Source organism: Odocoileus virginianus, chromosome 1 (assembly GCF_023699985.2).
Source record: "Odocoileus virginianus isolate 20LAN1187 ecotype Illinois chromosome 1, Ovbor_1.2, whole genome shotgun sequence".
Classification (NCBI taxonomy): Eukaryota; Metazoa; Chordata; class Mammalia; order Artiodactyla; family Cervidae; genus Odocoileus; species Odocoileus virginianus.
Window position 1 is genome coordinate 86,242,660 of NC_069674.1, and position 288,358 is coordinate 86,531,017.

General features: G+C 38.0%; 1 protein-coding gene, 1 long non-coding RNA gene, 1 other non-coding gene and 1 pseudogene across 6 annotated transcripts; 3 read left to right on the forward strand and 1 right to left on the reverse strand.

Moving 5' to 3' along the window:
- Positions 1-49,106: 49,106 nt before the first annotated feature.
- Positions 49,107-188,871, forward strand: SNX13 (sorting nexin 13). Of its 4 annotated transcripts, none has more exons than XM_020901465.2 (26): positions 49,107-49,329; positions 94,643-94,755; positions 97,103-97,205; positions 100,124-100,213; positions 101,273-101,394; positions 117,435-117,556; positions 117,650-117,751; positions 118,978-119,066; positions 125,932-126,015; positions 130,808-130,946; positions 131,340-131,428; positions 138,597-138,696; positions 139,582-139,775; positions 146,098-146,202; positions 146,810-146,942; positions 156,656-156,693; positions 160,781-160,850; positions 164,435-164,607; positions 169,203-169,310; positions 170,867-170,977; positions 175,661-175,822; positions 177,276-177,347; positions 179,888-180,033; positions 180,298-180,366; positions 181,954-182,066; positions 185,369-188,871. In XM_020901465.2, exons 1-26 carry the CDS (start codon positions 49,318-49,320, stop codon positions 185,614-185,616), a joined length of 2,907 nt encoding a protein of 968 aa, XP_020757124.1. In that variant the 5' UTR covers positions 49,107-49,317; the 3' UTR covers positions 185,617-188,871. The 4 variants fall into 4 exon arrangements, with proteins under 4 accessions (XP_020757124.1, XP_070326638.1, XP_020757123.2 ...); XM_070470537.1 differs by lacking the exons at positions 49,107-49,329; positions 185,369-188,871 and adding exons at positions 77,996-78,070; positions 182,382-184,058; XM_020901464.2 differs by lacking the exon at positions 49,107-49,329 and adding an exon at positions 78,050-78,070.
- TRNAW-CCA (transfer RNA tryptophan (anticodon CCA)) lies at positions 69,968-70,039 on the reverse strand. The gene has a single exon. It is a non-coding gene; the product is annotated as a tRNA-Trp (tRNA).
- Positions 90,079-91,012, forward strand: LOC110142329 (mesoderm-specific transcript homolog protein pseudogene; annotated as a pseudogene).
- Positions 188,872-250,335: 61,464 nt separating the features above from the next.
- On the forward strand, positions 250,336-252,243 carry LOC110146458 (uncharacterized). Its single transcript, XR_002316563.2, has 3 exons — positions 250,336-250,469; positions 251,414-251,478; positions 251,963-252,243. It is a non-coding gene; the product is annotated as an uncharacterized lncRNA (long non-coding RNA).
- Positions 252,244-288,358: the final 36,115 nt, after the last annotated feature.

Genomic DNA, 288,358 nt, shown 5'->3' on the forward strand with positions numbered 1-288,358 from the left:
CATGTCCTGGCTATTATAAACAGTGCTGCGATGAACATTGGGGTGCACGTGTCTCTTTCAGATCTGGTTTCCTTGGTGTGTATGCCCAGAAGTGGGATTCCTGGGTCATATGGCAGTTCTATTTCCAGTTTTTTAAGAAATCTCCACACTGTTCTCCATAGCCGCTGTACTAGTTTGCATTCCCACCAACAGTGTAAGAGGGTTCCCTTTTCTACACACCCTCTCCAGCATTTAGCTTGTAGACTTTTGGATAGCAGCCATCCTGACTGGCATGTAATGGTACCTCATTGTGGTTTCGATTTGCATTTCTCTGATAATGAGTGATGTTGAGCATCTTTTCATGTGTTTGTTAGCCATCTGTATGTCTTCCTTGGAGAAATGTCTGTTTAGTTCTTTGGCCCATTTTTTGATTGGGTCATTTATTTTTCTGGAATTGAGCTTCAGGAGTTGCTTGTATATTTTTGAGATTAATCCTTTATCTGTTGTTTCATTTGCTATTATTTTCTCCCAGTCTGAGAGCTGTCTTTTCACCTTGCTTATAGTTTCCTTTGTTGTGCAAATGCTTTTAAGTTTCATTAGGTCCCATTTATTTTTGCTTTTATTTCTAATATTCTGGGAGGTGGGTCATAGAGGATCCTGCTGTAATTTATGTCGGAGAGTGTTTTGCCTATGTTCTCCTCTAGGAGTTTTATAGTTTCTGGTCTTACATTTAGATCTTTAATCCATTTTGAGTTTATTTTTGTGTATGGTGTTAGAAAGTGTTCTAGTTTCATTCTTTTACAAGTGGTTGACCAGTTTTCCCAGCACCACTTGTTAAATAGGTTGTCTTTTTTCCATTGTATATCCTTGCCTCCTTTGTCAAAGATAAGGTGTCCATAGGTTCGTGGATTTATCTCTGGGCTTTCTATTCTGTTCCATTGATCTATATTTCTGTCTTTGTGCCAGTACCATACTGTCTTGATGACTGTGGCTTTGTAGTATAGTCTGAAGTCAGGCAGGTTGATTCCTCCAGTTCCATTCTTCTTTCTCAAGATTACTTTGGCTATTCGAGGTTTTTTGTATTTCCATACAAGTTGTGAAATTATTTGTTCTAGTTCTGTGAAAAATACTGTTGGTAGCTTGATAGGGATTGCATTGAATCTATAGATTGCTTCAGGGAGTATAGCCATTTTGACAATATTGATTCTTCCAATCCATGAACACGGTATATTTCTCCATCTGTTTGTGTCCTCTTTGATTTCTTTCATCAGTGTTTTATAGTTTTCTATGTATAGGTCTTTTGTTTCTTTAGGTAGATATACTCCTAAGTATTTTATTCTTTTTGTTGCAATGGTGAATGGTATTGTTTCCTTAATTTCTTTTTCTGTTTTCTCATTGTTAGTGTATAGGAATGCAAGGGATTTCTGTGTTAATTTTATATCCTGCAACTTTACTATATTCGTTGATTAGCTCTAGTAATTTTCTGGTAGAGTCTTTAGGGTTTTCTATGTAGAGGATCATGTCATCTGCAAACAGCGAGAGTTTCACTTCTTCTTTTCCTGTCTGGATTCCTTTTACTTCTTTTTCTGCTCTGATTGCTGTGGCCAAAACTTCCAAAACTATGTTGAATAGTAGTGGTGAGAGTGGGCACCCTTATCTTGTTCCTGATTTTAGGGGAAATGCTTTCAATTTTTCACCATAGAGGGTAATGCTTGCTGTGGGTTTGTCATATATAGCTTTTATTATGTTGAGGTATGTTCCTTCTATTCCTGCTTTCTGGAGAGTTTTAATCATAAATGGATGTTGAATTTTGTCAAAGGCTTTCTCTGCATCTATTGAGATAATCATATGGTTTTTATCTTTCAATTTGTTAATGTGGTGTATTACATTGATTGATTTGTGGATATTAAAGAATCCTTGCAATCCTGGGATAAAGCCCACTTGGTCATGGTGTATGATTTTTTTTAATATGTTGTTGGATTCTGTTTGCTAGAATTTTGTTAAGGATTTTCACATCTATGTTCATCAGTGATATTGGCCTATAGTTTTCTTTTTGTGTGGCATCTTTGTCTGGTTTTGGAATTAGGGTGATGGTGGCCTTATAGAATGAGTTTGGAAGTTTACCTTCTTCTGCAATTTTCTGGAAGAGTTTGAGTAAGATAGGTGTTAGCTCTTCTCTAAATTTTGGTAGAATTCAGCTGTGAAGCCATCTGGTCCTGGACTTTTGTTTGCTGGAAGATTTCTGATTACAGTTTCGATTTCCTTGCTTGTGATGGGTCTATTAAGATCTTCTATTTCTTCCTGGTTCAGTTTTGGAAAGTTATACTTTTCAAGGAATTTGTCCATTTCTTCCAAGTTGTCCATTTTATTGGCATAGAGTTGCTGGTAGTAGTCTCTTATGATCCTTTGTATTTCAGTGTTTTCTGTTGTGATCTCTCCATTTTCATTTCTAATTTTGTTAATTTGGTTCTTCTCCCTTTCTTTCTTAATGAGTCTTGCTAATGGTTTGTCAATTTTGTTTATTTTTTAAAAAACCCAGCTTTTAGCTTTGTTGATTTTTGCTATGGTCTCTTTAGTTTCTTTAGCATTTATTTCTGCCCTAATTTTTAAGATTTCTTTCCTTCTACTAACCCTGGGGTTCTTCATTTCTTCCTTCTCTAGTTGCTTTAGGTGTAGAGTTAGGTTATTTATTTGACTTTTTCTTGTTTCTTGAGGTAAGCCTGTAATGCTATGAACCTTCCCCTTAGCACTGCTTTTACAGTGTCCCATAGGTTTTGGGTTGTTGTGTTTTCATTGTCATTCATTTCTATGCATATTTTTATTTCTTTTTTGGTTTCTTCTATGATTTGTTGGTTATTCAGAAGCATGTTATTTAGCCTCCATATGTTTGAATTTTTAATAATTTTTTTCCTGTAATTGAGATCTAATCTTACTGCACTGTGGTCAGAAAAGATGACTGGAATGATTTCAATTTTTTTGAATTTACCAAGACTAGATTTATGGCCCAGGATGTGATCTATTCTGGAGAAGGTTCCGTGTGCACTTGAGAAAAAGGTGAAGTTGATTATTTGGGGGTGAAATGTTCTATAGATATCAATTAGGTCTAGCTGGTCCATTGTGTTATTTAAAGTTTGTCTTTCCTTGTTAATTTTCTGTTTAGTTGATCTATCCATAGTTGTGGGTGGGGTATTAAAGTCTCCCACTATTATTGTTACTATTAATTTCCTCTTTCATACTTGTTAGCGTTTGCCTTACATATTGCAGTGCTCCTATATTGGGTGCATATATATTTATAATTGTTATATCTTCTTCTTGGATTGATCCTTTGATCATTATGTAATGTCCTTCTTTGTCTCTTTTCACAGCCTTTATTTGAAAGTCTATTTTATCTGATATGAGTATTGTGACTCCTTTTTCTTTTGGTCTCCGTTTGTGTGAAATATTTTTTCCAGCCCTTCACTTTTAGTCTGTATGTGTCCCTTGTTTTGAGGTGGGTCTTTTGTAGACAGCATATATAGGGGTCTTGTTTTTGTATCCATTCAGCCAGGCTTTGTCTTCTGGTTGGGGCATTCAACCCATTTAAATTTAAGGTAATTATTGATAGGTATGGTCCTGTTGCCATTTACTTTGTTGTTTTGGGTTCACGTTTACACCACCTTTCTGTGTTTCCTGTCTAGAGAAGATCCTTTAGTATTTGTTGAAGAGCTGGTTTGGTGGTGCTGAATTCTCTCAGCTTTTGCTTGTCTGTAAAGCTTTTGAGTTCTCCTTCATATCTGAATGAGATCCTTGCTGGGTAGAGTAATCTAGGTTGTAGGTTATTCTCTTTCATTACTTTAAGTATGTCCTGCCATTCCCTTCTGGCCTGCAGGGTTTCTATTGACAGATCAGCTGTTATCCTTATGGGAATCCCTTTGTGTGTTATTTGTTGTTTCTCCCTTGCTGCTTTTAATATTTGTTCTTTGTGTTTGATCTTTGTTAATTTGATTAATATGTGTCTTGGGGTGTTTCACCTTGTGTTTATCCTGTTTGGGACTCTCTGGGTTTCTTGAATCTGTGTAACTATTTCCTTCCCCATTTTAGGTAAGTTTTCAGCTATTATCTCCTCAAGTATTTTCTCATGGTCTTTCTTTTTGTCTTCTTCTTCTGGGACCCCTATGATTTGAATGTTGGGGCATTTCACATTGTCCCAGAGGTCCCTGAGGTTGTCCTCATTTCTTTTGATTCTTTTTCTTTTTTCCTCTCTGCTTCATTTATTTCCACCATTTTATCTTCTACCTCACTTATCCTATCTTCTGTCTCCATTATTCTACTCTTGGTTCCCTCCAAAGTGTTTTTGATCTCATTTATTGCATTATTCATTTTTAATTGACTCTTTTTATTTCTTCTAGGTCCTTATTAAATATTTCTTGCATCTTCTCAGTCTTTGTCTCCAGGCTATTTATCTGTAACTCCATTTTGTTTTCAAGATTTTGGATCATTTTTATTATCATTATTCTATATTCTTTTTCAGGTAGATTCCCTGTCTCCTCCTCTTTCATTTGACTTGGTGGGCATTTTTCATGTTCCTTCACCTGTTGGGTATTTCTCTGCCTTTTCATCTTGTTTAGATTGCTGTGTCTGGAGTGGGCTTTCTGTATTCTGGTGGTCTGTGGTTCCCTTTTACTGTGGAGGTTTCACCCAGTGAGTGGGGTTGGACGATTGGCTTGTCAAGGTTTCCTGGTTAGGGAAGCTTGCATAGGTGTTCTGGTGCATGAAACTGGATTTCTTCTCTCTCGAGTGCAAGGGAGTGTCCAGTAATGACTTTTGAGATGGGTCTATGTGTTAGGTGTGATTTTGGGCAGCCTGTATGTTGATGCCCAGGGCTATCTTCCTGCGTTGCTGGAGACTTTGTGTGGTATGTCTTGCTCTGGAAATTATTGGCTGTTCGGTGGTGGTTGGTTTCAGTGTAGGTATGGAGGCTTTTCGATGGTCTCTTATTACTTAATGTTCCATGTAGTCAGGTGTTTTCTGGTGTTCTCAGGTTTTGGGCTTAAGTCTCCTGCCCCTGGATTTCAGTTTTATTCTTCCAGTAGTCTCAAGACTTCTCCAACTATACAGCACTGATAATAAAACTTCTAGGTTAATGGTGAAAAGATTCTCCACCGTGAGGGACACCCAGAGAGGTTCACAGAGTTAAATGAAAAAGAGGAGAGGGAGGAGGGAGATAGAGATGAGCAGGAGGAGAAAAAGGGGGACTCAAGAGGAGAGAGACAGATCCACTCAGTTCTCTGTTCCCAAAGTGTTCTCCGAAGCCCAGACACCCACAAAGATTTACAGAATTGGATTGGGAAGAGAAGGCGAAAGGAGGAAATAGAGGTGTTCTGAGGTAGAAAACGGAGAGTCAAAAGTGGGAGAGAGTAATCAACACACTCCTGAATAAAAATGGGAACTGAATATTGGATTCTTAAATATCCAAAATTTATATCACATACTGAAAAACAAAGATTAAAAATCTAGAGTAGAGGTTAGACTCTTAAAAATACAATATTAAAAACAAAAACACACGAAAAATTAGAAATATATATGAAGTTCGGTTTAAAAATAGGGCTTCTCTTTTTTTTTGCAAGGTTATAGTGAAATGAAAATGAAAATTAAAGACTAGTAGAGGAGTAATAGAGGACTTTAAAAGAAAATAAGAGAAAAAAAAGAAAAAAATTTTTTTCCTAATTAAAAAAAAATCATAAAAGTCTATGAAAATGAAAGTTAAGGCGTAATGGGGGAGTAATAAGGACTTTTAAAAGAAAATAATAGAAAAAATAGAAAAGAAAAGAAAAAAATTTTTTTAATTAAAAAAAAAGGTAAAAATATATCTAGGAATTTCCTTGGAGCTGTTGCGGTCAGTGTGGGTTCGGTTCAGTTCCAGATAGCTCCTCATTTCAGCTTACACTTCTCGATATCTATAGGCCCCTTCCGGTGTAGTCGGTGTTACCTACAGGGATTTTGATCTGTTGTACCGGTCCCTTCTGAAGTGGTTCCCTTTGTTTATTTGGCTTCTGTTTGCCGGTCTCTTCAGTGTCTAATTTCTGCCCTGACACAGGCGGGCGGAGGTGGTCTCTTGTTCAGGTTCGCTAGTTCAGTCCTGCTGCGGGGAGGGAGGGGCGCTGCAGGCAGATATCACTGTGTGTGGGGAGCACTCACAGTGTTCCGGCCACACTGGGTTTGCCCCGCTCACGGGTGTGTGTGCTTTCCCCGCCTACGCTGCTCAGGCTCCCGGCTGCTCCATATGGAGCGTGCCCTGCATGGTGTGCGGTTCCAGTTTTCAGGTACTCCACAAAAGCGCAGACTTGGTTGAGCCTGCGTTTTGTGCCTTCCCTGGCCTGAGCAGCTCAGGCAGCCAGGAGCTTGACGGGTGCACTCTCCCCGGGTGCGGTGCGCCTTCTCCCCTCCGTGGCCCCAGCCTCAGTTTCCGCCCGCGCCAGTCGGGTGCATGCACCTTGTGTTTAGCCGCAACCCTCCTGGCGGATGTTGACCATCCAGAATCTCAGGAAGTTTTTGGTTAGAAACTGGAGGCCTGTTTGCAGTTTGGTAGGGGATGCCGTCTCCGGGGCTGAATTTGCCCCTTTCCCCTTCCCCCTGCCTCCTGCCTCCGGCGGGGATGGGCCGGTCCGCCGCCGGCTAGCGCTTCTCTGGACTTGCTCAGTCCCTTTTTTCTGCAAACGGCCGGCAGTGTGTTCGGGCCAGTTAATTTTCCCTCTTTCTCTTGCTATCCCACAGTTTAAGTTGCTATCTCACGAAAGGTCCCTCCGATTGCTCTCAGGGCCTTCGGCCCGGTCCTTACCCTAAGCAATGCCGCCCGCTCCTCTCCGTTCCGCCCCCACTTGCTGGTGGCGGATGCGGGCATCTGGGGTACTTTTCTGCTGGGAGTTGCTTTTAGGCACGTAATCTGTGGGTTTTATTTATTTTTCCTCCCAGTTAGGTTGCCCTCCGAGATTCGAAAACTTCCCCCAGACCTGCCAGCGCAAGGGTTTCCTGGTGTTTGGAAACTTCCTCTATTAAGACTCCCTTCCCGGGATGGGTCTCCGTCCCTAGCTCTTTTGTCTCTCTTTTTATCTTTTATATTTTGTCCTACCTCCCTTCGAAGACAATGGGCTGCTTTTCTGGGCGCCTGATGTCCTCTGCTAGCGATCAGAAGTTGTTTTGTGAAGCTTGCTCAGCGTTCAAGTGTTCTTTCGATGAATTTGTAGGGGAGAAAGTAGTCTCCCCGTCCTATTCCTCCGTCATCTTGGCTCCTCCCTCCGGTTGGTAACTTTCTGATAGCCAATAATTAATTAAATAAGTTATGCTCCATGTTCCTTAAGGAAAGTTTCTGTCTCTCCTAATCACTTCCTCATATGAGTTTGTGTATCATTTCAACCAATTTTCAATGTACAACATGTAGCAAATGCAAGATTCTTCTTTAAGCTGAAGCATTCTGCTCTGGGGTACAAGAGAACTTCAGGACAGCAGGAAAAAGAATCTCTAGTCAAGCAAAGGAAGACATAAGAAGAAATAATTTTGAATTGACCAGTTCAGTTCAGTTCAGTTGCTCAGGCATGTCCAACTCTTTGAGACCTCATGGACTGCAGCACGCCAGGCCTCCCTGTCCATCACCAACTCCTGGACTTTACTCAAACTCATGTCCATTGAGTCGGTGATGCCATCCAACCATCTCATCCTCTGTCATCCCATTCTACTCCCACCTTCAATCTTTCCCAGCATGAGGGTCTTTTCCAGTGAGTCAGTTCTTTACATCAGGTGGCCAAAGTATTGGAGTTTCAGCTTCAGCATCAGTCTTTCCAATGAACACCCAGGACTGATCTCCTTTAGGATGGACTGGTTGGATCTCCTTGCAGTCCAAGGGACTCTCAAGAGTCTTCTCCTTGCAGTCCAAGGGGCTCTCAAGAGTCTTCTCCAACACCACAGTTCAAAAGCATCAATTCTTCTGCACTCAGCTTTCTTTAAGTCCAACTCTCACATCCATACATAACCACTGGGAAAACCATAGCCTTGACTAGACAGACCTTTGTTGGCAAAGTCATGTCTCTGTTTTTCAATATGCTATCTAGGTTGGTCATAACTTTCCTTCCAAGGAGTAAGTGTCTTTTAATTTCATGGCTGCAATCACCATCTGCAGTGATTTTGGAGCCCAGAAAAATAAAGTCAGCTGCTGTTTCCACTATTTCCCCATTTGCCATGAAGTGATGGGACCGGATGCCATGATCTTAGTTTTCTGAATGTTGAGCTTTAAGCCAACTTTTTTACTCGCCTCTTTCACTGTCATCAAGAGGCTTTTTAGTTCTTCTTCACTTTCTGCCATAAGGGTGGTGTCATCTGCATATCTGAGGTTATTGATATTTCTCCCGGCAATCTTGATTCCAGCTTGTGCTTCCTCCAGCCCAGCGTTTCTCATGATGTACTCTTCTGCTGTTGCTGCTGCTAAGTTGCTTCAGTCATGTCTGACCCTCTGCGACACCATAGACAGCAGCCCACCAGGCTCCTCTGTCCCCGAGATTCTCCAGGCAAGAACACCGGGGTGGGTTGCCATTTCCTTCTCCAATGCATGAAAGTGCAAAGTGAAAGTGAAGTCCTCAGTCATGTTTGACTCTTCGCTACCGCATGGACTGTAGCCTACCAGGCTCCTCCTTCCATGGGATTTCCCAGGCAAAAGCACTGGAGTGGGGTGCCATTGCCTTCTCTAAGAGCCGCCTGGGAAGCCCCCAGATGCATTACTGGTTCATAAAAAAAAAAAAAAAAAAAAGCAAGCAACCAAACAAAAGTCTCACATAATCTTTGTGAGAATGTCCAAATTTGACTGAAACTTTTAACAAGAGAAAATTCTAAGATTTTCTTTGATTACAAGATTACAAGAGCAATGTGTTTAGTCAATAAGCTTATGAATGCTTAGATACTTACTTGTATCTTGAAGGGCTTTATTTTTCCCACTTTATAAACCAAGATCCACTGCCCAGAACTTTGAGTATCAAGCTGTTTGCTGACTGAGTCTCAGAAATATCTCTTCATCTAATTTGGTTCATTTTAAACCCTAAGACTTTACTCATCTATCTTTCTCAACCCAATAGCAAATGGTTCTGATTTGACTAAGTATATAGTTGATATCTCTTTACAAAAAGAGACACTTTATTGCCACCAAATTATAGGTCTGTGAATTTTAACAGATTTTTCTTCTCAAACATGAACTGATTTCTTTCTTGATTAAAAATCAAGTCTGTGAGTTCTCAGACTTTACTAGGAACTTGAGTTAAAGCATAGAAAAGCAACTGTGAGTGGAGTCGAAGAGGCTCTTGTAGTCACACTAAGCCTCACAAACTCTCTAGGAAAATGTGGCCGTTATGGAATTGGTTGTGTACCAACTTCCTAGCAGGGCTTTTATAGTTCCTTCTTTATAAGACGTAATTACTGTTTAAAATTTTTATAACTCATACACGTCTAACTTAGAATAACATTAGTCCAAATGGACTAGCATGTCATACTAACCCATAGCATTTCTAAATAGTTTTTATTAGAACAATATCATTTTTCCTTGTGTTTATTAATGGAACTCCTGCTTCTTAACTTAGTACATCATCACCCAGAATAAAGACTACATTTCTCAGCTGCCCAGGTAGCTATGTATGGGTACTAAATAAGTTCTATTAAATAGGATAGAAGTGGAAGTGACAAGAACAACTTTTAAGAAGCTCTCTTAAAGTGAGAGGAGTTAGTGGGTTAAATCATAACTTGCTGAAAGATATAGCTACCTGAAAACTCTAAATGTGAGCTTAATTGGTAAAAGGGTCTTTGCATATGTAATTAAGTGAAGGATCATGAGACACGATCATCCTGGATTTAGTATGGGCCCTGAATCCCATGACAGTGTCCTTAGACAAGAAAGGCGAGGGATATTTGAAACCCTGAGACATCCAAGGCAGATGGCAATTTGAGGACAGAGCAGAACATAGAGCTATGCAGCCCCAAATCAAGGAATATCTAGAGCAATCAGATGCTAGAAGAGGCAAGGAAGTGTTCTCCAGTAAGAACTTTGGAGGGAGTACAGCCCTGTCTACACCTTGATTTCAAATTTCTGACCTCCAAAACTATAAGGGAATATTTCTTTTGTTTTAGACCACCACTTTTATAGCCATGTATTGCAGCAGCCTTAGGAAACTAATGCAAAAGCTATGCATTCTTCTTTCCCTTCCCCTTTCCCGCTGACTGGTAATGAAAGATGCAACCCCCAAAGCAGCATGGGACCATGAAGGAGGCTTGGTAATGCAAGGAGGGCACAGCAGAGTAACCCTGCCACCACTGTTTATTGTTGGAATTGACCACCTTGAGAGTTCTTAAAATGGATAAGGAATATATTCTTTAAACCACTGTTGTTTTGAGTTTTCCTATTTCTCACATCTAAACCATGAAATTAAAAGACGCTTACTCCTTGAAGGAAAGTTATGACCAACCTAGATAGCATACTCAAAAGCAGAGACATTACTTTGCCAACAAAGTTCTGTCTAGTCAAGGCTATGGTTTTTCCAGCGGTCATGTATGGATGTGAGAGTTGGACTGTGAAGAAAGCTGAGTGCCGAAGAATTGATGCTTTTGAACTGTGGTGTTGGAGAAGACTGTTGAGAGTCCCTTGGACTGCAAGGAGATCCAACCAGTCCATCCTAAAGGAGATCAGTCCTGTGTGTTCATTGGAAGGACTGATGCTGAAGCTGAAACTCCAATACTTTGGCCACCTCATGTGAATAGTTGGCTCATTGGAAAAGACCCTGGTGCTGGGAGGGATTGGGGGCAGGAGGAGAAGGGGACAACAGAGGATGAGATGGCTGGATGGCGTCACCGACTCAATGAACATGAGTTTGAGTAAACTCCGGGAGTTGGTGACGGACAGGGAGGCCTGGTGTGCTGCAGCTCATGGGGTCGCAAAGAGTCGGACACGACTGAGCGACTGAACTGAACTGAAACCTAATGCTGACCAAAACCTCTTACATGATGCTTACTTTCCGTGGTTAGTTTGTCATCTTTCTGAGAGCCAACCTGATATAGGATTCATCTCTGTATTTATTTTAGATGTTGATATTTGCACCTTACATAGTATGGCAAATACTTATTGAATGGATGGACGAATTGGATTTTAAATCTTTCTGTCTGCTTACAAAAGATTAAGTTTCTGAACTTAATCAAAACCCAATAAATCCTGAATTTTAACAATAAAGTCTACTCCGTGGTGACAGGCACAAAAAAAGAAGTCAAAGGAAATTAGGAGATTTTAGCTATTTTTAAGAGAATGTAAGACAGAGGTACAAATTATTTTTAAGTTCCTGTAGTTTTTAGTTTCTACTCCCCTATTCTTCCTGTTCTTGACCAAATGAATGGTCCTTTTGTCACAATAATGTGTGTGTGTGTGTTGTTAAGGAAATGTTGTAAAACTTCATGTAAAACATGATGGAGAGTTCCAGAGTCTAATAATGACACATAGAAAAAGAACTAGAAAGTGAACTTCAACAGTCTTCTACCAAAATCATGATCTAAGAAAGAAGCTATGGACATTAAATTATAAAGTACAATATGGGGGGGGGACTTTTATAGGGACTTTTATACTTTAACTTCTCCAAAGCCAATATCTTCCACTGATGAAGGTGGGGAGGGGTAAATTTAAGAAAACTTCTTCAAATCTGAGTAGCTACTAGTGATAGAGTGACACAACTTGTCAATGGCCTCAGAGAGAAAGGGACAAGGGGAGTGAATCACAGTTCTTCTTTTAATGTGTAATGTGACAATCCCAATGTTTCCAATAATCAGGAAAGGGGCTTGATTTGTCATTTTACCTGTGTTCATGCAGGTAGTTGGAGTAGAGCAATGACAATAGGCTTGCCAATAGTGATATTCACATTTGGTGTTAACACTAGTCTAAGCCACATGATTTCCAGATTCCCATTATACACATGTCCAGAGTGATCTCTTCATTTTGCTTCCCTACATTTAAATATCACTTGGTTCTCAATGTCCCATAGTCATGCATGTATATTAAAATAAAATCAACTCCATATATTCAAATTCAGTATTCAATACCACTTGAAGTAATGGAGTCAATAAAAGAATAGATGACTAATATCCCCATGTCTTACTCTTATGTACACATGTATTCATTCAATATTTAGTGTGTGTGTGTGTGTATATATATATAAAGATACTCTTCCTGATTCCAGGATTACAAGGTTAAATCAAATACAGGTCTGTCTTTCAAAAAGTTTATACTTCTCATAGATGAATGAAGCAGAAATTAGTAGCTTTCCCTATATCATCTTCTCTTTTTCATCTAGTAATATAACCGCGATTGAAAAAAAATTAGGAATATGGCCAGTGGAATAAAGACTGCCTTTTCAGCTGACCTGGTTGCTAGATGTGTACGTGTGATTCAACCCCAGATAACAAAATACAGGTATAAGTGGGGTACATAACTTTCAGAAAGAGTCTTTAAAATGCAAACATAATGCTCTTCTTTTATCTTCAGCTGGTTAGATTCCTGACATAGTCAGCCCCAGCCAAGCCCCAGTTTGACCAACCATCTTGGACCAAGCAGCTGGAACCGTGTGCCAGATGAGGGCAGAGCGAAGACAGAAACGAATCTAGATTGGTGACACTGTGGAGCGCTGCAACAGCTCTCAGCTGCCTCCTTCTAGACTTCAGATGATTGAGAAAACAAAATAATCTGTCTAAGCTCTTATTATTTTGGATTATTAGGGTAATTTTTAGCTGCATGGAGCTGAGCTTAATCCTACTGAAAACTAGGGTACATGATGCATATAGAGCATGAGAACAGTCATAAAGAGAGCAAAGTAAAATGCCAAGAGTACTTGGAAAATTGAGGGATTAGTTCTAGTTTAAGAAGGCTATGTAGAGACAGTTGAATTTGAATCACATAGGGTTTAGGTATGTGGAAATGAGATGACATTCCAGTGTCAGGTATGGAAAGATATTGATGGGAAACAGACCTGGAAGGGAAGCCAGGAGCCAGACAGTGTAAAGGCTTGAATACTACCCTAAGACATTTGGGTTTTGCTCAATAAGCAATGGGACGTCATTTAAAGCTTTTGTAGATGATTAGTACTCTTTTGGGGGAAGATTATTGAGAGGTCATATAATTGTGGACCATATCCAGCCCTTGATAATGAGAATACCTGATGATGCTAGGATAGTTCTTCCCAATCTTTTCACATAAGAGCATACGTAGAAGTAATATTTGTGTAACACCCTGGGTTAAATGGATGAGGTCAACTGGCTCCATGCTGAGCTGTTTCAGGCCCCACCTGGGAGCCCTAACACCTTGGAGTATCAATATGACAGCATTCCTATTATCTATCTCTTTGGGATACTGCAGTTAGGAATGTCTGCCACAGGGATGTTTTAGGTAGACATATTTATGTGAATGATATAGAAATGGAACTTGAGTGAAATAAAAGATTCCATTCTATTATTAGAGTCAGTATCTTTGATTTCTATATAAACCCTGAAGAGTATCATTTGATAACATGAGAGTGCAGATGATGATATTACAATGCATATCTCTCCATCCACACATATTATAAATATATGTGTATATATACACATACACACACACACACACACACACACACACACACCCCTATATAGAGACATATACATATATCAAAGAGAAATGCAGAAACCCAGGTTTACCAAATATAATTTCATATTCACTTTTATGAACAATTAGACACATTTTGGAAATTGTTCACCTTCTCACTTCAGTGATTAATATTCTCACCCCCTACACCCATGCCATATGGCTTTTTCCTATGTTCCTTTTAATTGTAGGAGAGTATGGAGACAGAGATGGGCCCTGGGGAGTCAGAGTCACACAACTCTATAAATAAAAACTTTTCATGAGTTTGTCATATTGACCAGTCTCTTGAGGTTCTAGTTGATACATTTTATTAATTTTTACAAAGAGGTTAGTAAGAATAACTAATACAGAATGTTTGTTGCCAGTCACTGTACAAACATAATCTTTTTTTTCAAGCTTGCAACAATATAGATATTCAAGTAGATAATAATAAAGTAGATATTATTACTACTCCCACTTTAAAGGAAACCTAATTTGGGGACAATTTAAATCCATATCAATTTTTCTCTTGTTAGAAATAAAAAAATGAAAGAACTCTGAAGTGGCAAGTTATTTGAGTGGTAAATGAGTGGAGTTATTCTGTATAACCCATTTTAGCATCCTTATGAATGTAAGGCAAAACAAAATACCTATGCAGAGTGGCTTAGGGGAAGCATCATTTTTATTTGGGCAGTCTGATGAGGATTTTGGTCTTTGATGACCCGAAAAAACACTAGCTTTGGCTATTTCCATCAATGAGATGCAGAGAGAAACTCAGATATGAGTCATTTTCCTTTTGATGTATACTTCTCCTTCAACTAAGTTAATATCATTTTTAAAAAAAAAATTCAGAAACTTCAATGTCTTGAATTCAACATCCTTGATATTTCTGGAAATTAGTGTTTTCATGAAAAATTATTCATCCTAAATTCTATTCTGCATGATAGAAACACAACTTTGACACAGAATGGTTGCCACGATTTGAAGATTATATTCCTTAAAAAAAATGGTTAAAATGTTCATCTTTATTCTTTTTTGCTTCATTTCATCAACTTAATGAAATCAAGAATGACAAGATACATGGAAAACCTGCATCTCAAGCCATGATTTTATTCCTAAAATCAAACCTATTTTTAACAGCAACTGAGAGCCAGAGACTAATTTTTACACAAAATTATGCATTCATGGAAAAACTGTGAATGAAGCTACTGCTTGTTAAATGAACATAAGTAAGTGATGGAGTAAACTGCCACCTAGAGTTGAAATTTTACTTCAGTTCAAAATATAATATAAAAATGATCCTAACAATATGAGATGGTTTAATGCCCCAATATTTACATGAACACAGAAGTCCTTTACTTCTGAAACTTAATGGCTCTATATATTTGAAAGTTCTTCCCTAAAAAACTAATATTTTTATGAGGAAAACAAAAGAGTACTAGAAGTAAAATATGTTGATATTTATTGACAATACTTATAAAAATGACTTTGGGAAAATATATTTAATATATCAACATATGTCTGTACTCCAAAAAGATCAAAGTATTTAGGATACCTTACGTTATAAATTCCTAGGACAAAAATATATTCAGGCCGACTCTTGCAATCATAGCCTATTTGTTTTCCTGCTTCTCTTATAGCCTCACTGGGGTGGGGTGGGGGGGCGCAAAGTCTTTTATTGCCCACCAGGATCACTGTCAAAATCTGGATGAACTATTCAGAGATAAATATGACAGTTACTTGTTCTAAGATCTGAAAAGCTGAAGTTTCACTTCCTTAACTAGGTTGTTCTAAAATCACACCGTTGTCAGAAACTCTGAAATTAATATAGTAGCCACAGCAGAACCCACTCAGCTGAATACATGGTGAACAGCTCATTCTCTTGATATGTTTGCACCTACATGCAAGCGTGAAAGGATTGCTACATCTTAGCCACTCACCCGCAGCACAAATCAAGCTGTATTCTGTGTGTGTCAAACAGTGAATATGGATTTTCTGGGTCAAGCAAAGAAAGTCTATGCAGTGAAGGTTTAGGAGTGAGCCATGTAACTCTGCGTCAGCAGAATTCTCTGCTTGTATGTTTATTACCTGAAAGCCCTCGCCTTTCAACCCTGACCGTGTACCTGATTTATCTTTATGTCTCTCGGTGCGTGGAAAATAAGCTGCAGACTCCTTCCTGCCTCATATAATGTCCTAATTTCTCCTATTCCAGTATTTCCTCATTCTCATTTTCCCCACCCGCTTTTCCAGCCCCAAACCATGATCCTCACGCTTTCAGTAAAGTTCCCCGTCAACAACCCTTCTCCCGAACCCCACCCTCTCCCGGTGCCGCCGGGACCCGCGCCCCTGAGGCTGTGCTCGCGCTCAACGCTGTCTGCTTGTCGTGACCGCCTGCGCCTCCTGGCTCTCCGCGGGCGTCGTTGCCTCCCTCAATCTAACCAGCGATCAAACGCCCAACATCCGCTGGGTCACTGAAAAAGCAAGACAGTTCCAGAAAAACAGTATCTCTGCCTTATTGACTATGCCAAAGCCTTTGACTGTGTGGATCACAATAAACTGTGGAAAATTCCGAAAGAGATGGGAATACCCGACCACCTGATCTGCCTCCTGAGAAATCTGTATGCAGGTCAGGAAGCAACAGTTAGAACTGGACATGGAACACAGACTGGTTCCAAATAGGAAAAGGAGTGTGTCAAGGCTGTATATTGTCACCCTGCTTATTTAACTTATATGCAGGGTACATCTGGAGAAGGCAATGGCACCCCACTCCAGTGTTCCTGCCTGGAGAATCCCAGGGATGGTGGTGGCTGGTGGGCTGCCGTCTATGGGATCGCACAGAGTTGGACACGACTGAAGTGACTTAGCAGCAGCAGCAGCAGCAGAGTACATCATGAGAAATGCTGGGCTGGAGGAAGCATAAGCTGGAATCAAGATTGCCAGGAGAAATATCAGTAACCTCAGATATGCAGATGACACCACCCTTATGGCAGAAAGCACAGAAGAACTAAAGAGCCTCTTGATGAAAAGTGAAAGAGGAGAGTGAAAAAGTTGGTTTAAATTCAGAAAACTAAGATCATGGCATCCAGTCCCATCACTTCATGGCAAACAGATGGGGAAACAGTGGCTGACTTTATTTTTCTGGGCTCCAAAATCACTGCAGATTGTGATTGCAGCCATGAAATTAAAAGATGCTTACTCCTTGGAAGGAAAGTTATGACCAATCTAGACAGCATATTAAAAAGCAGAGACATTACTTTGCCAACAAAGGTCCATCTAGTCAAGGCTATGGTTGTTCCAGTGGTCACGTATGGATGTGAGAGTTGGACTATAAAGAAAGCTGAGTGCAGAATAATTGATGCTTTTGAACTGTGGTGTTGGAGAAGACTCTTGAGAGTCCCTTGGACTGCAAGGAGATCCAACAAGTCCATCCAAAAGGAGATCAGTCCCGGGTGTTCATTGGAAGGACTGATGTTGAAGCTGAAACTCCAGTCCTTTGGCCACCTGTTGCAAAGAGCTGACTCATTTGAAAAGACCCTGATGCTGGGAATGATTGAGGGCAGGAGGAGAAGGGGACAACAGAGGATGAGATGGTTGGATGGCATCACTGACACAATGGACATGGGTTTGGGTGGACTCCAGGAGTTGGTGATGGACAGGGAGGCCTGGTGTACTGCGGTTCATGGGGTCACAAAGAGTCGGACACGACTGAGGGACAGGACTGAACTGAATCTTCCCCTAGGAAGCTCTTGCCTTTGCTGCTTCTACAATCAGCCAGAAAGAAGGTTTCCTCCTCAGTTCTGTTCAGTTCAGTTCAGTCACTCAGTTGTGTCCGACTCTTTGTGACCCCATAAACCGCGGCACGCCAGGCCTCCCTGTCCATCACCAACTCCCGGAGTCTACCAAAACCCATGTCCATCGAGACAGTGATGCCACCCAGCCATCTCATCCTCTGTTGTCCCCTTCTCCTCTTGCCCCCAATCCTTCCCAGCATCAGGGTCTTTTCCAATGAGTCAACTCTTTGCATCAGGTGGCCAAAGAATTGGAGTTTCAGCCTCAACATCAGGTTTCCTCCTCACTCCCTAGCAATTTCTGTATTGTTAAATTGTATTTTACTTCTTAGTATTTGATATTTGCACCCTATTCTTTTGATTCAACTTGCTTAGAAGTCCCTCTGCGCTTTCTCTTTCCTTTCTTCTCCCACTTCCACTAAGCCATTTTTGTCTGTTCTAGGGGATTCCGATCCTTAGTCTTCATTACCTTCTTGGTTTCTACCTCCATGTCCAACCATAACATTAGTGTCTTGCTGTTTATGTTGAATATCTTGCAACATGCACTGAACACTCCTTGTGTGAAATGCATTATTTTCTGTGCTCTGCAATATTTATCACTTCATGCTTTTAAAAAGCCTCCATGAACTGCATGCTATTATTGCCTCCAATTTGCAGCTAAGGAAACTCATGCATGAACATTTTAAGTAACTGGTCAAGGAAACACAGGTAGTAAGTAGTAAAGCTGGAATTTGAACATCACAAGATTAGGCTCCAGAGTTCATAGACTAGTCACTAGGCTCCATGGCTTCCATGCTCAGCACGTCTCTAAACTTTTCTTCCTAATTAGTTCTACTGTACATGAGTGTTGAATCTCAAAAGACATCAGACCACCTAGATCTAGGTTTCTTTGAAAAGAGGCTGGGAAAGTCATCTCGCTTAGTCTATTGCAATAAAAAAGGTGGTGTTCCAGTGATTAAGACACCACCCTTCCACTGCAAGGGACACAGTTTAATCCCCATCAGGGAACTAAGATCCCACAAGCAGCATGGCAAAGGGAAAATAAAAGGGGCACCAGAGGTACCATGAGTTTAGGAAGCACTATTGTAAACAGAAAAATGGCAGCAATTATTTGGAATCAGACAAACTGGGATTTCATTCCCGGATCTACCACCTGTGTGACTTCGTGTGACTGTTTGATGTTTCTAGTTCCTCTTGTGTGAAATGGAAATTGGTATCTGTCTTTAGCCTATGTTATGATTCTAATGCAAAGTTAATGTTCTAACTTTTTTCTTCCCCTTTCTGCTCCCAGTTGTCTCTCCCAATCTAATACTGTCTTTTGGCTGCTGCTATCTGAACTGATAAAGAGCTGGAGCCCCAGACCTTTTCGTTTCCCCTCTAATCTTCCCTAATTGTTCCCTCTGGTAATTTTTGAGTCTTGTCAACATCTGGAAATGACAGCCTACTTTTTTTTTTTTTTAATCAAACCTTCTAGAAGCAATGAGTAAGCTCCTAGAGAGTAAAGGATATTTTCTATAGAAAATAAGTGACAAACAGGAAAACCATATATCAATGCAGGGTGATTAGAAGGATTTTCACAGCTGTCATAAAAATCATATCATTTAGATACCTGTTTAGTTTATGTGGGATGGGAAAGTTAGGCATATACATTTACAAGTTAGGCAAATTTACACATACATGTATCAATTAGTATACACAGTATATATAAGTCAAGGTTTTTGAGGAGATACTAGATGAGATATTGCACGTCAAATTGTTACCAACTCTCTCAAGTTGGGGCTCAATAAGGGTCTTCTTCTCTGGTGTCACTTGCATTAATGAAATGAGACCGAGTTCAGTTCAGAAGCAAAGGGAAGTTTTATTCTTTCACTAGAGAATGGAGGCTCGTGAGCTGGATCTCCAGAGAACATGTTCTCCTAGAAAGGCCATGGAGAGAGCTACTTTATAGGGTCTCTGCAATGAGGCAGGAGGGGTTTTCTCCTCAGTCTGTTGCAGCAGGGCTGGGCTGGCTCCATACTGCATTGCTGGGCACAGCAGTCTCTCAGCACATGGCCAGCAGCCGCCATCTTGAATCGAGGTGTCCTGGGCAGATCTACAGCAGGTGACCCGCAGAACTGAGGTGTCAGACAATGCAATTCTGTGGTGAGACCGCTAATCCTACATGGGATCTCTAATCCTACCACACATCCCCCAGTTGGCAAGTGAAACCAGACTGTGCACAGAAGAAAAAGGAAGACCTTATCACCTGGATTCCATCTTATTTTTCCAGAAGATTCCCATGGGCTTTGCCAGTAACAAAATGCAGGTACACAGTAAGTGCTCAATAAATATTTGTTACTGTTTTATTTTCCACTCTATGAATCTATCACGTGACTATTCAGTTCAGTTGCTCAGTCATGTCTGACTCTTTGTGACCCAACAGACTGCAGCACACCAGGTTTCCCTGTCCATCACCAACTCCTGGAGCTTGCTCAAACTCACGTCCATAGCATCGGTGATGCTGTCCAACCATCTCATCCTCTGTCACTCCTCTTCTCCTCCTGCCTGCAATCTTTCCCAGCATCAGGGTCATCTCTAATGAGTCAGCTCTTACAGAATGAAAACTATGTGACTATTCAAAATGTGACTAATGTTCCATACAAACAAAAACAACAGAACATGCCCACTTGAGAAGTAAATAGAACTTTGCTCTCATAATTGTATCTTTTCAGATTGATGTAATGAGTTATATTACTCATACATCACCAATTTTAATTTAGTTTTTATCTGTATTAGGTTTTTAAAAAATGCTGTAGAATGAATAGGGCTCTCAGGGATATCCTATAACTGGGAATTTTGTTGTTGTTTAGTCACTAAGTTGTGTGCTAAGGTGCTTCAGTTGTGTTCAACTCTTTGTGACCCCATGGGCTGTAGCCCACCAGGCTCCCTGTCCATAGGGATTCTCCAGGCAGGAATACTGGTGTGGGTTGCCATGCCCTCCTCCAGGGGATCTTCCCAACCCAGGGATCTAACCTGTGTCTCCACGTCTCCCGCATTGCAAGCAGATACTTTATCAGCTGAGCCACAAGCGAAGCCCAATGAAAGTGAAAGTCACTCAATTGTGTCTGACTCTTTGTGACTCCATGGACTCTACAGCCCATGGAATTCTCCAGGCCAGAATACTGGAGTGGGTAGCCTTCTCTTCTCCAGGGGATCTTCCCAAAGCAGGGATCAAACCCAGGTGTCCCACATTGCAGGCGCGTTTTTTACCCAGTAAGCTACCAGGGAAGCATATTTTCTTCTTTACATTTAGTCTAGTCCAAAGATTTAAAAATCATGCCTTTTTATCAACACAACTCCCAAAGAAATTATGCTAGCTTTTTACATTTGAGAAGGGCTTGGTATTTTCAAAGCAACTTCAAATATTATTTAAACAACATCCTTATGAAGCAGGTCAGTAAGCACCTTTATCTTTCAGAGTAGGCAAACAGGATACAGTGAGGTAACATAGTGATTTGCCTTAGGTCATGAACTAGCTCATCATTTGAATTGGCTTCTTATCAGTTAACCGGTCTGTGGTTCAATCTGATAGGTTAAACTACAGCAAACAAAATATCAAAATACTAATTTGTGTATCATTGTATTTTGTGAGTCATTGGTTATCCTGTCCCGTGCATCATGAATCTGAGCCTTACATCTAATATTCTCATTACCTGAAGTGACCTTCTTTCCTTAGTCTCTTTGTTTTTCCAGCTAATTTCTACTCATGCTTTATAATTTGTTTGTAACCTCCTCTTAGAAGTCTTCCCTAACTTGCTGTCTGATTTAGAATCTACTATTCATTGTTCATACAGCTGTCTGGATTCCACACTCTATCTCTATTATGGTACTGACTATATTCTATTGTGACAAAATGGGCTTTCTGAGTGGGAAAAAAACTATTCTGTCTTTATATTCTCGAACATAATACCTAGCAGATGGTATTTGCTTAAAACTATTTTTGAATGAAGAATGCATAAGTGATACACATATTAGTCAGGATAGGAGAGGGTATGCCATAATAACAAACCCAGCCTAAGTCTATTTTTCACTTAGTAAGTAGAAGTGTCCAGAGAAAATCGCCTCCAGGAAGGAGGCTCTGCTCCAATAACTTAAGGATACAGGCTGACAAGAATGTACCACCTTGTGGTGCTGGATTCCCTGAAGCAGGTGAGCTTCTAAGTTGCCAAGACAAGAGAATAAAATGCTGGAGGACTGCACATTCAAAATTAAATTCACCTGTGATAGTCATTTCCAGTGTTTCCATCATTGGTCAGAAGTACTCATGTAACACTCAAGGTTCACAGACAATGTCTTTCCTTGGTGTATCTTTTAAAATCTCTAGTCTGCGTGCATTCAATGGCCAGCAGCCGTTGGTCTTCTTCAGCAGCCTGCCTGTGAGCTACTGGGACTCCTTTGTCCAGAGAACCGGGAGGACATATACCCCCTCTTCCCAGTGGCTGTTGATTAATGACTGTCTTGTGTGGGAATAGGAGCTCAACTCTCTTTCCTTAACTTAGGACAACCCAGAGGCATCATCTACCCTCCAGAATTCTCTTGTGGGAGCATGTTAAAGCCTGCCCTCTGTGGGTGTTTAGCTTATACTCATGCTCAATTTTATTTCATTCTTGTTTTGCTTCTCTCACTTCCTTATTATTCTGTCTTGCGAACATTGTCCTAATCCATCACTTGCTCACACATTTTTATTCTAGAGGCTGCATCTGGGGAGCTCAAGCTATGAGAGTGCCACCTAACTAAAGCCTGGGCAGAGCAGTGTAATGCACAGTATTTCCAGGAAGGATAGATATAGGTGAGCATTGTAATGTCTACCATACATAATGAAAAGCAACTTGGTGATTAAGGGGCAAATGACATAGGTTTAGCCAGCTAACTCTGTCAAAGAGGACTGGGCATGGAGGAGGAAGACAAGATTGCACAGGAAAATGGTTGCTGAGAAGAGTGACTTCTCTACTGGTTAAGATGCTGGGGAAGCCAGGTCAGTAGTTCAAATTGCAAAGTTGAAAGAAGCCCTGGGCTTGGTTCTAACAGGAGTCATTATTTGAGGAGAACAATTAAGGAAGTAATCATAGAGAAGGAAATGGCAACTCACTTCAGTATTCTTGCCAGGGAAATCCCATGGACAGAGGAGCCTAGCCGGCTATAGTCCATGGGGTCGCAAAGAGTAGGCTATGACTGAGTGACTAACAATAATGATCATAGGCCATGCAAGGAGTTCATGCCACAACAAGGTAATAAATATTAATTGTATTTACAGGGAAATGCAAATACTGGAAGAAGTCAGTTTTATGGTTCTGGGTTATTACTTCACAGACTTCCCTGGTGGCTCAGATGGTAAAGCGTCTGCCTACAATGCGGGAGACCAGGGTTCAATCCCTGGGTGGGGAAGATCTCCTGGAGAAGGAAATGGCAACCCACTCCAGCATTCTTGCCTGAAAAACCCCATGGACGGAAGAGCCTGGTAGGCTAGAGTCCATGGGGTCACAAAGAGTTGGACACGACTGAGTGTCTTCAGTTCACTTCACTTCACAACTTGTCCTCAGTCTGTGACTAATGGTATGGGAATTTGGGGACTAGGATGTGGGGAGCTGGTTGTAAATTTCAATGCAGGATCACCAGGTATTAGAGAAGCAGGCTAGAGTCCCCAGTCTTAGTGGAATGTCAGATTGAAAAGCAAAGGCAGAACCCCAGGTGTCTGAAGTGAGCAGTACTGTGAGGGGTAGAGGCAGGCTGCACTGGAGACACATCTGGCCAGGGGACATACACACGTGAGGATACTGGTCCTTCAGTTGCAGGGTTCAGCCCCAAATCCTCTGACTGGTTTTCCCTGTTCTAGTGAGTATAGGCTCAACTTCCCATTGACGAGGGATTCCGTCAGCAATAAAGGCAGGGAAATCAAATACTTCCTCTTAATGCTTCTAGATTTTGAGTCATATAACCACATCTTAAAATCTCTCTTACTTTCGAATCAGACTCACAGACTTAGAGAATGAACTTGTGGTTACCAGGGGGGGAAGGTAGGGGAGAGAGATAGTCAGGGAGTTAGGGATTGACATGTACACACTGCTAAATTGAAAATAAAAAACCAACCAGGAAAAAAAAGTCCCTTGTTTTGCTTTAGTACTTATATGATTTAATATTTTACATTTAGATCTCCAATGTATTCAGAGTTTTCTCTTTTGTATGGGTGAGGTATGCATCTAATTTTGTCTTTCCAGAATTATATCTAATATTCTCATACAATTATTTGAAGTCTATCATTTCTCCCAGTGAATTAAACTGCCCCCTTTATCATTTACTAAATTCCATATGTGTTTAGTTGGAACTATTTCTGGACACAGTACTCTATTCCTTTGGCTTCTCTATTCTTGCATCCACTCCCCACATTTTTAGTCATAGAGGCTTTGTAGTATGTTTTATATCATCACATAGGTCTAGTTTTCCCTCAGATTGTCTTTAGAATTTCCCTATCTATTCTCGTATGTGAACTCTAGAGTAATCCATCTTCATCAAACACACTTCAGGGAATTTTTATTTAGACAACATTAAATTCATATACTAACTTGGAGAGAATTTACATCTTTATAATACTGAGTTTTCCTGTTAAAAAATAAAGAATGTCTTCCTATTTCTTTAGAGATACTTTCTGAGTTTGAGTATTGACGTTTTCCTTAGGTTAAACACATTTTCTGTTAAAGTTATATCCAAGTATTAATACTTTGGATTTCACTATAAATATTTTTCTTTAATTGTATGTTTTAAGTGGTTATTTTTCTGTGAAAGTTATTTATTTCATATGTTAATTTAACATTGATGTTGTTGTTCAGTTGCTAAGTTGTGTCCAACTCTTTGCGACCCCATGGACTGTGGCCCACCAGGCTCCTCTGTCCACGGGATTTCCCAGGCAAGAATACTGGAATGGGTTGCCTTTTCCTTATCCAGGGGATCTTCTCAACCCAGGGATCGAACCGGTGTCTCCTACTTGGCAGGTGGATTCTTTACCACTGAACCACCAGGGAAGCCCTAATTAGCATCTGCTATTAATACCTTATTAAAACTTTTTTTCTTACTTGTGCTAGTCTTAGCATTGATTCTCTTCTGTGTTCTAGCTATACAAATGTATTATATATCATTAGATATAGCTTCACTTTTTCTTTTTTGATTCTTATACTTCTGCTTATTCTCACTTGTATGACTGCATTGGCACCTCTGATCCAAGTTTAACACTAGTGGAGCTAAATAGGCATCCTTGCTTTGTTCCTGACTTTGGCGGGACTGCTTCTAGTGGTTCCCTGTATATTCTTCATGTTGTGGGCAGGTGTACAAATTTGTAGAGCTTTTAAAACATATCTAGGGGACATTCCACGGTGGTCCACTGGTTAGGACTCCATGCTCTCACTGTGAAGGGCATGGGTTGGGCAACTAAGTTTCCACAATCAGTGCTCCACACTCAAAAATAAACTTCATATGTCTTTATTAAAAAAAAAAAACATATCTAGGACTGTGTATGGATTAGGACCTGAGTATTTGTTTTATAAAAAGCTTTGAAAGTGACTTTAATGCAGTACAAACTTTAACTTGAGTATTTTGACTATGTATTCCATAAAGATATGTATCAGTACACAAATGAATCAAACATTTGAGTCACACTTTGTGCAGAAAGATAAAGCCTATCTTTCCTTCAAGGAGCTCAATTTAGTAGAAGAGAAAGACCTACAAACTAATGGCTGTATATAATATAATTATTACATTGTGGAAAGTGTTTCATTATTTGCATCTATGCAGAAAGTTGGCTTTATGTATGTACCCTTAACTTTTACAAAATTGTGTCCTATGATACTATCTGTTGTTCTCTGCTTTTAAAAATTATTCAAAATTGGCCTTCACTAACAGTCACTGACTGATAAAGTTATGATGACGCCCTACAGAAATTATAGTTTCCTGTCTTAATTCCCCACCGCTTCTTGTTATTTTCAAACTGCAGATGAGTTGATTATGATAAACAGTCTCATTCAAATGTCAGTTCCTGGTGTTTTCATAATTATTTTATCATCAGAGACCAGTTGTCTCTTAAAATTATGAAAATAATTGTTTTTGAAAGCAAAGGAATTCTCTTATTTTTATTAAAAGATTACACTAACATTTTAAATATTGTATACTGATCCCAAATCAACTGAGACCCATGTTTTTTCCTTTCAGAGTCTTTTGATTTCATTCTTTTAAAATTTCACAACCACTTTCAAATTTGAGGAGAAGCAATGGCACCCCACTCCAGTACTATTGCCTGGAAATTTTCATGGACGGAGGAGCCTGCTGGCTGCAGTCACTGAGAGTCGGACACAACTGAGAGACTTCACTTTCACTTTTCACTTTCATGCATTGGAGAAGGAAATGGCAACCCACTCCAGTGTTCTTGCCTGGAGAATTCCAGGGATGGGGGAGCCTGGTGGGCTGCCGTCTATGGGGTTGTACAGAGTCGGACACGACTGAAGTGACTTAGCAGCAGCAGCAGAAAAGATGGTTTAGTGAGAGTTAAAAAAGATGGTCATGATGCTTGGGGTGGGGGATAGGAATGGAACTTTTGGAAGAAAGGAAATGAAATTTTAAACTTAAAGTGAGCTGTAGGATTTTAAAAATTAGACATAGTGAAGTAAACTTTTGGTCTTCTAGGTACTTCTGCCTGAACTGTTGCACCTTTTGGAAGTCTTTCTCTTCCCTTGTGGGTGTGCGCTCTCTTGGGTCAGAGGTGCTTTCAGTTACTAGTGAATTGAAAGTGAAAGTGAAAGAGTTAGTCCCTCACTCCTGTCTGCCTCTTTGCGACCCCATGGACTGGAGCCCACCAGGCTCCTCTGACCATGGAAGTTCCCAGGCAAGAATACCGGAGTGGGTTGCTATTCCCTTCTCTAGGGGATCTTCCCTACTAGGGATTGAACCCAGCTCTCCCACATTGTGGGCAGATTCTTTACCACCTGAGTCACCAGTGAGCTAGAAAAGATAAAAAGGTTAGAGTGTGGTATAAAAGAGAGGTCACCAAGATGGCTGCCTAGATGCTATATTTCAGGAGATACTGAGTAAAGAATATTTAAATAATTTTTTCCCCTAGCTTGCCTGTTTATTAAAGTGAGGGACCTAGGGCAGAGGCTCTTTCTAGAAACAAAGGTTATTATTGATAACTTAGCTAGGCTGTTATCTTATGAGAGCAAGTTTGCAAATGAGAAATAGTTAAAAGAAGAAACCCAGTAGAAGACAATCCACCAAGCCTCTCATCGGAATCCCATCAGCTGTATTTGCCTTTCTTCTAGAAATGTCAATGTTAGTGACATCACTGATTGTTTTATTATCATTTAGTATTATCTGCTTTTTAAATGTAGGAGGAAATTTATGTAGATATCTAAGTAACTTGTATGAAATAGAAAATGGTATTTAATTATTCCTCTTCTGAAATAAAATGATAAGTTCCTAAAGGCTTGAAACGCTGTTCATATTTTTTTGATAGTTTCTCTACATTTCATGAGGTAAGTGTATTAAGCATATCAATGAACTCTGCATATCGTTGGTTTCACTCTGATGCTATCAGAGTGAAAATGCCCTAACTCTTAGAGCTATGTGCAGGTGAATGTGTGTTGCTTTTTATACACCTCAATATCTATAGAGTCTTTATTGTGAAGAGTTGCCCAATGGATCTGTTAGTTATATATTTTGCCCTTTTTGGACTCTGTTTGCATGTTACATAGGATAACAACTTAAATATGTGTCAAGCTCAGTTTTACAGTTTATTTTTAGTTGGGGTAGGTTATTTTGATGTCAGTGTAAGACATCTTATGGAAGAAACGAACAATATCAATGAGTAGATAATGAAGAGTAAAAGAACCACATGTTTCTAGTCCCAAACCGATTTTTTGCATCAGACTTCTTTGTCTTAGAGCTGAACACCTAGAGCTGTGATAACTTGCACTTCTATTATAATGAGCTATCATGAAAATCTGAGTTTTGAAGTCAGAGACATCCAGGCGTCAATGTCTTACTCTTATTGTACCAAGCCTTATTAAAGGATGGCAAAATATTGTTTCTGTTTGGTAATCAGGGCCTTCACAACATTCTGTGTCATGCTTATCTGTGAATCTATTTGTACACATTTGGGTGGACATTATAGCCAACAGCACAAGCATGACTGATGAAGACAATTACAGAATTGTCCAAGAGAATTACAGACTGTAGCCTTAGAAGTTGGATTAGCCCAACTACCCATTAAATAGGTATGACCTACTCTATAGCTTTTGAACTAAGGATAGAATTTTCTTCTGTGTGTCTATTAATCTTTCTCAACTTAATGGTTTATATGATTTAGAGAAGCAACACTAAATTTCAACTAAGAGTAAAGTTTAAATGTAGTAATTTTTTTGTTAAAATGGTCCTGTTAACTTGATAGTGTTACCTCTTAAACTCTCATTACTAGACTTACTAATTAACCTGATGTCTTAGTTTGGTTGTATTCAGTATAAGCCTGAAACTTTGCTTATTCATTGCTGCCTTGATAGGATATTTATAATGTTGTTTATTGGCTTTGATGACAAACTTTTATTATTTTTTTTAGAAATTTGAAGGTATCATATTTTAATTTTCAAACCAAATTTATTTTCAAAGGCATTTTGACTATGTTACTTTATTTGTGTTCACATATATTTTAAATTAGATTTAAATAATTTCTTTTTAGTGCAATAGGTGCAATCAATCAAAATTCTTACAAAAGCTAACAAAATATTGCTTCAGTTAGGTGAGTGGGACCTGCAGAGCCTTCTATGTCATGCTTATCCAAGCAATAAATTACTTTTTCTTAAGACAAAAATCATCCTCTGAAATTGCTTTCACTTTTTCTGAAGTGAAGATATTGGACACCTGGTATTGGGAATACTTTATTTTGCTTCTTATCGAATACAGTTATTTTCTGCTTGAGAGCTAACATCACAAGACAACGAGATGGATTTCTTACTTTTTACTGTTTTCTCATTTATAGTGAGCCCAGTTTTGCCCCAATAAAGATGCTTATTGTCCTATAGTATAATTTCATCAGCCTCTTAACCAAGAGGCCTTTCTGAAAGTAATCTTAGAACAACTGTTGTACCTTTATCAAAGTGGGATTTAATACCTGATATTATTTCCTTGGGCTTCCCAGGTGTCACAGCGGTAAAGAATCCGCCTGCCAATGCAGGAAACACAAGAGATGCTGGTTCAATTCCCAGGTCAAGAAGATCCCCTGGCGTAGGAAATGGCAACCGGCTCCAACTTCTTGCTTGAAATATTCCATGAACATAGAAGTCTGGTGGGCTATAGTCCATGGGGTCGCAAAGAGATGGACTCGACAGAGCAACTGAGCACACACACACACACACACACACACACACACACAATTTCCTTGAAAGTGGCTTCTAAAGATGGATATAAGTCATTTTTGAAGTTTTGATAGAATATAGATACTGACTTCTCCTAGATGATCATCTTCCTTGAAGTTTTGTAAGCTGAATGAATAACAAGTGCCTCCCATTTTAGTATCTCTTGAGAAATATGCTAACAATATCACACATATAGAAATAGGCTAGTATGTGAAGAAAGTAACAACAAGGGAAGGAACTAAATGAAAAATAAGTGCCTTTGGGATTTAAAACTGTTAGGAAGCCTTAAAAATCTAGGTTAAAAACATCAGGCAAAGAAAAACTCAAATTCATATTCAGGTGAATGTAACTACCTCTAGGTTGGTATAAAACATATGTTGAGCAAATTTTGACATAGAAAGCTATTAACTTAGTTTATTTTGATTCACATTAACTTAAATAAGCATTTGTGGGCTTATAGGTCTTTTTGCGAATCTAAAGGAAGCTATGAACCCTATTCTCAGAGGGGAGGAAATGTACTTACACACAAACACAGCAAATCTTGCACACAATTACAGGCAGTTTACAGACTCACTGAAGTCTGTCCATTAAATGCATGGGAGTTTGTATTAGGGCTTTAATACTGCAACTGATAGAAAATCAGCTTACGCTATCTTGAGGCAAAGATAAATGTGTATTGGTTCACATAGCTGGGAAGACATTGAAATAAAGAAATGGCTATAGGAAGAACTGGATCTGGAAACTCAACATCACCAGGACATACTCAATCTGCATTCATTTCTGTTTGTCTCTACTTCTCTTGGCATATTAATTTCATTTGCTAATGCTGTTCAAAATTCCTTCTTCATATGACTGAGAACATACCTGTCAGCAGATCCGACTTAGCAAACTGAGGAAAAACAGCAATCTTAAGCATCCAGGTCTCAAAACCAGAGAAGGACTTTATCATTCAAGTCATAACCAACTAAATGTGAGACTGGAGGAGTGGGACGTAAGCTGGCAAGTGATAACAAACTGAGGGTGATAAGAAGGAATGAATTTGAGTCACTAGAACTGGGGTGGATGAACCTAGGACCTGTCATGAAGTGAAGTGAAGTGAAAGTCCCTCAGTTGTGTCTGACTCTTTGTGAGTCCATGGACTGCAGCCTGCCAGGCTCCTCTGTCCATGGGATTCTCCAGGCAAGAATACTAGAGTGGGTAGCCGCTCCTTTCTCCAGGGGATGTTCCCAGCCCAGAGATCGAATCCAAGTCTCCTGCCTTGTAGGCAGATTCTTTACCATCTGAACCACCGGGGAAGCCCAACAACCCTGGAGTGAAATAAGTCAAAAAGAGAAAAACAAATATCGTTTAGTAATGGCATATATATATGGAATCTAAAAAAATGGTACTGATGAACCTATTTGCAAGGCAGGAATAGAGACACAGACATAGAGACATGTGAACACAGTAGGAGAAGGGGAAGGTGGGAGAAATTGAGAGAGTAGCATGGAAACATACACATTACCATGTGTGAAATAGAGAGCCAGTGGGAAGTTGCTGTATAACACACAGGGAGCTCAGCCCAGTGCTCAGTGATGACCCAGAGGGGTAGGATGGGGGTGTAGGAAGGAGTCTCAAGAGGAAGGGGATGCTTACGGCTGATTCACATGTTGTATGGCAGAAACCAACACAACACTGTAGAGCAATTATCCTCCAATTTAAAAAAAACTAAGGCTGTGTGAAAGGTGCCAGAGGGTCAGTGACAGACAGTAGTGAGCTGGTAAGCTGACTCTCTGGAAATAAAATGCATGCTGCATATATTTAAAGATGCATATATATTTATTGAATATTTTATTGATATAAAGAATGAATGACACATAGTTTTTCAGTTCAGTTCAGTCACTCAGTTGTCTCTGACTCTTTTCAATCCCATGAACCACAGCACATCAGGCCTCCCTGTCCATCACCAACTGCCGGAGTTCACACAAATTCATTTCCATTGAGTTGGTGATGTCAACCAACCATCTCATCCGCTGTCATCCCTTTTTCCTCCTGCCCTCAATCTTTCCCAGCATCAGGGTCTTTTCAAATGAGTCAGCTCTTTGCATCAGGTGGCCAAAGGACTGGAGTTTCAGCTTCAACATCAGTCCTTCCAATGAACACCCAGGACTGATCTCCTTTAGGATGGACTGGTTGGATCTCCTTGCAGTCCAAGGGACTCTCAACAGTTTTCAACACCACAGTTCAAAAGCATCAATTCTTCGGTGCTCAGCTTTCTTTATAGTCCAACTCTCACATCCATACATGACCACTGGAACAACCATAGCCTTGACTAAATGGACCTTTGCTGACAAAGTAATGTCTCTGCTTTTTAGTATTCTGTCTAGGTTGGTCATAACTTGTCTTCCAAGGAGAAAGAATCTTTTAATTTCATGGCTGCAGTCACCATCTTCAGTAATTTTGGAGCCCAGAAAAATAAAGTCAGCCACTGTTTCCACTGTTTCCCCATCTATTTCCCATAAAGTGATGGGACTGAATGCCATGATCTTCGTTTTCTGAATGTTGAGTTTTAAGCCAAATTTTTCACTTTCCTCTTTCACTTTCATCAAGAGGTTCTTTAGTTCTTCTGTGCTTTTTGCCATAAGGGTGGTGCCATCTGCGTATCTGAGGTTATTGATATTTCTCCTGGAAATCTTGAATCCAGCTTGTGCTTCATCCAGCCCAGGATTTCTCATGATGTACTCTGCATACAAGTTAAATAAGCAGGGTGACAATATACAGCCTTGACGTAGTTCTTTTCCTATTTGGAACAAGTCTGTTGTTCCATGTCGAGTTCTAACTGTTGTTTCCTGACCTGCATATAGGTTTCTCAAGAGGCAGGTCAGGTGGTCTGGTATTCCCATCTCTTTCAGAATTTTCCACAGTTTATTGCGATCCACACAGTCAAAGGCTTTGGCATAGTCAGTAAAGCAGAAATATTGTTTTTCTGGAACTCTCTTGCTTTTTTGATGATCCAGGAGATGTTGGCAGTTTGATCCCTGGTTCCTCTGCCTTTTCTAACACCAGCTTGAACATCTGGAAGTTCACAGTTCACGTATTGCTGAAGCCTGGCTTGGAGAATTTTGAGCATTACTTTACTAGCGTGTGAGATGAGTCCAGTTGTGTGCTAGTCTGAGCATTCTTTGGCATTGCCTTTCTTAGGGACTGGAATGAAAACTGATCTTTTCCAGTCCTGTGGCCACTGCTGAGTTTTTCAAATTTGCTGACATATTGAGTGCAGCACTTTTACAGCATCATCTTTTAGGATTTCAAGTAGCTCAACTGGAATTCCATCACCTCCACTAGCTTTGTTGGTAGTGAGGCTTCCTAAGGCCATCGTGATTATCTGGGTTGTGAAGATCTTTTTTATACAGTTCTTCTGTGTATTCTTGCCACCTCTTCTTAATAACTTCAAAAATGATATAATGTTCAATATTTTTATTATTTGAATATAGCCAATTGATTCTCTTTTGATGCTTTTGTTGATTTTTGCTGCCTATATCCTGGCTAAACTGTGGTTGTAACAGACAGGTGTTTGATGAGCATGAACCTTGGTTTATATTTTCTTTTTCACTAACAAGTAAAATATCGGAACTTCATTCGTTTGTCAGTGTGGGGAACAATTTCTTTGCTGAATTGGATAATAATTTTTGAATAGCAGAAGGCTCCTCTAATTTTGATGTGTTATTTACAATGTAACCACTAGTTATGACACTTTTAAAGTTTAATATGCATTATTAACATATTCTTGATCACTTCCCTAATTCTAGAAAATCAACAAAATGATAATTCAAATCATGGTTTGTTATAATTGCCAATTTCCATGATGTAATTATTCCCACCATTCCGATTTTAAATACTAATAGGACTTCAATAAACAAAAAGTTGGGAAGAAATGAGAACTAGCATGCTATTCCATAGAATTTTATACTCTAAGCATAAATAACCTCAGTAATAGATAATAAGAGAGCAGTATAATAATTTGGAAGTGAAGATTTGTTCAAGTTTATTACCTTTGTTTTATATATAATGTGTTTAATTATAAATTTATATACGCTATTTTTTAATAATTACTATATCTAAAATTGACTAGTAAATTTCCAAGAATTTTAACAGTTTCCCTAGTTCATGAGTCAGTCCAAACCAGTTCAAGCACACCACTAGTGATGGTTTGCATGAGTCCTATGAAGAAATGGTAGTAAAGAAATAATAACTTGAAGTTATTGTGAAATAGAGAGCTAACATGTGAAATTAATGTTCTGCCATGACATCTCTGTGATTTATCTAAAACAATATATTCAATAAATACAGCAAGGTGGGTATTCCACAATAGACACACTCAAATTTCAATGGCTTTACTTCGTAGTTTGACAAGTTTTAGATTATTCACTATTTTGGATTTTTCAAAACCATTTTCTCTTTTTATTAGTGCTAGTGATTGAGAAGTTATTTTATCACATTTACAAAAAAGTGTAATTTCCATAAGCTTTATATTTTAGTTAGAAAAGTAAGTGAAATCAAGATCTCTGAAAGACTTTTCTGCTCCTTCACTGATGTGTGTGATTAAAATCTGACTTCTATTTCTTCACATTATAAACGCTATCAGAATCTCTTTCACACTCTAGTAATTTTCTTAAAAAACTATACTAGACAAGTGGGGAAATGAACACTGGGAATATGCTATTTATCTCAGATATACTGCTATCTTTTACTTTGTATGCTTTGACCAAGAAATAAGAATAAAGGAAAATAACAGTGAGAAACATTTTTGATATCTAATTTAATACTCTACTTTTATGTATTTAAAATTGAATACAGAGGTGTCTGCTTGTTGGCTTTCCAACAACTCAAACCTTCATGTGCTTTAATCAGTAAAAGAAATGGACAAATGAGAGTAATTGCTGAATAAATTAAGTTAAAAACTGGGTAGTAATTGTGTCATTTAGCAATTATTCTGTCTTTGATGTTGCATATAGACCTGTTGCTTTTAAATATTGCAGAGTTGTAAAACCTTATTGGTTTTTTCAGTGTATGTTTTACATTTTAGTATCTATTTCTTAAAATGAGCAAAGCACAGAAAAACATACAATTATGTGAAATACAGCATACCAAGCGTGTTTCTGAGGAATTGGTTAAAAAGAAAAGGGACAATGAATGAGACTAATAAATAAGAAAAAGATAACCTGGAGCTTAGGAGAAAAAATCATTAGAAATGACTGAAAATAAATTTACATTAATGGCCTGTCATGTCAAAAATGGAAGATTTTGCAAATTAACTGGACTTAACTTCTTAAAAATGTCCATGGGCTGCAGCTGTCCTGCTGGTGAAGTCACAACCTGTACTCTGTGGTTTTGCTGGTTACAGACCACAGGGTCACCCCTTTCTGCTCCAGTGGGGCTCAGAGAGAACTTATGATGGTGGTTGTGAAGGATACTTTAGGGACTAGGGATTAGCCTAAGGAGAAAGAAGAGTTCATTAATGATGGATTTGTCAATGTCAGAAGCAGATGAGGAGGGGGAGATCTAATTCATCTGCATAATCACAAAATCATAAGCCTCCAAGGGAAAAAAAGTAAAGGAGAACAGAACTGGCACAGCTGAAGTCTGGCACCTCACCTGGAGAGGCAGGACAAATAAAAGAAACAGACCAAATACCCTCTGGTTACGGGACAGGTAAGGCAAAAAGCACAGGCCAGTAAATCTGGCACAGACACAAGAAAATCATATTGCTGTCAATGATAAAGTGGCCTCAAGTGGGCTTTGTGAAATTAGCTGAATATATAATGCGTGCCAACCAATCAGAAAAGTTCGATAAATATATGAGATTAGCATTTTACAATCAGGAGAGGTAAAGAGTGTTTATACCAGAGAAGAACTGTGCTTAGACTTGACAAATTAACAGAACAAATCAGAGGCTCATACCCTTATCTATTCTCATATGAGGTTGGGGGGAAGTGAGTAAACTGGAAAAACATGTTATCACTAGATAAACAATGGTTTATTCCAAGAGATCCTCAAGAGTTCTGGATTGTAAAAAGTGGGAAATATTTGGGGGAAAGAGGTGTTTTATTGGCCATTAATAGGGTATATTATCTCCTAGATCTGAGGCTGAGCTTAGGGGAGGTATAGTAAGACAAAAAAGAATTAGATTTCAAGTCAGAAACTTGAAATCCATTTGCTATTTATTAGCAGAGGACTCTTAGACAAATTAAATAACCTCTCAGCTTTAATTTCTTCATTTTAAAATGGGGCTAACAGTGCTAACCGTAAGGTTTAAAGATGAGATGTACACAATGGACCTGGCACAGAGGAAGCATTTAAAAACATTAGTTTCCTTGTCCCCAAGTGAATTGTTCAGTGTGGGAGAGTCAGAGGTAAGGAGTATCTGTAAGACATCCCCAGGGCAAAACCTTGCAAGTGACCAGGAAGTCATTCTTTGATGAAATTCCTGAGTCAAACATAGTCTGGTCTGAACCCTCTTTAGTTTCTAGTTTGGAAAGGCTCTCAAAATTTTCAGAGCAACTAGTCCTTGATTCTGGTTCATGCCTACCTCTTATTTACATTTTTATATTCCGTTAACTTCCCCGGTTTTCTTCTCTGAGAAGACAGATAGAAACAGCGTCTTCAATCCATTCCCATCTTCCAGAAATCTTCAGGAGCTATCTGTGTGTCTATGTGTGTGTGTGTGTGCCTGTGTGTGCCTCTGTCTAATCTGTAACACCCAGGCCATGACTTAAAGTGGCTCTCCTTAAAAACATGTGTAGCTATTGAGAATCTACTTAAGTAATATTACTTCAAACAGCACCCTCACTTGGGGAGGAAGGCGTATGAGATGGGGGAGGATTTCTCCGCTTAGACACTTTCTATTGTCAATAAATTGAAGTCACAGGGGGTTTTAACACTGTAACAACAACTCATGATAACATAAGAATTTGTCACTTGTGCAAAGTTCAAAGTTATTTTAATTTATTTTTTTTAAAATTTTTTTTTTTTAATCTGGTGAGCAGATTCTCCTGTCCGGTTCCTTCCACATCAAGTCTTTGTTATCTCAAGTAGTGTTCAAGGTCACCTTGGGAGGTGGAAAGAGAGGAGCATTGCTGCATTTCATTGAGCTAGCCCAATGGGGTCATTACTCGACTCCACCTAGATAGGCAGGATTTGTAATCTACCTAAATGCTCAGGAGGAAAATGAAATGACTAAGCCAACACAACATCATTATACCACAGAATGATTTAGAAAGCTACAATGAAATATTCCCCCATCCCAAAAACCAGTGGCTCACAGATTAACAATTTACTTATAAAGAATAAAAAGTGAAATTTGGAAGATGGTAACTTAATTACACTTTTCACAGTATAGAGTTTCAGTGTAATCAAAATTTCTGATATAACTATAAAGTATAAACTTGATGAACTACTCAGAGACACAGCTTCAAACAAAAGTTTTTGTTTAGGAAATCAACAGTTTTTCACAGAGTACTACAATATCATTAAGATGGTGATAATACAGAACTTAATTTCAAGTTAAGAAAATTACATTTTAAAAATAATTCTCTAACTCTTATCTTAAGCTTAGGATTGCCAGAATGGCCATTTTTTTCATTCAGTTTTAAGCATAATATATACCAAAGTAATATTTTGCTCAGATTTGCTTGCCTGTGATATTTCCCCCCTCAGTTTCCTTCCCTAAACAGTGCAAACAGTGATATACAAAGATGAAGGGCAAGATGCCTTGTATTTTAATTATATGATCATAAGATTTGAAGGGAAAGCCAGATCTCATCTGTTTCTAATCCTCCTTCCCACTTTGAGGCTAAACTATATCAGCCAAAAATGCAAAGATGATAAATCATCTCTTTATACCTTCTAACTATTAGAAATTGAGTGATAATGGATATTTTATTAAGAATTCTATAGCCCTGTGATCTTTAAAAATTGAATAATGAGCTCACTTAAGGTTTAGTGAATAAAATAATGTGTAAACAAATGAGCAAATTCATGATTCTATTAAAGGCTACTCTGGTAAACAGCCAATCATGTGCTTTGACCCAGAAGGCAGACATCTCACTTAAACACAGTTTTAACAAAAGGGATTCCTTCATTCATTCTTCTGCCACGCCTACTGATAAAAACAAACATGTCCCATTCATAGCAGAACACTTAGCTCTCTGTTAGCAACAGAAAGAACACTTCCCCAACAACAGGAAAACTCGAAAAGGACATCTATTTTTAAAAATAAAATGTGAAGCCCTCAGCACTTTGCTGATTTAGTGAACAAGATAAATCTTATCCATCCAAATTTGGTGGATTATAGGTTTCAAGAACAATATGCTTTTTATATTTGATTATTTGCTTTGTATTTTATACACCAGCACTCTTCTTGGCATTTCTGCTGATTTCTCTGTTCATGGATGTGTACATGGTCATTATAAGGTAGGAAGTGTCTCATTTTAAGTGGAAAGGTGATAGATAGTTCAAGGAGTTCACAGCAACAGTTCACAGCAGCCTCTACTCAATAGCAAGGTTTTTGAGAAAGGTAATGATGAACATGCTTGTTGAAGGAAAGAGATAAGACAATGAACTGCAAGAAATACTTACTATCATAAGTAGCACAGTTTTAAAACTGAAAGAAACCTTAGAGGGCATTTGATCTTGAGCTGCAATGCACTGCCCAATTCTTCAAATAACAACTGACTATTCATGTACACAGTACATTAGTGTTAATATAATTATATGTTTCAACCTCCTAACTTGACAGAAAAAGACACTGAAGCTCAAAAAATGATGAATTTTCACTTCCAAGGTTTACTCCTATTTAATAGTGAAGACAGCAGAACACTTTCACAGGACTGGGGAAACAGACTCTTGGAGGGCACAAACAGAACCTTGCACACACCAGGACCCAGGAGAAAGGAGCAGTGACCCCACAAGAGACTGACCCAGACTTGCCCAGGAGTGTCCAGGAGCCCCAGGCGGAGGTGTAGGTTGGTGGTGGACTGTTGCAGGGTTGAGGGAACTGAGTGTAGCAGTACATGCATGGGACCTTTTGAAAGCAGGTCATTACCCCACCAGTTTGGCCTCAGGTAAGTAACAGGGAGGGAAAACATCAACAGAAAATTGGAATAAAGATTTACTGAGCATGGCCTGGCCCATCAGAATAAGACCCAGTTTCCCTCTCAGTCAGTCTCTCCCATCAGGAAGCTTCCATAATCCTCTTATCCTTCTCCATCACAGGGCAGACAGACTGACAACCACAATCACAGAAAACTAACCAATCTGATCACACGGACTACAGCCTTGTCTAACTCAATGAAACTATGCAGGGCCACCCAAGACAGATGGTGGAGAGTTATGACAAAACGTGGTCCACTGGAGAAGGGAATGGCAAACCACTTCAGTATTGTTGCCTTGAGAACCCTATGAACAGTATGAAAAGGCAAAAAGATAGGACACTGAAAGATGAACTCCCCAGGTCGGTAGGTGCCCAATATGCTACCAGAGATCAGTAGAGATATAACTCCAGAAAGAATGAAGAGACAGAGCCAAAGCCAAAACAACACCCAGTTGTGGATGTGACTGGTGATGGAAGCAAGGTCCAAACTGTAAAGAGCAAAATTGCATAGGAACCCAGAATGTTGGTCCATGAATCAAGGCAAATTGGAAATGGTCTAACAAGAGATGACAAGAGTGAACATTGACATTTTAGGAATCAGTGAACTAAAATGGACTGGAATGGGTGAATTTAACTCAGATGACCATTATATCTACTACTGTGGGCAAGAATCCCTTAGAAGAAATCGAGTAGCCATCACAGTAAAAAAAGATTCTGAAATGCAGTATTTGGATGCAATCTCAAAAATGACAGAATGATCTCTGTTTGTCTTCAAGGCAAACCATTCAATATCATGGTAACCAAATCTATGCCCCAACCAGTAATGCTGTAGAAGCTGAAGTTGAATGGTTCTATGAAGACCTACAAGCCCTTCTAGAGCTAACACCCAAAAAAGATGTCCTTTTCATTATAGGGCACTGGAATGCAAAAGTAGGAAGTTAAGAAATACCTGGAGTAACAGGAAAATCTGGCCTTGGATTATGGAATGAAACACGGCAAAGGCTAATAGAGTTTTGCCAAGAGAATGCACTGGTCACAGCAAACACCCTCTTCCAACAACACAAGAGAAGACTCTACATGCGGACATCACCAGAGGGTCAATACTGATATCAGATTGACTATATTCTTTGCAGCCAAAGATGGAGAAGCGCTATATAGTCAGCAAAAACCAGACCAGGAGCTGACTGTGGCTCAGAACAAGAACTCCTTATTGCCAAATTCAGACTTAAATTGAAGAAAGTAGGGAAAACCACTAGCCCATTCAGGTATGACCTAAATCAAATCCCTTATGATTATACAGTGGAAGTGAGAAATAGATTCAAGGGATTAGATCTGATAGAGTGCCTGAAGAACTATGGACAGAGGTTTGTGACATTGTACAGGAGGTAGGGGTCAAGACCATCCCCATGAAAAAGAAATGCAAAACGGCAAAATGGTTGTCTGAGGAGGCCTTTCAAATAGCTGTGTAAAGGAGAGAAGTGAAAGGCAAAGGAGAAAAGTAAAGATATACCCATTTGAATGCAGAGTTTCAAAGAATAGCAAGGAGAGATAAGAAAGCCTTCCTCAGTGAGCAATGCAAAGAAATAGTGGAAAACAGTAGAATGGGAAAGACTAGAGTTTTCTTCAAGAAAACTAGAGATACCAAGGGAATATTTCATGCAAAGATGGGCCCAATAATGAAAGAAATGGTATGGACCTAACAAAAGCAGAAGATATTAAGAAGAGGTGGCAAGAATACACAGAAGAACTGTGCAAAAAAGATCTTCATGACCCAGATAATCACAATGGTGTGATCACTCACCTAGAGCCAGACATCCTGGAATGTGAAGTCAAGTGGGTCTTAGGAATTGTCACTATGAACAAAGCTAGTTGACATGATGGAATTCCAGCTGAGCTATTTCAAATCCTAAAAGATGATGCTGTGAAAGTACTGCACTCAATATGTCAGCAAATTTGGAAAACACAATAGTCACCACAGGACTGGAAAAGGTCAGTTTTCATTCCAATCCCAAAGAAAGGCAATGCAAAAGAATGCACAAACTACCACACAATTGCACTCATCTCACACAGTAGCCAAGTAATTCTCAAAATTCTCCAAGCCAGGCTTCAGCAACACGTGAATGGTGAACTTCCAGATGTTCAAGCTGGATTTAGAAAAGGCAGAAGAAGCAGAGATCAAATTGCCAACATCCACTGGATCACAGATAAAGCAAGAGAATTCCAGGAAAACATCTACTTCTGCTTCATTGACTACACCAAAGCCTTTGACGGTATGGATCTTGACAAACTGTGGAAAATTCTTCGAGAGATAGGAATATCAGACTACCTTACCTGCCTCTTGAGAAATCTGTATGCAGGTCAAGAAGGAACAGTTAGAACCAGATATGGATCAACAGACTGGTTCCAAATAGGAAAAGGAGTACATCAAAGCTGTATTTAACTTATATGCAGGGTACATCATGAGAAATGCTGGGCTGGATGAAGCACAAGCTGGAATCAAGATTTCCAGGAGAAATATCAATAACCTCAGATATGCAGATGGCACCACCCTTATGGCAAAAAGCACAGAAGAACTAAAGAACCTCTTGATGAAAGTGAAAGAGGAAAGTGAAAAAGTTGGCTTAAAACTCAACATTCAGAAAATGAAGATCATAGAATTCAGTCCCATCACTTTATGGGAAATAGATGGGGAAACAGTGGCTGACTTTATTTTTCTGGGCTCCAAAATTACTGAAGATGGTGATTGCAGCCATGAAATTAAAAGACGCTTACTCCTTGGAAGGAAAGTTATGACCAACCTTGATAGCATCTTAAAAAGCAGAGACATTACTTTATCAGCAAAGGTCCACCTAGTCAAGGCTATGGTTTTTCCAGTAGTCATGTATGGATGTGAAAGTTGGACTATAAAGAGAGCTGAGCACCGAAGAATTGATGCTTTTGAACTGTGGTGTTGGAGAATACTGTTGAGAGTCCCTTGGACTGCAAGGAGATCCAACCAGTCCATCCGAAAGGAGATCATTCCTGAACATTCATTGGAAGGACTGATGTTGAAGCTTAAACTCCAATACTTGGCCACGTGATTCGAAGAACTGACCTACTGGAAAAGATCCTGATGCTGGGAATGATTGAAGGTGGGAGGAGAATGGGACGACAGAGGATGAGATGGTTGCTTGGCATCACCGACCCAATGGACGTGAGTTTGAGTAAACTTGGGAGTTGGTGATGGACAGGGAGACATGTCGTGCTGCAGTCCACAGGGTCTCAAGGAGTCAGACAAGACTGAGCGACTGAACTGAACTGAATAGCGAAGACAGGACCACAGTGCAAATCTTTTCAGGCATCTATTCTCATTCCACTGACATTATGTGGCATGTGTCTAATCCCATTCCATTTCATGTACATCTACACACTTAAGGCTTCATTGTTGGCTCAGATGGTAAAGAACTTGCCTGCCAATGCAGGAGATCAGGCCTGATATTGAGTTGGGAGATCCCCTGGAGAGGGAAATGGCACCGACTCCAAGATTCTTGCCTGGGAAATCCCATGAACAGAGGAGCCTGGCAGGCTACAGTCTGTGGAGTAGCAAAGCAGTTGGATATGACTTAGTGAGTCCTTCCCTGTGGCTCAGATTGTAAAGCTTCAGCCTGCAATGTGGGTGACCTCGGTTTGATCCTTGGGTTGGGAAGAGCCCTTGGAGGAGGGCATGGAAACACACTCCAGTATTCTTGCCTGGAGAATTCCCATGGACAGAGGAGCCTAGCATCCTGTGGTCCATAGGGTCACAAAGAGTCGGACATGACTAAGCACACATACACATAGTGACTAAACAACAAAAAACCCCAAAAACTATTACAGTTATTTTCAAATTCAAAATTTTTATTGAAAATAGAAAGATTACCATGTAAGGAAGGGTGAAGGCAGGTCTTATTAACTTTGTACTAATTAATGTAATATGTGACCATTTAAAAACACTAGTGAGTCTTAGAACAATTTTATTTTTTACTTTTGTTGTTAAGCTAGTAAATTAGGAAGCGATATAAATGCAGGCTTTGATTTTGCCCTTACTCTGTAAAAATGGAACTAGCTGAGGTAAGCCTTAAATAAGTAGATATATTCGGTTCTGCCTATGAGTACTGATTCCTCTTCTCATTTCCTTCTTTGCCTGAAGGCAGATACAGGAGGTCAAATGTCAATCACTATTCTTAGGATTCACATAAGAAATAGGGGACAAGATCATTAAAAAATTTTAGTTTTTAAACTTAACTAACTTTAGTTTTTAAAAAGCTGATTCGTTGGAAAAGATCTTGATGCTGGGAAAGATTGAAGGCAAAAGAAGAAGGGAGCACAGAGGCTGTGATGGTTAGATCGCATTACTGACTCAATGGACATGAATTTGAGCAAATTCTGGGAGATAGTGAAGGACAGGGAAGACTGGCATGTTGCACATATAAATAGATAGACAGATAGATAGATAGGTAGATATATATCCAAGTGAAGTTTCTTTTATAAAATCATTAGTTTTTGGGTCTGAAAAAAAGTAAAGTGTAAAAGTAATTTCACTATGCACTTCTCTTTATGTTTAGGGCTGTGAAACTATTCTCTATGATGTGACATTATACATTTGTCAAAAGTCAGCACAAAGAGTGAAACTTAAGGTGTGCGAACTTAAAAATTCACAGTATTGAGGAGGTTGGGAGAATCTCAAGAAAGAAAGTAGACTGCAACAAGAGACTCTAAATGACCTCACTGAAGGGGGTGGAGGAAAAGGTGCTGAACTAAGCAACTTTGGAAATGACTGAAGCTTGTAAGACTAAAGATAAAAGAAACTGCACCTAGACACTGTACTCAATTTCACAAGGGGTTATGGTTAATGATTCCGATACTATTATACATGCATACTGAAATTTAACAATTGAAATGGAAGGCTGATAGTAGGAATCAGGTTTCTCACTGTTGGAGTGAAAATTTATAGATAAGCAAAGAAAGCAGGATAGAATCATCCATTTGGTAATGGGTTAGAGTTGGAGACATTCCTATGAATTCATGCCTAGTTTACTATGGGAATAGATGGTTCTAAACAGAAATACATACAATGGATGTATATCTATGGCTTAATATACATGCATACATTTCCTTGCTTTCTCAGCCACAAGAGCTGAAAAGAAAGGATACCATGAGTAGCGAAGAATACCTCTAGCTTCTAGATGTGTTTCCAGAAACCAAGAACAGATCTCGGTTTCTAATACAATTCTCCAAAAAAAGAACCAGATTTCCTTAGAGAAATGACTGATTCTAGAACTGAGGTATGATGAGCCTGGAGAATCTTACAGTATGAGAAATTAAGGAAGTATTTAAAAACAAGAACAAAAAAAATCCTACACTGATGGGATTATATTAAAAGGACATAGGACAAATGAAAGAACTCCCAATGGCCAAAGCTGAGACAATTTGAGCAAACAAATAAGACAATATCAGATTTATCCCAAAGTATAAAATAAATATCTGTGAGTACATACTCATATAAATGATTGAATCAGTAAAAAATGGAGGAAACAAGTGTCTTATGCAAGCAATTTGAAATAATTTATGTAGATCTATACTTAAAGAAGGCCTTCTTCAATGAACCAAGCAAAGAAATGCAGGAAAACAATAGAATGGGAAAGACTAGAGAGCTCTTCAAGAAAACTGGAGATACCAAGGGAACACTTCATGGAAGGATGGGCATGATAAAGGACAGAGACCTTAAGGACCTAACACAAGCCAGAGGAGATTAAGAAGAAGTGGCAAGAATATACAGACCTATACAAAAAGGTCGTAATGACCTGGATAACTACAATGGTGTGATCACTTACCTACAGCCAGACATCCTAGAGTGGGAAGACAAGTGGGCCTCAAGAAGCATTAGTATGAATAAAGCTAGCAGAGGTGACAGAATTCCAGCTGAGATATTTAAAATCCTAAAAGATGATGCTGTCAAACTGCTACACTCAACATGTCAGCAAATTTGGAAAACTCAGCAACGGCCACAGGATTGAAAAAGATCAGTTTCATACCAATCCCTAAGAAGAGCAATGCCAAAGAATGTTCAATCTCCTGTACAATTGTGCTCATTTCACATACTTCCCAGTTTATGCTCAAATATCCTTCAAGCCAGGCTTTAGCAGTATGTGAACTGAGAACTTCCAGATGTACAAGCTGGGTTTCAAAGAGGCAGAGGAACCAGAGGTTAAATTGCCATTATTCACTGGATCATGGAGAAAACAAGGGAACTCCAGAAAAACATCTACTCCTGGTTCTTTGACTACATTAAAGCTTTTGACTGTGTGGATTACAATAAACTGAAAAATTCTTACAGAGATGGGAGTGCCAGACCACCTTACCTGCCTTCTGAGAAACCTGTTATGCAGGTCAAGAAGCAACAGTTGGAAAACCAGACATGGAACAACAGACTGGTTCCAAATTGGGAAAGGAGTACATCAAGGTTATATATTGCCACCCTGATTAACTTCTATGTTGAGTACATCATGTGAAATACTGGGCTGGATGAAGCACAGGCTGGAATCAAGATTGCCAGGAGAAATATCAGCAGCCTCAGACATGCAGATGATACCACTCTAATGTCAGAAAGCAAAGGGGAACTAAAGAGCCTCTTGATGAAGGTGAAAGAGGAGAGTGAAAATCCTGACTTAAAACTCAACATTCAAAAAACTAAGATCGTGGCATCCGGTCCTACGACTTCATTGCAAATAGAAGGGGGAAATGTGGAAACAGTGACAGATCTTATTTTCTTGAGCTCCAATATCACTCAGATGGTGACAGCAGCCATGAAATGAAAAGACACTTGCTCCTTGGAAGAAAAGCTATGAAAAACCTAGACAGCGTTTTAAAAAGCAGAGACATCACTTTGCCAAGAAAGTCAAACCTATGGTTTTTCCAGTAGTCATGTATGGATGTGAGAGTTGAACCATGAAGAAGGCCGAGTGCCGAAGAATTGATGCTTTTGAACTGTGGTGTTGAAGACTCTTTAGAGTCCCTTGGATTGCAAGGAGATCAAACCAGTCAATCCTAAAGGAAATCAGTCCTGAATATTCATTGGAAGGACTGATAATTAAGCTCCAGTATTTTGACCACCTGATGTAAAGAGCTGACTCATTGGAAAAGGCTCTCATGTTGGGGAAGATTTGAAGGCAAAAGGAGAAAGCATAGGTTGAGATGGTTAGAAAGCATCACTGACTCAATGGATATGAATTTGAGCAAACTGGGAGATAGTGGAGGAGAGGGGAGCCTGGGGTCCTGCAATCCATGGGGTTGCAAAGACTGGGACATGACTTAGGGACTGAACGACATACTCAAAGAGGAGGTGGTGGCTGAGGTCAACATCAGGATCATGTTGATAGAATGTATCCTTGATAGGTGATCTGAGTTAAGTTACTAAACCTCTCACAGCCTGGAGGTTATTAAGATCTACTGGAATAGTCATTTTCAGTTGTTAAATGTATGTGAAATGCCATCCTCAGCACCTGGCCCATACACTGAAAAACAGTATCGACAATTGAGAGTAACTCTTTGAAAAGTGCTCAAGGCCTAATTTTTATGGTGTACGAATATTTGTTTTAAAAATTACTGAGGTTGTCAGTGATCTAGCAAAACCTCTGAAATATACTACAGACCTCTACATATTCATAAGGTCCTTTCTATCAAGATCTTGGTACCATTGTGGAGCTATTATTGAAGAGACTTGTGAATATTATTTTATGGCTCTATCTGATGTTAGAGAAACTTCATATTATATCTGCCTCTCTTAGTCTTGAGTTGCCTCAGTATTTCTTCAAAAAATACCATTTTAAGAAAAAAAGCACATGCTGAGCTATTTGAACTTAGACTTCAGATCACTCTTAAATACTTTGAAATTTCTGTCTTACTGGTGTCAAACTAAAGCTATAAAAAAGAATCAGGATATCCTGCTGTTGTCTGTTTTATAATGTGTCTCCTGTTGGCAATGTATTATTTCAATACTGATATACTGACTCTCATACTGGATCTTACTAGTGAACATATGGTACTATTTAACGTTCAGCAGAGGTGACAGGTGACACTGATGATGCTGCATCATGAATAAACTGAAGCTAATAAAATGGCTTAAGAAACCAAAGGACTAAATGCGCCAACTGTTCGATAGATGGAATTTGCTTGGAAGATTGACATTACACTTTCCCAGTTTCTCAAAAAGGATTACAGCTGATATGTGACAACCTGAATATGTAGAATAATTTTTTTTTCTTTGCTTTAAAATTAAGATGCCAACTGGATATTCTGAATTTTTGCTCTAAGGTTTAGAAATCACCAGTAATGGCCTGTTTAAAAGCATCACACACTTGATTTCTGCCTCTGACCTTTTTGTCATCCTTTCTGTGTTAACTGGACAAACTGGCTGCTGAGGAATTAAACCTTTTGCAATAACAACCACAGATGTATCCTTATCATGTTTCTTAAGATGGATTGTTTTGTTTTGTTTTAAATTTCTGATGGATAGCCAAAGAACCTGGCATCTTAGGTCAGCTTGTCCCAAGTTTCCTTTACAAGAGATAGGATGTTTTTAAGACCACATGGAATGAAACTGAAATCTGTGCCAAATTAGATGTTTACTTTTTATGTTTTTTAAAGCTAGCTGCTTCTGTAAGCATTCTCTTTCCCAACTTCCATAAGTCTCTGAAATGGCATACCTTACTCTGTTGCTTCCCTTGCTAACAAAATAATTTTAACTCATGCTCAAGGTACATATAACTAAGAAAAAAAAATTTTTTTAACATATTTTATCTTTTTATTCCCCTTATCCTATTACCACCATTGAAAACACCAGCAGTAACATAAGGCTAAGGGAAAGTCTCAGCTTACAATCCTGTCATAAACTTCTCCCCTGCATTCTATTGACAGTAAAGGTAATTCCCCCCACTAACAGGAAGATAAGAAAACACAGTGGTCAATTAAAAAAAAATTCAACACCAGGGATTTTTTTAAAATTCAGTTTTAATTAGGCCTTTTCCTCTCAGGGTCTTTTAGGAGGATGCTGGGGGAGGGGTAACATTTTAAATGTAGGTTTCCTTAGAAAAAAATGACATCTGAGCAAAGATGGAACAGAAGTGAGAGATCTAGCCATGCCGGTATCTGGTGGAAAGATGATTCCAGATAAATAGTCAGTGCAAAGGCCCCAGAGCTAGGATACTATGCTGTTATAGGAGCAATGCTTAGAAGAAATGAGGTCAGAGAGGTGGATGTGGGGTGGGACTGGGAGAGGAGATAGCACAAGGGCTTTTTTAGGTCACAGAAAGAAGTCTGGGTAAGAAAACTTGGAGCTAATGATTTTGACTTGCTCTTAGGTCTACAAACTCCTAAATGTTAAAAGTATACCCATGTCATATTACAGGCTGGTACAAACCTCAAGTAGTGTCTACACTTAATTTACCACCTTTAAAATAAGTGAAAATGCCTTGCTTCTGGAATGGGAAAAATACGTGAAATTACTCAGGTGTGGTAATTTCGGTGTAAATTACACCTAAATTACAGTTTTAATTTACTAGTTGGTATCTTAAATATTAATGAGCCTCCTGTTTTATTTATACATTGGAACAGTTGTCTTTTTCCAGGTTCTTCCTTGTCTCTAGTACCTCTTCATTTCCCTTAGTATCTTAGACCAGATAGTATTTTCCAATCTTATGTCCTATTCATGGCTTATGCTGTCAATACCAGTAACACATTTTATTCTGTTGCAGAGGTCAGAATTTTGCTGGCCCTTTAATATGGAAATTATGTATCAGATGTAGATCAAAACAACACAAAATTACTTGCCTCAATTAGTTGAATGGAGTAAAATCAGGATTTATCTTGAATTTCTGACTACCAAAATGAACCATCCTGTTTTCTTGATGAGGAGGACACGAGATAACAGAAGGTCCGTAACGCCTTGAGAATTTAAGAGTAATGTATTAAGTAAATTTCATTTTACACAATAGTACTACCTTTAAGGGAGAGGGGACGGGGGACTCCACTAGAGAGGAACTTCTACTGGTCTTAGTTTTCCGAAATGCCTTCGTATCCCCTTAAGAGATGGAAGGATTCTGCAGGTCAAATTTGAAAACTTGTCAATTTCCTTGGAAACTGGTTTCTTACAACAGGGCAACACACTTTGGGAGCAGATTCAGGTAAACTACTTTCATTACAGATCAGGTAGAAGTGACTGCCTTGTTTCCTACACCGTAACTCATCCAGCTGCAGGTTTAGAACGGTGTCTGTCTCAGGGGCTTCTACACATGCTGGGTTCCAGAACTCCAACCCATTTAAATTACGACTATTTACAATGATACCTGCTGAAATTTACTATGATATACACACATACACACATTGCATCAAGAAACCAGTAGAGCTGTACAGACCTCAGTTAAAAAGCAAAACTGGCTTTGATTTTTTAAAGAAATTTCTCACAAGGGGCAAAACCAAGCCCTCACTGTTATACAGGTGCTGGCCAATCATCGAATCAGCGGCAGTCTTAACTGCTACGATATGGGTAAAGCTGATATGCCTGTATCGCTTCCACTACCCGTCGCGCACCCCAGTAAAGAACTCGCTGAGGATTGGTAAGGACAAAAGAAAGTTTCTGTCAAAGTTTAGGAGAGGGACTGAGCAAGGAGCAGTTTCAGATCATATTTAAGCCACAGACAGTGGAGAAAGACGAACATCCCCCGGCTGCTCTTAGATCGCCGCAGGGCCAGAGAAATGCGAGAGGGAAGTTTTTCTTCTGGACATCTGCCTCCTTATCCCCGAGACACGCGAGGTCCGCCGCGCCATCAGTCGAAGCCTCGGCCTCCGTGGCTCCACCCCAGGGCCGACCGACCCCGGCTTGCGGCCGAAGATAAGCGGTCGCCTCGGGCGCTCGCGCCAGCTCCCGGGCCGGACCCTCCCTGGGGCCTGTCTGCCCTCCGGACGGTCCCAAGTCAGCCAGTGGGCCCTGCCACGGGCCCCTGGCCGCTAGCGCCGACCTGGTCTCCAGCCGCCCGCCTCCGTTTCCCCGCGCGCCGGCGCTATGGCGACAGTCACGAGACGCCGGCGGCCCCTGCGCCCGCCAATGGGAGCGCACGTCGCAGGGAGACGCGGACGTCGCTCTTCCAAGATGGCGGCGCGTCCGTCGCGAGCAGCCGGGCCGGGGGGAAGCCAGCGAAGCCGAGTAAAGCCGCCGCCCGGGAGAGGACTGAAGGAGCTGTTGCCGCCGTTGGCGGCGGCTCAGGCAGTTTTCGCTGCTGCTACGGCTGTTGCCATGCGGCGAGGCTAGGGAGGAGCTCACTTCCCCGGGGTGTAATAATGTTAACAGAGGTAAGCGGCGACGGCGGCCAGTGTTTACCTGTGAAATGGGGAAGGGGCCGGCGCTGGCCGGTCAGATAGCATCATTTCAGCCGCTGGCGGGCCCGACCTTTGGTAGCGGGCCCCCGGGACCGAGCAGCAGCGGGGATCCTACAAGTGCCCCTTGAATAGGAGCAGTGCTGACTCAACAGTCCCACCACCTCCAGCTTGCCTCTGGTTTCGCGGTTGCCACTTGCCCGTCGCCCCTGGCACTGGTCTCCCTCCTGCTGTCGCTGTGCCTCCTAACGCGCCGCTCCCTTCGTGGCGTCCCCCTACGCGTTGCTCTGTGGCAGCGTCGGTCTCTTTGCTGTTTCTTGTTCCCCTACGGTTTGCTCGAGGTGTCTCCCTTCTCGGGTCCCTGGCCTCAGGGCCCTCCGCTTCCCAACTCGGTCAGCATCCTGGGTTTGTCACTCGGCCAGTCTGGCTTCTTTCCCCCCTCCACCTTGACTACTTCGTGAAGAGGACCTCTTTGTCTGAGGGGACACTTGGGTAGTCCGGTTACATTAACCCCCTATCGCACGCCCCTCACCTTTCGCTTAAATCGTGGGAATCAGAAGTTGAGTTTAGCATCTGTCCTCTTGATTTGCTTAAGGCTCCCGTGGTACTTTCAGTGGAACAGTTCCCCCCTCACCCCACCTTGGTCCTGAAATGGAAGTAGGGCAACTGTGACTAGCCAATCAGTTTCCCTCTTCTGTTGTCTGATGTCCATTGCAAAAAGCAGACTTTTTGAGAAGCAGAGTTTGCCTTCTGTAGCAGTACTTTAAGGGGAAGAACAAAATTGATGTAACTAGGTACTTGACCTCACACAGTTAGGTATTGTGGTGTATGCTCTTGGGTGTCATTGAAGATAAATTCTGAGGCGTGTGGATTTGAGGAAGTGTCTTAGAAGCTACTCACTTGAAGTCCTGTGAAGATTCCAGTGTCAGCTGTCAGGGACTAGTTTGGGCATCTTTGTGGGCTGAACTAAGGATAGGAGGAAATTTTAATGGGCGATGGGAAGTATTCCTACTCGGACTGATAGAGAGAGATGTTTGTAGATGAGTGGCTTTTGTTGTGTGAAAACGTGGTAATAGAGGACTTACCTGTCCTATTTTATTGACTCTGAGGAACTTCATGCTTTGTACTTGATAATGTGTACAGAGCCTGGCATATGATGTGCCTGGTAAATCCTTATTGGTTGATTTTAGCTCGTGAACTACTTATTTCTAGTAGTTTGTAGTTCATTCTGTATTTCTATATACCGCAGTTTTGTTTTTTTTTTTTCAGTCCAGTAGTTAATTTTATTCCCAGAGATTATGGTACATCATAAGCTTCTGTTGTCATTAGCAGTATTAGGTTAGGAAAAAAAGATAAGTATCAGAAGTTTCATTTTTACCTTTAGTGTGATATTTTGTGGGAAAGATTATTAGCCTTATAATTTTTCAGTGCTGTTGATAATATACAGTATTTTATGAGATGATCTTTTGGTTAAATTTGGCTTAGGTTAGCAGCCACTGAAGAGTTGTAATGCTTTCACATGAATTCAGTGCCTACTAGTAAAATGGGGAAGACTGAACTTCCTAAGCGTCTGTGTTTTATTGTTTAAATTATTTTTTGGCCACGCTACATGGCTTGTAGGATCTCAGTTCTCTGACCTGGGATTGAACCTGGTCCGTGGGCAGTGAAAGCCTGAAATCCTAACCACGAGGCCACCTGGGAATTCCCCTTAACTTCTCTGTTTTAAAATAATTTCATGTTTCAGTGAGATATTTTCAATAGTAAGTCAGTCATTGTAGTTAGATGTGCTTTAGTGCTGTGTGTGTGTATGTACGTACGGGTGTGTGCTGCACTTAGCTTTTAAGAGTCAGAGCCAGGGTTCCGACCTCGGCTATCTCTGCTGAGTCCATTGTTAACAACTACCCTGGATTGCCTGTCTAAAGTAAGGCCCAGATTAAATGCTACTTGGATCTTAATCTATGTTCGTGAGTAATCATTTTATAGATTAGAAAACTGAAGCCCAGATACTTGTCCAAGGCCAAACAACTATTAGTGGCAGAGGTGAAACTGGAATCCCATCTCCTGAGTAGGTACAGAACTCTGACCATTTTGCTCCCTCTGAGTAATTTTCAGCTCTCTTCATAGGTTTTAAACCATACTGCTTCTTTGTCTGAATATTGTAGTAGATAAACTGAAAATTATTATTACTCGAGAAAGACTTTTTGCTTGACCTTAGGTTTTTTTGGACCACATTCAGAAATAGTCCTGTTTTGAAATATTTTGGATGTAAAATGATATTCAGTATTGATTTACTAAAATTGTAGTGTGGGATTTCTTCTTACTGCTTCTCTTTGTGCTAACTTAGATATCAGCATGTTTGGGGGCTGTGACTTGTTTTATGTGAGATCTCAAAGTGTGTAATGATGAGCTCTGTTCAGTGAGTGTATACTGTGCTCAGAAAGTGGAGAATCGTACAGTCTGCTCAGTTCTTTCATATCACAACACTGGGGCAGGTGACAGCCCCATTAGCCAGATAAGAAGACTGAGGTTGAGAATCAAAATAGCTTGCTTAAAACAACTGGTTGAGTCAGTAATCACACCTAGGAACTCATTCCAAATTGTTTGTTGTTTCTGTGGCTCAGTATGGAATGCATCATTAATCTTTTTTCTGTAGCTCATAATCATCAGTACACTGTTTTTAGTTTGGTTTTTTTTTTAAACTGAAGTGGGGATGTAAAAAATACAGCTACTTAATGTAACATTCATATCAAATGAGAATAATAAACATTCATGTGAAACTTTTCACTTTTGCATTTTGTCAGACTAGGTCTTGGAAACCTTTGCAGAAGTGAGAAACCATGCAAGTGATCAATTAAGGGCTACATTAAATTAAGCTGAAAGGAAAATTTTCTCCAGTTGAGCAAATTCATTTGTATACACTGAACTTAAAAACTTGTGAGAAGAGGGAGGTGGGAGGGGGGATCGGGATGGGGAATACATGTAAATCCGTGGCTGATTCATGTCAATGTATGACAAAAACCACTACAATATTGTAAAGTAATTAGCCTCCAACTAATAAAAATAAATGAAAAAAAAAAAAAACCAAGAAAAAAAAAGAAACCTGTGAGATATGATAGATTAGTGTGAATTGAAAGTAGATCATCATGCTGTTTTTTCTTTTTTTAATGTAAAGAGAAGTTATTAACATAGTTCTCAATTTAAGTTTTTTGACTTTGTTTTGTTTTCATTCTAAATACTATTGAAGTATTTAGAAGACTCAATAGGTGTATTTGTGTCCTTTGCATTTCCGTATATGGATGAGAGGATTTTTTTTTCCCACTTAATGTCCATTTAACCTTTTTTTCAGGACTTCTTAATTTTATTGTTCTTCCTAGAACATTTGTCCCAATAATTTGTAAATACTATACTTGAAAATTATTTGTTTAATGCTCACTTACTTATCCTCTGTGTGCCTGCTAAGTCGCTCCAGTCGTGACTCTGCGACCCTATGGACTGTAGCCCGTTGGGGTCCTCTGTCCATGGGGATTCTCCAGGCAGGAATCCTGGAGTGGGTTGCCATGCCCTCCTCCAGGGGATTTTCCCTAACCAGAAATTGAACTCCCATTTCTTCTGTCTACCTGCATTGTTAGCGCCACCTGGGAAGTGCCACTCTTTTTAAAATAGGAGTGAATTCCAACATATCAGACTTAGGGTATGGGTAAGTGAGTAGTTTACCTGAGAATTTTTTTCAGTTAATCTGACTTTTCACAACACTTGCATGAAATATTTATTAGTGAATTTTCATTAAACACACTTTTAAAAGCGATTGGGGATATTATTACTGAGAACTAAAGGTATAGAAGATGTAGGAAAATATGCTGAATTTGGTCCAGTGCCATGGCATACTCTGGAGGTTGTCTTTGAATAAGAACCAATCAGCAGTCTTGACCTGCATGCTTTTAAAAATAGTGAGTAAAAATTGTAGTTATTTAAACTTAGTAGTTGTTTGGGTTGTGTGTAAATATGGGACATTAGTAAATGTTACTTACAGGTGTACTAAGTAAGTCCATACAGATTTATTGATTTTTTTTTTGTATATTAATGCTAATTTTTGATATTGTGGTTAATATGTACGAATGGGTAAGGCATAAGCTGCTGCCCCTTTAGAAGTCCCAGGTTAATAGTTGTTAAGGGAGTACAATTTTGTGGTTCAAATATGTTTGGAAGATTTGCCTACGGGAAATTAAATAGGACTTCTTATAGCTTTTGATAAGTGATTTACTCTCAGAGAAGGTGTTAGAATTTGTCATATTGCATACAGACTGTGATAGTTAGTTTTATGTGTCGACCAGCCCTGGAGTGTCACATTAAACATTATTTCCAGGTATAGTGGTGAGGGTGTAACTGGATGAGGACAAGTTTAGCATTTGTTTTTTTTTTCAAGATTAGCATTTGAAGTGGTGGACTCCTTACAGTAGATTGCTCTCCCCAATGTGGGTGGGCACTGTCCAGTCTGTTGAGGGCCTGAGGAAGACAATGGGAAGAAGGAATTTGCCCCTTTTTTCTGCTTCATTGTTTGAGTGTCATTTCATCTTTTACCCTTGGGCCATGATTTATACCATCAGCTTCCTTGATTCTCAGGCCTGTAGGCTGAATTACACCACTGGCTCTCCTGTTCTTCAAGCTTGCAGACGGCAGATGGTGGGACTTCTCAGCTTCCGTAAGCTTGTGAGCCAGTCCCTCATAATAAATCTCTTTAAAAAAAATTTCTGTTGGTTCTGTTTCTCTGGAGAACCCTGACTTAATATAAAGACTTAAAAGAATTTGTTGTATTTTGCTTTGGGAAACCCTGAGATGTGATGAGTTGTGCATCAGGGCAGATCTTTGGACTTTCAGAGCTCTTTTTGAAACACACACACACACACATACATGCCTGCACATAGTAAGTGCTTAAGAAAAAATTATGACTTGATTTTGTTGATTAATATATTTGTTCAGAGACATACACTTGGGTTGGATTATTCCTTAAGCGATGTGATCTGTTTCTTTAATTATTAATTAATGACTTTTAAAGGCTACTAACCAGAACAAGGCCCATTGACATTCAAAGGATGTTAAGAGGTGGGAAAGAGATTTTACAAGGGAAGTATAAGGACATCACTGTCTAGAATGAGGTCACCTTGTCACTCTACGTACGAGTTTGTTTAGGATCTTCTGACAAACCAAGTTGAATATTGTCAGCCATTTCTCAAGAATTCTTGAGAATTCTAAAGGACCTGTGTTTCACTTTTTTGCCCCATTGATTCCAGATTTTCAGAGAGTTTATACATAAATTATTCTTACTTCATATTTATTTTCATTATTTTTTTTATTATTGTAGCACACATATGCCCATTTTTCATCACTTCTGATTAGCAGATAGCTAACTCATTGATAGAACTGCAAACTAAGGCAAATACGTTTGAATTTTTTTAGTTAAACCCTATAACTTTATATTAGGTAAGTTTCGCTTTTCCACTTGGCATTTCAGAATATTAAGAGGTTTTAGATTTCCATAACCATCCGTGGATGTCCTGGGTTTGGAGATACTAATGTTCAGATGGATTGTTCCAAAGTTTTTTTTGACCACTGTTTCACAAAAATGGGCTTCCCTGGTGGTTCAAATGGTTAAGAATCTGCCTGCAGTGTGGGAAATCTGGGTTTGATCCGTGGGTCGGAAAGATCCCTTGGAGAAGGGAATAGCAACCCACTCCAACCATCTTGCCTGGAGAATACCATGGACAGAGAGAAGCCTGGCGGGCTATAGTCTATGGGGTCGCAAGAATCGGACACAACTGAGTGACTAACACTTTCACTTTCACAAAAATTGATATAAAATAGTTTCTTAACTAGTCCATTGTGTTTAAAAGTTTTGCACTAATTGCCACAAGTTTATAAAATTATTTTGAGGAAACATGGAATTAAATTTGGAAGAACTGAGTACAAATGTTTGTAGTTTAAAAGATAACAAGGTATTGGTTTGTGAATAGTAAAGCCACTTCAGAAATGGCTCTTCATTTCTGTGTGCAGTAACTAGCAGCACATACATAGAGTTTTGCAGATCGTAAAAGGTGCTTTATCTCTTAATCATCACATTGTTAGATGTGCTTATGTTTATGTTCAGTGTCTTTTCTAGTTTATCTATGGAATAGAGTATGCTTAAAGAGAGGAAAAAAGGCTATGAGAGGATGTTTGAAATAGATTGTTTCAGGTGGGATCACTTAAGCTCTGTTAGCTGACTAATAGTGGAAAAGGAGAGAGAGTGAGCTTCTGGAAGAGGAAGAATATGGGTTCTATCACGGTTGAGAGTTTCTGATGCTGGCCACTCACTCACTAGCTGTTTAATGGCAAAGCTGTGACTTTATGGCATTCCTGTGTGAGGTTCAAGACTGTAACTTTTTTAACTGTGTTTTGAAATTTTGTGGTTTCAGAGACCAAGTGCCCCCTCAATTGGTGGTACTTTAACATTGACTTTACATTTTTGAATTAAGTGGACAGCTCTGTTTTATCATGTTAAAAATGATTAAAATTTGAATAATAGATTGGAGTCATGGTGTTGCATGCTTTGTCCATTAGCTACCTCAATAAGTGAGGCTACCCAAATATGACCTATATGTTAAGCATTACAGGGATAAGTCTTAACTTCACGATTTATTTATGATGTGACACTAGGGAAGTTGTTTGAACTTTCTGAGTCTTAGTTTCCTTCTGTGTAAAACAGAGATGATATCACCTTCTTACTCTCATATTGTTGTGAAAATTGAATAAATGGTAGAGTAGAACTCTTTGTAAACTGTCAATTGTTATACAAATATTAGTGGTTAATATATAATTTTTTTCTCTTTATGCTTTGCGCTTACATGAATTCAAACCCTAGGCGCCATCTAGCTTTATGGCTCACTAGCTTCTCAGTGGGTGGGTGGATCCCAGGAGCAAAGAGGGTGTCCTCTGGCTATTGGTACAATTACAGGGGAGTCAGGGATTAGACTGAAAGAAGGGAAAGAAAAAAAAAAAGACTGACAGCATGTCTTGGCAGCTAGTGATGAGGATAATTCTTGTGTGGTTGGTAAACTGATTCCAAAGAATTCTGAAAGGGAAGTTCTGAAAAATATTTTGGAAAAGGTTGCTTATTTGGGGGTTCATAGACATTTGTGTGTACATATTATGAAATATTTGTGGCAAAAGAAATCTTTTATTTTTAACCAACCCATGGTAAATTCTGAAAAGGAAAACCTCTTGTTTAGTACAGGGTTTAAAAAGCTTTGATAGTACCTTGTACTGAAGATTACTTTTTGTGGGTCACTTTGGTTACCAAACGTACATACCCCTACTGTGTGGAAGGCACATGCTAGTTCTGGTGCTGAAGTTGCATCTGACCTGAAACCTCCCCTCAGAAAATTCATCATCAGAGCTAAATGTTGGCAGTTTGGCCATCATTCAGCTGAAGCCTTGAGGGCTTTTTTTTTTTTTTTTTTTTTTGGTCAGAATAAAACAAATAATATAATTAAAAGGTGAAAAATTAAGAGGAATAAGAGTTTGGAGAATTTGTAATTAATAGGTGATTACTTGTTTTTTTTTTTTTTTAATAACTCCAGGTGAAACTACCCGTTTGGATGAGATGGCAGTTCTAAATGAATTGCTTCTTACAAGTGAAGAGTTAGCCCTCTTCCACTGTCTGTTTGCGCCAGTTCACAGAAGTAAAAAAAATCAGTGAATTTGTCTTTTTTTGTTTGCTTTGTTTTTCTGAAAAAAACTCTTTATTGCTCCATAAGAGGTCTACCAAATTTTACTGAAAGACCTAGCTGAATTCCATTACCTTGGTAAAAGTAATACTTGGTCCCTACCCTCATATATTACATATTCATGTAAACTCCCGAATACGCGGTTTACCATTGTGTTCCCAGTGTCTGGAACAGAGCTTAACACTCAGTCCTCACTAAATAGCTGTCGAGTAAAAGAATGTTGAATATTCCCTTCAATAAAATGAAAGTAAATTGAAAAATTACTAGGACAAAAATTGTCTTTGATAGATTTAAACTGTCACATTAATTACCCTTTAAAGACTGGTTGGTATCTAACTCCATAAGGGTTTTTAAAATAGTACACTGTGGTTGAAAATTATGTTTGGGATCTCAAAACACACAAAAGTTTGACCAAAAAAAAAGCTAACATCAGGCATTTAGTTAGAATGTAATTCTCTTTTAATTTTTCCTACAGGGAGAAATATGATTAGGTTGGTATTGCTTTTATGTAATAAATTATAAATGCAAGAACAACTTGGATTGTATTTTGTATCTCTTACTGCTGTATTTTTATGATTTCATTTGTATTCCAGAACTAGATAGCTTAAAGCTTTGTTTATAGTAGTACAGTAACGCAGATTTTTCTGTGCTTTGTGGGGTGTGTCGTGTTTGTATGACCTTTAATGCTGTCTTGAAATTTGCAGGAGTAAAAATTTGGTCATGAATTTCAAAAATTTGGAAATTTGAGGAGTACATTTTCTAGGAGGGCAGCTGCTACCATGATCTCTCACCTAAAATATCTTTCCATGTCACTCTTACTGTTTGCTCATTTCACTCATCTCTGTTTCCACTGTATATTCGGAAATAACATGTACCAGAAAAGAAAATTAAACTGGTTTAATAATCTTCCAGTTAGTACCAGAGGCTCATATACAATCTGGAATAATTCAGCATTGTTAGATTATTGCACTATTTTCTCCAGTTTCCTGAGGGACTTTTAATTCTGATGCAGCTAAGAGACTCCTAAGGTGAATTCTGTTTTGCTTTTGACTTTAGCCTGGCATTATTGGAGAGTCTTTGAGTGTTAACTCCTATTTAAATCTGACTTGCTTTTGCTCCTGGAACCCTGGAGTTATTTTTAGCCTGGCTGTGGTTTGGCACGTGAGAGAGTATGTGATTCTTTGTATTGTGACATCTTTTATTTTCAGGCTAACGTTGTGTGACAGCAGGACATGTATGGAGAATGGCTCTTGGATTCACTGTCATTTGAGGCTTGGAATTTATAAAACTGGTTGAAGTTGTACAGTTTTCATGGAAGAGTTGAGTCTGAAATAAAATTTCACCTCAGTTTAATTTCACCTCAGTTTGGGGAAATAATGGTCTGATTTTAAGATACTCTGATACTATGTATTACCAGTGTTTCTCCAAGTCATAATGTATCTTAGAATTTGTTGTTGATTTCTCTTCCTGAGATTATTTGAGGTGGCATTTTTTTTTCCCCTCAGAATTTTCCTCAGGGTGTTAATTAGATTGCAACTATTAATATAACCAGCTACTTTAATATCCAGCAATTAACATTGCTAATATCTGATGCTTTTTTCTTGTGTACTACCTGAGTGCTCAACACTTAAACTGCTGCAGTGGTCTAATCCTGGTAAGAGTTAGCAGAATAAGGGGAAATGGGCTAGAGGGAGGTAGGAGACAACCTGAAATGTATAACACAACAAAAGTACAGAAAAACTGAAATGATAGGCTATACAAATAATGGGTATATTAACTATATACAAATTTTAGAAAAGTTGATTACGCTTAAGAATATTTTATATAAAAAATATTTTTTGAACCAAGTTCTACAAGTTAATGTCTGATAGCTCATAATATTCAGTCACATACTAAGCACTAATGCAAAATTTATAGGACTGCAGAAGTTAGTGAGGTTATCTCTCTGCTGGAACTTGAGTGTTATCATCTATGTCTTTATCTTTTCTAATCATAGATTGAACATTCTTACATTCTTGATTTCTGAAGAAGAGTATATGCTTTTGGTTAAGACTGACAATTGGTGTCACATTATTTGGATATGAATCTGTATGTTTTGTCAGTTTGGAGTATTTTGACCTTAGAAAGTTATTAACCTTTATGAACCTCAGTTTTCTCATTGGTGTAACTTTTAAATTAATGATCCTTAGCCCATAGGGTTGTTCTCAGTATTAAGTGAAATAGCATGTTAAGTACTGCACACAGTATTTCCCATAGTAACACCCAAATATTATCTAGATTTTATTATTATTTCCTCAGAAGTAAGTAATAAGTCGTTAATTTTTTTAAACCACTTGTTTAATATCTGTTTGAAGTTTTTTGTGTTTTGTCTTTGTTTCATTGGATAAGTTTTAAAATGTCAAATCAAATAAAGTAATTCTCTTTTGACCCAGATGATCTAGTTCTTCCCTTACTTTCTCAGTTTTTATTAACTTTCTACTTTATGTATTGCACTAGGGCTAAATTTAGACTAAATATCAGGAGGACATCAAGAGAGGTGACACTTGTATACCATGACCATATCTGGAACTTTTGACTGACTGATAATTTCTTCTGGCCATTAAAGCTTTTACTATAGATGAAGTGAAAGAAAAAGTTGTAGTATTCTCATGTTATACTTTAAAACGAGTCAGCGTTGTGTAGTTTTCTGCTATGGGAAATACTGTGGTTCTTGTCAGTTTAATCAAGTTTTATATAAAGTAGCTCAGAATTTATATAAGCTTTTCTCTTGAATTGTTCCTTTATAGGGAATAGAAAGATGAGAAATGTTAAAATCCTTTGTTTAAAAGAAAATATGTAGTTAACTTGGTTGGTATTAGTAGTACTGTATAGTAGGTTAAGGAAAGGACTTTCATTTGTAAGTTATTAGTTGTACTCTACATGTAAATATGGGTATTAAGAACATAAATAATTGCAATTCCTTTATTCAGCATCTCCTTATCTGCATTCCTGTAATAGCAATAAATTGTTATATTCAAGGAGTGGAGTGTTCATGTGATAACAATGTTTACTTAGCTGAAGATTGTGCCATCAAGGTCTTCTGTGGGTGAATCTGTGTCTGTCTCTGTTTTCCTTAATATAGTTGTTTTTTCCTCCTTGTCGTTTTGCTTTGTGGATATGTTGATTTTTTCTCCCTCATCTCTGTCTTTTATTATTCTCTTCTTTCCGTTGCCTCCTCAGCACAGTAGGCAGCTCATCAGTCTCATATTATTCTCTTCTCTGTCTGTAGTTCTGCAGGTTCCTTTCTCAGTTTTTCCCCTTGACCTTCACCCTTTTCTCTCCCTCTGAAGTAAATTTAACAGGCCACAGTAAAGAGTTTAACTTTTATTTTTTTAAGTTATATTCCACTTAATGGGTTTAAAAATATTTTCCATTTCTAATTCAAAAGGCAAATGTATACACAGTTTATGTATATATTTTAAATAATACAACTCAGTATAACTTCCTTTTGTGTTGTATGCCTTCTTGTCTGAATTTATTGATTAAAAAGCTTCATAATATCAGAGTTAATAAATGATGTTGAGCTTTATTTTTTATGTGAATCAAGAGTATCTTGTAGTACTTTCAGGATTGTTGTTTGGTTGAGTTGTTACTGTACAGCCTTTAGGAACATGAAGGAAATTTTTCTGAACCTGTATCAACTCTAGAATATACCTTGGAAAGTTATCTGAATAGTAATACCTACAAAATCTACATCAGATTCTTAAGGAGTACCAAGGACTTTAAGATATGTCAGTTTAGTCACTTCAGGTTTTTCTGATAAATAGAATTTTTAAATCTTAATAAATCCCTTTTATTTGATTCCTTAAATACGTGTGCAGAATTTTGCCCATCACCTCCACATCATTTAAAAAAAACAAAAATCTACTCGAGAGCCAGTGTGAAATCATGATTCAGGACATGCTTGAATTTTAAACCAAGCTTAGTTCATGGTCCACTTCTGTGTCTTAAGCTGTTCTTCGTCTATAGATTGGAGTTAGTAATATAACATGTCATAGAGTTGTTGTGAGAATTAGAAATATATGTAAAGTGGTTAGCAGAGCACTAAGCAGTTAATACTAAGCACTCCTTTAAAATAGGATGCTTCTTTTCATAAGAAGGAAAAGGAGAAGTAGGAGATTGGTGACAGTTCAGTATTAGGCTGTGCTTTGAACATCTAACTACTGGGACTTTCCTTTTGTTATCTATTATGGGGAAAAGCAGAAGTTGAATTGTTGACATTGGGACTTTTATTTTTTTTATTGTTAAAGTCTTATATGAATGAGGCAAAGTGTCCCTTTGCCTCATTGGCAAATGAACGTGGCCTGTTTTATCTTATATTGTGCTAGTTATCTGCCGTGGTAAAAGTTTTGTGTACTTTAGTAGAGAACAGTTTGGGAGTCTTCTGTTGTTTTAGCTAAATTCATTCTTTCTAACTTACTTTTGTAAGAGGAGCTTAAGGTAATTTGCTGTGTGATTGAGTTTATTTTCCCACAAGCCACATGGGAGGATTCTAGTCTCTTTACATTCTCAAGAATATTTATTATTATCTGTATCTCAGTAGTGGTTTTGATTTGCATTTCCCTCATGTCTAATAGTGTTTTCCCGGTGGCTCAGTGGTAAAGAATCCACCTACCAAAGCAGGAGACGTGGGTTTGATCCTTCGGTCATGAAGATCTCTGGAGAAGGAAATGGCAACCCACTCAAGTATCCTTGCCTGGAGAATCCCATGGACAGAGGAGCCTTGTGGGCTACAGTCCATGTGGTCGCGAAACAGTTTAATATGACTTAGTGACTAAACAACAACAAGCATGTTCTGAGTCTCTGGGTCTTGACTGTGCAGATCCCTAACTAGGCTGGCTTATTCTTTGAGCAGTGCTCCATGTCCAGGAGTCACAGCTCAGTCATGATTGTCTTGAGGATCGTTTCTAACTGTGGTCCAGCTGCCTCTTCACAGTTGCTTGCAGCAATGTGTCTGCCCTAATCACCTCCACCTTGTTACTATTATACTTATTAATGTTTAAAAATTTTTATTTACTACTTAAGTAAACCTTGACAATATACAAATTAATTTAGTTCAGTCACTCAGTCGTGTCTGACTCTGTGACCCCATGGACTACGGCACGCTAGCCTTCCCTGTCCTTCTGTATCTTCCAGAGCTTGCTCAGATTCATGTCCATTGAGTCAGTGATGCCATCCCACCATCCCATCCTCTGTCATCCCCTTCTTCTCCTGTCTTCTGTCTTTCCCAGTATCAGGGTCTTTTCCAGTGAGTTGGATCTTCCCATCCGGTGGCCAAAGTATTGGAGTTTCAGCTTCAGCATCAGTCCTTCCAATGAATATTCAGGATTGATTTCCTTTAGGATTGACTGGTTTGATCTCCTTGCAGTCCAAGGGACTCTCAAGAGTCTTCTCCAACACCATAGTTCAAAAGCATCAATTCTTCGGCACTCAACTTTCTTTATAGTCCAACTTTCACATCCATTCATGACTACTGGAAAAACCATAGCCTTGACTAGATGGACCTTTGTTGGCAAAATAATATATCTGTTTTTTTAATATGCTGTCTAGCATATTAAAGGAAGGTCATAACTTTCCTTCCAAGGAGTAAGCGTCTTTTAATTTCATGGCTGCAGTTACCATCTGCAATGACTTTGGAGCCCAAGAAAATAAAGTTTATTCCTGTTTCCACTGTTTCCCCATTTATTTGCCATGAAGTGATGGGACCAGATGCCATGATCTTAGTTTTCTGAATGTTGAGTTTTAAGCCAACTTTTTCCTCTCTCCTCTTTCATTTTCATCAAGAGACTCTTTTAATTCCTCTTTGCTTTCTGCCATAAGAGTGGTGTTATCTGTGTATCTGAGATTATTGACATTTCTCCCAGCAATCTTGATTCCAGCCTGTGATTCATCCAGCCTGGCATTTCACATGATGTACTCTACATATGAGTTAAATGCCTTGATGTACTCCTTTCCCAGTTTTGAACCAGCCTGTTGTTCCATGTCCAGTTCTAACTGTTGCTTCTTGACCTGCGTCCAGACTTCTCAGGAGGCAGGTCAGGTGATCTGCTGTCCTCATCTCTTGAAGAATTTTCCAAAGCTTGTTGTGATCCTCACAGTCAAAGGCTTTAGCATAGTCAGTAAAGCAGAAGTAGATGTTTTTCTGGAACTCTCTTGCTTTTTCTGTGATCCAGCGGATGTTGGCCAATTGATTTCTGGTTCTTCTGCTTTTCTAAATCCATCTTGAACATCTGGAAGTTCTCTTTTCATGTACTATTGAAGCCTAGCTTGGAGAATTTTGATCATTACTTTGCTAGCGTATGAGATGAATGCAGTTGTGCGGTAGTTGGAGCATTCTTTGGCATTGCCTTTCTTTGAGATTTGAATGAAAACTGACCTTTTCCAGTTCTGTGGCCACTGCTGAGTTTTTCAAATATGCTGGCATATTGAGGGAAGCACACTTACAGCATCATCTTTTAGGATTTTAAATAGCTCAGCTGGAATTTCATCATCTCCACTATCTTTGTTTATAGTAATGCTTCCTAAGGCCCACTTGACTTAGCAGTCCAGGATGTCTGGCTCTAGGTGAGTGATCATACCGTTGTGGTTATCTAGGTCATTAAGTATCCATTTTTTAAGATTTTTTCCATAGCAAATTCATTTTAAAGGTTATGTATTGAGCTATTCCCTTATTATCACCATAGTTTGACTAACTGTTTCGCCCTGCTTTCTTCAGCAAGGTGTTAGTTTCATGTTTTTCACGTGGTGGAATACAAGTTTTACGATCATGATCATTGCTTGATAGAAACAAACACCCATAATAGTGTTGTCACTTAAATATTGAAATATTAAATATTGACTTGTTGATTGACTGTAAATATAGTGAGTTAAGGATATGGTGTGCCTTTTGTAGGAAGAGTGATATGTGTAGTTTAAAAATAATAAAGTATTATTTGCAATATATATATTTAGGGGCTTCCCTGGTGGTTCAGACGGTTAAAGTGTCTGCCTACAATTCGGAAGACTCGAGTTCAATCCCTGGGTCGGGAAGATTCCCCTGGAGAAGGCAATGGCAACCCACTCCAGTACTCTTGCCTGGAAAATCCCATGGACGGAGAGCCTGGTGGACTGCAGTCCATGGGGTCGCAAAGAGTCGGATGCGACTGAGCAACTTCTATTAAAAAAGTTCATGCAACTTGGAAAGTAAACGAGTTTAGAAGACTGTTTAGTAAAAAGTGAAAGTATTATTTGCTTTCTCTGTTTTAAAAACAGTCTGGGTACTTACTTCCATACCTTTCCCTATGTTTAATACACATGAGAGAATATTTTCATTAAATTAAAAATTTACTCTTAAAGGTGGCAATGGAAATTATCTTTTCCTGCTTTTATAAGCTTCTGAAGTGTTTGTCTGTCTACTTTTTCCGGTAGAATTTGTTTGTTGTTGCGCTTTGTACTCCTGTCTTCTCTTCCCTCTCCCTGTAGAGAGCTGCTCACTGAATTGATTTGACACAGAAAACAAGGGCAAGTTACAGCTAAGTGTTAAGCTGCCAGTTAATGATAAGAAGGTAGTCTGGTGAAGATTATCACTAGGAAAAAAATACTGATGTGTTATAACACTGATTTAGATGATTAGTGAGAAGATCTGTGTATTCTGGATATACTTATTCAGGGTAGACTGGATGTGCCAGATGTTATTCTTGGCACCAAGAATACATCAGTGAACAAAACATACACAGTTTATGTCCTCATGAGACTTAGAGCATATGGTATAAACAGGAAAATAAGCAGACAATTCCAACTTAATGTGATAAATGGAAATAGTGGCTAGAGAGTGGTTGAAATGGTGAACTGTGGAGTCTGATCTGGATAGGCAAATGAATGGAGAAGTAGGCTAAGTAAGGATAAAGTAGAAGAATTAGGCATCTGCAATTCTGAATAATAATGAAAAGTAGATTTAACAGGTTTAAATAGTGTAGAACTGGAAGATTGTGAACAGAGGGTAAGATAGTCACATTTCCCATTCAGAGAAGACAGACTGATGAAGTTTGATGTGTGATCTTACAGTGGGAAAAGTGGACTTGCAATGAAAGTTGGTGGAGGTGAAACGCTTATGATGTTAACAGTAGAGTTGGGAGTTCCCTGGTGGTCTGGTGGTTAGAGTTTAGCACTTTAACTGCTGTGGCCCGGGTTCAATCCCTGGTTGGGGAACTGATACCCCACAAGCTGTGCAGCGTGTTCAAAAAAACAAAGCAAAACAAAGAGTGTTGAATGGATATATGTTGAAATAATTCAAGGTTATATAGTACTTAGGATAGAGAAGCTTGTCATGTGCTACGTGTCAAGAGTTTTGAGTGAATGATTAGGAATGCCTTGGGGATCAGTGGTTTGTACCTGTGACTGCATATTGCAAAATCACCTGGGGAACTTTGCAAACTGCCAATGTTACTTATCCTAACTTTGCTGCACATTAGATCATCCAATGGCCAGTTCCCAGCCTCAGCTGTTCTGATTTAATTTGTATGGGGGTATAATCTGGGCAGTGGGACTTTAAAAAGCTTCTAGGTAATTCTGATGTGCAGCAATTGCACTATGATAGGTTTGTTTGTTTTTTTTATTCCTTTTACCGGAGACTGGCTGAGAGTTATGGTTAGGACTGTGACCCTTCATTGTGAAGTTGGGGTACTTGATAAATGAAAGAATAAGCAACCTTTGCGAGTGCTGCAGGGGAAGCAGCTTTTACGTAAAGCAAACAGTGAAATTGTTGATGATATAGATGCATTTATTTTTATCATAGAGCAGAATAAACCCAGAGGGAGATTTTGGGAGGAAGGGAAGCAATGGGAAGTTGGATAAAGGAGGAAGTAACAAGAACAGTTCAGTGGGTAGAGTACAGGAGAGGACTGACAACTAATAAATTTATCTTTTGGTAATGACAGGGCAACGTCAACAGGGCATCATGGGTTCAGGATTGGTCTGGAAAATATATTCAGTGGTCCCATGGTCGATGAGAGTTGGGAATTGAGTGAATGGCTCTCAGGAGTCAGTTTAAGACCTGGATGGGCTGAACTTCATAGAAAGTCCCAGCTCTGTATTCTTTCCTCTGTTAAGGGATGTGGATTGGTTGTGTAAGATCCACGGAGAAGCCCAGCATTTCACAGTGCTGTCCCACACGCTCCGAGGGGAGTGTTGAGAGGCCTGGTCTTTGTGGTTACCACAGGAGCAGGAGGCAGCTCTGGGGTGTCGGGGTCTGGTCAGCTCTGCCCAGCACAGCTCTTCTCACGCCCGCGTGCTGGCCTGTGCGAGCGGACCCCCTGCTGCACCTGATGATGGCAGAGCCTTTGCTTTTGCTTTAGTTTTACACTTGATGCTTCTCAGGAACAGTTTTAATTGCACAACTCCAGACTTTTTTCAGTGGTGAGGAAATGGTGTAGACTTAGAAACCATGAAAAGGGACTTTGTATATTACCTAAGGAAACTTTATTTGTCCATTGGAATTTTATGCATAGAGGATTGAGATGAGTTTCATAAAGAAACCATTCAGTCTGGATTAACTAAAGTATAAACTGTATATGGAACTAGAAATTTATAATTGTTTCACTGATTCAAATTTGTCAGAATAAATTACTGCAATTCATTTGTTTAATTTGATACATAACTTGACCTTTTTGCATTGTTGAACTTGAGAGATGTCAACGGAGTGTAGCAAATTTATTTTTCTTTTAAATTAAAACTTTTTAAAGTATTATACTAGTAGACTTCAAGAGCTACTTTAGTTATACAAATGAACTATGGAATTACTTTTGAAAGACGAGTTCATTCAAAAGCATCAAAAATTTTAATGTATTTTTGGTCACAATAAAGTAGTAAAGTGTTCAATTTGGTAGTAGCTGGATATATAAATAAGAAAATTGTATGCTAAGTAGAAAGTGTACTTTTGCATAAATACAGTATATTATGTCAGCTAGTAATTAAAACCCATGTGCCCTTACTAAGCAGAACATATGTCCATGATTAAAAGCTGTTATACTTTTTAAAATTGATTGATTTTGTATTCAGTGATCTTATTTCACATTTGAATTATGAAGGGAAAATTAACTTTTTGATGTTGTGACACCAAGCATACGATACCTGTGATGGGTCATAGGGGTTTAGGTTACATCGAAAGGATGCTTTTAACAGCCGGTTGTGACATGCGTCTTTTTTTATATGTATCTTTTGTATTCATGATTTTCAGATATGCTTAGCAAGATGACTGAAGAGCAATTATTGGTAAATGATGCTTGTTTTACTTTTCTCTTTTTTGGTTTGCATTCTTTGATTTACCTATGTTTAGGTGGGTATGAATGGTACCCATTTTTCTAAAGCTCAATTGGTATTTTTTAAAAAAAGCTGTACAACTAGTCAGTTGTCTCAGTCATTTGTGGGCACATCTCATGGTTTAGTTTGCCAGTACAGATTGAGACAATTCATAGGAGTGTTATTAAGATATTTCTTTGGCTGTGGCAGCTGACATCGTTTGGCTTAAATTTTCTAGACCAAAATTATTTCTGCTATACTGTATGGTGGGAGATTCCCATAAGTCAGGTCAACATTTGTTATGTTAGCATATAGCCAAAGCTGCTTCCTGAGGAAAATTTTGGCTTGCTTATGCGGCTTTTGTCTGCCAACTTACAAGAGTTGTGAGAACAATAGTTAGGCTCTTTAGTATTTATGGTTTACCTTATTTTTAGCTGTATATATTAATAGATTAAGGCTTCCCTGGTGGCTCAGAAGGTAAAGAATCTGCCTGCAATGCGGGAGATCTGGGTTTGATCCCTGGGTTGTGAAGATCTCCTGGAGGAGGAACTAGCATGGCAACCCACTCTAGTATTCTTGCTTGCAGAAACAATCCCATGAACCTGGCAGGCTGCAGTGCATGGGGTCCCAAAGAGCAGGACACGACTGAGAACTAAGCTCAGCACAGCATAGCACATTAATAGATTAACTCTGAACCTGAAATACAGACTGCCAGGACTCAATGACTGCGGTTACATAATACTCAGCACCTCTTAAAGCCTGAAAGGATTGATGTTAAGGGAAAATGCTTGAGAGTTATATAATCCAGTCTTTCTTCTAGATTTGCAAATTTCATTTATTTATTTATAACTGTGGTTAGATTCTCTAACTTCTGTCCTTGGATATAGCATGACTACTAGAAAATTACAATCTTAGAACACATTAGTTTTACTTCTACAGAATTGCCTTATTGACTTGCCTTTTAATGTTTATGTCCACCTAATTTAAGGTCATCGTGAGAGGCAGTTTTGTTAAACTTTCTAATGACTTTCATGTAAAACTGTCTGAGAACATTAACCAGTACTTCATGCTTTTTTTTCCCCAGATAAATTCCTATCTGATACAATTCTTTAAAAATTCAGAGCTGCAGATACAGAGCAACTGTTAATGAGAGGAAGCTTGAATATCATCTGTTCCCAGCCTGTTTACAGATGAAGAAATTGAGGCTCAGGAGGTCAGCTATAAGTGGCTGGCCTAGAACCCGGTTCTAGAAATTGTGTCTTCTAACAGCTGACCCAGTTTTTTTTTTCTTAAAGTTTTAAAAAAGTTGAGGTGAAAGTGAAATTGACATAAGATAGTTACCATTTTAAAGTGAACTATTCACTGGCATCTAGTATAATCACAAAGATGTGTGGTCACCTCTATCTAGTTCTAAAATATTTTCATCACCCTGAAAGGAAGATTGTATCCACTACAGCTGCTTCCCATTTTCTTCTCCCAGCAGTTGGCAGCCATCATTCTACATTCTGTCTTACGGATTTTTCTAGTCTGGGTATTTCATATAAATGGAATCACATAATATCTACCATTTGAGCCTGGCTCCTTTCACTTAGCATAATGTCCTATCCCTGTTGTAGCATTTATCACCACTGCCTCATTCCTTCTTATGGTTGAATAATAAATACTTTTCTGTAAGGAGAGACCACAATTTGTTTATCCTTTTATTCAATAGTGGACATTTAGGGTATTTCCATTTTTTGGCTGTGAACGTATATGTATATGTATTTGAGTTTTCAGTCTAGATATATACCTAGGAGTATAATTTCTCAGTCATATGGTAGTTGTATGTTTAAAGTTTTGAGTAACTGTCCATTTTACACAATGGCTACACGATTTTATTAATACATACTTATTAATACATATCCCCAGTTTCCCTTCTACTTCTCTTTGTAAAATCATGGTGACTTGAAAAGGAAAATGAACCAAAGATCAATTTTTTTTTTAAGGTGTCAACTTTTATTTGGTACATTTTATAAAATAGATTTTTCAAACAGGTTTATGGTTTTTCTAGTGGTTCATTGAATATGATCTTGCTTTGTTCCTTTCATTCAAACTGAAGTGAAGTTGTGCTCCTTCATTTCTTTTCTCTCAACTTTATTTGTTGTTAGAATCCATAAGAATGGTTTTAGAGATCTGTGCGTGCATGCTAAGTTGTGTCTGACTCTTGCGACTCCATGGACTATAGGCCGCCAGGCTCCTCTGTCCATGGGATTCTCCAGGCAAGACTACTGGAGTGGGTTGCATTTCCTCCTCCAGGGGATCTTCCAGACCCAGGGATCAAACCCGAGTCTCTTACATCTGCGTTGGTAGGTGGATTCTTTACGACCAGCGCCACCTGGGAAGCCCTTTAGAGCTCTAGAAAGAAAGAAAGAAAGTCAAGTCGCTCAGTCGTCTCCGACTCTTTGTGACCCCGTGGACTGTAGCCTACCAGGCTCCTCCGTCCATGGGATTCTCCAGGCAAGAACACTGGAGTGGGTTACCATTTCCTTCTCCAGGGGATCTTCCCGACCCAGGGATCGAACCTGGGTCTCCCGCATTGGAGGCAGATGCTTTAACCTCTGAGCCACTAGGGAAGCCCAGAGGTCTAAGTAAATGTAAATCTGTTTATTGCACGAAATGAAAATGATAAAAGAGAAAAAATAGTAGCGAAAATAGTCTTGGGTACCTTCAGGGTTATTTATAGGCTTTAATTGACTTTAGTGTGGGTCAGATTGCCTTGTCTTCTACTTTTGCAAAGAGCTTGGCAGTCTTTTGTCTCTTTACATTGGGACCATCCTGTCACTATAACTTGCTTACGAAAACAATGCTTTGTATTATGATTGATAAATGGGTAATGTAGAAATTTCAAAGTAAATGGTTTAAGATAGGGTAAATAGTCATTAGATACCTTAGGTTTTTGAGTAAGGTTGATTTTAATTTAGTTTGGAGTAAGTAATGACCTTCTGACATTATTAAAGTCTGCCTATTTCTTTCAAAATTTCATTTTTTAATTTTATTTTTGTCATAAAATGACTCTAAGTTATATTTACCGGGAAAAAAAAGTTAAGATGCTAATGTTGACTCTGAAATATCTAATTGAGTTTTTCTGTTAATAGAGAATATATTAATAGAATATAAACTTACATCCGTAGTACTGAGGAAAGAATCTGAAGGTCATTGTTTTTATGTCTTAGTTTTAAAGGTAGGGACCTACTAAAAAGGTCGTTAGCTTTTTGAAAAGTATTAGCTATGTTAGACTTTTTTTTTTTTTTTTTAAGTATATAAGGCACAGAGATTCTGGAATTATCTTCAGTGATGAGAATTTTATATTATAAGGTACTGGAGAAATTTGTGAGAAAAGAGCCTTATTAGATAGCCAGACTTTACAGTATACCAGAAATGGTTGCTTTTCCTGATTTCAAATAGATTGAGATGTAGACTGGAGTTGAACACATATCTGACCACCAGAAGGTCACACACACACGTAAATCAGATGTAGCTACATGGTTACGTGTGACCCTCCCTAGCATTGGGCTCTCATCACTGCCGATGCCGGGCTGTGCCGTCATGATTGACTCTGTTACTCTCTCGCTGCTACTTTTGTTCTCCTCACCCTCAGCTGACAGTCGCAAGAGATTTCATTGGCTAGACGACAGTCATCACTTACTCTTGATTACCTGTATTATTTGATGGAGCTATTCTGTTTGGCTGTCTCATAGACCATTAAACCAGCTATAGAAACTTACCCTTGTAACTATGGCCCAGTGGGATGGGGGTCATTCTTGTAACTCAGAGCATGGTGATCTACCCTTAGGTATCCCTCAGAAGATGGTTTAAGCCATAGTCGGGAGGCATTTTTAAGAAGCCCAAGAAGGGAGGCAGTGTATCAGATGAGTGCTTTGTCCTCAGTGGCAGTTTCATTTTTTCACATAGATAACTATATTTGCTTCAGGTACTGTTTTTTTTTTTTTAATTTCTGGTGGTCTTAATGATGATCTCAATGGCAAAATAATTTATTATGTATAACCCAGTTAAGGGTTTTAGGAAAGAGCCTTTTTATTCTCCCAAGTTTACATTCTCCTTGCATTTACAGAAATTCACAAGAGACTTCCAAGGAGTTGCCTTGAGTATATCTGTAAATTTGTTACGTATACACTTACACACACCCCTCACTATCATCTCAAGTTAATTTTTAAGCCATTTAAGTATAAGAAGTATGTAATTCAGTTCCTTTTAGAAGTGAGTAAACAAATGTTGACAGACATTTTGATTGCCCAGGGTCACATGATCTGTGAGCAGAGCTCAGATTAGAAAGCGTAGCTACTTGTGTATTACAGTGTGTGGTATCTATTTATACTTGAAACAAAATGACTTTCATACTGTTGGCATTTATCTAATCTTGTGTAGGAATTTTTCTGGTTATGACTTGATTGTCATTGTAAAGAATAGACATACCACCCGAGTTATGTCACATAAAACGGAGAATCCAGGGTAGTACAGTGGAATATAGCTGGTCCTGTGGGAACTAAAATGCTGACCTAAAATCTCAGTTCTCTCTCTTTCAGGAATCACAGGGTCTCTTGTCTTGTCTTTTTAGAGTGTTACCTGCCTCATTTCCGTTTTTCTCAGTTGGCTTCCTTGCTTACTGTGTGGCCTGTATGTCCCTTTAAAATGGCTACTCCAGTCCCAGAATATACATACCCCTTTTCCAGGTTCAGTGCCCATCATCGACAGGCAGCAATTTTTAACTTTTCAGATTACTGAGAAAGAGTACCTCAGTTCGCTGATGGAGCCTGGTCTCACCAAGTATATACACTGTCTGCCTTGGTACACAGCCATGGTATTCACTGGCTGTCTTTGCATCAGGTGTATATTCCTGGTACAGTCAAGGTTGGAGATGAGGCAGAGAAGTATGAATAGGACAGTGTGATTCTCAGGGCTGTGGATAAGAAGATGGGATTGGCACATGCCTTTTACAGTATGTAAGAATTACTGAGTTCATTTATAGTTGTTTGTTTAGTAAACTGCTAAATAGATCTTATTTTGAATGGCAAAGACTGAATAGACATTAATGGATTATCTCTAGATCCCATACATTTCCTGTATTTTTAAGTTTATTAAATGTAAATAAATCTCAAAAGTAGTAGCTCTCACGGGTGGAGATACATGCTTCTAGGGAATGTTTCTTTTAAGGATCCCCCTCTTTGGTCAGATTATTTATTTTAATGCTTGTTTTTAATATTTTATGGTCCATTTTTTGTGTGTGTGTGTGAATGAGTGTTTAGTCTAATAGAAAGGGAGATTCCTCCTGAATTCATGCATGCATTCATACATAGAGTCTTTGTATTGTGTTCCAGGAATTTTGCTAGCTGTGGGCACATTAAGTTGAATATGGTATTTTCTCTGCTCTTAAAGAATTCTGTGCTTTGGAAGCTGAACTGTCTCTTAAGGAAAGAAGTCAGACTCTCTTTGTACCTTTGATTCTTTCACCTACTGCTCTGTGCGTCATCCCTTATCTCACTTCTGCTTTTTACTGGATCCTTCCCTAGAGCCTGCGTGCGTGCTCAGTCGTGTCCAATTCTTTTGTGACCCCACAGACTGTACCTGCCAGGCTCCTCTGTCCTTGGAATTTACTAGGCAAGAGTACTGGAGTGGGTAGCCATTTCTTCCCATCCTAAAACCTGAAATATATTCAGATCTGTGCCCACTCGCCTCGGAACTACTGCAGTCTCTTTTTGTGTTTACTGCTCTTCAGATGTCACTCTCGGTTACCTTCTAGTTGTCAGATCCTCTGGACATTGACTGCCCTTTACCTACTGAGCTCTTCTCCTTTAGACCTGTTGATCAAGCTTTCTAAGATTGTAGGACTCCATTCGTTACTGGTTCTTTTTATACCTTTCTGAGCTTACCTTCTCAGTCATCTTCATGAGCTTCATTTTTCCTCTTCTGCTTCTTAAAATGTTGATGTTACCAGTATTTCATCCTTGACTTTCTGCTCTCTTCATAATCTGCTTCATTCTCATTTCTTTTTTTTAGATGACTGTGTGGTGCTAAGTTCTGATTCTGTCAGTCCTGAATATTCCCTTGAAAATAACTTGTAGTACTATATCCATTTGCTTGCTGGCTGTCTTCGCTTGAGCTCTGCATATATCTTTACTCTGAACATGTCCCATACTGAACTTCACTTCATCCACAAAACAAAACAGCAAACATACCACCCCCCAGTCTTCTTTCTTGTATGTTGTTTAGGGTGACTAGTTGTTCAGCCAGCTTAAGAAGCTGTGATGACGGCTCTTTCTCAAGCGCCATGCAGTCTATTGATTTGTTGATCAGATCTTCTAGATATTTCTCCAGTATGCAGATTTCTGTTCATCACACCTGCTTCTGCCATATTTCTGGCTTTTAGGTAATATGACTAAAATTGCTCTTTATAGATTTTCCTATTTCCAATTTTGCACATAATTGATAGAATGATTTAAACTAGAACATTACATATGCCTCTCACAATCTATCTTTTAAAAACAACTTCCAGTGGCTTCCCTATGGGACACTCTTTTTTGCTTCAGTGGCTGCTCCTCTTGTCTTCTCATCGTCAGTTGCCCTCTTCTTCACTTGGCTGTGTCCTGTGAGCCTCTGGGATTAAGCTTACATAGCGCCTTTCTCAGGATGTGTCCGCTGATTTGTCGCCCCCCCTCCTCTTCAGGCTGGGTTGGAGTACCTGCTCCTTCTTACTAGTGCTGATGCTGATGCATGCTTGTCATTTTCTTACTGTATTATTTTATATGTAATTTTCTTCCTCCACAAGATTGTGAGCTTATTGAGACCCAGAACAATCGTTTACTTGCAGAACCTGCCGATAGGGAGCACCTGCTAGACTTTAATAAATGTTTGATCAATGAGTGAAAGACATTTCTGGTCTAGAAAAGGTAGATATACATAAATAATTGCTATAGAACTTTAAATAGTGCAGTGGAGACAGGGAATGCAAGGACTGAACCGTCTAGCTGGGAAGGGAGAGAGCTGCTCCTGAGGGAAGACTCACTATAGATAGAAGTTTGAGCTGGTTCTTGAAGGGAAGAGGTTTTGCTGGAAAGGGGAGAGAATCCATCCTAGAGAACAAAAGCAAGAGAACAGGTCCTACTCATGAAAAAGCCAGGTATTTTTAATTCAAAGGTCATTTTGGCCTTTGAAAAAAAGGAGGATATAATAGAGGAAAGGAAGATGGAAGATGGAATAGAGGAGAAGCAGGAATTGTAGTCTTGCAGGCCTGAGCAAAGGTCTTATCTAAAGCTTTGGTGGTGAGGAGAGGGAGGGCCACGAGAGATACTTAAACTGTAAAATATAACTAATTAGTTGAGTGTGAGAGTTCTGAAGAGGGCAGTTCAAGGTAACTGTTAAGATTTCTCTTTTCAGTGATTGATTAGGCTCTGGTGTCTCTTTTTAATTTAAATAAGGGGATATAGGAAATTTGGGGTATGGTATAAATTTAATTTTAGACACAATGAGTTTGAGGTACCCACGAGAAATTCAGGCAAAATCATTCAGCATGCTGTTGCATATAAGTGTTAGAAACTCAGGAGGTGTATCTGGATTGGAGACATAGCTTTGTAAGTCACGATACATCTGAGGTAGTTAAAAGTGGTGGCTAAGAAAACAAGATTACTTAAGGATTGCATATATAGCACGACTGTAGGAGAGTGAAAACAGAATCCTGGGACTTGCAGGTTTTCTTCTGCTAAAAGATAATCCGGAATACTTGCAAAGCAGTATCAATTTCTCTTTGTTCTTTCCAACTTTAACAGATTTCAGAAACTTCCTCTTTTTAGCCCCTGTTTGTTCCTTTCATTCTTTGTTGTTGTTCAGTTGCTCAGTCGTGTCCAACTCTTTGTGACCCCATGGACTGCAGCACACCAGACTTCCCTGTCCTTCACCATCTCCTGGAGTTTGCTCAAACTCACGTCCTTTGAGTGATGCCATTCAACCAACCTGACCTCTCTCACCCCTGTCTCCTTCTGCCTTCAATCTTTCCCAGCATCAGGATCTCTTCCAATGAGTTAGTTCTTTGCATCAGGTGGCTGAAGTATTAGAGGTTCAGCATCAGTCCTTCCAATGAATATTCAGGGTTGATTTCCTTTCGGATTGACTAGTTTGATCTCCTTGTTGTCCAGGGGATCCTCAAGAGTCTTCTCCAGCACCACAGTTCTAAGGCATCGGTTCTTTGATGCTCAGCCTTTTTTATTGTCCAACTCTCACATCACAAAGTTATAGCCATAACTTTGACTATACAGACCTTTATTGGCAAAGTAATGTCTCTGCTTTTTAGTATGCTGTCTAGGTTTGTCATCGGTTTTCTTCCAAGGAGCAATTGTCTTTTAATTTATGGCTGCGGTCATCGTCTGCAGCGAATTTGGAACCCAAGAAGATAAAGTCTGTCATTGTTTTCATTGTTTTCCCATCTATTTGCCATGAAGTAATGGGACTGGATCCCGTGAACTTGTTTTTTTGAATGTTGAATTTTAAGCCACCTTTTTCACTCTCCTCTTTCACCTTCATTAAAAGGCTCCTTAGTTTCTCTTCCCTTTCTGCCATAAGGGTGGTGTCATCTGCATATCTGAGGTACTGATATTTCTCTAGCAGTCTTGATTCTAGCTTGTGCTTCATCCAGCCCGGTATTTCACATGGTGTACTCTACATATAAGTTAAATAAGCAGGGTGACAATATACAGCCTTGATGTACTTTCCCAATTTGGAACCAGTCTGTTGTTCCATGTCCGGTTCTAACCGTTGCTTCTTGACCTGCATACAGGTTTCTCGGGAGGCAGGTAAGGTGGTCTGATACTCCCACCTCTTGAAGATTGTTCCAATTTGTTGTAATCCACACAGTCAAAGACTTTAGCATAGTCAATGAAGCAGAAGTAGATGCTTTCCTGGAATTCTCTTGCTTTTTCTATGATCCAGTAGATGCTGGCAATTTGATCTCTGGTTCCTCTACCTTTTCCAAATCCAGCTTGAAGATCTAGAAGTTCTCGGTTCATGTACTGTTGAAGCCTGGCTTGGAGAATTTTGAGCATTACTTTACTAGCGTGTGAGATGAGTGCAATTGTGTGGTAGTTTGAGCATTCTTTGGCATTGCCTTTCTTTAGGACTGGAATGAAAACTGACCTTTTCCAGTCCTGTGGCCACTGCTGAGTTTTCCATATTTGCTGGCATATTGAGCTCAGCACTGTCACAGCAGCATCTTTCAGGATTTGAAGTAGCTCCCCTGGAGTTCTGTCACCTCCTCTACTTTGCTCACAGCGATGCTTCCTGAGGCCCGCTTGTCTTCACACTCTCACATGTCTGGCTGTAGGTGAGTGATCACACCACTGTGGTTATTTGGGTCATGAAGATCTTTTTTGTATAGTTTCTGTGCATTCTTGCCATCTCTTAACATCTGCTTTTGTTATGTCCATAATGTGTCTGTCCTTTATTTAGCCCATCTTTGCATGAAGTGTTCCCTTGGTATCTCCAGTTTTCTTGAAGAGATCTCTCTTTCCTATTCTGTTTTTCCTCTGTTTCTTTGCTTTGTTCACTTAAAGAGGCTTTCTTATCTCTCCTTACTGTTTTTTGGGAACTCTTGATTTAGATGGGTATATCTTTCCTTTTCTCTTTTGCTTTTCGCTTCTCTTTTTTTTCTCAGCTATTTGTAAGGCCTCCTCAGATAGCCATTTTGCCTTTTTCTATTTCTTTTCCTTGGAGATGGTTTTGATCACCACATCCTGTACAGTATTACGAACTTCTTTCCATACATAGTTCTTCAGGCACTCTATCAGATCTAATCTCTTGAATACATTTGTCACTTCCACTGTATAATCATAAGGGGTATGATTTCATTTCAGTTCATTCTTTATGCAGCTGGATTCTTCTTGAGGCTGTTAGTTTATTCCTCTTTGAAGTGTCTGTTGTCAAACTAAACTAGAGAAAAGGAAATGCTTAAATCATTTATGTGGATTCACATCCCTTCATGAAATGGGCATAGGTATTCTAACTTTACTTCTACTAAGAAACAGACTGCCATTTATAAAACATATTATGCTCTTGGTTTATCTTTTGTTTTTCCTTTTTTGACAGTGATATAGATACAGATAAATATTTTGCTTCTTTCTTTAAAATAACTATAAACTGATAAATCACAATGGACTCGCATCAGGTACACCTTGTAGCGTATGTGGGGACCGTGGCAATCCTGAAGCCTTTGTGGCTCATTTTCATGGAGATTGTTGCGACACAGCTTTATTCCATTATTGCCTTGCAGAGGTGATTCCCAATTTTTCTGTTTTTCGAGAAAAGTTATTTTATTATTCTTAGGTGACTTTAAAAAATTTTATTCAGAATTTAACAAAATAATGTGCTGTCAATTTTTGATCTCTTTCTTAAACCTTAAATTCTTTGTATCAAAGACCAACCTGCATGACCTACTGAAACGTCAGAGATATGTTTGATTCTGTTACCTATTAGGGTAGAAGAGGAAACTTGACTTGAAAGCCTTGGCTGACTAGTGGAAAATCAAATCAAATCCTTTGATTTTGAAGATTGAGTAATAATGAGCCATGAAGTCAAATGGTCTGAGACCTATCCCATTTTCAGTAAGTATTCTGGTAGTGAATCCTTGCCACCTCAGTTCCTTACTTGCTGAGGTTTTGATCCTAGGTACCATGGTCAGTGACTTGAAACTAGAGTGTTTAGTTAGGGAGGATATTTTTCTGTTATTTTATCATGCATATTTAAGTACAAAATTAAACACACACACATACAAATGCAACTTTGGTATTTTGCCACCAGAATGTAAACCACATGAATATTAATGTTTCTGTCACTTGATGGTTTTCAAGTTCTGAGCACTTGATGTACTGAATGTACTTAAAGTATAATATGTTAGGGCTTACTGTATTATCTTTATTTGTTTTGGTTGAGTCAAAGTAAAAGCTTTTTATAGAAAAATCTCCTCCTCATTCCGTAGGAAAATTAGGGGGATATGTTGGAACTGGCCTTTAGCTTTTCTGTTTGTTCTCCGTGGGAGGGAGAAGGAATGATTCCAGCAAGTGGAACTTTCATAGTTTTGAGTGTACATGTTCCCTTTTAGCAGCAACTCTCCTTTGTAAATAAATCCCATTTGTATAAAAGTTAGATCTCATAATTAAAAATTATATTTAAAAAACTGTCCCACAAAATGTTAGGATTTGATTGTTGATTTTGATTTAGCTGGCTTTTGACCACACCAGATTACATTATGAGAGGACTTTACACACCAGGTATCCGGAGTAAAGACAGTGTGATTTTCTTTGGGAGGAGTTGCGTTTCGGTGGAGCTGGTTGAAGTGTGTGCTAATGTGTTATGTCAACTAAAATTCTGATCGCCTAACAATTTTCTTTAAATATGTGACACATATTTTGTGTATGTTCTCTTAGGTTTTCCTGTATCAGAGATGTTGATCTCTTATTTCCTATATTAAGATGAGAGATTATGAAATCTGTGAAATCAATCTCAATAATTGATTTTAATATAATGTAAAATAGGTTTCTTTATATTTTATTTAAAGTTGAATGAATTTTGAGCAGTTTTACAGTTGAGTTTTGTACTTTTGGGCATTGATAAGGCTGGCTATGACTGTTTACCAGTTTTTTATAATTAATAACTGGTAGTGTCTTGTAACCATTGTCTCCTTTTGTAAAACTATCTTGTGCTTGTGATTATTTAAATGTAGTTTTTTAAAGACTTTTTAAAAGAGCAGTTTTAGATTTGTAACAAAATTAAAAGGCAGGTGCAGAGATTTCACATGTACTCCCTGGTCTCACACATAGTCTCTTCTCATTATCAACCTCTCTCACCAAAATGGTACTTTTTTTTTTTTTAAACCAAAGATGAACCTACATAGACATGATAATCCATAATTTACTTTGGGGTTCAAAACTCTCGGTATTGTGTGTTCTGTTGGCTTGGATAAAAATATAATAATTCATATCCATCATTATAATAACATGCAGGATATTTTCACTGTCCTAAAAATTGTCTGTGCTCTGGCAGTTCATCACTTGGTCTTACACTGCCCCCCGTCTTTTTATTGTCTCCATAATGCTGTCTTTCAGAATATGGTTGAAATCATACAGTAAGTAGCCTTTTTGCGTCAGCTTCTTTCACTCTGTAGTGTGCATTTAAAGTTCCTCAGTGTCTTTTCATGGTTTGATAGCTCACTTCTTTTTAGTGCTGAACAATACTCCATTGTCTGGGTGTACCACAGTTTATATATCCATTCACTTACTTTAGGATGTCTTGGTTGCTTCCATGTTTTGACAGTTATGAATAAGTTGATTTAAGTTTTTGTGTGGACATGAGTTTTCAGTTCTGCTGGGTAAATACCAAGGAGTATGATTGCTGGACTGTATGGTAAAGAGTGTGTTTAGTTTTGTAAGGAATTGCCAAACTTATCTTCCAGTGTGGCTGTATGATTTTGCCTTGCTGCCAGTGAGTTTCTGTTGCTCCACATTCTTGCTAGCATTTAGTTATTCTGGATTTTAGCCATTCTGATTGGTGTGTAGTGGTATCTTCTTCTGGTTTTAATTTGTGTCTCCCTGGGACGTACGACGTGGAGCATCTTCTCATGTGCTCATTTGCCATCTGTATATCTTTCTTTGGGGCTTCCCTGGTGGCTCAGATGGTAAAGAATCTGCCTCCAGTTTAGGAGACCTGGGTTCAGTCCCTGGGTTGGGAAGATCCCCTGGAGAAGGAAGTGGCAATCCACTCTAGTATTCTTGCCTGGAGAATTTCACAGAGAAGCCTAGTGGGCTGCAGTCCATGGGGTTGCAAAGAGTTGAACACAACTGAGCGACTTTCACTTTCACTTTCATATCTTCTTTAGTGAGATGTCTGTTAAAATCTATGGCCCATTTTTTAACCAGAATTTATTTTCTTACTGTTGAGTTTTAAGAGTTATTTGTACTTTTGGATAAAAAGTCCTTTATTAGATACGTCATTTGCAAATATTTTTTCCGAGTCTGTGGTTTGTCTTTTGCAGACCCAGACAGTTTTAATTTTAATGATATCTAGCTTATCAATTAATTTTTTTCATAGATTATGTCTGGTGTTACATCTAAAAAGGCATCACCATACTCAAAGTCATCTATGTTATCTTCTGGAACTTTATAGTTTTATGTTTCATGTTTAGGTATATGATCATATACCTTTGTGAAAGGTATATGATCTGTGTCTTAGATTAATTTTTTTTTTGCTTGTGGATGTCTGATTTTGATAACACCATTCGTTGAAAAGACTGTCTTTTAGTTTTGTGTTGTTTTGGAAACTGTTTAATACTGCGTTTATCCCTCACAACTTACTTTGTTGCCTTTTATAGATGGAATCTTAAATATACTTAGACATAAAAGTATAAATAGCCTTGAGCATTGGGCTTAAGTTCAGTAAACAAATGATATTCTCTGTCCTACTTTTGAGTCAAAGAGTACTTCCCCTGTGGCACAGTCTTCTGTAGTGCTGGCATTTTTGAATCTTTGTTCACTTGGAATTTTACTAATTAGTTTTCAGTAATACCATTTTGATGGAAAGAAGTGGGTAACTGTAAAGAAAAGAGATTGATTTTTCTTGTTCACCTGCAAAACTGCTTTTGGAAGACAAAGCGACTTTGTCACTATTGTTTAAGCTCTGGAGGACTTCTCTTTTTTGTATTCCCAAACACTTTGTTAACTTTTCATTATGGCACTTACTACAATTGTTTATCATTCCATGTGTATTTTACCTTCCTAGTTTGTGAGCATTTTGAGGGCAGAAACTGCTTGATTCATCTTTGTATGATTAAGGCCCTAGCTATCCAGTTATTAAGGATCAGTGTAATCTCTCGAAACAATTATTTTAGAAGACAGTAGTTCCTATTTAAAATGAATACATAACCCACACATGAGATAGGATGTTAAAACTCATTACTTAAAGTAGTTCCAGATTTAAAAGAATCTTTGTCTTAATTGAATAGCCAAGTGTATATTGCTTTACTGTCAACTAATCAATTTTTTAACCCCAATTTAAGTCTCTGGGCTGTGAACATTTAGCATGTTTATGGACTGTTTATTTCTGGTATTGATTCCTTAAGAAATACAAGTGCATTTACTATGTAAGTGAATTTTGTGATTATTGTGTATTTTAAAAAATGTTTTTAATGAAAAATTTCAAACCTTAAAAGTAGAAAGATGAGTTTAATGAACTTCCCTCTGTCACACCCAGCTTAAACATTTATCACCTCATGGCTATTTATATTTTGTGTTGATCCTTTTTCACTTTTCCCTTGCTGTCTACTTCCAGGATTATTTTGAAGCATATTCTAGATCATATGATTTCATCTTTAAATATTTCATCATGCATCTCTAAAACATTAAGGGTTCTTTTTGTTAAAGCATAATAGCTGTTACCATTCATTATATCAGCCAAAAAATAAACAGCAACTTGTTAATGTCATTAAAAAATGTTTAGAATTGCCCAGTTTCTTGTCCTTTCCCTCCTCATCTTCCTCCTTCTCTTTCCACTGTATTTTTGTTTTTAATCAAGTTGAATAAGTTTGCATGTTGCAGTGTTAACCCACAGATTCTCCTTAACCTTCCTCTCCCCTCCTTCTCTTTTTTCCCCCTTGCCCTGTATTTGTTGAAGGAATTGGGTCTTCTGCCCTTTACTGTTTCTCATAGTCTGAATTTTGCTTAGTTCATCTCCATGATATATTGTAACATTTTCTCAGTCTTTGTGCCTTTCCTCAATCAGATTCAGGTTTGATTTCCCCCCACACCACCCCCACAAAACTTTGATTGATGGTGATGTTGAAGCTGAAACTCCAGTACTTTGGCCACCTGATGCGAAGAACTGACTCACTGGAAAAGATCCTGATGCTGGGAAAGATTGAAGGCGGGAGGAGAAGGGGACGACAGAGGATGAGATGATTGGATGACATCACCAACTCAATGGACATAAGTTTGAGTAAACTCTGGGAGTTGGTGATGGACAGGGAGGCCTGATGTGCTGCAGTCCATGGGGTCACAAAGAGTCGGACACGACTGAGTGACTGAATTGAATTGATGTGTATTTTTATTTCAAGAGGCATGTATGTTTGGTTCATATTCTCTCTTTCTCTTTTCCGTCTTCCTCCCTCCCCTACTCCCATGCCCTACCTAGATTGCTAGATCCCTAATATGTTAGGGATTGCAATATGGCAATATTCTGTCATTCCTTATTATATGAATTTTTCTCCTTAAAGAGAAACTGATTTTTTTAATCAACTCTCTGATCACCCTGTAAATGGCTATTTCTGTAACACTTTTCAAAAATAGTTGGTTTTTTAGAACCCTTCAAAGATGATCAGTGAAATTTAAAAGTATCTACAATTTCATGAACTCAGATATTTGAAGTACTCCAATCCATTGCAGTTGTTATTGTTACTAATTCCATTTTTAGCCAGGTGAAGCCTCTTCAGGTTGTCTGCCGAGTTTGACATTTTTTCAGTAATCTTTGGTAGTTTTCTGGTATGATAAAGTGTTCCGGCCCATCTTAAACTCATTTCCTGCTCTAGACTTGGAATTAGCCACTCCTCCATAGCCTGAGTTCATTTTGTTGGAACTGTCAACACTATTTGTTATTGATGGAATGATTCACAGTAAAATTACTGTATTTTAAAGTCACTTGAAATACTTCCTCTATGTGGTTTTTCCACATTGTCATTATATACAGTTAGACTTTCAAATTTCACTTTGCTTTTTAGAGATTGCTTTTGAAATTCTTTTTATATGTAAGATGTTTATACCAATACAAAATCAGATCTGCAAAGCAAAGTAGTTTCAATGTGCCTAGTTCTCATAGCTATCCTCTTTTACCCCATTTTCTCCATTCCTTGTAGATCATTTAAAAAAATTTCTATATACCTTACATTTAAAAGAATAAGCAAATGTTTCTATATTTATAACTCTTACCCTCCCTTTCTTAGATGAATGATAGCTATACATATTTTTCTTTCTTGGTATGTAATTGAATTAAAAAAATAATCTCAGTACATATGCTAATACAAAAACATTTGTTCAAAATGCACAGAATTGGCATTTTCTAATATATTGATGGATTAGATCAGCTTGCATAATTAGATATTCAGCTGTCTTATTCTTTAGTAGCTTTAAAACTTGCTTTGATCAGTTATTTTTAAGGGAATATTTTTGGTTTTTGCATGTCATTTATATGTACATAATACATATATACACACACATACATATTTGTTTAGGAATGAAACTGATATATATATAAATTAAAAATAGACATTTATCTGTCAAATGGAAACATAAGGAAAGTAATTTTCTTTTCGATAAAGATTAAAAGTTCATTTAAAAACTTTACTATTTTTTAAATTATTTATTATTAAGGCACAAAGATACTGTGTGTAGTTAGAAAAATATCGCTTCTGAAAGGCACCTTTGGTTAATTTATTTCAGCTTTGTGTATCTTCTGGGCCTTTTATCAGAAATTCAGGAAAGCTTGTTAATGTGGTTTTGCAGTTGGAGGCTTTGAGTCTGCTAGAAGCCTGTCAGGACTGTTCTTTGCTATACTGCTCCATCCACATTTTAAATACTTTTATTATTCTTTCTGTATAAGGGAAAGCATTCAGTAAATACAGTCTTTTGTTTTTTCAATACTGTAGTTTCTTTTAGACTCTAATTCCAGTGATTCCCAATGTATGGGCTGTGGGGGTGGGGAGAGGTTCTGCAGCCTAACTTAGTTTGTATTCTGAATAAGCAAATGCCTATGAATGTACCTGTTATTTATTCAAACCACGTATATAGTTATTTTGTAATTGAGGGAATCGCATTTAAAAAAAACACTGAATTAATTGTATCATTTTTTGTTATCTTGTGTTTTCTTTGTCATTGGATGCTAGGTGTAATAATTATATAACAGTATGTGACCTTTTATAACTACTGCTCTAATAAAAAATTAAAGGGTTTGTTAAAGTAGTTACCTACATATGTGTACATAATTAATTTTTGAAAATATGTAAAAATTGAACTGTAGACCTCCATTTTAAGGGAGAGAGTTCTGTTACTAGAGAACTAAGTACATGGGGCTGGTGTATATGTGTGTATATAACACATATATACATATATACATATTCTGGGCACCCCTGGTTGGGGGTGGGAGGAGAAAGTCCACAGGTACCCAGTGGCCATAACCTTTGCCAGCTTGGCAGTTGGCTGTCTTAGAGACAAGGCCCTCTGGTCCTTCCCGGCCCAGCAGCTGGATTGAAAACATGCACCATATCACGCTGGTGTTTAATCATCCCCACAAGGATATACTAGTTTTGAGTGGAAGAGGGTCTTTATTTACACGTCCCCAGAGTATCAAAAGAGGGGTTTGGGACCAACTTAGCTAAATGTACTGATGGTCCCTGTGTGGCAGCCTCTCGGTGCTGCCTCCCTGAATGGGAAGTCGTGATGTAGGCTTGTGTAGGGTATGTTGAAACCTTTTTTTTCAAACTTTTCCTTTTTTATTTTATTTTTTTCTGAGATTGGGGCCTTGGTGTGGGTTATGCTGGTAGGAATGTGTAACTCTGCATACAGTCCTAAGGTGGGAGTGGGGAGGAGGACTTCAGTTAAGGGTCCTTTTATTTTTCACTTTCCTTTCCGTTTTTCCTCCCTTTTGCCCTTCTCCCTTCTCTTTCTGTTGCTTCCCTCATTTTACTTCTCTCATTAGTAAATGAATTAATTAGTTCCATATTTACTGAGCAGCTTCTTTGTAGCAGGCCTTGGTTAAATTACTGTATATTGTTGAATGAGCCAAAGTTCAGTGTCAGGAGTGCATTCTGTTGCAGTTACTTACAGACGGAATAAGGTGGAAGGAAAACAGTCTATAGTTTAAATAAGGCCATTCTTCTTGTGGGTACTTACTTTTGTTGTTGAGCTCCTGTATGTAGTTTCTGTGACCCAGGTTGGCACTGAAGTAATATCAGCTTTATGAGTCTCAGCCCTGTCTGGCTGGCTGCCCTATGCCATGTAATGTGTTGAGACATACCAGGTGAATATAACTGAGAGTGGCTGACTCACTGTATTGAAACTCTTCAGTTCAGTAGCTCAGTCGTGTCCAACTGTTGTGTGACCCCATGGACTGCATCATGCCAGGCTTGTCCATCACCAACTCCCATAGCTTACTCAGACTCATGTCCATTGAGTCGGTGGTGCCATCCAACCATCTCATCCTCTGTCATTCCCTTCTCCTCCTGCCTTCAGTCTTTCCCAGCATCAGGATCTTTTCCAGTGAGTCAGTTCTTCACATCAGATGGTCAAAGGATTGGAGCTTCAGCTTCAGCATCAGTCCTTCCAATGAATATCCAGGACTGATTTCCTTTAGGATGAACTGGTTGGATCTCCTTGCAGTCCAAGGGAATCTCAAGAGTCTGCTCCAACACCACAGTTCAAAAGCATCAATCTTCGGCACTCAGCTTTCTTTATAGTCCAACTCTCACATCCATACATGAGTACTGGAACCATAGCTTTGACTAGACGGACCTTTGTTGGCAAAGTAACGTCTCTGCTTTTTAATATGCTATCTAGGTTGGTCATAACTTTCCTTCCAAGGAGAAAGCATCTTTTAATTTCATGGCTGCCATCACCATCTGCAGTGATTTTGAAGCCCCAAAACAAAGTCTGTCACTATTTCATTGTTTCCCCATCTATATGCCATGAAGTGATGGGACCGGATGCCATGATCTTAGTTTTCTGAATGTTGAGCTTTAAGCCAACTTTTTCACACTGCTGTTTGACTTTCATCAAAAGGCTCTTTAGTTCTTCGCTCTCTGCCGTAAGGGTGGTGTCATCTGTATATCTGAGGTTATTGATATTTCTTCCAGTAATCTTGGTTCCAGCTTGTGCTTCCTCCACCCCAGCGTTTCTCATGATGTACTTTGCATATAAGTTAAATAAGCAGGCTGACAGTATACAGCTTTGATGTACTCCTTTCCTGATTTGGAACCAGTGTGTTGTTCCATGTCCAGTTCTAACTGTTGCTTCTTGACCTGCATACAGGTTTCTCAGGAGACAGGTCAGATGGTCTCGTATTCCTACCTCTTGAAGAATTTTCCAGTTTGTTGTAATCCACAGAGTCAGAGGCTTTGACATAGTTAATAAAGCAGAAGTAGATGGTTTTCTGGAACTCTCTTGCTTTTTCGATGATCCAACAGATGTTGGCAATTTGATTTCTGGTTCCTTAGGAGAGTCCAAAGTCCATTCTCTGGAAACTCTGACAGTCTGTTCTTCCTGTGATCGAAAATAGCTGTTTCCACTTGGCTCCACTCTCCACATGTGACCAGGAGAGTTTACTCCTGGCTCTACATCAAAGTTACTTAATCAGTGTGCCTTCGATGGACTTGACTTGAGAGATGATTTCACAACTCAGCTCCTTGATTGTGCTAGTGTGAATTCTGAATCAAAGAGAGGTTAGTGATTTTGCAGAGGTTACACAAAACTTCAGTGGCAAACTGGAACCTGTAATTTCTGATTCTGTTTTTAGTACTGTATTATGCTACCTTTCCTATCATAGAAGTCTGTGATGAGGATCAAATGAGATAAATGGTAGTATGAATTAATAGACATGAAATACTACAATGTAAGTTACTTCCGATTGCTTTCTACTATCAGGAGGCATATAAGACTTTTTACATTGTCACTTCTTGATTCTTAAGCATCTTGGCAGCAGGGGTCATTTTTTATGTCTTTGTGTGTCTCTCTGCTCAAGGCCAAACTGATATGTATAACTGATATATGCATGCTAGTAAACTGATACCCTTGAAACCAAAATTATTTCCATTATTTATATAAGGACTATGTGGATGAACTGATTGTCTAATAAAACTTATACTTTATATTTAGGTACTTTATACTCAAATCAGGAATTTATTACATTCATTACAAGTAGTTTTCTGACTAATTTCTTGGGAAGCATATTAAGCTGATTAATTAAATAAAAGAAACCGCTCACTTATGATTTTAATTTTTTTTTTCTTACTGTGACTTTTAACTTCAGGCAGTTGTCAACTGACAAATTTTAAGGTTCCTTAGGAGTCAGGATTTGAATAGAATCAAATCTCACCCTTACTCTTAATAGCTGTGTGACCTTGGATCATTTTTAAAAAATCTTCTCTGTACTTTAGTTTCTCTGTTGTTAAACTAGAAATAATAATAGTGATTAAGCTAAAATTGATCACTAGACTAGTGGTCTCCAACCTTTTTGGCACCAGGGACCCATTTCATGGATTATGATTTTTCATGGACCAGGGAGAAGGGGGATGGGTTTGGGATGATTCAAGTGCATTACCTCTATTGTGTATTTTTATTATTGTTACATTAGTTCCACCTCAGATCATTAGGCATTAGATCCCAGAGGTTAGGGATGCCTGTGCTAGAGCATAGACTCATTTACTACCCAGAAAAATCACACAACATAGATGAAGAAATGAAGGCATGGAGTGGTTATAAATAATGAAAGTTAGATTTTTATTCAGTTTAACTCCAGAGTTCATGTTTTTTGAGCACTGTGCTATATTACCTTCTTGATTATTACTTTTTTTTTTGTAAAACTAGTGTACTTCCATTTGTTTTATTTTTTTTTCATTTATTTTTATTAGTTGGAGGCTTACTACTTTACAGTATTGTAGTGGTTTTTGTCATACATTGACATGAATCAGCCATGGATTTACATGTATTCCCCATCCGATCCCCCCTCCTACCTCCCTCTCTACCCGAGGACATGAGGTACATAAGTAGAATGCTTGGTACAATTTGTTTTTCAGAGGTTCCGGAATTGTGAGTAAGGTTTTGTGGACTTAGGGATTAATTTCAGTAGCATTTAAATATATAATTGTTCTTAGTTCTGAACAGTTCTGGTAAATTATTAGAAATGAAACTATCAAAAACCCTATCCCAGACATAATGGACCAGAATTTGCATTTTAAGAACCTGCATTTTAGATCCTTAAAGTTTGAGAAGTACTGTAGGAGATGATCTTGGAGGTTTCTTCCATCTCACAGTTGGTATGTTGATTATCTTAGGGAAGCAGACATATGGATATTTCAGTGTTGTTATTGTGTTTGGAGAAGAAAATAGTAATTTTAATGAAAAGTATTATGTTAATAAAAATCACTGTTATGTGGATTTATTTCTGTTCTTTGGCTTCCATTCTGAATTTGTAAAAAATTTCTGATGTAGTACAGAGCTGTCCTAAATTGTATCATCCTGTGTCATGTAAGAAAATAATCAGAACTCAAAAATTTTGAATGGTTTTAGATGAAATATTTTTCTTAATCTCACTGGATAATAAGATTATAATATTAGCCAAACATATGAATGGGAACCCTAAATGTATCGTAAAACTTCCTTGAAAAAAAAAAACTTCCTTAATTTTGGACAGTTCTCTATACTCATGTTTAATTGAATCATATAATATTTGAAGTTAAATATAAGATTAACCACAAAACAAGTGTGCACTTGACTTACTTGATTTGAAATGTTTAATTTTATTAGTCCCTGGAATATAGAAATTTCTCTCAAACTTAATTGAGGAAAGGGTCTTCTGTAGATTTTTTTTTTTCATGTGACAATAATGTCTGTTTTGTTTACTGTTAACTCACTAGCGTTTGGCACACTGTAGGTATTCACAAATATTTGTCAAATCAATGAATTAAGAGTTTGTCTTTTGATGACTTTTGCTAACCATTTTCCAATAAGTAGGAAGAGACTTGTAAGATTCTGAAAATTTGAGTTTTTAGACAGTTGAGCATCTCTTCATGTTAAATAATTGAGTTAATAATCTTTCCCAGATTATATAATTATGTTTCTTTTTTGAAAATCTCTTTAATTTTTAAACTTCTTGAATTGATATTCAAACAGATGGAAAACATGTTTATACTGTTTAAAGCAAATGCCTCGTTAAAAACCAGAACATTTGAGTACTGTTTGAGAAGCCCCTTGCGTATTGTCCTCCAGTTGCCTGCTGCCTTCCTTCCTTCATCTCCAGAGACAGCCATTTTGCTTGGTTTCATTTTTAAGACCTCTGAATAGTAAGTTGTTAACTTACTTAAGTTGTGAGTTGTTAATCGGTAAGTTGTTTAGCTTTGAAAACTGGCTAGCAAGCATAAATATAACTTTGTAAAGAAGGAGTAGTATTGCTAATATTGGGTCAAATCTCATTGAAGAAGGTAGATTGGATAAATTATCTGGCTCATGGTCTGGTTTGGCTTTCCTGAGAGTTCATAAGAACTCTTTTCAGGAAAGTCAGTGGAAAGTTTTATTTGAGTGGATCTGGGTTGAAATAGCATCTGTTTCTTGTAGTTGGCCATCTCGCAGTGCTGTAGTATGGATCAGGTAACCGGGTGTCCTGCGGAAGCATTGTCAGAGGAACTGAAACGCTCTGTACTTTCTTCTAAGCCACCATGGCCTACTTTTAGCTCTCACGCAGAAGTTGGGGGAGGCACAGCCTGGGTCCCCAAACATGGAGTCTTGTAGCCTAGGTCTTACCTTAACAGGATGAAGTAGCGCTAGGTCCAGTGGGGCTGTTGGCTGTTGGCCCTGCTTGTGGCATGTCTGCAGTCCCTTCCCTCCACCACCAGCTTTCACCTGCTCTTTACTCATGGACGTCATCAGGCAAATTTTTTACTCTCAAGGGACTTCGAATCTTCTACCATGGGATCTTCTTCTCCATGGGATGTGGTTGGGGGTCCAGAGATAGCCGTGGTTTTTACATGGCTTTCCAACATCCAGCTATGATTGGTACAAAATTTCAGAAGGTCTGACCCTCAGGTTTCATTGAGTGATTGCCCTCAATTTCCTAGCCTTTGGCCTCAGCAGCAAACCAAGACCACATCACTATTCCATATTCGAGCAGGCCAGCATCGTGACAGTGCTATGAGGCATCTGGGACTTCAGAACCATCGGATCAACCTGTTGTCTCACGACTGTTAGGGATATTGTTGCTCAGGAGCTGCTGTGTAAGTTCAAGCAGAATTGATCTGGTCTGCTTACCACCTAGAGTTTCTTTTTTTCAAATGGAGGTTTATTTCCTAAGACTGTCCTCTCCTTCTCCAAAGACTTCTCACAGATGGAGGCATGCTGTCACCCTTGCTCACATAGCTGATGAACTACTTCATATTCTCTCGAGATCTCACCCAGTCTTCAGGCTGTACACCCACCCCTCTGGGAGTGAGCCTTGGGACATGTGGGCAGGGATATGTGACAATGATGGGGTTGTGGTTATTGACAGTCTCTTGGAGTACATCAGTCAGAGGAAGAAAGAAGTTCAGAAAATGCTGGTGGGAGCTCTGTCTGTTTCCATTCCCATGCATTTTATCTATGGGCCATTGGATCCAGTGAATCTCCAGGGTTTTTGGAGCTGTATAGGAAAACACTGCTGTGGTCCACAGTGTCGATTCTGGATGACCACATCAGCCGCTGTCCACAGCTAGAGGATCCATGGTCTTCTTGAATGCATATATGGGCTTAATTAACTCATTTTGAGCTGGACAGAGTAGCTTCCATATATTACCTCCCCTGTTCCTTATGCTGTGCTTGCTTCAGTCGTATCTGACTCTTTGCAGCGCTATGTTCTGTAGCCCTCGCGGTTCCTCTGTCTGTGCGATTTTACAGGCAAGAATACTGGAGTGGATTACCGTTTCCTCCTCCAGAGGATCTTCCTGACCCAGTGATGGAACCTGTTTCTCTTTTGACTCTTGCTTTGGGCAGGTGTGTTCTTTACTACTAGTGTTACCTGAGAATACCTCTTCCTTATCTGTTGTGTATTCCAGTTAGGAAGAAATGCTCAAAAGAGGTCCTGGCCACCAAACACTTCTCCTACAGAAGTCCACCTGACTCACACTGGTGAACAGCATATAGTAAAAAGCCAGCAGAAGCTGTAAGGGTGACCTGATAGTCCACCTTCCATTCCTTTGACATCTGATCAAGTTGGACTTGCCTTTGTCTTTGAGTTATTAGAAAGTTCTGATGGACACTACTGCTCACTGATGCAGAAAAGTTTGGCATTCTTTTGCATAAGAGTCTTTGGAACACTTCTGTGGACTATTCTGAAAAGTGCTGATTTCTGGTCCTGATTGAAATTATCTAAAGGTGCTGCCTTCACCACCCTTGAATGGCTTTGAGTTTTCTAAGTGATACAGCTTCAAGTGAAAGAGTCTCCTTCGTCATAACTTTGGTTTTGGTTTCATTAGCTGCTTCTATTTGTAGACATTTTGTTAGACTTTGGTTTAAATAATGCAGTATTCTGAGTATACTTTAAGACTATGACTTACCTACATGGATTATGTTTTTATATTCTGTAAGGACACCAAACCAGCAGATACTTACCTAGCAGAGTAGCTTAACCTTATTAAGTGTGTTTCATTTCAGGAAAAATTGAACTAAATCCAAGCTGTGTATAGAATTTACTAAAATCATAGGATATTAAAGACAGTAGTCTCTGTGCCAGAGATTTACTCTTACTTGCTGTTAAAACTGGTCTTTCCAGCTCCTAACGATGGGGCTCTTCATACCTCAGTGTGTGGAGGCAGGTCCCTCCTGAGCTGGAGTGGAGAGGGTGGATCTTGGACAGTCCACGTCACCAGGCTGAATGTTTATTGACCGCTCTACCTTCTCGTTGGTGGTTCCAGAGAGGGTTCCTCATGTAGCTTAGCAGTTCCTGTACTTTACAGACAGGAAAGTTCAGAAACTTTAAGAACAAAGTCTGAAAGGCCTATAAGCAAATGGTGCTAAATACTTTTTTTTATTAGCTAGTGATTAAAAATTGTTTATTAGCAACTTCAAGTATAACAACTGGAATAAGTTTTTATTTTCTATATATAAAAATGAATTTTGACAGGAAAAAAAAAGGTCAGGGAAGACCACTTCTATGGGTGCAGTAGTATCCCCAGCTGATCCAAGGAGCTGATCAGGAAGGCAGAGTAGAAACTTCATCAACAGGCACTGTCGTCTGGTTAAAAAGACGAGTGGCCGGGGTGAGGAAAAAAGATAATAAAAGTATGAATGAAGTAGAGTTGTGTAGGCCTTATGTAGAAGAAAAAATAAAAAAGCCCTTTACTGAGGGCTATAAAAGAAGATATGAATAAATGGAAAAGTACTGTTTAGGGATAGGAAGACTAGTATAAATTCTCCTTAAATCTTATCCAAGATTCTGTTCATGTGTTAGTTGATCATTGAAAGCTTCTTAGACCAGTCATAATTGCTTTATTTTCCTCTATAGCCTTCATCCTCATCTGATACTAATTTTGTTGTTGTTTAGTCACTGAGTTGTGTCTGACTCTTTGCAACCCTATGGACTGCAGTTAACCAGGCTTCCCTGTCCATCATCAACTCCAGAAGCTTGCTCAAATTCATGTTCATTGAGTCAGTGATGCCATCCAACCATCTCATCCTCTGTCGCCTCCTTTTCCTCCTGCCCTCAATCTTTCCCAGCATTGGGGTCTTTTCCTGCGAATCAGCTCTTTGCATCAGGTGACCAAGGTATTGGAGCTTCAACATCAGTCCTTTCAATGAATATTCAGGGTTGATTTCCTTTAGGGTTGCCTGGTTTAATCTCCTTGAATTCCAAGGACTCTCAAGAGTCTTCTCCAGCACCAGAATTTGAAAATATCAATTCTTTGGCCCTCAGCCTTCTTTATATTTCAACTCTCATTTGTACACTACTGGAAAAACCATAGCTTTGACTATATAGACCTTTGTCAGCCAAGTGATGTCTCTGCTTTTTAATACGCTGTCTAGGTTTGTCATCGCTTTCCTTCCAGGGAGCCAGCGTCTTTTAATTCCATGGCTGCAGTCACTGTCTGCAGTGATTTTGGAGCCCAAGAAAATAAAATCTATCACTGTTTCCTCTTTTCCCCCTTCTGTTTGCCATGAAGTGATGGGACCGGATGCCATGATCTTAATTTTTTGAATGCTGAGTTTTAAGCTAGCTTTTTCACTCTCCTCTTTCACTAAATATATTTATTTCTTTGTCTTTTTTTATTCTGGAATGTAAACTTATGAAGGTATGTAAATTCATGAGAGTGTGCTTGTTTTTCTTCCCTTATTAGAATGTCTTATTCCTTGTGATATCCCCAGCACTTTGAACTTAGAGCACAGAGGAAGCGATCAATGACTGGTGAATGAATAAATAAGTAAAACTTTCTTTCATAATCCATAGTACTTATTGTCTGTTCATTGTCTACTCATTGTCTTACCAGTTTTTTGGTCATTAATTTTGTTCAGTTTAGCATATTTTCTATTATTCTCTTTTGGTTTCTATTGCTTTCTATTATTTTCTTTTGGTTCAATGTCTAATTGTTTCATTCCTGTAAGACATTCTTCTCTGTGCTCCTTGATGGCAGGAGTGGGACAAATACATCCTTTGTATACCTCACAGTACAAGGCAAATGGATGTAGGAACTTATTGAACTGAATACATTTATTTTACTCATAATAAATTGCTAGAATCCAGTTTGCCATCAACAAAATGAATGTTTTTAATAGACAATACAGTGTATTTCTAAACGAAATAGGATTTGTTTATAAAGATGGAGAATTTTTAGAAATGATTTGTTGTATTTATGGTAAATTTTGGTAACTGTAAGTTGTGTAATTATAATTTTACAAATCTCTACACACAATTTGAGCAAAAGAAAAATATGATAATTTTCAGTGAGAGATGGATTTCTTACCTTGAAATTTTAATTTTTAAAGTCTCATGCTATTGTTTAAAAAAGAGTATTCTAAACAAGTAAAATCTGTACCTTTTATACATGCTATTGCATATATAAGTATATAAATGTTTTTATTATAAGTACTTTATCATTTGTCATGCAAGTATATCATTCAATTGTTTATGTAACTTTTTCTTTCTCATTTATTTTCCCAGTGGATTTTTAAGAACACTGCTGATATACTATAAATTTATTTCTACTTACAGATTTGATATATTGTTGGAGATAAATTTCTAGTAATGTATTTTCAAAAGTAAATATTTTTAAAATTACTGAAACAGTACTGTGAAATGCTTAAAAGGAAAAAATATAAACTATGAAAAAGTTTTGTTGGGTCTTTTCTAGTTCCTATGAAAAGTTACTTATTTATTAAAAAGATTTTTTTCCTGCTTTATTTCAGACCAGTCTATCCATATGGGGATGGGGAAGCCTTGGCATTGTCCTTTCTCTAATAACATTTGGACCCTTTGTAATATTTTATTTGGCATTTTATATCCTCTGCTTTGTGGGTGGGTAAGTATTCTCAATGATAATTTTATAGTTATGTCATGTTCAGTTGTTCAGAATGGAAACATGACTGTGAGACCTCAATAAGAAAAGAAGAATGACCATGAGAAATGGCAGTATGCTTTGTGAATGCTGTTTTTTCTAATTATTTTTACCAGAGTTAAAAATAGTAAAATTAAGATACCTATAGAAATAAAAGTATTAGGAGTGATGATTGTACCAGCAGTAAGGGTAGTTATATTCAAAAATAAATTTCAGTTTATGGTGATATAAACTTTTTTGTGTAATTTGAAAAGTTAAGAATTTTTTATTTTTTTGGTGTTCTGTAAAATTTTCAAGTACTTTTGTTGAAGTTCTGTGAAATATTTTAGATAAGGCGAGATATAGATAGGCTGTGGAAGAACCACTAAAAACTCTGGATTAAACATTAAGGCACATGAAAGGATCTGAAATTCCAAGTTCATTTAATGTCATAAATTGATCTGTTACTCTGTTCCAAATTATTGATCTCACTGAAACTTGCTGCCACAGTAAGGGGACTTCAATGTACTAACAAGCATCCCCAAAGCATCTCAGGATCAGTTAATTGAGTATTCCCAGGTTACTCAGTTACAGTCAATAAGTATTATAACTCCTGAGTCAAAAATCTTTCTTATTTTGGCTCTTATTGTGAAGAACAATGGTCCTTTCTTTAATGTAGCTTTATATAGTTTAATGCCTTATGAATTTTAAAAGCAAAAGCAGACTTTTGTATTTATTAAGGAAAACAATTACTGTAGTATATAAAATAATATAAATAAAAGTATATAAGTAAAATAATATAACTGAAAGTCATCTTAGTTTTAATGTTTTTTTTCCTTGTGTAAATTTAAAAAATATGTTTTTGTTCTTTTGTCTATTTAACATGCAAGTCAGAGAATTAATACATTTTCTTATGGAAGCTGCCAGCTGTTTTTTTTTATTGGGGATGGTTTTGGCTAGTCAGACTTTAAAGTTTTTGAGTTCTGCAATTTACCTGTATACAGTGTTGATAATGTATACATTCTGCTTATAGTCAAAGCTAATCACTTATTTTGTAACGTAAAGAAAACCTTTGGAAAGAAAACCACTCAAAGTTTTGATGTTTTTTCTTTTTTCCTTTTGGATTGTTATTTTAGGATACTTTAAATAACAATGTGGGTTATTTAATAGCAGTCCATTATGTTTAGTCATGCAGTTTTCTACAGCACCTGTTTTTTCTTAAACCTCAAGGCTGAAGCTATGAATTAGGTTCTAAGATCAGACTGTTGTTAGCTTTCTTTCCTACTGTCACACTGTGGGCAAAGGTGCACATTTTATCAGTCTGTTTTATGATAATGTTTTTAGAAATACATTGTTAACGCATTTTATTGTGTCTAGGTAAAACTGAAATACAAGACCAACTTGATTCTTGGTAATGTTTGATACAACACAGATATGTGAAATTTACTTATAATTCTGTGGCCAGCCTTTTAAAAAAAAGAAACAGAATTGAGGCTATAAGTTGACTTGGGTGTATATGTTTCTTCACCCGCCTCCCTGTGCTGAAGAGCAGTGATGGAGCAGATAGCCACAAAAAGCAGAGGACCTTGAAAATCTTCCTTTCAGTAGCTGAGTCTGACTATGTTTAATTTTTCACTGTTCTCTTCTTGTCACTATACTCTTTGAATCATTGTAAGATTACTATCAATCATTATAAAATTAAAATTTAATTTTCTTTTATGGATTTCCTGTCTATTCAGTAGTGCTTCTATTTATTTGGTCAATTTTAAATGTAGGAAATACTGATAGCATTTAACCAACACTTAAAATAGTTCTAAACCAGTATTTATCTTAGTTTGACTCCATAATAGTTTTAAAAATAGCTTTTTGGGATATATTTATGTTTCTTTTTAAATTCCAGACTTATTTCAAATGCATTATAAATTGGATCATCTTTTTCCTGCATAGCCTTTGTTTATTTTCCTAGTGGCAAGTTACCTCTCTCTCTAATTAGTTAACAGACCTATAGAAATACATCTCATTTGTCTTTATCCTTGGTTATTAGCTTGCCTGCTTAATTAATGAAGGCTTATTATCCTAAAGTTTGAAAATGTTGCCTGAGATTCTCATGAAATAATATTTAATGAAAACTTGGAAAGGCATTATTGTATAAAGTCACAAAATGTTTATGGTTTTTTTTAACTTCAAAACTTAACAAAATCCATCAATTCCTTGCCTTGCCAAAGTCACAAACTGACTTTTTAGTGCATGATCAGCCATCTATTAAATCAGAAGAATATGTGTTAAATTGTAGTGAAATTTTGTTTTGTATCTGTAATTAAATTTCTTTCAGGGGTTTTGTTGTTACTCTCCTGTTTGGAAAAACAAACTCAGAAAAATACCTAGAGCAGTGTGAACATTCATTTCTCCCTCCAACATCAACTGGGATTCCTAAGGTAAGGAGGGTAAAGGGATGTAAAACCTTAAAGTCCTGCTGTGTGTAGTGTGGATAATGTGATTGCCTTTATATGGCTTGGCACATTTCCCTATAGTTCACTAATGCTCACTATAAATTTATGAGAAATCACTCAGAAAATGCATGTTGGATGTTAAAAGTGAGCATGCAAATTTGAGGAAAACATAAAAATTTGGAATCTTTTCCTGCTGTCTTAACATAGAATTTTGATGCATCACAGCATCATGTCTTTGTCAGTTATTGAAATGTCAGTGAATGTACTGTTTTGAATGAAGTAAATGCATAGAAACCAGAGTGGGGAAAATGGGCACTTTTTCTTAAACTCACTTGAAAAGTAGAACTTGCAGTTAGGCTATGCTGTTTCTATAATTTTATTAACTCAAGCTCGATTTTAATATCTTTCACGTTGCAATTTTTCTTTCTTTTCAAATATTGTACTATATAAATAAAATTGGAATTCCATACTAGATGTAGGCTTCAGATTCACATTGCCTCCAGTTGTCATTGTGGAATTGTAATGATTTTTCTTGTATGAAGAGAAGAAAATGGTCTGGAGTCAGTGCCAGTAACGGAATTTTATAATTATTAACATGTCCATTATGTGCTAATAAGACTTTCATATTGAAAAGTAAATATAGTTTTTCTAATACTTAGTGTAACCTTTAAAATAATCTCTGAAACTTACCTCTGCCCCCTTTAAAACTCCTGTTAATGTTTTTTCTCTGAATTTGCTCACAAATCTTTTTGAGGTAATGACTTTTCTTTTTTAATTGAAGTATAGTTGTCTTAGTGTTGTATTAATTTCTGCGGTACAGCAAAGTGACTCAGTTATACACAGACATGCATTCTTTTTTAAATGTTCTTTTCCATTATGGTTTATCCCAGATTTGATACAGTTCCCTGTGCTATACAGTAGGACCTTGTTGTTTATCCATTCTAAGTGTAATAGTTTGCATCGTCTAACCCAGAACTCCCAGTCGTTCCCTCTCCTTCCCCTCTTCCCTCTTGGCAGCCACAGATCTGTTCTCTGTGTCTATCATTCTGGTTCATAAATAGGTTCATTTGTGCCATATATTAGATTCCACATATAAGTGATACCATATGATATATGTCTTTCTCTTTCTGACTTACTTCACTTAGTATGATAATCTCTAGTCACATCCATGTTGCTGCAAATGAAGTAGTCTGTACACACACACACACACCCTTTTGTTTAGTTGTTGGTGGAACACACACACACACACACACACACACCCCTTTTGTTTAGTTGTTGATGGACATTTAGTTTGTTTCCATGTCTTGGCTATTGTGAATAGTACTGCTGTGAACATAGAGATGCGTGTATCTTTTTGAATTATAGTTTTGTCCAGGTATATGCCCAGGGATGGGATTGCTGGATCATATGGTAGCTCTAATTTTAGTTTTCTGAGGAACCTCCATATTGTTTTCTATAGTGGCAACATCAACTTACATTCCTACTAACAGTGTAGGAGGGTTCCCCTTTCCCCACACCCTCTCCAGGATTTGTTATTTGTAGACTTTAATGATGGTCATTCTGACTGGTTTAAGGTGGGTGGTACCTCATTGTAGTTTTTATTTGCATTTCTTTGATAATGAGTGATGTTGAGCATCCTTTCATGTGCCTGCTGGCCATTTGTATGTCTTCTTGAAGAAACGTCTATTAAGGTCTTCTGTCCATTTTTCATTTGGATTGTTTGATTTGTTTGCCTTTTTTCTTTTTGAAACATTTCTTAGCCATCCATAGTTTCTATTCATTTGAATGGTACATAGAGAGGATGATGCAAAATATTTTAAGAATTATGATTTTAAACAGCAATAAATAAAAAAAACAGCAATAAATCATAATCAAGATGGGTTAAATCTTTATGATCTATTTTTTGGTATATGGTACAAAGAGTGATTTTGATTTGCTTTTTCTAAAATGATTTATAAGTATGTCTTATGAAAAAATCTTAGCGGTTGCATGGGATAACTTGAGACATATGTTTTTGATATGCATTTGTGCCTTGTAAAAAAGTTTTTCCTCTGTTTATGCCTCTGCTGGCTCTTGGCGCTGCGTAGGCTTTTCTCCAGTCGTGGCACGTGGGGGCTGCTTCCCGGCTGTTACGTGCGGGCTTCTCAGTGTACAGCTTCTCTTGCTGCACAGCCCATGGGCTCTGGAGTGCTGGAGCGTCAGTGACTGCAGCGTTTCGCCTCAGTAGTTGCGGCTCTCCGGCTCCAGAGCACAGGCTCAGCAGTTACGGCGCATGGGCTTAGCTGCTCCGCGTCATGTGGAACCCTCTCAGGTCAGGGATCAAACCTGTCTCCTGCATTGGCAGCTGTATTCTTTACCACTGAGCCACCAGGGAAGCCCTGGTTTGTATTAATTAAAGAGTACCCTACTACTTTTTACCATATTTCCAGGTCACTGATCTTTCTGAAAACTACGGACAAAAAGAAATTAATTTTTTTAGTTGCTGAGAACCATCCCTCAGTAAAAATTAATTTAAAATATGTTAATTTGGCAGCTGGTATACTCCTTTGGGCTGGGAGGGAGGAGGAGGAAATGGGGGTGTGTTTAATAAACACCATTATTTATTTGCTCACATGAAAAACTAATTTATGGTTTTAAATTTTCATTGAAATATGACAACAGTATACCTGATATTTTCAGTTTCTCACATTCTAACTAATGTTTGCTGATTATTGTTTCTGAGGATATCTAGTTTTGTTAATTTGAGACATAGTGTTTGCTTGCTACCTGAGTCTCAAGAAATAAGGTTATTTATTAGCTTGAAGATAATGACAGGGATGTTACAGTGAATATTTAGTTAGAAATAAACTCTAGAGATTTTGAATCAAGAAACTATGCAATAAAACATTATGATTTCCTTTCAGTGCTTAGAAGAAATGAAACGGGAAGCCAGAACTATAAAGATTGATAGAAGATTGACAGGTGCCAATATAATTGATGAACCTCTCCAGCAAGTGAGTTTCAGTATGTGGTATTTGAATTCCATACATTGTGTGCTGGGTGCATTTCTCTTGAAATACTAAGAAATAATTTTGCTGTTTATGTAATATGCTGGAAATTCATTATAATGCTGTTCTTGGATTCTCTGTGTAAACTTGCTGCCTTATTTATGAGCTTATTTATATGTGTTTGCTTTATATTAAAGCCTTTTGGTTGAATTTGCATTGAGAAAAAAAAATTTACTGACATCTGATAGTGTTCCTAATTGTTTTAAGTGTTAAAATATTGCTCTTCAAAAATTTTTGCTCTTCACCTGATGACGAAGCTAGTGGTTTGATAGTCAGACGTTTTTCCTACTAATTTTGTTACTTTTTAAAATGGATATTACTGGCTTCATTCAAAAATATTTTAAGAATTGTAATTATTCTTTCCCAAAATATTTTCATTGATGTTCAATTATATGACTATTGCAAATAGTGTGTACCTTAAAATTCTAAATATTATTTTATAGATAAACCCTTATTTAGTTTATCTGATTTGCAGAAAAATTATACATTATGTTGTATTATTTGCCATTTAATGGGTAACAATGCTGTTGGCACTATCACTGGTATTAGAATTAAGTGAATTATGTCATTTTTGTCATTTGACTGCAATGAATCTGATTATACTCTCAAAACATTTTTTTCAAGATTATTAGGATCTCTTGATGTTATTTTGCATCTCATTCCATCAAACTAACTAAAACTCTTCATTGTATTTTAGCATTGGAAATTAATGTTTCTGCAAGCTCCATCTTTAACCTGAATTTGGGTAGGGCTTCACCATGGATAATTCTTTAATTTAAAAAAAAAATTGAGCAGTGGATGAATTGGGCTACCACAATAACTTAAAATTTTTTGAAATGCTTTTTAGCATATTGATGCTCTTGTAATGAAGACAGTTGTTTACTACCACAATTTATTAGGTAGAGAATAAATGAAAATTTCAAATAATCCTTTTAGGTTTTAGTTTGCCACTGTTACTTTTTAAATCCTTAAACACTGTATTTTTTTCCTGTATTTTTGTTTTAGGTTATCCAGTTTTCCTTGAGGGATTATGTCCAGTATTGGTATTATACACTAAGTGATGATGAATCTTTTCTTCTTGAAATTAGGCAGACTCTTCAGAATGCACTCATTCAGTTTGCTACTAGGTAAGGTCACTGCATTGTATTTATGCAGGAAAATTTAAATATTGTTTGTATCAATAGGGAAAATACCTTTTAAATGGAAGGAGAAAATTGGTTACTCCAAGGTAAGTAGAGCAGTAGATTGTTATTGTGGGATAACTCTTAGTTTATGGAACTAGAGCCCTGAAAAACCTTTATTCTTTTATAACTGCAGAATGTTTATCTCGACTAATCCCTGTTTTCTAAGTCTGTATGTCAGTTTCTTCCTCAGGACCCAATTGTCCAATCATGTGACAGTTCAGAGTCTTTCATCCCACTTATTGATAATACTTTTCCCCCCTCTTACCCAGATACTCCTTTTTTTTTTTTAAATTGCAATATCATTCTTTATTATATTGTTCTGGAAATAAGATTTAGTATAGTTAAACTCAAAGTAAATACTGAACCAGGGTGGCAGGGCCAGACTGTTGGAACATGATTCAGAAATCTGGCGGTTAAAGACACTCTTGGACATGATTAGGCGGTGTCTCATTGTCATAAAATAGTAAGGCAGGATCAGGTCCTGCCCCTTAGACGTTAAGGAGCTTGTCTCAGGTTGGTGTAAGGAATGATTTGTATTCTGATGCCAACCGACACTAGAAACCTCAGAGGGTTTTTGTTATTGTTGGCATTTCTAATATTAATATGTATATAAATAATACATGAAATATATAAATATGTGCAAATACAGATGTGGTGTATGTGGGGGGTGCGTGTGTGTGTGTATATATATATTTGTATGTCTGTGTGTGTGGTAAAAGTAAATGTGAACACATAAACAGGATGGATCTCAATATTCTAGAGTCATTTCCTCTGGAGTAACAGAGGAAAGTAACAGGGAATATTTGTTTGAACCCCATGCAGTCTACTTTTGTCTTCTATGGAATAACTAGAGTCTCTTTGACAGTTACCTGGCCACAGAATAGTATAGGACTAGCTTCTGGCAACACAAATAAGCTAGTTTATTCCTTCTTATTGGTTACACCTTAGCATGGTTCCTGCCAATCTCCTACTCAAGCAGGGCTTTAGTAATAAACAAAGCACTAGCAAAAAAATCCCAGAGTTACTGCGTTTCTACCCTCTTGAATAAGTCTTTCTTTGGCTTGGACTGAGAACCCATGCCCCATAGGTGCTGTTCTGACTAGACTGTATGAAATGAGTGGGAGCAAGAGATGAAATGGCTATAGTAAAATTAGGAGCCACTAATCCACATCTGGAGATACAACTTAAGATGCCCACAGACTTGCAGGGAAGAGGTGCAGAGGAATGGAGTGGCAGGGCGCATGTCCTGGGGAAAGCAAGGTGTCCTTGCTTGGCTCCACTTAATTGGCCTTGCCCTGGGCAGCCACAGCCTCCATGACGCCACACATGGGCTCTTCATTTCTCAGGAACTGCATGGGCTTGATGGGCGGCAAGTTCTTGTCCAGTGGGAATACCAGGAGGCAGGTGCAACTCCACGATAGCCTCTTCAGAGAGCCCCTCCAGAGGGCTGACCATGTCCTGAAGCCTGATGCTAAGGGATGTATTCACTACCCTCTCCCCCTCCTCCCTCTGGGGAACTATTTTTTCATTCCAAAGGGGCAGTACTCTGGCAGTAGTGTCCTTCAGACTTTCACAGGAGGGTAGCTGATGGTTATGAGGTCTGCATACCTGCAGTCTTACTAACGGGTGTTGCTGTTGAAGGGATGGTCAGGCTACACTGGAGATGATAGAACATCACAGCACCTCCAGATCTTTACTTGGCTTCATCCTGCTTGGCAGCAACATCTGCCTTGTTGAGGCTAAGTCTGCACTCCTGGCAGCCACAGTAGTGGCATCCAGTGTTGTATAGAGAGTCCCAGTTGCTTGCTTCTGCATGTGGTGAAGCAGATGTCAGGCTCATAACCAGTATCTTGTAGCACCTGCCTGTTGTGCTTCACCTCCTGATGCCCACAGTGCTCATGTTGGCTTCTCACCAGCCAGTGAAGCCATCCTCCAGGTCCGTGTACTCATCCTCTGTGGGATCAGCACCACCTTGTAGCCGTCCATGGCGTGGTTCTGGGGGCAGTGTACATTGGGGCTCCCTGAGGTTCCAGAGTTACCCGTGATAGTCTGCTTTATTTGAGTGCTGTGAGAAGAGCTGAGTGTAACTGCCCACCTATCTTAGGCACATACCTAATGAAGTCCTCTTAGAAGAACTGAGGAGAATATTCAGTTTATTTATTTACTTTCAGAAGAGAAGTATATTTGCATGAGATTCCTTTAAGAAACTTTTCTGAGATATACTAAAATTCTCACTTTACAAACGCCCTCTTATATACTGCCTAAATATTTTGGTCTGTATCCTTGTTATTTAAACGACTTGATTTTTAGAGAGGCCATTTCATTTTCAGAAATTATTTATGTTTGAAACAAAGGATTTTATCTTTGGGTAAGTTTGCTATCTTCTTCTTTTTTTTTTTTTTTTTAATAAAAGAATTTTCTACCCAGTACATGCAGTGATTTTCCTACAAGCCTGTGGCCTCAAGGCAGGAGGCTACATTGCTGTGTCACAAGTAGGTTCTCAAGTCTGAAGGTGTTATTCTCGAGCCAGCCCATCTTCTTCCCCACTTAGGTTCTTGAAATGCACTTTTGTGCTTCTGAGAGTCTTGGAGAGTAGAGCTTTGCCCTAGGGCTCTTATTTTGTTTCTGTTTCTGTCTGAATAGATATTTCCAGCTCATGCTGCCCTGTCAAGACTTTTCTTTTATAATTCAGTTGATCTTAAGGTTTAGAGTGGGAGATGAATTCCTCTGCCTCCGGTCACTGAGGCAGGCTGCAGTAGGTTTCATAGTTTGAATTTCAACCTTACTTAGATAGATTGGAGCCCCTTCTCTTTTATGATTAATAGCCAACATTTGAAAAGTAGCCAACCATAATTATGAGTGTAGACTCACTGTGGAATATAGAAAATATACTAACATATAATCAAAGAAGTCAGAAATTGGATTTTATGTCCTTTAGTTCATATATGTAACATTATTGCATGTTAGGTATTGTTTAAGATCATCACTCTGAATCCGTTGGTCACTGCTTTTTATAGTAACACCTTTCTAATGGCTTTTTTCCCCCTCTCTGCAAAGATGGGAATAAGAAGAGTTCATTATTCTTTTGTGTGACTGCTTGAGATTATATTAAAATATAAAAAATGTTAGAGCTGGAAATAATTTTTGAACTAGTAATTGGAAGACTTGAGGGAGTTTGTATCCTCTTCTCTCATCTAGCTGTGGGACTGTGAGCAAGTATTCTAAATTTTTTGGATTTTGGTTTTTCTCATGTGTGAAATAAGCATAATAAATACCTGTCCTATACTTCATTCCTCACAGGAATGGAGCAAATTCATGTGTTCTATTAACTCATATTTTGTGTCTACTTTGCCTCAGCCAGAAACTGCGGATATAGCAGTGAATGAAGCAAAAATCCCTGGTCGGTAGAGTGTAATGGAAATAGTTCATGTGAAAATGTTTTTAAAATTGTGAAGAAATTTAGAAATTTAAGTTTTTATGTCACCCATCATCCATAATTTCACAGATGAGGAAGCTAAATTCCAGAAAGATTAAACAGTTAGTCCAAGATTATCTGTTCAGTTGGGGGCAGAGTAAGAATCATTCTTAACAGTCACTATTCTGTCCCCCAGTCCCTACCAGATATATTGTGATCTAGATGATTCATCTTCGTTCCCCCCACCTTTTTGTCATATCACTGCAGTGTTTTGCCTGGTCTTTGATCTTCTAACTACCTGTTCTTTAAACTTCCTGTCATAGTTTTTTTTTCCCTGCTTCTCTAACATTCTATTATTGTTCAGTTGCTCAGTCATATCCAACTCTTTTGCGACCCCATGGACTGTAGTCCACCAGGCCCCTCTGTCCATGGGATTCTCTAGGCAAGAATACTAGAGTGGGTTGCTGTTTCCTTCTCTACTAACATTCTGTGCTTTCAAGCTAAATGTTGGGTGATTATAGGAAGAACCAAGTTTCTTCCATCCTAGACTGATCTGAATTATGTCTTTGCTTGGTTGTTGGCCTTAAGTTTTGGGGCAAGTTAATCAGCCTCTCGAGCTTTCGTTTCCTTATTCATAAAAAGCTGATAATGTTACTTTTGAGACTGCTTTCAGGCTAAAAAGGATATGATATAAAGTCTGTAGCATATAGTGAAGCTCAGTTAATGTTTGTGCCTTCTCAATGAATGACTTTATTTTTGTCTTTCATTGGATTTTTCTAGTAAAGCCATACTAAAATATATGTCTTCACAGGGGCTCCTTGAGTATTTCCAATGAGAATATCAAGAAAATTAAGTGCTTATAATCATTACTTGAATACTTCTTAAATTCTTGTCAGCTGTGCACTGTGAAGCATATGTTATATCTCTTCTCTCCTTCAAATTTCAATCTTGTATAGAGTTTTTAACCAGGGGCCCACGAAGCCCCAAAATTTTCTGTGCTTTTTTTTTTTTTTCCTTTTGAGTGGTTCCACAGATTTTATTTTCAAAAAGGGCCTGTGAACCCCAGAAAGATTTAGAACCACCAAATTCTAGTGTTCATATTATTTTGGTGCCTTGAGGAAACAATCACAGAATATCAGCATCAAACAAAATGCTAATTTTGTTATAACAGGAGGGGAAGGATCTGTGTAGAGTCTGAAGTTCTGGTTTTGAGCTTGAGTTCTGTTATTTCTTAAGCTTTGTGGCATTGGTGGTGCAGCAGTAAAGAACCCACCAGCCAGTGTGGGAGATGGGGTCAATCCCTGGGTCGGGAAGGTCCTCTGGAGAAGGAAATGGCACCCCACTCCAGTGTTCTTGCCTGGAGAATCCCATGGACAGAGGAGCCTGGCGAGCTATAGTCCATGGGTCATAAGAAGTCAGAGGTGACTTAGTGACTAAAAAACATGACCTTGAATGGATAAGAAACATAAGTTCTTTGCATCTAGTGATAACCTGTATCTGCTTATCAGGTTGTTGTTAAGATTAAATGGCATCAGATATGAGAGAGTACATTGTAATGATAACACATCATCCTAACCTTACTTAGTACCTGTTTCTAGTAGCAGTTTGGGGAAGGAAACCTTCTCAGGGAGCTCATTAGTTCTCTGTGGAACCTGGGCATTAGGCTGGAGCTTTAGGGGATGAATCTGTCGTAACCCACATGTTTTTATTTTTCTCTCTTCAAATAAGATAGCATGACATTGGAGAGAAAGCCCTACAAGATCAGTATTGTAATTCTACCTGCACCATTAAGTTACAGTATACTTAGAATATTTCCTAACATATCTGTAAAATAGCGATACTGATAGGTGTTTATCGCAAACTTGTGAGTTGTGAGGGGCAAATGAGATGCATGAAATATTTCATAAAATATTTGTCAACCAATAAATGATTTTTTGAGCAAGTTATTTAGCTTTCTGTGCCTCAATCTCAGCATCAGTAAAATGAGGTAATTTTCTCATAGGGTTGTTGTAATAATTATATGAGAGAGAAGAACATGTAAAACACCATAGGAATCTGGCACATAGTATGTATTCAGTGAATGTTAACTTCTTTCTTGTTGTTTTTGTTATTTCTTACATTCCTGGGAATATATGCACACAGATTGTCTTGTCTTCTTAGCTTCATTGTTTCTTGAGGGGGAAGGGCAGAGGAAACAAAATTAAAACACATGAAATGGAGAGAAAGTGATTATTTGGGTGGTATTTAAAGGATTTGATCTAGAGATAGAATGGACCAGAGTACCTGATCAAAACCTGATGTGGATTGAGGCCAAAACTGGACTTCAGGAATGGGTGTATGGAGGTGGAGGTTAGTGGTTAATTGTATATTTTTATATTCATATACCATACTGCTCACCCACTTCAAGGTGTTGGCTCTCAGTGTACTCAGAGTTGTGCAGCCTTTATCACAGTTAGTTTAAGAATGTTTTAATGGCCCGACCAAGAAACCTGATATCCACTCATCAGTCTCTTCCCATATCCCCCACAAGGTTTCTACCTCTAGGTAGTCAACTATATATTTTTTCTCTCTATGTCTTTATCGACATTTTATGTGAATGAAATAATATAATATATGATCTTTTGTGACTAGCTTCTTTCACTTGTAATGTTTTCAAGGTTCATCCTTATTGTTGAGTTCAGTTCAGTCGCTCAGTTGTGTCCAGCTCTTTGCGACCCCATGGACCACAGCATGCCAGGCCTCCCTGTCTATCACCAACTCCCGGAGTTTACTTAAACTCATCTCCACTGAGTCAGTGATGCCGTCCAGCCATCTCATCCTCTGTCATCCCCTTCTCCTCCTGCCCTCAATCTTCATCCTTGTTGTAGCATATATTATTACTCATTCCTTTTCATTGCTGAATAATTTTCCATTGTATGGACACACCATGTTTTGTTTATCCATTCATCAGTTGGTAAACATTGGGGTTGTGTCTTTTTTTTGGTTTTTATAAAGCATCCTCCTATGAGCATTCATGTACATGTTTGTGTAGACTTGATGTTTTCGTTTCTCTTAGATGTATACCTTGGAATGAAATTTCTGGGTCTTATGGTAACTGTTTAATCTTTTGAGGAACTGCAAACTTTTAAGAAGTGGCTGCCCATTCCTGCCAACAATGTATGAGTGTTCCAATTTCTCCACCTCTTTGCCTGTACTTGTTATTGTCTGGCTTTTGGTTAAAGTCATTCTCGTTGGTCTGAAGTGTATTTCATTATGGTTTTGACTTACCTTTTCCTGATGGCTAATGATATTAAGCATCTTTTCTTGTGCTAATTAATTATTTGTATATCTTGCACAGAGACTGTCTTTCAGAGCTTTTTGCTGTGTTAAAACTAGGCTATTGTTGACTATACTGTATTGCTTCCTGGTTTTAAATACAGTTTTATTGTTTTATTGGACAGTCATGCTTATTTGTTTGTATTTTGTCCATGGCTGCTTTTGTGCTATAGTGGCAGAACTGACTGAGATGATGTGGCCTGCAAAGCCTGAAACCGTTGCTCTTTGGCTCTTTAGAAAAGGAGTTTGCATCCTTTAAAATACGCAACTGTATTATTCAAGAAATAGGAAAAATATTGGAATAAAACTCATACAAAGAAGTTGTATGATTTTAGGTGTGTTAAAAGTTGTAAATATGTGAGCATAGCAAACAGAGAAAAAAAATAGTAAAATATTAACAGTGACTTTTGGATTGTGGATTTATGGCTAATTTATAGCTGATATAGAAAAATCTAAAGAAAGAAATGACATTTTACAAAATAGGCATGCATTATTCTTGTAGCCCAAGACAGGAACATTTGGTGCTCAGCACTAAAAAAAAATATATCTAGGATGACTTTTTTCAACTAAATTTATTTTCCTGTTTTTCTGTTTTTTATATTATTATGAGCACATAAATTTAAAAAATCCTTTTTTTCAGCTATATATGACATGTTTTGTACAGACAACCATTGTATCCTTACTTCCTTGGGAAGTTATCTTGAAATTAGTGCTTAAATATAGTTGTTTTTGTACATAATGGTGTAGTCAATGCTCAATAGATTATTGTTAACCGAGTTTCCATTTATGACTTCTTGGTAAATTTTTCCCACAGAATTTAATGTATTTCACTGTTGGGTCTACGAATGTTTCATTTATCAGATAAATTTTACTGAAAAGCTTCTTTGTTAAAATACTTAATAACATGAATTTAATTTTTAGTACTTAACATTATACTTAAGATGCACACTTAGCCCCAGGTTATTTTTTTTTTTTCATGTAGCTTAAGGCGCCCAGCTCTGTGCTCTTTATACTCAGCCTCTAAAATAGGTGAGTGAGCTTTATGTGTGTTCTTCTATCTAAGTTTTTCTTTATATTTGGAGATTGAAGTTCTTTAGAACTTCCGCATTGTTGACCTCTTTGAAGCATTGGCTCCCGAGATGTACAACTGGATGGGTTTCTTACGTGGGGTTGTAGTTCACTGAGCACCATTTCCATCCTGTGGCTGTGTAAAACTGCAGGCCCGGGTTTTTCTCCATCTCTACCAATTCGTTTATAACTTTTATGAGTCAGAAGATTTCGTGTAGTTCAAGGTGTAGCAGATAAACTGAATTGAAACTCAGGAATCCTGTTTTTGTTTTAATGAAACCTTTATATCAGTAACTAATCTGGAATAAGTAATTTACATTTTTGGCCCTGTGATTATAAGGGTTTGTGGTAATTCTTTCAGATCTCTTTCAGTTCTGAATTACTGAGATTCTCTGATATGGTTGGTACTAATCTTGGTTTGTTTGCCTTCACTCATATCTCCTCTTTAAAACACTCATATTCTCTATCACACCCCACATTTTGAATACCATTTGGAGAGTTATTTTTTTAGATTTAATTTACTTTGGGATTAAAGTACTTCTCTGGTCTGCTGTTTTACTGGTAGTAAATCTTAGACCAGGACGATGATAAACTATATTTAAACCTCTTATTACATTTCTGCATGGTCAGAAAGGATGCAAGACTTCAAACATTAAGATATTAACTAGACCAGTCTTTTCCCTATAGTTAAGCAGTTTTGTATCAATGAAACTTGACAGTTTTTTACTTGATTATCTAAACTACTGCTCTTCTCTGTAGAATACTAAAAACAATACATTTGTAGTTTTGTACTTTAAGTTCCCACCGTGGTTGATTTTAAGCTGTGAGCTTAAAATAAAGTCACTGCATGTGGGTTAGGAGAGAGATGTGCTCATTTGGCTCTCCCCCTGTAGCACATGGGGCTTCCCAGGTGGAGCTAGAGGTAAAGAGTCCACCTGCTAATGCAGGAGGTGCCAGAGACATGAATTCAGTCCCTTGGTCAGGAAGATCCCCTAGGGAAGCGAATCCCACGTACAGAAGAGCCTGGCGGGCTACAGTCCATAGGATAACAAAGAGTCGGACTTGACTGAAGCGACTTAGCACGCACGCCTGCTGCAGCACACGGGGGTAGGAGGTGCAGCTGAGGGAAGGGAGCAGACTAGTAACCACAGAGCCGTGAAACTGTGTCCTCGTCATTGCTGGTTTAGCTCCTGTGAAAGAGTAATTTTCCATGTGTTTTTGAGGATTATGGTAGAGAGTGATCATGAGTTTAATGTAAATTTAGTAATGTTGTGAAAAAAGTCAGTTTAATTATTTTATACTCAGTCCTTATAACTAAATTCTTGAAGTAGTTTTTAAAAGGGAAGCAAAGATGCTCTAGGGAAGTGGTTATGGTAACTTGAAATATTTATGAGCAAATTGAGACTGGAAGAAGGGAGAGTCTTTAAATGGATTTAGAAGCAAGTTTACAATTCTTTGCTTTTAAAATATTGCTCAAATTCAATTTTAGTCTGAAGCTTTTGACGCTAACAAAGTACACCCTCAAGAACTCTTAAGGATGGAAACATGTAAAAGTTTATGTATTTTAAAGAGTATATCCTTTATGATAGTGAATTCTGAGAGGGTTAACTCTGATTCAGTGACTCAAGGAAGGAATTTTTTTCTTTTACAGATAGGTCACTCACTTTCGGCAAAAGATGGCTGTGAGTCAGGTGATCAAAAAATCTAGTGGAATAGAACTTCTCAAAATGTCTTCAAAGATGCTTGTCAAAATCTACCCAGTAAAACTAGGAATTTTGCTAGTGATTAAAAAAAAAAAAATCTGATATTTCTTCTTTAGAAGGTAAAAGACCTCATTTAGGAGATTAATGCATGTTATTGTATTTTATGCAGTTGATTATTATATTACCCTTATTGATTAATATACATTTAAAAAGCCTTTATATGTGATAAGTGTGTATGACTTTTGATATATATTCACACATATACAAACATGAATACTATGCAGTGTATATTCTATGCAATATACTGTGTTATTCTTAATGTTTTAAAATAATATCTTAGTAATCATTCCTGTGAAAAAGTAATACAGCATCAGGAATGAAACATTAATCATAGGATTGTTTCTGTGGGAAGATCAGTTTTGACTGTTTTCATTTTGATATAAAGGACCTTTTCCAGGACAGTGTTCTGCCAAGTGTGCGAAGATTGCTTCTACTGCCCAGCAGTCACCCACTTCTTTAGTGAGGCAAGTCTACCTGATGACTCTGGGGTTGATCATTCCCTTCTTTCGCTTGTTCCTATATCCTTACTTTCCCTGTTAAATGGTACTCATTCATCAGTGATAGTCCTCATTCGTCAAATTTTTTCAATCTTTTTTGACTTATGACATAGCACTTAACTTCTGCTTATTTCTGTGTGTGTGAGTATTGTCAAAAAATTGTAAACTCTTTTTGGAATGGTACCAGTTCTGGACTACTATAGTAGAAATTCTCTTTAGTTAGCCAGTCCATTCCCTTTGTATGACATACTGACTCAAGCCCATTGCATTAAAGCTAGGCTAATAGACTACTTTCTTGTACTTCTGCCCTTTTCTGTTCCCACTTTTTGAGATTTAAACTTATCAAAAGTCACTTGTATTAATAGATTCTTGGGCAAAGAAAGTCTGTGGTGTAAGCTGAACATGGATGCTTTAGAGGAGCAAGACAATTGAGTGTATTAAAAAAGGAAGTTGTATTTGTTTCTGAACCTGTGTACCCTGGTTATACTTTTTATTGTAATCATATAATTTAATTTACTCCTACCTATTTTGAAGAAATGAGTATGACAGGGTAGTTCCTGTGAAAATGAGGTCACTTGCTTTGGAATTTACTCAGAGCAAGTTGCTAAATAGATTGCAATTAAATTAGGTGTGCAAAAGACAACTACAAAATACTGGTGAAGAGCCTTGAAAGACTCTTACTCTGCGTTCAGATTTGTTTACAAATGTCCTTAGTTGTTATGTCATTTAAAAGAAACTGGAAACCATAACTTCTTTGTGAGAATGATTTATTCAAGACAGTTCAGTTCAATTGCTCAGTTGTGTCCAACTCTTTGCGACCCCATGAACCGCAGCACGCTAGGTCTCCCTGTCCATCACCAACTCCTGGAGCCCACCCAAACCCATGTCTGTCGAGTCGATGATACCATCTAGTCATCTCATCCTCTGTCCTGCCCTTCTCCTCCTGCCCTCAATCTTTCCCAGCATCAGGGTCTTTTCCAGTGAGTCAGCTCTTCACATCAGGTGGCCAAAGTATTGGAGTTTCAGTTTCAACATCAATCCTTCCAATGAACACCCAGGACTGATTTCCTTTAGGATGGACTGGTTGGATCTCCTTGCAGTCCAAGGGACTCTCAAGAGTCTTCTCCAACACCACAGTTCAACAGCATCAATTCTTTGGTGCTCAGCTTTCTTTATAGTCCAACTCTCACATCCATGCATGACCACTGGAAAAACCTTGACTAGACAGACTTTTGTTGGCAAAGTATTGTCTCTGCTTTTTAATATGCTGTCTAGGTTGGTCATAACTTTTCTTCCAAGGAGTAAGCGTCTTTTAATTTCATGGCTGCAATCACCATCTGCAGTGATTTTGGAGCCCGAGAAATAAAGTCAGTCACTGTTTCCCCATCTCTTTGCCATGAAGTGATGGGACCGGATGCCATGATTTTAGTTTTCTGAATGTTGAGTTTTAAGCCAACTTTTTCACTCTCCTCTTTCACTTTCATCAAGAGGCTCTTTTAGTTCTTCTTCACTTTCTGCCTTAAAGGTGGTGTCATCTGCATATCTGAGGTTGTTGTTATTTCTCCCAGCAATCTTGATTCCAGCTTGTGCTTTCTCCAGCTTGGCATTTCTCATAATGTACTCTGCATATAAGTTAAATAAGCAGGGTGACAATATTCAGCCTTGAAGTATTCCTTTTCCTATTTGGAACCAGTCTGTTGTTCCATGTCCAGTTCTAACTGTTGCTCCCTGACCTGCATATAGGTTCCTCAAGAGGCAGGTCAGGTGGTCTGGTATTCCCATCTCTTTCAGAATTTTCCACAGTTTATTGTGATCCACACAGTCAAAGGCTTTGGCATAGTTAATAAAGCAGAAATAGGTGTTTTTCTGGAACTCTCTTGCTTTTTCGATGATCCAGCGGATGTTGGCAATTTGAGCTCTGGTTCGTCTGCCTTTTCTAAAACCAGTTTGAACATCTGGAAGTTCACAGTTCATGTATTGCTGAAGCCTGGCATGGATAATTTTGAGCATTACTTTACTAGCATGTGAGATGAGTGCAATTGTGTCGTAGCTTGAGCATTCTTTGTTATTGCCTTTCTCTGTAATTGGAATGAAAACTGACCTTTTCCAGTCCTGTTGCCACTGCTGAGTTTTCCATGTTTGCTGACATATTGAGTGCAGCACTTTCACAGCATCATCTTTCAGGATTCGAAATAGCTCAGTTGGACAAAGGCTACATTAATAACTCTTAGCAAAACCTTAATCAAAAGGTCTTCCCTTGGTCTTATATTGAATGATTTATATGATTGAAGTTGAAATGCCATACATTCATGATTGCTTCCTTTGATCAGATATTTTATTTACCCATTATCACTTTTCCATGTACTGTGTTCCTCTGTGCCTGTGTATGTGTGTGTTGTATTTGGTTAATCATAGATTCTTAAAGCTGTGAGTGTCCCTAGAGAAAAACCGTGGGATGTGATATGACTTGCTGAATTTCCCAACTAATGAAATGGTGTATCTTTTACTTGAATCAAGGACAGGTATGCCAGTTCAGGGCCTCTTTACAGAAACTTTAATTGATTTTGATGTGTGTTTTGTGTTACTGATAATAAGCTGTTTACTGCTCAGAATAGATGGAAACAGTGAAGGAATTTGTATAATCTTAGTCTCAGCCCCATATTTGGGACGTTCATTGCCTTTTTTAGGCTTTAGCATTAAGTAGTTTTAGGTTTTCGAGAGGCAAAAAGAGCTTCTCAATCAATGTGTGTCCTACTTCAGAACTTTAAGGAGTAAAGAATCAGCTATTCTAGGTGGTTCATGTGGCCATTCTCCAGACACCTGTTAACAGTGCTCTGACCCTGAAAGAGAAATCAATAAATCAGTATGTATTGAGTGCCTCCAGTGTTTAACATATTATTTAGCCATTGGGAACAGCACTGTGAATAAAACAAACACAGTGGAATAAAACAGATGAAATCCCTGATTTATCTCAGCAATTGAATTATTTAACTGCAGATTCTAAGTGCTATAGAACTAAACGCTGTAACCAGATATCTCCAGACCTAGTGTGAAGGAGTAGGGCAGAGGGTGAGGGTCAATGCAGGGTGCTGTGTGTGGAACCAACATTTTAGATAAACTCAAAAGTATACATGGGAATTGTCAGGGGAATGTGGAGGAGAGAAGGTAAATTTGTAGGGAGTAGACAGGGTGAGCAAATTTGGCAGAGGAAATAGTCTGTCCAGAGGCACTGAGATAAGAACAGAACCAAAGAGGAAGGAAGAGATCGAAACAGATGATGAGGAAGTAAGCAGGGACCCAGATATGCGTGATCAGGAGTCATTCAAGTGTTTTTAAAGCTCTTGTTTTGTATTATCATATTTGTATTTTTATAAAGATCACTCTGGCTGCTCTATGGAAAATAGAATGAAGGGAGAGACAAGAAAGGACATGGGAGACCAATTAAAAGGCCAGGAATAAGATGCTGGTATTAGAGATGAAGATAAGGCATGCCTAATATATATTCAGAGAGGTACACTTTATAGTTTGACTGTAGCTTTTGTTCTTTGAGACTTCATTTCTTATTTGCATTCCTAGTTAACCGTTGTAATTCATGCAATCATTCTATCAAGATATATAAGCTACAGGAACCTACTGTAAATTTTATTTTTTGGGGGTAGGGTTGAATATATTCCTTATTCTCTTGGTCATATAGGAAGTATGCTCTCATTTTTTAATTCAAGAAATGAAAGCTTAGTAGTAATAAAATGAAAGTGTAGATAATAGGATTCATTGTACAATAATGTAGATGTTTTTACTGGAAGACATGTGGGGAAATATTTTAAACAAAGTGAAAAAGAGCCTTGACTGCAGTCATGATTTAAGAATAATAGTATTAAGAACTCAAATAGAAAGCTATTTGTAGATCAATAGAAGGAAATGTGGTTATTACATAAATTGAATGATTTTTAAATTTATATTTACATTGCACTTTTTATATATTAGTCATATACCATAATTTTAGGAAGTACTTCGCTATCAACAAAATGTTTTCAAATTATAAGGTAAATACTACTAGAAATTATTAGTAGTTATTTTCCTAATTTATAAGTGGGCAGTCAGGTACTACTGTTGTTCCTATCTTCCTTACCTGGAATAGTTCCTTTGAATTGAGATTTACATTAAATTTGCATGTATTCAGTGAAAATGAGTCAAGCAGAGGGAAAATAATTACCTTGGACAGGGAATATGAACTATTCTGTTTCCTGTTTTCCTCACCTCGGTGTATTTGTATATTGAAAATAGAAATCTGTGTTTAATAATTAAAATAATTTTTTATATTTGCATTACTTATTAACTTCCAGTCATGTTAAATATTACTTTTACATCCTTTTATATCCTCTTCAGATGTCTCATTTACATCTTCTAAGATGAATTGAGATAGGTTTTAGAATGCCTTCTAAAATTAATGAATTTATTTCGTTTGAATTTTAGTAAATTCTATAACAGCACTATACATGAAACAGAACACATACAATTTGAAAGATTCTGCTTCTAAAGTTGTTAGAATGAACCTTTTATGGATTAAATGAATTTATGGTCTATACCAAGTAAATTTTGTTCTTATACAAATTTTCAAGTTTGGATGATTTTGTACAGATATTCATGTAAGGATTTTTGAAAGATGCTTACACAGATAGTGCTTTTCTCTTTAAAATAAGAAACAAAGATTCTATAGACCTCCAAGTTTAAGTATTTAAGTTTTATGTTGAGACTGAATATTGCTATTTAGTGTATACTTATATACATGGCTCATGTAGTTGAATGGTAACCCCTCTGCAAATCTCAGAACTCAGGTTACCTATATTTTTATTAAGTTGATTTGTATTTCATGTACTTACAATTTACTTTTACTTTCCATGTGTATAATAGATTATAATTGCACATTAAAAAGTATATTAATGTTAATAATTTCTTATTTGAAAACAACCATCTGTGATATTCCTCAATGCTGTTAACATTTATAAGGTTTTTCTCCAAAAACAGTAATGAAATTAGCTAACTCACTTGCTTTTTTATGAATTAGCATGATGACTTATGGTATACTTTTTTGTTGTTGTTCCTTTATTGCTCAGCATTGTTACGAATAGACTCTTTGTCTTCTATTTGGTAGGTTCCTAAAGGGATAAATTAATTTCAGTGTTAATATAAGGAGAACAGCATTGAAAAAAATGCTTGTTTAAAAATATCACTTAATCAAAAGAGATGTGCAATCTGTTTTGTATTTATCTATTTGTTATGTTTCACTGGTGTGCTAAATTAGCAGTGTTTATTGAAGTCTTCTTTTATGAGAGTACTAGGTAGCTTAATAAAATTAGTTACCACCTTTTTCGTGGGTAAGTGTGGTATTTTATACATTATTCTTTAAACCATTTCCAAGTGACTATAGTTATTTTGAATAGTCGAGTTTTTAAGTGTTTATATATGCAAACAGAAACCAATCAGGCTCACACCAAAGGTATTTGGTTCAAAACTTGAACTGTATAACTAAATGGAAGAATGTGGAGAATTCAGAAGGGGTTCAGAAAGAATAAAAAATCCCAAGTGCTCTTCTAAAAACAAGCAAAAGCATTCTCAGCTCTTAATGTGTTGTTACGTCTGGGATGAGAAATTGCCTGTTGTCTTTCCTTTTTTTAATTTTAAGCACTTAGTACTTTTAAGCTTCGATACGTAAAATACTTCAAAGAATACTGTTCAAGAGTTTAAATAGATTTGATAAACTATGGGTCTTTTGAAAAGGCTAAGGTGTAATACTAATTAAATGAACAAAATCTCAGTATAAATAAATTCAGTCTGTGATGATCATGTTGTTTTTCAGTAGTCACTGAATAAATTTATTTTTTGATTTAAAAAAGTCATCCTTCTATGTAATGTGTTTGTTATAAGGTCTAAAGAAATAGACTGGCAACCTTATTTTACTACACGCCTTGTAGATGATTTTGGCACACACCTACGAGTATTCAGAAAGGCCCAACAAAAGATAACAGAGAAGGATGATCAAGTGAAAGGTAATAATATCTTTATCCCATTTGAAAATTAGGATTTTAGAATCTGTTTTTCTTTATTATTCTGTAATCTTGAATTGTTCCTTTTCTGTCCAGGTACAGCAGAAGATCTTGTAGATACCTTCTTTGAAGTTGAAGTTGAAATGGAAAAGGACGTTTGCCGTGACTTAGTGTGCACTTCTCCCAAAGATGAAGAAGGTTTTCTTTTTAATATAACTTTTTAAGCATATTAACTGTTCACATTAGTAGAGGCAAGTTAGCAGAACCATTTAACAAATACCAGGGTAAAATCTAAGAGTGAAGTTATTCTTATGGGACAGGAAGCTTAGTAAAAACACTACTGCTCATTTTATCTTTTAACTCTTAAATTTCCAGATTCTTTTTTCTTTTAAAGAGAGCCTTTTCAATTAAAGAGAACTTCTTTTGTCGTCTTTTAAAATATAGCAAACACAAACATTTTATCCTTATGACTTTACTTTTTTTGATCTTCACCTTGAATTTACTATTTCTAACTCAAGGGTACACCTATTATCGTAAATATTTTCTAAGGGAATGATGATAATGTTTCAAATGAAATTTATAGAGTTGAATTGATGTTTCTTTTTGAGATATTAGACCAGATAAGTTTTAACTGAGGATGTTGTCTTTTCCTAGTTTTACAATGACCTAGTCTGTGCTACTTGGCATGTTGTTTTGATTATCAGGATCAGCTATATAATTACCTTCCCAGGAAGTGTCAGCATATGAACAACTCAGAAAAGCATTGCTAGTTGTGGAAATTGTTTTCTTAGATTTTTAAAATGTGCTCAGCTTTTCTCTTTGCCTTCTTTTCTGCTTTTTTCCTTTTTTCTTCTTTCCTTTTTATATTTATTATGCAGTTCAGTTTTTAATTGCTACTTCATTAGCAGCAGCAGCATTAATAAAATAACTAAATGTAAGAAATAGTTAGAATGATGTATAGTTCTTTTATGTAAATCAAGCCCTCTTCAATCAGTAAAATAGAAGAGCATATTCTTCTTCTTATTACCTGCAAAGTTAGTGGAGGTTCTTTCTTGAAAAAGAATTGTAAGTATATTTTTAAATGTGCAGATAACTTAAGTATGTAGAGATGTGTGGTAGAAGAGTAGAATACTTGGTGCAACTAAAACTTTGGGGGAAAACACTTTTGTAATTGAAGTTTCTCAACAACTCAAGATGTAGGGTAGAACTAGGCAAAGTAAAAAAGTGTATATTACTTTGATTAATGAAGATTGGCTATTGGGAGAATAACAAAGGTTTTTATTGAATACTGATTAATTATTAAGATAATAAGCTTGTATAATCAGCAAACTGCTTAATCCTGTTACTTTATTTGTGTTTTATATCAAGAGTAGGTGGAGATTTTGTATTTTCTGTTATTATAGCTCCTTTTTTTTTATTTCTAGGATTCCTAAGGGATTTGTGTGAGGTCTTATTATATTTATTGCTACCTCCTGGAGATTTCCAGAACAAGATCATGCGATACTTTGTCAGGGTAAGCTTAAACTCATACCAAATACATGGCTGTAAAGAAACTTAGAGTTGTAATTACCAAATTTTTGGTCCCAGGACCCTGTTACACACTTAAAAATTATTAAGGACTCCAGATAGCTTCTGTTTATGTGAACTTTGTCTATCAATATTTATTGTATTGTAAATATTAAAACTAAGGAATTTTGGAACACAGAAATACACAAGCACATTCCATTAACTGTCATGCTCCATTCTGAAAATACCACTGTTTGCTTCCCTTTCCCTACACCCCAGAGGTTCCTGAACAATACCTCAAGAACTGCCTGAGTTAGAGTTAGGTTATGTTTTAAATTTTCTTAAACATTGTTGTTCAGTTGCTTAGTCGTGTCCGACTCTTTGCTACCCCATGGACTGCAGCACGCCAGACTTCCCTGTCCTTCACCATCTCTCCAAGCTTGCTCAAACTCATGTTCATTGAGTCGGTGATGTTATCCAGTCATCTCATCCTCTGTCCATCCCCTTCTCCTCCTGCCTTCAATCTTTCCCAGCATCTGGGTCTTTTCTAATGAGTCAGCTCTTTGCATCAGGTGGCCAAAGTATTGGAGCTTCAGCATCAGTCCTTCCAGTGAATCCTATAAATTTGCCTAAATTAGGCTAATTAAAGTAACACTTCTGGATAGAAACTTTCAAAAAAAACCTGGGCAGCTAAGATTCTACTTCTTGGCATTGAAAAATAAATGTCAGATGAAAACAATAATCTTGGACTCATTCATTCCCTGGGTATAATCCTTTGGAATAAAATTCTGTGTGCAAATGTAAAGGAATAACATTTTGACTTTGGTTACTGGTTATGACTGAAAAATGCTAGCTATGTTAGTCCTTACCCTGGCTGAATGGGTAAAATTAAAAGTTTCTGACTATACTGAAAATGAAAGTTTATGATCTTTTTCATCTGCCATTCTGCAAAACAGATACACCAGTTCCTAAACTGTTTTTTTGCTTATTATTATTTAAGCAGTATCAATTTAGCAGTATCCTAATAGCTCTCTAACTTTAGTTCAGTGCACTTTCAGGTAGGGTAATGATACTGTGAAATGAATAGAAAATGCTTGATTTTGATGGGGAGAGTCTGATAGATTATATACATTGAAGACTTGGGCTGGTCATTATCAACATCTGGCATGTCTGTGTCTAGATTCACATCTACCACTGAAGGAATATACTGCTCATCAGTCATCATATTCATTCATGCTGATTATTTGGAGCAGTCTTTGCCTGCCTGATACTCTGCTTAACTTTTAAATATCCAGATTGTGCAATTCTCTGCCTTCTTGCTCATCCATCCCTGTGATTTGAAACACCATCCAAATGCTAATAACTTTCAGATCTATATCTTTCTCTTCTGAACTGTCCACCAGCTGCCTACTAAAATCACTATTTCATTGATGCAAAGCCCTATTAAACTTTGCATGCACAAGATGGAAGTCTTACTCTTGCCTCCAAATCCTGTCTGCCTTTTATAAGTCTTTTCTTCAACCCAGTAATGACCACCCAGCAAATGTTTTAAGTCTTAAGTCCTTTTAAAAGGCTTATAATAAGACTGTGGGTGACGTGGCTTTGTTTAACCTCTCTGGCCTTCATTCCATGCTGTCACTGTATTCCAACCACACAGGCTTTTCCAGAGTGCCATTTCTGTCCACTATAGGATTATCTCATACTCTTTCTTTCATCTGCTTAGAATGATTTGCCTTATTCTCTTGGCTAAATTATATTTGTCCCTCATTTCTCACCTCCTCAGAAATGCCTCCTTCTCTAAAAGCCCCCTCATAATTCCCTATTAGTGTAGGTAGGTACTGTATTCCTTCTTAACATTTACCATATTTTAACATGAAAGTTTGATCGTTGGATTAACTTGCTTGATGCCTCTTTCCCCTAATGGAATCCCAAGTCTTAGAGGACAGGGGCCATTTCTTCATTTCTGTATTCTGTATCACTGTGTACTTACTGGTTTTCACAGTGCCTGCCACATAGCATATACCAATCAGATAATCAATTTTAATGCATAGTTCAGTTGAGTTCAGTCGTTAAGCCGTGTGTGACTCTTTGCGACCTCATGGACTGCAGCACGCCAGGGCTCCCTGTCCATCACCAACTCCTGGGGTTTGCTCAGACTCATGTCCATTGAGTTGGTGATGCCATCCAGCCATCTTATCCTCTGTTGTCCCCTTCTCCTCCTGCCTTCAATCTTTCCCAGCATCACAGTCTTTTCCAGTGAGTCAGTTCTTCACATCAGGTGGCCAAAACATTGGAGTTTCAGCTTCAGGATCTGTCCTGCCAATGAATATTCAGGACTGATTTCCTTTAGGATGGACTGGTTTGATCTCCTTGCAGTCCAAGGAACTCTCAAGAGTCTTCTCCAGCACCACAGTTCAAAAGCATCAGTTCTTTAGTGCTCAGCTTTCTTTATAGTCCAACTCTCACATCCATACATGACTATTGGAAAAACCATAGCTTTGAATAGATGGACCTTTGTTGGCAAAGTAATGTCTCTGCTTTTTAATATGCTGTCTAGGTTGGTCATAACTTTCCTTCCAAGGAGTAAGCATCTTTTAATTTCATGGCTGCAGTCACCATCAGCAGTGATTTTGGAGCCCCCAAAAGGGAAGTCTGCCACTATTTCCACAGTTTCCTCATCTTTTTGCCATGAAGTGATGGGACCAGATGCCCTGATCTTCGTTTTCTGAATGTTGAGTTTTAAGCCAAATTTTTCACTTTCCTCTTTCACTTTCATCAAGAGGCTCTTTAATTCTTCACTTTCTGCCTTAAGGGTGGTGTCATCTGCAAATCTGAGGTTATTGACACTTCTCTCGGCAATCTTGATTCCAGCTTGTGCTTCATCCAGCCCAGTGTTTCTCATGGTGTAATCTGCATATAAGTTAAATAAGCAGGGTGACAATATACAGCCTTGACGTACTCCTTTCCCTATTTGGAACAACTCTGTTGTTCCATGTCCAGTTCTAACTTGCTTCCGGACCTGCATACAGATTTCTCAAGACGCAGGTCAGATGGTCTGATATTCCTATCTTTAAGAATTTTCGACAGTTTGTCATGAACCACACAGTCAGATGCTTTGGCATAGTGAATAAAGCAGAAATGTTTTTCTGGAACTCTCTTGCTTTATCGATGGTCCAGTGGATGTTGGCAATTTGATCTCTGATTCCTCTGCCTTTTCTAAATCCAGCCTGAACATCTGGAAGTTCACGGTTCTCATACTGTTGAAGCCTGGCTTGGAGAATTTTAAGCATTACTTGACTAGCATGTAAGATGAGTGCCATTGTGCATTAGTTTGAGCATTCTTTGGCATTGCCTTTCTTTGGAATTGGAAAGAAAAGTGACCTTTTCCAGTCCTATGGCCACTGCTGAGTTTTCCAAATTTGCTGGCATATTGAATGCAGCACTTTCACAGCATCATCTTTTAGGATTTGAAATAGCTCAACTGGAATTCCATCACCTCCACTAGCTTTGTTTGTAGAGATGCTTCCTAAGGCCCACTTGAGTTCACATTTGAGGATGTCTGACTCGAGGTGAGTGATCACACCATCGTGATTATCTGGGTCATGAAGATCTTTTTTGTATAGTTCTTCTGTGTATTCTTGCCACCTCTTCTTAATATCTTCTGCTTCTGTTAGGTCCCTACCATTTCTGTCCTTTATTGTGCTCATCTTTGCATGAAATGTCCCTTGGTATCTCTAATTTTCTTAAAGAGAATTCTAGTCTTTCCTATTCTGTTTTCCTCTATTTCTTTGCACTGATCACTGAAGAAGGCTTTCTTATCTCTCCTTGCTATTCTTTGGAACTCTGCATTCAAGTGGGTATGCCTTTGCTTTTCTCCTTTGCTTTTCACTTGTCTTCTTTTCACAGCTATTTGTAAGGCCTCCTCAGACAGCCATTTTCCTTTTTTACGTTTCTTTTTCTTGGGGATAGTCTTGATCCCTGTCTCCTATACAATGTCTTAAACCTCCATCTAGATTTCTTCAGACACTCTTTCAGATCTAATCCCTTGAATCTTTTTGTCACTTCCACTGTATAATCATAAGGGATTTGATTTAGGTCATAGCTGAATGGTCTAGTGGTTTTCCCTACTTCAATTTAAGTCTGATTTTGATGATAAGGAGTTCATGATCTGAGCGGAAACCTATTTGACCTTCTTGCTGGCTATGGGGCACATGCAACTGCTACTCTTTAAAGATTAAAGTGACTTTTAGGAGATGGGAATGACGATCAGTCTCGTTACATGGGTTTAAAATACGTTTAAAATAAGTAGGGTTGTTTAAAGAAAGAACAAATATGTTTGCCATAGATTGCTCTTTTAGACCAATATTTCATTTCTTTTTGCTTGAGTCTAATTGAGTGAGTGTAACTGTAGAGCTTTGTGGTCACTTTGTTTTTCTATTAACTTAATAGTTCTTTATCAGCTTTCCTTTGTTGATAATTAAATCTAGGTTCCCCCAAAAGGCACTTTGTTCAGATTAAATAACAGATTAGAGAGTTCTTAATTCTTTCCTTTATATGAATCCTTTGTATGAGTTGTACAAATCACAGCATTTGACTGAGATATTGCTATTTAATTGCCTCTGCTTTTTCCCATTACCATGTTTTATTGATAAAGATTCATGGCCTCAGTGACTCTGTAACTTTTAAATCTTCATATTTGACAGCTGATGCTTGTCTTAAAGTGTATGAAAATTATATGAAAATTGTAGCATATTTTATAATATTTGCAATATTTTGCTCTCACTAAAATTGTATAGGAATTATTGAGTCATTTGACTAACCAGGGACTTCCCTGGTGGTTCAGATGGTAAAGAATCTGCCTGCAATGCAGGAGACCTGGGTTCGATCCCTGGGTCAGGAAGATCCCCTGTAGTAGAAGGACATGGCTGCCCGCTCCAGTGTTCTTGCCTGGAGAATCCCATGGACGGAGGAGCCTGGTGGCTGTAGTCATTGAGGTTGCAGAGTCCATGACTGAGCAACTAAACACACAGACACACACACATACACATGACTAACCAAACTCTTTCATGAGGCAAATTAGGAGATCAAAGTAGTTTTCAGAGACATAATGACTGTTTGCCTTAACTAATATGAAGCAGTAAACTTATTCAAAAAGGTTACCCTTATGTGTTTTACTCACTTTGAAAATAAACTTTGAATAAAGCACTTTTTTGTTTGTGAATTTTATCATTACAGAATACATTTAAAATTTGAGCATGTGTGGTCAGATACATAATTTGAGGGGAGAAATTAGATAAATAAATATAATTTTTAAAAGGTTAAAAATTAAAGCTAATCCAGAATAAGCAATTTTCTAATTTGAGACTGGAGGATGTCTTAAAAGACATTTCAGAAAGTTATTGGAGCCTTTTAGAAATATTAATTGATCATGGGGTAAAAGTTGTCAAAGACTTGTAAAACTTATAGAAGTAGAATTTATATAAAATATTTCTCCAAAGGAAAACAAAGTGAAGGCTCTCTTCTGTGAACTTACACCAGAAAATGGCACAGATAAATTAGAAATCTGGAAAGGAATAAATAAATTGATCCTTTACTTAGAGAAGGGAAACATCCTATTAAACTTGTGGCTATTTAGCCTTTCTCGTATTCATAAGAAATGCTATTTCATAAATTTGACATCACAAGCATAGAGGACTGAAGAGTAAACAGGTCCACTATTGTCTCAGTTTGAAAGTGAAAGTGAAGTCAGTCAGTCATGACCCACTGTTTGCGACCCCGTGGACCATAGCCTGCCAGGCTCCTCTGTCCATGGGATTCTCCAGGCAAGAACACTGGGAGTGGGTTGCCATTTCCTTCTCCAGGAGATCTTCCCAACCCAGGGATTGAACCCAGGTCTCCTGCATTGTAGGCAGATGCTTTATCATCTGAGCCACTTAGTTTCTCGATTTGCATCCTTTAATGTTTATCAAAGTCATACCATATTTAGGACACTGACCTTGAGAAGATAAGAGTATTTTTGAAGAGAGAGAAATCTTTTATCTCTTTTAACTAATCTCACTCACATACAAAAAGTTCCTAGAGAGCTGTAGTGTATTAAGAGAAGTGGAAGACACAGAATTACTTAAAGAATGGTATGTGATAAATGCCGTAAATACAAACAAAGCATGAGTGTATTTTAAACATATAAGTGAATAGTGTTCATCAGGACAGTCAGGGTTTATTTCATTGGAAAATTAATTCTGTAGTCAGTCCTAGGAGGAGAGCCAGAATCTTGATAGAAGTGTAAACAGCTGCAGAGAATGGGAAGGTATAGTCAAAGAATATTAACTAATTGTGTTACCATAAATGTTACTTTATTATCTTGTATTAGATAAATTTCAGACCGACAGGGATAGAGTTAATGCAATAGACATTTATGCACCAACAAACCAGATTTAAGCAGTGTTAACATTTTGCTGTATTTGCTCTATCCCTCCCTTGAAGGCATTCACTGTTCTGATTGGTATCTTATCTTTTTTTGTTTTTATACTTTTAATATAGAAGTAGGAGTCCATAAATACATATAGTGCCATGTTTTGCCTTTTAAAAATGGATATAAATGCTAACTTATTAGAGGTATCCTTTTGCTTTTTTTCACTCAACTGTACTTACTATTGTGGCCATGTATCTAAGTTGATATAGATGGCTTCATCTTATTCAACTTATGTATGCTAGCTCATCTTTTTGTAAATCATGTCATTTACTAAGTTTACTTTTACCTATACCTTACTTTTCTTCAGTAACAGCATTGAGTTAGGAAATTTACACTGTGCTATTGATTTGAAAAGTGTATGAGATTAAATCTGTTTTTGTGTTTTAAAATTTTTGTCCAGGAAATCCTTGCACGTGGAGTTCTTCTTCCATTGATAAATCAACTCAGTGATCCTGATTATATTAATCAATATATCATATGGATGGTATGTACTTTCTAAAATGCAGCTCTTGTTTTTAAAACAGTTTTTTAAAAGGTATAAATATGATTTGAAAGTCAGGATGATTAAGCAATAATTTATAAAAGAAATTAAGTAAAAATATATCTCAAGGTAATCTTTTATATTTTCAATATTTCTGTTTGCTTATGTGTGAATGCACTAGCCAGATTTTCCTTAAGGAAGTAGGTTGATAAGATAATCTTCCTTACAGTGTTCCTGCTGTTTCTACTTATTTAAATTTAAAAAAGAATGTTTTCTTATCTGTGTGTATAGATGATAAGTACTTCTTAAAACTGCTATTTGATTTTAAATTAATCTGAACTACTTAAATAGCATGCAATTTAAATTTTGTGCTAAATAGTAGAGAGAAATCTGGAGGGAAGAACATTAGATTGAGAAGATCTAAGTTCTAGATAACGTTTCTGTAAGTTGCGTAGTGTGTCGGTGAGTTAGATAACTCACAGTTTTCTCATTCATCGGATGTATCAAAGGGTTAGTGGTTATTAAGTTTGCTAGTTCTAATTTTTTTTCTGATTGTATATGCTTCTCCTCAGCAAATTAATGGTTGAGGCAGAGTGTGTAATTGGGCTATTGCTGGGAATTACTTTGATGGTTACCTAAGTCTTTGATTCCTTTTTGTGAATCTGAAATTCCTCTCCCACATTGTCTTCTTTTACTCAGTCTAGCTTTTCTAGGAAGGAAGTATTTGATTGTTCTTTGTTTAATCATACCCATTATCAAACTTGCCATTTTTCATTGTTGTTGCTATTACAATGTTTGTCTCTCCCATCAGCTTATGGGTTACCTGTAGGCAGAAATTGTCTTCCTAGCTTTGTGTTCCTAGAATCTTTCATGGAGTTCACAGAACTTAATTTTTCATTTCCTTTGTCAGCTTATTTAGAGTCCTGCTAGACTGTACCTAGAGCTTTAAAAATTTACATGTCCCCATAGCTAAAAAAAAAACCTTTGGTTAGGAATTCTGCTCCTGAAATTTATCCTAAAGTGCTAATAAACAAGGTTATAACAATCTGATTTAAGACTAGTAATGGCAATCTAGCTAATAATACTAAAAAAAAGAAAGCAATTTAAGTATTCAGCATAGAGGCACAAATGCACTCATTTCACATGCTAGCAAGGTAATGCTCAAAATCCTTCAGGCTAGGCCTTAACAGTACATGAACCGAGAACCTCCAGATGTACAAGGAGGATTTAGAACAGGCAGAAGAACCAGAGATCAAATTGCCAACTTCCGTTGGATCATAGAAAAAGCAAGGGAATTCTAGAAAAACATCTACTTCTGCTTCATTGACTATGCTGAAACCTCTGACTGTGGATCACAACAAACTGTTGAAAATTGTTCCCGAGTTGGGAATACCAAACCACCTTACCTGCCTCCTGAGAGACCTGTATGCAGGTCAAGAAGCAATGGTTAGAACCAATCATGGAACAACAGACTGGTTCATAATTGGGAAAGGAGTATATCAAGGCTGTACATTGTCACCTTGCTTATTTAATGTACATGCAAAGTACATCATGCAAAGTGCTGGGCTGGATGAAGCTCAAGCTGGAATCTAGATTGCCTGAAGAAATATCAGTAACCTCAGATATGCAGATGACACCACCCTTATGGCAGAAAGTGAAGAGGAACTGAAGAGTTTCTTGATGAAAGTGAAAGAGGAGAGTGCAAAAGCTGGCTTGAAACTCAACATTCAAAAAACTAAGATCATGGCATCCAGTCCCATCACTTCATGGCAGATAGATGGGGAAACAATGGAAACAGTGACAGACTTTATTTTCTTGGGCTCCAAAAATCACTGTGGATGGTGACTGCAACCATGAAATTAAAAGACACTTGCTCCTTGGAAGAAAAGCTGTGACAAATCTAGACAGCATATTAAAAAGTAGAAATATCAATTTGCTAACAAAGGTCTGTCTACTCAAAGCTGGTTTTTCCAGTAGTCATGTACAGATGTGCGAATTGGACTGTAAAGAAAGCTGAGAGCCAAATAATTCACACTTTTGAACTGTGGTGTAGGAGAAGACTTGAGAGTCCCCTTGGACAGCAAGGAGATCCAACCAGTCAATCCTAAAGGATATCAGTCCTGAATATTCATTAGAAGGACTGATGCTGAAGCTGAAGCTCCAATACTTTGGCCACCTGCGAAGACCTGACTCACTGGAAAAGACCCCGATGCTGGAAAAGATTGAGGGCAGGAGGATAAGGGGGTGACAGAGGATGAGATGGTTGGATGGTGTCACCAACTCAGTGGACATGAGTTTGAGCAAACTCTGGGAGATAGTAACGGACATGGAAGCCTGTTGTGCTACAGTCCATGGGGTCGCAGAGTCAGACAGGACTGAACAACTGAACAACAAAATAGAGGAATAGTTTAGGAATATTGATGCAATAAATACTATTTATACTATGATGATAGTATGTCTTTATGAATATGAAAAGATGTGTTTATTTTTTATGTGAAAAGGACAACTAAAAATGATGTGTGTAGATATCTATTCCTTTAAAAATAAATATATAAGTAATTATATGTTTATGAATGACTGTGATTCTGATAAGTTGTATACTGACTGAAATGTTAATAGAGAGGTCAGTCAGTTCAGTTGCTGAGTCCTGTCTGACTCTTTGCGACCCCATGAACTGCAGCACACCAGGCTTCCCTGTCCATTACCAACTCGCAGAGCTTGCCCAAACTCATGTACATTGAATTGATGATGCCATCCAACCATCTCATCCTCTGTTGTAATAGAGAGGTAGTATCCTGAAAATTTTAAGTTTTCTCTTTTGTTTGTTTCACTTTACTACAAGTATTGGTTATGTCTTAAGTGATTTTTTAAGAAGTAGGAAAAAGGTAAAATTTTAAAATGTTTAAGTAGTAAAGTAAGAGTAAATATCTTAAAAAAAATTTTTTTGTAACACAAAAATGAATATCATATACTAACCTTAAAAATCAGTTTATAGTACTGTATAACCTTACCTATAGTACAGAGCAGGATGCAAGTTTACGAGAATATTACGGTTATCTCTCACTCATGGGGTTAGGAATTATTTTTATTTCTATTTTTCTTTAGTTTTCAATTTTTATTTTGCTGAGCTTATATTAAGTGTATAATTAGTTACATGGTAAAAACATTTTTGAGGGACTTAACACATACTCAGAACAGAATTCAAGCCACCAGATTTTTACTTGTTCTCTGCATAGTTGGACTGGTACTATTATTATGTATGATGGTTGGGATCTTTTTTATTTAAAACAGTGATTGATCACTATTGTGCTTTGCTGTAAAATATCAGAAAATATATTTAAAAGTGAAAAATATATCAATAAAGGATCTTTAGCTTGCTTTGTTGTCTGGTTTATTCTCTTGACATTATTTATGTGGAAAACCCTTTGCACATAGGTCTTATAAAATTGGCTCAGTTCTTACTCTTTCTGCCAGGTAAATTTCATATTAATGATACCTAATTGTATAGTTTATTTTTATTTGAAAGGAAAATTTTAGAGCAGTGTAGTAGTAACATATATCCTCCAAATAGAAATGTTCATATTACCTAACAGAAGTTTTAAGTTTTTAAGTCGTTTCTAAAGATAGTATGGGCCAATTTGCATTATTTATCTCAAAATATATATTTTATATCTTTTGGGGACAAACTAGTTAATGGTAAACTGTTCTCTCTGACTGTGGAATAGTTTACTTAATTGGTTTATATTGTTATCCCCTACTAGAGCAGATTAGTGAACAGCTATTTACTTGTTTCTTAATGTATTAGAAAAATCAGGTCTTTAATAACTTACTTCTTTTATTATTGAAGTAAAATTTATACAAAGTGAGAGACATCGCCAAGTAGTTATCTGAAGTTGTGTTATAATTTTGTACTTCTACTTGCACTATTTGAGAATGTGAAGACCAAATTTGGTCTCTGCACATTCTGATAGATATTTGGCATTTTCATTTTGTTATGGCTAACTTGCACATCCTTGATGATGAATGATTTTGAACATTTTTTCATGTGCTTATTGCCCACCCACCCCCCCACCCCCCAACTTCTTTTCGCCACAGTTCTCAACTTTGGCAATCACCAGTACTTGGACTGCTGTTTAGAATGGACAACCAAGTTGGCTACCTTTTCATAGTTCCCTTTACTGTTTTATTTGGCTTAAATTTATTGACAGTCATAGTCATTAGTTCCTTTACAACATTCTCAACTACCTTTCCTCTCTCTCTCAGTTTATTATTTGCTTGGTGAAACCACATTCTGGTTAAATCCAGCTTAATGTTCTACTCCATTCTTAATCTTAAATAGCAAGTGGCTGGAGAAGAAGGATGAAATAACAGTTATTCATGTCGTTACAGTGGTTCTGTTAAATTTATGTCAGAGAATGCCATCTTAATGTTTAAAATCCTCCAATAACTTTTCATTCCATTCACAGCGAAAGCCAAACCATTTACTAAACCCTGTCCTGCCTGCTTTTCCATTAGCACTCATCTCCCTTGCTCTTCTGCATTTCTTTGGTTTAGCTCTAGTCACCATGGCCACCTTGCTGTCATCAGACATTCTGAGTGTGCTCTTTACTTCACAGTGTGCTAAATATCTTACTTACTTTGTTAATAGTCTGTGACCCAGGAGAATGTAAGTACCATGAGTAGAGATTTTCATTTTGTTTGAGGACAGTTGTGCCTGGCCCACGGTAGGTATTCAAGATTATGTTTTCACTTATGTGAATCTCCCTCCCATCTATGTTTTAAATTTTATTTTCAGATCCGTGATTCTAATTGCAACTATGAGGCCTTTATGAACATTATTAAATTGAGTGACAATATTGGAGAGCTCGAAGCAGTCAGAGATAAAGCAGCAGAAGAATTACAGTATCTTCGATCTCTAGATACAGCTGGTGATGGTAAGTAATTTATTTAAGAATAAGAATGTTTTACTTCTTTAACAATTACTATATATTCAAACAAAACTTTAATTTACCTAAATGTCATTTTATGTTATTAGTTGTTTTCACCTTAACTGAATCTGACTTTTATTATGCTAATATATTCCGAGAATAAAGCACAATAGTTTTCTGAATGTGAGACTCTTATTATTGCAGTTATTGCTAAAGATAATTGACATAGTTTAATTTTAATTAAATAATTCTCACTATAAAATTTCCAGTTATTTCTTTTTTAAATAAAATGATTGCTGTATTCATTGGTTGTTATGTTAAATTACAGTAAGTGTATGTTTAAAGTATTTCACAAGTAACACTGTCACTTTACCTCATAATCAATTTGTTTATTTTTAGATATCAACACCATCAAAAATCAAATAAATAGCTTATTATTTGTGAAGAAAGTATGTGACTCAAGAATACAACGGTTGCAGTCAGGCAAAGTGAGTAAAATACTCTTGAATTAATATTTAACTATAGATAATTTCTGTTCACTAAAATATCCAGAAAATAACAAAAGGTCGAGTATTAACCAGTGTGGCATTTTACAGAAGAACTAAAAATTTAGAGAAAATTTATATTATACAGTGTAGTAAGTATTTATTAAAACAAGCTAATGGGATTAAAATACTGCATGAAAAGTAAATTCTTTTTCTTGATTTATGCATTTATCTACTCATGTGTCATTTATTCAAAATTCAGCATTTATTGAATTTTGTACATTGGACACCATTTTAGATGGATCTAACAGATGGAAATCTCTCTCATGAAGCTTACGTTTAGTTGCAGAATCAGAAAATAAACCAATATATAAATTGATATATTATGTAAAAAATGTAAGTGAAATGTGAAAAAATAAAATGTAAAAAAAAAAAAAACCTAAAATGTGAAAGAAAATAAGTAAAGCAAAGTAGGGTGGTAGAGAATGTCAGAGTGGTTTAGATAGGTGCTGAGAGATCTGGTGACATTTGAGCATAGATCTGAATAATATGAGAGACTCCTGTGAATTTTTTTTTCCCTTTTTTAAACCTTTCATGCAAAGGTGAGAGCAAATGTGAAGTCCCTGGAATAGGATCGTGCCTGGTCTTCCCTGGTAGCTCAGATGGTAAAGCGTCTGCCTACAATGTGGGAGACCCGGGTTCAACCCCTGGGTCGGGAAGATCCCCTGGAGAAGGAAATGGCAACCCACTCCAGTATACTTGCCTGGAGAATCCCTTGGACTGAGAAGCCTGGTAGGCTACAGTCCATGGGGTCCCGAAGAGTCGGACACAACTGAGTGACTTCACTCATTGTGACTGGTATGGAATGTATGATAGGATTTGTAGTAGGAATGAATTTAGAGAGGAACCTTAGGGGTTAGATCATACATGGTTTTACCTTCCATAGTAAGATTTTTAAAAATCTGACTGTGATAGAAATCCATTGGACATTCGCCCTGGCAAGTGACATAATCAGACTTATGAGGTAAAATGATTACTTGGGCTCTTTGTGATGAGTAGATTGTGGTGGAGTGGTGGAGACAAGAATGGAAACTAACAGATCATTTACACGACTCTTGTTTTTGTTTAGTAAGAGATGTCTGGGGGGGTTCATGTGAGAAGTTAATTGGAGATAGTATTTGCTAATGTGTTAAATGTGGGTTTAGAGAGAAAAAAGAATTCAAGGATGATTCCAAAGTTTTTTGGACTGAGCACCTGCATGAATAGTGTTGTTATTCACTAAAATGAATAAAACTGAGGGAGGAGGAAGTTTGGAAGAGAGAATCAAGTTTTGAATGTTTTAGCTTGAGATCCCTGTTTGATGTTAAAGTAGACATTCTAATTGGTAAATTCAACTTCAAGGGAAATTTTGTGAATGAAATAAACTTTGAGAATCCTCAGGATTATCAGCTGCTTGTTTAAAGTTGAGAGATTGGATGAGATTACTTAAAAGAATGAATTTAAGAAAAGATATCAAAGACTTTGTCCTGAGGCACTTCAGTTACTAGTGTTTAAGACAAAGTGAAAGATCTAGTCAAACAAACTGTAAGTGACTGTTGAGATTGAAGGAAAGGAGTGTGATATCCTAGAAGCAAAATATAGAAAATGCTGAAAAAAGTCAGAGATCAGGTGTATCACAGACTACTAATAAGTTGAATAAAATGAAGATTTAGAATTGACTGTTGGGTTTGCCACAGGGGTATTATTGGTGATCCACGAGAGCATTTTGGTTGAATAGTGGAGAAAAACCCTGATGGGAGTCAGGAGAAAATGGGAAGAAATGAATTAGAAACAGTTATTATAGGTAGCTGTTTGGATGAGTTTCATTGTAAAAGAGAGCAGAGATTTGGGGCTTTGAAACAAATTTTTTACTACCTTTGGTTTTTAGTGTAATCACCTTTTTTATGCCTGTTTTCTATTGGAAATTGATTTGTGACTCTTTGGTCTTGTAATTTTGCAGTGTACTTAAATTCCTTAAGGAATAGAAGACTTATTTTTAAATTTTGAATTTAGTTTGCTAGTTTAATTATAACTTACACATTATTTGAGGCCTATATTTGTCATAAATGTGTGTGCAGGTGTATGTATGTCTGTGTTCAGTTAAGTATATTTTAAAATGAATTTATATACGCATGTAAATTCAGAATAGAAGAATAATATGGTTTTACTTGTAATTGTTGTCTCTTTATCTAGTTACCCTACCTAGATCTTAAAGTTAGCGATGCTTGTGTTCAACTCTTTGCGAGACTGTGGACCGTAACCTGTCGGGCTCCTCCGTCCATGGGATTCTCCAGGCAAGAGTACTGGAGTGGGTTCCATGCCGTCCTCCGGGGCATCTCCCCACCCAGGACTGAACCCGCCTCTCTCATGTCTCTTGCACTGGCAGGCAGGCCCCTCACTGCCGAGCCACCAGGGACGCCCTTGGTGATCCTTAATGTCGTTATTTAAGTCTGTTTGCCTAAATACTTTCTGATACTGAATTCCTTTTAAAATTTAGAAATCTTGTTTGGGAGCTTGTCAATTCTGATTTGAATATGAAGCTTTACCTTTTTTAATAGCTCAAGATGTAGCATGTATTCCTTTGGATGAAAATTCAGAATCTTCAGAGATAGAGGTTTTTTAACCATACTGCTCATCTTAAAGTCTTAGAGATGCTTTATTCTTTTTATTACAAATAAAGTGATAGTGAATACTCTTCTCCATCCCATATCTATAGAGCTACTGCTGGACAGAATCAAGAAGTGATAAAATCTGAGGAAGGAAGACTGAGATAGGGGAAGTCATGTGCTGGTGCTAGATTGCTTTGTTGTTGTTCAGTCGCTCAGTCGTGTCCAACTCTGTGACTCCATGGCCTGCAGCACTCCAGGTTTCCCTGTCCTTCACCATCTCCTGGAGTTTACTCAAACTCATGTCCATCGAGTCAGTGATGCCATCCAGCCATCTCATCCTCTGTTGTCCCCTTCCCTTTCTGCCTTGTATCTTTCCCAGCACCAGGATCTTTTCCAGTTAGTTGACTCTTCCCATCAGATGGTCAAAGTATTGGAGCTTCAGCTTCAACATCAGTCCTTCTAATGAATATTCAGGATTGATTTCCTTTAGGATTGACTGATTTGATCTCCTTGCAGTCCAAGGGACTTTCAAGAGTCTTCTCCAACACCACAGTTTGAAAGCATCAGTTTTTTGGTGTTCAGCCTTTTTTATAATCCACCTTTCACTACTGGAAAAACCATAGCTTTGACAATGTGGACCTTTGTCGACAAGGTGATGTCTCCGCTTTTTAATGGGCTGTCTAGGTTTTTTTTTTTTTTTTTTTTTTTGGGCTGGAACTCTCTCTTTATTTATTTATTTTTTTTTTTAATTTTTATTAGTTGGAGGCTAATTACTTTACATCATTACAGTAGTTTTTGTTATACATTGATATGAATTAGCCATGGATTTACATGTACTCCCCATCCCAGTCCCCCCTCCCACCTCCCTCTCCACCCGATCCCTCTAGGTCTTCCCAGTGCACCAGGCCCGAGCACTTGTCTCATGTACCCAACCTGAGCTGGTTATCCGTTTCACCCTAGATAATATACATGTTTCAATGCTGTTCTCCTGAAACATCCCACCCTCTCCTTCTCCCAGAGTCCACAAGTCTGTTCCATACATCTCAGTCTCTTTTTCTGTTTTGCATATAGGGTTATCGTTACCATCTTTCTAAAGTCCATATATATGTGTTAGTATACTGTAATGGTCTTTATCTTTCTGGCTTACTTCACTCTGTATAATGGGCTCCAGTTTCATCCATCTCATTAGAACTGATTCAAATGAATTCTTTTTAATGGCTGAGTAATATTCCATGGTGTATATGTACCACAGCTTCCTCATCCATTCGTCTGCTGATGGGCATCTGGGTTGCTTCCATGTCCTGGCTATTATAAACAGTGCTGCGATGAACATTGGGGTGCATGTGTCTCTTTCAGATCTGGTTTCCTTGGTGTGTATGCCCAGAAGTGGGATTGCTGGGTCATACGGCAGTTCTATTTCCAGCTTTTTAAGAAATCTCCACACTGTTTTCCATAGTGGCTGTACTAATTTGCATTCCCACCAACAGTGTAAGAGGGTTCCCTTTTCTCCACACCCTCTCCAGCATTTATTGCTTGTAGACTTTTGGATAGCAGCCATCCTGACTGGCGTATAATGGTACCTCATTGTGGTTTTGATTTGCATTTCTCTGATAATGAGTGATGTTGAGCATCTTTTCATGTGTTTGTTAGCCATCTGTATGTCTTCCTTGGAGAAATGTCTGTTGAGTTCTTTGGCCCATTTTTGGATTGGGTCATTTATTTTTCTGGAGTTGAGCTGGAGGAGTTGCTTGTATATTTTTGAGATTAATCCTTTGTCTGTTGCTTCGTTTGCTATTATTTTCTCCCAATCTGAGGGCTGTCTTTTCACCTTGCTTATAGTTTCCTTTGTTGTGCAAAAGCTTTTAAGTTTCATTAGGTCCCATTTGTTTATTTTTGCTTTTATTTCTGAAATTCTGGGATGTGGGTCATAGAGGATCCTGCTGTGATTTATGTCGGAGAGTGTTTTGCCTATGTTGTCCTCTAGGAGTTTGATAGTTTCTGGTCTTACATTTAGATCTTTAATCCATTTTGAGTTTATTTTTGTGTATGGTGTTAGAAAGTGTTCTAGTTTCATTCTTTTACAGGTGGTTGACCAGTTTTCCCAGCACCACTTGTTAAAGAGGTTATCTTTTTTCCATTGTATATCCTTGCCTCCTTTGTCGAAGATAAGGTGATCATAGGTTCGTGGACTTATCTCTGGGCTTTCTATTCTGTTCCATTGATCTATATTTCTGTCTTTGTGCCAGTACCATACTGTCTTGATGACTGTGGCTTTGTAGTAGAGTCTGAAGTCAGGCAGATTGATTCCTCCAGTTCCATTCTTCTTTCTCAGGATTACTTTGGCTATTCGAGGTTTTTTGTATTTCCATACAAATTGTGAAATTATTTGTTCTAGTTCTGTGAAAAATACTGTTGGTAGTTTGATAGGGATTGCATTGAATCTATAGATTACTTTGGGTAGTATAGCCATTTTGACAATATTGATTCTTCCAATCCATGAACATGGTATATTTCTCCATCTGCTTGTGTCCTCTTTGATTTCTTTCATCAGTGTTTTATAGTTTTCTATGTATAGGTCTTTTGTTTCTTTAGGTAGATATACTCCTAAGTATTTTATTCTTTTTGTTGCAATGGTGAATGGTATTGTTTCCTTAATTTCTCTTTCTGTTTTCTCATTGTTAGTGTATAGGAATGCAAGAGATTTCTGTGTGTTTAATGGGCTGTCTAGGTTTATCATACCTTTTCTTTCAAAAAAATTAAATTCTTTTAACTTCATGGCTGCAGTTACCTTCCACGGCGATTTTGGAGCACAAGAAAATAGTCTGTCAGTTTCCATTGCTTTCCCTTCTACTTGCCATAAAATGATAGGACCAGATGCCATGATGTTAGTTTTTTGAATGTTGAGTTTTAAGCCAGTTTTTTTACTCTCTTTCACCTTCATCAAGAGGCTCTGTAGTTCCTCTTCATTTTCTGACATTAGGGTGGTGTCATCTGCATGTCTGAGATTACTGATATTTCTCCAGGAAGTCTTGATTTCAGCTTGAGCTTCATCCAGCCTAGCATTTTACATGATGTCATCTGCATATAAGTTAAATAAGCAAGGTGACGGTGTACAGCCTTGATAGACTCCTTTCCCAACTTTGAACCAGTCTGTTGTCCCATGACTGATGCTCACTGTTACTTCTTGACTACATACAGGTTTCTCAGGAGACAGGTAGGTGGTCTGATATTCCCATCTCTTGAAGAATTTTCCAGTTTGTTGTGATCCACACAGTCAGAGGCTTTAGCATAGTCGGTGAAGCAGAAGTAGATGTTTTTCTGGAATTCACTCTTTTTCGATGATCCAGTGGATGTTGGCCATTTGATCTGCTTCCTCTGCCTTTTCTAAATCCAGCTTATACATCTGGAAATTCTTGTTTCACATACTGTTGAAGTCCAGCTTGAAGGATTTTAGCATTACCTTGCTAGTATGTGAAATGAGTGCAATTTGCAGTAGATTGCTTTACCCCAATAATTTCAAATCAGTAATCTATTGTTGTTCTTATGTTCTTATATGAAGAGGAGATACTAATTACAAGAGAAGTTTTTTTCTCCTCTTTTGAAATCATCTTCCTTTTCCTTTATATATCACCTACTGCCTAATTTAGTATCTGCCCCTGAATAAGGCAGCCTTATCTAACTTTCAGAAAACCTGTGCATCTTTTTTTGAAAATAGAGGTTTGTGAGTATGGATTTGGGAATGCAGAGAAGCTGGTGGAAATCATTTCCAGAAACATTGTTGGTTTTTGTGGAAAGGGCATCAGACTTTGAGGACACTGATTCATTCTAACCAGCTTTGCTATCATAGGCAACTTTTCTGATCATCAATTTTCTTATCTGTTGAGTGGGATTGGGGATGTTTATCCAATAGGATTGCTGTGGAGATTTAATGAAGTAATATGTGTAATGCATCTAGCACAGTGCTGGATGTGTAGATTCTCTAAATTTTGAACCTGTTAAAAACTTTTTTCTCTCTATATAGGTAGTTTCCTTGCTTTGAAGTTTATGTAATTTACCATTTAGGTAGACTGAAAAGAAACCCATTTTCTACAAAGATTCAGAATTTTTACCCAATTAGCAAATCTAATAGTTAGGAATATTTTATTTTTTTCTAGTAGGTAGACTTCATCCTGTACTTGAAAATATTGGGATTTGTTTATTCTTCAACATAATATCCCCTTTAGTCCCTATCATGTTCATTTATGTTTGGAATGGGTAAAAATAGAGAATACATGAAAATACATTTAGGTTTATTTTTTGTTAGAAGAAATGAGTGCTTATTGTACTTTTAATGTATATTTAATAAGCAGCTCTTAAAATAACTCTAGGAAATTCAGTGAGCTGATACTTTTTATTGGTAACCCACCTGTACAAGAAAAGAAAACTTTATTCCATTTTGACTTAATTTTTTATGTCTATGTAAGGATCTTTAATGTAGTGAGTGGATAGATGAGATGTTAATCTGCAAAAACTTTTATTTGTAGGAAATAAATACTGTGAAACTGGCAGCAAACTTTGGGAAACTTTGCACAGTTCCCCTGGACAGCATTCTTGTAGACAATGTTGCACTACAGTTTTTTATGGGTAGGTAAATCCATTTTATAAAAATAACATAACCCTCAAGTTTTTTATAATTGTATATATTGTTAAATTTTAAATACTTGATATTAGGCATGCCATATGTATCTCTCTTCCACTCCTCATTTTCCGAAATATCCCACACTTTTTTTAGAAACCATAGGGATAGAGATTTCTTTGGTTTTAAGGAAATAAATGCTTACTGTAGTTCCAGTGTGCATTTGCTAATCTGCTTTTAAATAAACCCCAAGGGATTCTAGTATGAATTTTAGTTATTTGAGAAAGAGACTTTATCAGGAAAGCATGGTATATATAACCTGCTTGTATCATTTTTGTGCATGAACAGGGGAAAGGTCTTATTTTTATACTATTTTATATATAAATGTTTACCGATTTTATTAATGTTACATCAGAATTGCTTTTATCTAGGGGATATTTCCAGCAAAGCTCCCTGAGACTTCATATTCATGAACAAAAAGAAATGCATGGCTTATTGAAGAGCCCAATCTTTATTTTTAGTACATGTGGTATAATAGTAATATTATGACTAGTAATTTTTATTGAGAATGGGAGCTGAATGTTGGTGAAGTAGTTTATTTCTGATGAAGCCTTCCCTGGCAGCTTTATTCCCAAGAGGTGTTTTCATGAAAAAATCAGATGTTTTTTAAAATGCACTTCCATTTCTTTTTTCTGCATAATTGGTCTCTTCAGCTTAACCAATTTATGATATGACATTTTTTTAACCTCCAGTATTTTCTAAACATGTTCAAAATGCAGAGTTTTAAGTATTTAAAACTTTCAAATACTATCTTTCTTAACTTGTCTTACAGCTGTATGCACTCAAAAATCTGTGACTTTAATATCTCTGTTGTTATGGATTTTATTTGGTAGACTACATGCAGCAAACTGGAGGTCAGGCACATCTCTTCTTTTGGATGACAGTGGAAGGATACCGCGTTACAGCCCAACAGCAGCTAGAAGTTTTATCAAGTCGTCAGAAAGATGGAAAACATCAAACCAACCAAACCAAAGGTCTTTTAAGAGCAGCTGCTGTTGGAATTTATGAACAGTATTTATCAGAAAAGGTGAGGATATACTTTGATTTATTTGAGAATACATTTTGTTTTCTTCCTTGACAGTGTCATTAATAATGGTAGATTATTAATAATTAAAATTAATAATGATACTGCCAAAGAAGATGATAATGATTTGTAGTACTTGTAAATACCCATTGTTCATGCTGCTGTGCACAGCTGCCTTACATTGCCTTGTTTTATACTGATAATAGTTTTTGTATATTATTCTCATTGTATAGGTGAAGAAATTGATTAAATTAGAAAATTGAATTAACCTGTCCAGGGTCATGTGGATACTAAATAACAGAGTTAAGATTCAGGGTCACACAACTTTAGATAATAGGAAGTAAGAGGTAAACCTTGGAAACAGTAACTAAAACAGAGCTGGAGTGGTTATACTAATATTAGACAATAGATTTTAAGACAAAAAAACGTTACTAGAGAAACAAGGGACATTTTATAGTGGAAGGGTCAGTTGATCAGGATGATAAATCAGCAGAACCCACACATACATGAAGCACAAACTGACAGAATTGAGGGACAAATAGACAATTCAGCAGTAACAGTTGGAGACTTCAGTACTCACTCTCAAAACTGGTGAAACAGTTAGAAAATGACCAAGGAGGTACAAGAATTGAACAATACTTTAGACCAATTAGACCAAATACATCTGTAGAATACTTCTAACAACAGTGTTATTCTCAAGCATACTCATGGAGCATTCTCCAGGATAGGTCATGCTGCTGCTCCTGCTAAGTCACTTCAGTCGTGTCTGACTCTGAGGATCCTAGTGGATGGCAGCCCACCAGGCTCCTCTGTCCACAGGATTCTCCAGATGAGAATACTGGAGTGGATTGCCATTTCCTTTTCTAGGATAGGTCATAAGTTAGGCCATAAAACAACTCATTTTAGAGGCATTAAAATTACATATAAATATGTTTGTTTCTCATAGTAGAATTAATTAGAAATCAAGAACAAAAGGGATTTGAGGAAATTTATAAATACTTGAAAATCAAGCAACATATTTCTAAATAGTATCTGTGTCAAAAACTTCAGAAAGAAATTAGAAAATATTTTCAGTTGAATGAAAATGAAAAAAACAATGCATCAAAATTTATGGGATGCAGTTAAAGAAGTGTGTAGAGGGAAATGTGTAGCTTTAAATGCCTGATTAGAAAGAAAGAAAGATGTCACATCAGCAATATACATTTTCCTCTTAAAAATCTAGAAAAAGAAAAGCACGACAAAATCTAAGCAAACAGAAGGAAGGAAATAGTAAAGATCAAAATGGAAATCAGTGAAATAGAAAACAGAAAGACAATAGTGAAAAATCAGTAGTACAATCAAAAGTTGTAAAATGAACGATGAAATCTAGAAACCTTTAGCTCGGTTGGCCAATAAAAAAAGATACAGATCACCAGAATCGTAAATGAAGGAGGAAGCATCACCACTGACTATAGAAATTAAAAGGACTACAAGGAAATACTGTTGTTGCTCAGTCGCTAAGTTGTATCCAACTCTGTTATGACCCCATAGACTATAGCCGGCCAGGCTCCTCTGTTCATGGGATTTCCCAGGCAAGAATACTGGAATGAGTTGTGATTTCCTTCTCCAGGGGATCTTCCCAACCCAGGTGGCGAACCCTGTATTGACAGGTGGATTCTTCACCACTGAGCCACCCGGGATGCCCCGAAAGGAAGTATTGCAAACAACTTTATGACAACAGATTAGACGATTTAGATGAAATGGACAAATTTCTGGGGATACACTAATTGTCAGACTGACTCAAGAAGAAATAGAAAATAGAGTAAATAAATTTAATTAATAATTAAAAATGATCTTTCAAAGAAAAGCCCAGGCCTAAATGGCTTTACTAGTGAATTCTATCATATTTCAAGAAGAAATAATACCAGTATTTCACATACTCTTCCAGAAAACAGAGAAAAAGGAAACACTTTACAACTCATTTTATGAATTTAGTGTTATTCTCATGTCAAAGACAAAGACATCATTTAGAAAACTACAGACTGATGTACCTCATGAATATGGACAAAAGTCCTCAAGATTCACACTCCAGTATTTTTAATGACTATGCTATAATACCTTTTAATTCATACTTATTAGCACAGAATATATTTTAAGTATATATATTATTTGGAAACCACTCATTTGTGCATGTGCTTACATTTTTGCCTTATGAAATATATTGTATTTAGAAGAGTACACAGTTTTAAGAAGAATGGTATAACAAATGCCTTTATACCCCCCACTCAGCTTTAGAAGTAGAATGTCCGTTATATTTTAAAGTGCTTCCCTTGTGGTGCAGCTGGTAAAGAATCCACCTGCAATGCGGGACACCTGGGTTCAATCCCTGGGTTGGGAACATTACCTGGAGGCTACCCACTCTAGTATTCGGACCTGGAGAACTCCATGGACTGTATAGTCCGTGGGGTCACAAAGGGTCGGACACGACTGAACTACTTATCTGTATTTTAAAAGATCCCTATGTTATCCTTTGCCTGGCCTTACTTTCTTGCTTTCTGATGAAGCCAGTTTTCTCTAATTACTCACTTACTTTCACATACAGTTTTCCTGTACCTGTATGTTCTAAATAATACTACTGTTTCAGCTTTATGAGATGTCAGGAGAGATAGCTTTAGACATTTGCCTTCCAGATGGCTGTCATTGTTGCCAGCAGTAGAAAAGATGCCATTGTTGGCAGTAATCATATTTTTTAAAGCATGGGACAAGAATAATATCCATCTTTCATTTGAAAATATATCAAGAATGTGTGTGGCGAAAAGAATTAAGTAAACAAATTTATATGATTTTTCTCTAAAACTATTGAATGATTTTTGAAGGGACTAAAATTAACCTTGACATAGACGTATGAAACTGAGTACGTGTAGGCTATAGCAAGAACTCATGCAATGAGGAAAATAACTCATTTTTTGGAAATAAAGCTATTGAGAACTCAAATATCACCAGAAAGGAACAGCCAGCTTAAACACAGTTTTCTCACTTTCTTTAATAAAACTATAATTTCTTTGGAATGCTCCTTTATTCTCACATGTTTAAATGATCTATGCATTTTAGAACCATTTTCCTTGAAAAGGAGAGGTTGTTAACTTATGACATCCATTATCCTTTGAAGTACTTAAAAAATAGGCATTTTAGACATGGACAGCTTGTATGATGAATTCATAGATGCAGAGAACCTGATTGACAAACAGCTGGTCTACTAAACAAACCTGGAGATACGAAGTTGATAGACGCTTTTTTGGGAAAGCTGGAAACAAATCCCTGTAGGTCTAAAATTCCGTTATTCTTTGCCTAAATGATTTTATTGAAAGGATATTTCACCTGGTGTCATGACATTGTAGTGGTAAGAGAAATAAATATGATAAAGGCTCAAGAGCAGAGCCGAAAGTCATAGTGAATTTTATTTTATAGTTGATTGTATTTAGTTATACCACTGTATAAAATAAAGGGTTGTCCTGAAGGCTGCAGGCAGATCAGAAAAGTATTGTTTAAAAAGGCACACAAAAATACCCTACAAGATCATAAAATAAAAGGTAAATGTAATTGTTTATTTTCTATTAAATATAGATGTATCTATTTATTAGTCCTATTATGTGTATAATCTTTTAAAAAGTCTTAGATTTATATATTTTAAGAATTATCAATGGTACTGCCTACCAATTTTAAATTTAGATAAAAAGTTTAAAAAAATGTTAAAATAAGTTTCTGTATCAGAGAACAGGAATATTATTAAGTATATTGTTTTGTTTTCTCAAACATATTTTTTGATCAGTCCTGTTAATTTTCAATTGCCACTGTTAACTAGTCGTTTTGTTTAAATAACTACATTTGTGTAATATGGAAGTAAACAATACAGACTAATAGATAATTTTGGAAAAAGCATGCAATTTTTGTATTTGTATGTTAAAGTAATAGCATATGTGCAAATATTTCTTCTGAATTACCGTTCTTTTTTTAGGGACTTGGTTAGTTATGCCCAACGTTAGCTCTCTGAAAGTATTGCTTACCATATTCCAAGGATAAGGTTTTATCTAATTCTGTGTACCTGAGATTATAGAAAAAATTAAGCTAGATAAATTGAAAATGTTATTTTCAAATTTGTCTCTTATTTCCTAGAAACTGAGTGTAGTGAGCTCAGAGGGCACATGAAAGGACAGAAACTACCTTAAATCATGTTCCTCTCTGATCTTGTCGAATAGTTGAAGCTGTTGAGTTCTTCTGTTGTTACTTCAGGGTGAGAGGGGTGGGGGGAAGGGAACACCACACCCATACACAAACAAGTAATAGGTAAGTGTCCTTTTCTTCTTCCTCCAAAAACCCCCTCACAAGAACCAAAAAAGTACCACCACACTACCTCCCTGAGTTTACTTCTAAGAATGTTGAATTAACAAGGGGACATTAGAAGTTGTATAGCCCTTATGCTGCACATTCATACCCTCCTGTTTACTTACTTAAAAAAATTTTTTTTAAATTTTGTTCAGGAATGGTTGGTATATAGTATTGTGTTAATTTCTGCTGTACAGTGAAGTGATTCATTTACACATACACACATTCCTTTCATATTTTTCTCCATTATGGTTTTTCGCAGAGTATCGAGTGTGGTTCCTGGGCTATGCAGTAGGACCTTGTTGTTTATCATTGTATATATACTAGTGTGCATCTGCTAATCCCAAGCTTTCGTTCCATCCCTCCTGCATCCTCTCTCCCCCTTGGCAGTCTCCGGTCTGTTCTCTTTTGTGAAGTGAGGTCACTCAGTTGTGTCCAACTCTTTGCAACTCTGTAGCCTACCAGGCTCCTTCATCCATGGGATTTTCCAGGCAAGATTACTGGAGTGGTTGCCATTTCTTTCTCCAAGGGATCTTCATGACGCAGGGATCAAACCCGGACCTCCCACATTATAGGCAGACGCTTTACCATCTGAGCCACCAGGGAATAAGTTCATTTGTGTCGTGTTTTACATTGTGCGTATAAGTGATATGGTAATTTGTCTTTCTCTTTCTTACTTACTTCGCTTAGTATGATAATCTCTAGGTCTATCCATGTTGCTGCATATGACTTTATTTCATTTCCTTTTTATGGCTGAGAAATACTCCATTGTGTATGTACCATGTTTTCTTTATCCTTTCCTCTCTCGTTGAACGTGAGGTTGTTGCTATGCCTTAGGTGTTGTGAATAGTTCTACTTTGAACATGAGAGTGCATTTATCTTTAAATTACAGTTTTGTCTGGATGTATGCCCAGAATACTTACATACTTTTTCTTCTCTTGATTTATATATTCTGTTCCTTAGATAGTCTAATAGATAGCATAGAGAAATTGCTTAAACAATGCATTCTTTTGGTACTGTCTCTAAAAGTTACCATCATTTAATCACTCATTTATTCTCCATAGCCTTCAGACTTAAAAATACAAAAGTTAACATGCTGAAGAATGTCTGTAGTATCTGTCACATTATGCACCTTGAGATGAAAGTTATTGAAACAAAATAACTTTTCAAATTTTTTTCTGTCCCTTATCATGCTGATACTTTGCTGCAGTATTAAAGATAGTAAGTGCCATTCAGAAGGATTGTTTCTGGTGTTAAATGATTAGTAGCAACATGGCATACTCTTTGACATTTTATTAAGTACACATCTAAGACTACTGAGTGCTCAGCACTAATGCGTGGTGGCAGTGTTTCCTGTGTGCTGGACACATGCGCCTTACGTAACTCTCTTTTCATCCTCACAGTAATGACATGTAGTATTTATCTCCATCTTACAGATTGAGTAAGTTAAGCCTTGTGACAGGAAACTTGCTCAGCAAAAGTTAAGATTTAAATCCACGTTTGTCTAACAAGTCTACTGTGTAGTACCTCATGGCCAGAAAAATACTAGTTCTGATTTCAGCCTTTAAACATCAAGGTGTCATATACAAACCAAGGATTTTTTTTGCAGTTACTTTTAGTACTATGATTCCATTATTTAATTGTCCTACTTCGGCTCCCTGATGCAAAGAGCCAACTCAGCCGAAAAGACCCTGATGCTGGGAAAGATTTGAGGGTAGGAGGAGAAGGGAGCGACAGGATGAGATGGTTGGATGGCATCACTGACTCAGTAGACATGACTTTGAGCAAAGTCAGGGAGATAGTGAAGGACAGGGAAGCCTACCATGCTGCAGTCCATGGGGTTGCAAAGAGTCGGACATGACTGGGTGACTGAACAACAAATTATTTAATTCTCCTACTATGATGGCTTAACTTGTATTTAGAAATTTCAAAGATCAATGCTACTTGTGTTTTTCTCTGTCAGGCATCTCCAAGAGTTACTGTTGATGATTATTTGGTAGCAAAATTAGCAGATACTTTGAATCATGAAGATCCAACCCCTGAAATCTTTGATGACATTCAAAGGAAGGTATTATGTACAACATTTATCATTGTATCTTTTTTGAAAACAGTGTTTGTGTCTATATGCTTGTAATTTGTCTGTAAAAGGTTATTGAAATGTTATGAAAGTGCAGTGTGATAACTAAAAAGATGTATTATGGTAGTAATACTTCACAAAGTAGCCAGTTTTTCTTTGCTTATTTACTGTAGAAATATAGAAAATCCCTATGCTGGGTTATTTACTTTGAATCTGGCTAAAGTGACAGATACAGATTCTAGAATTTTATGAATAGATGATGTATAAATAACAGATTCATTATTTTAATGTGTGCTTTGAGCCTTTATGTATTTGGATTTGTTTCTTAGAGAACACTACTTTGTAGAGCATTATATATAACTGCTGTCCTGTGACTTGTTTTGCAGTAGGACCCTTTTCAGTATAATTTAGATTCTAGAGGAGCCAGAAAAATATCTCTAGTTGTGACATAGTCTTATTACTGACATCTTATAAATATGGAGCCTATAATTCATTGGAGTAATACCTCTGTCTAGCTTTTGATGAAATCTTTTTTTGTGTGTGGAAATTAGTACATTATTTGTATTAATGATTGAATATCTTGATTTATTTCAATAAGGTGTATGAATTGATGCTTCGAGATGAAAGATTTTATCCTTCCTTCAGACAGAATGCACTTTATGTGCGCATGTTAGCTGAATTGGATATGTTAAAAGATCCTAGTTTCAGAGGATCAGATGATGGTGATGGAGGTAAGGTAGCATACATTGTACATTTATCCATGTATATGTGTATATTCCTGTATATATTCTGCTTACCAAGGGAAATCCTTTCAAATAGCATAAAAATGTTCTTAAAGCTGAAATATAAATTGTAATATATTTTTAAGTCCATGAATAAATGATGACATTTACTTACTATACTAAATTAAAATGTTAAAATCTGATAACAAATTAGAAAATAACTGTTGAGCCTGGAATTCCTTTTTTTTAATTTATTTACTTTTCAGTCTAAGGATAATTCCTTTACAGAATTTTGTTGTTTTCCATCAGACATCAACAAGAATCAACTATAGGTACACCCGTGTCCCCTCCCTCCCAAACTCCCTCTCATCTCCTTCCTCATCCCACCCTTCCAGATTGTTACAGAGCCCCTGTTTGTGAGTTTTACAGCAGATTCCCATTGGCTGTCTTACTTTACATGTGGTATTGTAAGTTTCCATGTTACTCTCTCCATACATCTCACCCTCTCTCCTCCCCTCCTCCTGTGTTTGTAAGTCTGTTCTCTATGTCTGTTTCCCCATTGCTGCCCCGAAAATAAATTCACCGGTACCATCTTTTCTAGATTCCATATATATTTGTTAGTATATGATATTTATGTTTCTCTTTCTGACTTACTTGACTCTGTATAATAAGCTCTAGGTTTGTCCACCTCATTAGAACTGACTCAAATGCATTCTTTTCATGTCTGAGTAATATTGCATTGTATTTATGTACCACAGTGTCTATATCAGTTCATCTGTTGATGGACATCTAAGTTGCTTCCATCTTCTAGCTATTGTAAATAGTGCTCCAGTGAACCTTGAGTTCCGTGTATCTTTTTCAGTTTTGGTTTCCTCAGGGTGTATGCCTAGTAGTGGGATTGCTGGGTCATATGGTGGTTTTATTCCTAGTTTTTAAAGGAATCTCCATACCGTCTTCCATACTATACTGGCTGTGTCAGTTTACATTCCCACCAGCAGTACAAGGATTCCCTTTTCTCCACGTCCTCTACAACATTTATTGTTTGTAGACTTTTTGATGATGACCATTCTGACTGGTGTGAGGTGATATCTCATTGTAGTTTTGATTTGCATTTCTCTAATAATGAGTGATGTTGATCATCTTTTCATGTGTTTGTTAGCCATCTGTATGTCTTTGGAGAGATGTCTGTTTAGGTTTTTTCCCCACTTTTTGATTGGGTTGTTTGTTTTTCTGGTATTGAGTTGTATGAACTGCTTGTATATTTTGGAAATTAATCCATTGTCAGTTGTTTCTTTGCTATTACTTTCTCCCACTCTGAGGGTTGTCTTTTCACCTTGTTTGTCTTTTGCTGTGCAAAACCTTTTAAGTTTAATTAGGTCTCACTTGTTTATTTTTATTTTGTTTCCATTACTCTAGGAAGTGGGTCATAGAGGATCTTGCTTTGATTTATGTCATTGAATGTTCTGTTATGTTTTCCTCTAAAAGTTTTGTAGTTTCTGGTCTTACATTCAGGTCTTTAATCCATTTTGAATTTATCTTTGTGTATGGCATTAGGAAGTGTTCTAATTTCACTCTTTTGCACGTAGCTGTCCAGTTTTCCCAGCACCACTATTGAAGAGGTTATCTTTGCCCCATTGTATATTCTTGCCTTCTTAGTCAAAAATAAGGTGCCCATATGTGCATGGGTTTATCTCTGGGCTCTCTGTCATGTTCCATTGGTCTGTATTTCTCTTTTTGTGCCAGCACCATACTGTCTTGATGACTGTAGCTTTGTAGTATAGACTGAAGTCATTCCTCCAACTCCATTCTTCTTTCTCAAGACTGCTTTGGCTATTTGGGGTCTTTTGTGTTTCCATATAAATTGTGAAATTTTTTGTTCTAATTCTGTGAAAGATGTTGTTGGTAATTTGATGGGGATCTCTGTGAATCTGTAGATTGCATTTGGTACTATAGTCATTTTCACAATATTTATTCTTCCAACCCAGGAACTTGGTATATCTCTCCTTCTGTTTAGTGTTGTCTTTGATTTCTTTCATGATTATAATTTTCCATATACAGTTCTTTTGTCTCCTTAGGTAAGCTTATTCCCAGAAATTTCATTCTTTTTGTTGTAATGGTAAATGGGATTGATCACTTAATTTCTCTAATTTTTCATTGTTAGTATATAGAAATGCAAATGATTTCTGTGTATTGACCTTCCTTCCCATGACTTTGCTAAATTCACTGATTAGCTCTAGTAATTTTCTGATAGTTTCTTTTGGGTTTTCTATGTGTAGTATCATGTCATCTGTAAGTAGTGAGTTTTATTTCTTCCTTTTCCAATCTGGATTTCTTTATTTCTTTTTCTTCTCTAATTGCCATACCTAGGACTTCCAAACCTATGTTGAATAATAGTGATAAGAGAGGACACAGTTGTCTTGTTCCTAATCATAGAGGGAATGCTTTCAGTTTTTCACCATTGAGAATAATGTTTGCTGTGGGCTTATCATATATTACCTTTACTGTGTTGAGGTAGATTCCATCTGTGCCCATTTTTTGAAGCGTTTTTATCATAGATGGGTGCTGAATTTTGTCAAAGGATTTTTCTGTATCTGTTGAGTTGGTCATGGTTTTTATCTTTCAGTTTTTTAATATGATGTATTCATTGATTTTTTGTGTATATTGAAGAATTCTTGCATCCATGGAATAAACCCAACTTGACCATGGTATATGAGCTTTTTAATGTGTTGTTGAATTCTCTTTGCTAGAATTTTGTTGAGGAGTTTGGCATCTGTGTTCCTCAGTGATATTGACCTGCAATTTTCTTTTTTGTGTGTTGTCTTTGCCTGGTTTTGATATCAGAGTGATTGTGGCTTTGTAGACTGAGTTTGGAAGGGTTCCTTCCTCAGAAGGTTTTTTGAAGATTTTCAGAAAAATAGGCATTAGCTCTTCTCTAAATGTTTGATAGAATTCCCCTTTGAATCCTTCTGGCCCTGGGCTTTTGTTTTTGGGGAAATTTTGGATCACAGTTTTGATTTCATTGTTTCCAGTTGGCTTGTTCATAATTTCTTTTTTTTCCCCTGATTCCTTCTTGGGCGGTAGAACTTTTCTAAGAATCTGCCCATTTCCTCTAGGTTGTCCATTTTATTAGCCATATAGTTGTTCATAATATTCTCATATGATCCTTTATGTTGTCGTCACCTCTACTTTTTCATTTCTAATTTTGTTGATTTTTCTTCCTTTTTTTCTTGATGAGTCTGGCTCTTGGGTTGTCAATTTTATCTTCTCAAAGAACCAACTTTTAGTTTTATTAATCTTTGCTATTGTTTCCTTCACTTCTTTTTTATTTGTTTCTCCTCTGATCTTTATGATTTCTTTCCTTCAACTGACTTTGGGGTTTTTTGTTCTTTTTCCAGCTGCTCTGGATGTAGACTTAGGTGCTCTCTTCAATGCTTTTCTTTTTTCTTGAGGTAGAATTATATTGCTATAAACTTCCCTTCGTAGAACTCTTTGCTGAATCCCGTAGGTTTTGGGTTGTCGTGTCTTTGTTGTTGTTTGTTTTTAAGAATCTTTGGATTGTTTAAGAATCTTTAAGAAATCTTAATCTTTAAGAATTATTTCTTCAGTAACCTCTTTGTTATTTAGTAATGTGTTATTTAATCTCCATGAGTTTGTGTTTTTTGCAGTTGTTTTTTTTTCCTGTAGTTGATACCTAGTCTCCTAACATGGTGGTCAGAGAAGATATTTGATACGATTTCAGTTTTCTTAAATTTACTGAGGCTTGATTTGTGACCCAAGATGTGGTCTGTCCTGAAGAATGTTTCATGTGCCCTTGAGAAGAAAGTGTATTTTTTTGCATTTGATGGAAAGTCCTGAAGATATCAGTGAGGTTCATTTGGTCTAATGTTTCATTTAAGGTTTGTGTTTCCTTATTGATTCTCTGTTTTGATGATCTGTCCATCAGTGTCAGTGGGATGTTCAAGTCTCCTACTATTACTGTATTACTGTTGATTTCCCCTCTTAAGCCTGTTAGTGTTCTCCTTATGTATTGAGATGCTCCTATGTTGGGTGCGTAAATATTTGTAATTGTATGTCTTCTTCTTGGATTAATCCCTTGAACATTGTGTAGTGTCTTTCCTTATCTCTTATAATATTCTTTATTTTAAAGTCTATTTTGTCTGAAATAAGGATTGCCACTCTGGCTTTCTTTAGGTTTCCATTTGCATGGACTATCTTTTTCCATCCTTTTACTTTCAGTCTATGTTTCTGTAGGTCTGAAGTGGGTCTCTTGTGTGCAGCATATATATGGGTCTTTTTTTTGTATCCATTTAGTCAGTCTGTATCTTTTGGTTGGTGCATTTAATCTGTTTACATTTAAAGTAATTATTGAGATATATGTTCCTATTGGCATTTTCTTAAATGTTTTGGGTTTGTTTTTGTAGGTCTTTCTTTTCTCTTGTGTTTACTGGCTATGTAAGTCCATTTAGCATTTGTTGTAAGACTGGTTTGATGGTGCTAAATTCTTTTAACTTTTGCTTGTCTGTGAAGCTTTTGATTTCTCCAATTTTGAATGACATCTTTGCTGGGTGAAGTAATCTTGGTTATAGATTTTTTTCTTTCAGTACTTTAAATATATCCTGCCACTCCCTTCTGGCCTCCAGAGTTTCTGCTGAAAGATCTGCTGTTAAGCATATCGGTTTTCCTTTGCTCCTTTTAATATTCTTTCTTTGTGTTTAATCTCTGTTAGCTTTATTAATATGTGTCTTGATGTGTTTTTCCTTGGGTTTGTCCTGTAAGGGACTCTGTGCTTCTTGAACTTGATTGACTATTTCCTTTCCCATGTTGGGGAAGTTTTCAACTATAATTTCTTCAAAAGTTTTCTCAGTGCCTTTCTTTTTTTCTTACTACTCTGGGATTCCTTATAACTCCAATGTTGTTGTGTATAATATTGTCCCAAAGGCCTCTGAGACTATCCTCAATTTTTTTCATTCTTTTTCCTTTATTCTGCTCTTCAGCAGTTATTTTCACCATTCTCTTTCAGCTTACTTATCTGTTCTTCTGCCTCAGTTATTCTATTGGTCCCTTCCAGAGTATTTTTAATTTTAGTAATTGTGTTATTTATACCTGTTTGATTATTCTTTATCTTTTCTATGTCCTTGGTGATTGTATTAACTGTGTTAATTATTTCTTGCATCTTTTCCATTCTATTTCAAAGACTTTGGAGTATCTTTACTGTCATTCTGAATTCTCTCAGGTAGATTGCTTATTTCATCTTTGTTTATTTGGTCTTGTGACTTTCTGTCTTGTTCTTTCATTTGTGCTGTATTTCTCTCTCTTTTTTTTTTTCTTTTTTCTAACTTGGTCCACTTTCCCAGGCTTTAGGGTTGTATTCCTTCTTCATTTTGGTTTTGGCCCTTGGAGGGAAAGGTTGTTGGTCTGAGTGGCTTGTATTGACTCCTTATTAGGGGTGACTAGTACCTGTGTTCTAGTGGGAGGAAATCAAGCAGGTAGGTAATTACAGAAATAATGGGACATATACATTCACTTCCACACATACAGTCATAACCAAAGTATTGTAAAGAAAAGAGTATAGGAGATAGACTTGGTGAACAAGGGAAACCAAACATGATATCGATCAATTAAAAGCAGAGCTAACTAACGCTCAATCTGGAAAACTGAGCCTAAGCAGATTGCCATCTGGGGAATATAGAAAAGAGAGCACAACAATTTAACTTACATAGTGGAAAAAAAAGAGTGAAGGAAAAAAGGGAAAAAGAAAAGAAAAACAAAGAGAAGGGAGAGAAAAGAGAATTTTTCTTAAAATTCTTGAAGCATGTTTTCAAAGGGATTGTCACCCCAATATTTTTATGGTAGTTTCTTTTTTGCTTATAAGTAATAATTGTCATGATTAATGATAGGATTATTGAGAAGATTAAATGAGATAAGTGATGATTCTGAGAATGTCCCATAAACTATAAAACATTGTAAAAACATTTTTTTCTGCTTTTAATTGGACTCTGTTCCAAATCCTGTATAATATAAGCCAGGAGAAGCTACAAGGGTCATTTATTCCAATCTTTCCATTTTCTTGTGGTCACATGGTATAGTGAAGAAAACAAAACAAAAAAAAAAAGAAAGAAAACAGACTTTAAGAGTGATAACACTTTGATTTTACTCCTTTTCTACTTATTACCTGTGTGATATTGGCCAAACATGTAGTTTCTTTAGGCCTTATTTTTCTTAGTTAAAAACATAGACTAATATTCTTCTTGTAGTAATATCCTACCTCAGAGTTGTCATATTTTAATGGAATTCTGTATGTAAAAATGATGTATAAACTAAAACACAAATATCAGTTTTTCTTCACAGTAAATAATTGACTATTTAAGAATAGTGTGAGAGGCAGCCCTTAGACAGTTTGCAGACTTTAGGCCTGATGACCATTTTTACTAGTAATTCAATGCAGAAGTACTTATTAAACTCTAATGAAGTATCTAGGATTTGGTAAACTTCCTAGCAAATATGCAATGTAAATACAAAATAAATGGGAACGACTTTACTAAGTATTTAAGAGAGTCCTTTAATTATGCACATTTACTTATAAATAGAATTAATGGACAGGACCACTTAAAGTTGGAGATACAATAGATGTATTAAGTGGTTAGCACTGCTTTAGCAAATGCCTCTATTTTGGAAGCTTTCTAGCCTCCCCTCTTTTCTACCCATCCTCCCCATTCCTTATTCTATACTAGTGAGACTTTACTTTTTAAATAATATAAGAAATGTAGTTAAAAAATTTGTATGTTACACTAGCTTTTATATTGATTGTTGATCTAGTATCTTGGTTATTTGTAAAACTGGGATAGTACTCTGTTAACTATTTGAATGGAGGGAGTTTTCTATTTTTAAGAGCACTTCTCTGTGAGCTCAATAGTAAAATTCAATGTACTTAGAGTTTATTATATATTGTATCTGTTTACTATCTCTGTTGAAAAATCTTTTACAGAGCTGATATGAAATTTGTAGTAGAAACTCTCCTTCCTTAAAGGACTATTATAAATGTTTTCACTGTATATTTTAATTTTGTCTACTTTAGAAATTTGCTTAGTGCTGTGAAATGGAATTGCTATCTGACCCAGGAAGAAAGAAGATAAATCATAAGCAGCTAATTTATAAGCATTTATGTATTATATAATGATCATAGTAGCAATATATTCTGTGGGAGTAGTTTTTGATCCTATGGTGCAAAAACTCTTCCAGAATCTTCTAAACTGACTTTTAGCTTCCATTTTTGTATGTGACTGATGGAAGCAAATTATTTATGTGATCTCAAACTTCCCAAAACATCATACTTACTTAAAACACAAAGTAGATTATGAGGTGTTTTTTTTTTTTCTGCAGCTGATTTTGATCTGAATCAAATGAGTTTCTCTTTTATGTCAGTCATTGAGTAGTTCCTCACATTGGAATCATTGATTTTAGTTTGGAATTAATATATACACATACATCTTTTGTCTGTCTGGGACATTGCTTTTTAACATTCCGTGTCCTAATTAATGAGCTCTTACATGTTTTATAACTGAGAAATTACCTAATACTTTTTTGAAACCATTTTAAGAAAATATATGGAATAATGGGTATAATTTGAAACATTTTTATTAAAAATGGGTGTTATGTGTATTTGTCAGTGTTTAGGTTTTAGGCATTTGCTACAACTTTTCAAGTAGTAATGCTTATAATTTTCTTGTTTGCATAGGATTGTTTAATTAAAATAGACTATATTTTCTGGTTATAAATTCATTTCCTGATTTTTAAAAATTAACTTTCCTGATACTTTGTGTATTTTGTAAAGTCCTGAAATTCTGGCTGCTTTTTAGACATTTTGAAATAATCATCCAATCTAGTGTTCAATGTGTAGCTGTCCACGCCCCCCCCCCCTTTATTTATATAGGTTAATTGAGCACAAAATTAGAGGGTAAAGTCTTACCATGTATAATAGTATCCTTGGTAGTTTTTCTTTGTTTTGGAAGAAATTTCATTCCTGTTTAATTAAACTTCATTTTTATTTAACTAAACTTCTGTAAGTAGGTAGGTAGCTGGATGGCTTGCTTACCTATGCTCTCTCTCTTCCATTTTCCTTGTCTTTGTCAGTGAGATTGCCTTCTTTAGTTAGTTTAGCTTTAAGTTATTTTAAGGGTAGATATTTTTTCCTTTATTAAAACAAATTCACAGCCTTTTAAATATTTAAATTATGCTTTCCCTTTTAAATTTTAATTTCAATCACATTTTTCTCATCATGCCAAACAATAGCTTCTTTTGTTTTCTAATATTTGTAAGCAGTCTAAGTCTTGATTAAATATAGATCTCCATTGGCTTTAGACACTCTAAATTTCTGAATCTTATTGTTAAGCAAGAAAGTAAACCGTGCCTTGTTTTGCTCCTTTGTTCTTTTTGTTTAGTTGGTAAGTTCTGACTTTTTTGCAACTACATGGGCTGTATCCCATTAGGCTCCTCTGTCCATGGGATTTCCCAAACAAGAATACTGGAGTGGGTTGCCATTTCCTTCTCCAGGGAATCTTCCCAGTCCAGGGATCAAACCCAGGTCTCCTGCATTTCCAGGTGGGTTCTTTACCACTGAGCCACCAGGGAAGCCCCTGTTTTGCTACTAGTTTTTCTTTCAATTTGACATGTCTTTGGTGGGAAGACTTCAGAGGTGGGCAGAACAAAGAAGGTAAGAGGCATATAATTGAATAAGGAGGATAGAGAACTATTTTTTTATCCACTTTAATTATTCTAGGTGGAATTTCCTATTTTTGTGTCCAGAGGTTTGAGGAACTGAGAAATGTTCTTGGGCATTTAGAGGTGTTGAAGTTGGAAGGCAATGCCAGCTACCTGTGTCAGTAGTAATAGAAATTTCCTTTGAAGATGCATCTAGAGATCCAAACTATAAATAACATCTAATATGCTACAAGCCATATAGTAACTTTAAACTGTTTATGAATATTGCTTTACCATATTCCTTTGTGTTTTTAACAGAGTGATAACTTAATTGGTAACTTAACTTGATCAGATATATACTAAAATTCTGAGGGAAAAGATATTAATTTTAATAATTACTCTCTAACATTTTAAAAAATAATTTCTAGTTGCTTTTTAATTAAATGGCATTACTCATGGAACTTTATGTGTCTTTTGTTCTACTAATTGTAAATTGATTTAAGAATCTAGACTTCAGCATTTTTGATACAGATCAACCATGAATAAGTGGGCTTTATAGGTTTAATAAACAACTTTTTATCCTTCATATTAAAGAATAATTTTATTTGTAATATTAGTCCAGTGAGGCAGAAGTAACAAAATACCTCTGACATTTCCTGGTGTGAAATGTCATTGATTTCAAATGACAATTTCAAATGTCATTCGCAGTGTTTACCTCATGTTTACATTTATATTAGACAACTTAATATGATACTATGAGGATAAAATATGTAAAAATGCTTTTTTTTGTACATAAATGCCTTTTTGGGGGGGAGGGGAACAACTTAGGTACGTAACTGTTTGCACTGAAATAACCTGGCTTAGAAAACCATGAAAACAGGTGTTTGGGAGTAGTGTACCACCATTTTCTTTATTGTTCTTTCTTGGCTCTGTGGCTTTCATTCTTGGGGTTTGAACCTTAGATAGCTAAAGCACTGTTTGAAGAGTTTTTGACTGTATATTAAGTTGAATTTTCCTTCTCACAGAATCTTTTAATGGGTCTCCTACAGGAAGCATAAATTTGGTAAGTACTGTTATGACTACTTTAATTCTTAAACTGGTCTGAGAATAATATGAAAAACTGAGCCTTAACATATGTAAATAAATGCTGTATTAGGACCCTCAAATCATCCTTTATAAGAAGCTGTTGCACTTTTATAGAAATACTAAATTCACATATAAGGGATCTGTGGATAAGAACTTAATGAAATGAAGTTTATTTTCTTTTTAAAAAATGGGTTTAAATCACCTGCCTGATTTAGTTGCAAGTGATAAAAATTATTTCATCATTTTCAACCTCAGTATTTAATATTTCACTCTGATCAGTGCTATGATGGGCAGTAAATTTATGACACATAAATGTTTACATTGGATTTAGTTTTTTCTTCTTGTTAATTAGAAAAGAAGTATAACACTGGTTGGGATGCCTGGAAACCTAAAGATACTTCTTAAGGTCCACACTAACAAGTTCAGGTTATTAGAAAAAAAAACCAAACATTTTTTAAGCTTAGAGGGCTTTACAAGAATTAAGCAACTGTATTCTGTGATTACAGGTTTAAGAATGACACATTTTTAGCACATAAACTGTTCACTGGTGTTTCATATGTTCAAGGTGAAATGTGAAATAATGAACATTTCAGTTCTCTTATATATCCATGCTTGTCGTTGAATACCTTGTTTCATAAAATGCAACTAGAGAGAAATATTAGTGTTGTGTGCAAGTTTCAGTCCAGAATTTGTTGAGGATGGGGAGATTGCTTGCTTTGTTTTTCCTTCCACTATCTACATGACTTTTTCTTTTGAACTTTTTGTAATAGATAAGTGGTCGAGAGGTCCATTGTCTTGTGTTCCTTAGTATGACATTTATTCCTAAAATGACCTTATTGTATAAATGTTCCATTATTGTACAACGTATAACCTTTAACAAAACACTAAAGCAAATTAGCCATAGTGTTATGTCAGATATTTTGTAATGTTTTAAGTGTTTTCCTAAATTATCTGGTATCATTACTATTTGCTTCTAATTTTCCATAGAGTTATGATAAAAAGAAATAGCTCCTCGAGACTGAACAGTGTTAGCAATATAATGCCCATTAGGAAGAAAAAGTTTCCAAATATGATGAAACTTTTCCTTGGATTAAAATTTTTTAGTATTCATATTTGTAGTTCTTGTACAAGTGTTTGAACACTAGTAAAAAATATTTTTTTCTTCATTCCCTGTCTGGAATAAATGCTTTTTCTAATAAAAGAGATTCCTTTTATCATTTAGTGATACAAAGCAAAACAGTCTGTGAATTGAAAAAGGTGACACTTGACATCAGTGACTTACAGTATGTTGGTTTTTCACACAAATCTGTTAAATCCAAGCTTTTAAGTAGCTGAAGTCTTGGATTCTTTTTTTTAAATACATAGACAAATTTGAATAAATAGTTGAATTTTTACACTAGTTTAATTACAAAAAATTGTTCTTAAGACTAACAAGTTTTTTTCATATTTAATGAAGATAATATTTATTAATTGTATTAAAATTATAAACTGGATCATTATAGTTTATTCCAGCAAACTAAACAAAGAAAATATTTAATGTGTGGTGTACTCATTTTGTGATTGAGATTAGCACATAGATTATAAGCATTTTCAAAGTGCCATTGTAGTTCTGTTTGCTGAATTGATTATCATAGTAAATTTCAATTTTTGGTTTTTATCCTGGCATAATGTTACAAAAAATACTTCTTTTTTTTTGCAAGAACTTCAAGACTCTTAACCCATGGTCACTTTGCAAACTGTATTTTATTTCAGGGCAGCATTAATGTACTTGTTTTGAAATCACAGTTTTCTTTAATCAGTACTTGTACTTCTAAATCACAGTGTAGTTCCCATGGTTATAATGTTATCAATTGTAACTTTATATAGTCTAGTTGATATTTACACATGCATTATAAGTGTGACTAATGGTTAAGAGACATTTCATTGAATTTTTTCATCATACTTAATGCATATTAATTTAATATTAATATGCACATATTAATTGCATATTTTACATGTGCTAGAAAAGGCGTTTATATACAGAGTTTTTCAACAGCTCCTGGCTTTCATAGTATAAGATGCTAACATGGTTAAAGTAGTAAGAAAGCAAAATATAACTTTTTATATGTTTACCTACAAAGGAAGGTTACCGGTAATAATAATGCTTTTTTGAAAAAGGTGATTGTTTTATATTCCCTGTGCTAGCTTATAGTTAGAAGAAGATTACAGTAGATAACAATTTTAAATTCTGTAGAATATTCCATTTCCTTTGGGATTCTATCATGTAAAAATAATTCTAAAACAAAGGTTTTGCTCTTTGTCAAAATGTTTTGTTGTAGGTCAGTTAAAAAAATTAAGTGCATTCTAATTCTTTTCAAAGCATTTTCATTCACATTATATCCTGATAGAGTTGTGGAACAGATATTACACCATTACCATTGGGAAAACTGAAATACAGAAAAGAGTTACTTGATATGGCTAAAGTCTGTTAAGGTTATCAGTGGTGAAGTCTGGACTAGATCTAATTTAATTGAATGGTTCTCCCACTTGACTTGTGGATCATCTGTATGGAGTTACCAAATTTTGTTTCTTCTGATGATCAGTCTTTAGGAGATAGAATTTTGGCTTTCTTCTTAGGATGCAGTTGCTTAATTTTAAATGGCTTTATGTCATATGCATGGCTGCATTAAGGTCATTTAGATGACTCATTAATAACTGGTAATACCACATTAGGAATCCAAAGTTCATTCAGATCCCATGGTTTTTCAAGTGTAAAATATGTCTGAATCATATACTGTCTGTGTGTTATAGGTCTCTAAGACCACTTCTGTGTTCACTGATTTACTAAGAGGACTCACGGGCCCCAGCATAGTCATACCTACAGCTAAAATTTATTATAGTGGAAGGATATAAAGCAGAATCAGCAAAGGGCAAAGGTGGATGGGGCAAAGTCTATATAATACCAGGCCCAAGTTTCCTCAAATCTTCTCCCATGGAAGTCACATAGCACAGACCTAATTGCGCTGGCCGTGAATATGGCAACATGTGTGAAATGCTGCTACCAGGAAAGCTCATCTGAGACTTAAATGCCCAGGGTTTTTATTGGAGGTAGATCACACAAGGCATATATTAAACTGACTCCCAGAAAGAAAGCCAGTGTTTGGTGTAAACCACATTGTCTGTACAGATAGTTTAGGTAGAGTAAACCACTTTAGCAGTTAGGAATGATGGGAACTTTTTCTAAATCTAACTTCCCAGATATTGTCTCAGAGTGTCCTTTCTAAGGAGAGCAACTTAAGGTCTATTGTGTTAACTCTTTTCCATACAGTCTCGCCTTCATTATATACTTATGTTCCCTTCTGTATACATGTGGGTGTGTGGATATGGAGCAAAAAAGTTTTGAGCCAAAGTTTATAGTTATAAAATTTATTCTGAATCAATTAGTAATAATTTTTGTTTATGGAATTATTTTAAAAAAATAACTAAAATAACTAAATAACTAAATGAAGTGTAGATTCACTTCATTTAGTAAATAATCACAATATTAGCTAACATTTTTTGTGTTAGGCAGTCTTCTAAATGTTTTACATGTCTTCATTTAGTCCTGACATACCCTTTGATGTAGGTATGATTATTCTCACTTTGTAGATAAGGAGTCTAACTAAAATTATTTCTAAGTTAACAAAAATGTTAAGTTAATACAAAGTTGGCTGTAATATATTTCAACATTAAAAAAGTGAAATGTTGATTTAAGAATATGTCTACTTATTTTTATCCACATTTTTTCTTGCCATATGTTGAATATAATTGGGGAGAAGCAAATTATAGTATGTGGACAGGTAATGAAGGAAGAAATAATCTGATGTATTTATTAAGTTGATTATTAAATTGCTTTGTTTTACAGTTTCTTCATCTTATCTTCTCTTTCTCCTATTAGTATAAATAAAGAGAATCATTGTTTGTGAGAGGGAGGTACAGATAAGGACATAGAGCAAAAATGAGTAATATATATGATATGGAAATCTTTAACATTTTCTTTCCTACAGAATTTAAAATTTCTGTTTCCGATTTTTTTCCCTCACCAGTCTTTAGATGACCTTTCAAATGTATCTTCTGATGACTCAGTACAACTTCACGCTTACATTTCAGACACTGGTAAGAGACTTTGTGGTTTAATTATTACTTAAAAACTGTTGAGTATCATTACCCCTACCTTATCTTCCACATTTATTTTTACAAATCATTTTTCTATTCTTTAGTCATATTTTCATGTTGCATTTTTTCTGTAGTATATTCTTCATTAAATTCTACAATGTTTATTATTATATGTGTATTTCCTTTCTTTAGTGTTGTTACTGTTATCATTTGAAAAAGGGTAAATTCTGAGCATTTTGTCATTGCTGATAAACTTTGAAACCAATCTTTTCTTTGAGTCCAGCTGATAATTGTCTGCATAATTGTAATTAAATTGTTTTGGGGCAGATTTTAGTTTAGTATTTGTTTTCATACATGCAGAAGTCAGTAGATTTCTGGATAAATGAAGCTTTTGTAAAGGAGTTTATGAAAACAAGAAATGCTTGGATGAAAAAAAAAAAAGAAATGCTTGGATGAGGTGAGATTCATGACTGAATCAGCATGTGTGCAAAATGGCTAGTGAACTGAGGAAAAAAATAATTTTATCATTGGTATTGAGTTATTAGATAATGTCAGTGATGGTTTTCTTATCTGGCTTCTCGTGATTCTTGTGTGGATCTCTCTTTTGAGGATTCTGATTTTCTAGCTGTTTTGTCCATTCATTCAAGAAGTATTTATCAGCTTCTTAAAGGATATGGAAGGATAATGCTAAGCGTTTTTAATAAGTTATTATTTCTGTCAGACAAAATTATGTATAAACACTAAAGAGGCAGTATACTAGAGTGGTTAAGAGCACAACTTTTTATCCAAATTGCTTGGGTTTAAACCCCAGCTTTGCCACTTAATAGTTGGGTGAACTTGGATGATTCTTAACTTCTCTGTATCTTAATTTCCTCATCTGTGTAATGGGATAATAGTAATACTTGCCTCATAGAACGAATAAACTAATTGTATTAGTAGTTACATGGTGGGCATTATATATTAGTGTCTGTTCGATAAATATTTACTTTACTAGTTGGGCTCCAGAGTCTCTTTGAGTCTGGATCCCATGTCCTTAACCTTAATGACAGGAAGTAGAACTAGTGCAGTGCACTTATGGAATGATTCTTGGACTAATGGACTGGCCCTTCATTGAAGAATCTTGTTTTAAAAAATAAGTGGCTAGGTTAGACAATATGCTTAGTGATTAGATTTATTTATATTCTGATCCTGGTTCCTTATCTGGTTATAGATTAGTAACAAAGAGGTTGCATAGCACCTGCTGAGTAGTAACATTGTCCTAATGAAAACACAACCTATTATTTACACTGTAATATCTCACCATCATCTTAAAATGTATGTAGCCTCATTATCTTTTAAAATCAAATTACCTTTCTATCTTAAGGCTTGTTTTATAGAGTAGCCCCATATTCTTCCTTTTGTGCACCCATCCTAGTCTGGTCTCCCTGCCTATCAAATTTGTAAGAAATCTAACTATTTTTTTTTTTCTGACTGTTATTTTTTAAAATGCTTTCTGACATCCTTTCTTCTTTCCTTTTCTATTTCTTGCTAGTTTCCTTGTTCTTATTAGCTCCTAATTGGTTATGGTTTGCTGCCTAAGTGGCCCCTGATTTCTGTTATCCTTTCCCAAACCTTTCTTGAACACAACATGTAAAGCCATTCCCTTGTTGGCATGCTGACACTGTTGAGTGATGGTAGTTTTTTAATGTGATGAAAGTGTTGTATAGTTTGTTCTGCATAGGTCTCTGAGTAAAGGATAATTGAAAGAGGTGAACAGTGAATAATAAAATCTCTGACAGCAAGATGACCAGGTCTATCCCCAGTCTTATATTTTGTCAAATCAGGAATGGAAAGGGAATGAAGGACAATTCTGAATACAAAGTGAAAATCTTAGAAAAACTTTCATGAAAACCTGGGAAAGATTTCTGTCAAACTGCTTTTGCCAGTATAGATTTGTAGCTGTTTTTGTGATTAAAATAATTTACTAAGAAGCTGCTCAGACCTTTCTTTGCCTAAGTATATACAAAATACAAAATAGTTAGTCAACTCCAAAGCTTGGCCACTTTTTTTTGCAATCATGGATCAATATCATCTACTATTAGAAGAGCAATTTATACTTCTGGTCAACATGATAGTCTAAACTGCTATGCAATATTTGCTTCCTACACATAGAAAAACTGAAAACAGTAGAATAAAAAGACCTAAAAGGGGAAATCTACAGGTGGAATAGACTATAAGGAAAAGCAAATATAGGGAAATGAACAAGAGTTGAAGCCAAAGAGCTTATAGGAGTGCAAAGACTGCTCTTTTGATTTTGATAGCATTTTCATGCCCTCAGATTTAAAAGAGGCACAAATGGGCTAAGGCAGAGGAAAGCCTGGAACCACAGGCCTTTGCATAAAGCCCAGCTTCACAGAGGGTGACTTGATATGAAAGAGGAACTAGAAGAACTTAGCCTACTGTCAGAGGAAAGCACAAAGAATGTCAAGGTCATGGTTGGGAATGGCATCACTCATATGAATGAAAGGCTGTCTTATATCACATGTGGCTGATACAAGATTCAGCCATCCTCAAGTGGTTGTGTACCACAGGGAGTATGATAAAAATAATCGTAGAGATAAAACAAGGCAAGAATACCACATTCTAAAAGAGAACCACATCTGGTTATAGAAATCAAAAAGTAGTTACTGAAATTAAGGTAAGTGAATGAATTAAAAAGCAGACCAGGTACAGATGAGTGGAGACTTAATAAACTGTTGGAGACCTGGAAAGGTGATCTTGAGTAGAATACAACATGGCTTCAGAGTGGGAAGATGGAAAATGAAAAAGAATTATTCAATGTACATCTCTTCACTTAAGATCTGTACAAAATAGGAATAGGTTTTGATTTTCAAGACTGCCTGACTTGGATGGTTTGTGTCAATTCAATAGAAAAAAATGACTTCTTAGAGAAGTCTTCAGAATAAATTACATTTGTAAATTGCTGTATATTTTGAATGAGAAAGATTTGCCAAAAGATAATAGATCTCGTTTGTTTTAGTCGCTCAGTCTTGTCATTGGCTGTAGCCCACCAGGCTCATCTGTCCATGGGATTCTCCAGGAAAGAATACTGGAATGGGTTGCCATTTCCTCCTGTAGGGGATCTTCCCAACCCAGAGATCAAACCTGCATCTCCTTCATTGGCAGGCAGATTCTTTACCACAGAGCCAACTGGGAAGTCCAGATAGATCTTAGCCTGTAGCTTTTGCTTGCAGGTTAGTTTCAGAGCTATCAATATTGAGTTACAGCTGGACTGTGAAGGCTAATACAAAAGGTATTATTTTGTTTCTGTTAAAAGCTCTTTGGAAAGAGAATACAAAGTGGACATCACTGTGTAGTCGGTAGTATCATGATAGCCTTGTAGGTCATTTTGTAATGTAACCAACACATATAACACCTTATGGATCTGAGTACAGATGATAGGAATCTGTTTTATCCTGGTGATATCCTTTTGTCTTAGTCTGTCATTTCAAATTCTCCATTTCATGTTGTTCTTTTTGTTTTCGTTCTTCATCTTCCTCCTTTTTGTGTCTTTTGTTCCTCTTCATTTTGTCTTAAATGACTAGTATATGCTCACTATGACCCATATGCTGTGGCAGGCGTTTGTAATGACCATGGAAAGACATACGCGTTGTATGCCATCACCGTGCACCGGCGCAGTGTGAACACCGAGGAGATGTGGAAAACCTACCGCCGTTACAGTGACTTCCATGACTTCCACATGAGGATCACCGAACAGGTAGTGAGCTTTTTAAAGTTTGTGCTTGATGCTGTTTCGTGATTCCATGTTTGATTCTACATGGCTGTGAGTGGCGCTAAGGTACTGACCAAAGCTAAGAAAATAAGGTAACAGTTTTTTATAATCAACAATGAATGTTAGAATGATTTTGTCCATTTAACTAATAAATTTTAAACAGTCCTAGTCACTGTGGACTGGTGACAAAATACCAGTGATATACCTTGGAAAATTAGAATAAATGTGTATGGCTGAATTTAAGAGAGTGTATATATGTGTTGTCCTTTGCAGAGGTATTTGGGTTTATTTAACATATAAATAGAGATCATTGTAAGACATTTTGTGGTTATGTGTTTGGTAATATAATTTAAAGCTGTGGCTGTTTTAAATGGCATCCTTTCCCAACTACTAACAGGTAAATCCTTGATCCACTAAGTTGTATGAAGAATCAAAACCTAAATTATATTTAAAATTAACCACATAATGTTTTTAATTCTTAGCAAATATAGCTCTTGTTTCATAGAAGTATGAGGACTCTTAAATGTAACAAATGTAAACAGGTTTTTACTTTCCTCAGTTCTTTTATTAAATATTTTTTCTTCTTTTTGCTTAGAACAAAATAAATTACCAGTGGATAAATTGGAATAGGTAATCTATGAAATTTTAAGTCATGATAATCTTTCATGCAGTGTTTTAAAATATACAATTATTATTAAGCCAATAAAATAATAATAATGGTGGCATTTGATTGGGTGAACTAAAGCTTTGAAGTGACATTTTACTACATAAATAATCAGAAAAAATATCTTTCACTTAGGATGTAGGAAATGTATGGTTGGCACCATAATTATCTCATTAAAATATTTTGTAAATAGAGTGAGATAACCTAGTAATAAAGCTTAAAAGTGTTTAGAAACCAGGTTATTGTTGACTCCACAAGCCCATATTAAAAGGATTGTTTTTAATTATATTCATAAGGAAATTAATAACTCTTGGCATATCTCTTCTATTGTTCTTTTAAATAGATCTCCATGTTTAGCTTGATTTGTTTGCAGAGGTGAAAGAATTTTCTGCCCCCCAAAATTCCTGTTTGATATTTTTTTTAAATCACATAGTTCATATCTCTCTTCCTTTTCATCCCCACACTTTGACCTAACATGACAAATTTTATGACAAGTAATGTGAATTACTGAGAGTAGTTTTAGTTACTTGCAAATTTATGGGAATTTGGTATAATATGAAATTTTCTTTGTATGAATAGTTATAATTTTTTCATACTGTTCAGAGGAATAATCATTGCTTAAAGATTCTAGGATAGGACTGTAAATACTGTTTACAGATTGACAAATATAGATAAAGAACATACTTTTAAAAAACTCTATTAATAGAACAATTCATGTAGAAAATTTACTTTTCAGGACAGCAACAAAATTAAATGCAACTAACTGATAAAGGACAATTCAGTTTTGAAAGTGCTCAGTGCAGACAGATGAAGTGGATGTGTTAAAGTTAACAGTAGTATGTGTTTACTAAAGCATCTGGATTGATTTGAAGCTTAAGAAATTAAAACCTAAGCTTGTTAAGTGAAAATTTAGGTTTAAGGAAAGTACTAAGCACTTGTAAATAAGACTCATACTGTTTACCTTTTAGCTTTGCCTTATTTATATTTTTAGTTTTATTTTATATTTATATTTTTAAAAGAAATCCTATAAGAAAATGTAGTGAGCTTTTAGTTCACTGGTGGCAACAGTACAACCAGTGGACGTAAATAAGTTTTAACTCAATAGAGCTCTTTAAGTGTTAAAATTATTTTAGAACAGATTTCATTTTGTTTCTTTAATTTTGTGACATAAATTTTTTCCCATTCTAAACATATGAACTATTATTTGTTTTCTTTAATTTTTTATAATTTTTATAGTCTTAATTTGATACTTTATGGATAAAGATTTATAGGATTAAAAGAAAATAATTGAGGGATGGGATGGAGAGGGAAGTAGGAGGGGGGTCCAGGATGAAAAGATTTTTTCTTTTTTAAATTTAAAAAAAAATAATTAAAATGTTAAATGTCAAGTTATTTTAGAAATGATCCCAACTCTATCAATTCATTATTCAACGTATGACCATGAACAAGACAGACCAAGTCCTTGCCTCTAGGAGCTTGCATTCCAGTGGATAACTGTGTGCCTTTCAGTTTTATTGGATGAATTATTCCTAAATATGCAGCTTATATTTATAAATAAAATACCAATGATTTAAAAATATTAAGTATGCATTAAGATCACTGGGTAAAATGTATTTATGTGTTTGGACATAAATGAACTTTGAATCTTTCTAATAAAAAATTCTAAATGTTTTTCAAATTTTCTAGACCTGACATATTCAGTGTGGAAAGATAAAATCTTTGGGTTTGGAATGTCTGTGATTTATGTATAGTATTTGAGTTCTTTGTGAATACTGAAATACATTTTAATTTATGTTAGTTCTTTAAATAGGTTTCTTTTTTTTTTTTTTTTTTGCATTCATTTAAAAATATTTTTGTGACTTTTTGGCAGAGGAAATTCTATTACTTTGCAGGGAATGGACTACTTTGTACTTGTAAATAATCTCTTAAATATCAAACTAATTATGAATTAATATAGTGTATTAAATTTTTCCATTTTTCTCCCTTTAAAAATAACAGTATTTGAGAAAAACTGTTAGTCATAGTGCTTCTGGTACAGACAGATAATTTTAAAATCAGCTTGATAATTTAGACTTTAAGAAAATAACTGTTACATTTAATTTTTTTATTAATAAGGTTTAATGTTTCAAAATTTTGGAAATTGTTGTTTTGAGGAGTACTGTTATATTCCCTTGGTTTATTAGAACTGCCATAACAAAATACCCAGCTTAAACAACAGAAATCCATTTTCTCATAGTTCTGGAAGCTGGAAGTCCAAGATCAAGGTGTTGGCAAGTTTGATTTCTCTTGAGTCAGCTCTCCTTGGCTTTCAGATGGTGTTGAATATGGCCTCACATGACTTTTTCATTGTATGCTCCCATTCCTGATGGCTCTTTGTATCCCTCTTATAAGGGCTTTGTTTTTATTTTATTCCCTCTCTGAAGGCCTTGTCTCCAAATACAGCCACTTCTGAAGTACTGGAGGTTAAGGTTTCAACATGTGAATTATGAGAGAATAAAATATATTGGTAATGCCTAAATAAACTATGCCTTCTGTAAAATTCAGTCAATAGTTTAAGGTACCGTTGACAAGTCATATTCCAGGAAACTAAATATCTTTTAGGACACCTTGAAAAATGTAAATTTACTTCTATAAAATGTGGTTAAAAAAATTAAAACCAGGATATTATACATTCATATTCAATAATGATCCATTCTTACACTTTTGTGAACCACCAGTTTTGTGACTACAGCATAACATTTTCCCTGAAAATTACTGCCCCCACTTTTTTTTCCTTGGCTAGGGCAAAAGAACTACTTTTAACTTTCATGCATAGCATGTGATGAACTTGTCACATTATAGGTCCAAGCAACCATCTGATTTGCCATTCCATTTAATAATTTATCAGAATCTTCCAGTTTCGGGATGAAAATTATCCTACACCTTTTCGTTTCCTCTTTTCTTTAATCTCTGCACCAGGAATGAGTTTTCTTTACAGACTCATTGTTGTCTGTTGTTATTTAAACCAAGAATGGTTTTAGAAAGCTTGTTGCATCCTGGATATGTATCGCACAGGAAAAGCAATGAAGCTCCTCATTGAAGTTTTAAATACCAGATATTGTTGGCCAAGCACAATAACTTGCTAAATGACGTTGTTCTTCCACTTTGTTAGCAGCTAGTATGGTTAAAATCTGTGCTTTAACAAGGCATGGTGGATTGCTACCTATCTGGACTTTTGAAAGTGAAGTCTATAGATGCTAAACTTCAGATATGTACACTTGTTTTTGTTAGTGGCTTTACAAATATAAGATATATGCTATATAGCTCTTTTATTTTCTTAGTTATTATGAATTTATTTTTCATGTAGTTTCATGCAGGGGAAAAGTATCAGTGTTATACTATATGTCATTATGCAGAAAGAGTTATAGCTGTAATCTACATTTTGAAGTTTGCCTCTTCTACTTTTAATAGTTAGCTATTACAGTGATTAACTCATTTGAAGTTGTCAATATAAAAGTATTTCTTTGAGTTTTTTTCAAGAAACCAGAAACTCATAACTTTGATTATTAATAGTTTATTTGCTAATACTTTATTCTTGTCAAAAGGTTTTTAAACAAAATGTTTTTTAAAACCTTTTGTTATGAAAATTTTGAATGATCTTAAAATCAGGGAGATTATTAAAATGAAAAACCATGTGGTTCATCAGTTATCCATGTTTGTCATTCTTAGAAAATAACTTCTTTGTAATAACATTAGAACTGTGGTTTGAATATATTTGCACAGTACTTTATATTTTCTGATTTTGGCTTAATAAGATAAAATATATTGCAAAATCTGTTTAAGATACTTCTGATACACAGAGAAATTGTCAGTTAGAAAATAATTTTCTCTTTTTGTAAAAAAAAACTAAGATTATTGAATGTATTTTGTTTTGTAGTTTGAAAATCTGTCAAGCATATTAAAGCTTCCTGGTAAGAAGACTTTTAATAATATGGATAGAGATTTTTTAGAAAAGAGAAAAAAAGATCTAAATGCATATTTGCAGGTAAGTTCAAGTTTATTATTACTCGTAGGTTTTCATTTTAATAGAGCACAGAAATACAGCTGATTTCTTTGGTAGAGAATGTTTTTACTGTAATAGTGAGATAGCAGCCACTTTCGAGGTGCTGAGATGTGACTTGCAATCTGATCAGTAATTTATAAATATTATTTTTCTGTTTATTAATTTAGAAGTTTTCTGGACACTCAGTGCTAGAAATTTTACCTTCAGGTTTGACTGCATACATAGCAGTCAGGTTTGGATGAGTGTATACCACACCCACACCCACACCTACACACACACACAGATACACACACACACCCGGCAGATTTCTCTTCTGCAATAATAAAATGTCTCTTAAGTTATTTCCTGCATAAGGACTGTCAGAAATAACTTTGTTTTAGAAAGTAGTACCCAAATACCAGATTTTAATAATATCACTTTATGGCTTTTTATACTAATAAATGATTTATAAAGATGTCTCATCTGTTAATATTAGCTCCCCACTTCACTCTTTAGGAGTCAGCAAATTCCAGCCTGTAGACCATATCCAGCCTGCCACCTGTTTTATTAGAGTTTATTATATTATTAGAACACAGCCACCCATTTCTACTACATTGGAGTTGAATAGTTGCAGCAGACTATGGATCACAGAACGTAAAATAATTATTATATGAACTGTACATAAAAAATTTGCTGACCATGTCCTAGTATTTAGTGAAACTTAGCCAATAGTATGCTTGACATTTTGGGGGAAGTTTTCTCTCTCTTAAACATTTATAAGTTTAATTGAGTTTGCTTATAACTATTCCATAGCACTACAGTTTACTGAAAGGATAGGAAAAACATATAAATCTGCTATTATTCACCTTTGTCTTCTGGCTTAAGGCTAAATGATATTATTTATATGACTTGTCAAACATTTTGATTTTTTAGAATGTATTTACTTTAGTTGCATTAAAATCTGTATCAGCTATTTATAAAATTTAGAAAATAAGCACCTTTTTCGAAATCTGGTGCCATAAATGTATGTTTTAGTTGTGGCTGTACTGTCTGTGTCTTAGCTAATGATCTCAATATGTCAAAACATGTTTCATTGAAGGAATTTAACTAGAATATTAGACTATATCATGTTGTAAAGGCAACATTTTGTTTTGGGCCCTCTTTATAATACTTAAAAGTTTTAACTTTAATTGTTTCATGTACTTTCCATTAATGGTAACTTTAAAATTAGAATGTGAATAACATAGCAGTTTACTACTCTGGATCTTATTAGTTGTAAGCTATAAAACCTGAAAATGGAATAGTAAATAACATTTTGGGAAATTCCCTGGTAATCCAGTGGTTAGAACTTCACACTTCCACTGCAGGGGGAACTGAGAGCCCACATGCTACGTGGAGAGGCTAAAGTAAATAGATAGATAATAGATAAATGTGTTAATATTTTAAAAAATAGCAACATTTTTTACTATAGATTCTTACCTTTCTAGCATATGACATTGTAAGCAGTAGGTATTTCCAGTACCCTATCAGTATAAGCTGCCTCTTATTTTTCCTGTTAGTTACTGCTGACTCCTGAAATGATGAAGGCGTCCCCAGCCCTGGCTCACTGTGTGTGTGATTTCCTTGAGAACAAAGCCTACAGTAAAGGGAAGGGGGACTTCGCTCGCAAGGTGAGCAGACCATCGCGCTGGCTTTCCTCATGGGTCTGGTTTCTTCCTTTGTTCTCAGTAAAAGAAGATGATATATACTTATGTGTATGTTTTAAAAGTAGAAATTTTATTAACTGTTCTTTGGCATCTTTGCTTTATCAAAGAATCAGACACGTCTGAGTGACTGAGCTGATGCTTTATCACACCTACTATATCTAGGCATATCTAATAAACTCCTGTATTTACATGTAGGCTAAAATCCAGCAGTAGCTGGAAAGGGTGGGGGGGAGAAGCTTTGTTTCTGAAATGATGCTTTAAGGAAAGTTGGCCTAAGACAAGCCACAGGCTTTCATTAGTTTAAGAAGGAGCTGTTAATACTTCTTATTGGGAGGAAATGTCTTTTAATTGGAGTAAAGATAGTAAAAACGTTAAGTAGACTCTGTCCTTGAAAGTATTTATGCCTTTTGAGTGAAATAGTTATTATTTAAATTTATAAGGACACAGGCATATTCTGGAAATTATATGCTAGGTTAAGATAGTAAATTGGGTTGAGTAATAAATTGGTCAAGTTGGGTGAGAAAGCTCACTGGGTGAGAAGGCAAACAGTGGAATCAGGCAGCCTCTGGTTCAAATTCCTATTCTGCCATTTATTAGTTGTGGCCTGAAAAATGTTACTTGGCCTCTGGGCCTTTAGTTTCCTCAAGATTGAAGGTGTTAATCCTCAATTTAGAGCACGTGTGAATCAAATTAAATAATCTGTATATGACAGTGCCTGTCTGAATCAGTGTTGGCTCTTAGAAGTAGTAACAGGAGCTGCAGCATTAGTTGGGGAAACTGTAATTAGGATTTCTGTTTATTATTTTTGCAACTTTTTAAAAGTCTGAAGTTTTTTCAAAATGAAAATTAAAAGACTTCCCCACCTCTCATCCCCTATAAAAAGACTAACTTGTTTAAAAAAGATTAAGGAATTGGTACAACTAAGTAAGAATTAACAACTGTAAGAACTTCAGATGATCTCTCAAGGATACCATGGTTTAATATCCAAGTGAATGTTAACATTTCTAAATGGAATGTTTTATTTTAGTAAGAAATTCTAGGTTATGTATTTTATAATGTGGGGGGAAAATATGGTGACCTTATCTTTGTATTTCATGATTGAAGTGATGGAGTTTTAATTCCAGCTCTAAAATGGCTTTATTGTCAATAGAGATGCATGTCAATATTCCATCTTTTTTATGTTTGCCTTAGTTTATCTCTTAAGATTGCATCTATTTGAGATAAATTATAAATTAATAATAGCCTTTTGAGATAAAAGAAGCATTATATTGTTTAGTTACTAAGTTTTGTCCAACCCTGTGGCTCCATGGACTGCAGCATGCCAAGCTTCCCTGTCTCTCACTATCTCCCGGAATTTGCTCAAACTCATGTCCATTGAGTCAGTGATACCATTCAACCATTTCATTCTCTCTAGCCCTTTTTTTCCTCCTGCCCTCAACGTTCCCCAGCATCAGGGTCTTTTCCAGTCAGTCAGTTCTTCCTATCAGGTGGCCAAAGTATTGGAGCTTTGGCTTCAGCATCGGTCCTTCCAGTGATATTCAGGGTTGATTTCCTCCAGGATTGACTGGTGTGAGCATTATATTACACGTAGGCAATTTCTTTTTTACCACCCTACAGTAGCGTGTGTATGTGTTTGTATGTATGTGTTTATCTCCAAATAGTTACATGTCACTCTTTTAAAAAAATTACTACTAGAGCCTAAAAATCCTTTTGAGTCACTTCTGGGAATCCAAAGTAACATACATGTTCATAATATGATCAGTAATCATATTAATAATTACTAAGTTCATCTTGACCTCTTTCAGATTATCGGGATAATTTTCATGAATATCAAGAAGAGTTTTCAGCTACATTTCCTTTTTGGATAAATTATAGTTTAATATTTTCCTTAATTATATTTCACTGGAAATTAAATCGCTATTGGAGAAAATAATCTACAAACATTTTATCAGTGGCTAATCAGAGCTTGAGAAATAATACTTTATAACACATTATCTTGGTCACACAATTTGCCTAGCTTGGCAAAATTTATGGGCCTAGTTCCTAGGAGTCATAGACAAGTAGTCTTCCTCTATGCACACAGTATCTTTCCAGTTTTTTTTTTTTAATCATAGTGTGATGGCATTTTTAAGCTGTAAGTAAGGACCAAAATTTAAATTAAAATTCCCTTGTTTGCGTTTTTAACTGATACAAATAACTGAGGTGACAATTGAATGAATAGCTAACATCTATTTAAGTCTGGCTAAGTGTACACTTTTGCAGGCAGTCAATAATTTACTCGTCTGCTTGGTAATTTGCAATTGTCTTTTTTTTTTTGCTTTAAACATCTGTTTTTAGACAAATCTTGCTTCTGGAAATGTTATCTTGTGATAGACTGATTTTATGCTTCTAAAATTCTACTTTCTTCAGGGTTGAGAGACATAATCATGTGTAGAGGTTTTTCCATGCTCCTTTGCTCCCTCCACTCTCCATCACCAATACAGATGTTTAAGCTTTACCCTCAGAAATTGGAGGGTGAAAAAACAGGAACGAAAAGGGAAATGGATTCTGAAGGTCTAGGATTGGTGTTCAGACAACTATTTTTAATTATTATGTAACTCATGGTATAGATTTAAGTTCTCTTATTTTGAAAGAGTATTAGTGGTAGTTAGTCTCATGCCTGGGCTTCCCAGGAGGCGCTAGTGGTAAAGAACCTGCCTGTCAATGTACCAGGCATAAGAAATGTGGATTCGATCCCCGGTGGGGGAAGATCCCCTGAAGGAGAGCATGGCAACCCACTCCAGTATTCTTGCCTGGAGAATTCCATGGATGGGAAGCCTAGTGGGCTACTGTCCATGGGGTCACAAAGAGTCGGACATGACTGAAGCGAATTAGCATAACATAGCCTCATGCCTGGATAGCAATTGAGGTTGTATTCATTTAACCAACTTAAGATTGTATTAGCTGAACCCATGTTTCCACTGTGAAGTGTAAGATATATAAAATTCTAAAACACTTTTGATGGTGTTCAAACAATTTTTAATGTAAGTTATAGATTCAAGTGAAATTCATGCCTTTTATGCTTCTGAAATTCTATCTTATCTGTGAACATTAAAACTTAGTAGAATGGTGGCCATTTTTCCTAAAGTTGTACATTTTAAGTGTGGTATTCTCATGTTTATCTCTCTTAAGAATTCTTGTGTTCTAAAACATGTGGCAGTAAGTGTCAGTATAGAAGTAATGTCCTGACTAATTTGAACACAGTATTCTGGTTAACTGAAAATTACTATTGTTTATAGAATTAGAATTACACACATATATTATAGTTTTACACCCAAATATGTATATGTATATATAATTTTACACACAATGGTTAACTTCTTCTTTTTATCCTTTTTAATCTCTGTATCTCTTCATCAGTGGTAGCAGTTTTCAAGCCTTTCTTCCTCATTTCTCACCTTTGGTTCTACTGTGAATTTGTGGTACTGTGACAGTGTCCCTCCTAAAGGTTGTATTTTCCAGCAAGCATATCTGTAAGACTGTTGTCCCTGCTTAAGCCAAGGAATTATTAAAACTTTTACAGTTACCTTGAAATTCACTTTTTGTTGTTATTGTTTATTCCAGTACCTATTTCACCTTTTCTGGTTTTCTTGTTCGAAATCATGAAAGCATATTAAATAATTTTATTAATATCTATTAACATGTTTCTTAAACAGTGGGGTTCAGTGTTTTTTGCTATGATTGCTATTGTGTTTTTTTCTTCTTGCATGGAACATAATTTGTTTCTGTGGTAGTTTTTATAAGATTCAACACTTTATGGAAAATATTCTTAGTATTGTTTGACTTTGGTTTTGTGTCTGGTTTTTATTTTCTCTTTTCCTTCCTTTCCTCCTCCTCTCCCTCCCGCCTTCTCTATTTCTTTCATTTGTTTTGTTTGTTTTTATCTGTTAAAAATCAAGATCCATATGCATCTACTTTGGGTTCTTTATTAGATGGCTCTCCCTTTCTTAATTGAAACTATCTAGCATCTATTACAGTCAGAATGTCAATTTTAAAGCTTCCTATCCCTCTGAGATTATTTCTTTATATATCTCTTAGCATATTTTCTTTATGGTTTTTCTATTCTTCCTTAGTAAAATATGGCTTGCATGTCTGATTTGCAGCTTCTCTTTTTCCTAATAGATTCCAGATTCCTTCCATAGATTCTAATTGAGCGTGAAACCTATCCTAAAAATTACTTTGTTAAATAAATCTTAGTTATTTGAGCTTTCTGTTTATTGTATCTGCTCATTTACTTTTCAGTATTGCTCAGAATATCTATGTGATTGTTGCCTTGAATCATGGCAGAAGTATGTTGTGGCTGTTTATACTTGGTTAAGTTTTTGTTTGGGAAAACTCTTCATTTTTTCAAGGCTTTTCTTAGTAAGAAGGCAACCCAAGGTTTATATTCATTTTCTTCCAGTAAATATATCACTTGTATATTTGTGTCTGAAAATACATTTTAAAGACACTGAAGACAACAGTGCGGTACTTTTAAAAGGCAAAGAGTTATTATAGACTGGAAAGTTATTACACCTTTCGTGTGTTGCACTTGGTTTTCTGAGGCTTCTGAGTTGAATAATAAACCTGATACAGTGAAGTCATGATATAATATCTTTTTCCCTTTAGATGGACACATTTGTAAATCCACTTCGAAATTCTATGAGGAATGTTTCAAATGCAGTCAAATCCCTTCCTGATAGCTTGGCGGAGGGAATGACTAAAATGTCAGACAACATGGGCAAAATGTCAGAAAGATTAGGTCAAGATATAAGGCAATCATTTTTCAAGGTAAGAAGATGTTTTCTGTAATGTCTGAAAGAAATGATTTTTAGGTCAACTAAGATTTACTGAGCTCCTGCTTAGGTTTACCTTATTTCTCTTTGTAAGTCCAAAGCTCTCTAGACACATAGTCTCATAAAGAATTAAAAAGCTAAAGAGAATTAATTATCAGAAGTGGATACTGTAAAATACGCTCACTTCTCAGTCTCTACTTCAATACAATTTAAAAATTCATTTAAAGCACATTTAAAGTTAGTGAAATTAACATTCTTTGTACTGTCTTATTCCGTTATACCATATTCATTCTATAATGTTAAAATTTATAGCAAAACAGGTACGTGCTATTGTGTAAATCATACTAGTATTCATCAGCAAACATAAAATTTCTCCTGAGTCACACGATTAAGATTCATGAGATGAAAGGGATGAAGAGTCTTTCAACATCATTAGTCCTTAGTATGTAGATACCTGTGAGAGGAACAGAGGAGTTTGCTTGGAAGCATTTTCATTACGCTAGTAGTAGATACTGGTGAATCAAGTAGTTTTTTGCTTCCTAATGTACATTTTTAAAAATAATTTCAACCTAGTTGTTTAAAGTTGTAATCAAGACTGTGAAAGAAATCATGTATTAGAACTTTCTATTTGTTAGATCGTGTTTCAATGAAGAGGAAATATATACAAACACAGATAGAATTTATTTATTGTAAGAGACAATTCCTAAAATATAGTATGTGTAAATCATACTCTGCCATCAACTCTCATGTCTTCTCTGATGCTCCATCTGAATTTCTAATCGTGGGGCAGTGCCCCAACACTGAAGTGAGGGTTGTCTGGTGCCGCTTCTGCCGGTAACTACCCATATGACTTCGTACAGAAGTCACTAAACTGTTGCAGACTTCTTTTTCCTGACCAGTAATGTGCAGGGGTTATAACAGGTGATCTTGGTGGTCCTTCCTATACTGAGAAATGATTACCAGCTGGCACTGGTCTTTCTGTCCCTTTTCTCAGTAACTTACATTATGTGACAATTACTTAATTAGTTTCTTTCATCCTGTTAACATACTGCAAGGCTCTTTATGATAGAAGAAAAAAGATTGTAGTTCTGTTCTCTGACTGTGCTATTCACTTTTGTCTTGAAATCATTTAATGTTTCTTAGCTTTAAATTCTAAAAAGTATGGAGGTTTGAATGAGTTATCTCCTTCCAACTCACAATGAATCCTTTTTTTTTTTTAAGGAAAAAAAATCTGTTGATGATGAAATAATTACTCTTTTATATTTGGTCTTTAATTTTGGATTGTTAATACCTTGTTAATGCTCTATAAATTTTGTTTATATATTGTCCCCAGAATCAAATCTAGTGCTCTTTATTATATTTGACACTCATTTCACTTTATTATCTTGTGTTCTTTTATTTTCTGTGTTAGTGTGTTTACTTTGTTCTTTTTTTTTTTTTAATACTAGGTTCCTCCTTTAATTCCGAAGACTGATTCAGATCCTGAACATTGTCGAGTTTCAGCTCAACTTGATGATACTGTGAGTTAATTTTTGTTTTGGTAGCAGTCAATTGGAATTCCAATCATACTCTGCAGATCTTTTTAACTTTCTAATGAAGTATAATATGTATATGTCATTAATGTACTCATATTTTAAACATTAAGTTTGATTAATTCTTACCAACTGAACATACCCAGTAACCAGCACTATAAACAAGAAGCAGAAGGTTGCCAGTACCCCAGAGAGCCCCTGATGCTCTCCTCCTGTCACTGTCCTCTCCCCTGCCAAGGGTAGCCACTATCCTGACTTCTGCCCTGCTTTTATACTTTCCGTAGATGGAACTGTAAGGTGCGTACTCCTTTCAGTTGGCTTTTTGTTCAACATTGTGGTAGTCTTCCATTTTGTTCTGTGTGATTGTGGTTTCTTGATTCTTGTGGCCTTACAGTACCACATTTTGTAAATATAATACAATTTATTTGCTATGTTATGAACAGTACTCCTATAAACATTTGGGTACATATCTTTTGATTAAATAAATATGTACACATTTCTCTCTGTACTCAGAAATGGAATTGCTTGGTCAGAGGTTATGAATATATTCAGTTTTAATAGATACTCTCAAGTAGTTTTCCACACTGTTTTACCACTTACATTACCGTCAGCAATGCATGAGAATTTCAGTGGTTCACAGCCTGCCAAAATTCAATATGTTTATGTTACGCCTTTTGAATTTTAGCCATTCTGGTTGTCATATCTCATATGGATTTACGTTTCTCTGATGACTGTTAAGATTGTGAACCTCTTTTCATAAGTCTGTTGTCCACTTGAGTGTCCTGTCTTATATGTCTAATCCTTTCCCCATTTTTCTGTTGGCTTGGCTGTCTGTCTTTGTCTTTGATTAGTAAGAGTATGTTGTATAATCTGAGTATCGGTTATTTGTCAGATACAAGTGTTTGTATATTGTAAATATCTTCCACTTTGTGTGCTTTTATTCTCTGTGTATAATCTGTGTCTACTGCACGGTCACATAGATGTTCTCCTGTGCTTTTCTTCAAGCATCATTTTTCTTTACCATGCCAAAATTTAGGTTTGCCATTCATCTAGAATTGGTTGTTGTGTGTAGAATGATGTAGGAGTCCAGCTAACCTAAGCACTATTCACTGAGAAGGCCTGCTTTCCCAGTGTGTGTTTCTCCCTTGTTACAAGTTAGATTATTTTATGTATTTGAGTCTATGCTTTATATTCTGTCCTATTATGCAGATTTATTTTAAAGTTAATAATTATCCCCCTTCAGTTTCTCATTGGATTTCTTTACAGTAAACTATCTTAAACAAAGATAATATTTTTGTTTTTTTCAAGAATATTTTAGAATGTTTATTATGTGTTGTACTGTTACAATATCATAACATTATACCTTTTATTAAGTGTTTATAATTTATTAGAATTGTTATGTGGCACTAAACTCATGAATATACTTGATCAGAGAATAAAGCAGTATTGAGAGTAGATAAACCATGAACTTTTGATATGTAAAGAGAAGGCACACTTGATGCATGAGACAAGTGATCAGGGCTGGTGCACTGGCGAGACCCAGAGGGATGGGATGGGGAGGGAGGGGGGAGGGGGATCGGGATGGGGAACACATGTAAATCCATGGCTGATTCATGTCAGTGTATGGCAAAACCACTACAATATTGTAGAGTAACTAGCCTCCGACTAATAAAAATAAATGAAAAAAAAAAAAAAAAGAAAATGTTTACAACACAGTGAAAAATAAATGACTCATGCTGTTTTCTCAGTATTCAAATTACAACATTGATGAGGAAATAGAAAAGAGTAGCTTAGTGATCAAAGAATTATACAATTACTAGCAATTATGCAGTTTTGTTACAGTTCTAGATCTGCATCTTTCTTGTTTTATCTATATATTTCCACATCAAAGCATTCTCATTGTCTTTCTTTACTTTTTATATCTTTAATTGAATATGCCAATGATGAAAGTGTACAAATTTTTACTTGTTAAAAATTAAAAGAAAATTCTAGTAATTTAGCCGCCTTTTGTAATGTTAGCTGTGTACTGGATTTTATTTCAGGTTCTTTATTGTGAGAATACCTAATATGTACAACTCACTAACCAAGCAAAGCAAAATGTGCTGTATAGATTTTATTTTGTTCCATTGAATAAAAAGAAATGTTGAGAATATCTTGTCCTTTTGAAAAAGCTGCTCCAGAGAATGGGCAGAGGGACTAGCTAGCATATATTGTAAACTAACAGAGAGTCTACTAAAAGATCCCAAATCCTAAGGTCATCATGAGTCCACTTTGAGAAGTTTTTTTCAGTGCAGCTTTGGAGTTTACTCATCATTGTAGATTTGTCGAATTCTGTTTTCTGTCAAAACAGATGTTTAAAGTATTTTTTTGCTAAATTAGAAAAAAAGTCAGTTATAAAGGCTATAGTATAACTTGTTCTCCAACCTGTAAATAGTAGTAATCATTTGGTAAAAGCAACAAAATTAGCCATTCACAAGAGATAGATAACTCAAATAAATGTATCTTATTTTTTCCCATTATTTTCTCAGGTGGATGATAATATTCCTCTTAGGGTAATGCTGCTTCTCATGGATGAAGTGTTCGACTTAAAAGAGAGAAATCAGTGGTTGCGAAGGAATATCAAAAACCTACTTCAACAACTTATAAGAGCTACATATGGTGATACTATTAATAGGTACCACTTTTAAAAAACAAAAAACTACTTAGAGCTGATCTTACTTAGTTTTTAAAGTTTTACTTTCAGAAGTAGATTACCCAAACTTTTGTAGCAGAATTTCTTTCTGTGGGCCTTTGAAAAAGGTTATTGAAGCATTCTATTGCTCTCAGAGATAATCTACACACAAATTAAGTTGCTTACTCCATGAAAGAAGTAATGTTTCTTTATTTGATTCACCTTCTAAAATCTTGACCTTACTCATTTGAATTTCTTTACTTTCAGAAAAATAGTTGACCATGTTGATTGGATGACCTCACCGGAGCAAGTAGCCGACTTAGTGAAACGTTTCAGGTATAGCTTAAGACACAGTCACTTCCTGCAGGTAGCACAGAGTTGAGCATTGTTATCACTAACTTTTATCACGTTCCTTTTCTTTCTGGCCATAATAATGGTTTTAGTCATCACTGATGAGCAAAAAGACTTGTAAAAATTATAATAAACACTTATCCCTTGGACCTATTAATCTTTGTTTTCTTTAGAACCAGAATAGAAAAAAATTGTAAATGAAAAAGCTTTTAGATCTTAGGCTACATTTTATCACAGTAATGTGGCTTTAAAATAATTGAAATATTAGTATAGACATGGCATGGTCATATAATCAGATTACCTAGTTTTGGAGATTAATTTTTCTCAGTTGTATTTGCTAACTTTGATTTTAAGTGAGATATTTTAGAAATTTGTCTCTGACCATGGTCTAAATTTTTATTTATTTTATTTTTATTTAGAACCTCTGAAAAGGTTCAAATTAAGAGCAGTGATACTCCAGTTCATATGTCGATTCTCCAAGAATATTCTCAGCCCCTTCTCTGTGTCTAGCCCTCTTAACTGGGGACTGAGAGGTAATATTCAATCCCTTCAAGGAATTCATGGCACCGCAGAGAAATATACATCTTTTCTAACAGTGAGAGATAAGCAGAACACAAATATACCTGGCATCATGTCCTTTGAAGTAACAGAAACAAGAAGGCAACTATTGATATTGTACAATATTTATTTGGCACTGTCCAACTACTTTACTATGGCCACTTTCTGATTTTATCCTCCTTTACAAGATAGGGATTTTGGTTTCCATTTTGTTAAAAGGAAACTGAGAATTTGAGAAGTTCAGCAGCTTGCCCAAAGGCTCACGTGCTAGAAAGTTGGGGAAACAAATTTCTCTAATCTGAAGCTGAGTTTCTCATCACTGTACCATATTGTTTCTAAAAGCTGGACTGCCTTCCCAGGCATGTTCTTTCTGTTTCAGGGTGGGTAAATGTTGTTCCTCTGGAGCACTGATTCTCAACCTTGCCTTGCACTTTGGAATCACTTGAACAGCTTTAAAAAGCCCTGATCCTTAGGTCCTATTTGCAAAGAGTCTGACTTAACGCATCTGGTGGAAGGCCTGGACATTGAGTTGTTTAAAGCTCCCAGGTGTTCCTCATGTGCAGTCAGTTAAGAACTGTTCTGCACAGACTCTCTGAGACCAGATCCCCAGGTAGAAGCTTAGTTATTGTGCTTTAATTCCTCTCTTTGGCTTGAAGAACTGGGGAACAGTAATCAGCACACTGTAAAGTAAAAAAGAATGGATTATATAGGTGAGTTATATGGATTAATAGATTATATAGATGTGTTGTTGTAATCAACACAGCTATAAGATGTGGGTGCAGTTACTCCAGGGCATACTTTTGTTATTTTTTTCTTGTGTATATCCTTTTACACATAAAATTATACCCTGCACTTAGTTACTATCTGTTGAATATCACAGCTATATAGGATTTCAGAAATGTTTCCTTTTTCTGTTTGCATTTGTGTTTTCTGTAGAAAATTGGAATAATTTTACCAGCTTATATCATTAGAAAATGAAAATGTTTACAAAATTTATTTAATCTTCTTAAATAGAGATGCCTTTTGGCCAAATGGCATTTTAGCCGAGACTATCCCGTGCAGAGATAAAGGTATTCGAATGAGAACAAGAGTTGCAGGAAAAACTAAATTACTTTCAATTATGCCAGGTAAGTGAACATTTTTAGCATAAATCTCAATTTGTACTTCCGAATTTATGTCATGCATTGAGCATGCCAAATTTAGCTGCCTTTTGACTGTAATAATTTACCATTTGATGGCTTATATACTAGGAGGCATTGTGCTAGTCATTTCTCATATATGTTTAACTAATCCTAATAACAATATTGGAGAAGAAAATGGCAACCCACTCCAGTAGTCTTGCCTGGAAAATTCCATGGATGGAGGAGCCTGGTAGGCTACAGTTCATGGGGTTGCAAAGAGTCCCACACAACTGAGTGACTTCACTTTCTTTCTTTCTATAGTTCCTTTTGGAGAAGGAAATGGCGACCTATTCCAGTGTTCTTGCCTGGAGAATCCCATGGACAGAGGGGCCTGCTGTGCTGCGGTCTATGGGGTTGCAAAGAGTCAGACACGACTAGGCAACTAACACACACACATACACACACACACAATATTATAAAGTTAGGAAGCTGTTAACATCACAGCTTTAAATATGAGGGAAAAAATCAGCTCAAAGGGGTTAAGTGTAAATACCAAATAGATGGTAAAGAATCTGCCTGCAATGCAGGAGACTGGGGTTCGATCCCTGGATCGGGCAGATCCCTTGGAGAAGGCAGTGGCCACCTACTCCAGTATTCTTGCCTGGAGAATTCCATAGACAGAGGAGCCTGGTGGGCTACAGTCCACAGGGTCACAAAGAGTTGGACACGGCTGAGCAACTAAAACATACACACCGAGGTTTTAGGAGTGAGTATTGGAACTCTGACTTAGCTTTGAGTTCCTTGAAACCACTGTATTCAATAAAAATTATACTTTTAACCACTTTACTTTGCTGTCTTGAAACATTTTAAGAATAAAGTTGATGATAAAATCTGTGACAGATGAAAGTGAAAGTCACTCAGTCGTGTCTGATTCTTTGTGACCCTGTAGACTATACAGTCCCTGGAATTCTCCAGGCCAGAACACTGAAATGGGTAGCCTTTCCATTCTCCAGGGGATGTCCCCAACCCAGGGATCGAACCCAGCTCTCCTGCATTGCAGGCAAATTCTTTACCAGCTAAGCCACAAGGGAAGCCCAAGAATTATGGGAGTGGGTAGCCTCTCCCTTCTTCAGGGGATCTCCGCAACCCAGGAATCAAACAAGGGTCTCCTGACTTGCAGGCAGATTCTTTACCAACGGAGCTATCAGGGAAGCCCATGACAGATGAAAGGGCTAATAATAAGGTATAATGAAGTATGAGGTTTTCAGAAAGAATATTTGTTCTATTTAGGAGAACAAACATTTTTTCAAAGAATCCCTTTGAAACAACTGATAGGTCCATGCTTAATCTCTGCCAAAATGTGATCCTAAAAAAAGTATACATAGTGGCATTCTTTTGGTGTAATTTGAATTATTTTAGAACTCTGCTGTCTCACTAACTTAGATATTTACTTTGTCCATTTGTCGTCTCTCAGTAAGAGAAGTTTTGTTTGGTTGGGTGGTTGATTTCTCCTATGGTAATAAATGTCTTTTAAAATACCTAGATATCTCTTCTCCACGTTTTAATTATGGATGTAGGGAATACAAAAATATTTTAAGTTCTCAATATCTATTTCTTTTCCTATAATTTTGTTTTTCTTTAAACCTAATTTTCATTATAGATTTTAATCAACTTTCTCTTCTGTCCATTAAATTGGATATTTGCCACATGGATATTTATTTCACCCTATAGACTATACTGTTGCATTTGGAGATATAAAGCAAATTATAGAAATAACATTTTAGAAAAATAAAGAGAAACAGTAGCCTAGGATATTAATATACTTTTAGAATAAACCAGATGGTGCTTTAGTTATGGAGTAGAAAGAAATCTTAATGCAATTATACAATAAATATTTATTGAGAGCATTTCATGAGCCAGACACTATTCTTTACACTGATCTTTGCCTCCTTAGAGTTTACATTCTACTAGGGGGACACAGTTGACATACAAAAGAAATAGATGAAGCACAGTATATTGGATAGTGCTAAGGGGCCGAGGAGACAGACAGTGCAGGAAAATGGAAGTGGCAGGTGAGTTGCAGTTGTGAGTGGATGACAGTTAACATGAAGACTTGAAGGAAGTGAGGAAAGATATAAAAGTAGGTATTTTTATATACACAGAATTCTTCACCTGTTTTTTTAGTGAATTTAAAAACTAATTGCTTAAAATTATATTGTACCCTAGTTAGAAACATACTTTTTAGGAGTTGTATGTTTCTTTTGAAAGCAATAAAGTATTGTTTTGGGGGCCCATACTCAAGTGTCTCTAGTAAACTTCGTGTTGCCTGTGAGTAAACTCCAAATGTGCTTACCCTGCCAATTGCAGCACTGTCAGTTTTCCATTCTCTTCAGGACTTTCTCTTACAGGAATCCTAAAATTGAGCCAAACCGTACTACCCCATTTCTTGAGCCTGTCTTGTTTGTTTGTTTGTTTTCCCCACTTAATGCTCATTTCCTTATTCATGTTCTTAAATCCTTTATCTGTTTGTACCAATCAGATCCTGCCAATGCACTGTTAGTGTGTTGTGAGTTTTTTTAAATCAGAGATCAAGTTTCCACATTTCTTTGTAGTATTTCTCATTGTACATTAGATGGAGAATATTTGTATAGTGTTTTAGAGTTTATAGATCACTTTTCACTTTATCTCATCAAAGCTTTTAAATTCTCACAATAATAATGATATTGGTTATTATAAATTCCCGTTTTACAGATGAGGAAAGAAACTCAGGGTGGGTGAGTTATATAGGTATTAAGGGACAGGGCTTAATAATTAAGGGAATAATTAATAATTAAGGGACAGTGGTAAATAATCCGCCTGCCAATGCAGGAGACGCAGGAGATGTGGGTTCCATCTGTGTATCAAGAATATCCCATAGAGGTGGAAATGGCAACCCACTCAAGTATTCTTGCCTGGAAAATCCCACAGACAGAGCAGCCTGGTGGTCTACCGTCCATGGGGTCATGAAGAGTCGGACACAGCTGAGTGACATTAAGCGACAAGATTATAACACTTAATTTTGGGTTTCTGAGTCTGGGTCCTGCTTTCTCTATTGTTGTGTTGTCTCCCAATACCACACAAGTGCATGCATACTTGTGACGTATATAAGTTTTAAGTCAGTTATTAAACTTATATTAAGGTCATTCACTGAATACTGGCTATTTATCAGTTACTCACATGTGTACTTTACATGTTTTAACTTGGAATACTTTTGGTCTTGTACTTCTTTTGAATAATGAATTGTGTTTATTTCTCCTCCCCTTATTTAGATGAACTGAAGCACATTATTGGAGCTGAGACAACTCGGAAAGGTATTCTTCGTGTTTTTGAAATGTTTCAGCACAACCAGTTAAATAGGAGAATGGTTTATGTCTTTTTGGAAGGCTTTTTGGAAACCTTATTTCCACAGTATAAATTCCGTGAACTTTTCAACAAACTGCATTCACGGTCAAAGCAGATGCAAAAATATAAACAGAAACTTCAAACTACTCAAGCGCCTTCTTTACAGAAAAGGTGACACTCCAATCTCTGAAACTGGTGTTCATTTTGTCCAGGACTAATGGTATGGACCGATCTTCTGGGGCTTAACTCATATACTGTTGTGTCTGCACCAGTCTTTTAGTGTCTCAGAATAGATTATTAATACATCCATATGATTGCCATTCTTCTCATCATTGTCAGTAATCCAGCCACTTGTACCAAGAGAGATTTCTGTGTCTTAAATGATTTGGTGCATATTTTTGCAACACTGAGAGGATACTGCCTACAGCTCAAGCAAGAATGACGTTGGTTTCTTCCGTTTCAAAGTAATCAGCATTCTCCATCTATGACAAAGTGCCAGAGTGTATATATAAGAGCTAAGGAAAGCACAAAACAATGGTTCACAGATAAATTGGCTAATTTGTTTAACAGTGGGAAACTGTGCAATGTACTGTTTGGAGGGGTTTGTTTTGCATAATGGTTTTATATATCTTTGTCGGAATTTTGATATAGTGTAGATTAGCCAGGTGAATGATCTTTGAAACGTCTGTTTCAGGTCTAGGGAAAATGACAGAATGCCCTTAAAGTATGAAGTGACATATATCCAAATTACACTTTTGTTTTCATAACATAGAAACCTAGTGTAAAATAAAACCAATCACAACCAAAGTTCGATTGGATTTGTTATTCATTGGCAGAAAACAGATTTTAAGTAATTCTTCTATGTCTTAAGGGCTCTATTTTGCTCTTATGGTACTCATAATTAAGTTTTATTTTGGCATTCTGTGTGCAAAAAGAAGCATATGGTGGCTCTTAAGTTTTGAAGTTATTACAGCTTTCTTTAAGAGATTACTGATTATATAATAGGGGCTAGAATTTGTTGAAAGAACTGCCAAATACTTCTTAAAATACAGAAATTTAAAAAATAAAAAGTACTCTGTTGAAAGTTACTCTATGATAATTTTAAATTGTGTGATCTAGACATACGTTAGGTGATTGCAAAAATAGCAAATCAAAGGATTAAATGAGCTTATAAGTCATATGTAAACATACAAATTCCTAACTCTATTACAGTGTACATATATGAAAATAAATAATGAAAACAGAACTATAATATTTTTTAAAATATGCTTTTATTTATATTTTGCATAATGTAAAATTCTACTAAATAAAGCAAGTTGGCAAAACCCCTCGGTGTATACATTTAAGTCCCTAAAATAATTTTATACCAACAACAAAATACCTTTTCCGGTTTTGGAGCTTCTGCGTTTCCTATAGTTTTCTCAGTCTCCCATTTGTCCACCTTGGAAGTCTTCATATGTTTTATATGCAGGATTTCTGCATAATTTAACTTCCACTGGCTAAGTGTTTGGGTATCTCAGCTTTTTTTGTTTTAAAAATATTTAACACTAAAACCTTATAATAGTGAAGCTATTTATCAGACCACTGAGCCAAGATGCTGGTGTTAAAAGAACTTCCGGGTGCTTAAGATAAAGGGACAGAGTATTGGTATCCCAGTTGTTTGGGAGTTTTAAGATTGGAACAAGATGTTATTGTCTTGTTCTTGCTGAGATCCTACTTACGAAGCAAAGCCTGATAGAATAAAGCCTTCCTTTAAAGCTTTATGATAATAATCATATTTATTAATAATGCTGTTATGCATACTTACAGTTTGCATATATTCAGCCTGTGTTGCATGTCTTCAGGATTACATACATTAAATCCCTTTCATTTAAACTTCCAAATGAGAAAAGATCTTTATTGACTCTGGTGGAAGAAATAATATTTCTTCTCAATGTATCTTCCTGCCCCAGGCTTTAGAAGAAACATGTGAAACATGTCTGTAGGAAGCATCAGCATGGCCGTAAGTGCAATGATTTTCAGATACACCCCTGCCCATTTCCAGTATATTTTTGACATAAGTAAATATTAAGAGTAAACAGAATTCATGTTAAGAGTCTACTGTGTACATGTGAAAAAGCATTTCTAGATAATGTGAGGAACGCTGGCCATCAACCAGGGAAAAAAGGTCATGCAGGATTGCAGATTTTCATGAAGCCCTGCAAGATAACTGCAGTCATACCAAAAACTATTAGAGTAAATGGGTTTTTAAAATAATTTTTGTTTAAAAGAGTTTATATTTCAAAAGCAGAAATGTCAAATGGTAGTCTATGTAAATGGTTGTGCATCTTCTCTTTGCACATCTATGTTTTACATCAGAGAAAGCCATGGTCATGCTAAAATTAGAGATACTTTTTGAGTGATTTGGTCGAGCTGTGCGTAAAATATTTAACCCATAAGTCAAGTACAGTGTACTATGTTTAATAAAGTTACTACATTTAATGCATTTATTGCATATATGAATATATACAGGAAGAGGCTTTATGTCTTCTGATATTTGATTTTTGAATGTGTTTTTAAGTCAGTGGTGCCTTTAGGCAAGAACCTTCAAAATTAATCATTATTTGAGTTTTTCTGATTTTTCAGGTAACAAACTATTTAGAAACCATCACTACTAACTTACAGTTCATTCCTCTAAAAAATTGATTGTATGATTTAAATATAATACTTAGATGGGCATTTCCTGTGATTAGGGTTTTCTGAATAGTTGCTGAAAACAATTGTGCCATTGACCAATGGATGCACTTGGTTAGCCTTAATTTTTATTTTAAGAAACATTTAAAACTTTCTTGAATATAGTAGTTCCTTCATTTTAAGTTTGTGCTGCGGGTGTTTGGAAAAAAAACAGTTAAGCGCTACTAGAAAGTGTACCAATTTTTAGAAAATTAAGAACAATATAAAATTTCACAATCTAAAATTTTAATTTGTGCAATATTTTCATTTAATGCATGTGTATTTGAGTAATTGTAAAATAAATGAATTTTTAATGTTTTGAGATCTAGTTAAACTGTCTTCTTAACCCAACAACTTACATTCCGTTGTTGCTGCATCCTTTTATTTAAGGACTTGTTTTAAAAGTCGTTTTGTCACTCCTTGTAAAATTATTTTGTTATTAGTAAACTTTGCTTATAGGAGCATGGCTCCTGTATTACAAGGGAAAAATATAAAGAGCACATTTTAGGATTACAGTTGTTTAAAGATAACTTGTGCATATCATTGTACAATAAGTGTCAACTGTGTGCCTAACTATTCTATCAATACTTCTTTAACAAAGAAGAAACAGCAATCAGAATGTCAGTTATTTTTATTGAACTAAAAAGACTTAAAATTTTATTTGGTTTGCATTATGTTTTGTCCATTAGAAAATACTAATAAAGTATTAACAAACCTTTTTGTTGAATTTTATTTCATAGTGATGTATTTTTATTACTTTTAAAAAGCGCTTGTTCAGTTGTCTTATCTTTAGCATCTGTGTGTATTTTCCTTTCTTTTCAATTTGGAAATTAAGCAACTCAAGTTCCAGGTTGATGGATAAACTACTGGGTGATTACTGACTTACTACAACAAACTAAATTTACTTTTTCCTTTCATGGGGCAAGTAATTTACTACCTCAGCGTTAAAGAAACTTCATTCTTCCCTACATACAAAATTATAATTTTCCCATAAAGGGAAAGATCTATAAGTAATCCATTAACAATTTTTGTTTGAGCTCATTTTAAATTCATAATATGCCTGCTAGTATGAGGTTTCAGTTTTAAAGACAATAGATTCAGTACTGTGCCATGTAGCTCGGCCTCATTGGCTGTAGTATTTGCAGCCATCTTGGACCTAGATCCACAGACTTCTCAGACGTCAGTGTGATCACTCCTCTAACAGGGGCAGTCATGTTGTTTTTTGAAATACTTCCTGTAAAATATTGACCCCTTTAAGATGTTCCTAAAGAAATAGTTTTATACTCTTATGTAACTTATGCAAATCTATATATTATCCAAAACCCTGAAATCTCCCTTCACAATTCAAATGATTGTATCAAAGTTTCTAAAAAGTTATATAATAAAGAACCCTGTTTAACTTTGTTTTTCGAACTTCCCCAACTTAGTTAACTATAGAATCTTTTCTTATAACTGTCTATGAATGGATTTCCCAGGTGGCTCAGATGGTAAAGAATCTGCCTGCAATGCCGGAAACCCGAGTTCGATCCTTGGGTTGGGAAGATCCCCTGGAGAAGGGAATAGCTATCCACTCCAGTATTCTTGCCTGGAAAATTCCATGGACAGAGGAGCCTGGTGGGCAACAGTTCATGGGGTTTCAGAGAGTCGGACATGACTGGGCAACTAAGACTTCCACTTCACTTCAGGGGAGAAGAAAGCAAAGTGAAGCCTTTTTAAATTAGGAAATAGAAAGGAGACAAGAAAACCAATGGATTTAGGACACAGTGTTTTGGGGGGTTTTGTTTTCGTTTTTCTGGCTTTTTTAAAACTTATCATTCCAATGCAGAGTTCATTGTTTGAAAGAAAGGAGAATTTGAAAAATTAACAGCACATATTGAAGTTGAATTTGCCTCTGGGTACCAGAATAATGAATTCAGCGAGGGATAATAGAGTATTGTCTCATGAGGAGGAGGAAAGGTACTTGCCAAGGATCTTCCTGATATGATCAAAAAGTGAAGTGTTAGTTGCTGAGTCACATCCAACTCTTTGCAACCCAGTGGACCCTTTGTAAGCTGGCCAGGCTCCTCTGTCCATGGAATTGTCCAGGCAAAGACATTGGAGTGGGCAGCCAGAGGATCTTCCCAACCCAGGGGTTGAACCAAGGTTTCCTGCATTGCAGGCAGATTCTTTCTCATTTGAGCCACCTGGGAAGCCTGATCAAGGAGTTGTTGTTCAGTTGCTCAGTCGTGTCTGACTCTGCGACCCCATGGACTGCAGCATGCCAGGCTTCCCTGTCCTTTAGCATCTCCCAGAACTTGCTCAAACTCACGTGCATCGAGTCGGTGATGCCATCCAACCATCTCATCCTCTGCTTCCAAACTTCTCCTCCTGCTTTCAATCTTTCCCAGCATTAGGGTCTTTTCAAATGAGCTTTTTGCATCAGGTGGCCAAAGTATTGGAGCTTCAGCATCAGTCCTTTTGATGAATATTCAGGATTGATTTCCTTTAGGATTGACAGGTTTGATCTTGCAGTCCAAGGTACTAGGAAATGCAAAGAAGAGAGAAATGTAATACAGGTCGGCTTTTAAAATGTGTGCGAGACATTGACCCATGTATAATAGGGAGATGCTATGTTTGATCTAGGAACAAAGGCAGCAGCCAACAACTTGGTATTTCACATACACAAAAAATTAATGGAATGAAAATTATACTTTATCTGTTTACCAATGCACAGTGTATGAGAATTGTATGAAATGTGATATTTTAATTAAGATGGTAAACATGAACTATTACATGTCATTGAGTGGAATAAAACAATAGTTCTACTTGTTTGTTGGAAAGCTCCTAGACCACCCCTTGATGATTCACTAGGAGGGCTCACAGGACTGTGCCTTTAGTCATACAGTAAACACGTCTTGCAGCAAAGTGATACAGAAAAAGATCAACAGGAAATGATGCACATGGCTAAGTTTGAGGGAAACTGGCCACTAGCTTACAAAGTTCTCTCCTAGTGCAGTCTTGCAGGATATACTTAATTCCCCCCTAGCAATGACTTGTGACAATAGGTGTGAAACGTGGTTGGTCAAGGAAGCTCATTCAAGACTGCCTGACACATACCAAAATTCTGGAAAGTGCCTTATGTGTTCTACACATAAACCATATGTTATATACAAACAGTTTGCACATGGTGAGCCACTTTTATCAGTTTTGGGAATGGTAGGAATATTCCTAAAATCTAAGTTCTCAAATACCTGAGAACAAAGGCCAATGTCACAAGCAGACCTTTCAAAGGACAACAATCATCCTGCTATGTTGACTGTTTTCACAGCTGTATACCTTGATCCAAAGAAATGGCTAGTAGAAGGTGATGAGCTGCACTGAAGATCTTTACGATTTATCCTTGTGTAGAAGCCTAGAAGTGAAAACATGGCAGGATTTAGATTCAGGTGAAAGGGTTATGCCAATCTAATCACAAACTAGCCAATCTAATTATACAGACCACAGTCTTGTCTAACTCAATGAAATTAAGCCATGCTGTGTGGGGCCACCCAAGACGGAAGGGTCATGGTGGAGAGGTCTGACAGAATGTGGTCCACTGGAGAAGGGAATGGCAAACCACTTCAGTATTCTTGCCTTGAGAACCCCGTGAACAGTATGAAAAGGCAAAATGATAGGATACTGAAAGAGGAACTCCCCAGGTCGGTAGGTGCCCAATATGCTACTGGAGATCAGTGGAGAAATAACTCCAGAAAGAATGAAGGGATGGAGCCAAAGCAAAAACAATACCCAGTTGTGGATGTGACTGGTGATAGAAGCAAGGTCCAATGCTGTAAAGAGCAATATTGCATAGGAACCTGGAATGTTAGGTCCATGAATCAAGGCAAATTGGAAGTGGTCAAGCAGGAGATGGCAAGAGTGAATGTTGACATTCTAGGAATCAGCGAACTAAAATGGACTGGAATGGGTGAGTTTAACTCAGATGACCATTATATCTACTACTGTGGGCAGGAATCACATAGAAGAAATGGAATAGCCCTAATGGTCAACAAAAGAGTCCGAAATACAGTACTTCCATGCAGTCTCAAAAATGACAGAATGATCAAGGCAAACCATTCAATATCACAGTAATCCAAGTCTATGCCGCAACCAGTAATGCTGAAGAAGCTGAAGTTGAACAGTTCTATGAAGACCTAGACAATCCAGGTATGACCTAAATCAAATCCCTTATGACTATACAGTGGAAGTGAGAAATAGATTTAAGGGACTAGATCTGATAGACCGAGTGCCTGATGAACTATGGACGGAGGTTCATGACATTATACAGGAGACAGAAATCAAGACCATCCCATGGAAAAGAAATGCAAAAAGGCAAAATGGCTGTCTGAGGAGGCCTTACAAATAGCTGCGAAAAGAAGAGAAGCGAAAAGCAAAGGAGAAAAGGAAAGTTATTCCCATTTGAATGCAGAGTTCCAAAGAACAGCAAGGAGAGATAAGAAAGCCTTCCTCAGTGATCAATGCAAAGAAATAAAGGAAAACAACAGAATGGGAAAGACTAGAGATCTCTTCAAGAAAATTAGAGATACCCAGGGAACATTTCATACAAAGATGAGTTCGATAAAGGACCGAAATGGTATGGACCTAACAGAAGCAGAAGATATTAAGAAGAGGTGGCAAGAATACACAAAAGAACTGTACAAAAAAGATCTTCATGACCCAGATAATCACGAGGTGTGATCACTCACCTAGGGCCAGACATCCTGGAATGTGAAGTCAAGTGGGCCTTAGAAAGCATCACTATGAACAAAGCGAGTGGAGGTGATAAATTCCAGTTGAGCTACTTCAAATCCTGAAAGATGATGGTGTGAAAGTGCTGCACTCAATATGCCAGCAAATTTGGAAAACTCAGCAGTGGCCACAGGACTGGAAAAGGTCAGTTTTCATTCCAATCCCAAAGAAAGACAATCCCAAAGAATGCTCAAACTACTGCACAATTGCACTCATCTCACACGCTAGTAAAGTAATGCTCAAAATTCTCCAAGCCAGGCTTCAGCAATAAGTGAACCGTGAACTTCCAGATGTTCAAGCTGGTTTTAGAAAAGGCAGAGGAACCAGAGATCAAATTGCCAACATCCGCTGGATCATCGAAAAAGCGAGAGAGTTCCAGAAAAACATCTATTTCTGCCTTATTGACTATGCCAAAGCCTTTGACTGTGTGGATCACAATAAACTGTGGAAAATTCTGAAAAAGTTGGGAATACCAGACAACCTGACCTGTTTCTTGAGAAACCTATATGCAGGTCAGGAAGCAACAGTTAGAACTGGACATGGACCAACAGACTGGTTCCAAATAGGAAAAGGACTAAGTCAAGGCTGTATATTGTCACCCTGCTTATTTAACTTATATTCAGAGTACATCATGAGAAACGCTGGGCTGGAAGAAGCACAAGCTTGAATCAAGATTGCTGGGAGAAATATCAATAACCTCAGATATGCAGATGACACCACCCTTATGGCAGAAAGTGAAGAAAAACGAAAGAGCCTCTTGATGAAAGTGAAAGAGGAGAGTTAAAAAGTTGGCTTAAAGCTCAACATTCAGAAAACTAAGATCATGGCATCTGGTCCCATCACCTCATGGGAAATAAATGGGGAGACAGTGGAAACAGTGTCAGACTATTTTAGGGGGCTCCAAAATCACTGCAGATGGTGATTGCAGCAATGAAATTAAAAGACACTTACTCCTTGGAAGGAAAGTTATGACCAACCTAGACAGCATTATTAAAAAGCAGAGACATTACTTTGCCAACAAAGGTCCGTCTAGTCAAGGCTATGGTTTTTCCAGTGGTCATGTATGGATGTGAGAGTTGGACTATAAAGAAAGCTGAGTGCCAAAAAATTGATGCTTTTGAACCTGTGGTGTTGGAGAAGACTCTTGAGAGTCCCTTGGACTGCAAGGAGATCCAACCAGTCCTAGGTGTTCATTCCTAGTCCTAGAGGAAATCAATCCTGGGTGTTCATTGGAAGGACTGATGTTGAAGCTGAAACTCCAATACTTTGGCCACCTCATGTGAATAGTTGGCTCATTGGAAAAGACCCTGATGCTGGGAGGGATTGGGGGCAGAAGGAGAAGGGGACGACAGAGGATGAGATGGCTGGATGGCATCACCAAGTCAATGGACATGAGTTTGAGTAATCTCTGGGAGTTGGTGATGGACAGGGAGACCTGGCGTGCTGTGATTCATGGTTTGCGAAGATTCGGACACGACTGAGCGACTGAACTGTACTGAAAGTGTTATACAGGTGAAATAAAATGACTGTGATAATGTTATATGTTGCAATCCTAGAAGCTGCAGGAACCTATTTGCGTATTTCCAATAAGATTGCAACAGCAAACAGTTTTATAGCACTTACTAATCACAGTTTTTTGAGTTGTAGATACTAGTGATACTTTTCAATTTATAAATGGGGAAACTGAAGCATACCAAATTTTTAGACCTTACAAGTGATCAGGCTGAAATTTCAACTCAGATGATCTACTCTTTAACAGCATTATCTTTTGAATCTGAAATTGGCTCAACTGGAATTCCATCACCTCCACTAGCTTTGTAGTGATGCTTCATAAGGTCCCCTTGACTTCACATTCCAGGATGTCTGGCTCTAGGTGAATGATCACACCTTCGTGGTTGTCTGGGTCATGAAAATCTTTTTTGTATAGTTCTGTGTATTCTTGCCACCTCCTCTTAATATCTTTTATTCTGTTGTTAGGTCCATACCATTTCTGTCCTTTATTGTGCCCATCTTTGTATGAAATGTCTCTTATTTTTTTGAGATCTCTAGTCTTTCCCATTCTGTTATTTCCCTCTATTTCTTTGCATTGATCACTGAGGAATGCTTTTTTTAAAAAAATTTTTATTGAAGGATAATTGCTTTACAGAATTTTGTTGTTTTCTGTCAAACCTCAATGTGAATCAGCCATAGGTATACATATATCTCCTCCCTTTTGAAGCTCCCTCCCAGCTCCCTCCCCATCCCACCACTCTAGGTTGATATAGAGCCCCTGTTTGAGATTCCTGAGCCATACAGCAAATTCCCATTGGCTATCTAATTTACAATATGGTAATGAAAGAGTAGTTTCCATGCTACTCTTCCCATACATCTCACCCTCTCCTCCCCTCTCCCCATGTCAGTAAGTCTACTCCGTGTCTGTTTCTCCATTGCTGCCCTGTAAATAAATTCTTAAGAACCATTTTTCTATATTCTGTATATGTGCATTAGAATATGATATTTATCTTTCTCTTTCTGACTCACTTCACTCTGTATTATAGGTTCTAGGTTCGTCCACCTCATCAGAACTGACTCAAATGCATTCCTTTTTATGGCTGAGTAATATTCCATTGTGTATATGTACCACTACTTCTTTATCTATTCCTCTGTTGATGGACATCTACATTGCTTCCATGTTCTAGCTATTGTAAATAGTGCTTCAATGAACAGTGGGATACATGTGTCTTTTTCAATTTTGGTTTCCTTTGGGTATATGTGTAGGAGCAGGATTGCTGGGTCATGTGGTGGTTTTATTGCTAGTTTTTTAAGGAATCACCATACTGTCTTCCATAGTGGCTATATCAATTTACATTCCCACTAACAGTGCAAGAGCATTCCCTTTTCTCCACACCCTCTCCAGCATTTATAGACTTCTTGATGGTGGCCATTCTGACCTGTCTGAGGTGATATCTTATTGTGGTTTTGATGTGCATTTCTCTAATAATGAGCAGTGTTGAGCATCTTTTCATGTGTTTGTTAGACATCTGTATGTCTTCTTTGGAGAAATGTCTGTTTAGGTCTTTTTTCCACTTTTTGATTGGGTTGTTTGTCTTCCTGGTATTGAGTTGTATGAGCTGCTTGTATATTTTGAAAATTAATCCTTTGTCGGTTGTTTCATTTTCTATTATTTTCTCCCTTTCCAAGGGTTGTCTTTTTACCTTGTTTATAGTTTCCTTTGCTGTGCAAAAACTTTTAAGTTTAATCAGATCCCGCTTGTTTACTTTTGTTTTTATTTGCTTAGTCTAGGAGGTGGGTCATAGAGGATCTTGCTTTGATTTATGTCATTGACTGTTCTGCCTATGTTTTTCTCTAAAAGTTTTATAGTTTCTGGTCTTACATTTAGGTCTTTAATCCATTTTGAATTTATCTTTGTGTATCACATTAGGGGGTGTTCTAATTTCATTCTTTTACATGTAGCTGTCCAGTTTTCCCAGCATCATTTATTGAAGAGGCTATCTTTGCCTCATTGTATATTCTTGCTTCCTTTGTCAGAAATAAGTTACCCATAGGTACATGGGTTTATTTCTGGGCTTTCTATCTTGTTCCATTGGTCTATATTTCTGTTTTTGTGCCAGCACTATACTGTTTTGATGACTGTAGCTTTGTAGTATAATCTGAGTCAGGAAGGTTGATTCCTCCAGCTCCATTCTTCTTTCTCAAGACTGCTTTGGCTCTTTGGGGTCTTTTGTGTTTCCATATGAATTGCGAAAATTTTTGTTCTAGTTCTGTGAAAACTGCCATTGGTAATTTGATAGGGATCACATTGAATCTGTAGATTATGAGGAATGCTTTCTTAACTCTTCTTGCTATTCTTTGGAACTCTGCATTCAAATGAGTATATCATTCCTTTTCTCCTTTGCTTTTAGCTTCTCTTCTTTTCTCAGCTATTTGTAAGGCCTCCTCAGACAACCATTTATTCTTCTTGGGGATGGTCTTGATCACTGCCTCCTGTACAGTGTCACGAACCTCCGTTCATAGTTCTTCAGACACACTGTGTCTATCAAATCTAATCCCTTGAATCTATTTGTCACTTCCTCTGCTGTTAAAGTGCTGCACTTAATATACCAGAAAATTTGGAAAACTCAGCAGTGGCCACAAAACTGGAAAAGGTCAGTTTTCATTCTAAGCCCAAAAAGTCAATGCCAAAAAATGTTCAAACTACCACACCATTGCACTCATCTCACATGCTAGCAAAGTTATGCTCAAAATTCTCCAAGCCAGGCTTCAATCATAGGTGAACTCTGAACATCCAGATGTTCAAGCTGGATCTATAAAAGGTAGAGAAACCAGAGATCAAATGGCCAGCATCCATTGGATCATTGAAAAAAGCAAGAGAGTTCCAGAAAAATATCTGCTTTATTGACTACACCAAAACTTTGACTGTGTGGATCACAACAAACTGTGGAAAATTCTTCAAGAGATGGGAATATCAGACCACCTTACCTGCCTCCTGAGAAATCTGTATGCAGGTCAAGAAGCAACAGTTAGAACTGGGTATGGAACAACAGACTGGTTCCAAGTCAGGAAAGGAGTATGTCAAGGTTGTATATGTCACTCTGCTTATTTAACTTATATGCAGCGTACATCATGCGAAATGCCAGCATGATGAAGCACATGGATGCTTCATCCATGGATGAAGCACAAGCTGGGATCAAGATTGCTGGGAGAAATATCAATAACATCAGATATGCAGATGACACCACCCTTATGGTAGAAAGCGAAGAAGAACTAAAGAACCTCTTGATGAAAGTGAAAGAGGAGAGTGAAAAAGTTGGCTTAAAACTCAACATTCATAAAAGTAAGATCATGGCATCTGGTCCCATCACTTCATGACAAATAGATGGGGAAACAGTGGAAACAGTGACAGACTTAATTTTGGGGACTGCAGCCGTGAAATTAAAAGATGCCTGCTCCTTGGAGGAAAAGTTATGACCAACCTAGACAGCATATTAAAAAGCAGAGACATTACTTTGCCAACAAAGGTCCATGTAGTCAAAGCTATGGTTTTTCCAGTAGTCATGCATGGATGTTAGAGTTGGACTATAAAGAAACCTGGGCGCTGAAGAATGAATGCTTTTGAACTGTGGTGTTGGAGAAGACTCTTGAGAGTTCCTTGAACTGCAAGGCAATCCAACCTGTCCATCCTAAAGGAAATCAGTCCTGAATATTCATTGGAAGGACTGATGCTGAAGGTCCAATACTTTGGTCACCTGATAGGAAGAGCCAACTCATTTGAAAAGACCCTGATGCTGGGAAAGATTGAAGGTGGGAGGAGAAGGGGACAACAGAGGATGAGATGGTAGGATGGCATCACTGACTCGATGGACATGAGTTTGAGTAAGCTTTGGGAGTTGGTGATGGACAGGGAAGCCCAGCATGCTGCAGTCCTTGGGGTTGCAAAGAGTTGGACATGACTGAGCGACTGAATGAACTGATCTGAGTCTAGAGTCTGTGCCACAGTTTCTCAACAGTAGTGTTATTGATAGTAATACTTTGGGCCGCCTAATCCTTTTGGAGCTGTCCTGTGCATTAAAGATGTTCAATAGCTAGATAGTACCAATAGCACCTCCCCCACTCTGAGTTTTGACAAACAAAGATGTCTCCAGACCTTGCCAAATGATGTCTGGGGGTAAAATTGCCACCAGTTGAGAACTACTGATCTGTGCTCTCATGTACAAAATGCAGTAGGAACTGAAGACTTCGATTCTGGGTATTGTCTTTTCTCTGCAAGCAACACCTGGTAAATTTGTGTCTGGTCGTGTAGGGAGAATGTAAGTGGGCCTCTAACCCTACTTTAAGAGGAGACGGCTGGAGGCATCAAAACCAAATATTCTCACTTGTCTTGATGTAAGTAGGCATAGTTTTCCTAGCTACAAAGAAAGAGACTTTGCAACTGAGATAAACAAGAAAAATCAGGTTTTTCTTGGTGTTTAAAGATGAGAGATGAAAGATTACATGAGGAAATTGCTGTTTCACTCCCATGCCCAGGCTATTAACTCAGTAACATCGATGCTCCTGGGATATTTTTTCTCTCAAAGAACTGTTGTTCTTTTTATTTTGTGAGCCAGTCCTTCTAGAGTCTGAAAATTCCCTCACAGTCTTCTTTACAAGCAACAGCCTTTCCTAAAATCCCCTTGTGTCTGTTTTCCTTTGACAATTAAAGGGCTCGGAGATGCACAGGTGACTCACCTTCTACCCTGAGTTTGCCTCTTCAGATGAACCTTGGTCAACAATTAGAGCTTTCACCCTTGTTGACTGTTTGCTACTTTGCCCCTCTGGTTCTTTCTCTGAGCCTTGGTCATTCTGGTTCTGATTTTGATTAGTGCATAGCTGTTTCATTTCTCGATGGGTGGAAGCAATGTTGAGAAGCTGATTTTCCAGTGGTCTGACCTTCTGATTCTCTCTCAAGCAGCCATCTGTTTTTTGGTTTGCCTGCCTTGAGGCATGTTAAGAATCCTTACTGGCATTTCAGACCTAGGTTTACTCAAGCCAATATCTGGTCTTGCCTTGAGATTAAGAAGTTCACATTGCCGCCTACACCCACTAATGGTGTTTCTTCTGCCAGAGGTAGAATCCTCCATGTTGTTTTATTTACACAGCATTTAAATAAGCTAAAAAAGACATTCAAGGAAAAAGGCTTTTGTGCCTGCTTGAAAGACAGTGGCTCCCTTCCATCCTTTGTGTTCTGACCACTCTCCTTCCAAAGCTGCTACGACAAATTGGTGAGTTTTATTCTTTATTTTTGATTAATGGATGAAGTTGTATAAGTGAGCCTGCTTCTTGTATGTGTAAGTGCATAAATGGGGAAACTTTTCTGTCCTTGTAAAAGAAGTAAATAGCCTTTTATAAATAGTCTGTATATAATTGTAATACTATATTTGTGGCTGGCATTCACCCACGTTATTCTCTCTCAACTTCTGGGAATTATATGCACTACTAAGGATATCTAATTCAGATATACAGATTAACCATCAAGTAGAATTCATGCAAAACTTTTTTTAAAAATTGAAATTGGTTTCATGTGATTGTAGAGTAGGAGTGATTGAAATTAAGAACTTTCCTTGGTTCTTATAACAGTTTTATAGAAGAGTCTGTATGTATGGTGGAATGGAACTGCAGATTGAATAGGAAAGATTCCTCCTGGTTTGTCACAAACTTCTTGACTTCCTATGCAATCTGAAAGGTGCTGAGTAGCCCGATTTTTCTTTCTCATTTCTTAAAAACAAAACTCCATGGTAAGGCAGGTGAAAATAGGAAAAGGAGCTTTAGGTTAAAGACAAAATATAAATACTGAAATAGCAAGAAATCCAAAAGTCAACTCCTCCAGGGTTCCTTTACACTGCTCAGGAGTTGGGTAAAATTCTTTTATCAAAGTATGAAGTATTTTCTAAATGTATTTATTGATAGACATGTGCCTTTACTTATGTCCCTACAAAATTAATAAGTTAGATTACAAAGACTAAGTAGGACTTAAATACATTTAAAATGAAAGGACAAAATAATTTTCAGAGAGAAAGTTAAAATAAGTCCAGTGGATTAGTTCATTAGCTCTTTAATGAAACTCAAACACTTGCTGAAAGAGGCGGGTGAAAAAATTAGCCATTCTTTAAATTAATGGCCTGATTACCTGGGATATAACATAAGAAACAAAGGTTGTATGTATACAACAAGAAGAAATAACAAAACATGCTAGTCCTTGTTTTAATAATTAGATGTGTAAATGCAGAAAAATCTAGATAGTATTACTAAACAAAGGGAATACTTGGACAAATGACAACTTTAATAATTTTGGTTTAAAACAACTATATATTTTTACCTGGTATGAAAAGTAATAATACTCTAAAGTTTCTAACTTATACAAAATTTGGATGAGCTTTCCTATGGAAAGCATAATTTGAATGCCGCAAAGTTTCTGCACTGATTTAAGTAATGTTTGTCTCCACAACATAGTTAATATTATGAAAACTGTAAAAATTATGTTTGACTGCATTAGCAACTTTAGACTGGGGATAAGTCACCTCTCTCAGAACATTTGAAAATGTCTGGGCATTTTTGACTGTCAGGACTGGAGAAATTGCTGCCAGCATCTTAATGAGTAGGGCCAGGGATTCTGCTAAATACCCTATATATAAGATAGAATATATATCTTATGCTATAATATATATATATATAGCATAATAATAGTATAATATACTATAATATTGTATATGACACATATATAGCACCCCACAACAAAGAATTGTTTGCTCCAGAATGTCAGTAGCACGGAGGTTGCAAAACCCTGAACTAAATGTAATTATAAAAAAAGGATTTATTCCTCTGATGCTACAGATCATAAGCCAATGCTATGTAGATAATTATTGCATTTACAATGCCTATGTAAAAAAGAAAAACCTGCCATAGTTGTTTTTGAACTTCATGTATGTTGTTACATGTATCAGTAACTCATCCTTTTTATCTTTAACACTAATCCAGAGTATGAATATACTACAGTTACTTTATCCACTCAACAGTTGAAAGTACATTTGGGTTGTTTCAAGATTTTGGTGATGAAGAATAAACCTGCTATAAACATTTTGTATAATAAAGAATTTGGTTCCTAGGAGGTAGACTTTAAATCTATGGACTTGTGCGAGCATTAGGATTGTCTTTGCTCTTAATGAGTTCCTTCAATCATTTTTTGAGTTTTTACTAAGGAGGTAGTTGACTTAGGATGGGGTTTGTCAACCACAGAAATCAATCTGTATGATTAAAGGTTTGGGGCTTTGAGTCTGCTGGCCTCTGGGGAGAGGAGGAGGGCTGGAGCTTGAATTCAGCCAATGGCCAATGATTTCAGTCATGTCTCCCTGTGCTGAAAGCTCAGTAAGAACTCTAGACATCGAAGCTCCGTGGAGCATCCTGGCTGGAGAGCTCTGCCACTGTGCGGCAGTAAGTGTGACCACCCACCCTGATTCCGAGGGCAGGGAAGAAAGCATGGAAGCTCCGTGTTGTGGGACCTCCCAGACCTTACTCTGCGTCTCATTGCTTGGCTGGCCCTGATTTTTATCTTTTATAGTAAAGCCATAATCATGATTTATTGCTTTTCTGAATTCTGTGAGCATATTCAGTGAATTACCAACCCTGAGGGAATCGTGGTGACTCCTACTTAATCACAAGTGCCAGTGGCCTGGGCACGCGCAAGTGTGGCTGGCATCAGGAGTAAGGGCAGTCTTGTTGGAGACTGTGCCGTTAAACCTGTGGATTGTGATATTAACTCCCAGTGGTTAACATCGAAATTGTATTTCAGTACACCGGCTGGTGTCAGAGTAAGCTCTCAGTACAGGTCTGTGTGCAGACATACGCTTTCATCGTCTTGGCTGAACTTCTCTGAGAGGGACGGGTAGGTTATATAATAAGTATGTCTTTTATTGAATTTTTCAGTCCATGAATTGGTATGACTTCTCAGTTGTCTAGTTTAATTGAACAAGTTTTCTACATTTTTTTAGAGTTAATAGTGTTTCATTTGTTATATTATTGCAAATAGTACTATAATTTAACTTCCAATTGTTCATTGCTGATATGGAGAAATGCAATGTTTTATATTGACCATCTACTCTCTGACCTTGCTAAACCCGCTTAAAGATTCCTTGAGCTTTTCTATATAGATAATCATGTCATCTGTTAATAAAGGCAGTTTTAAATCTTCATTTCCAGTATGAATGTCCCCCTCCCCGTTTCCCTCCCTCACCCCTCCACTCCTGGTTTACTTCATTGACAAAGAACTCTAGTCTCTTGCAGAATAGGAATGACGAGAGTGGTATCCCTGCCTTGTTCTTTCACCATTAGGTTTGGAGGTGGACTGTAGGCTTTTTGTAAATACCCTTCATCAGACTGAGGGAGTTCCCCTCACTCCTATTTACTGACAGCTTTGATCACAAATGGGTGTTGAAGGTTTTCAAATACTTTACCTGCATCATTTTCAGTGATCATATGGTTGTTATTTTTCAGTCAGTTGATGTGGTGATGTGGTGAAATGCATTAATCATCTTCCAATATTGAATATACTTTGCATTTCTGAAATTAATCCCAGTTGCTCATGATTTATTATCCTTTTTATAAATTGTTGGATTTGAACCACTATTATTAACTTTTTTTAAGCCTGTAATCATGAAAGATATTAGACATTAGTTTTCCTGTAATGTCTGGCTTTGATAACAGGGTAATGGTTCCATAAAATGAATTGGAAAGTGTTCTCTCTTCTATATTCTGAAAGAATGTATAAAAAATTGGTATTGTTTCTTCCAAATTGTTAGCGTTCACCTGTGAGGCCACAAGGGCCCAGAGTTTTCTGGGGTTCTTTTGGTTTTTTGGGTGGAAAATATTGAACTGTAAATTCAGTGTCTTTCATAGAATTATTCAGGTTGTTCTTCTCTTGAGAAAACTTTGTTACTAGATGTCTTCCAAGGAATTTGTCCATTTCATTTAAGTGAGAGTTTCTCAACCAAGGTGATGTTTGGGCAGGATGATTCTTTGTTGTGGGAGAGTATCCCATGCATGATGGATGTTTAGCTGCATCCCAGACCTCTACTCACTAGACACCAGGGGCAGGTCCCCCACTTGTGTCTTTGGATATTTTGCCAAGGGTGTGCTATTGGTTGGGAACTGCAGATGTACATTATCAAGTCCATTGGCATAGTTTCTCATAGTATTCCCCTCCTATCTTTTGATGTATGTAAGATCCATGTGATCCGTTTCCTCTTTTATCTATGAAATTGTTAATCTGTGTTTCTTCCTTTTCTCCATCCTCCTCTGCTCTGCCTCCTCTGTCTTTCATCAGATTAGCTAGAGTTTAATTACTTTTATTAATATTTGCAAAGAACTATTTTTTATTTCATTGATTTTCATTCATTTTATGCTTTTAGTTTGGTTTATTTCTGCTCTAATCTTTTTGTTGTGCTTGAATTTTTTTTTCATAGTTATTTAATCAAGGAAAACTTGGATTACTAATTTGAGAACTTTGTTTCCGAATATATTTATTTAAAACTATAAATTTCCCTCTAAGTATGATTTAGTTACATCCCATAAATTTGGAATTGTTTTTTATTCATTTTCATGTAATTAGAAAGATGTTTCTACCTGACTCCTTCTTTGACCTGTGAGTTATTTAGCAGTATGTTTAGTTCTAAACATTTTTGGATATTTCCATATATCTGCGATTATTTCTCGTTTATTGATGTTTTGATTAGAGAACATACTTGCTATTCTTTTAACTTTGGTGAGGTTTGTTTTGTGGCCCAGAATGTGATCTATCTTGGTGAATCTTTGATGGGCATTTGAAAAGAATGTGTATTTGGGTAGAGTGTTCAATGATTATTGGCTAGGTCAAATTGTTTGGTTGTAATGTTCAGGCCTATATCTTTACCTTTTTTCCCCCCTGCTCTTATCTTTCAGTTACTGAAAGGAGTGTTGATACTGAAGTCTCGATTGCAATTGTGATTCTATGTTTTGTTTTAGTTCTGTCAGGTTGCTTCAGTTTGTGAGCCTTTGTTCATTCATACCCATATTTAAGATTTTTTGTTTGTATAATGATGTATTTATCATTGCCTAATGTTCTACTTTATCCCCGCTAATATTGTTTGTTATTATGACTGCTTTCTCTAATATTAATAAAGGCCTTAAAAAAATACCTCAGACAGTAAAGTAACATGTACAGGGAACATCTAAATGGTGGTGTCACCATTGTCATTCATGTCACCATCCCTGTAAGTCACCGTGATGTAAGTGTTCAGGGAATAATTCCACAGATTAAAGTAAGATGTCCATTTTCAAATAGTTACATCACTTGCTTTTAAAGTAAAATGTAATGACAGTTCACTAAAATCTTGATGTATTTTATAATATCAACAGAAGTCATGTGCTTCCAGCTTGTGCTTCATCCAGCCCAGCTTTTCTCATGATGTTCTCTGCATATACGTTAAATAAGCAGGGTGACAATATACAGCTTTTCCTATTTGCAACCAGTCTGTTGTTCCATGTCCAGTTCTAACTGTTGCTTCCTGACCTGCAAACAGGTTTCTCAAGAGGTAGGTCAGGTGGTCTGATAGTCCTATCTCTTTCAGAATTTTCCAGAGTTTATTGTGATCCACACAGTCGAAGTCTTTGGCATACTCAATAAAGCAGAAATAGATGTTTTTCTGGAAAAAAAAAAAAAAAACCTCAGGCTAGACTTACCCATGGGCTATCGTGTGTTGACCCCTGTGTTAAGAAGTTTCTCACTGATAAGCCATAGTTGACTGTTTTTGTTGTTATTGGTTTGTTTGTTTTGTATTCTTATCTTTGGCTTTTGAGTATTTAAACCATCTTTATTTAATTATTAAATGGTTGAATTTATATAGCCCATGGGTAAGTCTAGCCTGAAGTATTTTTTTTAAGGACTTTATTAATATTAGACAAAGTAGACATAAGAACAAAGAATATTAGCAGGTATAAAGAGGAACATTAAGCAATGATAAATACATCATTATGCAGACATAAAAATCTTAAATATGGGTGTGAACAAAGGCTCACAAATGAAGAAACCTGACAATAAAAACTTGCTATAGTTTCTATTTTTCCCTTTTGTTCTTTATTCCCTTTCCCTCTTCTTTCAGATTGAGTATTTTTTATTAATCCATTTTATCTTTTCTTGTGGCTTTTAGCTTTATGTATTTAAAAAAAATTAATGATTCCTCTAAGGTTTAAAATGTACAACTGTAACTTATCACAGCTTCCTTAAAATAATATTATACTGCTTTATATGTGATGTGAGAATTATACAACAGTATATTTTCAATTCCCCCTGCCTTTATTATTGTTTTATTGTTGTACATTTTATATTCACATATAAGCCCTACATAGACAGTTAACTATTTTATGTTAGTCAAATATTTCTTAAAGTAATTGAAAAGAAGAAAATGTTTTTATTTACCATTGATGGTACTTTTCAATTCTTTGTACAAATTCAAGTTTCTACTTGGTAGCAATACTCTTGCCTGAAAATTTTAATTAACACTGCTGTGGTGCATATTGGCTGTTACTGAGTTGTCTATGAAAGTCTTTACTTCATCTTAATTTTTGGACAATATTTCCACTGTGCATAAAATTCTGGCTTGATTATATTTTTTCCCCATTAGTAGTTTAAATATGCCACTCTGTGACTGTTGAAAGATCAGTGGTTGCCAGGAGTTTGGGAGGAGGGAGGGGGGAGGTAAAGTAGAGGGGTGATTTTTGGGTTGGGAAACTGTGTTTTGTAAATCAAATGGTGATACATGTTATTAAGCAGGTGTCAAAACCTACAGAACTACAAGTAAGGGTAAAACTTAGTATAAACCATAGTTAATGTAGTCCATAGTTTCCATTGTTAAAATTGTACATTAATAATGTACATTACATAATTACTTTAACTACATTATTATATTGCAATAAGGAATTATAATGAGTGTACAGTACTAATGTAAGATGTTAATAGTAGGGAAAAGTATGTGCAGAGTTGGAGGATAAAGCAGGTGAGGGACTGGGTCTATGGAACTCTATGTACAACCTCTTGCATTTGTAAATCTAAAACTACTAACAAAGATAAAGTCTATTCATGTTTCTTTAAAATGTCACTTTATTGTCAGTCTTGCATGGCTTAGGATGAAAAGTGTAATGTGATTCTTGTTTGTTTCTTTATGTACATTATATCCTTTTTTTAAAAAATGCTAGCAGCTTTCAGGATTATTTTCTTTATCTTTGCTTCACAGCATTTGACTATGATGTATCTAGATTTGTGTGTGTTTCTGCATGTGTCTATGTCCACACGTGTTCTTTTTATCTTGCTTGGAACAATTACTTGAGCTTCTTGTGATTTTGTGTATTTCATTATTTTTGTAAAATTAGTGAAAGTGAAAAGTGAACATTGCTCAGTCATGTCCAACTCTTTGCGACCCCATGAATCGCAGCATGCCAGGCCTCCCTGTCTGTCATCAACTCCTGGAATTTACTCAAACTCATGCCCATCGAGTCAGTGATGCCATCCAGCCATCTCATCCTCTGCATCCCCTTCTCCTCCTGCTCCCAATCCCTCCCAGCATCAGGGTCTTTTCCAATGAGTCAACTCTTCTCATCAGGTGGCCAAAGTATTGGAGTTTCAGCTGCAACATCAGTCCTTTCAATGAATACCCAGGACTGATCTCCTTTAGGATAGACTGGTTGGACCTCCTTGCAGTCCAAGGGACTCTCAAGAGTCTTCTGCAACACCACAGTTCAAAAGCATCAATTTTTTGGCGCTCAGCTTTCTTTATAGTCCAACTCTCACATCCATACATGACCACTGGAAAAACCATAGCCTTAACTAGACAGACCTTTGTTGGCAAAGTAATGTCTCTGCTTTTTAATATGCTATATAGGTTAGTCATAACTTTCCTTCCAAGGAGTAAGCGTCTTTTAATTTCATGGCTGCAATCACCATCTGCAGTGATTTTGGAACCCCCAAAATAAAGTCTGACACTGTTTCCACTGTTTCCCCATCTATTTTCCATAAAGTGATGGGACCAGTTTCCATGATCTTAGTTTTCTGAATGTTGAGCTTTAAGCCAACTTTTTCACTCTCCTCTTTCACTTTCATCAAGAGGCTTTTTGGTTCCTCTTCACTTTCTGCCATAAGGGTGGTGTCATCTGCATATCTGAGGTTATTGATATTTCTCACAGCAATCTTGATTCAAGCTTGTGCTTCTTACAGCCCAGTGTTTCTCATGATGTGCTCTGCATTTAAGTTAAATAAGCAGGGTGACAATATACAGCCTTGACGTGCTCCTCTTCCTATTTGGAACCAGTCTGTTGTTCCATGTCCAGTTCTAACTGTTGCTTCCTGACCTGTATACAGGTTTCTCAAGAGGCAGGTCAGGTGATCTGGTATTCCCATCTCATTCATAATTTTCCATAGTTTATTATGATCCACACAGTCAAAGGCTTTGGTATAGTCAGTAAAGCAGAAATATGTTTTTCTGGAACTCTCTTGCTTTTTCGATGACCCAGTGAATGTTGGCAATTTGATCTCTGGTTCCTCTGCCTTTTCTAAAACCAGCTTGAGCATCTGGAATTTCATGGTTCGCATATTGCTGAATCCTGGTTTGGAGAATTTTGGGCATTACTTTACTAGCATGTGAGATGAGTGCAATTTGGGATTGGAATGAAAACTGACCTTTTCCAGTCCTGTGGCCACTGCTGAGTTTTCCAAATTTGCTGGCATATTGAGTGCAGCACTTTCACATCATCTTTCAGGATTTGAAGTAGCTCAACTGGAATTCCATCACCTGCACTAGCTTTGTTCGTAGTGATGTAGTCAGGCCCACCTGACCTCACATTCCAGGATGTCTGGCTCTAGGTGAGTGATCACACCATCATGATTATCTGGGTCATGAAGATCTTTTTTGTACAGTTCTTCTGTGTATTCTTGCTACCTCTTCTTGATATCTTCTGCTTCTGTTAGGTCCATACCATTTCTGTCCTTTATTGAGTCCATCTTTGCATGAAATGTTCCCTTGGTATCTCTAATTTTCTTGAAGAGATCTCTAGTCTTTCCCATTCTGTTGTTTTCCTTTATTTCTTTGCATTGATCACTGAGGAAGGCTTTCTTATGTCTCCTTGCTATTCTTTGGAACTCTGCATTCAAATGGGAATATCTCTCCTTTTCTCCTTTGCTTTTCACTTCTCTTCTTTTCACAGCTATTTGTAAGGCCTCCTCAGATAGCCATTTTGCCTTTTTGCATTTCTTTTCTTTATAGTCAATGGAATTCTCCAGGCCACAATACCGGAGTGGTTAGTCTTTCCCTTCTCCAGGGGATCTTCCCAACCCAGGGATTGAATCCAGGTCTCCTGCATTGCAGGCAGATTCTTTACCAGCTGAGCCACAAGGGAAGCCCCCCAAATTATCTTCATTCATTTCTTATTTCTTCTTCTCTTTTTCTGGGATTCTACCTATTCATTTGTTAGCTCCGTGGAGGGCATCACTACATTTTTGTGATTTGTTTCCATTCTTTTGTCTCTTAGTGTTCAGTTCAGAAGAGAGAATTTGATTGATTCATCCAATCAGCATCCAGTTTAGGGCATTCCTGTTGGGTGGAAATTTCAAGATGGACCACCTCAGAAGTCCACCTTGGATCAGGAGCCATTCTCTGTCTGGTCATCTTCGGCAGTGCATTATGGTATACAGCATGGTTGCCTACAGCTGATTCTCTCAGCAGGCACTGGAGGCAAAGAGATTTCTGATAGAAGTCATGGACATGGCCAGCATCCCAAGTATGGCAGATTTCTATCCAGAAAAGCTTACAAGGGAGAGAAAGTAGGAAAAGCAGAGTCACTTTTTGGGAGAGGAAAATCAAGATCATTTTCATACTCCTGTTATGTGCTTTTTCATGGAGTGAGGCAGCCTACAGTGAGGGAAAATAGAGAAAGGACACTAGGATAAGACTCTCAGTTATCGTTCTGTGACCCACTGGCTCTGTACCCTGGTCACTGACAAAATCCTTCTAGGTCTGGGGACAGCTTGAGCCTCAGCTATGCTCGTCTGACACTTGAAGAGAATAACTCCTGGAAACTTGGGCTGCACACAGGATATGTGGAACATATTTAATGCTGTGTATCAGCTAGTGGTCCTGTTTCTGTGCAGTGAAAGTCATGTTTGCAGACCATTTCTTTTGAGTTACCAACTCTTGTTGCTGTCCGGTGATTTGGAAGGATATAAAACTATTGTTCCGTATCCATAAGGTTATATATTCAGAATGATTTGGAAGGAAATAAAACTATTGTTCTGTATCCATAAGGTTATATATTCAGAATGACATTTCCAAGAAGAAATAGCATTTTAACCAAGAAGAAATAACATTTTCAAATTGTATTTTCAAATTTTCAAATTGTATCATGTTGGTATTGCTTTTAATCCCATAGCAGAAGGTCTGTCCAGGGACTCGGACACGTCTAAAGGAATGGGAGCAGGCTGGCTAGGGCTCCCTTGGCATGAAGGACTGAGAAGACTTGAGATGGAAGAAGCTTCTTAGAACCTCTTCTAAGGGCAGAGTTCAAGAATAGTGGGCCTCAAGGGAAGACTAGGATGTCTATTACTCATTTAAATGGCCCTCAAGTCCTATTTCCACTTTGAGTCTGAAGGATAAAAGTATAAAGGAAGATTGGTCAAAAATGAATAAAGCTAGAATCCTGAGGGCATGAAGTGTCAGGAACTTGTGTGTCAGCACCAAGAGATAATCCCTCAGTATGGAGCTCATGGGTTTGCATCTGGACACAGAAGTGACAATGACGACCTCGGTAGCCATGGTGATGCCCTCTACAGGCGTTGATTAGCACAACACAGTGACCCCAAGTGGACAAGGAAGCAAAGGTTGAGAGCCAAAGGGTAGCCAAGAAGACCAGGTGAAGGAACACCGAGATGCCTCCTAGGACAACTTGAGGGAAACTTCAAGTATGTGTGGGGTCCCCAGCAAGGGTGAGTGGAGCCAGAGACTCACAAGTGGCTATCTTACAACCCCATGTTTACTTGCAGCAGTGCTGGCAAAGCTCATTGGCCAATGTCTAGACATGTTGCACTTTGGGTCTCCTGCTTGGAGTTCATGAAGCATCAGGGGCACGTGAGGGCTGCTTTGGACTATGACAAACCCATCAGTTGTCTTGTGATATAAGCTTGAAACTTTCTAAAGTCTTTCCAATAAAAAGTTCAGGCTGAAGAATAGGTAATCCTTAGAATGCCAAAGAATGCTCAAACTCCCACACAATTGCACTCATCTCACATGCTAGTAAAGTAATGCTTAAAATTCTCCAAACAAGGCTTCAACAATATGTGAACCGTGAGTTTCCAGATGGTCAAGCTGGTTGTAGCAAAGGCAGAGGAACCAAAGATTAAATTGCCAACATTCACTGGGTCATCGAAAAAGCAAGAGAGTTCCAGAAAAACATCTGCTTCTGCTTTATTGACTATGTCAAAGCCTTTGACTGTGTGGATCACCACAAACTGTGGAAAATTCTGAAAGACATGGGAATACCAGACCACCTGACCTGTTTCTTGAGAAACCTGTATGCAGGTCAGGAAGCAACAGTTAGAACTGGACATGGAACAACAGACTGGTTCCAAATAGGAAAAGAAGCACGTCAAGGCTGAATATTGTCACCCTGCTTATTTAACTTAAATGCAGAGTACATCATGAGAAACACTGGGCTGTAAGAAGCACAAGCTTGAATCAAGATTGCTGAGAGAAATATCAATAACCTCAGATATGCAGATGATACCACCCTTATGGCAGAAAGTGAAGAAAAACTAAAGAGCCTCTTGATGAAAGTGAAAGAAGAGAGTGAAAAAGTTGGCTTAAAGCTCAACATTCGGAAAACTAAGATCATGGCAACTGGTCCCATCACTTTATGGAAAATAGATGGGGAAACAGTGGAAACAGTGTCAGACTTTATTTTGGGGGGCTCCAAAATCACTGCAGATGGAGATTGCAGCCATGAAATTAAAATACGCTTACTCCTTGGAAGAAAACCTAGACAGCATATTAAAAAGCAGAGACATTACTTTGCCAACAAAGGTCCATCTAGTTAAGGTTATGGTTTTTCCAGTGGTCATGTAAGGACATGAAAGTTGGACTGTAAAGAAAGTTGAGCACCAAAGAATTGATGGTTTTGAACTGTGGTGTTAGAGAAGATTTTTGAGAGTCCCTTGGACTGCAAGGAGATCCAACCAGTCCATCCTCAAAGGAAATCAGTCCTGAATATTCACTGGAAGGACTGATGTTGAAGCTGAAACTCCAATACTTTGGCTACCTAATAAGAAGAGCTGATTCATTTGGAAAACCCTGATGCTGGGAAAGATTGAAGGCGGGAGGAGAATGGGATGACAGAGGATGAGATGGTTCAATGGCATCACCGACTCAATGGACATGAGTTTGAGTAAACTCCAGGAGTTGGTGATGGACAGGCGGGCCTGGCGTGCTGCAGTCCATGGGATCGCAAAGAGTTGGACACGACTGAGTGACTGAACTGAACTGAACTGAACTGAATCCTTAGACTATTGAAAATTTGTAATAAATGGACAGTTGTACTGTTCAGCTAGTGCTTGAAAAGGTTGGTTTCTAAAAGACACATCTTTATTTTTTAATTTTTAATTGGAAGATAATTGTTTTACAATGTTGTGTTGGTTTCTTCTACACAACAACATGAATCAACTGTAAGTATACATATATTCCCTACTTCCTGAGCCTCCCTGCCACCCACACCCCCAAACTCACCCCTCCAGGTCATCACAGAGCACTAGACTGAACTCCTTGTGCTATACAGCCACTTCCCACTAGCTGTCATACACATGGTAAATATGTGTGTACATATACACATATATAGTATACACAAATATATGCACACATATATGGTATACACACACACACACATATATGTGTATGTGTGTGTGTGTTTAGTCGCTCAGTCATGTCTGACTCTTTGAGATCCCATTGACTGTAGCCCACCTGGCTCCTCTGTCCATGGGATTTCCCAGGCAAGAATACTGGAGTGGGTTGCCATTTCCTTCTCCAAATATATGTGTATACATATACACAAATATATACATCTATGTGATAGTGTATATATTTCAATGCCTCTCTCGCAATTGCAGTACCGTCTCCTTCCCCACTGTGTCCACAAGTCTGTTCTCTATATATGTAAAAGACACATCTTTAAATTCATACACAATGTGAAATAATTGAGCACTTGAGATTGCTGGGGAACAGAGTCTACTACTGAGCAACAGGTGTTCTTTCTTTTTCTCTTTGGTAAATCAAAAGGTCAAAGAAGCATGAAATTTTCTGTAACACAGCTGAGCTGCTTATCATACACAAAGAACTGAAATTGTGATGAAATTGTGAAAAGATGCCCTTTGGCACCTGTTTCTGCCATCTTGGTTTGTTTTTCTTCCCACGGCATTTTACACCTCCTAATTTAATTTGTGACTGACCCCCTTCTTCCCAGCTGTTCGGGTGTAAAGAGTACACCCACATTCATCTGGAGTCATTGGAACTTAACACGGGGCAGAGGTTGAACCAAGATCATTGGCCCCATCACACACAGGTCTTGTGGCTCAGCGCTTTCACTGCTTTATCCCACTATCCGTGTAACTTGAGACTCATGGGTCTGATATGGGGTCTGCAGAGTTTAAAAACTGTTCGAAAGTCTGTCCCATTCAAACAGGCTTTCCAGGGGATTAAAGGGACTTTGGGTCACAAAGTGGCCCATGCTGAAGCTTTGTGATATGAAAAGCGACTTTAGTTAGAGCAGCCCCTATGGCATTCTCTCCACATTCTTGAGTCAAGCTGCCATTTTCTTGTGGTTTGAGGGGGATACGGGCAGATCCCAAAAGCCAACAGCAGACACACATTCCAAATTAAGAGTCTGTAAAGTTGAAAGGTTTGATTTTGACCCTGCACTTTCACACAATGCCAAGGGCATGTGAATGGATAGAGGTAATATGTTTTCTCTTCAAGGTCACAGACGATGTGAAATTAATCCCAATCCCCAATGGCTGCTATTTTCCTAAAGATACCTGCAGAGTTGAGAGGACAATCTCATCTTAATTAGAAAGTCTCATCAGGGGAGTGGCACAATAATCTTCATCAACCAGGACAGTGTTTCCCTAGATCTGTTTGCTTCTGAAGCTGCCACTGTGCAACCCCTGTTCCTTACTTCTGTAGCTTCCCCAGGGGGTATTCGCTGTAACATGGTACATTACATAGGCCATAAATGTATCTGCAGGACTGAAATAATATTTGGGTATAACAGCAAAAATATACACTATCATGTGTAACATAGATAGACAGTGGGAATTTTCTGTATGACACAGGATGGGTGGAAGAGAGATTCAAGAAGGAGGGGACATATGTATACCTATGACTGATCTGATTCATGTTGATATATAACAGAAACCCAACACAATATAGTAAAGCTCCCTTCTCCAGGGGATCTTTCCAACCCAGGGATCAGACCCACATCTCCCACATGGCAGGTGGATTCTTTACCAGCTGAGCCACAAGGGAAGCAAAAGAATACTGCATTGGGTAGCCTATCTCTTCTCCAGTGGATCGCCCCAACCCAGGAATCGAACCAGGGTCTCCTGCATCGAAGGCAGATTCTTTACCAACTGAACTACCAGGGAGGCCCTAATATTGTAAAGCAATTATCCTCCAATTAAATATAAATTTATTTTTTAAAAAACCACACACAATATAAGGCAAAGGCTTCTGGCTGCCTTGTAAATCAAAAACATGGTCCCCAAAAGAACAAAATATATCCACAAAAAATCCAAAATACATGAGAGAATTTGCTTTATGATTGTAAGGCTGCCAGGGCTAACGCCATGACAAGCAGCCTAGATTAGGAGTAGGCCTGGTTTTCCGGGGTAACATGATTATCAGGCCACCTGGAGCCAGCCAATCAACATGCGCCTAGTAAGAAAGAGGGAACCTATCAGGGGAAAGCTGAAAAAGCCCGCGAACGCCCAAGTTTGAAAAAAAGCCCACGAAGGTTTGGGCCAATAAGATTGCTTTGCAAACGTGTAACCAATCCGCTTAAGCCAGCTACCAACTGCTTATGCACACCCTATAAATTTGGATAACAGCGTGGGCTCAGGGCTCTCTCTCCCTGCACCACTGCGTTGGTTGCAGCAGGAGCCCTGACTCGAGTCAGCAATAAACTTCCCTTTTTTTGCACGTTGCATTGTCTTGGAAGCCTTCTCTCTTCCCGCTCAGGGATTCGGACATCCGGTATAACAATGATAAGCAGGACATCACATATCAGTGGGGCAAAGAAGGCAATTTAATAGTGTTGTGAAAATATCTTGTTCATTCCTCATCTGTATATCATGATGAACTTAAAATACATTAACAATCCCAGATGTAAAAAGAAACCATAAAAGCATCAAGGAGATATTGGGAGGATTTCATTGTATCCTTGAAGTGAGGAAGGTCTTTCTGGTGATGACTCAAATCCAGAAGATATGAAAGGAAAAATTAATTCAAGTACATAAAAGAAAAATAATTTTTCATGGAAAATTATACCATAACCATATCAAAAATCAAATGATCAACTGGGAAGAAAATTGTTACAACAAAGGCTGAATGCGCAGCACACAAGATCCTTCAAAAGTCATTTTGAAAAATATTTATTCTACACATAAAGGTGGTACTGTATACACAGGCTTTTAGCTCAGTGATAGCTTCTTCATATTTTTTCATCCGTTCTTAATTATTTGGGGAATACGTGATTTCTTAACCCAGTCCCCTATTGATAGACATATGGATTTGTGTTTTCTAATCTTTTGCTTTAAATCATTTTCTAAAGAAAAACAATTGTGATGTTCAAGAGCTTAAACTGCCTGTGGGTTCCAATTTGGGCTATTTTCAATTTTAAGCTGCTTAACCTTGACCTTGGGACTCTCCGTTCCTGTATCAGCATTGTGGGTTGTAAGGTAACAGTATCAATAAGATGAGATGTTTGTGAGGGTTCCATGTGTTAATATCTAGGTGAAGGACTTAGAATAGTTCCTGGCCAATGATCCTTTCTATTAGTTATTACTTGTTATTACTATTATTCTCACTATGTGTCAAACAGTATATGCTTTGTGAGTGTGCACACGCGCACTCAGTCACTAAGTTGTGTCCGACGCTTTGCAACCCCATGGACTGTAGCCCACCAGACTCCTACATCCATGGGATTTCCCAGGCAAGAAAACTGGAGTGGGTTACCATTTCCTTCTTGCGGGGATCTTCCTGGCCCAGGGATCAAACCTGGGTCTCCTGTATTGCTCCAATATGCTTTTTATTGGCTTTAAATAAACCTGTGTTTTTATAATGTTTAGAACCCATAGTAAAAGAGAACTTCAGGGGGAGATGCTACTTCTTAAAGGCAAAAAGTGGGGTCCAGCAATGAGGAAGTAACTCTTTTACTTGCTGTTTCTGGCTTTTTAGTGAAGAGCTGCTTAGAAATGCAGCCTGACAGGCAGGAGACTGTGTGTCATTAAATGTGGGGACCAGCTCTGGAATCTGCATGTTAATAGGCATCCCAAGGGATTCTGCTGCAGGTGGTCCCAGACAAAAGTTTAAGAAAGTACTGCTAACTGTCCCCTGGGTGGGTATTTGAATTGTAAGCATAGTAACATAGAGAAATTGGTCAGGTTCAAGTTTCTTAAAAGTGAAGTCAGTGTTTTAACTATAGCAAACATCCTAAATCAGTCCAGAAGAGAAAATGTTGAGTTTATTAAGGCAGGATGCTTTTGTAACTGCCTTCAGGGTACGCTGCTTGTTTGTGTTTTGTGTTCTAATTTATATTGCAAGTCCTTGAGTTCCATAAAGTTGGTTTCCTGTTTCTTCAATGCCCTCCAAGTCCAGAACATAGTCTCTGAGGTTACTCTTGTTTATATTTTAATACATTTTAGAGCTTCTAAAGAAAGAAGTTCTAATGCTGCTTCAAGACTTCTTGCTACTCTGTAACAGCAAGACTCGGTGGCATACAAGAAAGACCACAGGCTTCATATTCAGTAAAACCTCAGGGCATCAATTCCTAAGAAATGTTGGGAAATTCATTAAACTTCCCTGGAAATCAACTGGCTCATTGATAGCATTGAAGTGATAATTCTTAAAGGCTACAGTTATTCCAGTGAGTTAATATTTGTAAAGAGTATGCCATGCAGCAAGTGTTCAGTGAATAGTGGGTATTACTTGATTAGAGCTGATTTTTCAGGTGATTCTCTTCTGGCTGTCTGATGCCCCCTCCTGGACAGTCCAGAACCTGGATTAAGCAAGGGTCAGCTCACCTGCTTCAAATTAAAAGTTGTGCAGTTTCCAGAGGCAGTGTATCAGCAAGAGTCTGAAATCAAAGCTAGATAGTCAGTCCAACCAAGAAGAAATTCCTAGAGAAAAGCACTTGGGTGGAAACCAGAGAAACCAGATAAGGATGGAAGGCAGAACCCAGAGTTATCTGAATAATAATATTAAATGAGATAATTACTTTCTGCTTGTATTTACAGGTCTAGAATTCACATACATTATCCCAGTTAATCTGAACCAAAATTCTACAGGACAGCTGCTGCTGTTTAATCGCTGTTGTATCCGAATCTTTGTGACCCCGTGGACTGTAGCCCACCACGCTCCTCTGTCCATGGGATTTCCCAGGCAAGAATACTGGAGTGGGTTGCCATTTCCTTCTCCAGGGGATCTTCTCAACCCAGGGATCAAACCCGCATCTCTTGCTTGGCAATCATCTCCTGTTTGGTAGGCAGATTCTTTACCACTGAGCCACCTGGGAAGCCAGAAACAGAGGAGTAAATAAATCTTCATGACCTTAGACTAGGCAACAGTACCAAAACCACAAACCAAAGGAAAACATAGATAAACTGAGCTTCATCCATCTGACAGTTTTATTTCAAAGAGCACTATCAAGAAAGTGAAAAGGCCACTCACAAGGAGAAAAGACTTGCAAATCATGTACTTGATAAGAGACTTGTGTACAACTCACTGAACAAAAGAACAAATTACCCAATTAAAAAATGGGCAGAGGATCTGAACAGACCTTGTTCTGAAGAAGATACACAAATAGCTGGTAGCATGTGAAAAGATGGCAACATCATTAGTCTTTGTAAATCAAAATCACAAGGAGATATCACTTCATATTCACTTGTAAGGTGGCTTTAACCAAAAATACAACAAAGATGTGGAGATAATAGAAACCTCATACAATGCTGGTGAGAATGTAAAATAGTGCAACCACTTTGGACAACAGTTTCTTAGTTCCTCAAATTGTTTAACACAGAGTTACCATACAACCCAGGAGTTCTACTCCTAACCATATTCTCAAGAGAAATGAAAATGAATGTCCACACAAAATCTTACATGAATGTTCATAGCAGCATTTTTCCTAATAGCCCAAAGTAGGGAACAGCACAGATGTCCATCAACTAATGAATGGATACACAAAATGTGGTGGCAATAATAAGGGATAAGCATTATATGTGCTACAACATGGATAAAACTTGAAAACATACAAAAGAAAGTAGTCACAAAAGGCCACATAATGTATGATTCCATTTATATGAAATGCCCCAAATAGGGAAATCTATAGAGATAGAAAGTAGATTAGTGGTTACCAGGAGCTGGGGGAAGAAAGGGTGATGTAGGATCACTGCTTATTAGGGTATGCAGTTCCTTTTTAGGGTGATGAAAATGTTCTGGAATTAGTGCTGATAGTTGTGTAACTGTGAATTGACTTAAATCAACAACAACAACAATGAATTATTTTCTTTAAATGTATGAATTCTATGGCATGCAAATTACACCTCAGTAAAGCTGTTAATAAATGAAAATTCAAAACATCTTATGAAGTAAATATTACTTTCATTACTTTCATCTTTCATTACTGAATAGATACAGTAACAGCTCCTTCTTGAAGGCCAAACGAACTAATGATGGAGCCAGAATTCAAAACCAGTCAGTCGTATCCAAAGTCTGGATTCTTGACCAGAACCTACTAATGCTAGAAGGACTTCCTGAGCTAGAGAGAGAAGCTGAGGTAACTTTCACTAGACACCTGTGGTCTTAGACCTGCTAAAGAGGGAGCTCTATCTTAGTGATCAGGCCTGGCTGCTAAGCCAGATTTGTTCTGACACCGCTTTGGTTCACCACATCATTGAGGAGTCACCTCAGGAGTCACTCACTGGTGGCTAAGACTTTGACCAAATGGGTTAATGTGGGAGCACAAAAGACTCCGTCCCATGGCAAAGAACGTTCAGTGGGAAACGCTGAGTCCAGATGCTCCAGACTTTGCTGTGTTTCAGCATCACCTGCTAATCTGATTGAAAAAAATACAGATATCCAGGTCCCACTCCAGACAGACTGGGTTAAAAACTGAATGTCCTTGCCTGCTGAGTGTTGTCAGCTGAGTGGGATAAGGGCAGAGAATGTGGTAATAACTGATAGGTTCCTGCAAATAGGTGTTGCTAATAACTAAGAAGCTCCCAGGAAGTTATTCCAGTTCCAGCCCTGGTAATGCTCTTAGAGAGCCTCTGTCTGCAAGAAGCTTCCCCCTACCTGTGGTCTGAGGAGGCCAGAAGGCCTTGCTTCAAGCTGGAAACCACAACAATGGCCCAAGGAACAAAACTGTCATTTGGGGGCATCCAATACATGATTTCATGGTTCATGTATGCTAAGTGCCCAAAAAATTGATGCTTTTGAACTGTGGTGTTGGAGAAGACTCTTGAGAGTCCCTTGGACTGCAAGGAGATCCAACCAGTCCATCCTAAAGGAGATCAGGCCTAGGTGTTCATTGGAAGGACTGAAGCTGAAGCTGAAACTCCAGCACTTTGGCCACCTCATGCAAAGAATTGACTCATTGGAAAAGACCCTGATGCTGGGAGGGATTGGGGGCAGGAGGAGAAGGGGACGATAGAGGATGAGATGGCTGGATGGCATCACTGACTCAATGGGCATGAGTTTGAGTAAACTCCGGGAGCTGGTGATGGACAGGGAGGCTTGGCGTGCTGCGATTCATGGGGTCGCAGAGTTGGACACGACTGAACGACTGAACTTAATACATGATTAGACCATACCCATAAAAATCATGTCTTCTTTTGAAAACTAGTCAAATAATCAAGAAAAATATGAAATTTTAAGTAGAATTCATCTTAAGTCTTTCCATCAGAGAAAAATATTGTTTTATACTTTGATGAATGCACCCCCAGGTATGATTCTGAAGCCATGTACGTGTAGAGAAAATCTTATACAAATTTACATACAAGAGAAAATGCAATCCATACAGGATACCTTGTAAACTTGCTATCAGTATCTTCAAGATCCCCATGTTTTAGGGAGAAAATACTTTGTTTGTTTGTTTGTTTTGGTTGTGTGGGGTCTTTTTCTAGTTGCAGAAAGAGGGAGTTACTTTGTTGAGGTTCATGGGCTTCTCACTGCTGTGGTTTTCTTGCTGGAGAGAACAGGCTGTAGGCACACGGCTTCAGTAACTGCGGCCGGCGGGCTCCAGCGTGCAGGCTCGGTAGCTGGGTGGTGCATGGGCTTCATATGTGATGTCTTCCCAGACCGGGGATCGCATGTGCGTCGCCTGCATTAGCAGCAGATTCTTATCCACTGTACCACCAGGGAAGTCCAGAAATCCTTCATCTTTAATGAAAGAAAAACAACTAAGGTTGAAGTTTTCTGTGGTTTCATAACAGGCACCATTATATTAATAGATGAAGCATGAAAACAATTATAGTCAGTGTACATATCCCAAACCAACAGATCCCCAAATTTTCATGGATATTTGCGTCGTTGTTCTTTTCTCCTGTGTTACAAAGCTAATAAAAAGTAGATTAAGGTAAACAGCTAATTTTTACCATAATTTTTAGCAGTGCAGAGAATAATATGGTTGGCAAAAATTTTGAGTGCTTTCTAGATGCATGAATGTGTGAAAGCTCTTAGACGTAAGTATCATGGTGTTTGAGAGTTTATAAATTTTAGGTTAATTTTTTCTAGGTAGGATAGAATATTAGGGATTTTTTTTCATTCTGAATTTCTCTGCAATTCTAAATTTCTACTGGGGCAAGAATAGATTTACAAGCTATTCTATAAACCTCATTGTACTTTGTAATAAGTATACATTAAAATGTCCCAATAAACTGTAAATTTCTGTTCACTGACAGAAATTCTAGAATTTTTTGAAGCCAGGCTTTATGTCCCAATAATCATTCTTCTTATCTTCAGGGAATTCAACAGAATACTTTCCACTTTTACACTGAGGGATGCACTTGAGATTGGAGTTCTTGATTCTAATTGAGAGTGAGAGGTAAATTCATACAGAAAAAAATTAGGTGGAACGAACTTTGTTTTGAAACATACTGTTTTTTATTTCCCATGAAGTGAGAGCTGGTCCTAACAACATTGAGTTGTTGCTCAAGAGAAGTGCTCAACTTGATCTGCAGAACTAATGAGAAAGAGCAAAACCTTTTTATTCACAGATAAATGAACTACTAGTGAGGTTTAAGGAAACATCTGGAACAAACTGACAGAAATCTCTTGTGCTACATTGTAGCACATTTAAATATAAAGACATGAATTTGACACTTTTCTCTCCATATATAACTGCCTCTTCCCACTGTTGGTATGAATCCATTTTCTTTTTTTAGAGGTTAAGTTCTTCCCTCTAGAAAGTACTAAAATTCTCTTGGGATATCCATAAATAAGCAAAAGAAAATTAATTTTTTAATTTCAAGGGATTTTGCACATATATAACTTTTCTGCTTGTTATCACCTCCATAACTGGGAAACTTGACAAAAGTGAAAATTAAACTTTCTCAAAAAAGCATTGAAATACCAGCCACTTATTAAACATTTTCCTTTTTATACGTCCCAAGGGACCATGCAGGCTCACAGAGTCTGCTAATCCAGACCATATAGGATCCATTTTTTTTTTTTTCCCTATCTGAACCTGATGGCAGTGCCTGGGGGTGCAAATAAATAAAAACAGTTCCTGGCTTTTGAAGGGCTAATGTTAGAGTTCAACTCTGTATTTGATCATTTGCTTTTAGAAGTTCTAGTCACTGACTAACCAAATATCATCACGTGGTGGTGATGATAGAGCCAAGAAACCAAACAGAAAATATTAAAAAAGAAAATTATCAGTTGGTATTAACAGTACTGGGTATATCTAACTTTCCTTTCAAAGAACAGTATTAGAATGAACTTGACATGTTCACACTGCTGTATTTAAAGTGAATGACTGACTGTGTAGCACAGGGAACTCTGCTCAATATTCTGTAATAATCCAAATGGGAAAAGAACTTGAAAAAGAATAGATACATGTATATGTATAACTGAATCACTTTGCTATATGCCTGTTAATCAACTATACTCCCATATAAAATAAATATTTTTTAAAAAGATCCTTAAAAAGAATGAACTTGAGGCCCTTTTAATACACGTGGACACCCCAATTGGACAGAAAGTCCTACTTATGCAGAAAAGATTCTGAAGATAATCCTTTGAATGTTGTACCTCTGTGTCGCCAAACACCAAACCTAGGTTGAGAGCTCACAGCTTGATTACTCTTTGCATAGATGTGAATGTTGGGACTGCTGAACTAGAAGCCCAAGTTGGAGTGTTCAGTCCTAATGAATGCTCGCTTGTTCAGACAGAGATTGTTATTTTTCAGGAAAATGCAGGCTAAGTTTATACGGTTGTGGAAGTGAGGCAAGGGTGTCAGCTTGGGCCACTGAAAGGCATTCAGGAGGAGCAGGGAGCACAAAGCCTGGCTCATATGGCCCTGCTGGGATTTTGCTGCTATTTTGAGGTCATGAGCAAGGCAGAGAAATTACTCAAGGAAGTGTGGGGCACTATTGAGACAACCAGAAAACCTTCGGAGACAGCGTGAGAGATTGAAACTGCGTAGAGGGACAGCACTGCTGGGACAGCAAGGACATCGGAGCTGCAGACGCCTAACCAGGAGGCCTGGGAGAAATTACAAAGGGAAGGGATGCTCAAGTCAGAGAAGCACCCGGCCACTGTGGAGACGTGGCCTCCTGCAGCGACCACCACTTAGACAACAAACATCACAGTCCTTTCACATAGGTGTACTGAATAGAAGCAGAAAAAAAAATAGAGTGTAGTCGAATATGGTAAAAATAGTCTATATATTAAAATAAATAGATTGCAGTCTTAGCTAGTCTTGGGATCATAAAATTTAAGCCTTGTGTGTCTCATTTACCTTATAAGAAATTAATGTAGAAGTAGATGAGAATGCAATTTCAAACTATAAATACATTATCATCATTAACATCTTGACTGTTCTGTGAATCTGAGAGAGTAGAATCTTTGCTAGTCTTCAGGCTTATTCCACAGTATGATTTATTATTAAATCTTTATATCAAGTGGCAAGATGTGATCTTGAATTAGGCCCTGAATGGAAACACGTTTATAACATGAAAAGCTTGGCTTATTGAGCATCAGTCCAAAAGATGAGAGTCAAAAAGATGCTCTAGGCACTGAGATAAACAGGCAGAGCTGAGGAAATTTCTGCCTGGTGCATGTTATTGTTGGACATGGTAGACAAATCATGACTCTAGCCTGAAGCTTTCGAAGTGAAACAATAGGGTCCAAAGCAGCAGGACTGATCTTTGGCTCCTGGCAATAACAGAGTAGCTAATTGAAGATGAACTCTCCAGCTGAGCACATCTAGAAACCCTCAGTTCAGTTCAATTCAGTTGCTTAGTCATCTCCTACTCTTTGCAACCCCATGGACTGAAGCTTTCCAGGCTTCCCTGTCCATCACCAACTCCCAGAGCTTACTCAAACTCATGTCCATTGAGTCGGTGATGCCATCCAACCATCTCATCCTCTGTTGTCCCCTTCTCCTTCCTGCCTTCAATCTTTCCCAGCATCAGGGTCTTTTTTAATGAGTCAGCTTTTCACATCAGGTGACAAAAGTATTGGAGCTTCAGCTTCAGCATCAGTCCTTCCAATGAATATTCAGGACTTATTTCCTTTAGGATTGAATGGTTTGCTCTCCTTGCTGTCCAAGTGACTCTCAAGAGTCTTCTCCAACAAAAGCATCAGCTCTCTGATACTCAGCTTTCGTTATGGTCCAACTCTCACATCCATACATGACTACTGGAAAAACCATAGCCTTGACTAGATGGACCTTCATTGGCAAAGTAATATCTCTGCTTTTTAATATGCTGTTTAGGTTTGTCATAGCTTTTCTTCCAAGGAGCATATGTCTTTTAAGCATCTTTTAAACCTAGACAAAGGAAAGAAGCATTGTTTTTTTTTTTTTCTTTCAGAATGTAAATACTTTAATCATTCAAATAGCAAGCTCAATATGTTTCAAATTCTTTATTATACATCATGGTTGCACAATCTGAGACTGGTTAAATACTGTTGGCTTTCAATTTTTCTTTGAATGTTTTCCAGATTACTACATGCAAATGACCATGAAAATATTTGGCATTTAAAAAATTTGAAGCTCTGAACAGACACTTACATGAAGGAGAACATCATTCATGGATATCCACATTTACAACTGGTGCTCCAGCACATAGAACATGGAACTTTTTGCCGGTTAAAAAGTTGGTTACTCACCATTTTTCAAAGAGCCACCGTAGTAAAATAGGCTTAAAGAAATGTAATTTGGGTTACTTAGTGTACTCTTAAAGTAAGGTTAACTGACAAGACTCAGGCACTGGTTTTTTTTTTCCCCCTCAGGCACTGGTTTTAAGACATTAGATTACCTACCAAGGCAATCAGAAATAGAAGCACCAAGATCCCTGGGAGAAGGGAAGTGCCCTGAGGGGTGTACCTTACCCCTCAAAACATTAGTGCATTTGTAAGTGACACCAAACCAAGATGCTTAGAAATTAATCAGCTGCTGCTAAGAGGCCAGAGTAGAGTAGAGCTTTGAGCTATGTCACCAGGGTGCAGAGATGAAAAGGAGGATTTCAGAGTCCACCAAAGAGTAGGAAAACTGGAAACACCCACACTTCCAGTAAGGGTGTTAAAAGTGATTACACCCAGGAGTAAAGGTATTTGGAAAAATACCAGCACTCAGAAAGACTGAAACCCACCTTTGAAATGATTAAAGCCCATATTGGATTAAGATGATCTGCCAATGGGTGAAATGGTGAAAAGTCCCTCACTCGTGTCCGACTCTTTGCGACCCCATGGACTGTAGCCTACCAGGCTCTTCCTCTGTGGGATTTTCCAGGCAAGAATACTGAAGTGGGTTGCCATTTCCTTCTCCAGGAGATCTTCCCAACCCAGGGATTGAACCCAGGTCTCCCACGTTGCAGGCTTTACCACTTTACCACGTGACCCACCAGGAAAGTCGATCTGCCAATACTATTATCTATCTCCATGCCCTCTCCTCCAAAAAATAAAACAGATCTCTGAAAGAATGTAACATCAACCAGAGACTCAAATTATCTCTGGGGTTCATCATCACATTCATTCATTTTATTGTGCAAGAAAATATAAATGACTAAAAACACACAGGGACTTCGCTGGTGGCTCAGTGGTAAAGAATCTGCCTGCCAAAGCAGGAGATGCAGGTTCAATCCCTGGTTCAGGAAGATCCCCTGGTGGAGGAAATGGCAACCCACTCCAGTATTCTTGCCTGTAAAATTCCATGGACAGAAGAGACTGGTTGGTTACAGTCTATGGGGTCACAAAAGAGTCAGATATGACTTAGTGACTAAACAATAACAAAAAACAGACAAGAAAAATGTATTAGAAAACAATAGGTAATTCAATTATTGGAGTTTTCCAACACAAATTTTAAAATGACTTTAAGTAGTATTTCAACAAAGTAAATATCAGTGTTTCATCAAAAACTGAAATTTATACAAAGTAAAATAGAATTCAAGTACTGAAAAATAATTGTATAGCTGAGTTTAAAGAATGAAATATCTTAGGATTAGTGAACAGAAAGATAAATTATGAGAAAACATACAGATGAGGAGGAAAAAGAAGATACAAAGCACTGAGAAGTTCTGAAATACAGACTCTTAACAGTAGTCTCTAAAACAGACAACAAAATGGGACCAAAGCAATATTTGAAAATATACTGAGAATTCTCTGAAACAGATGCAAGATACCAAGCTACAGACTGAAAAAGCTCCATTAACCTCAAGTAGAATAAATACAAAAACAGTGCACTTCAGCACATCCTAGTAAAGCTGTTAAATACCAAAAGCTAAGAGAAAATATTAAGGGAAGCCAAAAGAAAAAAAAAATTACCTTTGCAGAAGAAACAACAAGCTGGGTTCTCCACAAAAATGGTAAAAACCAGGACTTCCTGATGGTCCAGTAATTGAGACTCCATGCTTTCACTGCAGGGAATGCAGTTTCCACCCCTGCTTGGGAAACTAAGATCCCACAAGTCACGTGGAATGGCCAAAAAAAAAAAAAGAAAAAAAAAAATGATAAAAGCCAGAAACAATGTAATAACACCTTTTAAAGTCCTAAAAGAAGTAGATGCCAATCTAGACTAATATATTCAATGAAGAGGTCTTTCAAAAATGAAGCAAAATAAATATATTTGCAAATAAAAACAAAGAGAATCTTGCCGTTACCACTAGACTCACATTAAAAGAAATATCTAAAGTGAGTTTTCAGAGAGAGGTGAGAGGATGGAACTACAAAAGGAATCAAAGAGTAATGAAAAGCCTAAATCCATGGGTAAATCTAAATAGTTTGTTACAACATTTAAGAATAATGTTTTATGTGCTTAAAATTGGAAGAATGGAAATATGTGATAATTCTAGCACAGAAGACAGGAACATGAATAATAGAATCACAGGGTTATAAGATTCTTGAACTATCTGGGAATGGAACTGACAAAAGTTAAGAAGTCAGAGATGCCTGTTATAATCTCTAATAACTAAAATAATATATAACTAGCAAGCTAACACAGGAGGGATAATGATAAATGATAAAAATAGTTGAGGGATAGAAACGAAGGCAAAAAAGGGAAGAAAAGGTAACATGAAACAAGTGAGCCAAATAGAAACAAAAAGATAATGTGTTCGACTCAAACCCAAATACACATATTATATAATACATTAAATATAAATGGAATTCAATAAAAAATCAAGGATTATCAGACTAGATTAAAACATAAAACATGATATTCAAGAAATACAACTTATATATGAAAAAATGAATGAAAATAAATGGATGAAAAATACGCATGCAAATTTTAACCAAAAATAGAGAGGGGTTAGTATAGCTATACTTGCATCAGATAAGTTTATCTTCTGAAGCTTCTTTACTTTTCGTAAAGAGATAGAGAGGGACACCTCATAATGATAAAAGGGTCAGTATATCAGGAAGTTGTATATTTTTTTGTTTGTATGCATCTACTAAGATAGTCTCAGCTTCAAAATATATAAAACCAACTTGACAGGATAAATGAAAAAGTAGACAAATCTATAGTTATGGTGGGAGAATGTAACATACCTCTCTCCGTAACTAATAGAACAAATGTACAAAATAAGCGTTTAGTCACAGGATATCTGAATAATGAAATTTTCAAATTTGACCAAATAATATATGGTCATAGTTTTAGATGTGATAATGGAATGTTGATTGTATTGTATTTTTAAAAATGCATTTATCAGTAAGAGAAACATACTGAAATATTTAAAAGTGAAAAAAGAAAAAGGTCCGAGGACCATAATCTTAGAAAAGTGAGGGGGACAGAAACTGGACTGGAAAAGTAAATGGAAGCACAAATAGAAAAGTTGTCTGGTCTGAACTCTATCCACAATATTGGAGCAACACTGGAAAAGAATATGTCACAGAAAGAAATAATTTCAAAATATAATTTTACAACTTAGGTGGCTTATCATTATGCTCCAAAAAATAAAATTTGTTGAAGTATAATTGATTTACAATGTTGTGTTAAATACTAGTGTACAGAAAAGTGACTCAGTTCTATATATATATATATATGTACATATGCTCAGTCGCTAAGGCATATCTGACTCTTTGCAACCCCATGGATTGCAGGACGCCAGGCTTCCCTGTCCTTCACCATCTTTTTGAGTTTGCTAAAACTCATGTCTACTGAGTCGGTGATGTCATCCAACCATCTGATCGTCTGTTGTCCCCTTCTCTTCCTGTCCTTAATTTTCCCCAGCATCAGGGTATATTTATGGGTATTTGGTGACTCAGGAGTAAAGACTGCACAATGCAGAAGACTTGGGTTCAATCCCTGGGTCGAGAAAGACCATCTGGAAGACTGCGCGGCAACCCACTCTAGTATTCTTACCTGGGAGATCCCATGTAGGGATCTCCCCATGAGGGCTACAGTCCATGGCGTCACAAAGAGTCAGACACAACTTAGAGACTAAACAACAACAAAATCTATCTAGCGATATACATTCTTTGCACTATTCTGTTCTATTATGGTTTATCACAGGATATTAAATTTAGTTCCATGTGTTATACAGTAGGACTAAGTTGTTTATCCTTTCTATATATACTAGTTTGCATCTGTGAATCCAAAACTACCAATTTATCCCTCCCCCTTCCACACCCCACCCCACTGGCAACCACAGTCTGTTCTCTATATCTGTGAGTCTGCTGCTGTTTCATAGGTAAGCTCATCTGTGTCATGTTTTAGATTCCACATATAAGTGATATTGTATGCTATTTGTTTTTCTCTTTCTGATTTACTTCACTTAGTATGATAATCTCTAGGTATATCTGTGTTACTGCAAACAGCATTATTTCATTCTTTTTTATGGCCGAGTAATATTCCACATACATATAGATATATATGTGTATATATATAAATATAGACACACCACATCTTCTTTATCCATTCATCTGTTTATGGACATAAGTTATTTGCATGTCTTGAATATTATGAATAGTGCAGCTATAAAAACAGGGGTGCAGGTATCTTTTTGCATTATAGTCTTGTCTGTATATATGCCTAGGAGTGGGATTGCTGGATCATATGGTAGCTCTGCTTTAAGTTTTTTTTTTTTGAGGAACCTCTGTACTGTTCTCCATAGTGGCTGTACCAATTTATATTCCTGCCAACAGTGTAAAGAGAGTTCCCCTTTCTCCACACCCTGTTTGCCTCAAAAAATTTCTAAGTGTGACAATGATGTGAAATATTTAAAAAGCATTCTTACCAATATAACTCAATGATTTAGCAGAATTTTATGTATATATGCTAACTGGATAATATTGTTTTAAATCTGTAAAAAGGAGTCTCATCTCTTCTGTCACAATGTGCTGTTTATTTAACATTTTGCAACAATTTCACTTTTTCAGTGAAATTGTTTCAACAAAATGCATGAATAGAAATCCTACAATAAATAACAGATTCTTCCAAAGAAGAATATAGAAGTCCTAATGGATGCACTCATCTCACACACTAGTAAAGTAATGCTCAAAATTCTCCAAACAAGGCTTCAACTGTATGTGAACTGTAAACTTCCATATGTTCAAGCTGGTTTTAGAAAAGGCAGAGAGGAACCAGAGATCAAATTGCCAACATCCACTGGATCATTGAAAAAGCAAGAGAGTTCCAGAAAAACATCTACTTCTGATTTATTGACTATGTCAAAGCCTTTGACTGTGTGGATCACCACAAACTGTGGAAAATTCTTCAAGAGATGGGAATACCAGACCACCTGACCTGCCTCTTGAGAAATCTGTATGCAGGTCAGGAATCAACAGTTAGAACTGGACATGGAACAACAAACTGGTTCCACATAGGAAAAGAAGCACATCAAGGCTGTATATTGTCACCCTGCTTATTTAACTTATATGCAGAGTACATCTTGAGAAATGCTGGGCTGGAGGAAGCACAAGCTGGAATCAAGATTGCCAGAAGAAATATCAATAACCTCAGATATACAGATGACACTATCCTTATGGCAGAAAGTGAAGAACTAAAAAACCTCTTGATGAAAGTGAAAGAGGAGAGTGAAAAAGTTGGCTTAAAGCTTAACATTCAGAAAACTAAGATCATGGCACCTGGTCCCATCAGTTCCTGGGAAATAGATGGGGAAACAGTGGAAACAGTGGCTGACTTCACTTTTTGGGGGCTCCAAAATCACTGCAGATGGTGACTGCAGCCATGAAATTAAAAGACACTTACTCCTTGGAAGAAAAGTTATGACCAATCTAGACAGCATATTAAAAATCAGAGACATTACTTTGCCAACAAAGTCCATCTAGTCAAAGCTATGGTTGTTCCAGTGGTCATGTATGGATGTGAGAGTTGGACTATAAAGAAAGTTGAGTGCCAAAGAATTGATGCTTTTGAACTGTGGTGTTGGAGAAGACTCTTGAGAGTCCTGTGGACTGCAAGGCGATCCAACCAGTCCATCCTAAAAGAAATAAGTCCTGAATATTCATTGGAAGGACTGATGTTGAAACTGAAACTCCAATACTTTGGCCACCTGATGCAAAGAACTGACTCATTAGGAAAGACTCTGATGGTGGGAAAGATTGAAGGTGAGAGGAGAATGGCATGACAGAGGATGAGATGGTTGGATAGCATCACCTACTCAATTGGCGTGAGTTTGAGTAAAGTCTTGGAGTTGGTGATGGGCAGGGAGGCCTGGTGTGCTGCAGTCCATTGGGTCACAAAGAGTAGGACATGACTGAGCAACTGAACTGAACTGAACTGAATGGATCCACTTATTTTTTACCCTAGTTAAATTATGATTTACTCATAAAGTCAATTTTCTTTTTAGTTAAATCTTCCTAGAAATACTAGCTAATATATTCTATTTCTTTTTAAAAATGGATAAATCACAGAAAATGATATCATAAAGGACACATGAATCTTTAAATGTTATCATCAAATGCTTTAAAGAGCTTTTAATTGGATTGTATTTTCAAATTAATAGTTTAAGCTAATCATTTTCTAATTACTGCAAAAACAGAAGATCTGGAAATTCTGTGGGCAAGTTATTTTAAAATTATGTAAAACTGTCTAATAGCTCTCATTAAGCTTTCTTTTACTTTAGTAAACTCATTTCTTTACAGCTTAAGAAGGATTTCACTTAAACTTTAAAATACATTTTAGAGGAGTTCATGCAATTTAACAATATTTAAATTTTTCCTTAATTTTTCATTCGATATATAAAAAATCAGCAATAGTATTCAACATAGTATCAAGCTTGAAAACAAGCTCAAACAATTTCCTTTGGATGGTCAACTTATTTCTTTTTTGAAGGATAAGATACACAAACTTTTCTCATATCTTTGTGCATTTTACAAAATCATCTGTCATTTAAGAAATGACTCTTAATTTTATGAATAGAACTAACAGCATATGTTGATTTATTGAGTTTCTCACCACAATTCTTAGCAATGAATTGTCAAGGAATAATTAGTTACTAAAGTGCTTGATTCTACTTTTAAAAGCTGCTGTAAACCATGTGGATAAACAGAGTTGCAACTTTAACCTGTTGCTTAAATGACAACTTTGGCAAAGGTAATATTAATACTTTCCCTGTTAACTAATTATAAGTGTTTCAGACATTGATAGCTCTTTTATATTTTAAGTCATTTCTTAGATTACTTTTTCTTCCTAAAACTGTTACATGTCCTCGTTGTTACACAGTAGACTTGTTCATTTCACTGCTATTAATTAGACAGCTGATTGCCATCTTTCACCAACTTATTGGTTATTCTTGTTGTTCAGTTTCTCAGTTCTGTCTGACTCTTTGTGACCCCACAGACTGCAGCACGCTAGGCTTCTCTGTCCTTCACTATCTCCTGGAGTTTACTCAAATTCAGGTCCAGTGAGTTAGTGATGCCATCCAACCATCTCATCCTCTGTCGCCACCTGTCCTCCTGCCCTGAATATTTCATTAATGGAAGACAATACATTATTTCATTTAGATTTGTTTTCCTTCACCCTGTCATACAGGCTGTAAGATCACCTTTTCTCCAACATTGGATGCTGTGTTCCATCTCTGATTATTTGTACTATTCGATGAGCCTTCTGGTTAGAAGACTTTTTAAAACTTTCAATGGCAGTATTTATAGTTTTAAAACTTTATAGTCTTACAAAGATTGATAACTCCTTTTTTGCCAACTTTATCAATATATTTATTGTGAAATGTCCAGTTCACCTAGGCAGGTTCATTTCTTCAGTTAAAAAAAAAAAAAACACTAGCACATTTGCCAGGCTGAGAGCTGGTTTATTCCAATATGGACAGAAAGTGAAAGCGAAAGTCGCTCCATCATGTATGACTCTTTGTGACCCCATGGACTAGAGTCCATGGAATTCTCCAGGCAAGAATACTGGAGTGAGTAGCCTTTCTCTTCTCCAGGGGATCTTCCCAACCCAGGGATCGGACCCAGGTCTCCCACATTGCAGGCAGATTCTTTACCAGCTGAGGCACCAGGGAAGCCCAGAGGAGTTGTTAAATATTGAAATATTTCCATTCCAGTTGGTAAATAACCTCATTTCTAGGTCTCAGAGTTTTTAAAGCAATGTGTATAGATATACTTTGTGTTTATGTGTAAAACAGCAATAGAGTCTAGGCTCAGATGTTTTTGGACAGATACCATGTATTTTTTTTTCTTATCCAGATGACTATCTGGGAAAATATATGAACATTCATAGGAATGTGGGATAATTTTTTGTAGTGCTGGATTATCTGGTCTCACATTAATATCAACCGTGTTTCTCAGGCATTGGGACAGTCAAAAGTGTGCCTAGAAGTTTCCAAAACTTTCTGTGAGAAGCAACTCTTCCTGTTGAGAAACCTTGGATTAACTTTTATTTTATATGTCGTTGTTCAGTCACTCATTTGTGTCCGAATCTTTGTGAACCTATGGACTACAGCACACCAGCCTCCCTTGACCTCCACAATCTCCTGGAGTTTGTTCAAACTCATGTCCATTGAGTCGTTGATGCTATCCAACCATCTATTCCTCTGCCCCTCATATAAGAGGGGCATCTTTTTGCCAACGCTGGGTGCCTTATTCCAACTGTTATCATTTGTGCTACTTCATGATCCTTCTGATTAGTAGATTTTTAAAAACTTCAGTGGCAATATTTATTGTTTTCAACACTAGTATATCTCCCTGCTTTAGCCCATAAAGAAACTTGAGTCAAAACACTGAGCTTTAGTTGTTCTCTTTGAAAAGCCAGAATAGAATGATCTGTTTTATTTCCATATCAACTGAGAATATGGGGCAAATGAGACCAAAACTGCAGGGAAGAGGATTTAGCAATAAGGACATTATTTGAAATAAGAAACATCCTGAGCACATGTGATTTTCCCATAAGCATAACAATAATAAAATAATTGCAATTTAGTGAAGAATTGCTTTGTGCCAGGCTCTGCTTTACATTTTAAAATTATATTTGATACTCTCAACAGCCTAATCAGGAATGGGTATTGCTATGTATCCTTGGTGGCTCAGACGGTAAAGAATCTGCTTGCCGTGCAGGAGACCCCGGTTCCATCCCTGGGCCGGGAAGATCCCCTGGGGGAGGGCAAGGCAACCCGCTCCAGTACTCTTGCCTGGAGAATTCCAGACAGAGGAGCCTGGCGGGCTACAGTCCATGGGGTTGCAAAGAGTTGGACATGACTGAGTGGCTAACACTTCTACTTAGAGGAAAGGTATATTCTCAGGAAAACTGCCAGCAGTGTGCTCTTAGCCTCAGGACTGGTTTCCAAGCAGGCAGGCTCTCTGAGGATGGGGGTTTGGAACTGATTGTTGCTTCCAAGGGCGTATAAAATGTGAGTGGTTGCGAGTACAGCCAATGTTATCTATTGTGGTTTTCTGAACCATTATATCGTAGGACCTTGTTTTTTTTTTTTTTTTTTTTTTAAAGATTTTATGTGTAGTTTCTGTTTTATAAGAGTCTCTTCCCCTCAATTTCCAAAATTGAGCTATTAACTTGAGCCAACCATTTATTATCTTTTAGCAATTTGTCATGCCACTCCTTGAATTCTTGGACTGATTACCAGAGTTTTGTTTTTATATAGGAGTAATTAAGCTCTTTCAGTATCTGATTATTTCTGTAAATAGATACAAATTGCTATTTGGAGATAAATGATTTCTAGCAGAAACTTGGAGCATCAATGTATTAGATAGAAAGAAGCCATTTAGTCTAAATATTTGTTGGAGAAAACAATGTCTTTGTTAATCTCTGTCATTTGGAAGTGAAATGTTGATTCTTGCTTGAGATTCTAATCTGTTGATATGTTATTGACGGTGATATTTGGACTCAGAAAGAGGTGAGATGAGGCAAAAAGAGAAGGCTATTTGGACTTCAGGCAAATGTATTATAATTGTGTAATGACATTAGAAAATAACTACAGAAGTACTGTTACTGCCTCAATAAAGGAAGTTTTGGTGAGGATAGCCAGGCCCACATTAAATGGTATAGAAATATTCAGCAGTTTTTACCTTACCTCTAACTTTACCTCTCCTACGACGGTAGAAGTGCATGCTCAGGTGTGTCCAACTCTGTGACCCCATGGACTATAGCCTGCCAGGTTCCTCTGTTCATGGAATTTTCAGACAAGAATACTGGAGTAGGTTGCCATTTACTTCTTCAGGGAATCTTCCCAACATAGGGATCAAACACACGTCTCTTTTGTCTCCTGCTCTTGTAGGTGGATTCTTTACCACCAGCTCCACCTGTGACAGGAGGTGTTCATACAAATTTAGTCATTTTATTATTTCTTACCAGTATTCTCAGGAAAACAGGAGTTAATGAGAAGAGGAGGTGCAGGCGCTACATGTACTCACAGATTTGTTTTCTGAACTGTTGGAAAATATTAAGAGGTTGTGTCATCATCGTGTCTTCTGGTGATGAAATCTCTTACTCTAAACCCAGTTCAGACTAATGTTTAATGAATAAAGACAAGATGGTCAAGATGTGGGTTTCAAAGTTAATGTAATTCTGGAGGTCAGAGTCTGCCTCTGAGGGGTAGGGAGCTGTCAGGAACCCTGAGATGAATTAGTCAAAATACACGTGTGTGCAAGACTAGAAAGTGTTCTGTATAGTAACGAGTGTTTCAAGAATTGGGAACATGTATACAAAAGCTGTGTGTGGAGTGTGTGGCACAGTCTGACCATGGAGATAAGTAACCCTGGACAGTAGATGGGTAGTGTTGGCACCATCTTGTGACCTCTTTTGGGATCTGGTCTCAAAAAATACCACTTTGGTTCCCAGCATGCATGAGTGCTTAGTCATGTCCAATTCTTTTGTGACCTCATGGATTGTAGCCCACCAGGCTCCTCTGTCCATGGAATTTTCCAGGCAAGAATACTGGAGTGGGTTGCCATTTCCTTCTCCAGGGGATTCTCCCAACCCAGGGATCAAACCCATGCATCTTGCGTTGGCAGGCAGATTCTTTACCAACTCTGCTACTTGGGAAGTTTCCCAGACTGTGCCCTAAATTATTTGACCACAACAATAAAGAATCTGTCTGCAATGCAGGAGAATCAGATTCAATCCCTGGGTCGGGATCCCCTGGAGGAGGAAATGGCAACCCACTCCAGTATTCTTACCTGGGAAATCCCATGGACAGAGAAGCCTGGCAGGCTTCAGTCCATGGGGTCACAAAGAGTTGGACATGACTGAGTGACTAACACACATACTTCATTTGATAATATGAGGCTGACAAATCCAACTTGATTGTATATTTTCAACTACAGGGGCAAATTAGGTGCCAAGGCTGAGACTTTATACCACGAGTGGAGATATGCAACCTATTTTTAAATATCTGGGGGGTATTTTGGTAGAAAACAGAGTAAGCAAAAGCTTTTATGTTTAGATACAAGCTGTCCCTCACTATTCGCAGGGCACTGGCTCGAGGACCCCTGTGGATACCCAGCTCTGGGGATGCTCAAGTCTCTTCTATGAAATGGCCTTTCCCAGTTGGTCCTCTGCATCTCCTTTGGGTCCTGCACCCACAAAACGGTGGGCTAGTGGGCTGACTACTCATCCAATTCCATGGAAGAAGGAGAGAGAGAAATAGAAAATGAAGAAGAGGAGTGGAGAGGGCGAGTACCAGGAAGTGCTTTGCGGAGCTGGTCACGTTTGCTACCAAGAACAACCTACTACTTTACTTCGCAGGGGCATTTTCTGAGAGGCTACATGAACATCTGTTGTTTAGAAAGGAGTTTATCTGATAAACCCCACTTCCCACTGGTCAGAGATTTACCCCATAGGGTATTAACCCTTCACAGAGTATTAACTCCACACACACCTCCAGGGTGTACACACTTAATCATTTTTTTGTTTTGGAGTATAATTACTTCACAATGTTACATTAGTTTCTGCTGATACAATGAAGTGAATCAGCTATATGTGTACGTATATCCTCTCCCTCCTCCTTGCCCCCATCCCACCCATCAAAGTGCTCCCTGCATTGTACAGCAGCCTCCCACTAGCTGTCTATTTTACGCATGGTACTGTATATATGTCAATCTAATCTCGCAGTGTGTACCCCCCACCCTCATGTCTACATGTCCATTATCTACGTCTCCATTTTTATTCCTGTCATGCAGAGAGTTTCATCTGTCCTATTTTTCTAGATTCCACATATGTGTGTTACATACAACATTTGTTTTTCTCTTTCTGACTGATTTCACTCTGTATGACAGATTCTGGGTCCATCCACATCTCTACAAATGACCCAGTTTCACTCCTTTTAGTGGCTGAGTAATATTCCTTTGCATATATGCATCACATCTTTATCCATTCAGCTGTTGATGGGCATTTTGGGTGTTTCCATGTCCTGGCCATTTTACACACTTGATCTTTAAGAGAGACCCTGGCTTCTCAGACTTCAGCAGCAATGGCAAAGATGGAGAGAGGGAAGAGGCATGCTGCTGCTGCTGCTAAGTCCCTTCAGTCATATCCGACTCTGCGACCCCATAGTCGGCAGCCCACCAGGCTCCGCTGTCCCTGGGATTCTCCAGGCAAGAGTCCTGGAGTGGGTTGCCATTGCCTTCTCCAGGAAGAGGCGTGGGCTGTGGGCATAAGGCAATGCTTTTGGGCCTGTGGCAGGGATCCTCAAGCAATGCAAGTGGCCATGAGGCCTGGAGGTAGGTGCTGCCCAGAGGACCAGAGGTAGCAATGAATCCTGATGACTTGTGCTGGGCAGTCCCGCCCTTGACTATCTGGCCCTCAACACAAGATAAAATTCAGTTAACCCTCCCTGTATCCAGGGAGACCCACAATGAGAGAGACTCTCTTTGGTCCCACTACAGGCAACAGGACACGCAGCAGCTGGTCCTCAATCTTCTACTGAGGAGATGAGAACTCAGTTTTTTTTAGTACGCATTTAAGATAGATGATGGAAAATAGCTGAAAACATAAGCTGATATAATGTTAAGGCAGAGTGTTAACTCAGGTAAGAGCAAGTCCAGAAGTTGGTGGATTTAGCAGCTGAATCATGTTCAAGCCCTCTGCTTTCAAATAGGTTACCATCTGCACAGATTCCTTCCTTCCTTTTAATTTTTTTCTTAAGAACTAGTCATATGTTCCAACATCACAAAATTTTCCCATTTCTCTTTGTACAGCAGCCTCATCACTCCAAGAAACAAAATTCAACTGTTTTGTCAGCTTTGTCACAACTTCATAAGAAAAGTTGCAAGTTTCTCAGCTAGAAAAATTAGTTGGGTTCTCATTTCTTTCTTCCTTATATTTCCCACTCAAGTAAATTCACATCCTGCATTCCTTTATTCACCATATCCCCTCTTCCTATAGCATATTTTGTGCATGTAAGATTCTTTGTTTGCAAACAGTGGTAAAAATGTGGCTAACTTATGCAAAAATTGAATTTATTAAAACTTTATCTATGCTGGTAGAATCTACAGGAATCAACTCAGGAAAAAAACATGACAGGTTAATCACAGCCAAGATTCTGCCATTGAATGTCTACCTAGGATATTACTGCTGGTAGCTTTGTCACCTTATTACACCTGTCCGCAGCCAACTGGATCCACTGTCCCTGCCAAGCCCCTCCCCATGTCTAACTGCTTCACCCTTCCATTGGAGAATGATTTCTCATCATTATGCTTTGTTGAAAATCATGAAAGGTTAATAATACATGTATTTCAAGAGTGGTGACGTTTATAATTGAATTGATTTTTTTCAGTCCCTGTTTGTCTCCAAAGACCTGAACTTTCAAACAATGAATCTTAAACATTATCCATTAGCAAACTTAATTATTATTGAGCTGTTTTCCCATTGGGGTTTCACTATGAACGACTGATGTCTCCCCACTGATTTTAGTTCAGTTTTAATAAAATATAATCAGATAATTTAAATTTTCTGCCAAAGTATTTGGCATGTTTTCTGGCAACTAAATGAATACATTTATTGCATATTCATAGCTTGAAATTTTCTGTTGATAGTGTTTATTGGTTTGCTCTTTTGTAATTAAATCAAATAAGCTAACATGCCTAGGTACCCAAGCAGAGAGAACATGACTTAAACGTTTATTAGACTGGATTTGTTATTTTGTAAAATTGTGCTGATGGACACGCTGAACCATGTAAGATGAGATATGAAATGTAATAAACTCCACATATTAGCCACAGAGCAAAGTCTACTTTTATCTAAGTTGTCCAGAGTTTTCAGCACCAGCTGAGGAGGAAAAGGTCTGGGTAATGCTGGCTTATATTACTCGTCCAAGTGTGATTACAGCTAGGAAAAAAATAAATGGATTTTTTTTTTCAACCAAAGGGGTTTTTCTCCAAGGAACCTCAAGATTATGACTACATTTTGCAGATGTTTTCAATATATTTAGTTAAAGAAAACAGTAGAAGTCAATCAAAAAATTTAATTTTAGAAATGGGATCTATAAGGCATACACGAATAAAATGTTGAACCGACTCTTTAATCCTTAAGATAGCATTTAAGATGCTATGTTGAACTATGCAAAATGTTTCATAAATACCTATATTGAGACTGAGTAAATGGCTTTCAAAAGGAAGAAACCAGAACATAGAGGGCTATGAAGAATCCCTTCTATTTATAAAGTTAATTAACAACATCAATGACTAGATTATTTTGTTTTTCATGCTGTACAAGAAAACAGTCCCATTCAGGCCCTTTGCTGTAACCACAGACTGGCATAAGATGGGCTGTTCATGATCTGATTCTGCTAAAATTGCATACGGGAAATTCTATCTACATAAACCTAGAAACATAGTGTCTTTTTTTTTTTCCCTAGCCAACAAAAAAGATCAGGGTTTAAAAGAGTAGTATATTGACATCGGATGTCACTTATACAGGAAATATTTATAAGTGGCCTCACTGCACGATCAGTGACCTTGTTTTAGGGCAAACCGGCAGGAGACTGTCCTCTTTCTACCTGGATGACAGCACTGGATGAGCAAAACGGGGCCAACTGGGAGAGCATCCATCACTCTTTACGAGCACAGCCTTCTGGAAAGGCTGTTTAGCTCCTGGAGATACTTCAAAAGAGGCCTTGGAAGCCTGTGGAATGCAGGTTTCCTCCATGAACTTTAAAAGGCTTCGGGAACTACCTGATTTCTCAGGCCAGAATGGATTGTGTACTTGGCAGAAATGAAACACGCTGAATCAGATCCATTACAGACTCAACTAGAGTCTGTGGCTCTTGACCTTGTAAAGATCGGGCACTCCCTTTCAAATTCCTGACACTGTAATCCTAGTTGAGAGGTACAGATTGGGGCTGACCTATGATTTTCAGGTTTCCTTTTGATCTTCCAGCCCTCCTTATTTGCTGCCTGGCCACATGTGCGTTCCCGTGCATAACTGTCCCTGCACCCTCCCCAGAGAGCCGCCCACCTGCTCTTTGCCAGCCGCCCCTTTGAAGTGATGAGCTTCATTTCACAGGGCACTCCATCTCTCCCCTGCCCCTCCCCCAAGGCACCCCATCCCTCCCTGTCCCCTTAAACATACACATACCCCCCAAACTGGGCTGCTAGTTCAAACCAGAGGTGCTGATGTGGTCTCTTTACATCTTGACTTCCCAGGGAAATGTATACCACAATCTTCAGTGATTTTATAACCAATAAGATTGATACCATTAGGCAAACATTACTCAGTGTCCTTATTAAATTGGGTCTCTTTCTGTGGATAACTAACAATTTCCACATTATAATCCAGCACAGAAATATTTTGGCACTCTCCTTTAAGTTTTATGGCGTAAGAACACAGCTGTGAAGTTCATATGGACTCACTCATAATTTTCAAGTTATTTTAATCATTTATCAAACCATTTAATCATTTATCAAATGGAAAGCAGCACACCTATTATTCTGAGTCTTTTTAGCACAATGATTAACAACAAACAGTTATTTGATCTATGTATTATTCATTAGCAATTATTTAGAGGCAAAACAAACAAAATCTTGATTTTTCTACTTCTTAGAGGCAACTGGAAAATAAGATCAGCTTCTATTTTTTTCTTTTTTAACTGTGCCATGTGGCTTGTGGGATCTTGGTTCGTCAACCAGGGACTAAACCCAGGCCCACAGCAGTGAAAGCAACAAGTCCTAACCCCTCGATGGCCAGGGAATTCCCAAGATCAACTTCTTTAAAAAGAAACATCTTCTTAATTTAATCAGTATCATTACAGAATGCAGAGCCTAGAATAATGCTCATGATCTTCTCATCTTGGAGCTTTCAATATTACATTTTAAAGGATATTCTGATCCAGGGGATGATGGGATAGAGTTCTGCTTCGTTTTGTTAGCTTAGGATGGGTTTCTTAAGTTCTAGGAGGCTCGAGTTCCTCATCCATAAAGTGAGGGTAATAATTATCCCCTCACAGGTTCAATGAGAATATGCGTGTGTGTGCTCAGTCATGTCCGGCTCTCTGAGACCCCATGGACTGCCGCCCTCCAGGCTCCTCTGTCCATGGGATTCTCCAGGCCAGAATACTGGAGTGGGTTACCATGCTCTACTCCAGGCGGTCTTCCTGACCCAGGGACTGAACCCATGTCTCTTGTGTCTCCTGCATTGCAGGGGGATCTTTGCCACTGCACCACCTGGGAACTGTGCTGGAAAAGTACTGCCACGTGCCTCACAAGCAGGCTGCCTGACACTGTGTATGTGGGAGAACTGATCGAACCCACTTCCTTCTCCTGGGGGACTAAGTGGGCGTCTGCAACTCAGGTCTTTTTCTCTAGTTCTTTCAGGTGAGACACATACTCTCGGTCCCCTCTGCCTTCTTCCAAGTTGACTTCTTACTCATTACTAACCTCATCACCTAGTGGCCCCATTTAGCAATTCTGGTTCCTGAGGGGCCGGTTTTTAAAAGCTAGCATGTGCTACCTTCCCAGGGCAAGTCTACGGGCTTCCAGGTGGTGCTACGGTAAAGAAGCCACTTGCCAAAGCAGAAGACCTAAGAGCTGTGGGTTTGATCCCTGGGTTGGGAAGATGCCTTGGAGGAGGGCCTTGAAACCCACTCCAGCATTCTTGCCTGGGGAATCCCACCTACAGAGGAGCCAGGCGGGCTACAGTTAGTTCACAGTGTTGCAAAAAGTCAGATACCACTGAAGTGACTTAGCATGCAGCATGCAGGGCAAATTTATAATATTTTTTCCTACCAGCTATTTTAATCAAAGTCATCCACACTCATGTTTTGAGCCCCTCAGTCTGACAATGAAAAAGTTTTAAGAAGTGGTTGATGAATTGTTTTAAATGGACATGTACTGACATTGAAGACTTCATAAACTTCTTTAACTCAGTGTAATTATTTGGTCAAATTTTTATATAGCAAACTTAAACCTGTTTCTATTTTTCTTACTGTTTTAAAAAAATATATTTTACAGAATCTTCTTCCATGGAAAGTTTACAACAAAAATTGGTTTATTGATTTTTTTACTCATTGTCATTATAGGACTTTTAGGGGGCATTATTTAATTTTTTAATTTATGAAACTGCTCTAACCCTCAGAAAAATTGAATGAAGAGTAAAACAATGTTCCTATACTCCATTCATAAATTTATTAAATCTTACCACAAATGCTCCAGCTCTTTCACAAACTTCTCTTTCTCAAAATCATTGAGAATAGGATGCAGAATCATGGTACTTTACCCCTGAACACTTCAGCATGTCTATCCCAAGAACAAGTAAACTGTACTTCCACAATCAGCTTCTTCATTGTCTTGGGTTCATAGTCAAGAAGGGGAAAAGGATTTGAAGAACCACTGGTAGAATTAGTTAACACAAAGTCCATATTGAGTTGTCTCAGATTGTCCCCAAACTATCCTTGGTAGTTTTTTGTTTGTTTTTCTTTTTTGATTTAAGGTCCAATCAGCTTCATGCCTTACCAGTGGGCGTACTAAGTCACTTCCGTTGTGTCTGACTCTTTTCGACTCTATGGACTGTAGCCTGCCAGGCTCCTCTGTCCATGGGATTCTCCCAGCATGAATCTGGAGTGGGTTGCTATGCCCTCCTCCAGGTCTTCCTGACCCAGGGATTGAACCTGTGTCTCTTACATCTCCTGCATTGGCAGACGTATTCTTTACCACTAGTGACACCTGAGAAGCCCTTCATGCCTTACATAGGCTCTTAATTCTCTTGTGGGAGCCAAACTGATGCTTTCTCATTGTTATGATTATATAGGCCATCACTATCAAGAGAAAAAGCACTTTACACTTTGAGACAGGAAAAAGTAACTAGGTCACTCTAAAAGTTTTGATCCTAAAACGCACACACATACAAAGTAAATTTGAAAACTTACCGTACATTTGAAGTCCCTAGCAAAAGCAAACATATCCTGAAGTTTTACAGTACTAATACTGGAATATATTTCACAATCTTTGTTGGTATGTTAATCATAAGAGAAAGTTGCCATATTTCCACTACCAGCAGGCTAATACGAACTTGGTTACCTTGAGAAATTTTGAGTTTTTTTCCTCTAAATTCATGTATGATTTTTTATGTTAGGTGACCACATGGCTCACTAAACAAAGAATAGTGGCAAGATTAAAACTGGCTGAAGTTCCTTGGTTTAAAATGGCCAAGTTAAACAGTGGGGGCCAAGTTAAACTGATCTGACTTTCCTTCAGTTCAGCTGCAGGGAGAGTCTGTTTGGCTTCATGAAACAGATTATTCTTTTCTGATCTGTAGTGTAGAAGATGCACCCAAGGTGGCTTTTGACATTTTATTGAATGTAAGAGCCTCTATTTTCACGGCAAATTGGTATTTTCTAGTAAATTGTCAGAAAGAGAAAACTGTCAGGAGAACTTGGTGACATGGTAGCTCTGTTGCTCAAACCTAAACATGTCAAAACCAATCCCATTGACGATGTTGTTTGTGTTTGCACCAGTTATAATGTGGGCCTGTACCTGCCAGTTGGTTTAAGTCTAAAACAAGCTGTTCTTAGGCAGTGAGGTCTAACCTGCCAGATGCTAGTGGTTTCTTAAGGAAAACTCATACCTTTGTTGCTGTCTTTTTCTGTGATACTCATACCTTCCGTCCCACCTCTATAAATAACAGTTGGTCCAAACTTAAGAATTGTTGAGAATGGGTGGGAAATGAATGGAGAGATTGATAAAATAATTTGGGGCCAATTTTCTTGTCTTTAAGTTTCACATCGAGGCATTACCATATGTTTTACAGAGGTTAAGAGATTGCCATTCTCATAGCTCAGCTGCTAATCAGCTATTTTATGTTTGATTCTTTTGCACAACAGCTCTTCACCTGTCAAATGGAAGCAATGATATTTCCCCTCTCTAGTTGACAAGGGTGCTGTAAGCATCTAAATTAAACTGTGCCTATCCATAGACAAGCCATAGTGGTACTTTAAAAGATAAAAAAATAAATATAAGGCATTTCTGTTATTTCTGTAGCTATAGAACAGTATGAAACAATTGTACATTTTCTGTATCTACTCCATCATACTATTTTTACTTTAGTGACTATGGGAATAACACTTAAGGAATGAGTGTGAGCTTCTGCCTTTGAGATGATATAATATGGTGACTCTTTCAAGTCATTGTTTATTTAAAAACTGGAAAATGTCCAAGGATTTACTGTCTTTCTTCCCTTAGCAAATAAGTTATTATGAATATCAATCTGTGTTGACAATGGGCTTCTAATACAAAAGGACTGCTGGAAGCAGACATCTCTGGGTCAGCAGCCACTAGCCTGGAGGTGAGCAGACTGGAGATCAGCTTGGAGCCTAGGTGGGCTCCCCTGGTTCCGAAATGTCCAGCAATGCCCAGGCTGTGGCAGCGGCTTCTGAAGTGCAGAGAGGTTGCAGGAGAGGAAAGGTGCTCATCCTGAGTGATGAGATTCTTAGAGGACACAGACCTGTTCTAGTAAGAAGGTTCTGGTTGGGGAGTGGAGGGTGGAACTGAGAATAACATGACACCTGTCATCTGGGGTCTCTTCTGACCCAGCAGTGGCCCAGATGGTAAAGAATCTGTCTGCAGTGCAGGATACCTGGGTTTGATCCCTGGGTCAGGAAGATCCCCTGGAGAAGGGAATGGCAACCTACTCTAGTATTCTTGCCTGGAGAATCCCATGGAGAGAGGAGCCTGGTGGGCTACAGCTGATGGGGTCTCAAAGAGCTGGACATGACTAACACACACACTGACCCAACCCATAAAATAGATTTCACAGGAGAATCTATTTTCCTGAGCAGAGCAGAAAGAGAGAGGTTCACAGAGAAACTTGATGAGCCATGAGGGGCCTGAGATGCCTGTGCTTGGGGTGCTGTGTCATCGGAAGAGATTTGCGGCCTTGCATTGGCAGGTGGGGAACTCTGTTGCCAGTAGCTCTGAAAGTGACAGGACCAGGACAAGTGGCATCCCCATCATCTGATACTCCCCTGGACTCTAGGAATCATTATGCAGCAGGGTGTGTGTGTGTGTGTGTGTGTGTGTGTGTTGGGGAGGGTCTCTGGGAGAAGTCCCTTAAAACTGTCTATGATCAAAGTGGAGACAGAGCCCGAGATACCATTTCGCACTATTATTGCTGGTGGTGATTTAGTCGCTATGTCGTGTCCAACTCTTGTGACCCCATGGACTGTAGCCCGCCAGGCTCCTCTGACCATGAGGATTCTCCAGGCAAGAATACTGGTGTGGGTTACCATTTCCTGCTCCAGGGGATCTTCCTGACCCAGGAATTGAACCTGAGTCTCCTGCATTGCAGGCAGATTCTTCACCAACTGAGCTACAAGGGAAGCCCTCCAACTATTTTTGGAACCCTCTATTTAGTCCTAGCTCAGTGCAGCAGTTGGTTTAATAATTTAAAAATAAATGGTGGAGGGCGAGGTACAGTAATGTGACTGCACTCAAGGCCTGTGAACTGCACACTTAACAATGGTTAAGACGGTGAATTTTACATTATGTGTATTTTACCACAATTAAAAATAATTGGAGGGGGGTTGGTTACAGGTGACTTTTCCTTTTCAGGAAAAATAGAAGAAACTTAATTTAATAAATGGAACAATGTGGAACACAGGATAGCCTCACAGGGACTTCTGCCAGTCAGGCTGAATAATCACCCACTCTGGTCGGGTCACTGGCTCTCCTATCTGCTCATTAATCCCTATGCCTTGAACAGAGATGGGCGCCAACTGCAATCCTTCAATCCGCTTTCCAATAGGATATCCGAATTACATTCCCTGCACTGAACTTTTCCAGAGCAGATGTTTGAAGACTTCTCAGTCCTCTGGATAAAAATTGTCCTTTATCTTCTTGATTGATGGCAGCCTTTCGTTTGATGATCAAACGAAGCCACTCATAATTCTGTTAGAGATGTCTTAGGCGGTCCTTAAGAGAATATTTATACCCCGTGGTCTCTTGGCCTTCAGTCCTGCTTCGCTTTGTCAGCAGCACGGCTGTTAGTGCACGGCGTATGCACTTTTCTTCCACTATTTAAATTGTCGTGCTTTTCCCTTAGCACTTTTAAGATCAGGCCTCTGTTGGGTGATGCTTGAAATGGCAGTCACTCGAGGGAAAAGCCTCAAGTACTCGACAAGCCACTCGTGAAACCTGATCCTGTCAAGTTCTGAAATTCTCCTATTGTTACACTCACTGAGGCTATTAAGAAAGGTTTTGTCTGATCCACTCAACCTAGTAAGGGGGTTGGGGAAATGTAATTCTTGTGTGCTGAGAAAGAAAATAACTCTATATTATTTTAAAATCTGTATTTTCTTTTAGAAACTAGAAAATGAAAGGAACATCTTTTCTTTAGAATGAGGAAAACTGTTAGAGGACTCAATAACAAAATTGGAAGTGGCTGAAACATTCAGAGAAATACACATTTGGACATGCGACTTGCTCTGCCTACTGGAGTTCCCTTCTGGCTGTAAGAATAGCTCCTCACAAAGCAAGTGAGAGATTCATTTATTTCAGTTTTGTTAGACACTAAATCACATAACCAGCACAGAGATGGATTGGCGAACACTGACCAGTGACTGCTTATTCTTGGCTATAAGATAAAACAGTGGTAAAACAGTGCTAACAGTGCTGATGAGCATAAATAAAAGAATCTTCAGTTTTGAGGGCATAAAGAAGCTTATACTCTCTCCAGAAAAGTGCTCTTTCTTTTTTTAAAAATCAGAATATAATTGCTTTACAATGTTGGGTTATTTTCCACTGTACAACAACATGAACCAGCTGTGTGTGTGCTGTGCACAGCTGTGTTCGACTCTTTGTGACCCCATGGTCTGCAGCCTGCCAGGCTTCTCTGTCCATGGAATATTCCGGGCAAGAATACTGGGGCAGGTTGCTATTTCCTTCTTCAGGGGATCTTCCCAACCCAGGGATCCAACCAGCATCTGTTGCATTGGCAGGCAGATTCTTTACCAGTAGCGCCACCTAGAACGTGAATCAGCTATAAGAATACATATATATTCCTTACCTCTCAGACCTCCCTCCCACCTCACCCCTCATCCCATCCTTCAAGGTCATCATAGAACATTGAGTTGAGCTTCCTGTGCAGAAAAACATGCTTATTCATTGTCAGGTGCCTGAAATGATGTTATTATTTTTCTGTAGTTTAAGGTCTTATGTATACATATACCTGGGAAGATGTAAGCCACTTTATCAAAGTGAGGGACTAGCTATTTTAAAATCACCTGGGATACTTGTTAAAATAAAGATTTGGTACCAAAACCCTCTGAACAAGAAATTTGGAAATCTACATTTTAACAAGGCCCCAGGTGAGTTTTTCCCTAGCAAGATAAATATCACTGTTTTAATCCTTTAGTAGTCATTTTGCCATAATTGAGCTACCGTAATGGGGTGAAAGTTGGGTGGAGATGAGATCTAGAGGGCATTCAGGAGAGAGTGGGGAGGATAGGGCAGCACCCAAAGAAAGGAAAAAAAAGGGAGGGAAAAACTGACTGGTTATAGTCTGGTAGGAGAGAATTTGACATTGGAATTTGATATTTGGGGGGATCTTGAGGGTGTTTCGGAACATGTAGCATGTGGGGATCAAAGAAGATAAAAATTCAAACCACAGATAGACTGGAAGGAATGGAGCAGAAATACTATTCTATGGTGGAGGAATGCTCGCTTGTAACTCTTAGAAACAACATAAGAAGTCACACAGTGAAAGATGACTTACAACTTCATAAAGACATGACATTCGAACATCCCTAAACAGAAGGACGGGAATGCACATGACAAAGGGATCAAAGTATAAACACAAGTTTACCAAAAATGCAACTAAAAAATTATGGAAGGATTCTAACATGTATTATACATGTATATATGAAAATGACATGTATGTACATGTGTGTGATATATATGCACGTGTACTACAGGACAGGAATTTGCACATATTTATCTAATTGAGTCCTTAACAATTGAACTGTGTGCATGCATGTACGCTAAGTCGCTTCAGTCATGTCCAACTCTGTAATCCCATGGATTGCAACCCGCCAGGCTCCTCTCCATGAGATTCTCCAGGCAAAAGTACTAGAATGGGGTGCCATGCCCTCCTCCAGGGGATTTTCCTGACTCCGGGTTTGAACCCGAGTCTCTTATGCCTCCTGCATTGGCAGGCAGGTTCTTTACCACTAGCGCTACCTGAGAGGCCCTACAGTTGTCCTACAAGGTCCCTATTTTTATGGCCCAATTGGAAAAATAACTCAGGACCCCAAAGTTTAAGTTTTGGTTGATACGATAGTCAGATGGGTGTATCTGACTGTAGAGTTCACATTCTTACCACTGAGCGCAGAGGCTCCACACTGTGGTTTGGACCGTCAGCTGCTCACTGGAGCCACGTTATCCTCTTCTTTTAAGGATGCAGGTGGACTGGGTTGCCAAGAACCTCTGTATGACTGAGTGTATTGAATGGATTTATAGTGGAAAGAAATGTTCCATATGCAGGCCTGGCCTAATCCTATGAATGCTCTTCTTTTTCCCTTCCCTTTTCTGGCTAACTGGAATGGAGATGCATTGCAAGGCAACTTTGGAGCTGAGAGTTTAAGATGGTACAGCCTTCACTTCCTGGGGTCCCGGTCATTACATAGAGGGTGACCTGCATAAGCAGAGAACAAATTCCTTGTGTAATTGAACCACAACACACTTAGACCTATTGCTTACAAGGATTATTCTGTTGTAGCTAATGTTCCTGTGAAGAAATTATAGCACCTCTAAAACTCCAGGGACAAATGACCAAATGATGTAAACAAAATATATATAGGAAACATATATATATGTATATATATAAATGTATTATATACATTTATATAATAGAAAACATACCCAATAAGTACATGCTCAGAGCCATGTTCTACCTAGAGAATACTTAAGGAATTGTAAACTAAAATATGAAATGTGCTGACAAGACTGTGGGGAACAACATACATTCACACAATAATGAGACATTATATGTTGGTGCAATCTTTTTTTGGAGGGAAATTAGGGAATATTTATTAAGAGGCATTGTAATATTTATCCTTTTCAAATTGAAACCTATTCCTAAATTATTACTTGAGATAAAATCACCAGTATAAAATTGTACTTATGTTAGCAAACCAACCAACCAACCAACCTAAAATATAAAAACTAGCGTATTAATCAGGGTTCTGCAGAGAAACAGAACCGACAAGATGTGTGTGTGTGTATACACATACATATATATGAGGGAGAGATATTAATTGATTGATTTTAGGAAATTGGCCCTTGTGATTATGGAAGCTTAGCAAGTCCAAAATCTGCAGGGTCGTTCATCAAGTGAGAGACCCAGGGAAGACTTGCAATTTGAGTTCCAAGAGAGTCTGCTGGCAGAATTCCCTCCTTTTGTGAAGAAGTTAGTTTTTTTCTATTAAGGCCTTCCACTTACTGGGGGAGGCCCACCCACACATGGAAAGTAATATCCTTTCCTCAGGGGCTGGTGGTCCAGTGGTTGGGACTGCACATCTCCAATGCAGGAGGCATGGGTTTTATCCCTGATTGGGGAACTAAGATCCCACATGTTGTGTGATGCAGTCAAAAAAGTCTTAAAAAAAAAAGAGTAAATATACTTTCCTCAAAGTTTATTAAGTGCTTGGCCTGGCGTGCTGCAATTCATGGGGTCACAAAGAGTCGGACATGCCTGAGCGACTGAACTGAACTGAACTGAATCTTATATGAAAAATATCTTCACAGAAATACCTATAATAACACATGACCAAATATCTGGGTACTGTGACCTAGCCATGTTAATACTTAATCATCACAGCTAGTATAACTAAATATCCAAAAACTGAGAAATGATTTATCAATTTGTGGCCACTGATTTAGTGAAATATCATAGCTATTCAAAATTATGAATAGGAAAATGAGATGTTAATAGAAACAGGGAAAACGACATTTTTTCTCACTTCATGGATGCTTACTGATGCCCTGACTGCCGAGCTGTGTGTGTGCTGACCCAAATCTCAAGAAGTCCATAGCCCAGGGAGACAGCAGTCGCGGAAGATGCTGTGTGTGGTTGGGCGGGCAGGCTGCACTGGTGGAAGGTGGGGATTAGTGACTTACAAAGCTGGAGGAGAGGGCCAAGTTCAGTCCATGGGACCCTGGAAGATGAATGTGACACGGAAGATTTGGGTTTTGCCCTATAGCCATGGGGATTCTCTGGGGTGTTTTAAAGAGAATAGCTTTGTTCTTGTAGAACATGGTGTTAAAATAGGGATCAGTATATTGTGAGGCCTAAGGCCAAGAGATCAATTAACTAGGCCTGCACCTAGAAATGACTTGCACCTTAATTAAACTGATGACAACAGAAATGAACAGAGGGAAGAGAGTGCAGGGAAACACACAAGAGGCAGAATCAATGGCATCTGATGACACTGGGTATAGAGACTGGCGGGGAGGAAAAACATGAGGAAAAACTCCCAGATTTTTGGCTTGAATGCTTCCCAACAGAGATACATAACAGAGCAGGAGAAGTAATTAGGAGGGAGAGGAAAATGAGATTTTGAGTCCACTTCTGCATATGCTTCACTTCGTTTCATGTGCTTCATAGACAACTGCAGTGAGTGCCCAGTTAGGAAACACGAAGCAAAGCAATTATTTGAAGAGAAAGAAATTAATAGAAGGGATTAGTCAAGGAGAAACTAATAGGGGACACTTATGTGACACAGAGGGCTTCCCTGGTGGTGCTAGTGGTAAAGAATCCACCTGCCAATGTAGGAGATGTAAGAGATGTGGGTTTGATCCCTGAGTTAGGAAGATCCCTTGAAGTAGGGCATGGCAACCCACTCCAGTATTCTTGCCTGGAGAATGCCCATGGGCAGAGGAGCCTGGCAGGCTACAGTCCATAGCATCACAAAGAGTCGGACATGACTCAAGAGACTCAGCACACATGCCGGTGACCCAGAGTTAGCTATGGCAGGGAGCATCTCCCATCCCAGGGCTGGGGAAACAAAGGGAAGAAATCAGAGACTTTAGATCAAAGAAGAGATGCTGTATTGAGTCAGAATAGATGGCTGAGGAATGATCATGAGGCTGGACCAGGAGGACTGAAAATAATCAGGTGACTAGAACCAATAGCTGCTGGAGGATGGGAGGTCATTGTTATCAATGAGGCTCACACGGTAGGAAGGGGACTGACCAGAAGGACTGATATTCTATCTTCCTCCATCTCCCCTTGTATGCAGAGTGTAACCCACTGGGGGAAGGGAAATGTCATTTGCATAGTATAAGTTTCAGTATCACAGAGAACAGTTGGAAGATGAAAAACAAAACAAAACAACAACCCCCCCCAAATTTAATTTAGAAAACTTAATATTAAAAACAAGGAAGTCTGAGAAATCAGTGATCTCCATCATTCCTAAATTTTGAGTTTCCATCTCAAAAGTTAGGAAAGACACCAAATTAAAGAAAGAAGAAAACAATATTATTAAGATAAAAGCATTAATTAAGGACAATGGAAATCATTGTATCATAGAGAAAATCAACAGAAGCAAAGTTGTTTCCAAAAAAATAGTAGAATTGATAAACTGTTAATAAGACTGATCATGATACATTAGAGAAGGCAAAATTCATAAATTCTTAGCCAAGAGAGGATATTACTACACAGGCATTAAACAGAGAGAGAGAGGATATTAAGAACAACTTGATTCAATGTGTTTGAAATCCTTTGAAACTAAAAATGAAAGGAAATGTTTCTTTGATATTCCAGCCCTGGAGGCCCAAACCTGCTAAATCAGGGCTGCTCTGTCATTACAGAAGAAATCCTCTGATTTTAGAAAATCTAGGGTGGCAGCACCTTTGGTTCTTCTGGGAAGAGCAAATGCTTGTTGACAGGACTAGGAAGATATTCACTGTGGTTTATTCACACAATGACCAGACTTGCCACACACTCGCATTACGTCACAAAGAAGCCCGACACTGAAGACTGCCCTGTGTATTTGAAGTTCAAAGGAAGGTGAAACTGATTGATGATGGTGGAAACCAGAAACATGGTTGTCTTTGCAGGAGGATGAGTGACTGGGATGAGACATGAAAGAGGCATCTGAAGAGCCTGATTACAGACGGTCATGGTGAATATTAGAGAAAATTCATTAAGTGGTCCTGGTATCATTTATGTCATTTTCTATATGCATGTTTTCTGTACACCTATTTCACTTAATGAAAATTATTCTTTAAAAACTCCACTGGGTATGACTCAGGGAGCTCAAATGGGGCCCTCATGACAACCTAGCGGGGTGGGATGGCTCGAGAGGGAGGGGACGTATGTATACCTGTGACTGAACCATGCTGATGAATGGCAGAAACCAACACAATATTGTAATGATCCTTAAATTAAAAATAAATAAAGAAAAAAAATCCCACCGGGCCAGAGACTGAGACAGGGATTCTATCACGTTAGTCTCATTTCTCTCCTCCTCTTTCTTGACCCTGTTGTCTTCTAATCTGCGTCCATCCTTCCCTTGCAACCAGGTCAGCAACCTCTTTAATCAGAAAGGACTGGAGGTCTGGTTCCTAATTGCTGGAGATGTTGAAATACCTCTTGGTTTTCATTAGGGAGACATCATCGGCCGGATTTCATCTGTACTGGCTGTTTGCGCTGATGGTGGTTACGCTACAAAGCTGTCAGCAGGAGCCGGAGGGAAGAGGGGCTCTTCCCTAATGCCACTCTCCTCAACTGAGACCTTGGAGAAAAATGCTGGTTCAAAATGCTGGGCGGATGGAAATTTTATAAATCACTCTAGCTTTACACAAGGAAAAGGATACCGCTGGGAGTTTTTTCCACAATGATTGTCTTGTCACTAACAAATATGCCCCTGACAGTCAAGGCTATTGGCTTGCTATTACCCTGGTATTTTTGTTGTTTAACTTTTTCGTGGCTACTCGCTTCTAGGTGTTACTTACATAGTAATAGCTGGAATGGATTGAATTTAAAAAGTATACATTACCGAATAGTCATACAGAAATAGTAAAAAAAAGATACACATTAACATTCACAAGGGACATGCACAGACACACATTAATACTTTTGTATACATCCCCAAGTACTTAAATTTGTTCAATTTGGAGAAAAAAAAATCATGTGAGCAGTTAAGTAAACTGTCATAGAAGCTAAGATGGTAGACCCCTGGCCTTTTTTGTGTGTGTGTCAATTTTGTGAACTGGCTTCATGTAGCCAGTTTGTGCACACATGGCTTTCATATACTTGCAGACACTTAGATTAACAACAATCTTTTCATCACTTGATCGAAGGTTTGAGTGCTTTCTGGCTCAATCCTCTAAGTAGCTGCAGACAGGTGTGGGGCTGAGTGAGCTGCGGAAGTCAGACATGGCCCCACGGGACTGGAGCGAATCCAGTCACAGGCAGGAGATCTGACTACGCCTTGATGATCTTGGGGTACCAGCTTTTTATTGGTTGTCATACACTATGAAGTATTTTCTGCAGATGACAGTGGAAACAGAACCCTTGACAGCCTACCTCTTGGTTTCTTGCTTTCATTTAAAAAAATATTTTAAAGCTTTACTGCTTGCCCCTGGACAATTGCTAAGTCTTTCTGAGATGCTCTTAGTGCTTCATCTGTAGTGCAATGGCTGTGATTTTAAGGCAAGCAATAAAGTCCTTATGATAATTATTTGAATTAAAAACAATTTAAATGTTTATTCTACAAAGTTTCTGACAGACCCAAAACATAAGGAATTAAAGAATATACACTCACGTGCCTTCAACAGATTAAGGAAAGCAATATTATTGATGAGCTTGAAATGGTCCTGTGTGTGCCACTCCTTTTTCTCATAATCCTCCTCTACCCTCCAAGAGCATTCGTTTCTTCAATCAGATGCTTATCACTGCACAAACTCCTTAATGCCTTTTATATATTTCTAATGTTTAACATTATTATGTATTATATACAATCCTTAATACACATGAATTGGCCATAGGCACACATGTGTCCCCTACCTCCTGAATCCCCCTTCCATCTCCCTGCCCACACCATCCCTCCAGGTTGTCACAGAGCACTGGCTTTGGGTACCCTGAGTCATACATCAAACTCCCACTGGCTATCTATTTTATGTATGGTTATGTATATGTTTCAATGTTATTTTCTCAAGTCATCCCACCCTCTCCTTCCCCCTCTGCATTCAAAAATCTGTTCTTTATGTCTGTGTCTCCTTTGGTGTCCTGAACGTAGGGTTATTGGCACTCTTTCTAGATTCCATACATGTGTGTTAATATATGATACTTGTTTTTCTCCTTCTGATTTACTTAACTCTGTATAATAGGCTCTAGGTTCATCTGCCTCATTAGAACTGACTCAAATACATTCCTTTTCATGGCTGAGTAATATTCCATTGTGTATAGACACCACAACTTCCTTATCCATTCATTTGTTGATGGGCATCTAGATTGCTGCCATGTCCTAGCTATTGTAAATACTGCTGCAATGAACATCGGGGTACACATGTTATTTTAAATTCTGGTTTCCTCAGGACATATGCCCAGCAGTGGGTTTGCTGGGTTGTGCAATAGTTTTATTTCTGGTTTTTAAAGGAATATCCATACTTTTCTCCATTGTGGTTGTATCAGTTTGCATTCCCACCAACAGTGTAAGGGGGATCCCCTTTTGTCCACACTCTCTCCAGCATTTATTATTTGCAGGCTTTTTGATGATGCCCATTCTGACTGGTGAACACTTCATACTTTTTAATGGATGAATACTATTCCATTGTATGAGCATACATACTATATTTAGCTACTTGTCCAATTGACAGACTTTTGGGTTATTTTCATCTTTTGGCCACTATAAATAGTGCTGCCATGAACATTTGCATACAAGTGTTAGATTTTCAATTATCTTGGGTATACACCTAGGAAATGGGATTGCTGGGTTCACATTTTGAGGACTTGTCAAATTGTTAATAATTTTTAAAGTGTCTGTACCATTTTACATTCCCATCTGCAATATGAGGGTTCCAATTTTCCCTGTTGTTGTCTACATTTGTTATTATCTTCTTAAAAATTATTATTATAGCCATTCTAGTGGGTGTGAAGTAGTATCTCATTGTGCTATTATTTTTAATTTCCCTCATAACAAGTAGTGATGTTGGGTATCTTATTGTGTACTTATGGGTCATTTGAATACCTTCTTTGGAGGAATCTCTAGTCAAAATTTTTTCCTATTTTAAAGTTGGATTGTGTGTCCTTTAACTGTTGAGGTCTAGAAGTGCTTTACATATTCTGGACATTAGATCCTCATCAGATATATGATTTGCGATTATTTTCTCTCACACTCTGGGTTGTCTTCTCACTTTCTGGATAGTGTCCTTTTGAAGTACTAATCTTTTTAATTTTGATGAAGTCAATTTATGTACTTTTTTCTTTATGTATCTTGTACTTTGATGTCCTATCTTAGAAATCATTGCCAAATTCATAGGTCACAAAAATTCATACTATGTTTTCTTCTAAGAATTTTACAGTTCTAGCTCTTACATTTTGATCAATTCTAAGTTAATTTTTGTACATGGTGTGAAATAGGGTCCAAATTTATTCTTTGCATGTGGATAACAGTTGTCTCAGCACCATTTGTTGGAAATATTTTTCTTCCCTCACTGAACTATCTTGGCACCCTTGTCAAAATCAATTGACCATAGATGTAAGAGTTTATTTCTGGATTCTCAATTCTATACCATTAATCTATGTTTGGGCTTTCCAGGTGGCACTGGTGGTAAAAAATCTGCCTGCCACTGCAGGAGGCATAAGAGACATAGGTTCGATCCCTGTGCTGGGAAGCTTCCCTGGAGGAGGCCATGGTAACCCACTCCAGTATTCTTGCTTGGAAAATCCCATGGACAGAGGAGCCTGGCAGGCTATAGTTCATAGGGTAGCAAAGAGTTAGACACAACTAAAGTGACTTGGCATGCACTCTCACAACTGTGCTTACACTTACTTCAGTACACAGTCTTGACTATGACAGTTTTGTAGTAAGTTTTAAAATCAAGAAGGGGGACCTCCAGCTGTGTTCTTTTTCAAGATTGCTTTGGCTATTCTGGATCCCTTGAGTGTCTGTATGGATTTTAGGAACAGTTTGTCTTGCGAAAAATGCAGATAAATTTTTTTCTAGGAATTGTGTTGAATCTGTTTTGTGAAGTATTACCATCTGAAGAAGTTTGGAAGATCTTAACAATATCTTGTAGTCCATGAACTTGGGGTATTTTTCTATTTAGTAAGGTCTTCAATGTTACAATGGTATTTTCTAGTTTTCAGTGTTCAAGTCTACCAATTCTTTTGTTAAATTTATTTCTAAATTTCTAAACTTTATTGCTTTTGATTCTATTATAAATGGACTAGTTTTCTTAATTTTTGGATTGTTCATTGCTAGTGAACACATTGTATTTTGCACAAGAATGACCTTTACAAATAGCCGTTAGAAATGGCTTAACAGAAAACATGACTATTGTGACATGAAGAATTTAGAGGGAACATTAAGGCCATATATGTAATTTTTAGTAACTGCTCACAGTTTATGCTTATGAATTTGAGTTTAGTCTTCTAAGAGAAGATTGAGATTATATATTCATCCTTGTAACAAATAAGTTGTCAGTGAGTTATTCACGGCTAGTGCACATCAAGAGAGGCACACAAAAAGCATTCACTTCTAAAAGGAGCATTTGGGAAATTCTCTTATTCTTTAGACTTCAGGCACTGTAATTCTGAAGTTTGATTAGTAACTTTCCTTTTGTTCCCATAGTCAGAATGTTATAAAGTTTATAGTGTTCTATAAAATAGACTTCTGTAAAACGTATTTAGCTATCCCCTGAGGATAGATTCAAGTCTCAGAGATACTGTACGAAGCACTATTGTGTCTCTCCTGAATTTTTACAGTCTCCAAAAGTGCCTATAAAGTGCATTAGATCATCAAAAAGGATTTTGGTAACTCAGCTTATCCTGTCGCTAACCAAATGATACTCTTTCAATTCCCTTCATTTCCAGGGTTGAAGCAAGAGAATGTGTAGCTATTTATGAAGCCAGGATCACTCTGTCAATTTCTGAGCAGACAAAAGGTAACCTTTGTTAAGATTTTTCTTTTCAACATGAGCGTGGACAAAAGTCTTCAGTTTTAGTGAGTTACTGGCTCAGCGGAGTTGGACCCCTTGTGACCCCATAGATGATGTTGGCCTGAAGAGCTGCGGGACCCTGGGGAGCCAGCCCAACTGTTACATGGCACTGCCCTCTTGTGGGGAAACTCAAAAAATGATCGACTTAAAAAGTACCCTCAGAGCAACTGCTGCCCGTCTGTTTATGATAAAACTGCATAATCTAACAGGAACCTAAATTTTGTAAATCACCTGTTTTTACCACAGATTTCTGTCACAGGTTCACAAAACCTCAAATATTAAATTTTTATCTTAAAAGAACATTTACAGTGTTTTAATAATCCTGACCTGCCTTGCCCCTGCCTCCCCACCCCCAAGTTAATCTCAAGTTTCTCGGGTTTCTAAAACCTCAAAGCATTTCAACCACCGAGTGTCGTGAAACGACATCACGTGTGGTTGTTCCTCAGTAGTGAGTGCCTCATTCAGAACAGCAGGAAATGGGCTAGATGGAGGAAAGCCGGAAAATCACAGCAGGTTGTCAGTTTATTTTCAGAGCTACTTGCCCCTCCTTTTTTCGCTGAGGAGAAGCCAGACCAGAGAAACGCGGGAATTTCCAAAGCACAGGATTCGGAGGCTGTGTCTCTTGTGTTTTGGTTTAGCCCTGTTACTGCTACAGAACGAGGTAGGATGTAATTCCTTCAAGGCAGCGGCCATTTATGTAGCATTTCTGTCAAACGGATAGGCAGGCATCGTGGTGAACACGGAACAGGGAGAGCGTCTCACCCATCAAAGTTCATTCTCGTTTTCAATCTTTATTCCCTGATCCTTGTCCTTCTCTCCCTTGGAAAATGTTGATTTTTGAAAGAATGAAGATGTGGAAAGGCAGGAAGAGTTCAGCAAGGAATTAGTGAGAGGGGCATTCTGTGTCGGTTTGTGCCTTGCTAAGTCACCTCAGTCGTGTCTGACTCTGTGATCTGATGGACGGTAGCCCACCAGGCTCCTCTGTCCGTTGGATTCTCCAGGCAAGAATACTGGAGTGTATTGCCTTGCCCTCCTCTAGAGGATCTTCCTGACCCAGGGATAAAACCTGTGCCTCTTACATCCCCAGCATTGGCAGGCAGGTTCTTTACCACTAGCACCACCTGGTTTGTGCCTTACTCAAGTGGAAAAGGGGGATTAAAACCACGGAACAGAGAGAAGTGCTTCTCCTTCTTGCCTTCCTGCGCCGTCTTTTCCCGTCCCTCACACCTCACAGCTCACCTGTCGGTTTTAAGTAGCTGACTGAAGTGTGCTTTAAAAATTACCAATTGACGTAATTGCATTGCTTTCCCCCCAAACTGATTTTCTCTCTTTATACACACCACACACCACACACATTTTTTTTGCTTTACCCCATTTTCCCACTCTATCACCCAATGCTCAGGTCTGGTCAAAAGACACACTTCACAAGCCCTGGTTGAAAATGTGTATGTCTTGATCAGAAATTGGAGGTTGCTTCCTTGATCTCCTATGAGTAGTTAAGGCTTTGACACTGGGTTCTCTCCTGAATTTCCTTTTACTTATTTATTCACTCAGTGCTATGTATTAAGAATCATTTCTATGACTGCTGCTCAGGGTCATGTGGGTTTCACACTGTACAATGCTTTTTGGCAGCCCAGTGTAGAGTCCCCAAGCTCTATGAGAGCCTCTTGTTCTTGCAGAGCACGCAGTCTAGTGAGAAGAGACCGTATCTGATGGTCAGTTTGGATGTCTCAGTCACCTTCAGTGTCACTCAAGTCCAGGCTCATCAGCCTTGCTCACCCCAAAACCCAAGCTGTGGACCCGGTTGGCAGTCATTCCAGGCATCTCTGTTCTCCCTCCATCCTTCAGCTGCCCCATCCTACTGTGTCTCCCTGTGAGCCCCACAACTGTGTGTAGACTGTGTGTGTACTGTGTGAGGGCACCTGGGTGACTAGTGAGTGGGGCTGAAAGCCGTGACCCAGCCTTGCCCCTGGCAGCAGTCTGCCTCGGGGATACGGAGCGCAAAGGGGCTCTTTTCCTAGCTATATGCCAATGGGGCTCCAAGAAGATGCTTTCCTCTACTCCATCTGCCCACAGAGGGTGATTTGGTGACTTCTTCTAATTGGTACAAAGGTTTCTTCGAGAGTAGCACCCAACTCTCTACTAGGTTAATTTAATCACATTCTACCAATCCACCTTCACATGCTTCTGGTCAGGATGATTTTTATAAAACTCAAAACCCACCATTGTATGCCATCCTAAAATTCTTTTGTATCCCATTGTTCTCAGAAAAACCTGCTTTGAAAGCCTACAAGATAACTCCTAATATGGTGCCAGCCCCATTGTCATCAGAGCGCCCTTTTTACACCCTGCTGTTGAGTTCCATGCAGTCTCAGTCCCTCAAAGCCCCATATTGTCTTTGCCTCTGTCCCGGTATGGACTTATATTTGTTTCCCCTCTCCCCCAGATTCATATTTTGAAGTCCTACCCACCCTCAATGTGATGGTTTTAGGAGGTGGGGCCTTTGGAAGGTAATTACATTTAGCTGAGGTCATGAGGGTTGAACAGGTATGATGAGATTGTGTGTGTGTGTGCGTTAATTTGCTTCAGTTGTGTCCAACTCTTTGTGACGCTATGGACTATAGCCTGCCAGGCTTCTCTGTCCATGGGATTTTCTAGGCAAGAATACTAGAGTGGGTTGCCATGCTTTCCTCCAGGGGATCATCCCAACCCAAGGATTGAACCTGCATCTCTTCTGTCTCCTACACTGGCAGGCTGGTCCTTTTCCATTAGGTGGTCTTGGGAGCCCATGATGAGATTAGTGCCCTTAGAATAAGAGATATGAGATCTCACTCTCCCTCCTGTTCCTCACCATGTGAGGATCCAACAAGGAGACAGCCATCCATAAGCCAGGAAAGGACTTTCGCCAGGAACTGTACTGGCCTTTGTCTTCATCTTTGACTTACGGTCCTCGAGAAATGTGAGAAAAAATGTTTATTCTTTAAGTCACCCAGACTGTAGTATTTTGTTATAGCAGCTCAAGCAGACTTATACAATTCCTTTCAGGTGCTTTTCCCTACACTGAGGAGAGCCATATGCTTTTTTCACTTATCTCGTTTCTCATCTTTTAAGATCTTTGTTCACATGTGGCTTTGCCTCTGGCATTATCTTTGCAATGTAATTGATTTCCTGTGTCCTCCTTGGAACATCATGGGTGCTCAAGAAGTAGGTATTAAATAAATACATCAAATCTATGTTTAAAATGTCAGAAAAATCTACTCCTACTTCTTTGGAGTTCCTTCTAGAAAGAGATGTGAAGGTCATGTGAAGGATGAGTGTTCCAGTGGAGAAACTTGTGGTACAAATAACCAAACCAAACAAATGAAAGATCTTTGGGGACTTCCCTGGCAGTCCAGTGGTTAGGTCTTTGCCTTCCAATGCAGTGGAAATGCATTCAATTTCTAGTCAGGTAGCTAAGATCCCACATGCCTTGCAACCAAAAAGCAAAACATAAAATGGAAGCAGTATTGTAACAAATTCAATAAAGACTTTAAAAAGGATTCCACATCAAATAGAAGAGTTAGAAAAAAAAAGACATTTGGTTAGTGTGTGCAGGGGATAGAGGAAGGAATAGAATTCCCAGTAGAGGCTTAAAGTACATGCTTAAAGGGCTTCACATGTGGTGCTAGTGGCAAAGAAGCCATCTGCCAATGCAGGAGACATAAAAGATGTGGGTTCAATCCCTGGGTTGGGAAGATCCCCTGGAGGAGGGCATGGCAACCCACTCCAGTATTCTTGCCTGGAGAATCCTGTGGACAGAGGAGCCTGGTGGGCTACAGTCCATGTAACATACAGTTGGGGTCACATAGAGTTGGACACAACTGAACAAACTTAGCATGCACATACATGCTTAGATCACCAGTAGATAGGGACCCAAAAACACATGGAGAAAGATTGAAAGCAAAATGGGTATTTTAGAGAAGGGATTGCTTTAACATAAGAGTCTGACCTTTGTTGAAATTCCTTTTACTTACCTCAGGGTTTAGATCTTTGAAAATATATGATATAACTATGGTGGGTGGTGGTGGAGTGGGTGGGGAGCCTCACCTCTCAGGCTCAGGACTTCTGAAGATCTCCATCCAGTCTTGGGAGGGGGTTGAATAAAAGTCTTGGTCAGAGTTTAACTTTTTGGCTTCCAGTAAATTTTCTCTCAGCTTTTGAGCTCATGTGGCAGGGCACAATTTCTTGATTCTAGAATGAAACTTGAGGGGGTTGGAGCTTGAAAGGACAGGCAATCCATATTTTTATATTAAGGCACAAGTTTCACTTCAAACACTAGTCTTTGCTGGAGATTGGTGAGCATTCAGGGACAAAGGCCCAATGGAAAAGTGGCCAAGGGGGTCCCCCACTGGTCACCTCCATTCAGCTCCTCTGGGCACTCCCAGCCACACACCTGTCCACCCCCCACCCCAACACACACACACACACACACACACACACACACACCCCGAAGGCAGCAGACTGCCCTTCTTGACTTACAGTCTTCATTTCAGATGGCTCTGGAGACCCATTCTAACCTGACTTTACCTTTGTAGAGAAGTTAATGGGAAACCCTACTGTAAGATTTATGAAGGCCCAGAAATCTCTGAAGATGGCCTTCATCGAAAAGATTTCTGTATCTGGAGGAAGGAAAAAAAAAGGCCAGAATTAAGGCGAGGAGTGAGATGTGAGATCAGAAAAAAATAACAGGGAGAGTTAAGGGACTCAGTCATGGCATAAATCAAAGATGGGAATGTTTAACTTCAAGAACAGAAAGAATTTAACCACCCGGACAGAAAGAAAACATGGACAGACAGCTTGTTAAGCTGAATTTCTGCTGTTTATGAACTCGAGTATCTTCATCTCCCCTTTTATTGACAGAGATTTCTCTCTGGTGAAATCACTTCAGTGACTAAGAAAGGCTTCCTCCACTGGCCTCAGCCACAATGAGGGCCCATGGGACATGCATCATTGTTTGCAGGGCTTTGCTTTGAGTGACGCAAGACCCAGGCAGCAACCTGCAACTGCTCTGGCCTCCCCAAACGCTTCAGGCCTTGTTCTAGACAATATTTCTTTTTAGGCTAAGGGGGTGGCAGGCTGCCCACACCGCTTTCTTCCCAGGACCAAATGAAACCTTCTTTAAGTGTTACTACATGTTAATAAACATAGTCAGTGAAATCCACTTAAAAAGAATGACCTGTTTATGAAAGAAACCTTTTGAAAGACAGAATATTTTTCCCTGTGGGCCAGAGCTTAGGAAGAAAAACAAAGAGCTCTTTCAAAGGCTTAAAGCATGATGGAGGATGGATTCTGACTTTCTAACTACAAAAATAATGATACTTTTAACTCCAACCTGCCTTGCTCCAGGGAGCTGTAAATATTCTTTACAGGGACAGATTGAGTCTTTCCAACTTTGTACTCAGAGACTTTTGGAGCTCGTTAAGGGAGAGGGATGTTAGCCTGAACTTATATACCAAGAAACTGAGGCAGCAGAACTTGAAGTGATGAGTTTGGCACCCCCAAATAGCTTATAGGTCATAGCGAGGATAGAACAAGCAGAGACTGAATGTATCTATAACACGTGAATATCTCCTGACATCAAGATGTGTGCTGCCCTCTCTTTCTCTCATCTTATTCTATTCCCTTTCCTCCCTGTCTTCAAAGTTACATTTCATTGATTCTTTATGTTAATGCCTGCATTTTATTTATTTATTTATTTTTAACTTTAAAAACTTGTCTTATTGAAGTATAGTTGCTTTACTATTTTGTGTCCATTTCTGCTGCACGGCAAAGTGGATCAGCTATATGTATACATAAAATGAGAGTGACAGTGTTAAGCACTCAGTCGTGTCCGACTCTTTACAACCCCATGGACCGTAGCCTGCCAGGATCCTCTGAATGCTATCTTCCCATAGCATTCTCCAGGCAAGAATACTGGAGTGGGTTGCTATTCCCTTCTCCAGGGGATCTTCCCAGCCCAGGGATCAAACCCAGGTCTCCTGCATTGCAGGCAGATTCTTTACTGTCCCGGAGAAGGCAATGGCTGAGCCATAAATGAAGGCTATATGTATGCACATATTCCTTCTTTTTTAGATTTTCTTCCCATTTAGGTCCCCACAGCTTTGAGTGGAGTTCCTTGTGCTATACTGCAGGTTCTGCATTAGCTTGAGCGACTAACACTTACTTTATACAAGTAATGTGTATATGTTGATCCCGATCTCCCAGTTCATCCCACCCTCCCTTGGTATCCATAAGTTTGTTCTCTACATCTGTGTCTCTATTTCTACTTTGTGGATAAGTTCATCTGTACCATTTTTCTGGAATCCACATCTAAGCAATACTGAACAATATTTGTTTTTCTCTTTCTGACTTACTTCGCTCAGTATGACAATCTCTAGGCCCACCCATTTTGCTGCAAATGGCATTACTTTGTTCTTTTTTATGGCTGAGTAATATTCCATTGTATTTGTGTACCACACCTTCTTTATCCACTCTGTTGATGGACATTTAGGTTGCTTCCATGTCCTGGCTATTGTACATACTGCTGCAATGAACACTGAAGTGCATGTGTCTTTTTGAATTACAATTTTCCCCGGGTATATGTCCAAGAATAGGATTGCTGTGTAATTCTAGTTTTAGCTTTTTGAGGAACCTCCATACTGTTCTCCACAGGGGCTATATCGATTTTTAATCCCACCAATAGTGCAGGAGGTTTCCCTTTTCTCCACATCCTCTCCAGCATTTATTGTTTATAGATTTTTTGATGATAGCCATTCTGTTTCATTAGTTTCAAGAGACAGACATCAGGTAGAACTTTCTTTCTTAAGGTTTTTTATTTTATACTCAAAAACATTAATATCAGACATTGACCATACTGTTTTCTCATCCTTCTGTGGTGGATTTTATCCACCTCGGTTCACATGGTAGAATAGTGAAAATCTTCCCCCACCTGCCAGTCTTGGGAGGCACACACGGACAGAATCATCTGCGTCCAGCTTCAGGTACCTAGTCTGTCCAGTCCATCTTCCCAGGGTAAGGTGACTATGTCCTTCCTTTGTACTCAAGTCGATATACAGTGATGTTATCCTGTTACAAACATGTTCCCTTTTCATTTGGGTCTCTGAGACATAAGCTTGGAAAAACTGTATGACACAAGGCAAAACAAAGACTGCAGTGGTTACATACTTTCCATTCCTCCCTTTTTTATTTTATATAAATTATCGCTTGTAAACAGAATGGCCCAAGCCTTGGGGCATTATGCATGACAACTGACGATGTCAAGTTCATCCTTTTCCTTCTCAAAGGGGAGGATTGTCACATCCTCCTGGTGGAGGATTGTAGGCAAATATATGCCTACAAGGATATATACATACAAAGATTTTATGACAGATGATTTTACAGATAGCAGTGTTATAGGGTTGTCAGGATCACAATGTGGTTGTATGTATGTGAGGCACTTGGTACAATCAAGCCCTGTGTATGTATGTTTCATTATTGTTGCTTTGGACAGAAGGTGACTGACAAAATATTTCTTCTCTTGAGACATTGAACTCGTCTGGAATAAAAAATGCTTGGAGAAGTGACTAGAGGTCAGATAATGAAGGGAGATGGAGCAGATTTAGAGGGAGTGGCATGGGACAGACATGTGAACTATAACTTTCCCCCACTGAACCCAGAGGACAGAGGTGGTTTTAGATCACAACAAAGAACTTGTTTTCTACCTAAAAATGGTTTCCTCTTTTGAGGACTGCTTGAGCAGGATGGTCGCCTTAATGAAAAGTAATGTTATCACAGTGCAATGTCAGTGGCCTTGGATGACCCATCTCAGACTTGTCTAGGTGCTCAGCATGAGGAAAACCAGATACATTCAACTCTGAATGCCCATCACACTAGTGGTGCTTCAAGCCAAGAATAATTCCAGGAATGACCACATTTCCTATGCTATTCTTCTAGCCCATGAATGCTTTCATCAACTGTAGAAACTTACAGTAGCCTTGAGGAGATGGAGGCTTCCCTGATGGCTCAGTGGTAAAGAACCTGCATGCCAATGAAGGAGATGCAGGAGATGCAAGTTTAATCCCTGGGTCAGGAAAATCCTTGGAGAAGAAAGTGGCTACCCACTCCAGTATTCTTGTCTGGGAAATGTCAGGGACAGAAGAGCCTGGTGGACTATAGTCCATGAAGTGGCAAAGGAGTCAGACAGGTTTTAGCAAATAAATAACAAAATAACTGGGAAGATAGGGTTGGGAGCTGGGGAAAATGTTTTTCAATTGAGCCAAATGAAGTTTGCCAAAATGTGGGTATTTAAGGTTAAAGTCTTGGAATCAGGTACTGACAGAGATCACCTTAAAACATGCCAATATGTCTTACTGCATAAAGGATTTATTCTAACTTACACATGTGGCCTCCAAATTAGCCAGGAGGTAAGTCTGTGGTCATTATTTCATCGAAATCAAACTAACAATGATAGTCCTAGCAATTCAGTAAAGACTTTTTTCATATCAAATATCATTTCTGACAACAATTGTTATGAAACTGGAAATTAATAACAAGAAAAAAACTGGAAAACTTGCTGGAACATATATAGAGATTAAACAACAATCAATGAAGAAATAAGAACAACCAATGGGTCACTGGAGAGGCCAGTGAAGCCCTCAACACCTTCCTGATCTGGAGATAAAACCATCACTTAAGCCACCTTCTCACATGCTTACATCCTCAAGTCCAAGCCCATTCTTCCATCCCTTCTTTACCCCTCAGGCTATCTGATTTAATTCTCCCAAATGAGTTAAGTTTTTCCATAAATTAAGATCCAAGGCCAGTAGGAGTGAGTTAGGATGGTGGTGAGTTGTGGATTTTGGGACAACGGACAATGCCTTGCTCGTTCTGTGTAACACAAAATCTCTGAAGTGAGGAAAGATAAGCCTTGACTACCCTCATAGAATAAGAAAGAGAAGACTCCTTCTGTAATGAAAACAAAACAAGTTAGCTTGTCAGCTCACCTGGCATAATCGTAAATGTCACATTGCTCCACATTCACCCAGAGCAGAAACTAAACTTGATTGAGGGACATAAACTAGAAGAACATGTGGAGTCCCTGTTAACACGCCAGGAGCTGGAACATCCTCATGCTTTGCATTTCATTTAATCCTCATAGTAATCCCACAAAGGTACTATTATTCTCCCCTTCAGAGAAGGGCAGAAAGGCCCAGAAAGATTAGGTATCTTGCTGTGATTGACATTGTGCTGCTGAGTCGCTTCAGTCATGTCCAACTCTTTCTGACCCCATGGACCGTAGCCCGCCAGAATGCTCTGTCCATGGGATTCTCCAGGCAGGAATACTGGAGTGGGTTGCCGTTCCCTTCTCCAAGGAATCTTCCCAACCCAGGGATGGAACCCACAGCTCCTGTGTCTCCTGCATTGGCAGGCAGGTTCTTTACCACTAGAGACACCTAGGAGGCTCAGTCAAGGTCAAATGAGGTCATAAAGGTGGGATCCTAATTCTAGTGGGCTGGTGACCTTGTAAGAAGAGGGAAAGAGAGAAATCTTTCTTCACATGCACACCAAGGAAAGGTCATTTGAGGACACAGTGAGAAAGTGGCCTTCTGCAAGGGAGAAGCAGAGCCCTCACTAGAACCCAATTTTGGACTTAGAGCTTCCAAACTGTAAGAAAAAATTTCTGTTAATTCACCCAGTCTATGATATTTTATTATGGCAGCCCAGGTCAACTAACACATAGGGTTTTGTCATAAGAGGACCAATGAAGGATTTTAATTTTGAAGAATTCACGGAGCGGGGGGGGGCACCATAGACTGTTGATATTATATAGCAGCATTTCCTTATGAAAAAAATAACCATGTTAATTATTATTTTTTTTATTGACTGATTTGTTTATCTGTTATCCTGGGAGTAACTGGTCAAGAGAAAAAGCAATTTCAACTTTAAGGGGCTTTAGGATGTATTTTCACACTCAGGTGGTTGCATTTTTTTCCCCTCCATCAAATCAGGCTCAAAAGATGATACTAAAAGAACTTTAAGGCCATTTCCCCTTCACAGCCCTTAAGTGGAAATTCTGTTTTCAGTGGTCTTTGTATTGGCATGAGATAAAATGATCATTTCTAACTCAACTTTAGGGCCATTTGATATCCCCAGAAGTGTCAAAGGTCTGATAAAACAGGTCTGGAACAGTAGGCATTTGATATGAATATACAATTATACACAATATTTTCTTTAGGTTGACTCATCTTTTAAAATTATATGTATTAAAAAATTATATCTATGAGCTAGTAGGCATGATGGGTTACTTATATTTTTCATCATATGCTAAAATAAATAAATATTAAAATAAAAATATAGTTAATCCTTGTCACCTATACTGATTTTGTTGTTGTCCCTGTTTAGTTGCTAAGTTGTGTCTCTTTTGTGACTCCCATGGATTGCAGCATGCCAGGCTCCTCTGTCCATGGGATTCTCCAGGCAAGAATACGGGAGTGGGTTACCATTCCCTTCTTCAGGGGATCTTCCCAACCCAGGGATCCAACCTGGGTCTCCTGCATTGGCAGGTGGATTCTTTACCACCAGGGAAACACAAACTGATTTCATTTTGCTACCAGAGATGCTCAGGTAAATACTGTGAAAGCTCTGAGGAGTTTTAGTTCTGAACTCAGAGGTGTGGAGCTTCTGTTTACAGGATGACTCTGATGTCACCATGAGAAAGTCACAACCAGTTTGTTTGACTTAATGCTAAAAAAAATTGATTACATACATTATTTTCTCTAAGATTCAGGTGGTTTTTAACTTCTGATATGTTGTCTTTTTCCATTATAGTAGCCCTGAATAAGGGCTTCCCAGGTGTCACTAGTGGTAAAGAACCAGCCTGCCAATGCAGCAGACCCAGATTCGATCCCTGGGTTGGGAAGATCCCCTGAAGAGGGAAATGGCTATCCACTCCACTGTTCTTGCGTGGAGAATCCCATGGACAGAGAGAACTGGGCACACTATAGTGTATGTTTGCAAAGAGTCAGACATGACTGAAGCAACTTAGCATGCACGCAGCCCTGAATAAATGCCTTTTTTCATAAGTGAAATTTTAGTTTAGGGTTTGTTTGCATGTATGGGCCAGCTGTAGATACTTTTGCATTAATTTTTTCATCTAAAAATAGATGCTGTGCATTGAATGACTTGCTAAGTATCTCAAGGGAATTCTCAGTTAAATTTTTAATTTATTCTTATATCTTAATTATTTTTTAAAAGTAGCTAGCTCCCAAACTGATTCCAATTCCTTCCCACATATAGTGTATCTTTCCCTTACTGTTACTGGGTTAATATTCCTTAGTATTTAAATTCCTTGCTTTAAAACTTTCAATCACTCTCTTGCCCTAGAATTAAAAAGCCTTGCCACCATGTTCCCTATTTGGTTTATCTTCAGGTATCTTAATCCCAGTAATGTTGAACTGTTTATTTTTCTTACATACTTAACACTTTCTTATGTTGACTCATGTTTACACTTTGGAGTGGCCTTTGTCCCATCTTCTCTGTCCCAATTCTACTTTCTTTAAAGGTCCAGCTTAACTGTCACATCTTTTCTTGAAATCTTCTCTTACTCCCTTGAGTTTAAAAACACTGCTTCACCTTCCAAAATTTCAGCTCACTTTGTATCTCCTTTATGATTTTCATTGCAAGCTTGCATTGTGGTTACCTGTGTAACTATATATGTCAACATGCTTCATCTTCTCTGATGCCATATAGACCTTTGAGGAACGGCCTATGTACGTAATAACTTCCTCTAGAAAAGCCTAACACAGGCATGGTAGCATTTAGAACATATTTTCTTTAATTGATAAATAAGTGAATATTTGAGCATCAAAAGTCTGCTTGTGTGTGTGTGAGAGTTAGAAATGTACCCAGTTTTAGGATCCCCCAGATATAATGTAATACCACTGAAATACATAAAAGTTAAATCAACTTTGTATGAGTGAACTAGGTCTATGGCAGCCTTTGGGATCTAGAAACTTTTAACTACATTAATGGTTACAGCCAAGGCTGGAGCAATTCTAGGCACTGAGGACAGTTTTGGAGTCTGTCAGACATTCCCCCTGCTATGTGGAGCTGGACCAGTAGCATCGGCATCTCCCGGAGTTTGTGAAAAATGCAAATTCCTGGGTCCCTCCCAGTCCCAGTGCATAAGAAACTCTAGAGGTACAGCCAAGCGGTCTGTATTTTAACCAGCCCTCTGGATGCTTCTGATGCATGTCCACCTGTAAGAACCACTGGCTTAGAGAAGTTCTAGGAGGCCTTCTCCTCAGTCTTGACACTTGTTGGTTCAGCCATAAAATAGGGCTTTTAGAGTTACTGAATGAAGGAGTATAAATTTTGTCAGTGAGCCTGTAATAGTGCCTGCTTAATCTCAATGCAGGCTTCCCTGGTGCCTCAGTGGTAAAGAATCTGCCTGCCAAGCAGGAGATGTGGGTTTGATTCCTGGGTCAGGAAGATGCCCTGGAGAAGGAAATGGCAACCCACTCCAGTTGACTTGCCTGGGAAATCCCATGGATGGAGGAATCTGGTCCATGGGGTTGCAAAGAGTTGGACACGACTTAGTGACTAAACAACAACAATATCAGTGGATCAACCAACAGATGATGCTTTAGGAGCCTGCCTTTGATATTCTACTTTCATCAGATTCATTGTGAGAAACTTCCACTCACAACAGCCTAACAGATGAATAATGCTGCATGTAACCGAGAAATTGATGTGAAATGTAGCAGGGATGGTTGGCTCCCTATCAACTGACCAGTGAAGGTTGAGCTGGGACTAATGTCCCAGGTTCAGCATGCTCTTTGACTCTGAGCTGCCTGGATGTTCCTGTTTTCCCATGACTTCCATTTCTCAAGCACATCGCCATCCTCTTGCTTGGTTTCTCTGCCACAGTGCAGCAGTCAGCACTGGTCGACTGACCCAAGATGTGTTTTCTGTTTCTTGTATCCTGGCAGCAGCTAAGAGTGTTCTCCAGCATCTGCCCCTCCTCCGTGTGAGTCAGATTCTGATTAGGGTATTCCTGACCTTGCTGTGTTCTAGGACCTAGGACTTCAGCCCTCCCTTCAGAATCCATGCTACTGGATGGATTAGGGTAGTTCCTAATTAGGGTAGTTCCATCTCCACAGTGAGACTCAGGGAGGACTGTGCAGGTGACCCAGTTCTGGGTAATAGAGTGAAGGCAAGTCTGCTAGGGGCATTCTATGAGTTGACTACATTTTTAGTAAGGGATACACAGGGAGAAAAGGGCCTACAAATTTGGTGTGTGAAGATGCAGTGCTTGGAATCCAGACAGCTTTTTGGACCACAAAGACATCTTAGGCAACACGCTGGGGACAGCAGAGTATAGTATGTGGAGGGAACCTGGTTTCTGATAACACTGCTGAGCCATTGAATCGACTCCCCTGGGAGCTGCCCGCCTCAGGACTTCTGCTCTAGGAGATAATAAATCCACTTCTGCCTGAAGTTTATTAAGTATTTATGATTGCTTTTCCTCTCCCCTTGATCTCTCTTGAAAAATAAAAGGCATCGATGTGATGACACCTTTAAATTACTTCCAGCTCTAATAATTGATGATTCTTTGCTCAAAGCATCATGTGTGGAGTTTCAAGGTGTGACAAGATTTGGCAGGAGTGGAGTCTGGAGAGGGAGCCAGTATTGTCTGAGTCAGGATCACATTTTTCTAAGGTCCTAGAGGCAGCATCAAGGTGAGGCTCTGGGGGGAGTAGCATGGATTCTGAGGGGAGGGCTGAAGTCCTAGGTCCTAGAACACAGCAAGGTCCAGAGTCCATAGGCAAAGCCAGACATTGAAGATAGCAGCTAGGAATCAGGTATAGAATAAGGCAAGAGAATTTCTAATGAGTGATTTGCTTGCCTGCAATCAGACTTCATAATATATGTTCCCCTTGGGCCCTCTTAAGGTACCAAGCAAAGGAGATATATTAACATCGAGTCTGACAGGCCAGTGATCTCCTTGGGGATATCACCAGATCAGGAATCCTTTGGTTGTCCAGACTCTCTGAATTGCTTAGCAGGTCTATCCCGTAAATTCCTGGGTAGGCCGGCTGTTTCAGACAGTCTATGTTACTTCCTGTAGCTCCCTTTCTTCTCCAATTGTCTTTTACTGGTGATTTTCTACATTCACATGTTTCAGTTCTTGGTCTTACTGCATAATGGTGCAATCTCTAACCTTTTCAGATGTCTTGCAAAGCAAATTTAAATAAACCACAAAATGTGGTTAAAATATGTTAAAAAGAGGATGTTTACTTCAGTTTCCACCATTTTTTGGTCAACATTGCCACCTAGTGGTAGAATAATTTTTAAAACGGTGTGTGACTTTCATTGTGATGAGATGTTTTGATTTAAAGGATCTCCAAGAGGTAAAATTTTGAATAAGAGGAGACAACAATTGTGATTCAACTTAAATGTATTATTCTGAGCCTGAGAAGGTGGTGACTTAGGGAAAATCCTTTAGACTCGCTCAAGTAATTGCATGATTTACAGAAATTCTTAATTTGTTAAGATTTTTGTTGCTCCCTCAGTTTTGTTCCCTTACATTTAAAGAAATCTAACCAAAGTTAACCACTTCCTAGTGGTAATCATAAAGCAAAACAAAAAACAAATAACAACAAAAATGAGTTTCAAGTGAACCAAGGTTTATGTCTCTTTTGTCCTCTTTGAAATGCTTGTTTTGCCTCTTAGTTCCTCTCAAAGTCTGTCAGTTTACAAAAATTCCTCCCTCTCTTGTGTATGTTTCAATAAAGATATTTAATGTTTTCTGCGCCATCTAGCAAGATTTATAGTTTGAGGCAGGGCCAGGGTGGGGCCCGAGATTCTGAATTTCTACCAAGCTCTCCCCAAATGCCAAGACTGATACTAGGGGACCACACTTTAAACAATAAGGCTTTACAGAAAAATGACTACATGTTCAACAACCCCAAATCTTTCTCTAGGATGGATCAGAAAACTGTATGTTCCATTTGGCAGCATCTCAGCTGAAGTGGCTAATTTCTTTTCGGGCTGACACTGGGGGTGGGGGGGGGGTGTCCTGCAGAAAGTGAAACCACAGCTGCTTGCAGGACTTAAGGACAACGTCAGTGACTGTTCCCGCACTTGGCCATGACCGTGGCTCTTTCTGGGGAATCAGTGTTAACTGGAGCCTGGCAAGTGTCCTCCCTGCAGCCATCCTAGGCTAGACAGTTGCATTTAAGTTCTAAATGGGTTTGCACATTGCAATCACCTGGGACGTTTAAACACTGCTATTTGGGCCCCATAGCTGGACAGCAGCATTCTCAGAGCTCCCGGGTGATTCTTGCGTACAGTGAGACTGAGCTCCCCTGTGAACGGAAAGGCAAGTAACAGGCCGAAGGGACACTGGCTTCTCCTCCCTTTTCTTTGTACTCATCACCAGCTCAGCCTGAAACAAAGACTCAGGAAGCCCTCCGCTGGAGTGGAATTTAGCTCTGAGCTGCCTGGGCAATTATTCATTCTCTCAGGCTCAACCCAATCTGCAGCCCAAAGGGATGAGCGTGCCTGAAAGCAAATCCGGTTCCTCCCCAACCTCCCTAGGGCTTGGTGGATTTCGTTTTACATTTTAATGTCACACCCACCTGCTCTCCTCCAGGCCAGCTGAGGTCATGTGATAAGGCTGCTACATCCTGAAGAAAGGGTTTTGGCTTTTTATAAGGACAAGCGCTGGATCGCTTTTTCCTTCTGGGAGTTCTGAATCAGACGGTCTGAAAGCTGTCCTTGTGAGGCTTGTGGAGTCAGAAATGTTTTCCAGATTTTTTTCTTCAGAACTTTTCACATGGGATCCTGGGAGTTCTGACCTAGAGCTAAAATGCCTCTTGACTTTGAAAATGAATTAGGAATAATTGTTTTCGGCTGCTTCTGCCACGTGTGTATTATATATACATGTATGGATGGATGGATATGTGTAAAATAAAGTAATACATAGGCTGGAAACTTGAATGAGAAGAATAAGAATTTCAAGATAAAGTAATGATCTGTTTCTTCAATCTTGTCTTTTTTTTTTATTAGCTATTTAAGAGAGAGAGAGAGAGAGAGATTGATTGTGTTATATTATGTGTAAAACAAAGGACATTATTCTATCATTCTCCTGTGGGCTCTTCCGTATCTTTTGTGCCTGCTAAGTCATTTCAATCGTGTCCAACTCTCTGCGACCCCATGGACTGTAGCCCGCCAGGCTCCTCTGTCCATGGGATTTCCCAGGCAAGAATACTAGAGTGGGTTGCCATTTCCTCCTCCAGGGGATCTTCCCTACCCAAGGATCGAACCTGTGTCTCTATGTCTTCTGCACTGGCAGGCGGGTTCTTTACCACTAGCACCACCTAGGAAGCCCCTTCTGTATTTTAGGTGCTGCTGATCAAATCTTCTTGAAACTGTTTCCTCTGTTGCTTTCATGACATCATTGCCTCCTGGTTCTCTTTCAACTATGCTGGTTGCTCTTCTATTTCCTATTCTTCTCCCTCAAATGCAGAAGGTCTGGGTAATCCATCCTAGAATTCCCCCCCCCCTCCCCACTTAATCTCTCCTACTGAGGGGAGGCCTATAGCTCACTCCCCTTCCTCCCGGTTGTACTCATCACTATGCCGGTACACTATGCCACTTTATACAACTGTGTAAAGTCCAGAGCATCAGACAGCTATTTTCTTTTCTCACCGATTCCCACTGTAAGTCCAGCAGAAACCTGACATTCAACACACCCCAAACTATGCCCCTTATCCCATCTCACAACTCATGTTTACTGAGCAACTCCCATGTGCCAGACACAGGTCACTGAAGATTCAGGAGTCAACAAGACACAAACTGTTCTTCCCTGCAGAAAACATCTTCCAGTGGAGGAGATGGACAGAAACCAATGGTGTGTCATGTCAGGAAGGGGGGAGGCAGGGTAATGGGATGCAGGATGGTGGGGCTCACAGTTTAGGTAAAATCAGGGAAGGGTTCTCTGAGGAGGTGTCTTGGAGCCCAGACTTGTGCAAGGTACATGGGCGAGTCATGGCTTTTCTGCAGGGACTGTGCTCCAGGCAGAGGCTTTTCTCCAGATTTGCTCCTCCATCCACCATCCACTTAGTTGCTCAAGTTAGGAATTTGGGTGTACTTATGTATCCTTTTGCTGACCCCTCACCCCCCAAATTCATTAGACCTATCATTTCTTGGACCTAAGCATGCAATTGCAAAGAAGACTGCCAGGTGAGTGTGATCAGAACTTTGCAGGGACCCAACATGTGCTGCCTGCTCAGTCACTTCAGTTGGGTCTGATACTTTGAGACTCCCATGAACTGTAGCCCACCAGGCTCCTCTGTCCATGGGATTTCCCAGAGGACTACTGGAGTGGGCTGCCATTTCCTTCTCCAGGGGATCTTCCTGACCCAGGGATAGAACCCCAGTCTCTTGCACTCCAGAAAGATTCTTTACAACTGGGGCCACCTGGGAAGCCCTGGGACCCAACATTGGTGGTGGTGGTTTGGTCATTAAGTTGTGTCCAACTCTTGCAAGTTCATGGACTGTAGTCTGCCGGGCTCCTCCGAGGCAAGAATACTGGAGTGGGTTGCCATTTCCTCCTCCAGGGGATCTTCCCGACCCAGGAATCGAACCCAGGTCTCCTGCATTGCAGGCAGTTTCCTTACTGACTGAGCTACGAGGGAAGCCCTGGGATCCAACATGCTGCTGCTGCTGCTGCTAAGTCGCTTCAGTCGTGTCCGACTCTGCGCGACCCATAGACGGCAGTCCACCAGGCTTCTCCGTCCCTGGGATTCTCCAGGCAAGAATACTGGAGTGGGTTACCATTTCCTTCTCCAATGCATGCATGCATGCTAAGTCGTTTCAGTTTGGTGACCCCATGGACAGAAGCCCACCAGGCTCCTCTGTCCACAGGATTCTCTAGGCAAGAATACTGGATCCAACATAGGGAGATTCAATTTGTCAGTTGATAACCTCTGAAGTCTGGAAACTGCAAGAGGTTTTGGGTGAGTAGTGCATCCTATGTAACACTAAAACCCATGTTGTGATTGTGATTGTGCTGGCCAGGAAAATTTTACTGGTGCTCATTTTATCTAGGGTAGCACCTCACAGTGCATCATGTATTCTGTGGCCACCATTGAAATAGCTGTTGTATCCCCAAGTGGGACTCCAAAAGCATATTTGGAGTATGAATCAGAGAACTGAGGGGTCTATGATTGTGATTATGGAAACTGAGCCAGAAGGGTCACATTGTCATTATTCATCTTCTTTAGCCTCATTCTATTGCTCTCTACAATCGCTGTAACATTCCTATTAATCTTTTAGCTGAGTGTTGGAAAACTTTCCTAGGATTTCACTTTGTAAGCATATTTTTAGAATTCCTATAGTTATGTGTGCTGTTTTAATTTTTTAATGAATAAAGGAATATTTTGAGGGTTCAGCAAACTGGTATTGAGTGCTACTCTCAGTGGTAAAAAAATCTGCCCGGCAAACAGGAGGCCGGGTTCCATTCTGGTTGATCCCTGGGTCCAGAAAATCCCCTGGAGAAGGAAATGGCAATCCACTCCAGTATTCTTACTTGGGAAATCTCATGGATGGCGGAGCCAGGCAGGCTACAGTCCAAGGGGTCACAAAGAGTCCGAGACGATTTACCTACTAAGGAGCAGCATGGGCCGGTTAAGAAAGGGAGATAGGATTCAACAGTGTATGGAGGCAGAGACAGCTCCCCCAGGAACTCTGAGCTGGGTGTGGACCAGACATTGTTGGTTCTCTGCTCCGCAGCCACTCTCTCCATCTTCCTGGATAAAAGGGCCTTGATTTAAAAAAAAAAAAAAAAAAAAAGAAAGAAAAGAAAAGAAAGAAAGAAATTATGCATGAGGCAGCGACACAAGCAGAGCAGGTGGGTTCCATTCAAGGGATAACTCATCCTTGGTGTAAGCCAATCATGTAATCCTAGTCCTCTCTGCTCTGATAGGTTGGACCAATCAACTGACCCTATTCTGGCCAATGAGGTAAAAGGGCTGCTCTGGACCGGGTTTTCTCTTTTGTCATGCTGCCGCTGCTGCTAAGTCACGTCAGTCGTGTCCGACTCTTAGCGACCCCATGGACTGCAGCCTAGCAGGCTCCTCTGTCCACGGGATTTTCCAGGTAAGAGCACTGGAGTGGGTCGCCAGTGCCTCTCTCTTTTGTCATAAACGAGAGGAGAAGGGGTTGATGGTTTCGCCTTTTCTTCTCACCTTTGAGTGTGTTTTTTGGGGTGATAGTGGTTAGAGCTTGAGAGACAATATTTCTAACTCAGTGAGGATGACGTGGAGTGCATGGAACAGGGGTAGGTTCCGAACGACACCTTGGAGCAACAGAACCAATTCCACTGCTGACTTTTCTGGGCTCCTTGTTCTGTGAGGTAAGCAGGTCTGTTTCAGGCACCTTTGGTTGGTCATTAATTACCAGCACCTGAAAAAAAAGCCTTGTTAGATAGGTCTCTCAATAAAGTCAGGTACAAATCCTTAAAGAAACAGTATAGGGAGGTTATCAGGCCAGGGGAAATCAAGGAGGCTTTTTCCTACAGGAGGTAAATTTTGAGTTGATTTTGAAGAACAGGTGGAAATCCATGAGGTAACAACGCAAGGAGGCTCATACACGTGGAAGAAGGGCATGTGGAATGGATTGAGGCAGATAGAACCTGCTCCCAATAGACTAATTCATGGTTTTGAGGTATCCAGAGTATTCTAGCTCTTCAGTGGAATAGATTCATGGCATTTGTGGGTTTAGCATTCATTTACAAGTGATCTTTCAGTTCAATTCAGTTGCTCAGTCGGTCTGACTCTTTGCGACCCATGGACTGTAGCACGCCAGGCCTCCCTGTCTATCACCAACTCCTGGAGTTTACTCAGACTCATGTCCATTGAGTCAGTGATGCCATCCAGCCATCTCATCCTCTCTTGTACCCTTCTCCTCCTACCCTCAATCCTTCCCAGCATCAGGGTCTTTTCAAATGAGTCAGTTCTTCCCATCAGGTGGCCAAAGGATTGGAATTTCAGCTTCAGCATCTGTCCTTCGAATGAATATTCAGGACTTATTTCTTTTAGGATGGACTGGTTGGATCTCCTTGCAGTCCAAGGGACTCTCAAGAGTCTTCTCCAATACCACAGTTCAAAAGCATCAATTCTTTGGCACTCAGCTTTCTTCCCAGTCCAACTGTCACATCTCACAACTCACATCTCACATACATGACTACTGGAAAAACAAAAGCTTTGACTAGATGGACCTTTGTTGGCAAAGTAATGTCTCTGCTTTTTAATATGCTGACTAGGTTGGTCATAACTTTTCTTTCTAGGAGCAAGCATCTTTTAATTTCATGGCTGCAGTCACCATCTGCCGTGATTTTGGAGCCACCCCCCCCCCCCAAATAAAGTGATCTTTAAAGGTCTTTAATTATGCATATAATCTGTAATATACAAAACCTGTGATCGGTTCACAACTTGAATCTAAACCTTGGTGGTTTTCAGTCTCGGAAGCAGACTGTGTCCTGTGGGCAGTGAGTGAGTCTCAAGTCTCAAGTCCCTAGTCTCTCTGACTAGGGAGCAGAGAGTGAAGCTTCCCAACTTTTGGCCAATAACTCAGTAACTTTTACTAAACATTAGATGTTGGTTTCCTTGGTTAGCCCTGCTCATTTGAGAAGCAGGTGTCAGGATGGGATTAAGCATGCAAGGAGTTTAATTAGTGAGCTGCCTTGGGAGAGGGAGCTGGGTGAAGCCATCAGGCTGAGGATGCACCTGAGGATGCAGAGAGATAAGAACTTGAGGGAAGGTTGAGTGGAAGTGCCCTAGACACTGTCCAGCCTAAGAAGGTCCCCAAAGACCTTCTGAAAAGTTCCCTGTCTCCCAGGAACAGGTCGGCCTCAGTGTTCTTGCTCCACGCAAAGCAGACAGTGGGAACCATGACTTCATGGCACATGTGAAAAGAGATTTCAGAGCAGCTGGGGTCGTTGTCTATTAAACTCCCTGCAGTTAGAGGTTGGGGAGGGTAGTCTTTCTTTACCAAATTTTTTCTGTGTTTTTTTTTTTTTAAACACCCTACTAAGACTGATGATGGAAGTAAAGAGAAAATAGCTAAAATATTTGTACCTTTTATAGGAAAAATTGGGTCATTTTTTTGGGTCATAGAATTCTTTCAGAATCTGATTTCAAATACTGACTCTATCCCATGAAAAATTTACATGAACAAAAGGGCCTCTGGTCTAGCATGACTCCTCCATTTCAAGTCCCTAGATTCTCAGCTTCTCCATGGCTCAGTTCCCCAAAACTGTGTCTGCAGCCCCTCTATAGCTTTCCACTTGCTGAGATCTGGACTTCTATCAATTGCTAGTGCAACTTTTGGTATGAACTCATGGCTTCAATAGCTACATATATATTTTTCTCTTGTGAGGTACATCACCTTAGAATACTTCTGGCTTGCTTTTCAGGCTCTCTTGGGTACACTTCCTGATCTCTGAACTCTTTGAATCCTTGCTAAGTGTTAATTTCTAGAATATTCACAGGATGAGATGGCTTCTGTGTTTAGATCTTGACCATCTCCTTGTCCACTTTGTTAGATAGACCTTTCTTTCCTCTCTTGTATGGTCCTTTTTTCTGAAATATGAAGTTAATACTCTGAACTGTGATTTTGATTCTGTCCTTAACACAAGGGTGTGTACCCCCTTTTTTATGTTCCTGCCATAAAAAACCCTTTTTTATGTTCCTGCCCTGTGCTCACATAATTGGAAAAATCAAATATACAATACATACATACACATCCTCTCACATGCAGTATCAAAAATGCATATGTGGTTGATTTTTGTTGTTTAGGATAGTTATGTTCCACAAGGTTGCTCTGAACACTGAACTAGAGATTATAGAACCACTGCATAGAGGGGATGTTTGTATATAGATGTTTGTATCATACATAGATAGTAATCTTAAATGCTGAGCACAATTAGTAATCTTTATTTTATGAAAGAGAAAATGAGGTTCAGAGTGTGAAGTTGACTTGCCTGAGTGAACAATATTTTGACACCCTACGCATGTCCACAAATGACCATTAAAGTATGCAAGTATTGATTTTACTGTTACAGATAGATTTTAGCCAGTAGGCAAATTCATAGGTATGGAATCTACGAATGATGAGGATCGACTATACAAGGTAAAAAAAAAATTAAAAAATTCAAAATGCAAAAGGGCAGACGATGTTTCTTCTTCTTCTTCTCTTTCTTCTTCTGTTTCTTCTTCTCTATCCTCAGAGCCCCCTCTTCTCCCAGCTCCCCAGTCCTCAGGGAACTGCTATCATCAATCTCTTATTGATCATTTCAGCTACTGCTGCTGCTGCTAAGTCGCTTCAGTCTCTGTGACCCCACAGACGGCAGCCTCCCAGGCTCTCCCGTCCCTGGGATTCTCCAGGCAAGAACACTGGAGTGGGCTGCCATTTCCTTCTCCAGTGCATGAAAGGAAAAGTGAAAGTGAAGTCGCTCAGTCCTGTCTGACTCTCAGCAACCCCATGGACTGCAGCCTACCAGGCTCCTCCGTCCATGGGATTTTCCAGGCAAGGGCACTGGAGAGGGGTGCTATTGCCTTCTCCAGATCCTTTCAGAGGATCCTCGTAATAGCACGTTGGACAAAATTACTGGTTTAAAATAGGGGATTTGAATTCTAACAAATCTAGCCTCAAAAAAAAGTGCACATATTTGGGTAAGTAAGTTATTCAAACTCTCTAGACCTCAGTTTCCTCAAGTCTAAAATGGAGGCAATAATCTCATTTGCTGGGCAGGCCTCAGTGAGAGAATTAAACTTTCACATATGCAAAATACTTGTCACTGAAAATAGCTTGTGTGACCACCATGCTATCTACCTGCAAAGCCCACAAACCTGCCACATCCTCTGACCTCCACACCGCAGTAGTGATTTTCCCTGTCCCACTGCGTGGGACCAACCCATGTGTCCTTAACTTTGAGTTCAAGTTCACAGTGAAGGATTTGGCTGGAGGGGGAGGATCATTGATTAACTAGTTTTGTGCGAATCAGACTAGTGAGAGGATTTATGGGAAGAGTCATCCAGATTTTTTTTTAAAGGACTGGTATCAGTTGGGGTTTAACTTTAGCTACAGCCAAAACCAGAGAGAGGAGAAAGGAAGATACAATCTGAAGGAGAAGAGGCATTTCCTGATTCAAATTAGTAGTGTGGCCTCAGTACGATTATAGTCGGTGTAAGCACTCAGTGACACGCAAATATTCTTTCCTTCTCTCAAGAGAATGTCTTCCTTCTTAAGTGGAAAAACCAGTTTCCTCCCAGGAAAATGAAATACTCTGCCTTCGCAAATAAATTTCAGGCATCCTGCTTTAAATGGTCTGCGTGAAAGTGGTTCTCTTGAGAGAATCAAAATGCATTTTCCTCCTGCAAATTAAAATTATTTTTCAATTACACATATATTTTCATGTATTAGATGTGCCACTGTTGGCAGAGCCTTTAGGAAGGATTAGCATAGGAACTGCTATCTACTTAAAAAAAATGGAGGGCTTTATGTGACTCAAATCTTTCCTGCAGTCAATCAGGCAGCATATAAGTAACTGTAAAAATAAAATAGAAGACTGAGGAAATAAAGTCTGTACTTCAATTGTTTATCTGCTCTATGTTCCCAGGCAAAGCTGTCTGGAGTTTGGCTGTTTCTGTATGTGCTTGGAATACTGATATTTCCCTGCTTTGTACTGTGTGTCTTGAAGATTTAATTCCTTTTGACTTCAAAGGGAAAGATGATAGCATATACATCAAGTTTCTGTTTTGAGGAGGGTTTCAGAAGTGTCTCTGCTTTTTTAGAGATAATAAAAGTCCTCTGTTTGCTCATTTGCTTAGGAGCAGCTACTCTCATAAATGTGAATTCAGATTTCTCACAGTTTTATGTTTTTAAGTTCAGAACAGACCGTCTAAAATAGCCTTGTGCCTTTTCTGTATCCTTTAACATTTCATAAGTATGTAGCCTCAAAACACTTAAGTTGAAATCATGGTAAGTAAAATTTATTCTGGTCATTGAACAAGTTAATTCTTCTTTTCCATTTTCGAAGTCTTTGCGCTGGGCCTATATACTTGGACAGGTGGGAGTCTTTTATGACTCTGCTCCCTAGAAATTCTGACTGCAAATTGAACATGGAGGTATTCACTGCCTGCCTGCAGCTCCAGAGCAAGGTGTGGGAAGAAGTGAATCATTAGATACTGTGAAAACTTTTTCCTGACCCAGTTAGCCTCACTAAAGTTAATTCTTTTTCTTGGCAGTCTGTGTGTGCATGTGCGCGCAGTCGCGTCCAGCCCTTTGTGATCCCATGGACTGTAGCTTGCCAGGTTCCTCTGTCGGTGGGAGTTTCCAGGCAAGAATACTGGAGTGGGATGCCCTTTCCTCCTCCAGGGGATCCTCTCCACCCAGAATCAAACTTGTGTCTCCTGCATTGACAGGTGGATTCTTTACCTCTGCACCACCTGGGAAGCCCTTGGCAGTTTGTAAGTGAGAGGGTAACAGGTAGGAAGGCCAGAGGTCCCCAAGCAGCAGGAGTAGTAAATTGCAAGTGGCAGATGATTTATTCATTTTCTACACAAAAATAAAAGAGACTTCTTTTAATTCTTTGTTGAGGACACCTGGTTCTCCCTTGAGCTAACCAATGTGTTTTTCTTATGGAAATGTTTTTCTTAAGCTATGTTAATGAAACTATGTATTTGCTTTGGAATCTGCCTTTCTTCAAAATGGTTCAGCCTAAGATTCAGTTCAGGTCAGTAGCTCAGTCCTGACCTACTCTTTGCCACCCCGTGGACTGCAGTTTGCCAGGGCTCCCTGTCCGTCACCAACTAGTGGAGTTTACTCAGACTCATGTCCATTGAGTCGGTGATGCCATCCAACCATCTCATCCTCTGTCGTCCCCTTTTCCTCCCACCTTCAATCTTTCCCAGCATCAGTCTTTTTAAATGAGTCAGTTCTTCCCATCAGGTGGCCAAAGGATTGGAGTTTCAGCTTCAGCATCAGTCCTTCCAATGAATATTCAGGACTGATTTCTTTTAGGATGGACTGGTTGGATCTCCTTGCAGAGATCCAAGGGACTCTCAAGAATATTTTCCAACACCACAGTTCAAAAGCATCAGTTCTTTAGTGCTCAGCTTTCTTTATAGTCCAACTCTCACATCCATACATGACTACTGGAAAAACCAAAGCTTTGGCTAGATGGACCTTTGTTGGCAAAGTAATGTCTCTGCTTTTTAATATGCTATCTAGGTTGGTTGTAACTTTGCTTCCAAGAATTAAGTGTCTTTTAATTTCATGGCTGCAGTCACCATCTACAGTGATTTTGGAGCCTAAGAAAAGAAAATCTGCTGATGTTTTCACTCTTTCCCCATTTATTTGCCATGAAGTGGGACTGGATGCCATGATCTTAGTTTTCTGCATGTTAAGCTTTAAGCCAACTTTTTCACTCTCCTCTTTCAGTTTCATCAAGAGGCTCTTTAGTTCTTCTTCACTTTCTGCCACAAGGGTGGTGTCATCTGCATATCTGAGGTTATTGATATTGCTCCCAGCAATCTCGATTCCAACTTGGGCTTCCTCCAGCCCAGCATTTCTCATGATATACTCTGCATATAAGTTAAATAAGCAGGTTGACAATATACAGCCTTGATGTGCTTCTTTCCTGATTTGGAACCAGTTTATTGTTCCATGCCCAGTTCTGACTGTTGCTTCCTGACCTGCATATAGGTTTCTCAAGAGGCAGGTCAGGTGGTCTGGTATTCCCATCTCTTTAAGAATTTTCCACAGTTTATTGTGATTCACACGGTCAAAGGCTTTGGCATAGTCAATAAAGTAGATGTTTTTTTCTGGAACTCTCTCACCTTTTTAATGATCCAACAGATGTTGGCAGTTTGATCTCTGGTTCCTCTGCCTTTTCTAAATCCAGCTTGATCATCTGGAAGTTCATGGTTCATGTACTGTTGAAGCCTGGCTTGGGGAATTTTGAGCATTACTTTGCTAGTGTGTGAGATGAGTGCCATTGTGCAGTAGTTTGAGCATTCTTTGGGATTGCCTTTCTTTGGGATTGGAATGAAAACTGACCTTTTCCAGTCCTGTGGCCACTGCTGAGTTTTCCAAATTTGCTGGCATATTGAGTGTAGCACTTTCACAGCATCATCTTTCAGGATTTGAAATAGCTCAACTGGAATTCCATCACCTCCACTAGCTTTGTTCATAGTGATGCTTCCTAAGTTACACTTGACTTCACATTCCAGGATGTCTGGCTCTAGGTGAGTGATCACACCATCATGATTATCTGGGTTGTGAAGACCTTTTTTGTACAGTTCTTCTGTGTATTCTTGCCACCTCTTCTTAATATCTTCTGCTTCTGTTAGGTCCATACCATTTCTGTCCTTTATTGTGCCCATCTTTGCATGAAACGTTCCCTTGGTATCTCTACTTTTCTTGAAGAAATCTCTAGTCTTTCCCATTCTGTTGTTTTCCTCTATTGCTTTGCGTTGACCCCTGAGGAAGGCTTTCTTATCTCCCCTGGCTATTCTTTGGGACTCTGCATTCAAATGGATATGTCTTTCCTTTTCTCCTTTGCTTTCGCTTCTCTTCTTTTCACAGCTATTTGGAAGGCCTCCTCAGACAACCATTTTGTCTTTTTGCATTTCTTTTTCTTGGGGATGGTCTTGATCACTGCCTCCTATACAATGTCACGAAACTCCATCCATAATTCTTCAGGCACTCTATCAGATCTACTCCCTTGAATCTATTTGTCACTTCCACTGTATAATTATAAGGGATTTGATTTAGGTCATACCTGAATGGTCTAGTGGTTTTCCCTACTTTCTTCAATTTAAGTCTGAATTTGGCAATAACGAGTTCATGATCTGAGCCACAGTCAGCTCCTGGTCTTGTTTTTGCTGACTGTATAGTGCTTCTCCATCTTTGGCTGCAAAGAATATAATCAATCTGATTTCGGTGTTGGCCATCTGGTGATGTCCATGTGTAGAGTCTTCTCTTGTGTTGTTGGAAGAGGGTGTTTGCTATGACCAGTGTGTTCTCTTGGCAAAACTCTATTAGCCTTTGCCCTGCTTCATTCTGTACTCCAAGACCAAATTTGCCTCTTACTCCAGGTGTTTCTTGACTTCCTACTTTTGCATTCCAGTCCCCTATAATGAAAAGGACATCTTTTTTGGGTTTTAGTTCTAGAAAGTCTTGTAGGTCTTCATAGAACCGTTCAACTTCAACTTCTTCAGCATTACTGGTCGGGGCATAGACTTGGATTACTGTGGTGTTGAATGCTTTGCTTTGGAAACAGAGATCATTCTGTCATTTTTGGGATTGCTTCCAAGTACTGCATTTCAGACTCTCTTGTTGACTATGATGGCTATTCCATTTCTTCTAAGGGATTCTTGCCCACAGTAGTAGACACAATGGTTATCCGCCTAAGATTAACTTTTTTTTATTTTCTGAAACCAGCATTCATGTCAATTGTTTTATGGCCGGGTGGGGTGTGTGGGGGAGTGGGGATGAGGCACCTCGTGCCATCCTATCTCAAAAGTGCGTGTTGTGGGAGCGGGTCCTGGTGAAAATCCCTCAGCCTTAAGGGGCCTCTCTCAGCTGATTAATTGCTTTCTAACAGACATAAAACACCTTGCTAAAAACTAGGAAGGGGGCACTCTTTCTGTTCCCTTCTGATGTCTTCTCAGATGCTTTCCCTATCTGTTATACTTTAATAAAATGTTGCTACACAAAAAGCTCCAGGTAGTCAAGTCTTATCTCTGACCCTGGATTGAAATCTTCTCCTCTGGAGGTCACAAATCCTGGCCTAACACACGGCTTGCAGCAGCAACCTTTCATAAGCTCGATCATAACCGTTCACACATACTTTGCAGATCTCAATAAGATGAACAGGAAATTCACCCTTTTCATTTAGTTCTACTTTAAAACTTAGACAATTAATAAATCATTAAAATAATAATTTTTAAATTTTTTCCTATCTCAATAAAGTTTATTATTCTGTGCTCCATAACTGGAAACCTCACATTAATCCCCTTAATAGGGAAAAAAAGTTCCCCTACCTGTGCCAAATGATGATTTCATGAGACCAAGTTGCAACCAATAGCTGAAAAGGGGGAAATATGGTTCTTGTTCTTGGGATGCTTACTATTTGGCTAGTGAGAACACACATGGAATTATTTGCAGTGATAGAGAAGTGATAAATGTGGTTGTGGTTTAGATAAGTGCTTCTCAACTTTTTTTTTTCTGCTACCACACACATGTAACTCGAAGTTCACGGATGTATGCACACCCATGGGTGTAATAATGGTCAAATGCAATTCTTTAGGAAGTAGCTGTAACCCCTCTCCTCTCTCTCCTGTTCGTGAAAACAGAATGCAAGTGAATAAGCAGGCTAGTATTTAAAGAAAATCCTTAAACTTGCATTTCTTTAAAATGCCAGTTTTTAAAAACTTTGTTACTTTGTCATTAGTAATGAATTGCTTGCAGTTCATTTCCTAACTGACTGCCCATACAGTTCAGATGTTGAAAGGTGCTGATTTCTGTGATAACTGGTGCTTGGGTTTATAGTATTGCTGAGATCTGGCCCCACAAACACACAAATGCAAAGTAATCAGTCTGTTAGTGTGTCTGTCTCAGGCTGAGGATGACCTGTGAACCTGAACATAGTTTCTTGGGATTAACACTGTTGAGTTTCTAGAGAAATGCTCCTCTGTGTGTCTTGCCCCATATGCTTGATGTCCCCTCTCTGAATGCTGTGGAAACTTAGAGCTGGTGCTCCTGCTGACACCAGAGAATGACACTCCTTCAGAGCTCAGAATTTCAGTGGCAGAAGTGCTTCGAGATGCCAGACCCATTCACTTGGGACATAAGTGTCTCTTCCCCTTGGCCCCTGAACAGCAGCCTGACCACGTGCTTAATTTTGTCCATTTAAATGAGAAGGGACGTATGTCACTTCTGGGTGGGAGCTCTGTGGGCTGTCACGTGTTCCACTGTTGTTTTTCTCCTTTTGCTGTGAGAGGAGCGCTTGCTCCCCGGATGAAGAGCTACGCTGGAAGGCAAGAGGTGTGGGGTTGAACTGAAACGCCTCTGCAGTGGGCAGATGTGAGCAAGAAGAGTACCTTCGTTATAAACCACAAAGATTATGAGATCATATTTTGTTTGTGCGTTTTCAACCGGTCCTAAGCTGCTGCTGACAAGTGCTCAGTCATGTCCTGGTTCTTTGCAACTCCATGGACTGTAGCCTGCCAGGCTCCTCTGTCCATGGGATTTTTCCAGGCAAGAATACTGGAGTGGGTTGCCATTTCTTTCTCCAAATCATAAGTTAGCTGATTAATTATATATGGTGTCATGGGAATTTCATCAGATTTATGGAGTCTTGGTTTCAAGTTTGATCTTTCCCATTTTATGGGCATGTTCCTTCTGTTAAGAACTCGAGTTTTCTCATCAACAAGTTGGGAATAAAAATATATATTTTTCACCATTACAATAAGGATCCGTTAAAACTATTTTCTAACTGAAAATACATTGTAAACAAAATGTATGAAAGCAAGGAGCAACTTCTCCCAGAAGGAAACGATTTTAAGCATGAGGAAGATCCTAAGTTCCTAATCCACTGACCTCTGTTCCTTATTCACTCTGAAGGTGTAAAAACTAATTATGCAGGTTTGGTGTGTATTAACTCGTAGAAAAGTATCTCTATCTGAGCAGCTTGCATGTAGCAGAAGCTCAATACATGGCAGCTTCTATTACTGTAAGAACTTGGCTTCTCCTCTGTTGTAATTCATGGTATTTAAACAATAATGTTATTCAACATTTTAAGGGTTTACACATTTAAAGCATGTGACAGCTGTTGCTTACTTGGCTGTTTTTTCTTCCTGAACATGGATCTTCTTTAGAAAAGGACCAATTCAGCTTTCCATCCTTGGCTCTAGCATATAAAAGGTGTTTAAATAACACTTGGATGTAAAAAAATTTGAAGTTTAATTGTAGCTGTTTTAAAATAATAAAGGTAAGAATTTTTTAAATGTTAGTATTTTTCAAGGTGTCATCTGAGATCTGCATCAGAAACTTGGGGGATGGGGTTGCATAGGGGTGTGGGGGGAAAGTGCTTGTTAAAATGCTGGTTCCAGACCTACTCAGTCAGAATCTCTGAGATGGAGGGGTTGGTGCTCAAGGAACCTGGATTTTAATAGGAATTCCAGTTGACTCCTGGAAATGCTGAATTTTTGAGAATTGCTTTTCCAATGATAGAAAGCTCATAATAAGAATTGACCCACTCACAGTGGTGTGAAAACCAACTGGAAAGCTTATGCAAATGTAGATTCAGTGAACTCCCCTCAGACTGTAAGATCCAGTGGGTCTGTGGTGGAGGCCAGGAATCCGCTTTTTTACCAAACATCCTTTCTGTGCCCCTTGCCCCTGACCCCAGTACACAGTGCTGCAGGTATCTGTCTGAACTTTAAGCTTTGAGAAACAGGAACTAGCTTCTCTTCCTTTTCCTGATTTGATCACTGCTGCTCCCATGTTGATTTTGTGTTCTTGCATTTAACTGAAAAGTGATGAATATTTACAAGCCTCTCTATCTGGATTTCACCTACACCAGACTGTGATCATGGGGAAAGCATAAGTAGCATGTGATTCTTTTGGCTGTGGTTTGTGGGGAGGGATCTGTGAAGTGCTTGAAGTTGACCCCAGAGTGTCCCATGTTGCCCCTGGCTAGCATTAAGCATTAATAAATATGTCCTTGAGGTAGGTCAGTGTTACACCTGCCCGCAAAACTTGCTCAAGTGATGTCGATGGAGGTAACTATGCTCTTTGGTGCTTCCTGAGTCCTAGGCATTCTGCAGCTGAGCTGAGTTACCTAACTCCAGAGGAGATGGGAACGTGGGCGTGAGAGCAATGGGGTTTTGATTCAGGGGTTGGCAAAGAACACTGAAGTCCTGGAAGAGACGGACTCTTCGTTCCTTCTGTGGGGACATCCTCCACATCAGAAATGGGGACTGCCACGTGTTGGGTCAGGAAGCTCCCCTGGAGAAGGAAATGGCAACCCACTCCAGTATTCTTGCCAGGAATACCTCATGGACAGAGGAGCCTGGCAGGCTATAGTCCACGGGGTCGCAAAGAGTCAGACATGACTGAAGCGACTGAACGCACACATACACACAAGCATATTGTGTTGCAGCCTCTACCCTGGGGCGCACACAGTAGCTGGATCCTGGTGGGCTGCAGCCCGACTCTCGTGGTCACCTGCCCTATGCACAGTTGTGCTGCTAGCTTGTGTGTGTGTATGTGTGGGGGCTGGAGTGTACAGAGGAGTCGGGATGGGTGGGTGTGTGACCCTGGCCTCTCAGCAACCAGGCACATCCCGGGAGGGGAGGGGGCCGAGAACAGTGGTGCAATGTGAGTCTCTCCCTGTGGGCTTGACCCAGTGGCCCCCATCTGAGGGCCACAGTGGATGCAGGGTGTGAGGAGGAGGGAAAAGGGCTGGGTTCCGGGGTGTCAGGATTCAGGCAGAGGACTGAGAACCCATCAGGAGCCTTGGGGAAGTGCAAGAGGCAGGACTGTGTGTGAGCTGAGGCTCTAAATCCTTGGAGCAAAATAAAGCCCAATTTGTAAAGAAATTCAGTATGGTAAGTAAAAAGCATTAAATACCATTGCTGGATCCTTTTGAGTGAGGGACCCTATGCACCTGGTCACAGGTCCCTGTAGCCAGCCCCGAGGTCTGGGGACCAAGGATTTTTGCTCCTCTCCCATAGACACAAAGGG

Coding starts and splice junctions, on each gene's coding strand:
- SNX13 (XM_020901465.2), top strand. Junction 100,214..101,272: donor TTGATGAACCTCTCCAGCAA/GTGAGTTTCAGT, acceptor TTTTTGTTTTAG/GTTATCCAGTTTTCCTTGAG. Junction 119,067..125,931: donor TCATGCGATACTTTGTCAGG/GTAAGCTTAAAC, acceptor ATTTTTGTCCAG/GAAATCCTTGCACGTGGAGT.